Genomic DNA, 288,358 nt, shown 5'->3' with positions numbered 1-288,358 from the left:
TTCCTGCTCCGACACATGCCAGGTGGCCACGACTCGACGGTGGGGCACATTCCTGCTCCGACACATGCCAGGTGGCCACGACTCGACGGTGGGGCACATTCCTGCTCCGACACATGCCAGGTGGCCACGACTCGACGGTGGGGCACATTCCTACGCCGACACATGCCAGGTGGCCATGATTCGACGGTGGAGCACATTCCTACTCTGACACATGCCAGGTGGCCACGACTCGATGGTGGAGCACATTCCTACTCTGACACATGCCAGGTGGCCATGACTCGACGGCACCTGGTTTTTAGTTTGGTTTTTTGCAACCAACGTGTGAAGAATTCAGATGGACACAGTATCTGGTGGGTAAGAAGAGGAATGGTGTTTGGGGTTTTTTCTAATGTTCACAGCAGGGGAGGCAGGGGAGAAAGCCTAATTCCCATTGTTCCCCACTGTAAAAAGAGACCATTGGATGAGCCCTTCATTCTTCTGAGATTAATTATAGAATTTAAGGGCTGAAAGGACTTTTGGTATCATTGACTTCAAATTCTCATTTTATAAATAAGGAAATAAAAGTTTTGAGCGGTTATGTGACTCACCCAAGAGCACGTAGCTACCTGAGAGAGAGCTGGGCCTATGGTTCTCCTTAGTCCGTAGATTTTACACTCCCCCACTTTGCCAAAGTACCATGGAAGGGAACATCCTCAGGTAATCACTGACCCTACACAGAAGCTCAAGTCTTTCTAGAAAATCCAGCCCCAAAGGAACTTGAGAACCTGTGTTCTACCTAATTATCTTACTCATCTAGTGTTGGTATAACAGAAATACCACAAGTGGGTGGCTTTAACAAAGAGAAGTTAATACTCTGACTGTCCAGTAGGCAAGAAGTTCGAATTCAGGGTGCTGGCTCCAGGGGAAGTCTTTCTCTCTCTGTCGGCTCTGGAGGAAGGTCCTTGTCATCAGTCTTCCCTTGGTCTGGGAGCATCTCAAGTCCAAAGAACGCGCTCTGCATCTTGGTCTGGGTGCACCTCAGGTTCAAAGCACGTGCTCTGCTCCCCACCCTGCTTTCTTGATGGTGTGAAGTCCCCACTCTGCTCACTTCCCTTCCCTTTTATCTCTTGTAACATAAAAGGTGGTGCAGGCCACACCCCAGGGAAACTCCCTTTACAGTGGATCAGGGATGCGACCTTAGTAAGGGTGTTACAATCCCACCCTAATCCTCTTTAACATAAAATTACAATCACAAAATGGAGGGCAACCACACAACACTAGGAATCACGGCCCAGCCAAATTGATACACACATTTCTGAGGGACATAACTCAGTCCTTGGCAGTGATGGAGATTCAAGGCAATGATGGGTGAGCTGCAACAGGCAAATTCACGACAGGGTCTGGGACCAGAGGGATGGTGTGGACATGGAAAAGGATATCTCCAGCTACACGCGAGGGAAGACTGGATCTAGATTACTCTGATTCTTTCAGGCAAACGTATGGCACAGACTGCCAACCTGCACCTGATTAACCTAGTTAATTTTGCTCCTGTAAAGAAATAGCCTTTATTTTTCTGCATGTCAGCATTGCATCCTCTTTTTTTTTTTTTTTTAAAGGAAATGTTTGAATGGAAGTTGCCCAGATAATGTAAGCATTCTGCTGGCTGCCAAGAAGGGTCTAGGCACCCCTCTTGAGGACTGGCAGAATGAGCCACAGAAACCAAGCTCACCCTGCAGAGGACAAAAGCAGGAAGCAGAGCAAAAATCAGCCTCCTAAGTCTTCACTTCCCAGAGAGGGCTCATTGCAAGACATGGAAAGCCGGGTATACCCTTCTCCCTAGTCCCAGAACAGCCTCCGGCCAGAGGCGAGCATCTGCAGAGACATCTCCGCATCTTACCCTGATGGCAGGCCACTTCCTGCTCCACAATCCGGCTCTGTAAGAAGCCATTCTTGTGGCATCCCCAGTGCCCCGGCTGTGTGCCTGCACTTCTCCAGGGCTACTCCAACCCTTCAGGCACTAGGTCACACATGCACACACACACCCGCATGTCCTCCCCGACCAATACCTGCTCTCAAGGAAGAATCTGAAACTCTCACACACCTGTCAGCCCTCCCTGTGGGGAGGGCTGTGGGCGTCTCTGTGCATGTATGGCCAGGGGGCAGAGGGCTCCAGAGGCCAAAGGGCATTCCAGTAGGACCAGTGAGTGTTCTGAGGATGGGACTCCACCCGGAGAGCTGGGATCCAGTCATGGCCACTATCATGCCCAACCCTTCCACCCATGAGCTGTTGGGGTTCCTCCCATCAGGGAAGGCAACAAAGCGGAAATTCTGATTTCAGCCTTCAGGAGGGAGACCTAGGCACTGTTTGTTCTTTTGTTTGTTGATTTGTTCAGTCAGTCGGTCGGTCGGTCGGTCGGTTCGTTGGTTTTTGAGCTTCTCAGGTGAGTCTAATGCACAACCAGGGTTTAGAACTATTGGTTTAATGTATGAACTTTCCCGCACCTGTATCTTAACAAGGTTCAAAGATTTAAAGAATAATGGTCTTCTGGTAGACTTTCATGGCAGCCTGTAGTATAGGGAAAGCATACAAGATTTAGGATTGAAGAACTAGGTTTGGGCTCCAATTCCACCACTTACTTATTGTTGTTCTTAACTGCTGTGGAGTCAGCCCCCAACTCATGGCGACCCACACACGATAGAACAAAACACTGCCTAGTTCTGTGCCATCCCCATGATTGGTTGCAGATCAGACCATTACGATCCACAGGGCTTTCACTGGCTGATTTTCAAAAGTAGATTACCAGGTTTTTCTTCCTAGTCCATCTTAGTCTAGAAGCGCCCACTGAAACCTGTTAGCATCATAGCAACACACAGTCCACAACTGACAGACTGGTGGTGGCGGCTGTACATGAGGTACATTGAATAGGAGTTGAACCCAGATCTTTGGCATGAAAAGCAAGAATTCTACCACTTCCCCCTGTGACTTACTTATGTGAATTCTCCATCTGCAAACTGGGTATAAGACTACCTACCCACACTGCTTCCCTTGCAGCTCATAAATGTAGCTGTGAGGTTCCTATGACAGAATGGATACAAAATCACTTTGAAACTGTAAGAAGCTATACATACCTCAGACATTATCTAGGAATAAGAACACCCATTACTTAAAATGAAGACTGAGTGATTCAGCAAAGTAGAGCAATGGTTTGAAGACAGCGAATCAGCACAAATTCACAAAGCAACATATCTCAGGCTGAATGTCCACATTACATGTATTTCTTGCCTGAGCATATCTACTTTTACAAAATACAGCTTTTGTTCCACTAGCTGGCTGTGAGTCTGCAAATGTCACCAAAAATTGCAATTCACTTTCCTCTTCTGTAATCCAGATATTAATACTCGCTCTGAGGAGCCCCGGTGGCACAGACAGTGAAGCACTCAGCTGCTAACCCAAAGGTTGGCAGTTCAAACCCACCCAGCAGCTCTGCAGGAGAGACTTGGTGATCTGCTTCCGTAAAAATTACAGCCAAGCAAACCCTATGGGGCAGTTCTACCCTGTCACATGGGGTCACTATGAGTCAGAATCGACTCAACAGCACCCAACAACAGCAATACCTGCTCCATTTGTCTACCATGTGTGGAGCAAATGAGACCCTGAGTGTGAAAGTTCTCAGGAACAGGCTGTTGCTACTGCCTGCCAGGAGGCTCCATGCCATGTGGAACAGAAGCGGGCTGAAAGTCCCACTCCAGAAAGTGCACGTCGCCTCCTCAGTGTCTCCAGCCCTGGTGCATAATGGGCGCTCAACAAGTGTTTGGTGAACAGAACTGGCGAGACCAATGCTTGCATCCATAGGGACCTCAGGATACCATCTGCACTCCCTCCTTCAGAGAAAGCGCCTCAGGAAGGCCCAGGTGGAGTGGGGCTTTGCCCAGGCTCCTGCCTCTCCTAGCAGTGCCCTCTCCTCCTCCGCACCACACTGCAGAGTAACGGTCCACAGCCAGCATCAAGCCCACACATGAAATGCCGCAGAGCGCAGCTCCTCACCCAGCCAGCAGCCAAGCTATCTTTGTCTAAAGTCTTGGCTGCTGCTTCCCCAGCTGCTCCTGCCGCCATGGCCGCAGGCCTGACCTCCGCTGCAATGAGACTGAGGACTCAGTGGTGGCAGACGAGTGGGTGGAGGACACCCAGCAGCTGCACCCGGCCCTTGCCTACTTCTAGGCTACAGTCACTGAATAGTGGCTGCCGTCCCTGGTCCTTCTGGGCCACAGAGAGCCTGGTGCTGTCCAGGACCTGGGGACTCAAGCCCTAAACCCAGAGAACATGCTCCCCCTCTCCTCCCTCCTCTCCCGGCAGGCTGAATTGGGGGATTAGGATAACAGTGCCAAAAAGCAGCATTCCTCCAAAATGCAGAGATTGTCATCACCAACAGAAATTCAATTTGACAAAATTAGAAAGAAATTGAAACTGGGTGACTGGCTGGAAAGATATTGAGTACAATCATAAGGAAAATAAATGAGAAAGGGGAGGGGAGGAGGGAAACTGGGAATGTCAGATTTGAGCCAGACCCCAGAGACTGGAAGTCCATGGAGAACTGGGAGCAACGTCACAGGGGCTTGGTTGAGGACAGGGGCTTAGTGAATACAGAAGTGGGGGGGGGGGGGAGGGTCTGCACTAAACCTGGAACCAGGTTCAAAGGAGGATGGAGAAACCGGCTAGCCCGCTTCCCGGGGCCTCCCAACCTGGTTCTGCACGAGATTCCCAAACACACCCAAACCAGAACCCGGCACTCCAGAAACTGAAGGCAGAGTGAGGAGGCCATCTAGCGGCTGGGGTCGAAATGGAGGGAAAGGTGCGGTTCCGAGGAAGGGCGCCTCCTGGGGGGCCGGAGCCTAAGACAGAGGCAGCCACCTGTCCTCACCGGCACGGCCGGGTGCAGGGCGAGGTGGACGGTGGAGGGACGGAGAGTGGGCCGGGCGGATGTGGAGGACCACCAGAAGGAGAAGAGCTCGGATCAGTCAGAGATGGGTACTGCGGGAGACCCGGGACGCCTGGCCGCGACAGGCACGGGCAGACGGCTGGGGTTTGGAACCGCTGCCCGGCAGAAGGAGGGGCCGAACTGTCTGGAGGGGGAAAGGCAAAGAGAGGGAGCCATCTGGTGTCTGGAGGTGGAAGACGAGCGAGTGTCTGGTGTCTGGGAAATGGGAAGTGGGCGAGATGAAAGGAAAGGGGAAGTGGGAGGGGGAGGGAGGCGCGGAGACCGCCGCGGCCCCGGGAAGCTCGGCCGGGCGCCCAGTAATGCAGACCCTGAGTGCCTAAGACAATGCACACGGACTGCGCGTGATTTTTGTCCCTATTCCCCCTCCCCGGGCAACCCGCCGCCGGGAGCAAGCCCTCCGGAAGAAGGCGTCAGTGGCGGATTTTACAGCGATTTGTCCATCACTCTTTGAATCGGGAGGATCCAAACGAGCCCCTGAGACGGCGGCCGCTGACAGGCTCTCCGGGGTCTCCAGGGCCGGATGGAGATGGCGAGGAGGGAGGTGGCCTCGGCGCCGGCCCTCCCGGGGAGCCTCCGCCGGAGCCCGAGCGCAGTGCGCGCCGCGTCCCCTTCCTGGTCTCTGCGAAGAGGGAGGGACCGCGCCGCCGGAGTCACGCTCGGCTCTTTCCTGATCCGGGAGAGCCCGGCCGGGCCCCCAGGTCACACCGCCCACCGCGCCCCGCAGCCTGGACTCTCCAGCTCGGCTTTGGCTTTCATAACCCAAGTCCCACACCCGGCACGCTGGGGGCGTTAGACTTTTCCACGTGCGTTTACTGCCTGCACCGGACGCGCACCTCCCCAGCGTGTCTGCGCCGCAGGAGCCCTGCTGGCTGCTGGGTACACGCGCGGCCCGCAGCCCCAGAGTCTCTGGCCTCAACCCCCAGCTTCGCCGCCCGGGCGCTCCCGCCCTGTGCGGGCACCTAGGTCTTTAGGGGAGAGCGCGAAGAGCGAAAAAGAGAAGGGAAAGGAAAGGCACTGGGGCTGAAGGAGGTGCCAAGGCGGGGGAGGGTGATGAAAAGGTTTGCAAGTATCCCACACTGTCGGGATCGCTTCTTAAACCGCGGCACTATTTAGTGATATTACATCAACACGTGCTACCCGAGGTAACCACATCAAACAAGCCTACCTTCTTTGGTATACAGCGTTATATCTTTTTTTGTATCAGTTTTTTCCTGGGACACAATATACAGAGAGAGGCGCGCACACACACACACACACACACACACACACACCCTGGACAATAAATTAAGCCCCGGGTTTATCAACAGAGTTGAATTGTCTCCGGCTAATTGGAGAACTCTTCGTTCCTGCCTGAGTCTTTCTGGATAGAACTGGGTGCTGCCTTCCCACCTTGCCCAGAGGTCAGCGCTCTTCTTAGGCTCGGTATTTTGGTTCTTCAAAAATCACAGAATAGAAAAGAGAGAGAGATGCGGGGGGGGGGGGGAGGGGGGAGGGACTTGTCAACCTTTGTAGAGGAGCACGAATGGGTGGAGTGCAGCTAGATGTCGCTTAAGATGACCCCCTCAAAAAAAAAAAAAAAGATTTGGGCATAGGAACATTAATGGACTGCTAGCAACTTCCCATTGTTTTGCTGGGTGAACCTTCAGACCGTTCTCACACCATTGCGTGGTTTGGGGTCAAGGCAGAATACTGAACTGCAGAGGCCAACATTCACAGTATCTGATTATTTGTCAGGGTCAGTATTTCTAGTCCACACGAATAACACTCCCTTGCCTCACTCCAGAGGTATTCTTGCTTATGCGTGGAATGGAGGGAGGTTGAGATGGGGGTAGGTTCTGCAAAAAGAGGGAGTGTCAGGTTTTATTTTTCTGGTTTAGTTAGAAAGTTGTGGGTGTGTGAGTGTGTGTTTTCTGGAAGGACTGCAGGGACTGGGGGTCTCATATTGCTGTTCTCTGGACACTAGGATACCCCTATTTGACCAGAGCCGGAGCTCCTCCAGCCACCTGCACCCCTCTGGGCAGCAGAGCCCATGATGTGGCCAGCTCCATTTAGCGCCAGCACCAGACGCCATAGCAAGGAGCCTTAACTTTACACTTCACTCATCCCTTGGCCCTGCACTTTGCTCCTATTGATCTGTGGGGGTGGTGTTTGCAAAGCCTTGCCCACTCACTGCTGCCCTCCAGGCACAATGAGCCTCCGCCCACAGCACACACAAGCACAGGCTCCCTTCCCAGAGCTGGGGGTGTCCAGCACCTGAGACCCACTTTGCCCCTGGACCTTGACAGTCCATCAGCTCACTCTGTACCTGCCCTTAACACACCTCCATCCTATCTTCAGAGGTTTCAGAAACCATGCATTGATACAAACAATAAAGTGGCAGTATTTTAAAGTTTTTCTAAGGCATGTGAAGCACTTCAACTCACATTACTAAGTTGTGGTCACTCATAATTATCCTTCTTCCAAAGATGCTGAGCATTCAGGCAGAGGAGGCTCAGATGGGAGACCCGGCCTGAATGCTAAAATCCCTAACAATTTTAAATAAGAGCTGGCAAGCTTTGCCCCTGAAACATTTGAGGAGATATTTGTTTGATGATCAAAGCTTTGGGGGGGTCTGTGCTGTCCTTTAAAAACTTAAGTTGGTTTTAACTGAAGCACCTACCATTCCCAAGAAAGTAAAGGGGGAAACACGGATACACACAAAGCAGGGTGTAATTGATGTTATCCTGAGAAATGTGCCTCGCCCTCCCTCCCACCTTTGTTTTAGTAAAGATTTTTTTTTTTTTTTACTCGAAGCCTTCAGGTGAAAATAAAGCAGCAGCAGCAACAGAAAAAAAAAATTGTAGCCTTTTTGAGGGTTAAACATCAGAAGACAAGCTTGTGTTGCCTTGGCCAATCAGATACGCCCCTGCCAGCTATAATATAGTACTAAAGGCAGCCTCTCTCACAAGCGTCTCTAGGCTTGCTACCATTTAAAATCAGACTCTTTTTGTCTTTTGATTGCTGTCTCGCGACCCATCTCCGATGTGTTCCGTTATCAGAGACCGGCAGCCTGCCATTCCAGCACCTGTCTGGCTGGGGATCGGTGGAGAGTCCCACGCAGCGGCGGCGGGCAAGGTTATATAGGAAGAGAAAGAGAGCGAGGGAGAGAGCAAGGCAGCAAGCGAGCCGGAGCGAGAAAGGGAGAGCGCAAGAGAGAGCGAACACGCACACGCGCGCACACACACACGCTCACACACACAGACACACACGGGAGAGCTTGGAAGTAATTGGGCTCCATGGACGAGATGCTGCTGCTGGCGAGATGTCTGGTGGTGGTCCTGGTCTCCACGCTCTTGATGTGCTCAGGGCTGGCGTGCGGACCCGGCAGGGGATTTGGGAAGAGGAGACACCCCAAAAAGCTGACCCCTTTAGCCTACAAACAGTTTATCCCCAATGTGGCCGAGAAGACCCTAGGGGCCAGTGGAAGATACGAAGGGAAGATCTCGAGAAACTCCGAGCGATTTAAGGAACTCACCCCCAATTACAACCCTGACATCATATTTAAGGATGAAGAAAACACCGGAGCGGACCGGCTGATGACTCAGGTAGAAACCCAGCTCTGGGGCGTGGAATGTGTTCCTTTAAAGCGAGCTACGTGGAACGAAGCCGTTCTAGACTTGGTTTCTTTGCTTTTTAAGCAGATTTAAAGGCGATTTCACTCTGTCCTTCCCCACCCTCCTACCTACCTGCCACCCCTTCCTCTTCCTGGAGGAATGGAGGTTATGGGTCCAGAAGTTTAGGGTATGGGCGGGGGTGAGAATGGCTGGGTATGTGATCCCATTTATGGCCCTGATTTCATCTCTGTCTTACTAGGATGGCTCTCCCCACCCTGGCTGTGCTCTGGCTTGTAACTTGGAGAGACCTTCACTTTCCGGGCGTCTGCCTTTTCCAAGTCTGTGGCTTTACTGGAGAGTCAGGAGTGGAGATGCAGAGGGGGGGTGGGAATCCCCCCCATAAACATAAAGTGGCCTCAGGTCACTGCTACAAATGTAGGCTCGAAGCGTTAGATCTCCAAGCTCATACTTTCCCCCCTCTTCTGTGTTTTTTCTTCCCATGACTACCCCCACCCGACCACCCCCCACCAAAGAATCTTCCATTGGAAAAGCCAGGAAGGCGGTTCTGACAAAAGGCAGTGGCTTCGGAGGCGGCTCTAGCTGTCCATGACTGTGTCACATAGCTTGCCTTGCGATTCCATCGAGTGTGATTGTGCCCATCGGAGTGTGAATATATTGATATTTCTTTAAGGATGCTCTTTCATTCTCCTAAGCCCGAGGTACCTTAGGGGAGGGACTTGGAACTTACTGGCATTGCATCACTTCAGTTTTCAATCAGCTTGCATAGAAATTACGAGGGAATAAATATTAATGGGAAAGGGGAGGAAAGGAAAACCAAAGCAAAATATTAATCCTTTCCCCTCGCCCATCTCCTTTGAGACATCTGGGCTAAAAAGCTACCTGCCAATTCCAGACTTTCTGAAACTCCATGCATATGTAACTGAAGCTAGAAATGGGTTTCCTCGCAAATATAGGTCAGCATCATTTTTATTGCCCTATTAAAATATTCAAATCCTACCTTTAGGGCTAGAAGCGCACAGGCTGACGGAGCGGCGCTGGCGGGGCGCAAGTGTGGCGGGAGGGGGGGAGGAGAGGCGGGGGGAGGCAGAGAGGAGCTACCTCGTAGCTCTTCTGCTTCCAACCCCATTCCTGGGCTTGTTGGGGGTGCGGAGAAAGGGAAGGGCCAGCTGGGGAACCAGCTCTAGCTGCCCGGTGGGGGCGAAGTGGGAGTGGAGGAGAGGATTCTCATTCCTCGGTCTCCCTCATCTGCTCCCGACCACCTTAAATCGGGCCCAAGAGTGTGGCCGCGCGCTTGTGCCCCACAGAAGCCACGATTAACTCTGCGTGGCCCCAAGGGGGCCGGGGGCGTGTGGCCGGCTGGAGGAAGTTCTCTGGCTCTCCGGGCCTCGCCGCCCCCTGGTCCCCTTCGCCCCCCGCGAGGAGCCTTCCCGGGGGTCTTTCCGCACTCAGGGGAGGGGAGAAGAGAGAAGCGGCGGGGCGGAGACACCGGAGGGTCCCGAGTCGGGCCGGTCAGCATCTGCCTTTGTGGGTGCAAGGGACCCCCACCGAGTCCCGCGCCCCCTGCTCCGAGCTCTGGGTCCTCAGCGCCCTTCTGGGAAGCTGTAGGCCCAAGAAGCCGAGCCCCAAGTCAGACGCATTTTCAGCTCCACTTACTCCTCGGTTATCGATCTCAGAGGCTAGGGTTTCAGTTTGTGCGGCGGAGCTGGGCTCGGGCCGTCGCCGCCGCCGCCGCCGCGCAGTCCCTGCCCTGCACGCGCACACGCAGGAATCAGCTCCAGAACCGCGAGCGTGGGGCTCATCCTAATGGGGCGCTAATCACCCTCATTAACCCGGCGGCGGCGGCGGGGGTGGGGCGCGTGCGGGGAGGAGGCAGGGGTGTGGTGACGGCGCGGCCGGGCCTCCCGGGTCTCCGAGCCCCCTGGGCGCCGCAAGGAGCCCTCCATCCCGCTCCGCGCCTCCCGCCCGCCCTGCCCGGGAACACGGGGCCGCGCCCGCCCCACGCCGCGCCTCTCGCGCCGCCGCATTCGCTAGCAGCATTTGAACTTCTGACCTTCTGTCAACTTCCCTCAGACGAACGAAACGAAAACAAATACTTTTTTTTCCTTCAGCAGTGGCCATTCCCGTTCCTAACACAAAAGGAGGGGGGAAGGGTGGCCAAAGTGGGGGTGGGGTGGGGTAGGGTGGGGTGGGGGGGAGAGCCAGGCCAGGGTTACAGCACTGACCCCCCCAGGTACCCTAAAAACGTGGATGGTTGGGGGTGGCGGCTGGGATGTGCCCCCTGGTTGTCCCTCCTCTGGCATTTCCCTCTTCTGCAGATTCTAGGAGTTAAAGGGGGGCGGGGACAGGAATGGGGTGAGAGAGGCAGACGTCTTGGGTCTTGTAAGGGCAGGGAACGTGTGGGCTTCAGAGGCAGGAAAGTGCCTCTCAGGCCGCGCGAAGGTCTGGAGCTTCTCGGGGAACTTGCTTGCCTGCTGGGCTCCTCACTTTTACAGAAACGCCTGGACTCTGCTCTCAGGTGTGCGTCTTGAGGGTCTCCTCCTCCGTCTAGTCTCTCTCCTTGTCTCTGGGTGTGTCTCTAGGTCTCTCTAGGTGACCGTTGCCCAAGTCCCTCAACCATGGCGAGATCTTCCCCAGTGGAACTTTCAGAGCAGTTCTGGAACGCATGAGCTCCTGGTTAATATTAACCCGAGAGAGGGGAACGCAGACAGACCACTCTCCCGGCGCAGGCCCCGGGTGCCAGCTCGCGGGGCGCGGGTGGGAAGGGGCGCTGCGAGGGGTAGGAGGCCCACCGGGGGCGGGTCTGGAGGCTGAAGTCGGGGGCTTAGCCTGAAACGACGCGTTACTTGCATTTCCTGCCTGCTCTGCAGCCGCCGGCCAAGGCAAAGGAGCCAGTGTGTGAGCTTGGGGAGGGTTTTCCGCTTTCATGGATGGGGGTTCTCTGTGCTCTGGAGGGGTACAGAGAGACGGTGTTGCCGAGCTGGATGTCTTTTTGAGGTGGAGGCCCCTCCCACGCCTAGGCACCGGGGGAAGCCCGCCCGGCTGCTCGTAGCGACTGATACTGCCGAGCGCCTCCTCGGCGCGCTCGTTTGTGTAGAGATTAGGGAGTGTGGCGGGGAGCTGAGGCGTGTGGAACAACTTTGCCTCTGCGGACACAAAGCCCGCGCCGAGGCGGCCCCGCTGGGCTTCACGGTGACTGCACAGAATCGGGCTGATTCGCGGCACATGACCCAGTGAATGAACAACCGGTCCTGGCTGCACGGCCTTTGCCTCCGACAAGCTAGCGGGCTGGAGCCAGGAGCGTCCTGCAGCCGCCAGCCGAGGCCCGCCCGGCCCTGGGGCCGGCCAGAATTCTGCCGGGATGTCAGCTGCCGACGAGGGAGCTGGGCTCCGGGACACATTCAGGCCGGCCCCTCGGCCTCGGACGGTCCCCAGCGCCGCCACCTCCACTCACCGGGCCTGGCTCGGCCAGGGGCTCCTCGCGTGGGTTCCTCCATGTCTTTTCCAAGTGGCGCATCTCAAGGGGCCTGTGAGGTGGGATTGAAGCCTCCCCGCCCCACCGTCTCCCTGCCCAGTTACCGGGTGGAACGCCGTTTAAGGCGTCATCTCCCCCCAAAGAAGGGAGCAGAAGGGAGGCTCGGGGTGTTTGTGTGCATGTCGGTGTGTGTGCGCCTGCGCGCACCCCGGCTTCATATCCAGGCTCTAAAACTGACCCTGGTCTGATTGATTTTCATGTAAAATGCGTTCAGTCCTCAAGATGACCTCACTCAAATTCTCCCCTTCTGCCTTTTTTTTTTTTTTTTTTAAGAACTAAAAGAACCAGCAGGCCCCAAATCCTGCAAGCGTTGACCTCTTACTAGGACGGCCCCAACCCTCTACCCCCTACCCATTTGTTGTATGTTTAACTCTACAACCATGTTACTGCTTGCTTTTTTATTGCTGCCAAGTACACAGAACTTTTCCTGTTGAACAATCTGTGACATACCCTTTAAAAGTGGACAGCAGTCCTTTTAACAAATCCCCCCTCCCTTAGCAAAAGAGTTCCGATACACTGCTACTATTAGGGTCCTTAACAGAGGTTATTTTTCCATCAGGGAAACCAAGAGGTGTCTTAAGGAATCATCTTTTCTGTTCTTGAGGAGATGTGGGAGGTCAGTCCTACACTTTACAGAAGTCAACTTGAATGTCTCTCTCCAGCCTCTGCTTCTGTCTACCTGGCATAGGGGTGCCTCATTATTGTTTTAAACCCCCCTTTTTAGAATCCCCTACCAGCAGCCAGCAGCAGTCAACTCCAGTGAGTTTAGTACTACACACACACACACAATTTAACTAGACTTAGCACATCCTTATTTGATTCTAATCCATAAACCAGAGGATTATGGGGAAAAATACCACAACCCCAAGTCCCATTTTACCTTAGTTTTTATCAAACCTAGTCAATGTTTCTTTACTCCTGCATGTGACTTCCTTTCCTCTGTGTGTGTGTGTGTGTGTGTGTGTGTGTATAGGGTGGGGGAGGGCAGAAAGGCTGTTTTGAGGAAGACTCCCCCAGGTAAGGGGCTGGTGAGGCTTCAGGCCTTTCTGTGCCCTGGTCTTTCTTTCTGGTGGGGATGTTTTCCTCGCCTGCTCCCCATCCCCCACCCTCTCACACACAAAGTCCCTGGCTCGGTCCACACACTCACACACCCACCCCCTCCCTTCGCCTCTTAAGTTTGCTCTTCAAACTTGCAGGACACCATTCTACACTGGGGCCAAGAAGACAAGAGGGGAGGAAGGGAACAGGTTAAAGAAAACAAGAAACACAATCAGACCACAGAAAACCCAGGCAGAAAAGAGTTCTACAGAGAAAAAAGAATGTGGTTGTCCAGATAAAGAATGTTTGTCATCCAGGCCCTGGCCCGTATTGAAAATTATAACTCACCTGGCTGCTTTTCACTCTGGCCTTCTCCCACCCCTCCAGCTTTGCTATCAGCTTCCCACCTCCCTATCTTACCTTTGGCTTAGTTTTCACCTCAGATAGTCATGGGGGCAGAAGGGACCAGAGGGTCCAGAGATAACACCAGGCTTTTCATTCCTTAAGAAGTGTACAGTGTATTTTCCTTTATTCCGGCAACGTTGCACCCTAGGCCTCTCTCTGGCCTCCTTGTGAACTTCTGATTGAGGGTCCCGGTGAGGGCTTTAGCCCAGCAGCAAGGTGGAGCTTGCACAGGTGTGGAGAAATGTGTGCAGAGAAAGGGGGCTGGCAAAGCGGAAGGCACCTGGGGGAGTGGGGGCACCCCTGAAGGCACCTGGGGGGCTCCTGGGGCCATTGTCAAAATAGTTTTCTTTTTTCCAAAGAAACTTCATCTGCTTCTCAGGCCACAGGATGAGTATTAGCTATTTCTGGATCTGGAGACAGGCCCTCAGCCCATTCCCAAGAGAACCTGCTCCTCCAGGCAGCTCCCGCCCCACCTTCTCCGCCCCGTGCCTTCATTCCGAGCCGGCTGGGCCCCATTCCCGGGCCTGTCTCCCACTTCTCTGCACACCCCTTGCCTGGCCTAGGCGACTGGCAGCTTTGCTACAGGCGGGGCGGGGGTTCCCCAACGGCTAGGGAGGGCGGAGGGCAAGACCCAGGACCCCAGCTCAGGCGGCTGACGCTAACGCATCCCTGCCCGGATCTTCGCTCCCCTTCTCTCCACAGAGGTGTAAGGACAAACTGAACGCCTTAGCCATCTCGGTTATGAACCAGTGGCCAGGAGTGAAGCTGCGCGTGACCGAGGGCTGGGACGAGGACGGTCATCACTCGGAGGAGTCGCTGCACTACGAGGGCCGCGCGGTGGACATCACCACGTCGGACCGCGACCGCAGCAAGTACGGCATGCTGGCCCGCCTGGCCGTAGAGGCCGGCTTCGACTGGGTCTACTACGAGTCCAAGGCGCACATCCACTGCTCGGTGAAAGCAGGTAGAGCGGCGGCGGAAGTCGCCTTTCTGCATATTCCCCCTCCCCCTACCGACCACGCCCCCCCCCCCGCGTCTGGCCCTCAGGACTGTCAGCTGTGGGCCCCCCGACGGCAGAGATCCCAGGGAAAAAGGCTAATAGTGGTGTATATATGTGGGAGGGGGGAGGCCTCAGGGACAGGGAGGCAGAGGAATTGGGGTGATGCCTAGAGTGTTTCTGTTGTGAGATCATACCCCTGAGGGGCCCCCCTAAGCCAAGAATTGCCCCCCATCTTTGGGGATTACTCGGAGGCCGAGATTCTCGACGCCCCGATGCAGAGGGGATTTGGCTTTCTTAGCCCCACCCCACCGGTTTCCAGAGCCCTCCCTGCAGATGACGGAGACTGGGAAGAAAGAGTGGCTTGGAGGGGGAGGAAAGGGAGACTAGGACGTGGCTGGGAGAGAGCCCAGCTCTGCAGCCTTGCCGGTTTCCTGAGGTCTGGCCTAGATCCTTCCTCTCTTTTTAGGGTTTAAGACCCAACACCTCCCAATCATTCAAGTGTCTGTCCAGGGCCTAAGCCCCGCGTCCTCACTGGTCCCTGCAGGGCGCCTGTGGATTATAAACTAACTTAACTCACTCGCTAAGCCTTTTGGGAGGGCCCTGGTGGGAGGTAATAAGCCCTGGAGTTACTACTTCTAACATCTGGAGGGTCGCAAGCCCAGAAGCATCGGTTGCTGTTAAGAGCCCAGCTGGGATGCCCTGCACTGTGAGGGCCCGGAAAGCCGAGTGCAGCTCCCAGCCTGCAGCTGGATGACCCCAGCTCCAGTACGTTGTGTCATGTTGATTTCCCTGGGCTTGCAACGCCACATGCTGTCGCTAGCGAGGAATAGCTAAGAAAGAAAGACATTACACACGCGCGAATACGTCAACTTGGAGACTGTAAGGATCTCTCCGCCTCCCAGCACAAGTTGGTGCATTTAGCAAAATAGTTAACAGTGCATTTCAGAGGAACCGTTTCTCCTCGTACCCCCTTATCCCCAGCGTTGCCTGTGTGTGTCTCCTAAACTGCATTGAAGCAGCACATTTTAATAGAGAAACACTTTCAAGGTGTCAAGACACACTTTGTAGGTAAAGGAAATAAATACATAATGGCCTCTCGCAACAACAGAGGGATAGGATGGTGGAGAAGGGCTGAATTTCCAGCAGAGGGGAAGACTCTAGGCTCCCAGGAGGAGGGGAAGGCGGCCCACTATCCTGCCCTTTGCAGTGGGAACCTTCTGCTGGCCGTTACTTTCCACCGGCTTTGGGGAGGGGGGAGGTATTGGAGGCGGCAGGGGCCCGGGTGCCCCTTCCTCGGGTCCAGCGGAGGCTGGGGTCCACGGCTTCCCTACGCAGGTGCCCGCCCTCCGCCGCGCTGCTCTCGGCCTCCTCCAGGCCACCCCTGTCCTCGGGGTCCCTCTGGCGGGGAGTGCCCAGCGGCCTCCTCCCAAATGAGCAGCGGTAATCCCGCCCCGAGCGAGGCTCTCTCCCGGGGAGAAAAGAATTCCGAGGGTCCGGAGAGCCGCTCATTAGAATTCCGCGCACAGGGGGCTCGGGGGCACGGTGTAGCGTGTGTCAAGCAGGGTCGTGCGACTCGACGACGCGAGCTCGCTGGCGGCCCGGGTCGCATTCCGGGAGCTAAAGCAGGGCTCGAACGGCCAGCCAGGCGCTTCATGACGGAGAAAATGATGAGAAGATTAAAAATCTCTGTAATTCCGGCAGGAAGATTCTTACTCGCGATCTCTATTTGCAAAAAGTATGAACCCGGAGATTGGAATGCAAAGAAGACTTGGACTTTCCTCACCCCCTCCCCGGCCCCCTCCGCTCCGCCCCAGGCTCCAGTTATTGTCCTCGGGACAGCGAGCCACAGAGAGCGACGGAGGGATCGAGAAAGCGGGGTAGTCAAGGGGCCTTGAGAACCCGGCTGCTTCCAGCGCTCCGAGCAGGCTCCGCCATTTAAAATTCAAATACACATCTTGAGTGCCTTGGAAGAGAGGCCGTGCTGTGCAAATAGTGCCTGTGAGGGCCGGGGGTTCTGGAGAGCATGTGTGTGAATTGGCACTTGGGGGGGGGGGTTGCACCTGAGCAAATAGGGACGGGGGCGGTGAGAGTTGGAGAGAGTGAGACGAGGAAGGGGAGGGAGGGGAAGAGATGGAAGTGTCCTCTCTTCCAAGAGTGCCTCCCATTTATTCCAGAAATGACAATCACAATGCTGAGCCTATTATTGGATTTTAATGAGAAAATCTACACAAGCCCGGACTTTCACACCTCGGCCAGTTCCCTGGAATGTTTGTCCAGTTGCTACAACTACTCCAGCGATTTCTCACTGCCCGTCCTGCCCCGCACGCAGGCAAAAACCCAGGCCCCCGCCGCTCGCTCCGAGCCAGCGGGCGAGACGCCCCGGCCCGCCGCCCCCGGGCGGAGCGCTCGAGGCGGCCCTGTGGCGCGCGCGGAGGCGCCTAAACCTGCTGCTGGGGCGGGAGGGACCGAGGGGGCCCCAGGCGCCCCGGGCTAACTGAAGGAGCCTTCCTGAGGAATTTAAGTGGATGGCAAACACCCTTCTGAATTCGTGGCGAGGCTAGGGGTGTGTGCGGGGCGGGGGGAGGTTGTTGAGCTGGCGGGGGGGGGGGGCCCTGGAAGGAGCCGGAAGGGAGGCTGAGCGTAACCGACCTCCTGGGGTGACGCCAACCCAACTATTATTACCTCCGGGTATTGCTAAGAGTCACGAAGGGATTTGCTTACATCTGAATTTGGGATCCTGCTGGCGAGATGGGGAGGGAGGGCGGCTCCAGGTCTACGCCGGTTCTCCCTGACCCTCTGCCCGGCGCCGCGCGTCTCCCGGCCTGACCGCGCCTGGTACCAAGTGCGCCCCCTCTTTCTCCTCGTCCCCCAACACGTGCCGTCCTCTCGCAACTCACACCCTGTCCCTTCTTCTCTCCCATCCTCTCTCCTGCAGAGAACTCAGTGGCTGCCAAATCGGGCGGCTGCTTCCCAGGGTCTGCCACTGTGCACCTGGAGCAGGGCGGCACCAAGCTGGTGAAGGACCTGAGCCCTGGGGACCGGGTGCTGGCGGCCGATGACCAGGGCCGGCTGCTCTACAGCGACTTCCTCACCTTCCTGGACCGTGAGGACGGCGCCAAGAAGGTCTTCTACGTGATCGAGACCCGGAATCCGCGGGAGCGCCTACTGCTGACAGCCGCGCACTTGGTCTTCGTCGCGCCGCACAACGACTCGGCAGCCGCCGAGGAGCCCGAGCCGCCGTCGGGCCCCGGGGTCGGGCTGAGGCCGCAGCCGGGGGGCGCGGCGGGGCACCGAGCGCTCTTCGCCAGCCGCGTGCAGCCCGGCCAGCGCGTGTACGTGGTGGCGGAGCGCGACGGGGACCGCAGGCTGCTGCCCGCCGCCGTCCACAGCGTGACGCTGCGCGAGGAGGCCACGGGCGCCTACGCGCCGCTCACGGCCCAGGGCACCATCCTCATCAACCGGGTGCTGGCCTCGTGCTACGCCGTCATCGAGGAGCACAGCTGGGCGCACTGGGCCTTCGCGCCCTTCCGCCTGGCGCACGCGCTCCTGGCGGCGCTCGCGCCCGCGCGCACGGACCGCGGCGGGGACGGCGGGGGCGGCCGGCTCCCCACGCCCGCGCCAGATGCGGCCGCCGCGCCAGATGCCGCCGCCGCCGCCGCGGGCATCCACTGGTACTCGCAGCTGCTCTACCAAATAGGCACCTGGCTGTTGGACAGTGAGGCCCTGCACCCCCTCGGCATGGCGGTCAAGTCCAGCTGAAATCCAGGGGCGCTGGGAGGGGGCGGGCCGGGGAGGGCGGGACAGGGCGCGGGGGGAGCAACGACGAGGTCAAACAAAAGGCGTTACTAGCGCACGGAATGAGACTGCTAATTATAATAATAATAATTCATAATAAAGTAGGACAGTCCAAAGTAGACTATAAGGAAACAAAGACCCTGGGAAGATTTGTTGTTGTGTTTATTTTTTTTTTAATTTTTTGTGACTGTTTTATTTTGGTTATTTTTTCCTCCTCTCCTGGCTATTTATTTGTTTGGTATGAATAGATGTTTTAAATAATATGAACCGGACCTTCAAGAGCCTTAAATTGTTTGTTTGTTGGATAATTTATTATTACCATGTGAACTGTATTCACAGGGGCAGAGATTATTTTCTGAGGCTAAGCAATCTGCTCAGAGTCTATTTTTCTACAAGTCCCTCGTCCTGACTTTCAGAGAGCAAAATCGTGTACTTTCATTCCTCCTTTGCAACGCTCCTGCTTCTCAGCACGTGTAATCTAAAACATGCTTCATGGGGGTCCACAAAGTATATTTTTATACACAGAATTGTAAATTAGATTTTTTGAGAGATCAATACTTAACTGAATTACATTTCATTTTTTGAAATAGTGTAAAATATGAAGATATATTATTTTAATTTAACTAGTTTCCAATGTAACGGCCATCTCCTGTATTGTCTTCATGGTTTGATATTTGCTTTGTAAACACCATTATGGCCACATTCTTGGAAGTCAAGACTGTTACACATTCTCTCTTTTTTTCCTTTTGGACAAACTGGAAAAACTTTGTTATTTTTAACTTCAAAGAATTTATTAGAAAATAATATTTTTTAAAAGCGCACATAGTGGTGAGTCTGCAAGGGTGGAGCCTGTAGTTTGTACAGAGAAAAACAAAGGATGTTTTTGCATTAATAAATTGAGAAATAACTGCTGTAAATTTACTAAAATGTATTTTTGAATATTTTGTAATAGTTTTAATAGTTTTATAGAAATAAAAAGTGCCATGCACAGACTGGTTAGTATATAAAAACTAAGAATTCCTGTTGCAGCCCCCTTTTTTTTTTTTTTCTTTATTTGGCTTCTTTGGGAAACCCATGCTAACAAGAGTTCCCAATATTATATTTAGATGTGTTGCTTATACTGTGAATTCACATAAACTCAAGGAGGTAACCAAAGTAGGTGAACAAACTAACTTGTTTATTCTCATCACTGGAGAGACCTCAGCTCTGTTTGTATTTATGCTGTGAAGCTGTTTCTACACTCCCAAAGGTCGGGTGTGCTGTATGTGGGCACTGTGGTGCCCCCCACCGCCACCCCTGAATTGTGGGCCTGAGGAGATGGCCTAGGGGCGGCCACCAGGCACTCTCTCCCTCCGCTCCTATCTGTGTAGTCATCAGGTGATGTTGTCCCTTGGCTTCTTGCTGTCCCTGGTGGACACGGCACTCACCACCCCCCTCACCACTGCCTGCAGAAAGCCACACACTCACTTGGCCTCACTGCCCTGGGGTGCTCCAGGCCACAGCCCTTTACAGAAAGGGACCCCAAAGAAGAGAGTTGCATGTTGTATCTTCTCAGAATCTCCTACCCTCTTTTATCGAGGATACCCGGGAATCCACAGGGAACATTCCCTTTGGAGTCCATGTGTGTATTTCTCTGCCTGGTCTCATATGCTCACCCGCTAGGACCCTATCCCCAACAGTCTGTCCAGGCTGCTAGAGTGTCAGGGCTGCTGGGGCCTAAACCTTAGGTCCTGCTGGTCTCTGGAATCTGAGCTCTCTGTCTGCTGCCACACCTAATGCTCTGTTACAGGTTTAGGCAGAGGGTACTTTGCCCTAAGCTACCATCAGGAACAGAGATAGGGCCAATTCGAGTTATTTGGCTTATTGTGGATGTTACTGCTGTGCTTTGTGCTTTGGGCCAAAATCCTTTAGCAGCTTGGGCTTGGGAAGGGCTGGAAGCTGTGTGTACTTGGAGCCTGTCTCTGTCCTGGGGAGCAGGATCAAATCTGACGGCATCTAGGCAGAGCTCAGCCCACCTTAGGCAGGTCTGCAGAAGCTGCTCCTGAGGGTGGCCTGGGGTGGCCTCAGCAGCGAGAAACACTGATCCCTGAGGGGCTTCTGTGCCAAGGATCTGACCTCATCTGGCCTTTTCCAGGAGGCTGCCTGCCCAGGTGGACTGTGTGGGGTGGGGGTGGGGGGCATTAGCCCCTCGCCCTTGCTCTTTGTGGGTAGAGAAGAGGCCTTTCGCGGGGTCAGGCATGCTAGGCAGGAACTGCCCTCCACTTTTCTCTGTAAAAAAAAAAAAAGTCTTTGCTCCTCTAGGTGGGTAACATGTTTATGGCTGGTGTTTAAAATCTCTGTTAGAGTTTGGTGGCTTCTAGGCCCTTGATATCCATCAATTCCGATTTTAAGTCAGTTAAAAATAAATCAGAAACACTGGAAAAGCCGATAGGCCTGACTAATTAGCACTGTGGCCTCCTTGGTCTAAAGAAAAGAAGTCAGTCACCAAGCAAGCAGAAGGTACCAATGGCAGTGGCAGAGTACTCCTTGGCTGGCAGGGCTCCTGGGAGCAGAGCCCCACCCAGGCAGAATGTCTGAGCCCAGAGACCCACCCTGTGGGCAGCTGGGCCCTGGGGGTCAGTGTGCCCTCTTGGCCAGGCGTGGTGGTGGAGCCCTCTCACCATTTGCTCCCCTGGCCCTCTCCCTCTTTTTTAAGACCCCCCACAGCTTTATTTTAAGAATTCTCTTTGTCATCGGCAATGGAAGGGCTTCAGGAAAGGAAGCTACTTTGTCAAGAAACTAAACACAGGATGAGAGCTGCCCAGCCCACTCCAGCCTGGAGAAAACCTCACTTTTCCTTTCTTCAGGGTCGCCAGTGCCAAGAAAGTGTGTAAAATGTATGTGTGGTGACGACTGCCACCCTCTCTCATGACTAAGGATATATCTATTCCTGTCAAAAACGTGTATTGGAATGTACTTGAAATTGTTGTCTTTGTGCTGTCTTGTTTGAATAACTAAAGAAATTACAGAGACTTGCTGTGATGTCTGTTATGTGGCAGAATTCCTGTCCCATACTGTCACTGTGTGTCTTATTTTCCTCCACAAGGTTGTGCTGAAAATGTGAAAGAAAAAAAAACTCATTGAGAGGCCAGGCTTCGGCTCTCTCAATGGGTGGGTATGGTTGGGCTGTGGGAATTCAACTTGTCCAACAAGGCACATGACTCATAATCTCTCCTAGTTGAAGCCCTCTGCTGTCAGCATTAGGCTCACGTGGGAAATAGTGGGCAGACAGGCAGACAAGGCCAGTTGCTTGCAAGACCTGGCAAGAAAGCCACAAAGGGCCTGCTACTGGGCCAGAGGGTAAGGTTGGTCTCAGGGGAGTAAGACTCCCACCAGGCTTCAGGGTTTTCAGGTGATGTTGGAGACGTTGCCCAAACCATCCCTCCGTAGAAATGATCCAGTCAAGAGGCCAGGGAAGCCCAGGGCAGTGACTTTCATATGACCTCTTACTAACAAATCACAAAATACTTTATGAGCCCTGGTGTTTGCCAGGCACTCTGTTGGGTGTATCTTGAGGACATATGCCTGTTTTTGTATAGCCCATGAGCTGAAATTGGTTTTTACATTTTTAAATGGTTGGGAAATAAAAAGTTTAAAGAACAATAACATTTCATGACATGTGAAAATTATACAAAATTTCAGTGTTCATAAATAAAGTTTTATTGGAACACATGTGTGTCCATTCATTTGTTTTGTCTCTGATGTTCTCATGTCACAACAGCAGAGCTGAGTTGTTGGAACAGAAACCATGTGGCCCACAAAGCCTCAAATACTTACTATCTGGCTCTTCACAGGAAAAAGGTTGCCAACCCTTGTTCTAGAATTTTGAATTGAAAGCAAGCTTGCCATTTGAGGCCAGGGGTGGGCCAGGAGCTGAAAAAATAGTGGTATGTTATACCATCGCATATATTTTTCAATTAGGATTCAAAGGGTCACAGCCCACCCTGAATCCCACTCCTTACCGAGAGTCATAGGGGACCTTAGGAGGTTAACAAGACCAGGAGACCTGATCTGTAGCCATTTCCACCTCGGGGTCTGACAGGCAAATTTCAGTGCTAATCAAGTGTAAGCAAAACCAAAAAGAACAACTTTTAAAGTAGCAGAGTTACGGCAACAGAACCCTGGGAGACCAAAAAGCAGCTAAGGAAGCCGTACAAGGTCAGTTCTCCCGACTCTGTGAAAATCACCCCATAGTGAGAAAATAGGAAATCTAGATTTGGAGATAATTTTCTTCTCTTGGCCAAGCTTAATTTTCTCCAATTAAGAAAAAAATGCTAATAGTTCACATTTTACTATGTAAGCAAGCACTGGACCTTATTACCAGGAGCCATGAAAACTGGATGGGGAGATTATATTTTACTTGTTATCACTGGTTCTCAGGGTGGGGACAGCTGTGCTTCAGTGGGTGGAAACTGGTTTAAATAAAAGGGCTGAGAAATTTGAAAACTAAGATAAATGAGAAGCGATATTGTGCCAGAAATCAAAGGGAAAAAGTTCCCCAGACAAGAAGGGAACTTCCTGGATGGAGTCCTGTATCCCGGCGGAAGACCTGAGCCTTTGCACAGAGAGGAAGCTGACACTCTGGCCCCTGCACTCCAACCCCATCCCAGCTGGGAAATTCCTACAGAGGTGAAGATAGCCCAGGGACTCTCCAAGGCAGCAAAGCAAACCCAGTGGCCTAGAGGAGCCTTTAAGCTCACAGCTCCCAGGTCTGCCCACCCTGCCCACTGGTCCAGCTCATAGACTCCCAGCCAGGACTTCCAGCCAGAGAGACAGGGCTCTAGCAGGACACAGGCACCAAAAAGCACTGCGGAGGGAGGAGCTATGGAGATTCAATATTTGCTAGTTCAAAGAGCATCAGTCAAGCTGGGAAAAGTCACAACAGCGTTGAGCTTGCTCGCAATGGCATCTGGGTTTAACAGAGCGAAAAACCAAATCCGCTGCCCTCCAGTCGATCCCGACTCATGGCAGCCCCATGTGTTACAGAGTAGACCACTCCATAGGGTTTTTTTGGTTTTTGACTGTAATAGGGGGTCCGTGAAAAAGATGGAGCCTCTCAGTGAGCTGGCGGCAACAATGGGCTCCAGCATAGTGGTGCTTGTGACCATGGTGCAGAACTGGATAAAGCGTTGTTCTGTTATCCAGGAGGCGCTGTGACTCCAAGTCGACTTAACGCCACCTAACAGCAGCAGCAACAATCTTTATGGAAGGACATCGCCAGGCCTTTCTGCCGTGGTGCTGCTGGGCGTGTTCGAACCTCCTACCTTTAGGTTAGTAGTCAAGCACCAACCGTTTGCACCACTCAGGTACTCATCTCTGGGTTTCTTATTGTTCTGTGACATATACGGGAAGTCCCAGTCATCTGCCCAGTGCTCAGGGCCTTCAGGGTCTGAAACGCCCCCTGGCCCTGCTGTCCACGTCCTGAAGTTCCCCTATGTGAGGCATTCTCCTGGGGCTCTTGGCTGCTCAATTCTGGAAGGCAGTTTCCTCTGACCAGAGCAGGGTGGCCTTCCCCATGCACCCTTGCAGCGCACCCTATCCACCAGCAAAGACCGCAGCCGCCACGGCCAGGCGACGAGCCTCCACTTCTACCCAGGCATCTGAGCTAGTTTCACCTTCGGTTTTTCAGTCTTTCTGCCTTCCTGGCCCTCTGTGAACTCAGGCGGCCAAAAGAAGCGGGAGGTGCACGTGGAATTCTCCCGCCCGGCTGGGGGCTGCCCGCTCCCGACCAGGGACGGGGGCTGTCACCCCGGGGACCAGGGCCGCCCTAGGCGCAGCCGCCGGCCGATGCAGGCCAATTCCGTTTCTTGTGGGGACTTCTCCCTGCAGACGGAGCTTCCTGCGGTCCCGCCACGGGCGCTGAGAGATTCTTCTCCCCCCGGCGCCGCTCGCACCCTGGACCCCCGCCCAGCGCTGCAGTCCCAGGCGGGAGCCTAAAGGGCAGGCCTAGCTGGTTACATGGCCCGTTTCCTCTGTACAGCATAACCCCTGGCAGGTCTTTTCTCTGCACCTGGATTCTTTTCCAGAAACGCAGGGCACTGGGCAAGGGTGGCGCCCTGCCACTCGTTCAGCCTTCTCATTTCCTCTCCATGAAAGTTTCCTGTGATTCAACATCACAAAAGCGCCTCATGACTGAAAAGCGGAAACTTTGCAAAGTTAACTCCACGGACACTCTTCCCTGCGTGGAGTCACAGCGCCCTCTAGTGGCTCTGCTGGTCACTTGCCCGAGTAGGGAGAAGGTTCCTGGTTTTGGCCCCGGGAACCTTCTTTCAGAGTCCTGGCCTGGGCCATTGACAGCTGGCAGGTCCCAAAGGATTACCCCGGTGAAAGCTAATCAAAAGTACACTTTCTGCAGCCAGGAGGCTGGACGAACTCCAGAAACTATTGCCCTGAGATAATCCTTAAACCTTAAACCAAAAACATCACCTGAATTCTTCCTAAAACCAAACAATAGTTTAGCTTGACTAGTAAAGAATGCCTGCCTTGAGCTTTGTGCTCTTTTAAGATCTATCTATATGGGATCAAATTAACGAGAGCAACTCGAAGGACTACATAGGAGACTTAGGGGCAGTGAGTGTATGTTAGTGGGGGAGGAACTATCCAGAAAAGGAGGGTGAGAATGGCTGCACAACTAGATGGATGGAATCACTGTCACAGAGCTGTACATGTAGAAACTGTTGAATATTCTCAATAACAACAACAAAAATAAAATTATATGTGTGTGTGTGTACAGCTGAGCATACACATACAAAAAGTACCACTAAAAAAAGAGACAAAATGACAGAAGGATGCCCCCCTCTTTGAGAAATACTCAGGAGGGTACAATGACCAGCCATCACCCAGAGACTGTGTGTGGGGAGCAGTTAGAGCTGACCATGTGGGCTCGCCCAACTTTCCTCCCACCCACCCCCAGTAGCCTGCCCCAGTTGATACTCAGCCGTTGTAGTAGCCCCAGTGAACCAGGCCTGGGTTCATTGTCTAAAGGGATAATTTTATTCTTAGGTAGCAGTGGTTTGAAAAAAGGGATTCCTCTCTGTGATATATATATGTGAAAAACTGAATCCTAGAGGTGCTGAATTAGGAATTCCATGCTAAATTTCTGTTACAATGCTTGAGGGAGCATCTTCATTCCCTGTTGCTTAGCTCCGACTCATGGTAACCTCATATACGACAAGACAAAACGTTGTCCAGTCCTTCATCATCTTCATGATCATTGGTATGCTCCAGTCCGTTGTTGCAGCCACAGTGTATTTTGAGAGCCTTCCAACCTAGGGGGCTAATCCTCCAGCACTGTATCGGACAATATTCTGTTATGATCCACAGGGTTTTCATTGGTTGATTTTCAAAAGTACATCGCCAGGCCGTTCTTCCTAGTCTGTCTTAGTCTGGAAGCTCCACTGAAACCTGTCCACCATGGGTAAACTTGCTGGCATTTAAAATACTGGTGGCATAGCTTCCAGCATCCTAGCAACAAGCAAGCCACCACAGCGTGACAAACTAACGGATGGTGGCCTCATTCCACACTTTCTCTTAAACCTGAGGTTTAGAATCCCAGGCCTAGAAGGATCGGCAAAGGGCAGTCCACAATGCCTCCCTGCAGCTCGGCTGCAGCCATTTACAAAGCTGAGGGTCAGACTGGTAAAGGATTAGGCTGAGAGCAAAGGTTTCTCCCAGAGGGCTTCAGGCAGCAGCAGGATGGGGGAGGAAGGATTGTGTGGGACTTGTGGACCATACTCGGCTCTGTGACTGTTAGCAAGCCACTCACTTTCTGTGCCCCTCAGCGTCTCTCATTCTCCACGCCTCACAGCAGGCTGAGATGACTGATGGGAAGGGTCTTTGAAAGGAAAGTGCCACAGGAAAGGGCTTTTGTGGCAGTCCTCTCTGAGAAGCTCATCTGGGATCACTCACAAAGATGGGAGTTTGGGGACGTGGGGTCCAGTTACGGCTCCATGACTAAGCAGCCCTGTGATGCTGGGTGAGTCACTCTGAACCTCCATCTCCTCATATGTGAAGTGAGGCAGTGGACCAATAGGCTTCTTTAAGCTCTGACACATTTCTCTCTGAGGTTCCATTGTTCTATGTCCCTTAGTCACACCTCACCTGGGAGCTAAGTAAGACTCTAAAGTCTGTCTACACACAGAGAAAAAAGACGACCTCACAGTCTTTGAAAATTCTAGGGATGAAGGCACTCTGGTTCTCTATGAACCCAGACTTCGGAATAGTGCTGCTGGAGTTACTTATTGCCTTATCAGACAAATGTCATTGGTCTGCCATCCATTGTCCACTGTCTGTGGGCTGCCATGTGCTGGGACGTGTTGGAAGACACAGTGATAACAACCACAGTAATAAGCAGAGATAGACTGTTCCCTCCAGGGTGGCCCATCTGGATGAGGTTCTGGCCTAGGCTGGGATCCCCACTCTCAGTGAGAAAAGATGGCTGGAGTTTGCCCTACCCGGATATTCTCTCAAGCTGCACTTTGGGTACAGACATTTAAAAATATATATGCTGTCTCTTAGAGCCAGGGCTAGTGGAGCTTGAGCAATTAATTATATGGGGCTGTGCATAAAAACCCCAGGCAAAAAAATCTGTCTCATTCTACTTTCTGCTAGAAAATACTTTGTTCCTCAGTCCTCCTGATTACAGCAACCTCAGTGAGTGGTCAGATGCAGCCCTGGTGAGCACTGGGCCTGGCCAGGGAGAGGGCCAATGCAGGGCCCTGGGACCAGCCCACGTCATCCACAGAAGACCCCCACAGAATTGAGGAAGACTGCTGGTCGTCAGGAAATGAACCAATCTACAAACAGCAGTAGACGTACTAAGGACAGAGGGCACAGACCTCCTCCAGAAACCTGATAATGCTCTTTTGTGGTGTGCCTGGCACTGTTCTGGGCAGTTTACATATGTCACCTCACTTTGTCGTCCATGACTCCATCAGGAGCACAGTGATGGTCATGTTACTGCTCTCTTTACACAGATGGGGAAACAGACAGGAGATCTGTGCTCAAGGTCACACCAAGAGCAAGGGGAAGGCTGGGATGCAAGCCGAGCAGTCTGAACGCTTCTACCCACTACACGACTCTGCCTCCCAGCAGCAGCTCCCATGATGAGGAGAGGGAGATTCAAGCCACGTTTCACTCCCAGGGATCGTCTCTCCACTCCTGGGTCTTGAGCTGCTCGAATAAAGGTGATGGCAGCCTGCTCTCATCTCTGTTGCTCGGGTCTTGCATTCAGAGGGACAGGAAACCAAGTCTTACAATGATGGTTGAAGGACCCGAAGGAGCGTTTGGCCTGGAAATCTTCAAATATTTAAAGCCTGTGTCACAAGAATTAAGGTGAATAGACAGAATGTAGAGAGAGGAGCTTTGGTTGAGCTCAAGGAAAGACGGTCAAGCATTAACAATGCCGAAACATGGAATGGCTGTCTGGGAGGTAACGAGGTCTCTGTCCCTTGAGGTGTTCAAACACAGGCAGGGCAACAGCTGGGTGCCCACGCTATAGAGAGGACTCAAATGTTGAATGAAAGCTGGACTTGACCCGGAAGGGCCCTGCCTTCGTCGAAGCTAAGATTCCATCCTGCCATGATGACAAGTCCAGCCTGGGCCCCCATGCTTACTCCCACACCCCAAGCTCTCCGAGCGAAGGCCAACAAATCAGCCCCGAGTCTTGCCGCAGTGAGGGAATTCCCTGCCACGGGCTGTGTGTTAGGAAAAACGTCCCTTCCAGCTCTCTTTTTCAAGGAAGAAGTTTCCAAAATAAAAATCTAATAAACAAAAGTTTATAAAATGTCCAGAGTATGTTTTCTGCCAAAGTTTGCTCTAGCTCTGCCCTTAAGATTGACCCCATATAATACTCACTGTGAGAAGGACATTCTACAGCTCTGTACACACATACATGCACCATGAGGCTTCAGGGGTTCAGGGGCCGCATTCCCGCTCGCCTTCCATGAGGGAAACAGGGGTTTGATTCCCAGCCAAAGTACCTCATGCCCACCCACTGCCCATCTGTGCATTGCTATGGTGCTGAACAGGTCTCAGTGGCCTTCCAGACCCAGTAAAACTAAGAAGGAAGGCCTGGCAATGTACTGCTGAAAATCAGCCAATGAAAACCCCAACCCATCATGGGGATGGTGAGGGACCAGGCAGTGTTTTGCTCTGTTGTGCAGGAGATGGCCATGAGTTGGAGACCAACTTGACAGCAGCTAACAACAACAACAAACATACATACATGTTGTTGTTGTTGTTCTTGTTGTTAGGAGCCGTCGAGTCAGTTCTGACTCATAGCGACCCTATGCACAACAGAACGAAACACTGCCCAGTCCTGCGCCATCCTTACAATCGTTGTTATGCTTGAGCTCATTGTTGCAGCCACTGCATCAATCCACCTCGTTGAGGGTCTTCCTCTTTTCCGCTGATCCTGTACTCTGCCAAGCATGGTGTCCTTCTCCAGGGACTCATCCCTCCTGACAACATGTCCAAAGTATGTGAGACACAGCCTCGCCATCCTTGCCTCTAAGGAGCATTCTGGCCACGCTTCTTCCAAGACAGATTTGTTCATTCTTTTGGCAGTCCATGGTATATTCAATATTCTTCGCAAACACCACAATTAAAAGGCATCAACTCTCCTTCGATCTTCCTTATTAGTTGTCCAGCTTTCATATGCATATGATGCAATTGGAAACACCATGGCTTGGGTCAGGCGCACCTTAGTCTTCAGGGTGACATCTTTGCTCTTCAATACTTTGAAGAGGTCCTTTGCAGCAGATTTGCCCAATGCAATGCGTCTTTTGATTTCTTGACTGCTGCTTCCATGGCCGTTGATTGTGGATCCAAGTAAAATGAAATCCTTGACAACTTCAATCTTTTCTCCATTTATCATGACGTTGCTCATTGGCCCAAATGTGAGGATTTTTGTCTTCTCTACGTTGAGGTGTAATCCATACTGAAGGGTGTGGTCTTTGATCTTCATTAGTAAGTGCTTCAAGTCCTCTTCACTTTCAGCAAGCAAGGTTGAGTCATCTGCATAACGCAGGTTGTCAATGAGTCTTCCTCCAATCCTGATGCCCCATTCTTCTTCATATAGTCCAGCTTCTTGGATTATTTGCTCAGCATACAGATTAAATAGGTATGGTGAAAGAATACAACCCTGACATGCACCTTTCCTGACTTTAAACCAGTCAGTATCCCCTTGTTCTGTCCGAACAACTGCCTCTTGATCTATGTAAAGGTTCCTCATGAGCACAATGAAGTGTTCTGGAATTCCCATTCTTCGCGGTGTTATCCATAGTTTGTTATGATTCACACAGCCAAATGCCTTTCCATAGTCAATAAAACACAGGTAAACATCCTTCTGGTATTCTCTGCTTTCAGCCAGGATCCATCTAACATCAGCAATGATATCCCTGGTTCCACGTTCTCTTCTGAAACCAGCCTGAATTTCTAGCAGTTGCCTTTTGATATACTGCTGCAGCCATTTTTGAATGATCTGCAGCAAAATTTTACTTGCGTGTGATATTAACGATATTGTTCTATAATTTCCACATTTGGTTGGATCACCTTTCTTGGGAATAGGCATAAATATGGATCTCGTCCAACAGTTGGCCTGGAAGCTTTCTTCCATATTTCTTGGCATAGATGAGTGAGCACCTCCAGTGCTGCATCCGTTTGTTGAAACATCTCAATTGATATTCCATCAATTCCTGGAGCCTTGTTTTTCGCCAATGCCTTCAGAGCAGCTTGGACTTCTTCCTTCAGTACCATCGGTTCCTGATCATATGCCACCTCTTGAAATGGTTGAATATCAACTAATTCTTTTTGGTATAATGACTCTATGTATTCCTTCCGTCTTCTTTTGATGCTTCCTGCATCATTTAATATTGTCCCCATGGAATCCTTCGCTATTGCAACTCGAGGCTTGAATTTTTTTCTTCAGTTCTTTCAGCTTGAGAAACGCTGAGCGTGTTCTTCCCTTTTGGTTTTCCATCTCCAGCTCTTTGCACATATCATTATAAAACTTTGTCTTCTCAAGACGCCCTTTGAAATCTTCTGTTCAATTCTTTTACTTCATCACTTCTTCCTTTTGCTTTAGGTGCTCAACATTCGAGAGCAAGTTTCAGAGTCTCCTCTGACATCCATCTTGGTCTTTTCTTTCTTTTCAGTGACCTCTTGCTTTCTTCACGGATGATGTCCTTGATGTCATTCCACAACTCGTCTGGTCTGCGGTCGCTAGTGTTCAATGCGTCAAATCTATTCTTGAGATGGTCTCTAAATTCAGGCGGGATATACTCAAGGTCATATTTTGGCTCTCGCAGACATACATACGTACATCCATGTAACTCAAATCAAAGTCTCATTGAAAATATCTACCCTTACTGTGTGTCATACACTGTGATACTTCCTATTCTCTTTACGCAGTACCAGTTACTAATTGGTTTCACACCCACTGACGGATTGTGTCAAGCAGGTTTAAAACCCCTTCCCTATGTCTACCCAGGGTCACAGGAAGAATAAGAGGAAAGTGAGGGAAGGGGGCACCGCCTTGGGCCACTGTGGCTGCTATGCTTTTGTTGGACAAAGAGGAGGCAGAGAGGCAGGTACCACCCATCCAGCAGGTACAGAAGCTTCAAGGGCATCTGACCAGCTTCTCCCAGGACCCAGTTCTACACTTGGTAACCCTCTGACCAGCCTCACAGACCAGCTTCCTTCCTCACACCTGGGCTTCAGCTCTCACCCTAGGTTTCCATGGAATGGAATTTTCTTTTCTCCACAGGGAGGCCTGTCGGTAAAGGTGGGGCTGGGGCTGGAAGAGGACAGAACAAGGATTGGAGTAAATGAGGGGAGGCTGGTGAGTAGTGAGGTGGAGAACCAAAAGACGAATGAGAGGAGGGAAGGAAAGAGAAGACTGAGAAGGAGTCCAATGTATGGAATTGATCAAAGAATGCTCCACAAAGAAGATTGACCTCAGGAAAGGAAATATCTAACATCATCAGGCAATAATTAAAACTGTGCAAAATAAAATAATAACATAAGACCTCCAAAGCAACACATCCAAAGAGTCAGAGGCAGGACCAGAGACTCTACAGACCTGATAAACCAAAGCCAGCTGCCTCCCAGTTGATTTTGACTCTTGGTACCCCACGTGCGTCAGAGTAGAACTGTGCTCCACAGGGCTTTTCAATGGCTGCTTTTTGGGAAGCAGATTGTCGGGCCTTTCTTCCAAGGCACCGCTGGGTGGACTCTAACTACCAACCTCTCTGTTAGCAGCCAAGTGTGTTAATCGCCCAGGGGCTCAGTATGGCCCTGACTAGATTTTAGTTAACTAAAATGAAGTGAAGCCTGAAATTAGTCAATATACCAACATGTGATGGGACTTTTAAGGGACTTGAAAATATATATAGATAGATTTGTTCTATTTTTTTTCCTAGTTTAATATAAGGAGCACACTTCTATTGTACAAAAATTACCTTATTTTAGAAACCACTGAGCGAGGACCCTACCCTGATGGGGGGGGGTGGCGAAGGGGAGGGTAGGGTGGTTCCCAAGTCATCACACCACTGGGGTTCACCCGTCTTTGCCCACATCCACCCCCCTTGGGAACCACCCCACCCTCCCCTTCGCCACCCCCCCCCATCAGAGGTGCCCCTGCTGTCAGCACCCGGCTCCTCCTAGAGGAGAATAGGGCGGGGATAATCTCTGCTCCACCCTTGGGGCTGCGTTCCCCCCCATTTCAGCTCTCCCCAGGTCTGCAGTTCCAAACCCAAGGAAGCGGCCTGCCTGGTGCCTGTGCCCACCTCGTGGCTCCTGGCCCCGCACAGCGAGCTGAGCCCTGCAGCCCACCAAGACTTCCCCAGTCCCAGGGCTGCTGAGCTATTTATAGGCAGCACTCAGTCTGAGTCCTCAAAGACTAGGTGTTCAGTTTTTTTTTTTTTAAGCCTTTTTAGGTCAGTGAAATGAGTTCTAAAATACTTCTTTCTGCGAATGTGCCAGGATTGTGGACAGAGGTTTGTTTTCTTGAGCAGCCACCTGACGGCTTCTCCCACAGCGCATTGGCCCCAGCCCAGGGCAGACAAGGTGGTCTCCTTGGCGGGCATGGGCCCGCTGGCTGGCTGGCCCTGGCCATCTCTCCTCAGCACCCCTTGGAGAGCTGTGCCCCTGGTCCTACCTGTGCTCCTGATTGGCCTTCTGGCCTAGTTATAACCCTTTCACCACAGACCCACCCAAGAGTGCAGGCATGTCTCCAGTCAGTCAGGGTCTTGGGATTTCCCAGAAAGGCAGGGTGTCTGCACTCCCTCCTTCCCCACAGAAAAGTGTAGAGCATGATGGGTTCCACACTGGTCTCTGGGTACAGATTTTGAGGAAATAGTTGTATGTGAGACTCTGTGTGTATGCGTGGGAATGTGTCTCGTATAAAATGTGTGCAAGGGTGTGTGTGTTAGTGTGTGTTAGCATGTGTGTTAGTGTGTGTATGTGTGGTAGTGTGTGAGCGTATGTGTTAGTGTGTATGTATGTTAGTGTGTGTATATGTGTTAGTGTATGTGTGTTAGTGTGTGTATGTGGGTTAGTGTATGTGTGTTAGTGTGTGTATGTGGGTTAGTGTATGTGTGTATGTGTGTTAGTGTGTGTATGTGGGTTAGTGTATGTGTGTATGTGTGTTAGTGTGTGTATGTGTTAGTGTGTTAGCGTGTGTTAGTGTATGCATGTGTGTTAGTATATGTGTGTTAGTGTGTGTTAGTGTGTGCATGTGTTAAGCATGTGTGTTAGTGTGTGTATGTGTGGTAGTGTATGTGTGGTAGTGTATGTGTAAGTGTGTGTATGTGTGGTAGTGTGTGTTAGTGTGTGTATGTGTGTTAGTGTGTGTATGTGTGGTAGTGTGTGTGTTTTAGTGTATATGTGTTAGTGTATGTGTTAGTGTCAGTTAGTGTGTATATGTGGGTTAGTGTGTGTGGGGGTTAGTGTGTGTGTGTTAGTGTGTGTATGTGTGGTAGTGTGTGTGTTAGTGTGTGTATGTGTGGTAGTATGTGTGTTAGTGTGTGTATGTGTGTTAGTGTGTGTGTATGTGTGGTAGTGTGTGTATGTGTGGTAGTGTGTGTATGTGTGGTAGTGTGTGTGTTAGTGTGTGTATGTGTGGTAATGTGTGTATGTGTGTTAGTGCTTGTTACTGTGTGTATGTGCGGTAATGTGTGTGTTAGTGTGTGTATGTGTGGTAATGTGTGTGTTAGTATATGTGTGGTAATGTGTGTGTTAGTGTATGTGTGGTAATGTGTGTGTTAGTGTATGTGTGGTAGTGTGTGTTAGTGTATGTGTGGTAGTGTGTGTATTAGTGTGTGTATGTGTGGTAGTGTGTGTATGTGTGTTAGTGTGTGTATGTGTGGTAGTGTGTGTTAGTGTGTGTTTGTGTATTGTGGTAGTGTGTGTTAGTGTATGTGTGGTGGTGTGTGTGTTAGTGTGTGTATGTGTGTTAGTGTGTGTATGTGTGGTAGTGTGTGTGTGGTAGTGTATGTTAGTGTGTTTTAGTGTGTGTGTTAGTGTGTGTTAGTGTATGTATGTTAGTGTGTTAGTTTTTGTGTGTTAGTGTGTGTGTTAGTGTATGTGTTTGTGTGTGTGTATGTGTGTTTGTGTGTATGTGTGTTAGTGTGTGTATGTGTGTTAGTGTGTGAGAGAGAGACATGAGGGCAAGGGATGACTGAGACAATGAGAGGTGGAAGAAGGAAGAGTCTGATTTTTAGGGAAGGCATTTAGGGCCCACGAGTTCTTTAGCTTGATTGGGCAGTATTTTTATACTGAGTTAGAATAAGCATTCCCTAACCACATCTAATTCCAGGGGCACCTAAATTCAGTGAATAAGAGAGAAAGTCGCCTTTCTTTCCAAAATGAGAAAGGTAGCTATAAATACTATGCCCTTAGAGGAACAGAATGGTGAAGTCACTACTTAAATATCAAACCTTTTCCGAGCATCAGCTTTGAGAGTAATGGAGTGGAGTGTGACCGCTCCTGCAAGGGGTGCTGAGCGGGTCCTGAGGGGCGGGAGGTGGGCCATGAGGGGCGCTGAGGGGACCCTGAGGGGCGGGAGGTGGGCCATGAGGGGCGCTGAGGGGACCCTGAGGGGCGGGAGGTGGGCCATGAGGGGCGCTGAGGGGACCCTGAGGGGCGGGAGGTGGGCCATGAGGGGTGCTGAGCGGGTCCTGAGGGACGGGAGGTGGGCCATGAGGGGTGCTGAGCGGGTCCTGAGGGGCGGGAGGTGGGCCATGAGGGGCGCTGAGGGGACCCTGAGGGGCGGGAGGTGGGCCATGAGGGGCGCTGAGGGGACCCTGAGGGGCGGGAGGTGGGCCATGAGGGGCGCTGAGGGGACCCTGAGGGGCGGGAGGCAAGCAGGTGGCAGTGGAAACTGTTGGCTTCCTGTCTCCTCGGACTGGCCCGGTGCCCTCAGCTCCCTAAGGTGGAAGCTGAAGCTCAGGAGCTCATTCTCCACCACGAGTGCCAGAGAAAGTGGGGCAAGGGGGGAAATGGTATTCCCTTTTTTTGGTCAGTCGGTATGTCAATGAGTAGGTACTTATTAAGAACTGCTATAAGCCTGGCCCTGTTCTAGACACTACAGAAGATCTTAAAGGAGAATTCATATACTCTTCCTTCAAATTTTTTAGGATATAAATTGGAAAAAAAAAAGATATACACAGGAAGAAACTGGAGTGATTTGCTATCTTTCCTTTTACTCATTCTTCCTTATAAATAAGAGCCGTAGCAATTCTGAGCCAGACTCTATTTCTGATTAATATTTCTGATATTAGCCTCTTCCTGGGGCCTATCCTTGTGCCCAGCGTATAGTAGGCCTTCAGTAAATGTCGAATGAATGAATGAATGAGCATGTTTTACAAGCATCTCAAGGCTGGTTCCAAATGCACATACCACAGCTTCCAGGCAGAGTAAAAGTCGTAAAAAAAGGCTTAGCCTGAGTGGTGGCACAACTGTGATGCGAGTGCCCAGAGCTGCAATTCCTGTGCATTTATGGCATGGATTCTCTTTTGGGGGCTTGGTCAGGTTCTGGGTGATGTCTTTGGGACCTGCATCGGCTTACACAGGGAGTTTGTCAAAACTCAGAACCAAGGAGAGGCTGAATAGATTTCCAGGAAAGAAATAAGGAGGGAAAAGAAAGGGCTGTTGGAGACAGTAGGCATACAATGTCTGATTTCCAGGTATGTCACCACACCTCTCAGCCTCTCTGAGCAAAGGAAAATGAGACCTAGGTAGGGAGTGTTTGAATATGAGAGGCTGTATTTAGGCTTGCAGGTCTGAATGAAGCAAGAAGGATTTTGCCCTTTCTTTCTTACGGGATGCTATAAAAATCACATGCATAAATGTGAAAGCACTTTGGAAGCCAAAAGGTGCTTGATGAATGCAAGCTGTTTATTGCCATCATTAGCATCATTATTTACTCTTGTAAGAAGCTGGCAATCATCTGGAGACTGGAACTGCTGCCAAGATGCTGGCTGGAGAGGATTTTAGACGTTGGCCAGCCCCAGAGGTGTGCTTCTCTCTGATCATTGGAGGACATCCAGCCCAGGAGGGCCTGCATGTTTAGAGTGTGTGAGGTATTGGCTGCCTGGTTGGTTTCACGATTTTCTCATCTTGGTGAAATTCGAGGCCTTGAAAAAGACGGAGTTCCCCCAGGGTTGCTGTGACCTCTGCTGATTCCATTGGTTGTGATTTGGACACAAACCTAATTACAATGGAAAAACAAGTCCTCAGCAGAGTCCCAAAGGCACAGTGGCCTTCCAAAGCCTGAAGAAACAAAAGGACTGCATGTAGACCCTATGCTCAGTCTTGGAAGGGGCAGTTGTCTTTGTTCCTATTTTCTAAGCATATGTGGGACCTGGTCATAACCGCTCTCTTTACTGAAAAGCGGGACGGGCTTGCACCACACAAGTGGTCAGTCCGTACATCGTTCACTTTGCTGTTGTTACTGTTTTCATCAGTGACTGTCAGAGCATTCCAAGTGTGTTTGTAGCAGCCCGGCTGAGTAATAGGTTGTGCTGTCCTTTGCTGTCTCATCCCCAAGGCTACTTGTCAGTATGGTCTTTTGTTTGTTTTATTTTCCTAATCTCTTGTTGTGCTAAGAGTTCCTTCTGAGGAAAGTTAAATAAATCCTTAGGTTAAAAACAGATGCGACAATACAGACACGGTCTATTAGATTACTAACACTGGATGGAGATTAATTTATTAATGAATATTTCCTATGGCATAAAATAAGCCTGCTATTATCTATTAACGCAAGTGGAATATTTTTATTATCTATTAAGGCAAGTGGAAGTGATGGAGAAGGGAATGAAGAGACTCAGCTAATTTCAATGTTCTGGTTGGCAGAGGTCGTAATCCATAATTTTTAAACAGCTGTTGTCGAGTTGACACCAACTCATGGAGACCCCATGTGTGTCAGAGTAGAACTACGCTCCATAGGGTTTTCGGTGGCTGATTTTTTGGAAGTAGATAACCAGGCCTTTCTTCCAAGGCACCTTTGGGTGGACTCAAACCATCAACCTTTGTGTTAGCAGCTGATCACATTAACTGCTTGTGCCACTCAGGGACTCCTAAGTTAACCCAGGAACGTGTTGAAATTCACTCACCCTTAAAAAGTTGTTTACTAAGTTACCTTTTGCTTTTCTATTAAATTGTAGTGTTCAGAGGGACAAGAGTGGAGAAGCAGAGCTGAGGGCAGGCATATTGGAGATGTCATGGGAGCCGAGAGCCTGGAGAGAGCGGAGGAGTGCAGAGAGCCCAGGTGACTCAGAATCAAGCTGAGGAGGCCGGGGCAACCTGGTACCACAGGCTGGGCTGGCCACCATCTGCCTCTCCCAGAGCTTCCAAGTAGCAGGGAAAAGCCCTTACTTCAACCATCCCTCCAACTTCCTTCTCCCTCAGCTCTGGGGCCCAGCAGTTACACAGACTCTGGCACATTCCTTTTTTCGTCACCACTGAGCAAGTCTCACCAGTGTCCCTCGTTCATTCATTCCACAGATATTTTCGTGCCAGGTGATGGGGATATGGAGACTGATAAGACATAGTCGCTGGCTCAAGGGCCTCAGTGACTAGCGGAGAGAGGTGAGCAAACACGACGATAAGGTAGGGGCGTGTACAGGATGCCATCGGCACAGAGGGCTGGGCTGGGCTGGGCTGGGTTGCTGGGGGGGCTGCCTGGAGCAGTAAGGCCTTCTCAGTGTGCTAAAGGTGAGGATCAGCTGGTTGAGCTCGGGCGAGGCCGCTCAAGCGCCTCCCAATTTGCTTGGGGGGCCATCTTGTTTCTCCTTCCCCTCCAGGGGAATTCTGGAATAGAAACAGTACCCCAGAAGTCATTTCATTCCTTTGGTAGGAACCTTCTTCCTTGGAGAAAAGGGAAGGAAAGGAGACATTGATAGTCAGCACTCCTCAAGCAACTCTTGTGTTTTAAAACTTAAAGTTTCCAAACAAAGTATCCTCAGATCCAAGTTAAGCCCTCCCTTAAACAAAGAGGAAGGAAATACACAGTAAAATCTGTGAAAGCCAGAACTTGGGTAAGGCAGAAACCTGTCAAAGAAGAAAAACTCAAATATTTTCCACTAAAACGAGCAACAGAAAAGTGGTAAGTCTGTACCCTGTCAAAGGCAAAAATCTTTCGAGACCCAGAAAAACAAGGCAGTTCCATCAAATTTGGGCTGTCACAGGTTGCAATGAATCAGCTTTTAATTTCCCATCAATATTCAAATAGGTTCTGCCTCCCCATCCTTTCTTTCTGGGCAGGAACCACAAGCCCACGTGCGGGGGTCACTGCTACAGATCTCAAAGGTGTGGCCCGTGGTGGCACAGGGAATGCCCCTTCTCTCAGGGGGCAGTCTCCAAGTTTTGCCCTCAAATACAGGCAAAGTCCACTTCAGCCCTTCGCCTGTTTTAGAGCACCATCTGGTGGAAAGTTCTGGAACCAGGTTTCAGTAAAAACCAGCTTTTCCAACCTTCCTTTGGGCCTGTTTTCAGATGCCAGGTCCTCATTATAATTAACTCAGGAGCGAATGTGGCCAGGACCCCCAGAGCGATCCGTGTCTGGGGGCACGGCTCCTTCTGGCTCATTATTTTGGGGAAAGAAGGGAGGGCCTTGATCCAGTTAAGACCAGCAATGGAAGGCTGACACTGGAGGACCACCGGAAGCAGAAGGGCCTGGTGCCCTCGAGGGAGATGAAGGGCAGAAGGAGCCGTAGCAGGGAGGACCAGGTGTGGTGAGAAGGTGGAGAAGCACACCAGTGTTCTGGGAGTTCTTGGCTAATATCATCTTATTGCAGTTTTTTTAAAAGGTGACTTTCAAAATGTAGAATTCTCTCTGAATTGTTTGTGCATCTTTTTAGGAATTTTCATAACAATAAATTTACAAATCAGCAAAAACAAACGAAGCAAACCTTGTGTCAGACAACGTGCATTGGCATTTGGCTTAGAATATGCAGTAGATGTTTTATGAATGACGTCGGGGAGCATATCAGACAATGAGGGGAAAAATTATGACTAATTACATCAGTAAAGTCACTATTTCCAAACAAGATCACGTTCACAAGGACCGAGGGATATGACTTCAGCATACCTCATCACGACGAAATGTCCTTACTATATTGTGGTATGTCCTGTATCCTGTGTTGGCTGCTTCAAAAGAAGTGTGAAACCTGGCCCCGAGCCTCAAGAGGTTTAGGGAAAATAAGACGTAAACTTCCACAAGAGCGAGGCGCTTAAATAACAGTGTAAGAACGTGTGAGAGAGCATCACAAAGGCCGGGTTCAGAGGAGCACGTGGCCCCGTGCCATAGCACTCCATGTGGCAACTACAGTAGTTTCCCAGGGCTGTGTAACAAAGTACCAGAAACTGGGTGCCTTAGAATGACAGAAATGTATTCTCTCACAGTTCTGGAGACTGCAAGACAGATTCAGGTGTTGGCAGCGTCGTGCTCTCTCTGAAGGCCCTAGGGAAAGATCCTTCAATTATCTCTTGCAGCTTCTGGTGGTCCCAGGCGTTCCTTCGCTTGTGGCAGCTCACTGCCTCCCTCTCCACATGACTGTCTTCCCTCTGTGTCCATCTCGGTGTCAGTGTCTCCTCTCCTTCTCTTATAAGGGCCAGTTATGGATGAGGGCCCACCTACTCCAGGAGGGAGGGCATGGAGCTTTATGCAGGAGGCACAGGTCCCATGTCAGTCAGCTCACTTCATGTGCAGCCACCTCCCCTTTGTCAATGGAAGCTTGAGTGTTGCTATGATGCTGAACAGGGTTGAGCAGAGCTTCCAGACCAAGCTGGATTAGGAAGAAAGGCCTGGCCATTAGCTTCCAAAAATCAGTCAGTGAAAGCCCTCTGGATCACAATGGTCCTGTCTGCAACTGATCATGGGGATGGCACAGGACCAGGCAGGGTTTGGTTCTGTTGGTCATGGGTTGCCATGAGTCAGAGGCCAACTCAATGGCAACTAAACAACAGCAGCTCCAGTAGGCCCTCATGTTAACTAATCACATCCACGAAAACTGTGTTTCCACATACAGCTCATTCACAGGGGCTGGGGCTTAAGGCTCGAACATATTTTATTGAGGAACACAAACCAACCCACATCAAAGACCGAAGCTGAAAGAGAGCTTAGAGGTTCCTCGGTCTACTCTCCCCATTTGTCAGATGGGGAAATTGAGACCTGAAGGGGGCAGTGATTTACCTGAAGTTTCTTTTGATCTCAGAGATTTGGGGATTGCTCTCAAGTCCAGATCCGTGTCTCCAAGATGCTGGTCCAACGCTCTGGCGAAACTGCAGGCCCTCCAGCCACAGAGAAAGGCTCTACACTGGGTGTGAACGGTCCCCCAGGGGAGCTACGGCTGTGCTGTCCATCGTTCCTCACCGGGCGGGACTCCGGTGCAGAGAGCTCTGACAGCAGGCTGCAATCCCTGCTGGCATTCCAGTCACGTGGATAAAGTCACACCTCTCACAGACACTGGTGGGGATGTCCTTTGATAGGACTTTTTGCAGAGCTGTTAGACAAAATGTATCAAAAGAGAAAACACGTAAACACTTGACTCGGTAATCTTACTACCAGGATTTACTTTAAGACTAGACAAGAGTATTTATTGCAACGTGAATAATCCCTACAAACTGAGTATAATTTAAACATCCATCGACGCAGATTTGGTTAATTAATTGGTTAATTACAGTCAATGGAATACTTCGTAGCAATTAAGAACAAGACTGTAGATCTCTATTTATTAACAGGCAAAGAAGACATACCACTGAGTGAAAAAAGCAGGCCACAACAGAGCCTAATGGGTATAAAGCCATCTGTGTGTATGTATTATTAGGCTGTATCATGAAGTTGCTGATATTCGACCATTTTTTCATGTACAGAAACTGAAATGTTGTATGCCTCAACCTAATACATGCATAAAAACATATCTGGAGCGACTGTCATGAAAACATGACTTGCAAAGGTATGATTTCCATTGACTTTTACTTTCTTTATATAGCAGAGAAGCTCAGGCACAGCTTTGAAACGAACAGACTTGGGTTCAAATACCAGCTCCAACCACTTATCAACACTGCCACCTTGTGAGATTAACTTAATCTCTATAACCCTCATCTTCTTTATCTCTAAAAGCATATAAATAATACACCATACATTAATATAGTTCCAACATAGTGATAGCTATTACATTTTTTTACCAAATCAAAGATGCCATAGATTTTAAGGTATGCCATTATCTTATTACCATGAAGAAAAAACATTGCCAATAGATTAAGACACAATGCATTTAGAATTATTTCTTACGTTTATTCAAAGACCTTTTTAGACTTTTGAACACATAGATTTTCATCATCTATCACTCTTGAGTACACACAAAAAGAAAAATATAAGTAAAATCAATTGGTTAAAGTAGTCCTAAAATGTATTCCCCTTCAGGGTCCTGTTCTTCTGAATCATCTCTCAGGTCTGAGCTTTTGATGTCTTTCTTTTTCCACATAACATTATCGAGTGATCATCAAGAGTGTTGGTGATACACCACTTCTTTAAAAAACATCCACTATTGTCTCTGGGATTTTCATTCAAGCTGCTGAAATCAATTACATAAGGGTTTTGTGTCTTTTGTTTGTTGTTCTTTTTTATTAGCTCAGTGAAATGGATTTTGAAATTTATTTTGTCAAACATAAAAAAATTTGAAGGAATATCACAATGAACACCCACGTATTCCATCCCCTAAACTCAACATTAGCATTTGTCATGTTTATCACACTCACACGCACACAGTTTGCTGAACCATTTGGAAGCTGGAGCTATGATGCTGCCGAACGCTTCAATAAGGACGTTCCGTAAATAACCACATGACCATTAGCCCAGCCAAGAGAAATGAACGACTATGCCCTAATGTAATCTTATATCCATTCCATATTCAGATTTCCCCAATTATTCAAAAAAATTTATTTTGTATTCCCAAACTCCCTCCACCAAATCCCGATCCTGTAAGGTTCCCAGGCTGTGCCTGGCTGGATCTTTCGGTCACATCTGCTGTAGAGCAGACCCCCACCTCTTTTCCTCTTGCACTGGCCTTCTGCTGATACCAGGCCGGTTGCCTGTAGCATGCCACACATTCTGGATTTGCCTGTCCATTTCCTCATGATGCTATTGAACTTGCTTATGTGTTCCTTGTATGTCCCATAAACTGGAGGTTAGGTCTGAAGGCTTGTCTTTGGCAGTAACATTTATAGATAATGCTATGAAGTTTATACTGAATTACACCAGGAGACACATGATGGTAAGTTGTCCCAGAGATAGTGGCACTAACTTTGATCATTTGATTAGTAAGGTGGTGGCCACAAGGTCTCTTCTTTGTGAAGTAAGTATTTCCATAGTAATCACCAGGTAACCTGTGGGTGGCCCTTGAACACTGGGTGAATACCCTGCTGGGCAGGGGCCTTTCTTTGTCCCTCTCAACCTTTGCCTGAGTCTGTTATCCCATCTGAGGTTACCACATGGTGATTTTCTACCTCTGTCACTTCTTCTATGTTTATTAATTGGCGCTCTTCCATAAAGAAGAGTATTTCCTCACCAACTATGGGTAAATTCAACTTCCTCCTAAAAAAGAAGGCAAATGCTTGTTCCAGACTCTGTACTATTTTTCAGAATAAAGGGTTGGGGATAATAGTCATCTCCGGTGGAGGAGAGTAAGAGCTTTCTTTCTTATTTATATATTTTTCATCACTGTGGATTTGCATAATTTTATTTACTCCGTGTTTTACAATTAGTGGCAGTCATTATTTTGAAAACACTCAAATGGTGCTAAAGTTGGTTCCTTCAGCCTGGCTAATGGGTCCTTTTGACACACCCTATCTGTCTTCCAGGGTCACTGAGTGGTGCAAATGATTAATGGGCTTGCTGCTAAACAAAAGATTAGAGGTTTGAGTCCACCCAGATGTGCCTGGGAAGAAGGGTCTGGCAATCTACTTCTGAAAAACCAGCCAGTGAAAGCCCTGTGGAGCACAAGCCTCTTCTGGTACACATGGGGTTGCCGCGAGTTGGAATCTACTCAAGGGCAACTGGTTTTGTATCTGTCTTGCAGGGCTTCCTTGCCTTCTGACGCAATGAGACACCCCAGGCCCCCCTTGTTTTTTCCTTATTCCTTACCATTTCTCCAGGAAGCACCGGTTCCTTTGGTGGGGAGTGATATATGGAATCTAAGATCTAGGTACAAAGTATGCTCATAGCTACTAGGTGTGCCTTTGTGTCCCGGCCCTTTCAATGGACTAAGCAATTCAAATTTAACATTACAAGGCTGTTCATCACTTCCTTGACCTGGTATTTTTATCTCTTTTCACTTAAACTAAAAATTTTAGTTCCTAATAATATTAACCTATTGCTTATTTTATTATAATAATATATATCAGATTCTTTGAAAATTACAGTACCAGTATTTAAACTAATACTAAAATTACTTAGTGAATGTTTAAAGTTCTTTTTGTCCTTAGAAATTAGCTTGTTTTCACCTGACCATATAAGCTGGAGACCACCTCAGATGATCCATGGAAGTCTTCCTCATTCCTTTGTCCAGTATGCCATTGTGTGGCTATGTCAGAGTTTATTCAACCAGCTCCTTGTGGTTGACCACTGAGGTTGTTTCCAAGGTTTTGCTTTGACAAGGAATGCCCCACTGAAGGACCAGGTGCCCATGTTAATTTGAACTTGTGGCACCATATCATCAAGAAGTGAGATCAAGGAAAATCCAACACCTCTACAATAAAAAAACAACTAACCCAATTAAAAAATGGGCAAAGGCTATGAACAAACACTTTACCAGAGAAGACATTCAGGCAACTAACAGACACATGAGAAACGCTCACCATCACTAGCCATTAGAGAAATGCAAATCAAAACTACAATGAGATACCACCTCACCCTGACTTTACTGGCACAAATCAAAGAAACAGAAAATAGCAAATGTTGGAGAGGCTGCAGGAAGATTGGAACTCTTTTGAGTGTGTGTTCTTTAGGTGAAAGTTTACAGCTCAAATTAATTTCTCACTCAAAAGGTATACACTTATTGTTTTGTGACATTGGTTGCAATCTCAACAATATGACAGCACACTCCCCCTTTCCACCCCGGGTTCCCTGTGTCATTCATCCAGTCCCTGTCCCTTCCTGCTCTCTCATCCTGCTTTTGGACAAGAGCTGTCATTTGGTCTTGTATATTTGATTAAACTAAGAAGCACATTCCTCACAAGTATAATTTTTTTGTTTTATAGGCCTGTCTAGTCTTTGTCTGAAAAGTGGGCTTCAGGAATGGTTTCAGTTCTGGGTTAGCACAGTGTCCAGGGGCCATAGTTTTGGGGGTTTCTCCAGACTCTGTCAAACCATTAAGCCTGGTCTTTTTATATGAATTTGAATTCTGTTCTACATTTTTCTCAAAAAAAAAATTTTTTTTTTTTCTATCAGGGACTCTCTGTTGTGTTCCCTGTCAGGGCAGTCATTGATGGTAGCAAGGCACCATCTAGTCCTTCTGGTTTCAGGCTGGCAGAGTCTCTGCTTCATGTGGTCCTTTGGGCTAGTATTTTCCTTGTGTCTTTGGTTTTCTTCATTTTCTTTTGCTCTGGTTGGGATAAGACCAATGGATGTACCTTAGATGGCCACTCACAAGCTTTTAAGACCCCAGATGCTACTCACCAAAGTGGGATGTAGAACATTTTCTTTATAAACTAAGATACTCCTCTGGTCTCATCCCATCTGTAGCAAGGGAGAATGAAGAAAACCAAAGAGACAAGGGAAAGATTACTCCAAAGGACTAATGGGCCATAGCCTCCACCAGACTGAGTCCAGCACAACTAGATGATGCCCAGCTACCAGTACCAACTACTCTGACAGGGGTTGCAATAGAGGATCTCAGACAGAGCTAGAGAAAAATGTAGGACAAAATTCAAACTCACAAAAAAAAAGGCCAGACTTACTGGTCTGACAGAGACTGGAGAAACCCTGAGAATGTGGCCTCTAGACTTCCTTTTAACTCAGCACTGCAGTCATTCCTGAGGTTCACTGTTCAGCCAAAGATTAGACAGGCCCATAAAACAGACAATAATGCACGTAGCTCAATCATGTATATGACACTAAATGGGCACACCAGCTCAGGAGCAAGGACAAGAAGGCAGGAGGGGACAGGAAAGCTGGACAAATGGAAATGAGGAAGCTGAAGTCAAAAGGGGGAGAGTGCTAACATGACACGAGGTTGGCAACCAATGTGACTAAACAATATGTGTTCTTTAATGAGAAACTAATTTGCTCTGTAAGCCTTCATCTAAAGCACAATTTAAAAAAAAAAAAGAGAGAGAAAGAAGATTACTGGGTCAAAGGGAAATGCACAGATAATTAGTTATTTATTGCCAAATCCTCCCTCTCCCCCACTATAAAAGTTGTAGCTCCATGTTAAGAGTGCCTCTTATTCAAAGAGTGCATTTTCATATTTTTGGATTGTTGCTAATCTGATAGCTGAGAAATGCTGTATCAGTGTGTAGCTTTCATTTTTGTTCTGATTACAAGTTAGGCAAAGCGTCTTTTCACACGTATGGCCATTTTCATTCCTTATCCTTTAAATTGCCTATTCATGCCTTTTGCCTATTTTTTTCTGTGATGTTTCTCTTATTTTTCCACTCATCTTTTAAGAACTCTTTATTCAAGAGATTAGTATTTTGTCTGTCATATAAGTTGCAAATATTTTCTCCCAACTTTTCATTTATCTGTTCACTTTTCAAACATGTGAAAGTCTTTTTTTTCTTAATGTAAGCAAATTTATCCATCTTTTTTTTATGGCTCCTGGCTTTTTGAATCCTAGTAGAAAGGCTGCCGCCTTCCCCCGTGAGACACAGATTGACCCGTTTCTCCTTGTCCCTGTGTTCTCTAGGGCTGTGTTGCTTCATTCTCTGTGTTTAAATCTGTGTTGGATTTGGAATTTGTTTCTCTGCACAGCGTGAGGTCTGGATCTGGGATCTTACCCTTCTGCAGGGATTCCAATTATCCCAACAACGTATATTCTAAGAAAGGAATTTTCCGCATTTTGGGGATTACCGCCTTTATCGTATACCAGATTCCATGGGCTTTCTGTTTTGTTTTCTCATTCTATGTCATAAAGGCCCCAATACCACACTTTTCATTTATGAAGACCTTAAAGAATTTTTACTTTCTGGCAGGCTAGCCGTTCTGAATTACTCTTCTTTTTCAGGACTGTTCTGTTTTGTCTTGTTTTTTGGCTATTCAGCTTGTACATGTATTTATTTTACTTTGCTGTTGTTGTTGCTGTTGAGAGTACACACAGCTAAACATACACCAATTCAACAATTTCTGCACGTACAGTTCAGTGATACCGATTACATTCCTCGAGCTGTGCTGCCGTTCTCACTCTCCTTTTCCAAATTCTTCCTCCCTCATTAACATAAACTCACTGCCCCCAAAGGTTCCTATCTAATCTTTTGAGTTGCTGTTGTCAATTTGATCTCACATACTTCTTAAAAGAGCATAATGCTCAAGACAGACATGTTTTATGAATTGGTTTAAAGAAGACTTCAGGGGATATTTTCATTCAAAGTTTCAGGTTTAAAGATTATCTCAGGGCAATAGTTTCAGGGGTTGTTCGTACATTTTTTAATATGAACTTTGGAATAAATTTGTTTAGCTCTAGAACACAAAATTAAATCAGTAAGAATTGAACTTTTAATGATGTTGAATCATTCTATCCAAGAAAATGAAATGCATTTTGTAGGTTTTGATGCTGGCCCTTTCCTAACTTACCAGAAGGTACTGGTGGACATTTATCATACAGCAGCCAGATCTCATGGTCCTTCCTCAAATGGTCCTTAAATGGTCTGATCCCTGGTAGGTCAAGGCATCGCAGCTGTCCAGAAGCAAAATTTATGTAAATATGTCATGAGTGCTTCCATGGTGGTTGTAAGATGCATTCCCATTTCAGAGATACTGAAGTGTGAAAAAAACTAGAACACTCTAGAATCAGTGTTAATAGGGCACATTGTGAACCTCTTTTCTTGAGTCTTTTAATTTTTTTTTTCACAAAGAATAAGTTCTATGTTTTATAATATCAATATGGATACATATGTATGTGTGTGTGCATATGTGTGTGATATACACACATACAGATACACAACGTCCGTACACAGAGACGTTGGTTGTTCAGTAATAGAGTTTTCACCTTCCCTGCGGGAGACAGGATATCCAGGTTTGATTCCCGGCCAGTGCACCTCAAGTGCAGCCCATCTGCCAGTGGAGGCTTTGGTGGTGCTAGATGCTGAACAGATTTCAGTGGAGCTTCCGGGCCGAGAGAGAGTAGGAAGAAAGGTCTGGTCATTTACTTCCAAAAATCACAATGGTCAGATCTGCACCCCATCATGGGGATGGCACAGGAGCAGGTAGGTTTTGTTCCTTTGTGCATGGTGTAACCATGAGTGAGGGACCAACTTAAAGGCAGCTAACAACAACAACATTATACATATATATGTGTGTATATGTATGTATGTTTATATACATGTGTGTATACGTATGTGAGTGCATGTGTATGTATATATAGATATATATAAATAGATGGAAACCCTGGTGGTGCAGTGGTTAAAAGCTACAGCTGCTAACCAAAAGGTCAGCAGTTCAAATCCACCAGGTACTTCTTGGAAACTGTATGGGGCAGTTCTACTCTGTCCGATAGGGTTGCTATGAGAGTCAGAATCGACTCGACCGCAACGGGTTTGTTTTTTTTTTGGTTATATATACGTGTGTGTGTGTATATATATATTTTTTTTTTAACTGATGCCTGTGGCTTACAGGATGACACACTGGGCCGAGTCTCCCAGAAATCAAGGAGAGAAAGGAATGGAGGCTAAAGACCAGGAAGTCACTGATTTCAAAGTGGGATATGAGGGCCCTTGGTATGTCCAGCCGCCCCACTGGCCTCTGGGAGGAACCTCCAGAGAGCAGCTTCTTTCTATTGAAGCATTGACAGCTCCTGCTAAAATGCTTGTGTTGCCAGGTGAGGCTCTGTCTTGGCAGTCAGTGGGTCTCGTCTACACCTTTTCACCTTTTCTTCCCCAGGTCAAACACTGCCTGATTAATCGATCTCACAGGAGGTCCACTCCTTCCCATCCAGTGGGTCCTCCTCTGGGTGGGGCAGTTGCCTGTCTGCCCTCAGGCCACCTGTTGGCATGGAGCCCAGCAGAGCCAAGCTCCGGACCACCTGAATTTCAAAAGAGTTCCCATGCAGCTGTTCTCTCTCAGTCTAAACATTCACAGTTATCCTTGAACCTAAGGGCTCGCTCACCCAACATGCAGCCACCACTGTTAGACTGAAAAGGAACAGCCCTGTGAGCATGCTAAGCGAGGCCAAGAACAATGAGGTCATCTACCCCACTTCCTCTCTCATGGACTTACAGACTTAGTCCGTGGTCTCCACAGCCCCTGTATCACAACTGAGGGGGTACACTGGGGGATGATCAGGGTCTCAGCAATTCTTCTCCAAGAGAGCTCAAGTGGTACTACTGGGGGAGCAGAAAGTTGAGTGCGAAAGCCAAGACGGAGTTCTAGTCATTCATTTACTTAGTCACCCACTCAACAAATATTAATTGAGCATCTTTTATTTGGCAAACACAGTTCTAGGCACCATGGATACAACAGAGGGGAAAACGGGGAGGGGGGGCGTGCAAATCCCTTCCCTTATGCAGTTTACATTCTAGTGATAAACAAAATAAATATATAATATGTCAAGTGGTAATAAATGCTATGGAGACTAAAAGAAAAAAAAAAAAAAACAGTATAGAGCTTGTGCTTCCGGCCATGACAGAGTAGCCATTACCAATGAGTTCGCCTGCTATAAATACCTACAAACTCTTTCAGGTGCTGGATGACTGGCAGCACAGGACTGTGGTCCTACACTCCCACCTGAGCAATTCCCTGGACCTTGGTACAGGGAGATGAAGGCTGAGGCCCCACAGTAGTTTACTGAGCTGATGAGGGAGAGGCGGGAGTTTAGGACGGCTAAGGCAGCTGGGCTTTGTGGTGCAGTATACTAGAAGGCAGAAAGCTATGCAGAGAAGGAGTTCTGGAAATCTGGAAACTCTTGGCTATATGCTTGGCTCTCTGCTAAGCTGTGCAGTTCAGGGTGTGACTCGAGAGGCCTGGCAGAGAACAGCTATTAAGGAACCATGAGCTAGGCAAAGATTCCAGAGGTGTCACGGTGCTGGGAGATTAGAAGTTCTGACCACACTGAACACCCTGGGCATTCAGCTGAGATCCTGAGACTCAGAGCATGTCTACCTTAGTGCTGAGTATGGACTACCCTAGACCCACCCAAACAAAACTTAAAAGCAAGTCTCAAAAGGATCCAACTGATCTACTATTATATTAACTGCCTTCTAGAACAAAAATCAACACTCTTTAAAGAAAGACAATAAAATCCAGACTCTCAAAAACTATGCAACCAAAATAACCAGCATATAATAAAAAAAATACCAGACATTCTAAACAGCAAGAAACTAAGATAAACTAATCAAGTAGGGTCAGGATACAGAATGATGATAGCAAGGTGTTATGGACTGAGCTGTTCTCCCCAAATAACGTCTTGGAATCCTAATACATAAGGATGTGATCCTGTCTGGAAATAGGAGTTTCTTGGTTATGTTAATGAGACCATCTCAGTGTAGGGTGTATCCTAAACCTAATCGCTTCTGAGTGACAGGGCGCAGCATAGACTCAGAGACAAGCACAAATAGGGGGAAGACAGATGCCACACGGAGATTGACAAGGAACCCAGGAATGCTGGGGCCACAGAAGCTGAGACAAGGATCCTCCCCCTAGAGCAGGCAGAGAGATAGAGAGCCTACTCCTAGAGCTGGTGCACTGTATTAGGACTTCTAGCCCCCAGAACTGTGAGAAAAGAAATTTCCGTTCTTTGAAGCCAGCTGCTTGTGACATTTCCAGTACAGCAGCACTAGGAAACTCAAACACACGGGGAGGGAGGAGATGACTCAGGGAGGGTGGTCAGAGAATTCTTCTTTGATGAGGTGACTTTTGAGCAGAGGCCTGAAAAAAGTGATGGAGGGAGCCATGAAGATATCTAGGAGAAAAGTGTTCTAGGAAGAGGGAGCAGCAAGTGGAAGCCACACTCAGCATGTTTAGGGAACAGCAAGAAGTATTGCCAGAGCATAAAGAAGGGTTGTGTGAGATGAGGTTAGAGCAGTGTGGGATCAGACCGCATAAGGCCTTGAAGGCCTTCAGTTTTCCTCTGAGTAAGATGGTGTCTTGGATTGAACTGTGTCCCCCAAAATATGTGTCAACTTGGCTAGACATGATTCCTAGTATTGTGTAATTGTTCTTCATTTTGTGATCCGATGCAATTTTCCTATGTGTTGTAAATCCTAATCTCTGTCTGTGGTTAATGAGGCAAGGTTAGGTTATGTTAAAGAGGATTAGGGTGGGATGCAACACTCTTACTTAGGTCATAGCGGTGAGTTTCCCTGGGGTGTGGCCTGCATCACCTTTTTTCTTGCAAGAGATAAAAGAAGAGAGAAGCCAGCAGACAAAGAGGGACTGCTGCTACCAAGAAAGGAGAGCGAGAAATGGAGCACATCCTTTGGACTCAGAATATCTGTGCTGAGAAGCTCCTAAACCAGGGGAAGATTGATGACGAAGGACCATCCTCCAAAGTCGACAGAGAGAGAAAGCCTTCCCCAGAAGCTGGCACCCTGAATTTGGACTTCTAACCTCCTAAACTATGAGAGAATAAATTTTTGTTAAAGCCACCCGCTTGTGGTATTTCTGTTATAGCAGCACTAGATAACTAAGACATAACTGTTCTGAACAGAGGAATGCTATAATCTGACTTACATTTGGAAAGATTTTTCTGGCTATTATTTGGTAACAGATGGTAGAAGGCAAGGGTAAAAGCAGAGGAAGCAGTTAAGAGCCCAGCTCATCCATTCAGAGGAGAGATGTTGGTGGCTGTCACTGGGATGTCGGTCACGGAAAAAGGAGAAGTGGTGAGGTTCTAGATGTACTTTGAAGTCAGGCATTGCTTATTAGAGAAAGAGAGGAGTCAAGGAAAACTTCAAAATTCAGGACCTGGGCATCCTTAATAAAGGAGTTGCCGTTTACTGAGACGGGGAAGTCGATGGAGGGAGAAGGTTTTGGAGGTTCCGTTTTATTAAGTTGGTGATGCCTACTTAACAGCTAAGTAGATGGGACTATTTTAGTCTGGACATCATGATAAGATCAGTTTTGAGGTGTCATTGGCATACAGTTGATATTTAAAGTTACTTGATTATCTGAGATCATTTAGAAGTGAGTACGGATTGAAAACAGAAGAGATGCAAGGACTTCAAACTTCAGAGCACAGGAAGACTACGTGTGTCTTAGTTACTTAGTGCTGCCGTAACAGAAATACTGCAAGTGGATGGCCTTAGAGAACAGAAATTTCCTTTTTCTCAGTTCTGGAGGCTAGAAGTCCAAATCAGGGTCTCAGTAATGCCTGTTTCTTCTGTGAGCTTCTCTCCTAGTTTCTGATGTCAGTTGGTGTTCCTTGGCCTTCCTTGGTATCCTTTGGTATCTGTCTTCCCCGTGTGTGTCTCTATTTCGCTCTTTTTATAATTTTGCAGTGATTAGGTTTACTGCCTACCCTATTGTGTTATGACCTCTGTAAAAACGGCGTTGAGGGTGGTGCCTGACCTCCTCTAACTTCACAAGGGGGAAAGAGAATCAAGATCAGCAGGCAAAGGTCAAACATACCTCCACCTTCCCCATAGCTCTCCTGATAAGTGCCCCAAGGTGCCCTACTCTGCCAGTAAGCCTCCACCTGAAGGCGCTCAGCTCTAGCTCTGTGGGTCGGCACACCTAGCTCCACCAAATGCCTGGAAGCACCCTGTTCAGCCAGCAAGCATCCTGCCTCAAAACCAAAAACCAAACCTGCTGCTGTCAAGTCCATTCGGACTCGTAGCGACCCTGTAGGACAGAGTAGAATTGCCCCAAATGGTTTCCAAGGAGTGGCTGGTGGATTCAAACTGCCTACCTTTTGGTTAGCAGTTGAGCTCTTAACCACTACACCACCAGGGCTCCTCTTGCCCGAAGGCACTCGCTCCATGGGCTTGGCCATCTCATGCTGGGTCTCCCGGTTTTGCTGCTGCCATTTCTCTGCCTCTGCTTCTCACCATCTTCAGGGTTACAGCTCTCTCTCTCTTAGTCTTTTGGTTCCAGGAGCTTCTCAGTGCAGGGATCCCAGGTCCAAAATATGTGCTCCACTCCTGGCTCTTCTTTCTTGGTGTTGAGCCTCTGGGATGGCTCATTGTAAGCCTAGCAGAATGGCAAAACAGGCCAATCCCCTTGATGGCCCACAGTTACCTTATTTGCATAGTCACTTGGGTGGGAGTTACAAGATAATGGTGAGAATGGCCATATAAAAGCAATCCATTGCACCACAACCTCATTAATGCAACCAAAGAAAACTCCTATTTCAAACTGAGCCATATTTACAGGTACAGGGTTTAGGATTTCAACACATATTTGGAGGGACACAATTCAACCCAAAACGTGGAGGATCCAGGAAAGGAGACCAAGAAGAAGCAGCAAAGAGGCAGGAAGAGAAAGTGGTGTCCTAGAAGCCATGCGAAGAATGTATCCAAGGAGGGAATGGTCAGCTACTTCAATTTTGCTGGCAGGTTGAGATGAGCCTGATGGATTGCTCTTTGAATGTGGTAATGTGAAGACCATTAGTACACTCGACAAGATAAGTTTTGGGGAAACTTTGGGGTCAAAAGCCATACTGGTGTGCATTCCAGAGAGAGTTATAAGAAGAGAAAATGGAAAGAGCAAGTAAAGGCAGTTTTTCATGAGTTTGTCAGTAAACGGGGAAGAGAGTAATGTGCTGGTAGCTGAAAGTGGTTACAAGGTCAAGGGGTCAAGGGGTGATTTTTTTTGTTGGAAGATATTCCTGCATGCTTGTTTACTAATGAGAATCTTCTGGTGTAGACAAAAAAAATCATGAGGGGGAAGAGATACTTGCAGGTGCAAAGTCTTTCAGTAGGTGAGGGGAGGTGGGGTGTGGCTGGCCGTTGACAGGCCAAGGGCTGTAGCGGGAGCCAGGCAGAGTGTACGGGCACGCCTGGGAGTAAGCTGGAGGATTCGATTGTGGGGATGCGGAAGTTCTCTTCTGAGTTAGTGTTTTAATAATAAAACGAGGGGCAAATAATTGAGAAACAGGAGGGAGGAAGGAGGAGGCTGACAGTATGAGGAGAAGGAGAAATGAAGCATTCCCTGTGGAGGTGACTGAATTGGCTAGGGAGAGGTGCCAGGATTTCTGGACAACCCTGTAGGCCCACACGGGGTCTGTAGTCATGAATTTAGGGTGGACCTGGCAGCCTGGTTGTGTTTTTCCGACCACAGCCCACTGCCTGGATGTGAGGACAGAGTAATAGAGAACTGGAGTTTTGCTGCGGAAGTATCAATGCTGGGAGAAAAAGAAGCAGGGGAGTTGGTGGTGGTTATAAATGGTAGCCATAACTCTAACCCAGGTGAGAAGGGGAGCAAGACAGGACCGGGTGAGGGGTGGTAAGAGGTGGGGGCTGACAGATGGAGACCTAGAAGTGAAGAATCACTAGCACTGGGGCACCAGCGGGGGCGAGCTGGCATTGCAGGAGGATTGGTCAGACTAGGAGATGCTTGAAAGGAGACCCTGAGGGTTACAGTGCCTGCTGATGACCAGGTCCTGGGTGCAACCAAGAGAGGCAGTAGGTGAGGGAGGTGGAGAACAAGAGAGGAGCTCAAGATATTAGAGATGATACTGTGGGTAATGAAATACACTAAGAATAATGGGAAAAAGTGAATGGGAAGAGGCGGTGCCCGCAGTTAGGGAGAGTGGGTGGCATAGTCTGAGACTCCCTCTTCCAGGCTTTAGGGCTAAGGGAAGCACAGTGGTCTGTGAGGAGCCTGAGGAGCAAGGAGGGCAAGTCCCGCGCCTCCAGACCCAGAGGTCCTCGGGTGTGAGGGAGAAACAATCGCCCAGTGCTCAGGCTACAAAAGCAGCAGTATCCTCCCGTCCAACTGCCAGATTTGGGTCCCGGTTTGCCGGGCTGGGAGCCGAGGGAGAGCGAATCCTTACTACCCGACGGGGCCTGGGTGGAGCCTGGGGGCGTGGGCCCCGGAGGCTGACTCCACTTCCCGCCTGGCGGCCCTCAGCTTGTCAGTTTAGGCTAACCTCTCCCTCCCCACAAGCCGCCCAGCTTGCCACTCGGGTCGGATCAGATAACGGGCTGTAGGAGTTTTGTCAGCCCCGCGCCGCGCCGAGCGCCCTAGCACAGAGGGGAAGGGTCCAGTCAGCCTTCCTTGTGTCACGGCGTCCTGTCTTTCCGCCTTGTCCCCGTTTCTCCCTTCAGGGGCCATCCCGCAGAACGCTAGGGGAAGCGTCGCCAGGCCGGGGGCGCGCAGACCCGGGCTCTCCCACAGAGCGGTGGCGCTGCAGGTGCAGTGCCCCGGGTGGCCCGCCCGGCCCGGCCTCATCAGCGGCCCGCGGCGCCGCCGGCTCTGGAGTGGCGGCAATTACTGGGCGGCGGCGGGGCGATTAGGCTCAATCACGCCCCGCGCGCGTGCAGCTGGCGGGGCGCGCCGGCGCCTCATTTGCACCCCGAGGGCCTTTCAGCCCCGGCGGCGGCCCCGCGCCCCCAGGTCATGCAAATGCATGAGGCGCGGCCGGCGGTGCTGACGGACTGATTGCCCGGACGGTGTGCGCGCTGGAGTGGGCGCACGTTTGCCGCCCTGATTGCGCTCTGCAGCCGGGCGGGACGGTGACAGGCTCAATGGCGTCTTAATTTTTTAATGGCTGGGACGTGAGAGGCAAAGGGGAGGGCGGGGGCCAACAGGAGGAGCCGCTTCCCCGCCAGGTGCAGGGAGGACTGGCAAGTCTGCTCTCCGCTCTCCCCTAGGACCCCCTTTCTGCCTCTCCTCCAGACTCCTTGCTTTCCACCCAAAAACCTACTCTCAGAAAAGGCCCGGATCTTAGTCGCTTGTTCCCAGGGGTATCTGTAGATGAAAGCCACCTTGCTAACCCATGTCCTGGTTCACTACCCTGACACACCTGAGGCTGCCGCGCGAGAAGGCTGGGCGGGATTTCTAAGCAGACAGGGACCCAGCAGACAGCTTTTCCCGCTCCTTGCCCCATCTCCGCATCTCCATCACACAGTCCCTCTGTGCCAACCACAGGAAAGTCTGGGGCTCCTGCATGTCTCTGTTCCCCTCCTGCCACCCACGCACAAGCTAGGTGCCCAGCAAATGTCCCCTGCCTTTCAATTGCCTCTTTCTTGAGTTTCAGGAGTCCATCTCTAAGATATATCAGTAGGATGACTCAGCACAAGCAACATCTCGGACTGAATGAATTCAGGTGAGAGCCTACTAGGCACTGAGCTGGCACCTTCCCTACCCTTGTCCCTGTCCTTGTGTCTCCACCCTGCTGTGTTTGCACTCTCAGGGCCCCTGGAGGGAGCAGGGTTCCAACCCTGGCTGCACACCTGAATCACCTGGGGAGCATAAAAAATACTGATGCCTGGGTCCCACCAAAAATGATCACATCAGTGCAGCCTGTGTTACACGGTGGAAACCCCAGGTTCTGCTCAGCATGACTGGTATTGGCCAACAAACGAGAGACCTAGATGGGAAGGCAGAAAGGCACCTTTATTTCATTGCACAAGGAAAGGAGTCGGTTGCAGCTGCTGCCACCAAGACTGTTCCTGGAGGGTTAGGCGAAAAGTTATTTTTAAGGCGCTTATAAGTAGGGAGTTCACACCAGTTGTGTCAGCAACGTTCTTTGTCATACTACACAGGCACCATTATTTTCCAGAGACAGGCCAAGCAGGGTAACTGGGATTCTAATGCAAAATTGAGGGGGAGGAAGCCAAGCAAGCTGCAGTGGGGTTTTCTGTAGCCTGGGAACCTCTGGATTACCTAGGCATCAGGACCTTGTGAGCTCCACAGTCATCATATGGTCAGGAAAGGCGGGAAAACAGTCTAAAGACAGTTTGGAATAGAGAAGCGCACAGGCTTTGGAGTCAGCCAGATTTCCATCTGTGCTACTTACTAGTTGCGGGACTTGGGTCAAGTCCCCTAAGGGCCCTCAGCCTTTATTGCCCTATTTGTAAAATGGAAGTGTTAAAGAAGAAAGTATGTAAAGCACTAGCTGCCATGAACTGAAGCCTGTTCTGCTGAAGATATTTGTTATTATAGTAGAGACATTTGCCCTCCCCCTGTTTGGTTCCCTCGAATTCCTGACCCCTTAAGCAACTCAACCCTGGTTTCCATCTGATCCTATCAAACCCCTGCTGTCAAGTCCTTTCCGATTCATAGTGACCCTATAGGACAGAGTAGAACTGCCCCAGAGGGTTTCCAAGGACCAGCTAGTGGATTTGAACTGCCAACCTTTTTGGTTAGCAGCTGAGCTCTTAACCGCTGTGTGACCAGGGCTCAGATAAAACAAAACAAAACAAAACAAAACCCATTGCTGTTGAGTTGATTCTATTGTTCAAAGAAAAGTCAAATCAAGAATAAATTTCTGTGTGTTTATTCAAACGCAACAATGATTCATGAATCAGGGCAGCAACAAAACCAAAAATGCCAGGAGCCCCAAAGAAAAAACAAGTGGAGAAGGCTTTTATAGAGTAAACACAGAAGCAAAGAAAAGTAAAAAACCCGATTGGCTGGAACTGGTGCTTAACCTTATTTGCGTCAGGGAGCTTGGTTTTAGCTGATCTGGCAACTTCTGACTGCCCATTGATAAGTTTCCTTTTGCTTGTGTAAGGATCCTAGCTCCAGAGTCCTGCCAGTCTTAATGGCCTCTTTGAATTTCTTTATTAACACAGAAAGGCGTATTTAGTTCTCTAGAATTCAAACATACAGCGAAGTATTTTGTGTGACCTGTTATTTTGTTTTTTGAGAGCGTTTGAGTTTATGTTCTGGTTTTTAATTTAGTTACCCAAATATTTTTTGAGGTGTATGAGAGTAGGGCCTCATCTGTCTTGGTCAGCATATATTCCTAGCATGGAGCACAATGCTACATAGAAGATGGACTTAGTACATATTTGTTGAATTTTGCCTAACTTTCGGGCAGAGCAACATGTAATAATCTTGATTGTTAAAGCAGGCAAATGTGTGTGTGTAATTGTCTACAGTATTTATTCTTCCCGTCAAAAAATAATTCTTTACGAAGATTCCTTCAAAGTATAAAAACAGAAATAATACCATTTATTAAGTACTTATGTTAGGCATGATGCAGGGACTCAAAACTGGAAAGCCTGTGAGTCAGGGTTGTATCCTTTCACCTGATTTATTCAATCTGTATGCTGAACAAGTAATCTAAGAAACTGGACTATATGAAGAATGGAGGAAGACGCATAAACAATCTGCAATATGCAGATGACACAACCTTGCTTGCTAAAAATGAAGACGACTTAAAGCACTTACCGATGAAGGCCAAAGGTGGTAGCCTTTAGTGTGGATCATACCTGAAGGTGAAGAAAATTAAAATCCTCACACTTGGACTGATAAACAACATCATGATAAATACAGAACAAATCGAGTCACCAAGGATTTCATTCTACTTGGATCAACAATCAACCTTCATGGAAGCAGCAGTCAAAAATTCAAATGATGTGTCGGATGAGACAAATCTTCTGCAAAAGATCTCTTTAAAGTGTTAAAAAGCAAAGATATGACTTCGAGGACTAATGTGCACCTGGCCCAAGCCACGGTCTTTTCAATCGCCTTATTTGTATGTTAAAGCTGGACAATGGAAAAGGAAGATAGAATAAGAACTAATGCATTGAAATTCTGGTGCTGGCGAAGAATATTGAATATACTGTGGACTCCCAGAAGAACGAACAAATCTGTCCTGGAGGAAATACAGCCAGAATTCTCCTTAGGATGGTGGGACTTCAGGTCACTTACTTTCGATGTCATCTGGAAAGACCGATTGCTAAAAAAGGACACTAGGGTTGCTCAAGTAGAGGGTCAGTGAAAACAAGAAAAAACCTCAATGAGGTGGATTGACACAGTAGCTGCAACAATGCCCTCAAGCACACCAATGATTGTGAAGGTGGCCCAGGACCAAACAACGTTTCATTCTGTTATAAATAAGGTTGACATGAAGTGTTTCATTGATAATATTTGTTATTAAAGTAGAGACCCCCACAAGTCTGTCACTTTATAGTACGGTAAGGGCTTGCCTGTTGCTATGATGCTGGAAGCTGTGCCACCGGTATTCAGATACCAGCAGAGTCACCCATGGAGGACAGGTTTCAGCTGAGCTTCCAGACTAAGACAGACTAGGAAGAAGGACCTGGCAGTCTACTTCCGAAAAGCATTAGCCAGTGAAAACCTTATGGATAGCAGTAGAACACTGTCTGATATAGTACTGGAAGATGAGGCCCTCAGGGTGGAAGACACTCAAAATACGACTGGGAAGAGCTACCTCCTCAAAGTAGAGTCAACCTTAATGACATGGATGGAGTCAAGCTTTTGGGACCTTCATTTGCTGATGCAGCACAACTCAAACTGAGAAGCAACAGCTGCAAACATCCACTGATAATCGGAATGTGGAATGCACAAAGTATGAATCTAGGAAAATTAGAAATCATCAAAAATGAAATGAAATGCTTAAACATTGATATCCTAGGTATGAGTGAGCTGAAATGGACTGGTATTGGCCATTTTGAATCATATGGTCTACTATGCCAGGAATGACAAGTTGAAGAGGAATGGCGTTGCATTCATCATCAAAAAGAACATTTCAAATCTATTCTGAAGTACAATGTCGTCAGTGATGAGATAATATCCATACACCTACAAGGAAGACCAATTAATACTACTACTATTCGAATTTACACACCAACCACTAAGACCAAAGATGAAGAAATTAAAGATTTTTACCAACTTCTGCATTCTGAAATTGACTGAACATGTAATCAGGATACATTGATAATTACAGTTGATTGAGAAGGATTGGTAGTTGGAAAATATGGCCTTGGTGACAGAAATGATGCTGGAGATCGCGTGATAGAATTTTGCAAGGCCGATGACTTCTTCATTGCAAATACCTTTTTCAACAACATAAATGGTGACTATTTTATATACGTGGACCTCACCAGATGGAATACACAGGAATCAAATCAACTACATCTGTGGAAAGAGACGATGAAAAGGCTTGATATCATCAGTCCAGCACAAGGCCTGGAGTTGACTGCAGAACAGACCATCAATTGCTCGTACACGAATTCAAGTTGAAACTGAAGAAAATTAGAACAAGTCCACCAGAGCCAATGTAGGACCTTGACTATATGCCACCTGAAATTAGAGACCATCTCAAGAATAGATTTGACACATTGAACACTAATGACAGGAGACCAGACAAGTTGTGGAATGACATCAAGGACATCATATATGAAGAAAACAAGAGGTCATTAAAAAGACAGGGAAGAAAGAAAAGACCAGGATGAATGTCAGAAGAGACCCTGAAGCTTAAACATGGAGTAACTAAAGCAAAAGGAAGAATTAATGAAGTAAAAGAGCTGAACAGAAGATTTCAAAGGCTGCTTGAGAAGACAAAGCAAAATATTATAATGACATGGGCAAAGACCTAGAGATAGAAAACCAAAAGGAAGAACACACTTGTCATTTCTCAAGCTGAAAAAACTGAAGAAAAAATTCAAGCCTCAAGTTACAACATTGAAGGATTCTAGGAGGAAAATATTAAATGACACAGAAGGCATCAAAAGAAGATGGAAGGATGTCTTAATTATCTACTGCTGCTATAACAGAAATACCATGAGTGGATGGTTTTAACAAGGAGAAATTTATTTCTTCACAGTAAGTTGGCTAAAAGTCCAAATTCAGGGTGTCAGCTCCAGGGGAAGGCTTCTCTCTCTGTTGGCCTTCTCATCAGTCTTCCTCCAGACTAGGAGCTTCTCCTCACAGGGACCCTGGGTCCAAAGGACACGCTCTGCTCCAGGCACTGCTTTCTTGGTGGTATGAGGTCCCCCACTCTCTTCTTGCTTCCCTTTCCTTTTATCTCTTGTAAGATAAAAGGTGGTGCAGGCCACACCCTAGGGAAACCCCCTTTACATTGGATCAAGGATGTGACCTTAGTAAGGGTGTTACAATACCACCCTAATTCTCTTTAACATAAAACTACAATCACAAAATGGAGGACAACCACACAATACTGGGAATCATGGCCTAACCAAGTTGACACATATTTTCGGGGGGACGCGATTCAATCCATGACAAAGGAATACACAGAGTCACTATTCCAAAAAAATTGGTCAACATTCAAAGATTTCAGGAGGTAGCATATGATCAGGAACTGATGGTACTGAAGGAAGAAGTCCAAGCTGCACTGAAGGCACAGGTGAAAAACAAGGCTCCAGGAATTGACAAAGTACCAACTGAGATATTTCAACAAACAGATACAAAGCTGGAAGTGCTCACTCGTCTGTGCCGAAAAATGCGGAAGACGGCCACTTGGCCAGTCGACAAGAAGAGGTCCATATTTGTGCCTATTGCCAGGAAAGATGACCCAACAGAATGTGAAAATTATTGAACAATATCATTAATATCATATGCAAATAAAATTTTGCTGAAGAAAATTCAAAAGCAGCTGCAGCAGTATGTTGACAGGGAACTGCCAGAAATTCAAGCCAGATTCAGAAGAGGATATGGAATGAGGAATATCATTGCTGACATCAGATGGATCCTGGCTGTAGGCAGAGAATACCAGACAGATGTTTACCTGTCTTTTATTGACTATGCAAAGGCATTCCACTGTGTGGATCATAACAAACTATGGATGACATTTCAAAGAATAAGAATTCCAAAACAACTGTGCTCATGAGGAACCTGTACATAGATAAGAGGCAGTCGTTCTAACAGAACAAGGGGATACTGTGTGGTTTAAAGTCAGGAAAGGTTTGTGTCAGGGTCTCACCATATTTATTCAATCTGTATGCTGAGCAAATAATTCGAGAAGCTGGACTATATGAAGAACACGGCATCAGAATTGGAGGAAGGTTCATTAACAACCTGCGTTATGCAGATGACACGACCTGACTTGCTGAAAGTGAAGGGAACTTGAAGCACTTACTTACAAAGATCAAAGTATGGGTTGCACCTCGACATAAAGAAAACAAAAATCCTCACAACTGGACCAATAATCAACACCATGATAAACAGAGAAAAGATTGAAGTTGTCAAGGATTCATTTTACTTGGATCCAGAATCAACAACCATGGAAGCAGCAGTCAAGAAATCAAAAGACACATTGCATTGGGCATATCTGCAGCAAAAGACCTCTCTAAAGTGTTGAAAAGCAAAAATGCCACCTTGAAGACTAAGGTGAGCCTGACACAAGTCATGGTGTTTTCAGTCGCCTAATATCCATGCGAAAGCTAGACAATGAATAAGGAAGATTGAAGAACTGACACCTTTGAACTGTGGTGCTGGTGAAGAATATTGAAGATACCACGGCCTGCCGAAAGAACAAACGAATCTGTCTTGGAAGAAGTACAACCAGAATGCTCCTTAGAAGCAAACATGGCAAGACTACATCTCACATACTTTGGATATGTTATCAGAAGGGACCAGTCCCTGGTGAAGGACATCATGCTTGGTATAGTAGAAGGTCAGTGAAAAAGAGGAAGACCCTCAATGAGATGGATTGACACAGTGGCTGCAACAATGGGCTCAAGCATAACAACAATTGTGAGGATGGCGCAGGACCAGGCAGTGTTTCTTTCTGTTTTACATGGAGTCGCTGTGAGTCGGAACCGACCTGACGGCACCTAAAAACAACAACAGTAGAGACATTTAACCGCCACCTGTTTGTTTCCACCTAATTCTGAGCTTACTCGAAGGCAATTAGTAACAACAATATGCTAAGGGCTTTACGTACGTACCTTGTCTTGCCATGCATTTAAAGAAGTATTTGATTTCTGAACATTGTTTCAGGGTCCTGCTCCACAAAGTGAGGCTCACCTATGATCTGCGGCAGGGTGGCCAATCTTGGAGACATTCATCTTTGGAAGCCTCCATCCTCCGTTGACCCACAGCCTCCACTCTTCATGGTAAGTATTCCACTCAGGCCTATTTTCTCATAGCAGTGAAATTTCTCCTTCTAGTCGTAGTCCAGTTACTACTGCTGTGTAACAAGCTACCCCAACACAAGTATTTTATTGCATCCTCCAGACACTGTGGCTCAAGGGTCTAGGCAGGGCTCTGCAGATGATTCGTCCACTCCTCATGGCACCAGCTGAGGCCACTCAGTGATATCCAGCCAGTGGATGGGCTGATGGGAACTTCATGGTTGCTCAGCTCGTACGTCTGGCGTGCAGATGGGAATGGCTGGACGGCTGGGCTCAGTGGGCTGCCCATCAGAGCACTTATGCATGGCCTCTCAGCCTTGTAATTTCCTACAGAGCAGCCAGCTGAGAGAACCAAGTTCTGACCTAGTCTCAGAAGTCACACAGTATCATTTGCTGCATTCCATTATTCGAAGCAGTCACAAGCCCACCCAGATTCAAGTGGAAGGGATGTGTACCTCACCTCTTGACGGGAGAAATATCATAGAATTCTTAGCCCTTTTAAAAACCATCACACTTTCTCCCCATCAAAACTTACCTGTCTCAGGTCACATATGCTTAGGACAGTGTTGGTTTCAGTAGTCCCAGTTAACACCTTTTGTCCCAGAATCTTTTTTTTTTTTTTTAACTCCTCCAGAGCCATCTTCATGGGTATGCCACTTGTGCAGAGCTCTGCTCCCAGAGGGGCTTCAGGGTTGGTTTAATGCTATGCTGTTGCTGTCTTGAAATTCCTAATAATTTTATTTTTGAACTTGCTTTTTAAGTGTACTCCAGTGGGACAATGGAGCATGCATGTGAGCAGAAGAAATACACTGGGTGGCAGTGAGTGCAGTCTGTTAGTGTGGCAGATAACATGCATGCTGAGCAGTTGGCCAGGCTGCCTGGCACACACAGGCACATCTGGGGCTGTCTGGGGCACCTTGGGTGCCGCAGGGGGATACCAGGCCAGGACTCGGGCCCAGGTTGGCAGCAGTGACGATGGCAGCAGGAGCAGAAGCAGCAGCCATGACAGCCATGGCTGTGGCCCTAGGAAAGAGGGGTGGCTTTGCATGGGGCAGTGCTGGACCAAGGCAAGAAGCCCGATTGCCCTTCTGTCACCAAAGCCTGTCCCTGCAGCGTCTGCACAAATAATCTGCAGCCTGAGCACCTGGACAAGAACTGCCCTGCTCAGGCAGTAAACTTTGACAATAAATTATTACACAATAAAAGCATACACATAGACATTGTATTACAGTGTATCAGGGAGTTATTAGAATTCTTCAAAGGGTTTAGAATCTTTTTATTTTTTTAATGGTACTTTAGATGAAGGTTTACAGAACAAACCAGCTTCTCATTAAACAATTAGTACACATAGTGTTTTGCATCATAACTATTAATATTGTGCCTCCTTTCACTCTCAAAAATGCCACAATTTAAACAATAAATTATATGGGGTTTGTTCTTAAATACGAAATTCCTGAACCCCTATTTCAAGTCACCTAATTATAACCTCTAGGAGTGGGACCTGAGATAACGGCAATATTAAGCAGTGCCTGCAACCCGTTCTTAAAAGAGGGCTCTTAAAAATGTGATAAATCTCTTTCTGTCTCTCTCTCCTTCTCTCCCTTCCTCCCTCATATACATATAATTTTTGTCTAGCCCATCTAAGTATAGGTTGAATATATCATGCCTCTTTACCCATTAATACTTCAATGTGTATTTCTTAAGAATAAAGGTATTCTCGGACTTGCGGCCAACATGGTGCCATAGACAGAAGCACCATGACGTCCCTCCAGAGCAAAGACTGGAAAAACTAAGTAAAACAGAGACAAATGTCATTCCTGGAACATGAAGTGTCAAATGAAGAGATAAAGAACTCAGCCAAGCACCGAATGGACTAAGAAACTGACAGAGGACAGAGTGCAAGGAGAGATCCGTGGGAGGGCCCCACCGCTAAGGCAGCAGGGATCCGCCGTCTTGGACTCCTGTCGGGGGTCGGCGACAGGGAGCACGGGAAGGCAGCTTTGCGGAACTCCCAGCGGGAGACAGAGCACCGGTAACCAGCCATACACGCTGTCCCACCCCCTGTTCTCTCCCTGCTGTTCTATCTCCGAGCTTGCTGGCTGGCTTTGTAGGCTTGGCCAGCCAGGAAGTGCAGCGTCTATGCAGCTTGGATTCGCCCCATCCACGTCAGAGATCCTGGGACAGGGAAGAAAGCAGCTTCATCAAGTTCCCAGCAGGAGACAGGGCACCCGGTAACTGGTGATATACACTTTCCTAACCACCCCCCTTTTTCTCCCCCCTTCAGCCTCCTCTGTGTCCCGCCAGTGGCAGTCTCTTGGCCCTGAGGCAACTTCTTTGGCCTCAGGCTGCTTGGATTCACCCTGCCTGCACTGGGCGGGCTTCTGAGCCGGTGTTGGTTCTTTCAGTCTCTTCTGGTTTCTCCTGTGTCTCCTACCACCTCCGCCTTCTTTCTGTGGAACACCTGGCTCCGTGTGCCGTCTTTGCTTCTTCCTGCAAGGCTGTGAAGCCATGCTCTACTGGGGAACTACTCCCCTGGCCTGTGACACCACGCTGGTGGGATCCCTGGGGCTTTTTTTTTTTTTTGCTTTGTTCAGTTTTGTTTGTTTTCTTTTTCTTTTCCCAGGTTGGATGCTCCTTCTAGCCAGGCTGCACTGCACGGATTAGGAGCCACTCCCCCAATCTATGCAGCCCTGTAGCTGGGATCCCTGGGGGCATTTCTTTTTTTCTTTCTTTTTCTTTTCTCTCTCTTTTTCCCTTTCTCTTCATTTCTCATTTCTAGTCTCTCTACACTTATCTTCTTTTCCTGTCTCCTGAATACCTGGTTGCTGTGTGACATCTATACCCCCTCTAGCCAGGCTATACTGTGCAGCCTGGAAGCCACTTTCCTGCTCTCAGCGGCCCCACAGGTGGGACTCTGGGACTCTTGGGGGCTTTTCTTTTTTCTTTTCAAAATTTTTATCTAGTTACCTTCTTTCTTTCTTTCTCCCCTTTTTGCTTTTCTCCATTTTTGCAGATTCTCATCTCTCCACTCCAACAGCAAACTCCCTTAGCACTCTTTTTTTCTTTCTTTCTTTGATTTTTTATTTTTGGCTCCTGTTTCTCTCTCCTCTTTCCCATACCCCTATTAGCTCCACACATCACAACCTCCCCCCTCTTTCCTGCCTACCTGCAGTGTGCACTGAACATCACACCCCTGAGCAGCACAAGTGTGGCCTACTTGAACCTGCTCAGTACCGATTCCTGGCCCACCCTGTCAGCCCTAGTACATGCCACAAACAACCCATCCCAGCCCCTCCCCTCCAGCTTTACCTACCCTGCTGCACCATAGCTGAATGACTGGCCCTGCCCATTGGACAAGGAGGTGAAAAGTATCGTGACTACAGATAAGCAAACAACAAAGAACGCACAGCCCATCTGCTCAGACATAACCAAATAAAACAAAAAAGCAGGATGAAACAAATCTACAATCAAGAAACAAAGAAAATAACTACTGAATGTCCCAAAGACAGCAGACAATACAAAACATATATATATATATATATATATATAAAGGACAGGATGTTCCCAGTAGGTGTCCAAAATAAAACACCAGATGACTTTCCAGTAGAAGAAAAGGCACTAGAACTACCTAACAGGGAATTCAAATCTCTAATATTCAGAGCAATCCAAGAGTTGAATTAAAAAGCAGACAGAAATGAGAAAAAATAGTCAAATTTATGGAAAAGACAGACAAATTCATGGAAAATACAGATAAAAGAATGGAACAATTCAGGAAAGTAATACAGGAACAAAATACTAAAATAAAATCACAACTAGAAATCATACAAAAACAACAATTAGAAATCCAAAAGATAAACAAGACTTCAGATATGGACAGTGTCATAGAACGGCTGAGGAGCTGGTTTGAAATGATGGAAGACAGAATCAGCAAAACTGAAGACAAACATTTGGATACAACTCTGAGGAAAAGTCAGAAGAAAGAACAAAGAAAAATGAAGAAACCCTGAGAATTGTGTGGGATACAATCAAAAGTAAAAATTTGTGAGTTATCAGAGTTCCAGAACAGGCAGAGAAAACAGAAAACACAGAGAGATCATTGAAGAATTGCTGACAGAAAACTTCCCTAATATCATGAATGACGAAAGGCTGACCATCCAAGAAGCTCAACAAACTCCATATAGGATAGACCCCAAAAGAAAAACACCAAGGCATATCATAATTCACACTCGCTAAAACCAAAGACAAAGAAAAAATCCCAGCTCCAGAAAAACAAAAAGTCACAATCAGAGGAGAAACAATAAGACTAAACTCTGCTTATTTGGCAGAAACCACGCAGGCAAGAAGGCAATGGGATGACATATATAAAACCTGGAGAGGAAAAAATTGCCAACCAAGAATAATATAACCTACAAAACATTCATTTAAATATGATGGTGAAATTAGGACAATTCCAGATAAACAGAAATTAAGGGAATATGTAAAAACCAAACCAAAATTACAAGAATTATTAAAGGGAGTCCTTCGGTCTGAGAACAAACAACAACAGACCACAGCCTGAATCAAGAATGCAAGATTGTACCAGCTAGATACCAACCTAGGAAATGAACTCTCAGGGATGATACAAAACCAAAACAATTGCAACAGGGAACCAGAGAGGTTAATCTGTAAATGACAACAACATCAGAACAATAAAGAAGGGAATAAATGGTATAGGTATAGAACTGTCTAATGGAGAGGAAGGCAAGGTGATACTACCTAATAATAGATTGGTTCAAACTGAGGAAGATAAGGGTAAATTTCAGGGTAACCACGAAGAAAGTTAACAAACTTACTCATCAAAATAAAGAAAAACATGAAGTCTCAATAAAAACAGAAAAGGAAATCCACAAACAAAAGGAACTCAGCAGAGTAAGAAAAAAAAAAAAATGTTAGCACCACACACAAAAAAAAGCGCTACAAAATGAAAGCAATAAACTCACACCTATCAATAATTACAGTGAATGTAAATGGCCTAAATGCACCCATAAAGAGATGCAGAGTGACAGAATGGATTAGAAAAAAACAGGCTCCATCAATATGCTGTCTACAAGAGACACACCTTAGAAACAAAGACGTAAATTTATTAAAAATCAAAGGATAGAAAAAAATATATCAAGCAAATAACTACCAAAAAAGAGCAGGAGTGGCAATACTACTTTCAGATAAAATAGACTTTAAAACAAAATCCACCATAAAAGACAACGGCACTAATAATGATTAAAGTTATGATCCATCGTGAAGACTTAACCATAATAAACATCTATGCACCCAATGACAGGACTCCAAAATACATAAAACAAACTGTAACAACACTGAAAACAAATTGACAGTTCCACAATAAAAGTAGGAGACTTTAACACACCACGCTCAGTAAAGGACAAAACATCTAGAAAGAAACTGAACAAAGATACAGAAGAGTTAAAGAGGACAATCAGGCAACTTGATCTCGTAGACATTTATAGAACACTCCACCCAACAGCTGCAAAGTACACATTCTTTTCCACCACACATGGAATGTTCTCCAGAACAGACCACATCTTAGGCCGCAGAGCAACCCTCAACAAAATCCAAAACACTGAGACAATACAAAGTATCTTCTCTGACCACAATGCCATCAAAGTAGAAATTAACAACAGGAAGAGTAAGGGAAAAAAAAAAAAAAATCGGTTACATGGAAAGTGAATAACACCCTGCTTAAAAATCACTGGGTAATAGAAGAAATCAAAGATGGATTCAAAAAATTTCTAGAATTAAACAAGAATGAAAACACATCATACTAAAACCTTTGGAACTCAGCAAAGGTAGTCCTCAGAGGTCAATTTATAACACTAAATACACACATCAAAAAAGAAGAGACAAAATCAAAACATTAGTTACACAACTTGAATTAATAAAAGAGAACAGCAAAAGAAGTCCCCAGCCACTAGAAGAACGGAAATAGTAATGATCAGAGCAGAAATAGAGAATAGAAAAACAGTAGAAAGAATCAACAAAACCAAAAGTTGGTTCTTTGAAAGGATCAACAAAATCCACAAACCACTGGCCAAATTGACAAAAGAAAAATAGGAGAGAATGCAAATAACTCAAATAAGAAATGACATGAGGGACACTACAACAGACCCAACTGAAATAAATAGGGTCTTAACAGAATATTATGAAAAACTGTACTCCAACAAAATTGAAAATCTAGAGGAAACGGACAAATTTCTAGAGACACACTACCTACCCAAACTAACACAAAATGAAAATCTGAACAGAGACATAACAAGAGAAGAGATTGAAAAGGTAATAAAAACTCCCAGCCCAAAGAAGCCCTGGCCCAGATGGCTTCACTGGAGAATTCTGCCAAACGTTCAGAGAAGAGCTTATAGCGGTACTACTTGAACTATTTCAGAACATAGAAAAGGAAGAGATACTTCCAAATTCATTCTATGAAGCCAGCATAACCCTGATACCAAAACCAGGCAAAGACACCACAAAAAAAGAAAATCACAGACCAATATCTCTCATTAATATAGACGCAAAAATTCTCAACAAAATTCTGGCCAATAGAATTCAGCATCATATCAAAAAAATAATGTACCATGACCAAGTAGGATTCATACCAGGTATGCAAGGATGGTTCAACATTAGAAAACCAATCAACGTGATCCACCACATAAAAGGAAAGAAGAGAATCACATGATCATCTCAGTCAGTGCAGAAAAGGCACTTGACAAAGTCCAACACCATTCCTGATAAAAACTCTCAATAAAAGAGGACTAGAAGGGAAATTTCTCAACATAATAAAGGGCGTAGTGGTTAAGTGCTACAGCGGCTAACCAAAGGGTCAGCAGTTCGAATCTGCCAGGCACTCCTTGGAAACTGTATGGGGCAGTTCAACTCTGTCCTATAGGGTCGCTATGAGTTGGAATCAACTCAATGGCACTGGGTCTGGGGTTTTGGTTTTATGCAAAATTAATGGCCAAGATAGATCTCAATGGAGAGAGGATGAAAACATTCCCCTTGAGAACAGGAACAAGACAGGGGTGCCCTTTATCACCACTCCTCTTTAACATTGTGTTGGAAGTCTTAGCTAGGGCAATAAGGCAAGAAACAAATAAAGGGCATCCTAACTGGTAATGAAGAAGTTAAATTGTCCCTATTTGCAGATGATATGAAACTATACTTAGAAAATCTAAAAGACTCCATGAGAAAACTACTGGAAACTAATAAAAAGATTCAGCAGTGTAGCAGGGTACTAGATAAACATACAAAAATTGGTTGGATTCCTATACACCAATAAAGAGAACGATGAAAAGGGAGTCAGGAAAACAATGCCATTTATGATAATAATAGCCCCTGAAAAATAAAATACTTGGGAATAAATCTAACCAGGGATATAAAAGACCTATACAAAGAAAACTACAAAACACGACTTCAAGAAACCAAAAGAGATCTACATAAATGAAAAACATACCATGCTTATGGATAGGTAGACATAACATTGTGAAAATGGCAGTTCTACCCAAAGCTATTTACAAATACAGTGCAATACCGATCCAAATACCAACAACATTCTTTCAAGAGATGGAAAAACTTATTAACTTTATATGGAAAGGGAAGAGACCCTGGATAAGTAAAGCACTATTGAAGAAGAACACTAAAGCAGGAGGGCTGGCACTACCTGATCTCAGAACCTACTATACAGCTACGGCAGTCAAAACAGCCTGGTACTGGTACAATGACAGACACATTGACCAAGGGAACAGAATTGAGAACCCAGATGTAAACCCATCCACCTACGGTCCCTGATCTTTGACAAGGGCCCAGAGTCCATCAAATGGGGAAAAGATGGTCATTTTAACAAACGGTGCTGGCGAAACCAGACGTCCACGTGCAAAAAAACGAAACAGGACCCCTACCTCACACCATGTACAAAAACGCACTCCAAATGGATCACAGACCTAAATATAAAGCCCAAAACTGTGAAGTTCATAGAAGAAAAAATAGGATCAATGCTAGAGGCCCTAATACATGGCATTAAGAGGGTACAAACCACAACCAACAACACACAAGCTCCAGAGGATAAGCTAGATAACTGGGATCTTCTAAAAATTAAACACTTATGCTCATCAAAAGACTTCACCAAAAGAATAAAAAGAGAACTTAGAGACTGGAGAAAAAAATTTGGTTATGACGAATCAGACAAAGATCTTTCTAAAGTCTACAAGAAAATCCAACACCTCTACAACAAAAAGACAATCCAATTTAAAAAATGGGCAAAGGAAATGAACAGACACTTCACCAAAGAAGACACTCAGGTGGCCAACAGACACACGAGGAAATGCTCACGATCTCTAGCTATCAGAAAAACGCAAATCAAAACCACAATGAGATACCACCTTACCCCAGCGTTACTGGCACGAATCAATAAAACAGAAAATAACAAATGTTGGAGAAGCTGTGGGGGGAGGTAGGAACTCTTACGCACTGCTAGTGGGAATGCAAAATGGTACAACATTTTGGAAAAAGATACAGCGCTTCCTTAGAAAGCTAGAAATAGAAATACCATATGATCCGGCAATCTCACTCCCAGGAATATATCCTAGAGAAGAGACCTACATAAATGGAAAACATACCATGCTTATGGATAGGTAGACTTAACATTGTGAAAATGGCAGTTCTACCCAAAGGTATTTACAAATACAATGCAATACTGATCCAAATACCAAGAACATTCTTTCTTAGAGAAATAAGATTCGTCACATGAATAGACATATATATGCCCATGTTCATTGCAGCATTGTTGACAATAGCAAAAAGATGGCAACAACCTAGATGCTCATCAACAGACAAACGGATAAACTGTGGTACATACACACAATGGACTGTTACACAATGATAAAAAGCAATGGTGAATGTGTGAAGCATGTCATAATATGGGTGAATCTGGAGGGCATAATATTGAGTGAAATAAGTCAATCACAAAAGGACAAATACTGTATGAAACCACTACTTTAAAAACTCATGAAAAGGTTTACATACAAAAAGAAACAATATTTGATGGTTACGAGGGAGGAGAGGGGTGAGGACGGAAAACACTTAATAGACAATAGATAAGCAGTAACTTTGGTGAAGGGTAAGACAGTACACAATACCGGGCAAGCCAGCACAACCGGTATGAGGCAAGGCCATGGTAGCTCCATAGACACATCCAAACTGCCTGAGGGACCGAGTTGCTGGGCTGAGGGCTGTGGGTACCGTGGTCTCAGGGAACGTCTAGCTCAACTGGCATAAAAAAACGTAGTTTATAAAGAAAATGTTCTACATTCTACTTTGGTAAGTAGCGTCTGGGGTCTTAAAAGCCTGTGAGCAGCCATCTAGGATACTCCACTGGTCTCACCCCTTTGAGAGCAAGGAATAATGAAGAAAACTAAAGATACAAGGGAAAGATTAGTCCAAAGGACTAATGGACCACATCTACCACGGCCTTCACCAGACTGAGTCCAGAACAATGAGATGGTGCCTGGCTACCACCACTGACTGTTCTGACAGGGATCATGATAGAGGGTCCCGGACAGAGCTGGAGAAAAATGTGGAACAAAATTCTAACTTAAAAAGAAAGGCCAGACTTGCTGGCCTGACAGAGACTCAAGAAACCCTGAGAGTGTGGTCCCTGGACACCCTTTCAGCTCAGTAATGAGGCCACTCCTGAGGTTCACCCTTCAGCCAAACATTGAACAGGCCCATGGAACAAAACAAGACTAAAGGGGTGCACCAGGCCCGGGACAGGAACTGGAAGGTAGGAGGGAACAGGGAAGCTACTAATAGGGAGCCCAGGGTTGAGAAGGGAGAGTGATGAGGTGTCCTGGTGTTGTTAACCAATGTCATACAACAATGTATGTACTAGCTGCTTGATGAGAAACTAGTTTGTTCTGTAAACCTTCATCTAAAGTTCAAAATAAATAAATAAATAAATAAGAATAAGGGTATTCTCATGTAATTGCAGTATACTTATCAACTGAAGGGGTTTAACACTGATACAGAGCCCTGCTGGTGCATGGTTAAGAGCTCGGCTACTGACCGAAACGGTGGGCAGTTTGAATCCACCAGCTGCTCCTTGGAAACCCTCTGGGGCAGTTCTACTCTGTCCTGTAGGGTCACTATGATTCGGAATCGACTGGGCAGCAACAGGTTTGGTTTTTTCGTTTAACATTGATACAATGCTTTTATCTATTGACATTTTCATTCCACTGATTGATTGTCCCAATAAAGCTCTTTGAATGTGTTTCTCCTCCAGTCCAGAATGATTCCCTCCAGTCTAGAAGCATTTAGTTGTCATGTCTCTTTGTTGTTCTTGTAGTTAGCTGCCATCAGGTTGGCCCCGACTCCTGGCAACCCCATGCACAATGGAAAGAAAAGCTGCCCAGTCCTGCACCATCCCCATTATCAGTTGCAGATCAGATTGGGCTGTTGTGATTCATGGGGTTTTGTTGGCTGATTTTTGGGAAGTAGATTGCCAGGCTTTTCTTTCAAGTCTGTCTTAGTCTGGAAGCTACATTGAAAACTGTTCAGCATCATAGCAACACGCAAGCCCCCACTGACGGATGGTGGCTGCACACGACCTACATTGGCCATCTGCAGTAATTGCTCGGTCTTTCTTCGGCACTTTGCTTTTTCCACTTAACAGTATATCCTGGAAATCAGACCATATCAGGACATACACATTTTCCTCAGTCTTTTATACAGCTACATAGAGCTCCATCATGTGGATGTACCACAGTTTGTTCAACCTATCTCCTATGTTTAGGCATTTAGGTACAGGGACGGATTACCCAATAAGAAAGGTAAGCATCTGCTTAGGACATCAACAAAACAGGGGCACCAGTTGTCCAAAGCAAAGACCCATGGATACCAAGCAGACAGGACACAAGGCAAAGTTAGCACCAGCGGAAAGGAACTGGCAGGGCACAAAATGAAACAGATACCAGCTCCAGTGCGTGAGAACGTGTCAGCCAGAAATAAAGCTCATGCAGGGTCACCAGGGTGCCCGTGAGCAAGGTTGTTTATGCTGCGAGGCCCCTACCATTTCAATATCTTCGTTGACACCTGTCTCTTACGTCCCCTCCCATGTAATTGAAACTCCTGATTTTGGCAGGTCTCTTGAGAGTATAATATTCCTTTCTAATAAACATTTATGATTATAGCATTCATTGTGAAACAAGCATCAAAACTGAAGTATAAGCCATTGAAAGCAAAACTGGTGACAGTCAATTTTTCATTGTGGGGGATCAACAGAATTTTACACTGTTGAAACAACTAACTTCACTGACTCGTGTTCTTTGTTTTAGAATATGTGAAATACTCTCTTTGTAGAAAATGTGGTATATAGTAAAAATCTTAGTACCTTACTTCCACTAAAAATTTTCTAATCCAGTTCATCTCATTCCAATAAAATGGCATGTGCCATTTTTGTGTTCAGGGGCTAATATTATAGTCGCATTTAAAAAGGAGTGACTTCATGGATACACACATACACTCATATATATGTACATGTATCTATAACTCACATATCCTATTTGAATGTGTGAGCAGAGGTAGGGGCACCACAGATTATCAGTGTTTGGGGCCCTTACATGCCTTAATCTAGCCCTGTTTAGGTAGTTTTCAATATTTTACAATTACAAATAAGTACTTTCATATTCTTGGAAAATATCTTTAGGGTAAATTCTAGAAGTGGGATTTCGGGGTCAAAGGGTAAATGCATGTGTAGTTTTGTCTGGTGTTGCCAAATCACCTCCTCACCCCAATAGAACTTAAGCCATTTTGTTCCCACCAGAATGTTTGCCTACAGTCGCACCAAGAATGGATTAAGAAGCTTTTAGCATTTTTGCCAAGTGGGGTCTAAGTTCATTTCTCTTATTACAGATAAAGTTGAACATCTTCCATGTATTTAAAAGCCATTTTTATATCTCATTTTATGAATTGTCTGTTCATGTATTTTGCCCATTTTTCTTTTAGGCTTTTTGATCTTCTTTTTAAAAAATTTGAAGTTCTTCAATTATCAGGGATATTAACCTTTTATTTGTGATATAGGTTGGAAATATTTTCTTATAATTTGTCCTTTGTCTTTTGACTTGTGTATAGTGGTTGCTGTTGGTTTATTCAATTTGCCATAAAAAGTTTTTATATTTTTATGTAGTCAAATTTATCAATCTTTGATGAATCTGGATTTTGAGGCACAGTTGGAAAACCTTTCCTACATCCAGGTTTTGTGTGATCTTTATTAGGTTTAGGTATCACTGATACACTTATTTCATAAAAAGAATGTGGAAGTTATCTCTTCTTTCAAGTGCTCTGACACAATTTACATAGCACTGGTTACATCTGGTCTCTAAATGTTTGGTAGAATTCCTCTTGAAATGACCTGGGCATGATGCTTTTTTTGTATGAGTAGTTGTTTAATAATTTTCTTCTCCATTCCTTCTATGGAGATTGGTTATTTTAAGCTTTAGAGCTCAACGGATCAGTTTTGCTGAACTGTCTTCTCCTAAGAAATTACTCATTTTCATCTTGGTTTTTAAGTTTATTTACATAGAGATCTGCAAAGAAGTCTTTGTAACTTTTTAAAAGTCTTCTTTATCAGTAGTAATCCCCCCTTGCATTTCTTATTTGCTCTTTCTCCCTTTTTCTTAATTAGTTGTTTGTCTCATTTCTTTCTAGGTACCAGGATTTTGATTTGTTAATTTTGTTAGATAAATATTCTTATTGGACTAAGCCAAAGGCTCTAGTAGAAGGGAGAATTTAGGGACACTTCAAATGAAATCATTTGAGTGGTCCTTATTAACCGTTCCCAGACGATAGCTAGTGTTCTAATCTCAGAGAAAGGAATACTTTTCTGAAACTCTAGCGAATTGTCTGTCTGGTGTGCTGATGTGCACTTTGAGAAACAAATGGCCCCGTGAGCAGCTTCACGCATGCATCATCCTGGTAGATACCACTTTAAGGGTAGTTCAAAATGTAGCAACGTCTTCAGATACAGAAGTTGTTATCCTTGAGTGGTGAGAAAAAGTTCCATTTTCAATTTCGGATCAAAATGTTTGGTAGAATTGCAAAGTTGCTCCTAATGAGACCCTGGCTGGTGTGAATGGTTAAGTTCTGGACTACTGATGGAAAGGGTCGCGGTTAGAGCCTACTCAGAGGAAAGAAAGGCCACAGCCTTGAACACCATATGAAGTGCAGTTCTATTCTGCAAGACATGGGGTCACTATGAGTCAGTTGACTCAATGGCAATGGCCGTTTTTTTTCTTTAATACATCTCTCTTTCTCAACTTTAGATGCTACTTGGAATAAGAGATGTCATTCTCCAACTGGTTTTTGAAGGACACTGGGGCAAACTGACCAAAATGCTGATCTTGCCATCTTTGGTAGGTCAGGACTCAGTGTGGTACTTCTAGGAGGAATATGCTTATTACTTGGTCTGAACTCCACAGCAGTGGCGTGACTGTGGTGTGGCCATGTCTGAGACCTGGCCTTTCTTGTCTGGGGTCTCTTCTACGCTACGTGGTTTACCATGTATTACACAAAAGGAGCAGAAGAGGTGGATAGACAAGAGTTTGGGGAGTTTTGAAGAACTCTTACCTGTCCTTGTTGGGAACAGGGTATTAATAGTGACCAAATAATTTACAGCTTCTCATAATTGGAGAATGTTTGGGATAGCATATTTTTTCAAAATTGGAACTTGTGTTTAAAGGGGTCAAATAACTTGTCCAAGATGGCTCAATAGCAAGGGCAAGGCTTCCCGAGTGCTAGGCTCTTCGGACCATACATAACGCTAAGAAGACAATGATATACAAGCACTTGTGCTCAAGACAGTGTCATACAGACCCAGGTTTAAGTGCAGACTCTGACACAAATCACTTTTCTAATCTTCAGGTGCCTTATGGGTGAAACGAGACAACTATAGTACCCTACCTTTTTCATAAAGTTGTTGAGGAATAAGTGAGGTAACACATTATGGGGTGAAGAATCAACTTTACCCCAAGTAATGTGGTCTTTGCCCTTGTTTTCTGATAACTCATAACCCTTGGAATTTCTTAATTGAGGTGACTTTATTATCTAAAACCTCCAGACAACATTTGAGGATTTGTGCAAATGAGGTGGGGGCTGGCCAGGCTACAAAGACTACCTGGAATCCTGATACCAGCCGACCTGGGGGGGGGGGGCAGGGGGGCACGATTTAATTCATCAGGCCTATGCAATGAGGCCCCAGTAAAGGCTCAGAACACAGAAGCTCTATGAGCTTCCTGGTTGGTGAAAGACATCCAAGCTCATGGGAGGGGAGCACATCCTTTGGGACACAGAAGCTCTGCGTTGGGAACCCTTCCAGACCTTGCCCTATGCATCTCTTCTTTGAGCTGATCTTGATTTGTATCCTTTTTGTGCTGTAATAAAGCTGTAAATATAAGTATAGGACTTTCTGTGAGTTCTGTGAGTCATTCAAGCAAATTATCAAACCCAAAGTAGTAGGAGCCAGCAGGCCAGAAGTGAAGGAGTTCTGGGGGGACTCCCAAGCTTGCGATTGGCATTCTGAAGGGATAGTGGCCTGCAGGCTAGAAGTTAGGGTATCCTGTTGACTCTCAAGCTTGCAGTGGACATCTACCTATTTGGCAGGTCTGAAGGACAGTGTCCTTTTAACTCATGAGATCTGACCTAGCTCTGTGTGGCTAGGGTCAGAGAACTAAGTGCCAAGTGTGTAGCTGGTGTAAGAACTGTACAAGGAAGTAAAAAGTAAGTTATTATCCTTGTAGTTGGTGTCAGGAGTGGGATTTTGACTCTGCATACACATATGTAACATGCTTAGAACACACAGCATGGCCAAATGTCTGCAAAAGTAATTTTCTCTCACTATTGCTTGGATGTACCTCTTATGTTCCAAGAGGCATGTCAGAGTCCCCGTTGGGGTCCCCATTCACAACACTCATCATGACACTGGATAAATGTGGGAGACAAAGCTGAGGATGGGCTAAGTACTGGGATATGAGATGACACTTTTCATATGTGCAATTGAGGGAAAGGGAGTTTAACAGATATTTAAAATGTCTGGGGTTGTACTTTCACAGGTCACATATTGAAAGTTGTTGAAATTTCACACAATTTGTTGTTGTGTAAGGTACAGCTTTTTCCAAAGCTGAGTGGAGGCCAGGTCATGAAAGAAGAGCGTTGTTCTTCTGAGGTACTGATGATTCCTGCCATGGTACCTCATAGAGGCCAGTGGTTAAGATGGCAGGGTCTGGAGTTCAGAGCCTGCTTGCTTATTCAGATCCCAGCTCTGCCACCTAGTAGCAAAGGTAGGCAAATATCTTTACCTCTTTGTGCCTGTTTTCCCACGTGTGAAACGGGGATAAAGATTTTACCCTGTATCCCGTAGGGTTGTTGCAAGGATTAATGAGTGAACATGTGATCTTGAGTGCAGTGGTGAGGTCATGGGATGCCTCGCTTGTGGCTGTCACTGTCTCATGTCTATAGCCTCAGGTACTGGGGCACCCTGGCCTTTTTAGTTATTCTCCCATTTGGACTTAAATCAGACCAGAGAAAAGCAACTGAAAGAAACCTCTCCACCCTCTTATTCCAGTGCATACCCACTGCTGTCAGTTCCAACTCACAGCAACCCTACAGGACAGAGTAGAACTGCCCCATAGGGTTTCCAAGGAGCAGCTGATGGATTCAAACTGCCGACCTCTTGGTTAGTAGCTAAGCTCTTAACCACTGTACCACCAGGGTTCCTTCCAGTGTATAGGCAAGCCGGAAAGTTTCACAAGAAAACTTTAAGCCTGAACCTTAACAGTTGCTGTGCTCACAATTTTTTTTTAAGCCTACTTGTAAAGGTGTCCAACACACTTCTGTGTTTTCATTCCTTAGAGCCACAGTTTGAGTACTGCACCATTCCTGGAAAATTCTTCCATTACTTATTTTTCCTTTCAGGCCTGACTATAAATAATCTCTTTCAGAATATGGAAATACTTCTTTGAATAAGAAAAGAGTCTGTCAGAAGAGACCGACAAAAACTGCAATGGGTGAAAAATTTCACAACTCAGCTGCATCATTTCAACTGAAGGGATCCAAGAACAAGTAAAATGTTTCCAAACCTTCTCTGTTTCTGTAAAGAGGGTCCCCACTTGGGCCTGTTATAAACAAACCACCTCATGAACTCACTGCACAAATGTACACCAAGGACCTCCTACATGCCAGGGACAGTGCCAGTGCCACAGTGCCAAGATTTTAAGACACAAAGCTCCTTATTCATGTTGTCTCCCAACTCAAAGCAAACCTTGCTTTCTGAGACCTCAAGGTGTTTCCTGCCCATCTTCTATAGAGATCCCTTTACTCAAAGCAAAGCAGAGGTTCTAAACAAAGAACAACTTACTCATGGAATATGGATTAAGATGGAAATTATTTTAGCTTTAATCTTCTGGAAATTTCAGACTATGATTGAGGTCTAAAATTCTATTAAATCACGTTAGAGAAATTAATCAGACATCCACATTTGCTTTGCTATTGTGTGTCTGGCATTTAAAGCAAGCAACGCTGATGAACATGAGCCAGTCACCCTGGCCTTCACCTTCAGCTAAGGGAATACCTATTTCAAGAAGACCTGTTCCTGGCTGTGGACTGACTGCGCCTTGAGGCTGGCTGCTCTCACACCGCACAGGCTGCTGCTGCTCACTGCAGCCAGCTGCACGGGAGGGTGAGGTGAAGGGCAGCCGGAGGCTTGCCACCACTGCTCCCGGGATAAACCCAGACCCAGTTCTCTCACATAGGGCTGGGAATGCCGTCTCCATCTACAAAGGTAAGATGTGATCCGAGTGGAGCTGGAGAGGTGGTATAAAATGAAAGCTACAGAACAAAAGTTGAAACTGTAAAATTTTATTTACATGCCTTTCAAATTACAATACAGTTCAAAAAACACAGCTTTAGGTATGGAATTACACGTGATGACACACAACTATACAGTTTATTTTCAACTGTCACTATTATTCTTCACATATATTCCTGATAAAATTAATGTAGAGTAAAAAAAATGGGGTAAAACACGGCCACATCATTTCCCACAAACGTACATGTAGTGTGCTCTGCAGAAAACATGAGGTAGCTCAAACCACAGGAAAGGAATTCAGTCATGTCTGGATTTTGAAACTCTCCCTGCACTAACCCCAGTAAACACAGTGTCGCACTCGGCATCAGGGCTGGGCCCACACCCAGCACGTACAGCGCATATACATGAAGGTTAGGAAGGATCACAGTCAGCCAGGGTACTAACAACTGTCAAACAGGCATCGATCCAAGCAGGACACTAAGGCACGCTACCACTATCACTGACTCATGCAAGAGGTCCTGGAAAAGAGCGGGTAATTAATTAACCACATGGCTAACCGCCTGCTGCAGGAACTGGTATCTTTGCTATGGGGTCGCCACATACTCCTACAGAGAGTAAAACTGAAAAATAACAGAATTAAAATGTTATTCTCTCCAATCAAAGACCTGGAGGAATAAATTGAGTAAAAACCTGTCAAAGCAAAGGTTTAGATATAATCAATTTGTAAACAGTATAAAAATATTCAAACATTGCCCCTACAGAGCGGAATTCTCCATGTGAACAGTGAGCAGAGAAGTAGCAATGTGTCCACCACCCCGTGTGAAAAGTCCATCACCAGTGGACAGGGTGGGAGCAGAGGGAAAGAGAGCCAGAGATGGGAAAAACAAAGGAGAGGATTTCAGAGTGGGAGAAGGAGCTCTCAGTGGTGAGAGGCAAGTTTTAGCAAAGGTAGAAGATGGGGGGGGTGGGGGTGGGGAAGCGTGGGAGGATGGGCTGTTGAGGTGACACAGTGAACAGAATAATGGTAGCAAGAACAGAAAAGTCCAGCACAGACAGAACAAACCAAAAAAATGAGTAAATCAGAATTCATGCTTTTTCTTTGCAGTACCTGAAAATTAAACAGTGGAATTAAAGTCTAAGAGTTAAAATCCTCATGAGGAAAAGGCAATTCTGGATCCCATGCCTGTGAAAAGCAAAGCTGAATTATAAAAATGAATATTTATTTGCACTTTGGTCAAGAGTATGAATGTGTTGTGTGTGCACGTGGTTGTAAATGCCTCAATTCAGACGAGACTGCAGCCTGCGCAGACGTGAACAGTCCTTTAGAAGCCTGGTTCCACTAATGTGCCCTTAAAATGAAGTTAAATAAACAAAATCATGCAAAAAAAGAATGTCAAGAGGTCTACTTTCTACAATACAGTAAAATATTAAATAGAAATATGTTAAAATGGCAAGTCTCCCTGTCCACTCTGTGGTACATATTAACTTAAAAACTACATTATATTTCTTTTTAAAGGGCTTATACTTTTCTACGTTATCTTTTTAAATTAGTAAACAAAGCAAAACACCACCATGAAGACCTCTGTATATTTTAGTTGGTTAGAAGTAAAAGGAAAAAGCAAATATTCAAGAAACTTCTCACTAAAAATGCCTGTTATACCAGCTCACCTTAATTAAAAGATTTCCCACCAAACTTGGCACGGAAAAGAGAAAGTTAGATTTTTAAAACATTCTCTATAAAAGGTAGGTTACAAAGTGTAAAACAAATGATCCTTCCCAACCACACGGTACCAGAAGCTGGTATACCTGAGGATCCAATGTGAATCAGTGGGCTTTACTGCCCTGGTTCTAGTACATAAAACCATGGGCTTATGCACCTAGGAAGCTGGGCGTTTTAAACCACAGAAGTCAAACAGGTTGCCAAAAAACCTTACATAAAATCCTTAGGATTTAATATTAGATCAAAGGCTAACTGCCTTTGGAGAGTTCATACTGAAGAATGTCCAAAATCACACTTCATTCACAAAATAGTTATAAAAATAGTTCGAAGGTCAAATGAAATGCTCATTAAATACAGTAAGTTATCTAAACTTTTCCTCTTATTGATCAAAGCTTCTTGTGGTTCCCTTCCTGGTGGGTGTCTCCTGTTCCCATTTCATGTCCTCCACTACCTCCTTCTCTTCATTTCCTTTGAGTATGTCACTTACAGTTTGTAAAAAACCAACAATACCTTTCAAGTGTTCCACCTCTCCCACCAGCCCCCTCCTGTTCCCAGCTCCTCCCATTCCAAATAAAACAAACAAAAAAAGGAAACAAAAAACAAAACAAAAAAAGGGGGGGGCGGGGATAGTTATACCTTAATGAAAGAAAGTAAACTTGGGTCTAAAAGTGAATATGTGATGCCAGAACTGAGACCTGTAAGAAGGGAAGAAAATAACAAAGCAGATGCCTGGGAGGGACCATGTGAAAGTGACTAAACCCCGAGCCATACCCCGGGCACTCCCTCCAAAGCCTGTGCAGGGGAGCGTGCCTGTGGATAACTGGGCACCTGTCTCTCCAGTGAGAGGATGAAGGCTGGGGGAGGGGAGGCAGCTCGTTCCCACAAACACTACAGCACACAGGAGGAACACTGCAGCCATGACAGCACGCAGGTCTCCTTGCATTTGTGCAATTATGCTACTAATATGTAACTGTAGCTTCAACAAGTTTCCTGTCAGTCCAACTCACTATGAGCATGTCCGTCTTACCTTCCCAATTAAATAACAAAGAAAAGAAAAAAAAAGTGATAAATTCTTAAAGCCAAACCTACTAGAAAGGATCACAAAGCCTTGGGTTCTTTCTCTGCACAACGACACGAGCCGATCACACCCTCATCTTATGAAAATGCCTATACGGGAGCTGCTCAGTCCCTGTGTCAGGGAGCCGGCCTCTCTGATGTCCTCAGCAGACACTGAGGGGTGTCCCCCCACCACCCCCCGCCGTGTACTCTGCCTTTCTTATTTCTCTATTTAATTGGAAGAGGTCCCCCTTAAGAGTCAGTGTGTTAGAAGAAAGTTAATTATTAACACTTGTATTAGCATTTCTCCATTCTACAGTCTCTGCCCTCCCCACTCTCCTACCTGTCCTCCCTCCCCTTCAACCTAACACCTTACCCTGCCTCCTTATGTAACAAAGGCTTGTTTTCATACCTAAGCAAAAGGCTGTCTGAGAAAGACCCATGAGTGCAGGAGCTAAGCTGTCACAATTCAGAAATGCTACAGAACAAAATTTAAACAATTGTTTATCCAGGCCTGTTACAAACCATGAAAAGAACTACAAAAATTAAAATAATTATGATGAAATGACCCCCACCCCATCCCATAAACTCCTCCACAAGGAGGCAAGGGCCCTCACTCCTACTTAGGATGCTATCTGTCCAGAAATGGGGGACGCCCTCAAAATTTCTTTTGGAAAAACAGATACGATTTCTCCTCTAAAAGAGTATCAGTATAATTTCACAAATGTATCCAAACCAATGATCATGCAAGGTTACGCTCCGGTAAGGAGCCTAGGGAACCAGTGTATTACAGCACAAAATCAAAACAAGACAACGCAAGGAGAGAGAGAGAAGTAACCTGGCTCCACACAGTCACCTACTATATTTACCGTATGAGATACACTGCAATCTACTGGCTCTAAAGCTTCTTGAATTTGTGAACAAATAATACACAGATCAGGGTAAATGTATTGACTTACTACCATCTTTATAAAAATCAAATATACAGACAAACACATCAACAATTATGGAACTGTATCCATTAAACTTTGATAAGACAACACAAAAGAACTAACAGCTAAGATGTAGCTGAACTGAAAGCATTTTCAATAACATTTTAATTTCAAAAGGTCCATATTTACATAGTATGTTAAATGCTCTTGCATCTCATTTTAAATGCATGATAAATAAAGAACAGAGATAATGGTTGCAACAGATCTTCCAAGAGGGTTTAGCTTAAGATGGTCTGATTTATCTGCTAGAAGTGCACCGAGAATGGAAATAACATCACTTTCTAATTCTGCTTCTTTCCTTTTCTGTAGTTTCCTTCCAGGAAAGTAAACCTTTATTTTTAGATTGTCTGTACTAATAAGGGCCCACTTACAACGGTGACACGTATTCAGAGACGCTGGACTGTGTCCCCTCATCCTAACCAGCGCTTCACTCAAGACCCAGTTGGACTTTGTTGATCATCCAAAACATTATATTTAAAAGCAAGCTTAAGGCAGGTATGTGTGTAGACAGTTACAGACACATACACAATCCCACGGCACCGCACCATATCCAGATAACGCCAAAAGCAGACCTTAATGTAGCCACCAAATCTGTTTTTAACAACGGTGCCCATATAGTACTTAGTTTTGTTACCACTAACTTAAATGCCTACTTTTCAGAGCCAACATTCAGATTTTTGGTTTCAAAGCCACAGCGCTCTCAGACTATTTCAGAAAACGGTAAATTTTGCTAAGCTAATATAATTGCCTCAGTAAGTCTTCACTGGTAATTTAAGTTCATCAACTGTAAGTCTTCTCTCTGCTGAATGTGGCTACCAGGGGTTCTGACCTCTCTCCATTACAGCGTTTAGGCTACCAACTCATTTCAACGGTCTGCCCTGTGGACCGAGCCAAGTCATCTATACTTCTAAGTATATATGAACATAGTTCTAAAACCAAGTGCTCAGTGACTGCCTGTCAGTCAGATGAAGGGCACACCACACTGAGCTTTTACTTGGGAAACTGCTGGAAGTATCTAACAGCCTGGCTGGTATACGCCATCTTCCAAGTGTGTGTCAGGGACTTTCTGGAACAAAGGTGAGCAGTCACCAGCAGCTACGGCCACCTTTGTTTACATGAAATTCACTTTCAAAGGAAGGGTTTTCAAATATATCCTATGAATGCCTACAGCTTTCTGGAACCACAATCTTTTGAAGAGCAGCCTTTACCACTGTCACCTTCGTTTTCTAGTCTGACTCTTAGCACATGATGTCGCTTCAAAGTCTGGAATACTCTTCTCCAGTTCTAAGTATTTGTTCTAGTCACTTAATTTGAAAAGTAATATAAAATATCAATTGTGAAAAAACAAGATGATACAAATTCACGTGAACTCTGTCTCCTAAAGTCCCACTGGAAGGCTGAAGGCCATGAGGGAATCATTTGCTGCAGAGAGTGCCACTGCTCACACTCGGGCCCTTACCAGTTAGCTAGACACATTAACTGATAGCAGGCTTCTCTCTCTCTTAATTCTATCAATAAATTTCACGTGAAATCTTAAGTATAAAATATAGATTAAAAAGTCTGTGTATGCCCTCGTATTATTTGCTCACATAGTTCAGGTTCACAGTAGAATATATCCAAAACAGTGAAACTCTTTCATGAGCAGAAATACAATAAGGCACTTTTTCCAATGCTTGCCCAAAATGAATTTTTCTAAAGGTCACTTTATGGAGATTCACTGTCTCACCTAAAGGAACCTACACGGAAATCACTAAAAGCAGTTTCAGCAATGACATGCATACATTTTATTTTAGGTTATGCTATCACGTAAGACACCCATTACCTCCCATTTGTTTTCCACAAAGGGTATGTGCCAGGGAAACATCACTCTGGCATAAGGTCCACTGAAGGACAGTACATCCCCTGCTCAAAAAGCCTTCAAAACAAAGAAAGAAAGAAAGAAAGAAAGGGGGGGGGAGCGTAATCAAAACAATGATAACCAGATTCCCAAAGAATGTTCTATATCACAAAGCCAGTGACAAAAATCTGCCACTTTGGACTGTATTTAAAAAGAGGGGAAAAAAATCAAATAGGTCTGTTAAACCTTTAAGCTGTCCCTCAATTTCGCACCGTATATATGACATGGAACTCCACTAATGGTGAACTTTGTCAAAGAGCTGCAAGGTAAGAGGGCTAGACATGCCTTTCTCTAAGTCAGAGGGAATGGCAATGGTGCTCAGCCAGCATTTTCGCCATATTTGGGAATACTGGTGAAAGGGCACTAGTTCCTTAGAAGCAGGAACATACAGCTGGTGCTTTTGAAATATTTACAAGAAGCAGAATCTGCCACTTCAATCGGCACCACTCCCCACCACCCTCTCACACCCTGGCTTTCCAGGATACGCAAAAGTCAATCAATAATCACCCAAATTTTAATCTACGTTTTTACAAGGACTTTTTGAGGTCTTTCTGAGAAGACAACTCAAGTGAAGCTTGGCTGAGAAAACTGTTTTCTAGCCTGCACTGAAGATAAGTGCAACCATTATCAAATATTCTTTGCTGTGAAAAATACTGCGAATCTGTGGCATTAATGTTCTTCCTGAATCTAAGTCACTGTGATCGATCATACAGTTAAGATCTTCAACAACGATGTCTACATGCATTATAAGCACTTTGAAAACAAAAGACAATGAAAAACTGTAGCTCTTTGTGGTTACAACAGAAATTGAAGAAATTTAACACCAAACACCAGTTTGCTATGTCCTGTAAGTTCAGCTCTTCTTGAACCAATCCTGCTGCTGTTTGTAGCTCCGGACAACAGTTAAGCAAGGCTGTGACTGGAAAGGTCTCAGGTCTTGAGGATCCTGCTCCGGGAGCTTCCTTGAAGAAATTCCACAGTGTTTGTATAGCATAAGGTCAGATTCTCCTTTCAGAAATCACTCAACAATCAGGGCCACGTTGATGTGGGACAAATCTATCATATGCCTGTGGAAACGCAAAGAAAGAATCACTGTTAAGGTAGTGCACACCAGCAACAAATTCGCCAAGACAAAAGGAAACAAAAGTAGAAGGGTGGCTCCTGATTAAAGAAAATCCAGAATTACAGATAAGTCCTATGTTAAAAGAAGAGAGTTAACTGCTCACATCAGGTAAGGCTGCAGTGTTTGAGGGAAGGATTCTGCTCCCTTTACGCACTACTGGGGTATTCCTCCAATCGTACCTCGTGGGCACACACATACACACAAAGACACATGCAACCTACACAGAAAGCAGACCACAGGGGGGGCTCCTCCCCACTCCTGAACCACATAACCACAGAGGTCCAAGAATTGACCAGCTACCTGTGGAATTTCTGTTGAAATGCTAACGCATGTGCTGGTTCCTTAAACTTCGCTATGGCTTTCCGTTGCTGGGGAAGCATCTGTAAACTCTAGAGGAGGAAAACAAAAAATATTTTAATGTCATATCAATGGTAAAAAAAATAATAACAATACATAAAATTAGCTTTAATATAAAATGAGAGTCCAGGTTGGACTTGGAACACTAAAACAACCTCATCTGCCTCCCTTTCTATATTCAGTTTCTTTCCCTGACAATTTTTCTTACATATTAAAATAGTCTGTCCAAAAACAGTACTTCAGTAAGTCATTGCTCTCAGCAACATTTACACCCCTTCAGCCTGGTTCTGAAGACTGCCCACATGTGGCTTCACACAAGCACTCCAGTCCTCTCCAAACCTTCTGTGGGACTCAGCGACAGTTAGTTAACCCTTGGATATATCACTTCCTTTCTCATACCCTCCTGTCAGATGACTTATAATAGGATCCCTAATAATCTTTTATAAAAAACAGTGTCTACCACATGTGAGGAAACTAATCCCACCTCATTAACAGGACAAAGACAACCCATTCTCAAATGGGATTATAACCACAGGCTTAGAGGTTAAAATTTACAACACATATTTTTGGGGAACACAGTTCAATCCATAGCATTTGAAATTCATGTCCTTGCCACATGCAAAACACACTCACCCCATCACATCAACCCAAAAGTCTTAAATCAAGTCCAAATCTCATCTTCTGAATCATCTAAATCAAATACAGACTTAAAAAAAAAAAAAGTCTATTCTACCAAAAGCGATCTATACATTTAATGCAATTCCGATCCAAATTCCAACGGCATTCTTTGATGAGATGGAGAAACAAACCACCAACTTCATATGGAAGGGAAAGAGGCCCCGGATAAGTAATGCATTACTGAAAAAGAACAAAGTGGGAAGCTTCACTCTATCTGACTGTAGAACCTATTATACTGCTACCGTAGTCAAAACAGCCTGGTACTGGTACAACAACAGATACATAGACCACCAGTGGAACAGAATTGAGAATCAGACATAAATCCATCCACATATGAGTGGTTGATATTTGACAAAGGCCCCAAAAAGACAGTCTTTTTAACAAATGGTGCTGGCATAACTGGATATCCACCTGCAAAAAAATGAAACAAGAGCCATACCTCACTCCATACACAAAAAAGAGCTCAAAATGGATCAAAGACCTAAATATAAAATCTAAAACGATAAAGATCATGGAAGAAAAAATAGAGACAATGTTAGGAGCCCTAATACATGGCATAAACAGTATGCAAAACATTATAAAGAATGTAGAAGAAAAACTAGGTAACTGGGAGCTCCTAAAAATCAAACACCTATGCTCATCCAAAGACTTCACCAAAAGAGTAAAAAGATTACCTACAGACTGGGAAAAAGTTTTTAGCTATGACATTTCCGATCAGCGTCTTGTATCTAAAATCTACATGATACTGCAAAAAGACAACCCGATTAAAAAATGGGCAAAAGATATGAACAGACACTTCCCTAAAGAAGACCTTCAGGTAGCTAACAGATACATGAGAAAATGCTTATGATCATCAGCCATTAGAGAAATGCAGATCAAAACTACAATGTGATTTCACCTCACTCCAACAAGGCTGGCATTAATACAAAAAACAGAAAACAATATATGTTGAAGAGGTTGTGGAGAGACTGGGACTCTTATACACTGCTGGTGGGAATGTAAAATGGTACAACCACTTTGGAAATCGATTTGGTGCTTCCTTAAAAAGCTAGAAATAGAGCTACCATACGAACCAGGAATCCCACTCCTTGGAATATATCCTAGAGAAATAAGAGACTTTACATGAACAGATATATACACACCCCTGTTCAGTGCAGCAGTGTTTACAGCAGCAAAAAGATGGAAGCAACCAAGATGCCCATCAACAGATGAATGGATAAATTATGGTATATTCACACAATGGAATACTACACATTGATAAAGAACAGTGATGAATCTGTGAAACATTTCATAAGATGGAGGATTCTGGAAGGCATTATGCTGAGTGAAATTAGTTGCAAAAGGACACTATTATAAGACCACCATTATAAGAACTCAAGAAATAGTTTAAACAGAGAAGAAAATGTTCTTTGATGGTTACCAGACGGGGGAGGAAGGGAGAGCGGGAGAGGGGTATTCACTAATTAGACAGTAGATAAGAACTACTTTAGGTGATGGGAAAGATAACACACAATACAGGCGAAGTCAGCACAACTGGACTAAACCAAAAGCAAAGAAGTTTCCGGAATAAACTGAATGCTTCGAAGGCCAGCGCAGCAGGGGCGGGGGTCTGGGGACCACGGTTTCAGGGGACATCTAAGTCAAATGGCGTAATAAAATCTATTAAGAAAACATTCTGTATCCCACTTTGAAGGGTGGCGTCTGGGGTCTTAAATGCTAGTAAGCAGCCATCTAAGATGCATCAATTGGTCTCGACCCACCTGGACCAAAGGAGAATGAAGAACACCAAGGACACAAGGTAATTACGAGCCCAAGAGACAGAAAGGGCCACATAAACCAGAGACTACAACAGCCTGAGATGAGAAGAGCTAGATGGTGCCCAGCTTCAAATGATGACTGCCCTGACAGGGAAGACAACAGAGAACCCCTGAGGGAGCAGGAGAGCAGTGGGATGCAGGCCCCAAATTCTCGTAAAAAGACCAGACTTAATGGTCTAAGACTGGAAGGACCCCAGTGGTCATGGGCCCCAGACCTTCTGTTGGCCCAGGACAGGAACCATTCCCAAAGCCAACTCTTCAGACAGGGATTGGACTGGACAATGGGTTGGAGAGGGATGCTGGTGAGGAGTGAGCTTCTTGGATCAGGTGGACACTTGAGACTACGTTGGCATCTCCTGCCTGGAGGGGAGATGAGAGGGTAAGGGGGTTAGAAGCTGGTGAAATGGACATGAAAACAGAGAGTGGAGGGAGGGAGCAGGCTGTCTCATTAGAGGGAGAGCAACTGGGAGTATGTAGCAGGGTGTATATAAGTTTTTGTGTGAGAGACTAACTTGATTTGTAAACTTTCACTTAAAGCATAATAAAAATTAAAAAAATCAAAATAAATCAAATATGGGTGCGACATTAGGAGTATTACATCCTGGGGCAAAATTCCTCTTCATCTGCAAACTGGTGAAACACAGACTACAGGTTATCTGTTATCGTAGTACAATGGTGGAACAGGCACAAGGTAGACATTTCCCTTAGAAATGGGAGCAACTGGAGGGAAAGAAGGGATAAGAGATACGAAGCAAGTCCAAGATCCAGCAGAACAATTTATGCACTAGCTCTCAAGGCTTGAAAATAATCCTCTGTTCTCTGAGCCCATCTGGGCAATGGCCCCACCCTCCAGATTCTGGATGTTAGCTATGCCCTCTGGATTCTGGGTGGAGGCCCTCAGCCCTGGGCTTTGGCTCTGCCTTCTAGGCCCACCGGAATGGCAACTCTGCTCCCTCAGCTTTGCGCAGCCCCCACCCCCTTAGCACACCTTAACGGCAGCCACATACTCCAGAACTGAGCTGGTCAAGATTTGTCTCTTTGAAACCTAGCAGGCTGTGGCCCCACCCTTTGAAACCCAGGCAGCCCTGCTTCCTGTGCTCCTTCCAGCCAACAGTTGTTCTGATCTCTGAGCTGCTCTAAGGATAGTCCTTTTCTTTTCTTGGAGGATTCAGACGTACCTCCTCTGGCCCGTTACCTGTCAGCAGAATTTCAAGAGGCAGACAGCTTCCTTTCCTTTCGTCCTATCTCTGACCCCTTGGGTCTAAGCTGATGGGTTTTCTGCTATGGTAGCTGGTCAGGTGCATCAGTCAGTCTTAATCTCTTTAACAAGAGATTGTGTAGCCACATCCTTGGTGAACATTCTGGGACGTGTGTCCTTAGTTTGTATAAAATAATTTTCCAAATCTGTAAGTTTTGTTTTCATTTTGCACCATGCATTTTTAAGTCCAACTCTTTCCTCTCGCGTTTTACTATAAGCAGCAAGGAGAACTCCCGCAGCCCTTCAAGAACTTGCTTAGAGGTCTTCTTAGCCAAACATCCAAGTCCCTCACTTGCAAGTTCTACTTTCCACCGAACATTTGAACGTAATTCAGAGAAGTTCTTTGACACTGCACAGAAAGCACTGCCTTTCCTCCACTGTCCAACCACATGTTCTCCGTTTTCTTTTAAAGCCTCACCAGGAGCACATTTAACACTCAACATTTTTAGAAATGTTCTGTTGCAGGAGCCATATGTATTCTCAAAGACAGTAGAGACTTTTTCTGTAGCTCTCCTCATTTCCTTCTGAGCCCTCACCAGAGCTGTCTTTGACATCTATAATTCTACCAACAGTCTCTCCAAGGCATTCTAGGCTTTTACTACTGTTGTCAGGTCCTGTCGAGTTGGTTCCGACTCATAGCTACCCTATGTACCACAGAACCAAACTCTGCCCGGTCCTTTGCCATGCTCACAATCATTCTTACGCTTAAGCCCATTGTTGCAGCCACTGTGTCAATTCACCTCGTTGAGGGTCTTCCTCTCTTCCACTGACCCCGTACTCTACCCTTCTCCAGGGACTGATCCCTCCTGACAACATGTACAAAGTATGTAAGATGCAGTCTTGCCATCCTTGCTTCTAAGGAGGATTCTGGTTGTACTTCTGTCAAGACACAGTTGTTTGTTCTTTTGGCAGTCCGTGGTATATTTAATATTCTTCACCAACACCACGATTCAAAGGCATCAATTCTTCTTCGGTCTCCCTTATTCATTACCCAGATCTCACATGCATATGATGCAACTGCAAATACCATGGCTTGCGTCAGGCACACCTTAGTTTTCAAGGTGACATCTTTGCTTTCACTATTAGGCACCTTAAAACTCTTCTAGCCTCCAGTCATTATCCAATTCTAAAACTGCTCCCACATGAAGTATATGTTAGAGCAGCACCCTACTCCTAGTACCAAACTCTGTCTTAAGTTATCTAGAGCTGCTATAACGGATATACCATAAATGGATGGCTTTAACACAATTTTTTTTTCTCACATTTTAGGAGGCTACAAGTCCAAATTAAGAGTGCAGGCTCCAGGGGAAGACTTTCTCTGTCAGCTCTGGAGGAAGGTCCTTGTCTCTTTGAGCTTCTGCTCCTGTGCAATATTCATGTGGCTTGGCATCTCTCTTCCCCACTTCTGCTTGTTTGTTTCATCTCTTTTATATCTCAAAAGAGACTGACTTAAGACACATCCTACACTAATCCTGCCTCATTAACATAACAAAGACAACCCATCCCCAAATGGGATTATAACCACAGGCATATAGGTTAGGATTTACAACACATATTTTTTGGGGACACAATTCAATCCACAATAACCAATCTCCAGATTTTGAATAGAGCTGAAATTTCTATGAGAATCTGGTTCCAAGGCAGGTTCTGTGCATTTGTCTCTGAAGCAACATGCAGGCTCCCCTGATGCTGCAGTTAAGAGCAGGGTTCATCAGGCAGGCTCTCAGCACACTGCTTTTTGGGAAGCACCACGCTGACACATGAATATGCAGCGCAAGTCACAGTATTTTCAGTGGCAAGGTGCTATTTCTTTGCTATGTCTGGGTTTCTGTATTAGTGAAATATGTCAGCTAGAAAAAAAAAAAACAATGGTAACACATGATCCTTTAAAAGTATTTAAACGTGTGGCTGTGTAATTTTAAAGCATTAGTCAGAGATCTACAATGAAAGCATATAATCAAAAATATCAACCCCTTCGAAAAGGCCCAGAAAAGTTATACTGTATATGAAATAGGTACTGTTCACTTCAATAATCATAAAAATTCTATTATTAAACACGACAATAGAGCTCTAAAAATATACTAAAACACTTTCCAAAAAGTTGCTCATCTATAAAACGGACCGTCAGCACTCCTAAAACAAAGCCATTACACAGAAATAAAAGGTTTCAAGTCTCCAAATTAAACAGCATGGATAAAGTTTGTCAAGTGACCACCACTAGAAACATCAGTCAAATGGTTCTGGGAATGTATCACCAGCACAGGCCAGCAACTCAGGCAGCTGACTCACAGACTAGAGAGCAAAGTGTCTGTTTTTTCTGAAAAAAAGTGTGACAAAATACCAGATTTTCCTTCTTCTGATAGAAAAAAATGGAAGTAAAAGAATCTTCTTGATTTCACTTATCATTAAGCTACAGGGAAAATAAAGCTCAATAACTGATCTTTCATTAATTACTTCCCATCTCTTGGATACATTTTCAGCAATATGGCTTTTCTGGCCTTTGAAATTCCATTTGTATTATTTGACAGAAATCTGTTTTCTCTTTCCAAGCTGCCAGCCCTATCTTTTGCTTGCTCCCATTCTGTAGATTATCCTTCAAATGACTTTTAGTTATTGAAACCATGAAGCGATGTTTCCGAAAGGAAAATGCCATTCTCTGCTGCCACCACGTGAGGGCAGAGGAGTATGTGGGATAAGAGTCATTTCTCAGTTTACTGGAGATACAGATTCACATTGACCCTAACCACAATCAGCACCCAGGTAGCACTTTCATCCCTAAGTTCCATTTCCTGGCGTTTAACCTTGTCGGTGGCATTCTTTCCTTTCCTCTGGCAATATGGTTATGGTATTCCAGGGCTCTGAAGGGGTTTAAGTAATGCCTCCAGAGTGATTTCAGTACCTTCACATTAACCACTGCTAACACTGTGGCAAAACTTACTGCAAGAATTAAAAGAACAGTGATGAATTTACCTTATCTAAAAATATATATAAACTGCTCAATTTTTATTTTAATAAATACTGTATGAATCACTTAACACACTTATCAAAAAACAAACCAAACCCATTGCCGTTGCGGCAATTCCGACTCACAGTGACCCTATGGGACAGAGTAGAACTGCTCCACACAGTTTCTAAGGAGCAGCTGGTGGGTTCTATCTGCCAACCTTTTGGTTAAGCAGCCGAGCTCTTAACCACTGCGCAACCAGGACTCCTAATACACTATTTTCCTTTGTGCTTTTCAAATATTACAATAATAAACTAACACTCTGAACACTTACTATGCACTAAGTGCTGTTCTAAGTGTGCTACATGGATTTAATCGTCGAATCCTCACAACTACCATACGACGTGCGTGTGCGCTATTATCACCCCACTGAGAAGGCGAGGAACAGGAAGCCCAGAGAGCTTAAGCAACCTGCCCAAGGTCACGGCAAGCAGTCTGTTCTAGAACCTGCACTCTGACCACTGTCCTGCATGCCTCTTCTAGTTATTCATGTGAGAAAATGAAATCTTCTGGCTCGTTCCTTCAATCAGGCAAAAAATTTAAGTGGACGGACATTATTTTCATCTTCAGGGTAATAAATAAAATGGTATCTTGACCAATTAAAATGAGAACAAACTTTACTGAAAAAGCAGTATGTTGAAAATGCCAATAAATTTCTATTTTCTTACCAAGTAAATGAAAAAGGGACACAGTCATTCCTTAAATCCATAAATATTTTTAAGCTAATGAATGCTCACAAAACCTCAGCAATACAGAAGGGGCTGTCCTTTGGTGATCCAATTATTTTCTGCTTTGACTGTCTTGTTGATACCATGTGTTTTCATTAATGGAAGCATGCTGAATCATTGTGTCTGAATTTTTGGTAGGTAGTATGGATTTTTTTTTTTTTTTTGCCCCTTCCCACAAGCTTCCCCTAAGTGTTTAGTGATACATATGAAGTACCACTAATTATACACATGTGTAACAAATAAAAATTTTGAAAATTTCTATTTTTCCTACCTAAAATTCAGATACCTCATACCATGCCCTGTAAAGCCAGTAATCTGTGGCATACACTGTCCTAAAGGGCCCTGCCTTGCAGCAATCATGCACTATCAGTGGTGCAGCAGCTTCCCAATAAACCCCCGAGGCTAAAAAAAAGTTCGGGGTCGCTATGGGTACCCCGGGCTTGAAAGGGTTAAGTGTACTGAAGACACAAGCAAATCAAATTCCTCAAGAACCCAGATTCCTGAGCTATCCATAATTCTCTCTCTCAGCCTCTCCTGTAACATCAGTAAATTACAAGCAGTTCTTCTATATTTTACTTCTTTGTCCTAATTAAGAAAATCTCAAATGCAGCGTGTTGTACTTTATGACATTTATGTTTATATATAAAAATAAAAATAGTATACTATTTACATTTATATATTCACATATTTACAAAATAAATATTTTTCAAGAACTGCTCCCAAAAGGACTCTGTATATTAAGACAAATCGCCGAAGTAAACACTGATGCTACAGCGCTCCTTCAGGGCCCCTGGGCCATGTCCACCTAGACACAGTACGCACGCTGCCGCTTCAGCTCACGAGGACAGGGTTTTTGCTTATGGTTGAGCTGTTATTCATTAGTTGCTTAGTTCTTTTCTCCCTGAACCACCTTCTGCTCTTTAGTTAAGTAATCCTTGGGGATTAAAAAAAAAAAAAAAACCATTATCTGATTTATCTGTCCAAGCTTTAGGGTCTAGTCAAGGCCAATTTTAGAGCCATATTTAGTCATTTCAATATGTGACAGTGTGCTAAGAAATGATATTACTTGTGTAAATACCCGTATGGCTCTGAGACTCTGAGACTCAGCGTCCAGTGCCGTCAGCTCCCACCTCCTCCTGCTGACTACTTTATTAGCCTGGGGAAAATAAAGAAAGCAGTGGCTACCACAGGCAAGAAGGAAAAACTAGGTCAAAGGAACACTGCTGTTTGTGTTGTGTTGGGGTGGGGAGACGTAGAACGTAGAGAACAAGGAAGATGGGGGCTGGGATTTGCCTCGGGGGCCTCAAATTCAGGAACTCAGAAGAGGAGAAACGATGAAGTCTACCATTTCCTCCAATTTCAGGCCTTAAGGAAAAATGAGGATCCTGTCAGAGACAGCTATCTGACCCCGTCCCCAAGGTGGGTCAAAGATGGTGTCATGGATTGAATTACACCCCCCCAAAAATGTGTATATAAACTTGTTAGATCATGATTCCCAGTTTTGTGTGGTTGTCCTTCATTTTGTAATTGTACTTTTATGCTGAGAGGATTAGGGTGGGATTGTCATACCACCTTTACTCAGGTCACCTCCCAGATCCAGCGTAAAGGGAGTTCCCCTGGGGTATGGCCTGCACCACCTTTTATCTCTTAAGAGATAAAAGGAAAGGGAAGCAAGCTGAGAGCTGGGGACCTCATACCACCAAGAAAGCAGCTCCAGGAGCAATTGGACCTGAGGCTCCTGCACTGGGAAGAGTGATGACGAGGACCTTCCTCCAGAGCTGACAGAGAGTAGAAGCCTTCCCCTGGAGCTGATGACCTGAATTAGGGCTTGTAGCCTACTAGACAGTGAGAGAATCAATTTCTCTTTGTTAAAGCCATCCACTTGTGGTATTTCTGTTATAGCTGTACTAGATGACCAAGAGAGATGGTTAGGAAAGGGAGGAACTGTAGTAAAGCAAACTGAAGGTAGTGGGCAGAAAAGGAAAACAGGAAGTAAGAGCAAAAAAGTGGGGTACAAAATGAAAAAATTGCGAGTATAAGATTTCTCAATTATGGGACTATCTGATCACTGATAACCTGCAATTTAATGGTAGAAAATAAGGGATGAATAAAAACTAATCTGATTTGTGACACAAATCAGAAGTGAGAAGTTATTTTTCAAAGTGCTGCTCTTCAAGAATAAGACTAATATAGAAAAAAATTCCACTCCAAAAGGATTTTTGAAATGAGACATTAAAAATACCTTCTGCTTTTGATGTACCTTAAATAGAATAGTCAGGCTGCCTGCCACCACTTCTTCTCCCACCCCATCCCCACCCACATGGAGGATCTTAGGAAATATTACAAAATTTTAACCTACATCAAATCTCAAAGCTCTCAAATTCCATTTCAGTTCTAGAAAAGCAACAATTGTGTATAATTTCCAATTCTGACCAACTTCCTTGGGCTCTGAATCACAGGACAGAAAAGAGAGAGAGAGAGAGAAATCAAGCTACAAAAAAATGTTAACTTATGTCAAGGGGTGTGTAAAGCCTTTGCTAAGTAAACCTCTACACAGCCTTTTTGTTTAGCTTGCTGCACAGTCAACTTTTGATTCCTAGGGATAATCCTGGTATAGGTTATCTACAACCCTAGCGGTGATTCAGGTCTCTTATCATCACACTCATTACGACCACTGTCAAAGTGTGGAGCAGGATGGGCGGACACTCACGTCACCTGCACTGCTCTTCTGCAGTAGCTCTGGTGAAATTCACCAGCCAATCCAAAATCCCTGACTCAATTAGCCTCTCTTGTTTTTAACTGGGTCAGTTGAGTATAATCAAGAGTTGGCTGTGCTTTGTAGAACAGTAAGATATCCTGAAAACTTACTGCACGAGGTTCTTTCTTTGGGATTCCAAATACAGGTGCTAGGAAAATACATACAAAATTAATTGAAGAGTTACTTAATCTCAATTGAGACTTTAACTTCCCATTTTTTTCTTCATGAAATCATCTCCCTATAGTAATTCTAGAGCAAATTTAGCTGTTGTTAAACATGACATTATCAACTTCTTAGTATGTATCATTTCATATTTTAAATGGCTCTTTATCTTCAAGCTTTTAAAAACTATAGATATATATGTAAAACTGAATTTTTAAGAGATGAACAAAAGTCAATTTGGTGCCAAAAGATTGTTGGGATCAATTTTAGCTATTATATGAATGTCATCCCTCTTTGATCTATACTAGTTTAAAACAAAGAAGTAAATACTTTCTTTTTAGATAATTATATTTTTCTAACAGAGCCCAAACACCAAATTCCTCTGTAATTCAACTTTGAAAGTGACTAACCCAATGGGACATTTTACAGCACCCGAAGTAACAAGTTTTACAATTTTAATTACAAATTTAACTTGAATTGTAAAGTCACAAAAAAATAAGGCCTATAACTTTAACGCATCTTTACAAATAAGCTCTCTTCGGGCCCATGTATTTTAGAATAGGTACCTAGGTCTTTGAAGAAGTAATGAACCTATTACTAATAGGGGCTTGAACTAAAATAAGTAAGTTTATGTTGAATTCTAGTTGAACTATTTGACTACAGTAGTAATTCGATTTTTTTTTTCCTTCCCTTCCCCTCATGGGGTCTCTGTGGGTCTCAATTCATTCTAGTACCATCCTATAAACCTCTTTTGTTAGTCTCTGCATACTCAATAAGCTAGAAAACCAAGTAAACTTCAAGTAGCGTTTCCCCGATTTTCAGTCTGTAATGCGTATCAGTGTTCTGTGATTAAAAAAAAAACAATTATGTATGTGTAAATGTGCGCACACACATTAATGATGTAATGTAAACCACTTAATAATATATGAATGTGCACACACACATGACGTAGTGTATACCACTTAGTAATACATATATATACATGCGCACACATAATGTGTAGTGTATACCACTTAGAAATATATATACATAAATGTGCACTAAATGATGTAATGTACACCACTCAGTAATATATAAATATGCATACACATAAATGATGTAATGTATAGCACTTAGTTATATATAAACGCATGCACACACATAAATGATGTAACGTATACCACTTAGTAATATATATATAAATGTGCATACACATAAATAATATACACCAGTTAGTAATATATAAATAAATGTGCACACACACAAATAATGTATACCACTTAGTAATATATATAAATGCACACACACAAATGACGTAATATATACCACTTAGTAATATATACATAAAAATGTGCACGCACACATAAATATGTAATGTATACCACTTAGCAATATAGATATATACATGCGTGCACAGATAATGTATACCACTTAGTAGTGTTTTTCAACAATGGAGTCTGCATTGCAGTACAAAGATAAAAAACTTAGGCTAAAATTATATTGTAAATCTTACTTTGCCATTTACTTACCAGCGAAACAACAACAAAACACTGATCAAGGATCACTAACCAAATTATAACTCGGATCTGGAAGTAAGAGTGAGACCTTCCTCTCAGCCCACTATTTGTTTCTATATAAATAAACTGTTTTATACTTTTCTTAACAAAAGAGATTAAGGGCGGCGAACTCCTTCTTCACAAAATCACAGGACGCTGGAGTCAAAAGGTGCCTTAAAGGTACACTCCAAACCCTTGGTACAACAATAACCCAAAGAGCCTTAGCTTGAACACACACAGTAACAACACATGATCTCAATAAAGGAACACCTCAAACTGAGGCAACTCTGCTAACAGAAGGTTCTTTACATTCTGCCTTCCAGGAACTATCACCCATTGTTTCTAAGTGCACCCTTTAGGTATTTATTCTCAAACCCTGGTCTCCCGGATCAACACATCAGTGTCACCTGGGAACTCACCAGAAATGCAAATTATTGGGCCCCACCCGAAAGGGACAGACTCCAAGGCCCTGGAGGTGGGGCCAGCAACCTGTGCTAAAACAAATCCGCCAGGAAATGGTTTGAGAACCACTGAAGAACACTTAACAAGCCTCCCTTTTCACAGGACAACATCTGCAGTACCTGAGGGCAGTTCTCCATTTATTCCCCACTGTCTTTTCCTCTCCAGGCTCAACACTCCCAGTTTCTTTGACCATTTCTTGTATGGAATGGTACAGGACTTCTTTACTCTGGTAAGTCTTCTATACACAGTACAATGTATACTCTCTCGCTTAAAATGGGCTCCTGAAGCACTGAACACACTATTCCAACAGTGGTCTGCATCAGCCCCATCATGTGCTGATTCTAATGGAATCAACTGTAACTCCAGTTCTTCTCAACAGTTGGGTCTTCTTGGATGCTGATTCTATGGCCTTTCCTGAATTCTAATATTTGGGCTTCTCATGTTAACACTGGAGCCCTGGTGGTGCAGTGGTTAAGAGGGTAGCTACTAACCAAAAGGTTGGCAGTTCAAATCTACCAGCTGCTCCTTGGAAACCCTATGGGGGCGTTCTACTCTGTCCTATAGGGTCGCTGTGAGTTGTAATTGACTCAACAGCAATGGGTTTGGGTTTTTGTGGGTTTATATCTACATTATCGTTACACAGTACTGTTCTTTTTGGGCTCTGACACAATTTAAAAGCATCTTTATGGCCTCTCCTCCTTCATTTTCATCATCAGTTGTACAATCTTCTTTCCACCATACACTTATCCTTTAAAAACATAACAACTCTTCAAAGAGCTCCCTGGGTGACCACACTGACCTTCGACTGCTCCTTCTTCATTTGGGTAATTCACAACAGTGTTTTCAGATCTGTGAGGGCCTCCGACTAAACTTCTTCCCATTTTGTTTCCAGATCATGTGACCACGCCTGTATCTTTAATGACTTCAGTTTCTCTGTGATGGTGGTGTTCCCAAAGTCTGACTATGCCCAGCTTTTCTTTCCCAATTGTCCCGAACTTCAAAACGACTGAACTGCTTTCACTCAAGATTTCTTGACAGCACGGCTAGGCAGGCCGGCCCCGACAGTGACAGCAGAGCTCCTCCTGGACAGCACACCCCCTCACACGAGTCAGTAACTGGAGCCAGCAACAAACTGTTAGTTTTGTCCTCAAAAGGAGCCCACAGCTTTTTCTCACGGCTTATGAGAAGGCAGTTCTTTACACAAGCCCTGCTACAGTCTTTAGGTTTTGGAATAAACCACCACTGCTGCCACACCGCTGTCCACTCCCCCCGCCACGCTGCTTAGCAGAGTTAAAGAGATACCTTTCTGAGCTGGGCACCAAGGTGTCTGACACACGCCCACTCAAATAGGGTTGTCAGGCAGGAAAAATCCACGTTGTCCTCTGTGCATATAAGATGGCTGGGGGAGAGCAAAGGGACCTCCAGGGTCCCTAAGCTATGGGCTAGGTGGAGGCACCATACAAGAAATTCTCCATCTCCAGTGGGACAACTTCCAGAACCCAGGGGCGACCAGTTCCGTGAAACTGGTCCCTATGAGTCCTTTGGGTACCGGGCTAGGTAGAAGCACGCTTAGTAGTTTGTCAGCTCACCTAACTAGGCCTACCTGGCCAGGTCAGGGGGGCAGGAATCTGTGTAAGGAAGGCCCTAGAGTCCCTCTCCTGAGGTATATGGGTGCATTGTGGGGCACCCCACCTATAGAAGTTCTCCAGCTCCGGCTCTGTCAGCTCTTGAGCCAGGGGTTATTGCTCCTCATGAGACTTCTCCTATTGCACACTGCTTCTTTTTGTCCATGAATCTAAGATGACCTGTGGCTGCATCCACATGGATGTAACACGTTTTCTTTCAAGGAAAACATGGTGGTCTCATCTTTCATTTCTCTCCCTTCCAGATTATGCCAGGAAGTGATAGAAGCATTACTAGATAGCTCTTACATTTTTATGTGGTTTATGAGAATCTGATGGAAAAAATAAAAACAACTGTCTTCAAGGAATCTAAGTTCTTGTAATTTACAATTATTGAAAACTTGGTATAGAAGATTCTAGGAGACGAGAATGAAAAAAAAAAAAAAAAGACTATATTTCTAATTCAGAGCTGCCTGCATTAGTTTATCCAATGTAATCAGGATCTATCTGGCACTGATAAGAGATCCAGTATAAGGAATTGTTTTACTTGTCCACGGAAGTGGCAGCCAAGAAATCAGATGACATATTGCATTGGGCAAATCTGCTGCAAAAGACCTCTTTAAAGTGTTAAAAAGCAAAGATGTCACTTTGAGGACTAAGGTGCACCTGACCCAAGCCGTGGTATTTTCAGTTGTCTCATATGCCTGTGAAAGCTGGATGATGAATAAGGAAGACCAAAGAATTGACACACTTGAATTACAATGTCGGCAAAGAATAGTGACTACACCATGGACTACCAGAAGAATGAACAAATCTGTCTTAGAAGCGGGGTACAGCCAGAATGCTCCTTAGAAGTGAGCATGGCAAGACTTCGTCTCACGTGGTATTAGGCAGGACCAGTCCCTGGAGGAGGACATCGTGCTTGGTGAAGTACAGGGTCAGGGAAAAAGAGAAAGATCCTCAACGAAATGTGCTGACACAGTAGCAGCAACAATGGGTTCAAACACAACGATTGTGAGGACGGTAAAGGACCCAGCAGTATTTTGTTCTGTTGTACACAGACAGGGTTACTGAGAGTTGGAGCCAACTTGACGGCACCTAACAACAACAGAGTACCTTAACAGTAATTATACTTGTTTTCACACAATAAAGGAGAATAAAATAACAATATAACTCAAGATTAATAATTTGTTGATCAATAACTTCACAGTTACGTAGAATAGAGTATCAGAAAAAGATGAGATCAGGGAAGATACTGCTTTGCCTCTAAGAAGCTACATAGCCTTGGGCAAATTACCCTGTAAGTCCTTCATCTGTCAACTAACAGGTCTGGCTGAATGAGCTCTACTGAGGCCTCGCAGACCTGTAACTGTGAAGCTCTATGACCATCAATGAGATGTTAAGAGCACACTTAGAGGAAAATTTCTACCAGAACTTACAAAATGAGGTAAACAGATTCTCAGGGCTCTGACATTCAAGTAAACAGAAGAAACTCAGGGAGATCTAGTCCACTCCTATCTATTTCAGAATCCTGCTACTTAAAGTGAGGTTTGGGGACCAGCAGCGCTGGTATCACCTGAAAGCTGGTTACAAGTGTAGAATCTTGGGCTCCACCCAGACCTACTGAATCAAAATCCGCACTTCAGCAAGATCCCCAGATGACTCATATGCACGTTCGACTTTTAAAAGCACTGGTTTAGATTATCTCGATCCTATATATAACTTCATTAACTCTCGTTTCATTCATTTATTCAACTGATCTTCACTGAATGCCCACTTGTGCCAGCCACTATTCTAGGCTCTGTGGATAAAGCAGTAAATAAACAGACAAAATCTCTGCTCTTACAGAGCTTACCAGTAGGCAGAGTCAGACAATGAACAAGTGAAAGAGGAGCTAGTGTATGAGACGATGATTAGATGCTATGAAGAAAAGGAAGAAGGACAGTGAGGGTGGGGGAGCAGTGGTTTGGGGGTTGTTGTTGCAACTTAAGAGCTCGTTGAAACAATGACATTTCATCACTGATCTCAAGGAGCTGAATAACTGAACCTAGTGAAAGAAGCATTTCTGCTGTAGGGAAAGGCAATACAGGGGGAACGTGCTGGGCACGTCTGAGAAAAAAGGGGACCAGTGTAGTTGGAGCAGAGCGGGAGAGGGGGTGAGCTGTAAGAAATGAGATCAGGGAGGGACTACTGAGACATAATATCTAATGAAAACATGGAGGTGAACGGGGCTGTTGGAAAGGGAGAGAGTAAACCTTAACTAAAGACATGGAAGCCAGTCAGGCTTTTGTTTTCTGTAGTTTACTACATGGTTCAAAAATATTTTTATTCTTGTTATTTCATATACGTAGACAAGTTTCATATGGTGAAATACAATCATAACTACAGCCTCGTTACTTCACTTCTTTAAAAATGACTATTGCTTATTCATTCGACCAATATGTATTAGGTATGTATTTTGGAAAAGATATTGTGGGGAGTAAATCAAACATGGATCACATCTTCAAGATTAGAATTACCTGACAAAACCGTTAGCAATTATGAGGACCCTGCAAAAAGTCCTGCCTGCGTCAGGCAGGCAAGTCCAGTGAGTGACCTTGGAGGCAGTCAACCCTGAGTGCCACTTTCTTGTTACAAGATTCCCCCTAAACAGGGTCTTTTGGGGACACTGTGGAAACATGGTTCATACACGATAAACAGCACTCTGAGGGAGGGGTCTTCAGAGCATGGATCTACTAGCCATTGGACAGCACAGCTTGGTGAGTGCTCAGCTTGGCGAGTCTTAGACTGGATGGAGCTAAATCTGACTTACAGGGAAAAGTGTCTGCTGTGGGTGAGATGCTATGCTAACGGCTATCATAATGTCATACATTATCTCATTTAATCCCCACAACGTGAGCTAGGCAGTTATCTCCATTTTAAGGACTGGGAAAGCTTAGGCTCACAAAGGTTAAGTACTTTGTTCAAAAGCTGCACAGTAATAAATGACAAAATCCAGATTTAAACCAGTCCCATATCAAAGTCTTTCTCTTGCTGCTTTCTGGAGGGTTAACGCAGCAACAACTGCCCTAAGCAGTACCCACTCACCAGGTGGCCACTCTACTCTGCATCTCAGGTTAGTAACCATCTCCCAGCACTGTTGCGAGACACAAATAAAGTAAGTTAATACAGAAAAAGTAGGCAGAGCAGTGGCTGGTATTAGCTAAGGATCACCTAGTGTTAGGATTACTGCTAGTACCCAACACTAGTGATTATCAAAACAGGGAAACAGCTACACACACACACACAGTCACCGAATGATTGCCAACTTTATGCTCTTGTGAGAAAACAGTATTTTTGCTTTTACATCATGAAGCAGAATTTAATACAGGATAAAAGATGTATTGCTTCTTTTAAAACAATTTTAGGCAAATCCCAGCAAGTCGGAAAATAAAGGAAATTATGCAAAAGAGCCCTCAGAAATTACAATACACTTATTTCCTAATCCTAAAAGTTAGTTTGGTTTCAATTCTTCGGGATGGAGCAGGAAGTTTTCAGTTGCTCCCCTGAGGAGGCCACTAACAGAACGTATGTGTTACAAAGGCACCTGGGACAGCTTCCTCGTCAGACTCACAGAGCCCGGATATTCTCGCAATCTGCCTACCCGCAGGTGCCACCAGGCTCTCCTTTGCCTACTCCCTTGTCCGGCAACAAGGTGGGGCACCCCCCCTGCAGCCTCTAAACTCCTCTCTCTTTATTATCTAAGATCCTAGGTACAATCTTCTTCCTGACTCATTTAGTATTACTGTCAATCAGTATCACATGGTTTCCATTCTTACTGCAACTTTTCCCATCTGAAATTCTGAAACACACTGTTATGCTATGATATTTCTAAAAAATCTTGTAAATAGATGTCTTTAAAATGAATTTTCTAGTGAGACTTACGAATGTCATTTAAGAAAGTAAAATACTAATCCAAAAGCAACACTGGCTAGAACGTTCCACTCTATTGCTACAATGATAAAAATTCTCAGATTCCACGGATTAAAAAAATATAGTTAACATGCAGTTATTACAATTTTCTATAATTAAATGGCCCAAGGTCCTTCCTAGCCTAGGTAACACCACAACTTGCTATTACATTACGTGAACACTAGGTAGTGCCGTAACCCAAAGGACTCAGAGACTTGAGCTACTTTGCATCTATTTTTCTTCCTTAACCTAGGGAAGGCAGGATGCCTTGGGTCATTGAGCTTGGTCCCTTTAATATTTATACTTAACAGCATCATTTCTTTAGCTAGCTAATGCTGGCAGAAGCTTGTAATATCAGTTTGCTTGCTTTTTTAAATTATGAAAGAGTATTTTGTGATTATAGTATTAAAAAAAAATCTATAAACTATCACTCAAAATAACCCCACGGACCTAAGGCCGGCAGGAAATGAGAGCGCTACGTTTTGTTCATCAGGTAGAAAGAATACGCCCGTAAAAAAGCACTGCCCCATCACTCCTCAGGGATTCCTGCAGTGGCATACGGGCCCTCGCCTTTTACTTTAAGGGTAACTGATGTAACCTAGAAAACTTTCATTCTCAAATCTTTCTCTAATTAAAACAAGTCATTAACCATTCCAACATTGTTTCTGTTAGGTTTTTAAATGGCCTCAATGAAACTACGTAACACAAAGATTTCTAATTCTTCTTTTCAGTACATGAAAAAAAAACCCCACCATTGAAGAATAAATGGCCATTCAGAAATCGATAGCTTCGAAATACAAAATTCAATTTAGAAAACAGATAAGACAAAGGTCAGGTGATTTCACAATGGCTCCAAACTCATTTTCACAAAGTAGCCACTGAAACTCAATTCCTGTGAGAAGCAAACAGCACTTCCGTTCAAACACGGACTTTGGTATTGTTACTTCCGTTCAAACACGGACTTTGGTATTGTTACTTCCGTTCAAACACGGACTTTGGTATTGTTACTTCCGTTCAAACACGGACTTTGGTATTGTTACTCAGCTGTGTCAAGGCTACACGTGCTGAGGTGAAGCCCACAAAACTAGCAGGTCACAAACGGAAAGAGCAGTGGTCAGGTCATTTTCTGCCCCAAAAGGAAAGTGTGGAAAGCCCAACAGATGAGAGAAACACTGGGAAGGAAGGAGCTCAAATTATATTAGAAAAATGAGCTTTTCAAAAGACAGCACTGGTCAGTGGTTCAGAATAGACTAGGTTCTGGTTTATCAAAGGCTGGATTCACCGCTAAACCGTTATGTCACCTAGAATCCTCCTCAATCACCATTTGTTCTTAGAGTCTGAGAGCAGAATAACCACATTTAACGCAGCTACTATTCTCTATTGTCAGTTCTGTTCCTGCAAGTCAATCTGGTTTGTTATGAATTGTCTACAAACAACTTATTTCTGAGTGTAACAAGCTTTATGCCCATGATAAATGAGAAGTTGTTCCTAACTGAGCCACTGGAGAATCTGCTCTGTTAAGAATAGAAACAAAGATATTTTTGGTTAACTTTTCATTACTAGGGAAGCTAAACATAACTAAAATATGTTAACATAATTAATAAAAACTAAACATAACTGTTCTCTAGGAATAAAAAAAATCAGGCTAGCAGTAATTAAACCTCAATAACAGACACAGTTTTCTGACGGGCTACTCTTCACCTTTCAGGAAATCTCAATAGTAGATAGAGATTTGAAATACATTATAAAGTAATTATTTGTACCAACCCTAGTCGGAAGATGCTTCCAAATCTACTCACGAAGCAAGAGGCTATAAACTATTCGTATGAGAAAGCACTGTGTACTGGTCAGAAATCTAACATCGACTCTGTGTATCTGAACACTTGCGCTGGTCACACTTCTAAAGCACTGCTACCCTCACACGTAGGCGCTGATGTGAATGGCGGGCGTGTGGTGCAGGAGGCAGGGCACTGACAGGCAGAGGTGGTGATACCTGACAGGAGAGGCCAGAAATGAGGCTAGAGATACGCTGCAAAAAGAAAACCAGGTCAACCCGTTTCTTCACTGACTCACCCAGAGGGCTCTCGAAGCTCAGGATCAGGGACTTCGATGGGAAATTTTGTTTACAACTAGAGATGCATTTGTGGCCAGCTCAGCAGATTTTTAAGCAAGTGCTGCAGTTAGCCAATTTGAAAATTAAGAGACCAAATTACAGTCCAAGTAACTGTCATACTTGTAAAATCTAAACCCAGCTCCACAACTGTTAACATGTGAGGGTGTTTCTGGAATTAAGGGTAAGAAAGCTACATGCTTCAAAATTTAAAAAATTATTACAAACAAGTCATTTGACAGAACAAAAAATCTGTGTGTATGTGTGCAAGTTACGTGAGGGTTTCAAAGGATAATTGGTTCACCTGGATTATTTCTTTCTTAAATGTATAACTGGGTATTGGGAAATTCCATCATAATACAGCTCTGAGGTAAAACTTCAGTTATCAAGTGTGCACGGGAGATTAAATACTTATCTTTCTTTTCAGGTGCACCATTTTAATATGAAGTAACCAACACAAGAGTATAGCAATATAAATTGAGAAGTTATTGAGTTCTGGGATCTGACAAACTTGGACACAGACAGAAGCCCAAGGCGACCTACCTGAATGGGTCCTACGGACATGAGCAGGTTTTTCAGCTGGACATCAGTAGTTGATGAAGAAAGCCCTTCCACCGACACGACACAAGGCTGAGGCTTGCACTCCACCACGCGTAAGTTCTGCTTATTTGGCATGAGGCGTCCGCGACCCATCTGCCCTGCTACTCCTCTACCTCTCCCATACATGATGACCTGGCAGCAACAAAAAGCAACTGTATTCAGATTTTTAAGCTTCAAGCATTTTCAAAGTTATTAAAATATAAAACTGAGCAAGTAATTTAGAATCAATTAAAATATGCCATAAGCTAAAGAATGTTCTACGGTTTTCTACATACTATCAGAAAACGTTCTAATGTCTAAATGGGATGACAATACTCAGCAAATCTAGATACAGGGAAAGGAAAGGAACAGATAAGCTTGACTGTATCTTGGTGCCAAGCAAATCTACTAAAGGGGCACTTTATATGCTATCATCATTTTATAAATGAAGAAACAGATTACAGGGTCCTACAATTCCACCACATTACAAGCCAATTTCAATGGGGACTATCATGGATTGAATTGTGTTCCCCCAAAAATGTGTGTATCCATTTGGTTGGACTGTGATTCCCACTACTGTGTGCTTGTCCTCCATTTTGTGATTGTAATTTTACATTGACAGGATTAGGGCGGGATCATAACACCCCCTGCCCCCAGGTCACCCCCCGCCCAGATCCAAGGTAAAGGGAGTTTCCCTGGGGTGTGGCCTGAACCACCTTTTGTCTCTCAAGAGATAAAGGGAAAGAGAAGTAAGCAGAGAGTTAGGGACCTCATACCACCAAGAAAGCAGAACCAGAAGCAGAGCAAGTCCTCTGGACGTGGGCTCCCTGCACCTGAGACTCTCCTCAACCAGGGCAGACGGAGGACAAGGACCTTCCTCCAGACCCGACAGAGACAGAAGGCCTTCCCCTGGAGCCAACACCCTGAATTTGGACTCATGACCTACAAGGACGTTTCTCTAGAGCCGACAGAGACAGAAAGCGTTCCCTGGAGCCAACACCCTGAATCTGGACTCGTAACCTACAAGGACGTTTCTCCAGAGCCGACAGAGACAGAAAGCCTTCCCCTGGAGCCAACACCCTGAATTTGGACTCGTAACCTACAAGGACGTTTCTCCAGAGCCGACAGGGACAGAAAGCCTTCCCCTGGAGCCAACACCCTGAATTTGGACTCGTGACTACACTTTTAGAAAATAAATTTCTTTTTGTTAGAGCCATCCACTTGTGGTATTTTTGTTATGGCAGCACCAGAAGACTAAGATAGGGACCTGGTGAATTTTGTATAGTACTAAATTCATCTCCTAACAGTTATAATTTTTATCCAGTCACAACGAGCAAAAATATCATGTATCCAACTTGTGAATATTTACATTTGCCAGGCTGAAAAACGGAAACGCAGGTTTTATAACAAGGATTTCAGCCCTGGCTGCCCATTCCAATCATTACCACAGTTTTAAAGAACTACTGGAGACGAAGCCAAGATGGCAGAATACACAAACTCTTCCAGGGAGCCCTCCTTACAACAAAGACCTGAAAAAACAAGTGAAACAAGTGTATTTATGACAACCTAGGAGCCCTGAGCATCAAAGGCAAGCTTAGAAAATGAAAAGAGGGGCAGGGGGAGGACGAAGCGGTTCAGAAGATGAGAGGAGCCTTCAGGTACCATTCCCGGAGGTGTGGTGGCTGGCTGGTACTAGCATTCGGCTGCAGTTTCCTCAGGGAGAAGCAGCCAGCCACACAGCCTACTCACACCTCTGGCACCAGAGAAGAATATCGCTCTCGGCAAAAGCTAAGTACTTGCGTATATTTTACCACGCCCCCTTATCCCCAAGCCAGCTTCAACAGCTGCAACCCTGGGCCTGAGATAGGCACTGTTGAGCACCTAGAGCCATCCTCCCGGCCTTGGGGAAGGAAAAAATTTGCGTTTGGGGGAAAAAGATAATTTTCCCGCTCCACTAACCAGGGGAGCTCAGGACAGAAGTGGCTCCTGTCCAGGCATAAACGATCTGTGGACTTTGAGCACCTTTCCCTTCTGCATGGACCAGTGTGGGCCTATTTTAGAAGAACAGGCCCTTTTGCTGGCAGACTCCAAACGTTTCACCTGTGCTGTGGAGAGATGGGTGTTTGATGTTTTACATTGCTTTGCCTATTAAACAAGGGGACCTGCCCACATCAGGGACCTAAGGACCGGTAGCTCCACTCAGGTCACCCAACCACCCGCGACAGGAATCCAAGGATAACTGGTACCTCCAAGCCCTTACAAACAAAAAGTTTGGATGCCCATGATCCGTATGTAGAACCCACCCACCTGCACGCTCTAGGGAACAGGGACGTGCTTTCCTCAGAGACACTCAGAGGTTGGTTCTCAGCCTCCTACCTTGTTCAGAGCATGACCCCCTGCTGCAATCAGATACGGGTATATACTCCAATCACCCCTGCCCCTCTAAGGCTGTAGAACACAGCCTGTACCACACATGTGACGATCAGCTACCTGGAAACCTGAACTGAATTCATAGAAGAAAACTGATGGACTCCTAGACTGATATAACTGATAACAGCTCTAGCCAGCTGGGGACAGGACACCACAGCTCCAAAGGTGAAAAAAATAAAGCTAGCTCACTCAAGCAATCCATAGGGGTATACCAAAACAAAACAAGAAGCTACGACACAGTAAGCAACCATAAACTAATACAATAACTTACAGGTGGCTCAGAGACAACAGTCAATATCAAGTCACATAAAGAAACAGAGCACGATCACCTCAACAGACTCTCAAAACAAAGAATCCAGAGATCTTCTAGATGAAAGTGCATTCCTGGAATTACAAGAAGCAGAATACAAAAGATTAACATATAGAACCCTTCAAGACATCAGGAAGGAAATGAGGCAAAACGTGGAACAAGCCAAGGAACACACAGAAAGCAAATGAAGTAATTAGAAAGATTATTCAGGAACATAACGAAAAATTTAATGAGCTGGAAAACTCCATAGTCAGACAGCAACCAGAAATTCAGAAGATTACCAATAAAATTACAAAAGTAGACAACTCAACAGCAAGTCAGAGGAGCAGAATTAAGCAAGTAGAAGCCAGAATTTCTGAGTTCAAACATGAATCACTTGGCACTAATATATATGAAGATAAATCAGATAAAAGAATTAAAAAAAAATGAAGAAACCTTAAGAATTACGTGAGACTCCTACCAAGAGAAATAACCTACAAGTGACTGGAGTACCAGGACAGGGAGGGACAACAGAAAATAACAGAGAGAACTGTTGAAGATTTGTTGGCACAAAACTTCCCTGATATCGTGAAAGATGAGAAGATACCTACCCAAGATGCTCATCGAACTCCACGTAAGGTAGACGTTAAAAGAAAAGTCACCAAGACATATTAAAATCAAACTTGCCAAAACCAAAGATAAAGAGAGAATTTCAAGAGCAGCGAAGGATAAACGAAAGGTCACCTACAAAGGAGAGCCAATAAGAATAAGCTTGGACTAGTCGGCAGAAGCCATGCAGGCAAGAAGGCAAAGGGATGACATATTTAAAAAACTGAAGGAAAAAAATTGCCAGCTAAGAATCATATATCCAGCAAAACTGTCTCTTATATATGACGGTGAAATTAGGACATTTCCAGATAAGCAGAAGTTTAGGGAATTCATAAAAACCGAACCAAAACTACAAGAAATACAAAAGGGAGTTCTTTGGTTAGAAAATCAATAATATCAGATATCAACTCAAGACTAGAACACTGGGCAGAGCGATCAGAAGTCAACCCAGACAGGGAAATCAAAAAAAACAAAGCAAGGTTATTTAAAAAAAGAAAAAAAAAGCTCAAAACAGGGTAACAGCAATGTTATTATATAAAAGAAAACACCATTAAAACAATAAAGGAGGACTAAGAATTGTACGGCAATACAAAGAAATAAAAGTTAGGTTTAAAATTAGAAAAATAGGGGCAAATAATAAGATAACCACAAAGGAGACAAATTATTCTACTAATCAAAATGAAACACAAGAAAAAAACAGAGACTCAGCAGAAACAAAATCAACAAAAATGAATACGAGGAAAGGACAATATATAAAGATTATCTACTCGCCACATAAAATTAAGTGGGGAAAAGAAACTGTGAACAACACACACACAAAAAAAACATCTAAATGACAGCACTAAATTCATACCTATCCATAATTACACTGAATGTAAACGGACTAAATGCACCAATAAAGAGACAGACAGTGGCAGAATGGATTAGAAAACAGGATCTGTCTATATGCTGCCTACAACAGACACAACTTACACTTAGAGACACACACTAACTAAAACTCAAAGGATGGAAAAAAAATATATCAAGCGCACAACAATCAAAAGAGCAGGAGTAGAAATATTAATTTCTGACAAAATAGACTTTAAAGTTAAATCCATCAGAAAGGATCAGGAAAGATACTATATAATGATTAAAGGGACAATATAGCAAGAAGATATAACCATATTAAATATTTATGCACCCAATGACAGGGCTGTAAGATACACAGTCCACAAAAACAACCTTGAGTATATCCCACCTGAATAGATTTTGTGCGCTGGACATTAATGACTGAAGACCAGATGACTGATGGGGTGATGTCAAGGATATCACACACGAAGAGAGCAAAAGGTCATGCAAAAGACAGCAAAGAAAGAAAACATCAAAATGGATGTCAGAAAAGACTCTGAACCGCACCCTTGGTACAGAGTGGAGCTAAAGCCAGTGGAAGCAATGACGAAGTAAAAGATCTGAACAAAAGATCTGAAAGGGTAGCTTGAGAAGACAAGTATTATAATGACATATGCAAAGACCTGGAGATAGAAAACCAAAAGGGAAAAACACACTCGGGATTTTTCAAGCTGAAAGAACTGAAGAAAAAATTTAAGCCTCAAGTTGCCATACTGAAGGGTTCTATGGGCAAAATATTGAACGACTCAGGAAACATCAGAAGAAGATGAAAGAATACACAGTCACTATGCCAAAATGAACTGGTCAACATAAATATTTCAGGAGGTAGCGTACGATCAAGAACCGGTAGTACTGAAGGAAGAAGTCTAAGCTGCGCTGAAGACACTGGTGAAAAACAAGGCTGTATGACAGAGTACCAATTAAATGTTCTAAGAAATGGATGCAGCACTGAAGGTGCTCGCTCATCTACGCCAAGAAATTTGGAAGACAGCTACCTGGCCAACCGACTGGAAGAGATCCGTATTTGTGCCATTTCAAAGAAAGGTGACCCAACAGAATGCGGACATCACTGAACAATATCATTAACATCACACTCAAGTAATATTTTGCTGAAGATAATTCCAAAGCAACTGTAGCAGTAAATCAACAGGGAACAGCCAGAAATTCAAGCCAGATTTAGAAGATGACGTGGAATGAGGGAAATCGTTGCTGGTATCATATGGATCTTCGCTGAAAACAGAGAATACTGGAAGGATGTTTACCTGTGTTTTACTGACTAAGCAAAGGCATTCGACTGTGTGGATCGCAACAAATTATGGATAACATTACGAAGAATGGCAATTCCAGAACGCTAAATTGTTCTCACGAGGAACCTGTATATAGATCAAGAGGCAGTCGTTCAAACAGAAAAAGGGGATACTGCACAGTTTAAAGTCAGGAAAAATGTGTGTCAGGGTTGTATCCTTTCACCATACTTGTTCAATCTGTATGCTAAACAACTATTCCAAGAAGCTGGACTATATGAAGAAGAACAGAGCATCAGGATTGGAAGAAGACTCATTAACAACCTGTGATATGCAAATGACACAAACTTGTTTGTGGAAAGCTAAGAGGACTTGAAGCACTCACTCATGAAGATCAAATACCACAGCCTTCAGTATGGTTCACACCTCAACATAAAGAAAACAAAAATCCTGACAAGTACCAATAAGCAACACCATGATAAACGGAGAAAAGGCTGACATTGCCAAGGATTTCATTTTTTCTTGGATCCACAATTAATGCCCATGGAAGCAGCAGTCAAGAAACAAAGCAGTGTATTGCACTGGGCAAATCTGCTGCAAAAGACCTCTTGGTATCTGTTTGAGGACAAAGGTGTGCCTGACCCAAGTCATGGTATTTTCAATCCCATGCAAAAGCTGGATGAGGAATTAGGAAGACCAAGGAGGAAGTGATGAGTCTGAACTATGGTGTTGGTAAAGAATACTGAATATACCATGGCATGCCAGAAGAAGGAACAAATTTGTCTTGGGAGAAGTACAGTCAGAACGCTCCTTAGAAGCAAGGATGGCCAGACTACGTCTCACACGCTTTGGGCATGTTATCAGGAGGGATCAGTCCCTGGAGAAGGACATCATGCTTGGTAAGGCAAAGGGTCAGCGAAAGAGAGGAAGGCTCTCGACAAGATGGACTGACACAGGAGTTGCAACTGTGGGCTCGCGCACAGCAATTATTTCGAGGATGGTGCAGGACCCGCAGTATTTCATTCTGTGGTATGCAGTGTCTGTCTCTGAGTGGGAACCAACTCAATGGCACCTGACAACGACAACAACAACAAGGTGTGGCCCAGACTGTAGTATTTTTTAATGTCGCCTGGGGTTCAAAAACCCACTGTTGTAGGATCTTTAACAAAGGAGAAGACAGATGATAGTTCTGGTATTTTCTCTTAATTAGGAAATAAGGCACCTATGCCCAAGTGCTCTATCTAAAACAGAGCTTCTCCAGCTTAGGACAATAATGCAACACAGGAGCTAGAGTCGTACTGATTAGCAATTTCTAGGCTTTCTAGATATTCTACCATAATTGTATCCTAGAATTTGGACAGAAAGGGACAAAAATGCCCTGATGGTCATAAAAGGGTACAGAGAAAATGACATGGAAACCTAAATCCAACTTTAGGACTTGAATGGCAACAATATAAAGGGAAACCACTACAAAATCACAGCTTTTCTAAATACTCTGAAAAAGGTAAAATTATTCCTGTGCAGAAAATTTTTGAAAAGTGCAAAGGGGTATTTCCAGAGAAGCCATATTGGATGTAAACATAAAAAGCAGCAAGTTACACTGGCTGGAAACCCAGTAGTAAATAAATATTCTTCTATTATAACTATAATCAGTTACAGTATTAATAATTATATACCTTCTACCTAAAGCTTTCTTATACGCATTTGGTATTTTCTGTATACTTACTTGTGTGTCAGGTATGTATCCTCTTACAGAATCCTCACAACCACCCACCTAAGGTGGAAAACATTATTATCCTCATTTTATAGGAGTGTAAAATGAGGTTTAAGATGAAGACACTTGGGCACTGTATTTATATATATACGTGTGTATATTTCTTTAAGGTCCTTCTCATCATGTACCCAGGGATAACACTTGAATACAGAAAATCTAACCAGGAACAATCTTTGAAGACTGTACCTGTAGACAGCACTTAATCTGTCTCCACAACTGGTCTGCTGCTGCAATAATGGAATTTTGTTTGCTCCTACACCATAAAGTATTACTGAGATAATACTTAAATACTTCAAAAAAGACCCCCAAAATTTGCTTTTAATATTAATACCACTAGTAGCACCAAGATTCGCAGACAGGATGAACCAGTAGACTTCAAAGGCTTCCTGGAAGAAGCTTGAAGCAAGGTAGTGCCGCCCCTCTTTCTACCTTGCCAAAACCTATCAAGGTGAGGTGTGTGTGGCTCCCGCACCAACCAGGGATGTTATCATTTGGCTGTCCTTCCCCCAGACGTGGAAAGGCTCTGTGGAAATTAAAAAGATGCTTCTCACTGGAAGCTGGGGGGTGGGAGGGCTGCTGTATTACTGATCTGTAATGTGACACAATGAACCCTCCTTTTGTAGAGGAAAATTTAAATGTATCACACAAAAAAGAGAACATTTATCCCCACAGAAAGGAGGTCTACGTGGGGTCCCATGCTTCTTATCTAACAGACTGAGCTAAGACAAGGGCAAGTACTCCTCCAACCATCAGTAACTCCCAGTCTGCAGGTCTAGGAAAAGCCCCTTTCTTAACCAAATTACTTAACCTCCAAAAGCCTGGGTATCCTATCTGTAAATTGGGGATACTAATTATGAAGTGATCCATGAAAAGACACATGACGTTACGCATATGAAACACGGTGAACTAATGAACAGAGGAAGGAAAGCTTCACTGTGCTGAGTGTTGTACATGTGTTCTTCTTGCCTTGGCAGGAAGCAGGGATTCTGGCCGCGTACACAGCTGAGAGACTCAGGCAAACCACCAAGCACTTGCTTATGCATGATCTACGGCGGTTGTACCATTAAAAAAAAATCATGAAAGGAAAAGCTCTACTGTGAGCATTTTAACGTGTTTTCAAAACCAGAACAAAGAAAATCCTGGCTTATTTTTTGTTTATTTGAGTACTGCTCTGTGCCAAGCACTGCATATTCGATTTTCTTAACCAACAGGGTATCTAAACATCTACAGAACAAAGCCTTCACATTTCTAACGCTGCAGACAAGACAATCGGCAGTACCTTTTTCGCTGGGTGGATTCCCTGAATGCTTTTGATTCCTGGAGGAATAGCTGGGTGCATGTGGGCGGCCACTGGCGAGTGCTGTGGCTGCGGAAGGGTCCCCTTGGTCAGCGTGACCTTCCGGGCAGGCTGCTGTCTCCCTTCCGGAGGCTGAGGAAGCCGCTGGGGCTGGCCCTCTGGGTGGAAAAAGCCATCAGTCTCTCCTCCCTGCTGAAAGCAACAAGGCATCACATGCTGTTATGTATCTGCTCCAACAAACACTGGTCTCTCAGAGATCAGGAGAGTCGGTCTCTGCTGGCAATTAACCGAGAAATGACAATTTCAAACAAGGATATAACCAAACTAGTCTTTTCATGAGAGCCATAGAAAACTTCACATATGCAGCATCAGGTTTTAACCAGGAGCCCTGGTGCTGCAATGGTTAAGCGCTTGGCTGCTAACCCACCAGCCGTTCAGAGGGAGAAAAGACCTGGTGATCTGCTTCCATAAAGATTACAGCAGCCAACTCTCTGGGATGTTCTGCTGTATCCTGTAGGGTTGCTATGAGTTGGATTCGACTCGAGGACACGCAACAGCCACAAGGTTCTAACAATATTTTCACAATTTAAAATGCTGAAGATCTCCTTTAGTTACTGTATCCATTTAAGGGATCTGCAATTAAAATGCTGCTTAACCCAGTGAAATACTAAAAACTTCATATTCAACAGGCATTTTTCATTCTCAAGAGCAGTCTTGCTAAAATGTGACAGTTTACAACAGCAGTGATTTTAAAACTTTTAACCCTTACTCACACCTAATGTTAAGTGGGTAATTACCTCGACTCATCCCAAAGGTTTCTGCTCAAACTGGAAGGTAAGGACCAGTTACCACAAAGAAAGAGAGCAAGTAGCAGTGAAGAATGAGGCATCACGATTGGAGGAAGACTCATTAACAACCTGTGTTACGCAGATGACACAAACTTGCTCGCTGAAAGCCAGGAGGACTTGAAGCACTCACTGACGAAGAGCAAAGACCACAGCCTGCAGGATGGATTACACCTCAACATAAAGAAAACAAAATCCGCACAACTGGACCAATGAGCCACATCATGATAAATGGAGAAAACACTGAAGATGTCAAGGATTTCATTTTACTTGGATCTACAATCATTACCTATGGAAGCAGCAGTCAAGAAATCAAACTACATATTGCACTGGGCAAGTAACACTGCAAAAGAGCTCTTTAAAATGTTCAAAAGCAAAGATGTCACTTTAAGGACTAAGATGAGCCTGACCTAAGCCATGCTGTTTTCAATGGCCTCATATGCAGCAGGCAAAAGCTGGAAAATGAGTAAGGAAGATCAAAGAAGAATAGATGCCTTTGAATTACAGCGCCGGCAAAGAATAATGAATGCACCATGGACTGCCAGAAGAACGACCAAGTTCTGTCTTAAAGTACAAACAGAATGTTCCTTAGAAGCAAGGATGGCGAGACTATGTCTCATACACTTTGGACATGTCATCAGGAGGGATCAGTCCCTGGAAAAGGCCATCATGCTTGATAAAGTAAAGGGTCAGTGAAAAAGGGGAAGCGCCTCAACGAGATGACTTGATATAGTGACTACAACGATGAGTTCAAACATAACAACAATTGTGAGGATGGTGCAGGAGCGGGCAGTGTTTTGTTCTGTGGCACAAAAGGTCTCTATGATTCAAAACTGATACCATGGCACCTAACAACAAGTAGCAGTGCCTTTCTTCTCCAATGGAGATAATAAATTGAACACTCGCAGTCATAGTGTTCACAGGAGTTGAAGAGCATCCCAGTATCACTGGCTGAAAACACCTCCTGTCCTGCAGGAGTGTCACAAGGGCCGTTACCAACTACAGAGTGACCAGATTTCAGAGAAGAAATGCATTTATTCTATTAAGACCTTTAGGAATTTTAGAAATACCCCAATCTAGCTTTCTTTCTTTTTTTAAAGTAATGTTTCCTTATTTCCTTACCTTAAAACTTGTTCATCAGCTTGGAATCAATTACACACACAAGCTGCACTATTGATGTTGTTTATGATACCACCCATCATCATCAAAGTGGCTGATGGCTGCCTGTCAGCTATGTTCAGTATTAAGTATAGCACCCCCCCCCCCCCGCCAAAAAAGAGTACCTGGAGGTAGGGAAAGAAAAAGTAGACAGCAAGAATACCAGATCTTGTCCTGCTAAATTATGTCATCTTAATAGAAACAGATACTTAAACTTGAATGATATCCAGGCTTTTATTAGCATGAAGTGCTGCTCTTTACAGAAATAGGAGTGTATTTTGTCACTGCTCAGTGACTCTTCCGCACACAGGCTGCTCAGCTATGCCAGTATTTCCAATGATAACTGGGTAAATCAGCTTAGCAGCAGCCCACAGAATCTTATGTCTCCACCCACCCAAACAAACACTTATCCTTTAGAGACAATTTAAGGAAACAAAGAACTCCACAAAGGGAAGGAAGCAACAGGGGCTAAAGCAAGATGGGTGGAGATAAGATGTTTGCAAAGACTGCCTAAAGTAATGTGAACCTAAGAAAATGTGAGATTAAAAATGTCACTCCTGGGCCCCTGAGGGGGCAGGAGAGCAGTGGGATGCAGACCTCAAATTCTGGTAAAAAGACAGACTTGATGGTCTGAGGCTAGAAGGATCCCTGAGGTCATGGTCCCCAGACCTTCTGTTAGCCCAAGACAGGAACCATTCCCAAAGCCAACTCTTCAGACAGGGATTGGACTGGACTATGGGATAGAAAATGATACTGGTGAAGAGTGAGCTTCTTGGGTCAAGTTGACACATGAGACTATGTGGGTAGCTTCTGTCTGGAGAAGAAATCAAAGGGCAGAAGGGGTCAGAAGCTGGCTGAATGGACACAAAATAGAAAGGGGAGGGAAGGAGTGTGTTATCTCATTAGAGGGAGAGCAACTAGGAGTACATAACAAGGTGTATATTTTTTGTATGAGAGACTGACTTGGTTTGTAAACTTTCACTTAAAGCACAATAAAAAACAAATAAATAAAATAAAAAAGTCGCCCTGGAGCAGGACTTCTGGCTCTGGTGGCATGAAGAGGCCACCAAATCCTCTCCCCCAAAGATAAGCATAAAGCTAGGAAAGTTGTTGAAAACAACCAATTCAACACTCTGGAATTCAACCAAAGTGAAACAACAAATTCAGAAGCATTTCTTCATAAAAATTGGGAGCAGTGTCAGTCTGTGGCCTACTTGACTGGAGCTTTTATGAGCACAAGCTGGGTGTGAAAACCCAGAGCAGGTGGACTTCAACTGGTGCTGAGGCTGGAAAACCTGCGCAGTATTATCAGGAAAAGTAGCAAGTTCAGTGGAAAAGGAATGGGGAAAGCCCACTGACCCGTGGTCACGGTCCTGTTTGGGACATGTAGCAGACTGGCCAGAAATTTAAGCCCTTCACACAGGGCTGACCTGGAAACTCACCCAGGTACAGGGAGACCCAAGAAAGCCTGGCAGAAAGTAGGAACCAGGGCAGACGTAAGAACTGGCTGAACTTTAAGCGCACTCTCCAACCCCACACAGACCCACTTGTTGGCTGACCGTTAAGCTATGGAGCAAGAATTGACCCCTGAGAAGCTAAGAAAAAAATATGTGAAAATTCAACAAAAAGTATTTTGAACTGAATGAAAACGAGAACACAACTTGTCAAAATTTAGGGATTCAACTAAAGCACTGCTTCCAGGGAAATTCATAGCTTTAAACTTTGTATCAGAAAGGAAGAGCTAAAATCAATAATTCAAGCTTTTATACCAAAAAACTAGAAAAAGAACAAGAACTCAAACCCAAAGTAGAAGGTAGGAAATAATAAAGATCACAGCAAAAGGCGATGACACAGTAAACAGAAAAAGAGAGAAGATCAGTGAAACTAAAAGTTGGTTTGTGAGAGCTACAAAATTGACAGTCCTTTAACTAGACTAACCAAGAAAAAAGGAGACAAGATACAAACCACCAAAACCAGGAAAAAGACGGAGCATCACACTGACCCCACAGAAATTAAAAAGATTATTAACAACTTCATAATAACAAATCAGACAACTTACAAGAAACAAATAAATTCCATAAACGCTGCAAGGTGCAAAAACTGACTCAAGAAGAAACAGAAAATTTGAACAGAAGTCTAAGAAGTAAAGACATTGAATTAATAATTTAAAAGACCTCCCCCCCAAAAACCAGAAAAAAACCCCAGGGGCAAATAGCTTCACTGCTAAATTCTGTCAAATAATGCAGGAAGACACACTACCCATCTTACAGAATCTCTTTCAGAAAGTAGAAGAGGGGAGCACTTTTCCATTCATTCTTTGAGTGAGAATTACTCTGATACAACGAAGACATCAAAAGAAATGAAAACTACAAAACAATATCCCTCATAAACATACATGAAAAAAATTAACAAAATATTAGCAAACTAAATCCAAAACACAGAAAAGGGATCATATACCACGACCAAGTAAGATGTATTCCAGAAATGCAAGACTGAGTCAACACCTGAAAATCAGCTAATGTTGTCGTTGTCGTTAGGTGTTACTGGCTCAGTTCAGACTCATGGCAACCCTATGCACACTGGAACGAGGCACCGCCCAGTCCTGCGCCATCCTTACGATCATTGCTATGCTTGAGCCCATTGTTGCAGCCACTGTAATAATCCATCTCATCTCATTGAGGGTCTTCCTCTTTTCCGCTGACCCTGTACTTCACCAAGCATCATGTCCTTCTCCAGGGACTCATCCCTCCTGACAATATATCCAAAGTATGTAAGATGCAGTCTCGCCATCCCTGCTTCTAAGGAGCATTCTGGTTGTACTTCTTCCAAGACAGATTTGTTCATTCTTTTGACAGTCCATGGGATAATCAATATTCTTCCCCAACACTACAATTCAAAGGTGTCATTTCTTATGTCTTCCTTATTCATTGCTCAGCTTTTACATGCATATGATGCGACTGAAAATACCATGGCTTGGGTCAGACACACCTTAGTCTTCAAGGTGACATCTTTGCTTTTCAACATTATAGAGATCCTTTGCAGCAGATTTCCCCAATGCAGTATGTGGTTTAATTTCCTGACTGCTTCTTCCATGGGTGTTTATTATGGATCCAAGTAAAATGAAATCCTTGACAACTTCAATCCTTTCTCCATTTATCATGATGTGGCTTACTGGTCCAGTTGCAAGGATTTTTGTTTTCTTCATGTTGAGGTGTAATCTATACTGAAGGCTGTGGTCTTTGATTCTCAGGAGTAAGTGCTTCAAGTTCTCTGTGCCTTCAACAAGCAAGGCTGCATCATCTGCATACTACCGGTTGTTAACGAGTCTTCCTCCAATCCTGATGCCCCATTCTTCTTCATACAGTCCAGCCTCTTGGATAATTTGCTCAGCATACAGACTGAAGAGGTACGGTGAAAGGATACAACCCTGACGCACACCCTTCCAGACTTTCAACCACTCAGTATCCCCCTGTTCTGTCCCAACAACTGCCTCTTGATCTATGTACAGGTTCCTCATGAGCACAATTAAGTGTTCTGGAATTCCCATTCTTTGTAATTTTATCCATAATTTATTACGATCCACACAGGTAAACATCCTTCTGGTATTCTCTGCTTTCAGCCAGGTTCCATCTGACATCAGCAATGATATGCCTGATGCCACATCCTCTTCTGAATCCAGCCTGAATTTCTGGCAGTTCCTTGTTGATATACTGCCGTAGCTGCTTTTGAATGATCTTCAGCAAAATTTTGCTTGCATGTGATATTAGTGATATTGCTCAATGATTTCCGCATTAGGTTGGATCACCTTTCCTGGGAATATGGATCTCTTCCACTCAGTTGGCCAGGAAGCTGTCTTCCATATTTCTTGGCATAGAGAAGTGAGCACCTCCAGCACTGTATCCATTTGTTGAAATACCTCAGTTGGTATTTCTGTCAATTCCTGGAGCCTTGTTTTTCGCCAACGCCTTCAGTGTAGCCTGGAGTTCTTCCTTCAGTACCATCGGTTTCTGATCATATGCTACCTCTTGAAATGGCTGAACATCGACTAATTCTTTTTGGTATTACGACTTTGTGTATTCCTTCCATCTTCTTTTGATGCTTCCTGCATCGTTCGATATTTTCCCCGTAGAATCCTTCACTATTGCAACTTCAGGCTTGAATTTTTTCTTCAGTTCTTGCAGCTTGAGAAACTATGAGCGTGTTCTTCCCTTTTGGTTTCCTATCTCCAGCTCTTTGGACATGTCACTGTAATACCTTACTTTGTCTTCTTGAGCCACCCTTTGAAGTCTTCTGTTCAGTTCTCTTACTTCATCATTACTTCCTTTTGCTTTAGCTGCTTGATGTTCAAGAGGAAGTTTCAGAGTCTCCTCTGAAATCCAACTTGGTCTTTTCTTTCTTTCCTGCCTTTTCAATGAACCCTTGCTTTCTTCATGTATGATGTCCTTGATCTCGTTCCACAACTTGTCTGGTCTTGGGTCATTAGTGTTCAACAAGTAAATCTATTCTTGAGATGGTCTCTAAATCCAGGTGAGATATACTCAAGGTCTTATTTTGGCTCTCGTGGACTTGCTCTGATTTTCTTCAGTTTCAGCTTGAACTTACATATGAGCAATTGATGGTCTGTTCCACAGTCGGCCCCCGGCCTTCTTCTAACTGATGATATTGACCTCTTCCATTGTCTCTTTCCACAGATATAGTCAATTTGATTCCTTGTGTTCCAGCTGGCAAGGTCCATGTATACAGTCGCTGTTTATGTTGGTGAAAAAAGGTACTTGCAATGAAGAAGTTGTTGGTCTTGCAAAATCCTATCATTCGACCTCCAGCATTGTTTCTGTCACCAAGGCCATATTTTCCAACTACCGATCCTTCTTTGTTTCCAACATTCATATTTCCATCACCAGTTATTATCAACGTAGCCTGACTGCATGTTCGATCAATTTCAGACTGCAGAAGCTGATAAAAATCTTCAATTTCTCCATCTTTTGCCTTAGTGGTTGGTGCGTAAATTTCAGTAATTAACTGGTCTTCCTTGAAGGTGTATGGATATTATCCTATTGCTGGCAGTGCTGTACTTCAGGATATATCTTGAAACGTTCTTTTTGACGATGAATGCAACACCATTCCTCTTCATGCTGTCATTCCCAGCACAGCAGACTATGACTGTCCGATTCAAAGTGGCCAGTGCGAGTCCATTTCAGCTCACTAATGCCTGGGATATCATGTTTATGCATTCCATTTCATTTTTGATGATTTCCAATTTTCTTAGATTCATACTTCGTACATACCCAGCCACGTGTCTGTCAGTTTGTCGTACTGTGGGGGCTTCCATGTTGTTGTGATGCTAGAAGCTATGTGGCTGGTATTCAGACACCAGCAGGGTCACCCGTGGAGGACAGGTTTTAGCTGCACTTCCAGACTAAGACAGGCTAGGAAGAAGGACCCAGCAGTCTACTTCTGAAAAGAATTAGCCAGTGAAAACCTTATGAACAGCAGCGGAACACTGTCTGATATAGTGCTGGAAGATGAGCCCCCTAGTTTGGAAGACACTCAGAAGACAACTAGGGAAGAGCTAATGTAATAAACCACATTAATAGAATAAGGGACTACATGATCGCTTCCAAAGATACAGAAAAACCATTTGCCAAAATCCATTCATGACTAAAAACCCAGCAAAGTGGAAATACGAGGGAATTTCATCAGCCCAACAAAGGACATCACATTTAATAGGGAAAGGCTGAAACTTTCCCCTCAGGGTCACTTCTATTCAAAACTGAGCTGAACCAGTAGGGGATACTCAGCCCTGGCGGCACATCAGAATCATCTCTGGAGTTGCTGAGTGATTGTGTTGTCTGGCTTTACTTCAGAACAATTAGATTACAATCTCTGGAGTTGGGACCCAGATATCAGTATTATTTTAAAGGCTCTTCAGGTGATGCTATTGTTTGGCCAGGCTGTGAACCACCAAATCAGATGACTCTATAATTTGTATCTTAATTGCCTGAAATCCATTTATCTTGATGGAAGTCACTCCTACCTTAAGGAGCAATACCCCCAAACGGAAATGGGAGCATTTGTGAAGAGGCAGGCCATTTGCAGGACCATGATCCCTCTAAAAAACGAGGCGTTAACTGTCCGCGCCTCTTAAAGCTTCTGCACTAAGTCCTCTACCCAAGGGGTAAGCAGACACACCAGCCAGGCAGGGGTGGTCTAACTGCACAGTTTTTCATAGTCTTTATCTTAAAAAGTTATGGGTTCTCTCTACTGACATATATGTTTCAAATCTTCTATATTAAAAAGTTAAACGTTTTAGGGATATATACAACATCTCATCGATGTTAAGAGCCAGTGATCCATCAAATACCTTATCTAAAAATCCTACTGAAATTAGGTTTCCTGATGGTGCAACCTTAGTACAAGATTTGGACATTCCCTATGCACATGTCAAGTCACACTGTCTTTAAACAGCACTTCTTCCACATGTGGTCACACTCTGAACTGGCCCTCCCGGTGCCATGGGCAGCAGTGTGTTGGCTGGGCAGAGGTGGCACTGGGCAGCTAAATTCTCTACACAGCTTAGATATGGGACAGCCACTGACTGTGATTCTCCATTCATTCTAATTAAATGCAGGGCTATTTATAATGCGGTGCTTTTGCATTTTTCTGAAAATCATGCTAAGCATCCAAGGCTTAAATATAAGTAACATTTTGTGAAAAATATTAAATTTTTTTTTTTTTTCAATTCAGAGAACAACTATTGGCTTTCAAATTAGCACAATAAAAATTCGATTTGAGGGAGAAATTTTAATTCTTGGGTTATTCCAGTGAACACTAGGTTGTGGTCATAAATATATATACTCATATACATACAAAGATAAATTTAAATGAGAACCAAGCCAAACTGAATCCACTCATTTACTTACATCTTCTTTAACTTATGCTAATAGTTATCACGTGAAAGTAATCCCAAAATGATTAGTACTTAGCTATGTAAACTTATTTGCTTACATCTTAATGTAAGCTAAGTAACAGGTGGTTTTTTTTTTGTAAATGGCAGGCTAGGATCTATGCATAAAAGTTCACTTTCAAAGTGAACTTCTCAAGGGTTGTACAGCACATGTTTTAACTCCTTATAAAGCAGAGTATTTTAAATACGATTTTAATTATCTTCCACTTTCGCCAAAACAGATGAGAGGTTTTGTCTACCTTAAACCAAACTGGAATTATTTTTTCCCATAAATGATTATCTTCCAATGAACACTATAAAAAAATGTCTCTTTAGAATAGTTCCTTCCCACCCCACCCCACCCCCAAATATAAGTGGCACTAAGCTTAGGGAATAAGGAACCCTGGTGGTGCAGTGGTTACGCACTCTGCTGCTAACTGAAACGACGCTGGTTCAAACCCACCAGCTGCTCCACGGAAGGAAGACATGGTGGTCTATTTCTGCAAAGGTTACAGCCTTGGAGAGCCTATGGGGTAGTCCTACCCTGTCCCATGAGGTCGCTATGACTCGGAACAGACTTGATGGCAAAGGGTTTGGTTTTGGTTTAAGCTTAGGGAACACTTTTTATCAGCTTAATCGTGGCAAAAAATGAGGTTTGTTGCCCCCAACATTGGCAGGACAAATTTATTTATAACAAATGGTTTAAACGTATAGATAAAAATGCCTATTGATACTGTCAGGGCTTCTTGCTACTTGACAGATCAAATCTTATTTTCCTCCTTAAACCCCATAAAGTGGTATCACTGACTTGCATTCACTAGTGAGCAAACCGATTAACCCTTCTCTACAGAAATCTCAACTCCTGATTGATTACACCTATCAGACGCCAAGCAGCATTACTCTAGAGGGACAACACTCGACAAATCCCCAACCATTTTTCTCAGCCTTTGTGGCCCTGCTAGCTTATATTAACCCTGATGAAAAATTAATTTTCCTTATCTTCTTCTAAACCCCAAAATCCAAATCCGCCAAACTGGCAACTCTTTCTGTAAAGGTATTATGAAAACCTCTAAAAGATTAATTGCGTGTCTTCAGGTGACATTAAATTAATTTCTGTACTCATGACAGACATTTGATACTCCTTACCGAGAGGACAGATAACACTGTCAGGATGCACAGAAGGACAGTGGTGCCGTGCCCCAGGGCAGCCTCTCAGGAATTCTCCTTTCGATAAGGCCATACTTCACTGTCACTGGCAGTGTTACTGATCTTAGAGCCCACAGGCTCACTGAACAGGTTTCCATTAACTGCAACAATGCTGGGTCTATCCTGGTAATCTTTATAAAGCTAATTCAAAATCTGAACAATAAATGCTATGCATGCTATATGAAGTTTCTAAACGTAAATACATTTAAGGCTCCTCTATTTTTTCTTTGGAGACTACCGTATTAAAGGAGAGAAGATAAAAGAAAATAAACAGGCTAATGTTCTTCTCTGGGTTCCTAGGTCAATTCCTTAACTACTACAGTATCATGAGGTAGGAACATTCCACATTTGCAATGTTCATTTATTCTCCGAAATAAATTATTCTTCCATAATGGCAAGCACGAAAAACATGTAAACAACTTAAATCTAAAATGCTTCTTATGTAATTCTGGTAACGGGTCTGCACAAACAGAATTAAAATCCACAAGGTTAAACAGACCAGAGCAGACTGACCTTGTAACTGCCTATCCCCTGTGTTGCAAGAAATAAAAGGATCCTTTTTTTTTTTTCCCCCACATATGCTATATGCTTGTGATTTTATGCTGCAGTGACAACACAGTACAGTTATTCATCCGGTCTCTCTCTCTTAGCAATCTATCTTTCTGAGATTAGTTAGGTTTGGGGAAATCTTTAAAAAGCAAAATTAACTGGCCTTTGGAGGAAAAAACCAAAGCCCTTGGCCTCTAAGGGGGTCTGATACCCCAGGATTCTCCAATTTCTATAGCACAGATCTGCCAATTAAAACGGGAAAGGATCACTAAAAGTGAGACTGCTAGGGCTTCCGGACTTGACAGGCCCCTCAGCTCCAGCATGATACAACAGCTGGGGTGAAGTCTGATTCTTCCAGCGAGAGCAGTTCACCAGAGGGCTGAAGCTCCTGGCTCTGCTAAGGAGCGGCTTCCGCCCAGCCGGGCATGCGACAGGCAGCTCAGCAGCACTGACTCTGCAGCTTGGGGGCAGCGTCTGTAGGGAAGGCACTGAGGCTCCTACTCTTGGAGGCTGTTAAGAGTTAGGAGAGGGAAGTTACCTAAGACACTGGAAACAGCAGACTCCCTTTCTGCTAGGGAGGGTGAATAGCAAATCCTGATTCTTAATTATAGGTGAATTATGGCTCATTGAGCTGCTATTCACTCTCCAACTTCACATGCCTAAAGGAACCATGTTATTAGTGAGTACAGAAATTCTTATTCGTTAAAACTGATTTCTACCCCCTTATAAACAATCTTCTATCTTGCCCACATTTAGAAGTCATGTTTAAGATTGCTTAAAAAGTAAATTCTTTGAAAGTTATCAATCTACTAAAACCCTTTAAAAATATTTATGTTCAATAGTTTCTCCCCTAGAAGGAAGATTCTAGAGTATAACTCTTATTTAATAAGTGATTAATCAAGATTATTCATGCCCCATTTTTCTTCCTCTCTTCTGCTATTTGCCTTTTGGCCATTTTACGGCTCATCTGCACCTTTAACAGGGAAAGGAGCAGGAAACAAATGAGGTCAAGTCCCAGTTCGTTAACTCTCAGCTACCAGAAAGGGACTGACAGGAGAGAAGGTGAAACTAGTGGCTCCCATCTTTCCATGAGCTACCTACCACTGGGCAATCCTGTCCCCCTCTGCCATTCTTTTCTTCCTTTCCCTAAACCAGGTACCTCAACAGTGTGCACCTCTTGCCTCCTACCCACTTCTATCAACAGCAATTTTTCTTACACTCAATTTCGCCTATCATCTGGTCTTTTTAGAACATCTTTTCTCTATTAGTAGGTCTGCAGTGTTGTCCTTTACGTTGTTCTCTTCTATAGATTCAGATTCTGAAATGTTATTTTTGAATCACTTCCATTTAAGATCTCCCTGGCCAAAATCCGTCCCACCTCTCCTACTTATCTGCTCACAAGCACTGCCAAAGACCATGGTACAAAGTTAACTTCTGCCAAAAACCAATGAGTCAGTAACAGTTGTATCTGCATGCCCCGGAACTAGGAAACTCAGCTTGGGTTCACTTGAATAACAACCACAAAGGTTATATTAGCTGTCTTTGCCTGTGACTCCCCGTCACAAGTATCACCACCGATTTATGATATGAATATTTCCATTTACAAAATGCAAAATGTAGCAAAAGATGTACAATGAATTTGTAAAGTGAATAAAGGAGTGTTGGGAGGATACAGTGAGTTTTTGCATGAAAAGACTAGAAGAATTAGTAATAAAAACTTTTGTTTTATAATAACAATGTAAGTAAATATATCCTAATATAAGTAAACAATGTAAATAATAATTTATTTTTGCTTTTTTCCAAATTTTGCTTACTGGTATTATCTAAATGTCTACAACAAGCAACCATTACTTTTATAATCAGAAGTACTTGGGGAGAAAAACACTCAGGCCCACTGTGCTAATGCCTCCCTTGCTACTTCAATTAAACAAAAAATAAACTATGTCTATAGTTTTAAAAAGAGTTACTTATTTTTCCAATTATTTCAACAAATACTTCTTAAATTTTAAATGTACTTCAAACTGCCCTAAATCCTGCGCATAAAAACTAAATTTAAGACCCAGCCTACTCCTGAATAACTGGGACGGGTCAGCAGGTGCTGTTGTTAGCTGCCGGCCAGTTAGCTGCCGTCCAGTTGATTCTGATTCACGGTGCCCCAGGTGAAGAGCTCTGCAAACAAGTGGCTGTCCTAGGACTCAGCGTGGGTGAGAAAGCACGTAGTGCCGGCACAGTACAAAGGAAGAGTGACGGATTTTGTGTACGAAGTAGTCAGGGGAGATGTCCCAGAAGATAGCCTCAAGCTGGATTTTAAATACTGAGTAAATTGACAAGTGGGACAGAGGCATGAAGCAGCATGGCACAGCTGGCAGAGTGCAGGTCTCAAAGTATAACCCTGCATTTCATGCTTAGGAACTTAGACTATTCCTTAGACCAGTATTTCCCAACAGTGACAGGTAACTTTAGGAGTATAAAGAGGTACTTTTTGTCTCTAAATTAAACTTTCAGGAGTTGTTACCCTGAAAGATATATAAAATAAATGCTGGTACCAATGGTATGAGCCTGACTCCTTGAATAAATGAGGAAGTCAGAGTCTCTGCTACCTATAGTTGTTGATAAACCTGTTGAAACGTACAGCCAACAAGCTTCCCCAATGTACCAAGTGTACCTTTTGAGAACATTCCCCAAACCACACACTCCCTTCCCTGTTGGCAGTTTTCCACCTCAGCCACCCGGCCAAAAGAACATATCTTGGCTAGCCCTCCTCCAAAGAAGATGAGGTATCCATTTTTGATATTTAAATAGTGATGTTTAATTCTCCTGGAATTATTATGCAATCACAATAATTCAAAATATGAAATAAAGCAAAAAGGATTTTTGATTCCTGTCGATGATATATTTCAAGAAATACACAAAATTCAACCAATTCAAGGAGTGTCTTGTAAGGCATTTTTCTTTTTTGGAAATTCACAGTGAAAGGACTGGACATGTGCCAAGAGGACCTAAAAATAATGACACCCAATAAGCAATGAAGAGACCTTGCAACTGAATGGATGGCCACTAAACTGAACTGCAGCATCTTGGAGAGAAGCTTGAGTCCCACGCCGAGCAGGGAGATAACGAGCCTGCGCGTCTTTGCACCAGAAAGTAAGGCAGTATTCCAAGAGTGATGGAGACAAATAGAAAGGACAGAGAAGCCTGAGTGGAGGAGCCCTCACTGGCCAATCTATATGAGGGGCAATTCTAACACCAAAACAAAAGACGACAGTAAGAGTTGACTAAATAAAATAAGAATTCATAAGCACTTATTTATACTATAAAAAAAGTGAGGGCAAAGAGAAAGCCATTACAGTAGTAGCATTACAACTAATAAATACAGAAGGAATGTTAACATTATAAAAAATCAGTGCTTGCTAAAAACGTTAAAATTTCATGAGGAACTGTACATTAACATAGTCTCAAAATACCTTCCCATGAATTACTTATTAATTACAAATGGTTAAAGTATGACTTTACAGTGGACAAACCTGGCACACACCATCTTACTCAAGCAACCAAAGTGAACCTCATCAATACTGGGACAAAGTGACATCACATGGCTCGTGACATGCTGCAATGCAAAGGACACACTATCCCTTCCATGGTACTCCTGCCAGAAGTGTCAACCTGACACTAATCACAAGGAAACATAAGACAAACCCAAACCAAAGGACATTCTATAAAATAAGTGGTCTCTTTTTAAAAAGGTTAAGGTCAAAAAAATACAAAGAAAGGCTGGGGGAATATTCCAGACTAAAGGAGACTGAAGAGAGATGACAATGTAATACATGATCCTGGATTAGATTCTAAATTGGGGAAAAAATGGCTATAAAGGATATAATCAGACAAATGATAAAGTCTGAATATGTACTATGGTAACAGTATCGTAGCAATGTTAAATTTCCTCTTATTTGATAATTTTACTGTGGTTTTGTAAGAGAATATCTTTGTTCTGAGATAATGCACACGGTATCTTCAACCTACTCTCTCAAATAGGTTGGGAAAATGGGTGTGTGTGTGTGTAAAAAGACAAAAAGGTAATGATAAAGCAAACATGGCAAAATATAAACAGTCAATCCAGTAAACGGTATACAAGAGTTTCTTATACTATTCTTGCAACTTCTCTTAAACTGAAATTATATCAAAATAAAACATTCCCCATCTCCCTCCCCTTCCCCCACCGAGCCCCACAAAAGGATCCAAACTAAATCCACTGCCACTGAGTGAATTCTGACTCCTATCAACCCCATAGGACAGAGCAGAACTGCACCATAGGGTCTCCAAGGCTGTCCATTTTTTACAGAACCAGACTGCCACATCTTTCTCCCAAGGAGCAGCTGGCAGGTTCAAACTGCTGACCTTTCAGTTAGCAGCTGAGCACTTTAACCACTATGCCACCAGGGCTCCTACAAAAGGATCAGACATACATATCACCTCTTCTACCACCTCTCTAAAAACGTCTAGGAGTAACCGCTGAGTGGGCAGGAAGGGACCAATTACCCGTACACGTGTCACTTGAGCTTTTCTTTGAAAGTCTACAAATGCAGTCTAACTTCAAAAAGCAGGATTGTACAAATAAACAGGGCCCTATGCATGCAGCATTCTGACAGCCTTTTAAAGATAAAATACAAGAGTATCAAAATTGGACAGCTGGCTTTCCTGCTGGGACATTCTGTATTTCTCCCATTTCTCTGTGTGGCCAGTAGAACAAAGTACTGTTTACTTAATGTGCAGCCAAACTCTTAAAAATTTCAATACCTTGATTAGAATAGAGTATCTGAATTCAGTATTTGCTTTCAATTTCTTAAAAAACCCCATAATAAGCCGCTTCTAAATACACAATTTATTTCTTGCTTAAGCTAAACGGGGAGGGTAGTTATTTCCTGAGCAACTATCATGTGCTCAGGCCTTGTGCTAAACCCTTTACACAGGTTACATCTAATTCTTACAACAATGCTATGAGGAGATCTTATCCCCGTTTTCCTGATGGGGGGAGCTGAGGTTCACTCAGGCCAAGTAACCAAGGCTGGAAAGATACAAAATGGAAGCCAAGATGCAAATACTTCAAAGATTATCCCATTTCCCCTAAATCTGGGAGAGAGAAGTTCAAGACTCAAGGCTGTTAAGGAATTTCCATGATACGCACTTATTCTAACTTCTTTGTGTGAGTGTGTGTTTAATCACGAAGAATGGCTGGCAAAACTACCGTAAGTTTACACTAAGTAAATGTTTTATATGTTTATACTGGCTGTGTTACTACTTGAAAAGTTTTTTGGATTATTTTACTGGTTACATATGAACAAAATTAGGATTTAACAAGGTTGCTTTTTTGGTTTCTTAAAATTAAACACTTAAAACCGCTTCCTGAAAAATGAGCAAATGAAGGCTATTTCTAAATTTTAAGTAATAAAAAGAGAACAATTCCATCAAATACAATTCGTTAACTACACTACTTGCAGAATACTCAGGGAGGCTCATGAAACTTTAGAAGCAATACTTGCTAATATTTAGCACTACATTATAAGCACCATTAACTTTTTCCTTTTGTAAGCTCACCTAACAAATTTAGATAATAAAAGGATGGGAAAAAATTAAAATTCACATATACAGAGATTGATTAGCCTCATAACAAAAGGTCTCTTTAAACTTCATCCCTCTCTAGGGTTCCCCCCAACATTTTAAATGTAAAACTTGACTTAAATTCATTTACACAGAAATACTCAAGGATTCATTTACAGCATATAGCCAAGTTATATAGCTTGTACTTAACTAGTTTAAACAATTACGCACTTCCCTAGCTAGTGGCCATCTAGTTACTCTAATGTTACCGGTCACTTCACACAGGTTCCAGGGTTGATACTCTTAACCAATTATGGAGCTTTTTCTTACCTCTCAATCCTTCTCAACATATTGCTCCAGTCAGGTACTACATTCACCACGGATCAGCTGGAGTCGGCAAGCAAAATAGAATCTACCTGTCATCTGTGCTCAGAAGCACTCACTAAAAATTTTCTGAATCAACACTGACTACTGTACATTTGTAGTAAACAGGAGAATCTAACCCCTAATCATGAAATAAATAACACTTTAGAAAAAAGGAGTAGTAAAAAAAACTAGACACACAATGGTAAAGAGCATAGGATTCAGAGTTACACCTGGATTAGAAACCTACCTCTGCTACTTGCTAGCCGAGTGACCCTGGGTTACTAACGTATCCCTCTGAGATTCAAGTTACTCACACGTAAAATAGGAACAAGAATATCCACCTCATAAGGATGTTGTGAAGATTACACGAGAAAGTCTATAAAACGATTAACATGCTAAACACTTGATAAACGTTAACTATTGCTATTATTCGTCATAAAATCACAGAATTTCTAGAAGGGGCCTTAGAAGCATCCTAAAAAAACAATGGACATTTACAATGTGCCTTCTAGGTGCTAGAAACTTTCATTTATTTACTCCTCACAGCAATCTTACTAACCCTATTCACAGATTGGAAATGGAGATTCAAAGAAATGAAATACTTTGTTCTAGGCCCCAAAGAGGAAAAGTAGCAGACTATCATTCAAACATGGGTCTGTCTTTCTGAATCCCAAGCCACGTTGTTTTCACTATATCACACTGTTGTGTAGAAATATAATCTCTCTGTCCTAGAAAAGGAGAGATTCTCTGTATTCCATGAAAAGATCAGAATGGCCAACAAAAAAACATGGTGCCAACAATAAGTCCTTGAAAGAAGTGAAGAATCAGCTTCCAAACCGTAAACCAAGATAATAACCCTAGTCATACAACCATGTAAGAAATAATGCCAAGAAATCATTTTTATAAAGTCTTTTTGAAAATGCTTATGTCCATAACACATTAGCCATATAACAGAGAAGAATAATACATAACTAGGAATCCTTTTACAATGAGTAGGGTGAATTAAAATCACCTTAAAGATCAAATAATTAATTAAAGGGAAGACAGAAAACCCAACTGTCTTAAGACTCAGGATCTCTCGCCTCTCCACCCATCCCCCCCCCAAATTTAATAAATCCAAACATAAGTTGTTTTTGGTAATTAACCAAAACAAACAAACAAACAAAAAACCTTGTTGCCATCGAGTCAATTGCGACTCACAGTGACCCTACAGAACAGAGTGGAAATGCCCCAGAGGGTTTCCAAGGAGCGGCTGGTATACTCATACTGCTGACCTTTTGGTTAGCAGCCAGATTTTTAACCAATGCACCACCAGGGCTCCATAATTAACTAAATATGGGCAATAAAAAAATTTTGATTTAAAATTGCCTCGCAGGTGTGTGAGACTCTGACTGACAGCAACCCCACATGTGTCAGAGTTTTCACTGGTTTCAATGAGTGATTTTTCAGAAGAAGACTGCCAGGCCTTTCTTCTGAGGTACCTCTCGGTTAGCAGCCAAGCATGTTAAGTGTTCGCACCACCGAGGGACTCCCTCACAGGTATTGTACACCTAAAGAAACCTAAGTAAGTTGTAAGACATTTCCAATTTGGCTGTCAGAAATAATACCAAGAAAATTCTACTCTCATAAATGTAACTGAACAATCTCACCAGTACATTTCTGACCTGTGATCATCCACCAGAGTATACTACGTCACGGGATAGTCCCAAATTCTGCCACAGATTCAGTAATGTAATGAGGAGACTACTGAATGTGAAGAAAAATTTATTTCAATGTATTAGACGCAAGGTCAGGTTAGGAAAGAAAGCGAAGGAAATAAAACTGATTCTCTCTAATCTCTTGGAAACCTCACAAATACAACATGAAGAAAGATGATTTTTATAATAACAAGATGTCAAGAAGCTAACTGCTCATAGCAAAACACATGTGAAACATGAACCGACAATGAAATGCATTTATTAAACAAGCAATTATGAAATTGAAATGTATAAATAATCTTCTCCATAGGTACTACGTATGAGCTAATCCTTCCAAAATGCTCAGCCCCTGTCAGGCCCTTACTAGGGTGCCTTGTTTAGCTCTAGGCTCACAATTGACCAGTTTCACAGCATTAATGCCACAGCCAACCGAGGCGGAGAATAACCCAGGTACACATACCTCAGCAGTAGCAGGAGAAGAAATAGAAGTTGAAATAAAGGTAAGAGCACCTAGCACTCAAAAGTAACTGTTGTCTTTTTTGCATTGCCTGAAATAAGCAGTTTTGTAAATAACAATTAAATGTGTCGCCTTAAAAACAATTACAACCCAGAGGAAAAACCAAGGCCGTAGAGAAATGCCGTTTGTTTTAGTTCAGAGAGATATAAGAGATACTTAACATTTGATAAATCAAAAGTTTCCAACATGCTATCGGTAGATTTGTTGGAATAAATCCTAAAATACAGAACATGTTGGTTAGTTCATCTAGTAATTAAAAAGTTGGTTCAAAAGCTATTCAAAGTACTGGTCTGGCAGATACCTATTTTCATGCAAAATTCATTTTTCCCCTTGTGTTGTAAAATTACATAACATGATTTTGGAATACAGTCTGATACGAAATATATTTTTTCCACTAGAGAAAAAGACAGCAAAAAATTCAGGTAGGTAAATTATTTTAAAGGAATGGCATTTATTAGTTAAAAGCTACTCTTTGATGGTAGAAATCATCTTTCACTTCTTATCTCACCAATCTCAGTAATAAAAAGTGCTGGGTCCTAGCTGTTACAGTAAAGTATTCCCAACAGCGACCACAAGTCTCCTCCTCTTGTACTTATAACTCAAATTTAACAAGTGAGACACTGATGAATAAAGTACATTTAAAAGCAGAAAGGCCATATACACTATAGAAACTAATGAAAGTTTAGGTTCTCACCTAAAGATAACAAATTCACATAATATTAAAATAAGTTGACGTAGCATAGTTCATCTGCGTACTGACGTTTTCAATCACAACAAATAGATGAGAGAAAAAACAGATTCGGAGAAACAAAATTATGGGTCCTGTTGTTGGGTCTGGTTGAGTATTCTATAAATGAAACTTGCTATTTATATTAGGAAACCCTGGTGGCGTAGTGGTTAAGTGCTACAGCTGCTAACCAAAGGGTCGGGAGTGCAAATCTGCCAGGTGCTCCCTGGAAGCTCGGTGGGGCAGTTCTACCCTGTTCTATAGGGTCACTATGAGTCGGGATCAAAAAAAAATTTATATTAGTCTATCAAAATTTTCTTTAAACACACCAAAAAAAAAAAAAAAATCACATTTTTGTCTACAAACATAGAAAGAAAAAGCACACCCAACAAGTAAACCAACTAATCAAATCAGCTGTCCTTAACGAGTCCAGCAAAGGCTGCGGTGTCGTACAGGAACGCCTCTGGGTTTCTGAGTGTTTTTAAGAGGCACTGCTTGTGTTGGATGAACTTTTTTTTTTTGCGGGGGGGGGGGGGGAGTGAATTTTTTATTATATTATTATTTTTTAAGTAATCATTACTGGCTGGTTCACTGTAAACACCTGTGTCTTGCTGCTATTCTCCTCTCTTCCACAATACAAGCCGCACACAATAGGTAGCACTGTTTCGAACTACAACACCACAGACCGCAGCACACATGTAGTATTCACTGTAAGTTACCAATAAATGAAAGCTTTTACTACGCAGGCATTCCGAGGGGTAAAAACGAGATCTGTCGCTAAGTCTGTCTTTAAGTCAAATCTCCAGGTACATACAGTTCTTACTGAGTGTCAGTCAAGTGTTTTTTTATGCATATAAAACACTTAAGAAACACTTCTAAGCTGCGCAATGTTTTTGTGACCACCGCAAAGGAGTGAGTGCATTCATTATTACGGACCATTATAAGCATTTAACTCAAATTTTTAATGTAATAGGCTTTATGACAGTTCATTTTTAAGTACTAGTTACTCATAAGTCTGGACGTTCGTAACCTAGAGACCGCCTGTGACTAAATGCAGGATAAGGAAGCAAGTATTTTACAGATCACTTCTTTACCAGAGAATCTTCTACAAGAGGACTCTATCTGCAGCGACATTTTTATTTTGGAGTACTGAACTTACCCAAACTACAGTGGCAAACTGTAACTCCTGTGTCTTACAGAAAATGATCTAAAATGCACACCAATCACATGTAAAGAAAGAAAGGAGGCATGTTTCACTTTTTGAAAGCAGGTGGTAAGATAACATATGATTTCAATTTAGAATTTTGTTACCCTTTTTCTTCCCCCTGAGGGAGGAAGCTGGCTTCGAAACAAGAAGACAGGTAATAGTTTTTGCAACAAGGCTGCTTAAAAGTAGGCACACATGTACATACAACCACCACCACCACCCATTACACACAGAAAAACCCGCTGCCGTCAAGTCAAGTATGACCCATAGCGACCCTACAGGGCAGAGCAGAACTGCCCCATACAGTTTCCAAGGAGCACCTGGTGGACTGAAACTGCTGACCTTTTGGTTAGCAGCTGTAGCTCTTAACCACTATGCCACCAGGGATTCCACATACAGGTGCTTGCTAAATCTAAAGCTACACACAACAAATTATTTCTTTTATGGTAAAGAAAATTTTATTTTTAAAACAAACTTAGATAATTCTATCACATATTATCTATGAAATGAAGCTAAAACTGAGGAAAAGGCTAATTTTGAGACTGTCATACTGGTCTTTCATTAAGACTCAAAAGACACAACTGAAAAAATATGGGTCCCAGTTGAAAGTTTAAATGACATTTCTTCCACCACCTTCAGGTAGGTACATGATTCTAACAGAGCCAAGTTTTATTTCTCTTTCTTCCATAACATTCTCTAGGAATGAAGGTATTGTAAGTGAAATACGAATGGGGAGAGCACTCACAAGGCATGTAGACTTACCCCGCCTGACAACTTAATCACCCTGACTTTGGAGCTGATGTGCGGCCCGTCTCCACTACCGCTGTTTGCCCGCTGCATGACCGTCCTTTTCACTCCAGGTTTTACTTCCTGGGGCCGGCCTTGGACGGAGGCCACTCTAGCAGTCTGTGGCGAAGGTGGTAATTCTTCCATGTCAGCAGGTTTCACTTGTAGTACTTTGAGGGATGGCTGAGTTTGACTTTGAGGTACTGTTCTGGCCTGTCTCAAATGTTTCAGTGGTTTCAATTGTCCTTGATACTGCATATTAGCACCAGATGGTACAAAACTTGATGTTTTGGGCTGAACATTTGAAACAGCAACATCTTGGTTTTTAACAAGAAGTCTGTTTTTCACATTTTGTCTGACCTGTGCACCTGGAAAGGGTAACAATGGGTTTCCATTGGGGGGTGAAGGTGAAGATGTGCGTTCTTCTTGCTCTACTGGGAGCTGGGGGGTATAAAGCTGCTGCTGTTGCTGCTGCTGCTGCGCGAGTCTCTCAAGTAACTCCTTCTTTCGAGCACCAGCCTGCTGCTGCCGTCGTAACTCCTTTTGTTTCAGGATTTCTTCTCTTAGGCGTTTCTGTTCTTCTATCTTTAAACGATACAACCTTGTTTCCTCATCTTCATCAGGAAACTGAAATAGAGAACACACACTGCTTACTTTGGAGCACAAGGCAAGGTGACCACTCTATTTCAACAAACTAAGAAAGTGCACTTCTCAAAGACCCTCAACTCAGTATTTGAGAGAAGCCATCCAAAATCTGCTTCAAGACTTTTAAGCCTAACTGTTTCCTACTTGGAGGGTAAAGAAATTACACAGCTAAAGCTAATTTGGAAGATCTTATCAGAATATTAAAAAAAAAAAAATGTAAATTTCTACTCATCTACAAGTTTGAAACCAATTAAACTATTCATTTAAGGTATCAAAATATGTTTCAAACGGAAATGGCAACAAAACTGAAGCACCCGCTGTCTCCCAGCTTTTATCTTGCTCTTTTCTGACAAACTAACAAAAGGCAGGGTGGCAAATGACCTGAAAGGCCCTGATTAGAACTATTGATTTTTCTTACAGAATTTTCAACCTGATCTCAAACTCATTTGTCACAGAATAATTGGTTATAATGAACAGCACAAGTCAATCTCTCTGACCTTGAACTCACGTACTCTCCTCAGAATCAAAATGTTGCCAATTGCAGTATTAGAATATTAATGGCTATATATAAGGAACCTTTAATATTCCAGCCCCAAACCATTCTGAAAGCCTGTCAAATAATTTGAAAAGGTCCAATAAAGTCCATAAAAAACATCCAATCCTTATAAAGAGTTAAGGACTTAACAAAAAAAAGAGTAATAATTTTCTTTAAAAAATTCATATACATCCTCACCTACAGATACTTCAAAAGAATGTAACACAGTATTTAATCTACCTAGAATTCAGAATTCAGATAGCTACTTAATAATCTTATCTACTCTACATAAGCCTTAGGAATTTAGGGTTACAATGTAGCTGAAGAGTGAGCTGATGTTCTGGGAGTCCATGCAGTTCGCTTACAGGTCCCTCGAGCAGGGCTGGCTTATCATTCTGTGAGCAATTCCTACCAACACGGTTATCTAATTTCAAAGTCTAGGACAGATCTGAAACAGCAAATTTGAAGGCGAGTGAAGGGCTATCATATACGTAGGCATATAGAGCAAGAAGAGACATCAGGGAAAAAAGACAGAAAAACAGTAAGATATGACTATACAGTTCAAAAAGCTACAGAACCAAAGCCATCTGGGAGCAAACGGTTGTAAATATATTAGTAGGCCCTAAGGATGCACTGTTTAAAAATTCAGGAAAAAATAATATTCATTAGGGTTTTTCTTAAAGCCATCAAGAAAAAGTTAAAATGTGTTCAGGAATCTAGATAGAAATACTTTAGAAAGGTTTCCATCTAAATAAATTTGTCCTTGATTATATCATTAACAACTACATAAGTATAAGAATATGAACCATGTTATTATATCATTATCAACTGCATAAGTATAAGAATATAAGCCACATTTATTTAAGCAAAACAAATAGAAGACTTTTCTTTTAAAAAAGGAAAAATTAAAAAAAATCTATTTCCAGTCCTATTCTATGTACACAGAAAATTAAAAGCAAACAAATGAAGACATTCATTTATTATAATCACTCATGTTTTCACGCTTAAATGACTTTCCACACTACAGCCACCTGCAAGCTCCATTTCACCCCTCGATCTGCTTAACTCTGAAGAAGAAGAATTTAGAAGCCTACCCAAATCAACTATTATGAAAGGAGCAAATAGCCAGAAGTGACTAGAGGTATGCCTAGAAGGTCATTTCTGTCATACTATTTTGGCCACTGTTATTATAAAAGTAGTGTGTATGACTTAATTTTTCTGAATCAAATCAGCTTACATATACAAAGCAAGGAGCTGCCTATATAAAAGTATTATAAAATTTTTAGCAAAGAACCCTTTTTATAAACTAACTGCCCTGATTCAGTTTGGAAATCTAGATTATTTTTTCAGATATTGATTTGGAAATAAAAAAGTCACTCTTCTAATAAGATCTTATTAAACGTTAACTCAATATTTTCACTTTATATTTATATCTGATTTAATAACATACTGTTAAAACTGTTACAATACTTTATTAGAAAAAAAATGACCAAATGGTAATAATAACAAACTGCTAAAAGATAAAAGCTGTATTGACTAGTTTTTATAAAATTAAGAAAACACAACTTTCCTAAATTTCATTCTAAGGAAACCTTCCATGCTGCTCTTACTTCATTATATTAATATATGTTAACATATTATCCTAATTCATTATGTTCTATGTAAGTTTTATCAATATATTAATAACTCCCACGTACTGATCTCTTTTCATGTCCCAGGGAAAAAACACTGCTTTGTTTAATCCTCATTTGACAGGGAACTTCAGGCTCATGAGAGGTGACGTAACTTGCCCAGGGTCACACTGCTAACAAGGGACAGGGCATTCCAAAGGCTGTGTTTTTAAGAGTTCCCGGGAGGTGCAAATAATCCACCTAAACCAGACTGCTCTGCCTTGTTAGTACCTAAGTTTTACCGACACTGCCCAATTTTTACACCTGTATTTCTAGGGAGGAGTCTGAAACTGAAACATCTATTGTACAGTAACATTACATAAATCCCATTCATTTCTTTTATAGGGCATCAATGGCCTCTTAGGGCTTGTCCCAGCCATAGATTTTATTGCTACTTAACAAGAGTTCATTAAAAACTTCATGACGGATATTATGTTAATATTAACCCCCCCCCCAAGCAAAAAATAAGTGGCCAAACCTAAATCAAGATGCAAATAAGGCAACTGGAAACCATGTAGAATACCTACATGCATTTGTTATTTATACATAAAACATTCCGTACCTATTTCGAAGTTAGAAACAACATATATAATTATAATTAAAAACAAAGCCCCCAAAACATTATTCACAGACCAAAAGTAAAGGTGGTCCTATCTTCTAGAAGCTTATAGTGAAAAACAATAAAAGTCACAGAAAGGTAACTGTGTGTATCAGGGACCAGCAAACTACAGCCCTCAGGCTAAAGCCGGCCCATCACCTTCTTTTGTAAATAAAGTTTTATTTTATAGCCCTGCCTACCATTCACTTCAGAATTATCTGTAACTCTTTTTGTGCTAATTGTTACTACAGAAACAGCTTGGACAATAAAGCCTAAAATAATTACTACCCAGCCCTTTACAGAAAAAGTTTACTAACCTCTGGTAGTATAGATTCTAAATCATAAAACAATAATTGTACGAATATATAGATAAAACCTAATACTGTAAACCGGTGACAAGTATATCTTATATGGACATGGTTATTAGGTTAAAAGAAGGACCCAATTCAAGACGTAGCTGAAAACAAGAGTGAGAAGACTTCGTGAATAACCGCAGAGAGTCCAGGTTAATTACAAGGCTTCCTGCCTGAGTGTTTTTTTTTTTTTTTAAAGTCCTACCTCTGGTTCCGTTTTTGCTTCTTCTTTAGGTTGAACCACAGGGCTAACAGGCTTGACCTTCACCTCGGTCTTTCCCTGCGTGTTCCTGGAACCCACCACAGATCTCGAGGGTGGTGACGTGCTTATGATAGGTTTCACTTGAGCTGCAGGTGTGGAGGAGCAACGACTGTTACTCATTTCCATGACATGTGATGGCGCTATTGGTAGTTCACGCAAATTACTATTTCTTGGAGCGGTTGGCTGCATTTGCTGAATTGGCCGTTTGGTTACATTCTGTGAAGTTGTATTCTATCAGAAGAAGAAAGAAATTATAACTAAAACTGGAAACTGGGGGAAGAAACCTAAAAAGACACGTTATTAAATAAAAGCATTATACTTCTGAGAAACAGGTGCTTTCTCATTGGTAAATACTTTTTCCACATGCATAAATGTTCCCTGATCTATGTAGCAGCACACCTTAATTTTAAGGACTCAAACTGGTAAAGATATCATACTTGTCTACAAGTATGCCCCTTTTTACAGGAATTATACCAGTGTGATTTTCAATTGGTCTTTCAAAAGACTGAGTGAATTTCACAAAATTAGTAAAGCCAGCAAATGACTGTGGCTGCCAAAAGGAATCAGCTGGATTAATGGCATTAACACATTTACTTAGTTACCTAAATTTAAGATGGAACAAGAAAGAAAAAAAAAATCAAGCATTAAGTCAATATCCTAACATAAAGTCCTTCCTGGAGGAGAATGATGCGAAAAAGTTTTATTATACAGAGGAAATTCTCAGTTATGATAATCATAGGGATTCTTTAGAGAGGAGCCCAACAGCTAGAAGACTTTACAGATAACTGAAATATCAAGAGGGAAGAATTCAGCTCCAAGGTCACCCAGGTCAAATATTTAAAGGCACAAGCCTCATGATATATTCTGCCATTATTCTAACAAAATGAAATCTAGGTTGTAAATCACCTTCTTCTCAGACCTAAAAAACCCTTTTTTCCATCACTTTAGTCTCTATGCTACTTTAAAAAGAGGCATGCATCAGAAAAACTGAGACACAAGTGGCTGAGTGATATGCATGAAGGTGGCAGTACGCAATATGAGGGACGCAGTGGCCGGGTGATGCACCTGAGGCTGGAGGCGCACAATCTGAAGGGGCACAATGGCTGAGCGGTGCGCCTGAGGCTGGAGATGCACAACCTGAAGGGACGCAGTGGCTAAGTGACACGCCTGAGGCTGCAGGTGCATAATCTGAAGGGACACAGTGGCTGAGTGACACGCCTGAGGCTGGAGGTGCACAATCTGAAGGCACGCAATGGCTAAGTCATGCACCTGAGGCTGGAGGTGCACAATCTGAAGGCACGCAATGGCTAAGTCATGCACCTGAAGCTGGAGGTACACAACCTGATGGGATGCAGTGGCTGAGTGACACGCCTGAGGCTGGAGGTGCACAACCTGAAGGGATGCAGTGGCTGAGTGAAGTGCCTGTGGCTGCAGGTGCACAATCTGAAGGGGCCAGAGCAGTGCCTAACACCAAAGATAGTCTATACATTTTTCCTGATTTCATTTAGTTATTTATCCAGAGCCCAGAGACAATCTATGCATCAAGAAGTAATCCACTGGCAAAGGGAGAGTATCTATCACCCAAAAATCTTTTCTAAAACTATGTGGCCATTAATTAATAGTATCTGGGTGGTACGAGCAGTTTGTGATCAGCTGCTAACCTAAAAGGTGGGCGGTTTGAACCCACCCAGTGGCACCACAGAAGAAAGGCCTGGGGATCTGCTTCCACAAAGACTGCAGCCAAGAAAACCCCACAGAGCAATTCTACTGTGTAACAACATGAGTCGGAATAAACTTGATAGCAACAGGTTTGGTCTGGCCGGTATCACTGAAGAAATATCTAGATATAAGAAAGTTAGACATTGAAGTAATACATTTTTTGAAGGCACAAAAAGGGTAAGTTATTAATTTCTACAGTTAAGAAATTTCCGTTTTTTTTTTAAATGCATTCACTTCAGAAAATAGTATGCTTTTTAAAAAATATTTTTAAAGTCAATGTTTACTAAGACATATGTGTTTGTTTCGTTTTTATTACAGTTTAACATATGTAATAAAACATTTGTCACCATAACCATTTTTAAGTGTGCAATTCATTGACATAAGTTACATTCACCATGCTGTGCAATCATCACCATCACTCGTTTCCAAATTTTTTCATCACCCTTAACAGAAACTCTGAGCTCCTTCATCAGAACCTTCCCCATTTCTCCTTCCCACCCGCCCTTGGTAACACTAATAAACCTGGGTTTCTGTGCACCACTACGTATGTTTTATCAATTTAAATCAGGACTGGAAAAAATTCTAATTCACAAATAATGCCCCTAAAGTTCTGTGACTTAAAGGTATCCGAGGAAGATGACATTAAAACATGGTTCAATACTTACATGCCTTAGCCCCTGGCGCTGGGGGCACTGCATTCTGCTGCTATTTGGCTGAGGCTGCGGAGTCTGCATATGAGGCCTAAACTGTGGCTGAGACATGGGCATCAGAGGTGGAGGAGGAACGGAAAGGTGGTGGTGATGCTGATGCTGCTGGGGCTGATGTGGAGGCTGGTGCTGCGGCTGATGCTGTGGCTGGTGAGGAGGCTGATGCTGGGGAGGAGGCTGATGTGGAGGCTGGTGTGGGGGCTGGTGTGGGGGCTGAAGTGGGGGCTGGTGCTGATGATGCTGGGGCTGATGCTGGGGCTGCTGCTGCTGATGCTGAGCTTGCTGCTGTTGGGGCTGAGGCTGGGGCTGATGTGGAGGTGGCAATGGAGGATGCAATGGCCCCTTCAGGTTCAAAAGAAAGAGGAACAATCATTGATACATGTATATACGAGTTATACGCCAATTCAACCATTTTCTTGAAAACCTCAATATAGAAAGGAAACTTTCAACGGTACTAAAACTTCATGTCAGACTTGTGGATGATGATAATACTATCTTAAATGCAGTAACAAGCCAAGAAAAAACTATGTTATATTTGTCCTAAATTCTTCCAACGACCCAGTAATTCTAGGAATTTATCCTAAGAAAGTAACTAAAGATGCCAGCAAACACTTGACCTCAAGGATGTTCTCTGAAGTACTGTTTATAACACCAAAATATTGAAACCAAATACATGTGCAAACATAAACAGCTATAAAATGTAAACTCGTGCTGCATTTTAAAATGATGTAAGGAAAGACAATTCACTGGCACGGAAAGGTATCAATGATGTATTAATTGGAAATTAAAGAAAAAAGCATGGGGTGAGAAGGCATGCATTAAAAAAAAGACTGAAAAAAATATACAGTCAAATGTGAGTGGTGATTGTTTCTGGGTGATGGGATTATTTAATTTCTTTCTTTTACACTACTCTATATTCTAATACTTCTGCAGTGAAGATACATGAATTGTACTTGTTCTTAAAAGAAAAATTAAAAACTCTTTTATCCTATACTAACACCCTTAAATAACAATCATTTTCTGTTTTTAGTTTAGACATACATTCCACGTGTTTCTAAACAGTTGACTCAAGCATACCACCGTTATCTATTTTAACAGTAAACGTAAAATACAAGAAGAAATACACTGAGTAAGAAAGATGTCATAAATACTCAAGTCAACCTATGAAACATAATTCTATCAGCAGAGGGCACTCAAGTCTTTCAAACCATGAGTGAACAACAATATTTTTTTCTCCTCACAAAGAATTTTCTCACTATACAGTGTAAGAACATAATTTAACAAAGTAATTCTGCTTCCACTGGCATAAACCTTTTAAGAAATCTTGAAATGATGGGCAGATGTAGCATCAAAAAATATTCTGATTTTATTACAGTACATCCTTTCAAAAAATCTTAGTACTAACTGTTTTCATTTCCCAAAAAAATGACACTTTTTCCACATCTCCTCCTACCGTGGAGATAAACAATAATGCCAAGAATGCTGTCTTTAATAAACAGCACATTTAAGGTAAATGCCCTTATTCTTTAAATAATCTCCACAAATGACCGGGCTACAACTTGAAATTTCACTTTTATGCAGCACAAGGATTCAAAGCTACAGGCACACTTTTTTCCTTTTTAAGTTTTACTTATGATGCATACCTGCAGATTAGGCTGTGCGTGTGTTGGTAGAAACGGCTGGCCCGGGCCCGGCAAGAACGGCTGTCTAGGAGGAATAAAAGGCCGTGTATTTGCTGATCCTGGCTGGCTGAAGTGAAGAATCCCCACAGGACCTGGAGGCTGAAGGCTTGGTCTCACAGGCCTCTCTCTTGGAAATCCTGGTTGCTGTCCTTGTTGATTAAATGCTGGTCCGGGCTGAGTGAACGGTAAAGGGCTCTGAGTAGGAACAGGATGGCTACTGTTAAGAAGTGTAGGAGGAGGTGGTGGTGGAGGGGGACTTCGCTGCTCCAGAAAAAGATGACTTGGAAACCTTGGTTCACCTGAAACTAAGTGGTGGTACAAGCAACATTACCTTCTGGTTACAAAGTGCATGCATTTCTTAGAAAAGCGATTTTACCTATTGCCTTAACAAGGACCAAAGTTACACAGTATAAATGTTTGAAAGCAAATTAGAATTCTAGGGTTTTCCTTTTCTTTCTAGATTGCTTCATTAGTTATTTTCTGTAAATCTTTTTCTCCTTTGTATGAGATTTCTACATTTCAGATACCAAAAATATCCAATTTCAGCATTTGAAATGACAGAAAGATGGAACAACCACGGTATAAATATTCTTGGCAATATCCCCTACTGGGAGTAAAATTCTGTTCAAAAATGTAAGCGTGTTTTGTTACATTTCTTTGCGACATTCTTTATCTACCTCCTAAGAAGAAAGGGTCTCGGTCTTGAGGAGGGGGTGGGGCTCTCCATTGGTCCTGAATAGGAAGTCGGGGGGGCTGGCTAAAATTATTGGGAACAGGCCCAGGCGTATGCTGTGGAAATTCTGGAGGGCCCTAAAGAAGAAGAAGAAAACAGGGTGAAAAGGCAGAAAGACAATCCATAATTTTCAAAAATATATACATTGTTCTGTTTTTCTCTGAAAACCAAGTAGCTTATCTCCTATATTCCATACAAGTTGGCCATCAAAACAGAGATTCCGCCATAACAGAACAGTCAAAAATCAAAATGCAGTATCTAGAAATTAATTCAACATTTTAATATTACCATAGTAGCAAAGAATATTATTTTTAAGCTTATTGAAATCCATGCAATTATTGACCTTCTTCCCCATTAATCCAAAAGACTAAATGTCTACTTTGGACGCTCCTGACATTTATCTTCTCAAACCATGCTATTCTTTGCTACCTATTTAACACAATCATAAGCTATGGCAAGGAAGCTGCTTTAGTTCAAAAGAAGAAAAAGAAATTCAATTTGTACTATAACACAAATTAACAAATCTCTGATGAAACAGGAAAAAGTGAAATGTTTAAGAAATCAAATTACTACAAAAGAACTATTACACGGATTCCTTTAGATAAAAATTGTTGGACAAACATTTTTCAATAACTACGTGTTACTAGTATAACTCTATACAGAAAAACTAAAATTACTTCATTTTTCAACTGGCTTCTCAAATATTCACAGAGATTTTCAAAGCCACCTACATTTACATTAAAAAAAATGGCATCTTTTAAAAAGCCTCACAGTTTTCACTATTTCAAAAATAGGTAATTCATTAATTTTTATAGATCATCAAAATAATTTTCATTTAGTAACACCTCATCCTCTGAAACTGAGCCAGTATTTCTCAACATTTTAAAAATCACGTTCCCTTCTCATAAACTTAAAATTCTAGTGCCTTTCCTATAATTTTTTTTACTAATACAATTAGCTTTCCCCTGTAAGTGTGGCATTATTTTATAATATTGAAGATGCTCTTTGAAACTACACTTGCCTTCCTTCTCCCTTTAAAATCTGCCCTCCCGTGCAGAGACCCACTGCTGAAGCACTGTGAGGACAAGGCGCCGCGAGGACAAGGCGCCGCGAGGACAAGGCGCTGCGAGGACAATGCAAACCGAACACTAGCATTACCAAAGGTCAACAATTACTCCAAGCAAAGATGAGATGATAAGGGGGCAGGAAAACTAGAGGACTGGAAACAAACAACAAGAATGCAATCGTGGAACAATTTGTGTAAAACTGTCAAATGGGAATCTAATTTGCTGAGTAAACTTTCACTGAAAACATAGTAATAAAAAAAAAGAACATTAGTATAAATGCCAAAACCGGTAAGGCTGTAGGTTATGTAATAATAAAGTATACTTAAAACACAAATATTACACTGTAATAAAAACGCAGCTATTAGGTATTTATTGAAATATGTTGAAGAGAAAAAACTAAAGCTTAAGTTCTTATAAACTTTGTCTATTATTTTGGGTGAAATCAAAGAAATCTTCACCTTATCAACATTTGCTATTTGGAAGTATCACTTCTTTCTTAGATAAATGTATCAATTAAGATATAAACAAAGCAACAGCCGTTAGGAAAGTAGGACTTATGAGAATACATATTGTACACACTCATACTTAATTAGAAAGGTTTTTTTACTCCTAATAAATGTATACATTTCATTGTGTTACTCTGACCCTTTAGCTGTATGATGCTTTGATAGAGATACTCCTTAATATTCAATATTTTTACTTTGATCATAATGTGGTAGAAAAATTATTTCTAAGAGTGCAGGCTACTATACATTTTAACTTATTAAATCTGCATTAGATTCAATGGACTTGCCTGCTTTCTTCCATTGCAAAATTTTTATTTAAAAAATTCTTGTTTTTTGTTTGAAATCAACGAAATACACATGGGGTGGGTAGACAGGTGTGTGGGTGTGGGTGTGTTTGTGTTTCTCTCCCCCAAAATGATATTTTTCCAGGTAACCTGAATGTTCTATTTATAACATTAGTATTCCTTCTTTAGTTTTATATATCAACTCTGACACACATAAAAATTTCACAACATGATTTAAAATAATCTTCAATACTTTCTGGATGATAATAAATTAGCAACAAGGTTCTGTATTATTTCAAAAAAATCTTTAAATGATGTTTCTTGGAGTAATACAGCAAATAAAACAAATTCCCTGCCCTCTGGTTTGCACAGAGATTTGACAAGTCACTGCCTCCAATACATTCAATATGACTCCACAAACTAGCAAGTGCTGACCCTAAGTAAAAATCATTTTTCAATTAAATAGTTTGTTTCATTAAACTGTTTACATATACCTGACTGACTTCGTTTGGGAGAGGAATACACAAAGGAAAAATTTCCAACAAATAAATACAGAAGGACAATAAGATTAATTAAAATAATTTACATTGAAAAATGCAAAACCCATATGTCAAAACTACATTACTGAGACACTGAAAAGGGACGATACCACAATCTAAAACAAGTTAATAGTGGTAAAAGAAATTGCTGAAATTTAAAACCTTATAAAAATGAAAAATATGTAGTCATGAATAACTTTAGTTTACTAGTAGGAAAACTAACAAACACCTATCTGAAAACACATGAAAAAATACTTACAGCCTTTAAAGCAGTGGCCACTGATAAGAAGGTCTGTTTTGGTTTGCATCAAGTGACTAAAATAGACTGCTAAATATGAGTTTGGTAGGGAGAGATTTCAATTCAGTAATGCAGTGAAGGTATTTATAAAACTCAGATTCTATCTTCCAACAATAGTACCCTTGAAAAGTGATATAAAAGTGCTTCAACTACAGACGGATTTGATCAGAAGGATTACCATCTGCCAAGGATGATCTAAAAGGGAACTGGACTAGTTAACTTTTAGAATCGATGCCACCTCTGAAATTTTTAGTCTGTGTCCTAGGATCATGGAAAACGGTAAAAGATATGTAAACAGGGCTAGAGCTAGGGGTATTTGCAATGTAATTTAATGGTATGTCTGCCATGCTGAGTTTTGGATGGCCTCAGGACTGGGTCAAGTGGAGGAAGACTAGGAAAATAACTTGGATGAAATGCATGTCGCCATTGCCTGGTACTAGGTAGGTACCCAGAAACAGGTTATTTAATTGAATTAAAAGTCCAATTTCTTGCTTTTCTGGCTGAACCTAATGCCTAGTGTAACCCAAATCAGGAGACTTGAGAACAAAAAGTCAGAGCCCAGTGTGGAGAGTTTGGGTAAGGGGGTTCTGAACCAAGGGACAGGTCCTGAGTGACAAGACAGAAAGGCATCAGCACTAAGAATAGGAATTACTTCTAATCATCAAAGATCTTCCAGCCTTTCTGTATCTGACCTAACACTCCTGACCACTCCCTACCACAGAGTGACTACCTACTGTAGTGAATCTTGTATAATTCAAATAAATAACACTGATGAATCTAACATAAGCCAGACAAGAATCAATGCTTTATAAGAATCTACTTCAGAGCAAGAACTAATGAGGACTAGGAGGCTCCAAGGTCCACCGGCAGACATAAAGAACCAAAGGGTCAAGGAATTTCTGTTTAGACAACAGTAACTTCTATCATTTATTGTTCACTTAGTGTGTACCAGGCCCTGGACTAAGCCCTTTGCCCACACTACCTCATTAAGACACGTGGCATTAAAGGTAGGTGGATAAGTCCCATTTCACAACTGAGGAAACTGAAACATACGTAAGACATGAAATAATTTGCCCAAGGTCACATTACTATGTCAATAATTTTAAATCATATTATGTTCACTCAACCACAGAGATTTCAAAACAAGTTAAAGCTTACACAAAGGTTCATTTTATTCACAACAAATGCAAACTGCAGAAGTTTCAACCCATATAGATTGTATTAAAATTATTAAATTTGGAGACTTTTAAAATCATATATTTCCCTAACTTAGGCACTAAAATGGTCATCTACACCTGACTCTCTAATTGAGATCTCTGAATTTCATCCCAGCATATGCAAACTTCCTCATTCCATCCATTTCTCTGGAAAAGGCTCACTGTTTTTGCCTGAGCCAAAATGTGAAATCTGTGTACGGAAAATGCTTCTCTTGCAATCGACTTCACAGAACCTTCATTTTCTCCTGCCCCTACTTCTCTCTCTCCACAGCTGTCTGATGTCAGTCCCCTGCTACCTCACCGCCTCAGGAGACCCACCTTGTACATGGGCCACAGATCACTCCAAATGTCCAGCTTCACTACCCCAGTAGCCAGACTCCTCAGTATTACTGGATGAAAAGATCTCATTATAATGAATTGGAATCATTAACGTCACTTGGCAAAGTTTTTCACCTGTCCCTGGTCAGCTCCTTCTCTCATCCCCCATAATTTAAAATCTTTTGCCATCTTCTAGTCCCTTAGCCCACCACTTACCTTCCCTCTCTACCCCTTCTATCACATAAAGTTGCTTCCCACACCCAGAGGACGGCAGAGATTACGTGCAGTAGCACGGCCACATCTTCTGCACCTTCATGTACCACGTTTCCAGCACGAACGGAGTGTTTTCATTTAGCCACAACTAAATAGACATTTCTAGCATGAACAATGTGCTTGCTGCTAATTTTTCGCAGCAGTCTATTTTGTTTAAAAAAATACAAATTGTCACTCTACTTCTGCATTTGGTCAGATTTTTCATAAAAAAAAAAAATAGGAACAGTATGCTGAATTGTGAGAGGTTGAAAGTATTATGCTTCTAATTTGTTGACAAACTTTCAACCTTAACTATAGTCAGCATACTTTAAGCCTCGTAACTCATTAGCTGTACCCGTTACTATTATGTCAATGAGCTGACAAAAAAGCACAGAAAGAAGGAAGAGTAAAAAGTACTTCCAGAGCAAGGGGGAAGAGACCTTTGGTGTTATTTTCATTTAACCCTTAAATAATTTTATTATTATAACTATAGAAATCACTATTACTCAATGTGAAAACTTTCTGTCAATTTACAACTGTTTTACCAAGTTCAACAAAGGGTAAAGCAAAGCTGAATTTACTCAGCTGTTCAGAATTACTGTGTAATTACACACTACTACCAAGACAGCACCACTTCTCCCCCATTTCAGCTCAGCTCCACTCTGAATCCTCTCTAGCATGATTAACTGTAGGCTACACTGTGTTTCTACATTATCTCCATCTATACCGTCAATAAATAGAAGGCAGAACTCATTCCCAGGTATGGAAAGACAAATTACTTCTGCAGCTGACTTTTCCCTTTTCCAGGTTTCACAGAAGGCAGGGAATGCCAGGCTCTCCTTTACTTCTTTGATTTTGCCCATAATTGAAACAAGTTAAAAGAGGTTTCAGATGGCCTTTACTAATAAACATGGCTTTCTTCCTCATTTAAGATGTGATGCCCTGCTACGTACCGCTGCTTTGTAGAGAACTGAAGTATACTTTAGATGCCTGTGAAATCTGCAGGTACTTGTAAGTGCCATGACTGCATTTTAGTGCCACAAGCCTTGTCCTCTACTGTCAAAGCACTGAACAGTCCTGGTCATGTGGCTGCCAAAGCAGGGGTTCTTTATAAATCTTCTTTTCCTCCTTCCATTACAGAGTTAATTTCAAGTCCTCCAAAAGATGGGTTTTTTCATTATAGATAAGGCAAAATCTAACTCGCAAAGTAGACTGGCTTCTACTCCACTGTAAGCAGAAGGCCTGCTAAGTGTTGATCTTTGACTTTGCCACAGAGTGAGATCAGGGAAAAGTATTCTTTCCTTACCTCTCTTCATCCTTTTCTAAAAAGCAGTAGTTAATGAATTATGAGAATGAACTCAAAAGAGTGATTGATGTGGTCAAGTTTTCAATAAAAGTTTGAAGCTGCCTGAAAACTAGGTACATTACTTCCTGGGTTTCTAAGCACTATCAGATTTCCTGGGAGAGTATTTTAAATATTCAGAAATTCTGAAGGCTTATTTGCACTAAATTGAAAATATATGGGACCACAAATCTTGCCCCCACTCTAGCATTTTGATACTGTGATTCTCATCTCTGCCCCAAACCCTCTCTCCTTTCACCAATTATCCGTGTGCTGTTTAAATGTGTACACACAGGCACTCAGACGTCAGCACTATATAACCCACACCCACTGCTGCTGACGAGACTCCGACTCACAGTGATATAGAAGGAAGCCCTCAAAATCCTTCCCTCACGTTACAAGGAATGATAGTTTTCCACTCAGTGGAACATAAAAACTTTTTAAATTCAGCAGTAGTATTTAATCCGAACCTTAGTCTAATTTCTAGATGATCCTCTAAGTGTTCACTTTGAGAAAAACAATACTTAGGATCTATTCTCAATACATTATACAATGGCTAAGAATGTGGACTCTAGAGCTAGACTGATTTGGTCCCACCCAAGCCCTGTGTATTTTAGCCCTTCCAATTACTAGCTGCAACCTTGAGCAAGTGATTTAATCTTCCTGTGAGCTCAGTTTCCTCATCTATAAAATAGAGATAATACTAGTACCTACCGCCTGGGGCTGTAGAGAGGATTAAAGAACACCTGCAAAGAGCTTGGTGGTATCATTAGGTGCCGTTGAGTTGCTTTCGACTCATAGAGGCCGTGAGTACAACAGAACAAAACACTGCTCCGTCCCGTGCCATTCTTACTGTCATTGTTACGCTTGAACCCACCGTTGCAGCCAGTGTGTCAATCCATGTTGTTGAGGGTCTTCCTCTTTTTCACCGACCTTCCACTTTACCAAGCGTTAACGCACTCCTCCAGGGACTGATCCCTCCTTGATAACACATCCAAAGTATGTGAGATGTAGTCCCACCATCCTTACTTCTAGGGAGCATTATGGCTGTACTTCATCCAAGCAGATCTGTTCGTTCTTTCGGTAGTTTACGGTATAATCCACATCCTTCGCAAACACCATAATTCAAAGGTATCAATTCTTCAGTCTTCCTTACTCACTGTCCATCTTGCATACATATATGAGGCAAATGAAAACACCATGGCTTGGGTCAGGTGAACCTCAAGTCTTCAAGGTGACATCTTTGCTCTTCAACACTTTAAAGAGGTCTTTAGCAGCAGATTTGCCCAATACAATGCGTTGTTTGATTTCCTGACTGCTGCTTCCATGATGTTGATTGTGGATCCAAGTAAAATGAAATCCTAGACAACTTCAATCTTTTCTCCATTTATCATGATGTTGCTTATTGGGCCAGTTGTGAGGATTTTTGTTTCATGCTGAGGGTCAATCCACACTGAAAGGCTTAAAACCCAGTGTATAACAAAAGCTCATCCCGTTTGTCATTATAGTTTTTATACGACATTTGTGTAGATGGCAGCCCATACTGTAAATACAATATGTAATTTTTGACAATCTATATTTTTCCTTTTAAGGCAAAGGATAAATCTGCGCAGCTCCCCTGCCGCATTCATATTTCTGAGCTCAAACCAGAAACTAGGGTGTCACAACTGGCTGACTCTCTCTCTCAACCCTCATACCTAAGGTGTCACCAAGCCCTATTAATTTCGCTTCCCAAACATCTCTCAACCCACCTCCATTTCCTCTGCCACTCATCTGCTGAACCTATGAGGCCTGAGATCATGTCTGTTTTATATACCGATTTATTTCTGGCAAAGAGAATGGGAGCAGAAGTGATGTGTGCCAGGCCCAGACCTGGGCAATTAAAAAAAAAGCTCCCATGAACAATCCTCACACTCTTTTCCCATCTGCCAGTCAACACAGAGACCTCTAAAGGCCAGAGGAAGGTGGAACCACAATATATAAGGAGCCTGACCCCTCCACTGGACGGTGATTTGGGTGAGAAATAAGCTTGACTGTGCTACTGTGCTAAGCTCTAAGCTATTGAAACTCTGGGGCTGTCTACTAAAAGTTGGTCTACTCTAACCAGTACTCCTGTGGTAGACACTTGGGTTCCATACCCACAGCTCCTTCACGAGCCAGTGCCTTCATCCTCCAGCTGCTACAAATGCTGCCCCGTGACTTAAGGAGAACTGCCCATGGCTGGTAGATGCTGCTTCGCTGAGGAATGATACAGGGGCACAAAAGCCTACCCCGCAGCACTGTGTCTCTGAGTTGGGACAGCTCTGTGCTATGACTTATGGTCCAGAGCCCACGCTCCCCTGCTCTGAGGATCAGGCCAAGGCTCTAGACTTTTACCTGAAACCACAGCTTTGCTCCCGTCCTGCTTCCCTCATGTAAATCATGTGCATTCAAATCCCCAGCTCAGGCTCTGCTCCCACCAACCTAACGCTCGCCCCATACCACTAATACTTCCAGCTAAATATTACTGGTAGTCTCCTACTATGTAAAAAGCTTTTTAGTATCTCATTCAATCCTTACGGCAACCTATAAAGTAGATATTCTCCTCACAGAAATCCTTTAAGAATTTAAATACCTTTGTACATGGTAAGGTTAGAATGTAGCAGAGCCTGGATTCAAACCCAGGTCCATCTAACTCCAGAGCATGTGTACTTAACCACTATGCTACACAGTACCTGTTGTGGATGGCAAGTGGTACGGATTTACTTTCATATTCCCTTATTTGTCTCAATGTTTTATAATCACAAACGTATATGTAATATTTTGTGTGTGTGTGTGTGTATTTTAGAGTCAAGGAAACCAGTAACTACTAAGTCAAAAGTCAGATAGCCATAGAAATTCCACGCCTGGTCTGAATGGGTAAAACAAATCAGCAGTTCTTATCCTATAAACCTATGAGAGGTTAAAGGAGGTTAGGAGCCCGGTGTTGTAGTGGTTAATGGTTCAGCTGCTAACCAAAAGGTTAAAGTTCAAACCTACCAGCCGCTCCCTGAAACCTTATGGGGCAGTTCTGCTCTGTCCTATAGGGTCACTCTGAGTCGGAATCAACTCAATGGTTGTTAAGACCATAAATACTATCTATGACTTAGAAAGAAATAGCTGAGTCAAGATGAGTAAATTAGAACATTTCTGGTTTTGGAAAGCTATTAAATAGAATTTTACAGATGGAAAAAGAGCTTTGAGTAGGTAACCTTAAAACTGTAAATGGAACAGGCAACGCGGAGTAACTGAGGCATCCAGTTAGAGGACACAGGGTCAAAAGAAGCTGAAAGACACTCTGACCTTCCGATATTAGAGAGGTCCACGCAAGAAACGAAGAGTAAAATGAACCCAATCAGGAAGAAGAAGTCATGGTGGCATATCTTCCAAGATGACAAATGCCTGCAGACTGGCCAAGTGGTGGCATGATTAGAAAAAAAGGAGCAGATAATGAAAAGATATTCAGTGACTGGTTCATGAAATAAACTGATTAGTGAACAAGGTTACTTCCTTTGAGACGTCAGATAATGGGGACATAGGGGAGAAACCCTTCTGGGAAGACGCAGAGCCCTCCCTGTTACTGCCCCATCTGCTTCAGTGGATAATGTGAGAGTTTGAATATCTGAATAAATTTTGAAACTTTCAAATTTAAGGTCCTGAAAGCTATTTACTGACTGTTCTCAATATTGCTTTTTTGAATCAGAAAGGAAGTTTAACAGATAGTGGGTATCATTAGGCTCATGGGCCACGTTTTCCCATTTTCTGCTTTGCTTTGAACACAGGTGTCATTTTTTTCTTTTTCTCTACCACACAACTTAAATTCTGGCCGTAAGTTTTAGTCACAAGGAAAAGATCTTGGCTAGTATAAATTCTCAATTCTTCCTTAGTAATACAGCCCCAATTTTATTCAGGACAACAATATGCTCAGCTAAAAAACTACATATTCCAACTTTGTGACAAAGTGGCCATGTGACTCAGTTCTGGCCAAGAGGATGTAAGTGGAAGTTTGGGCTGGGGAGAGGGGCGAGAAAGGAAATCGTGCACCTTTGCCCCACGCACCTTCCCCTCCCTCAGTCTGCAATACTGACATGCACGTGCAATGATGGTTGGGTAGGAAAAAAAAAAATGGGTCCCACATAGCATCTGTGAGCTATACCAGCTCACAACTTCCTCATGTTTATGCAAAAATAAAACGTTTGATTTTTAAGTACTGTTAACTGAGTTTTCTGTCACATGCAGCCTATTTTATATCCTGACCAACACAGCCCAACCAGTATTTTATTTGACATAAATACAGCCCCACAATAGAGAACAATTAACAGTTGTTCTGAAGGATGAAGAAACTCAGGTTTACCCAAGGTTCCACTGTCTATAAATGATAACTCAGGACCAGAACCCACATTTGGTTTATAGAGTGCTCCTTCCACTAAGGCACATCACTTCTCCTGACACCTTTGCTGAAACGAATTTGTCTTCAAGTGAAGTAGTACCGCACAAAACACGGTTTCAAAATCTGTTGTTCACCATATATAACTGAGCAATCATTCCCTTATTAGCGTCTTTCATTTCATGGGTATAAAGGACAATAAATTACCAAGTCCCTCTACCAAATGCAGAATTATTTCAAGACAGTGAGTGGTGAATACCTCACTCACAGAACTTCCAGTACTGATGTAGGTCTGCCTTTTAAAGAAAAGGCTACTTTAATCCTTTCAAATAATTTCTCTATTTTGCTTTTCTTTGTAGCCCTTTAAAAATCCAAGGTAAGAAATTATCATTCTCTCTGATATAAGTCTTATACAAATTACACTTTCACTTTTTTGCACCTCTTGCTAATTATATGATGTTATCTATATTAATCCTATTCAGGAAGAACTGATAACTTCAGTTACAAAAAAAAAAAAGAAAACTTTGCATAAATTGCTGAGCACAAAGTTAATCGCATAAAGCAAAGAATAAAGACGCTTTAACAGCTATTGTGTGACTTATCAGTTTCTGAATAAGGGTCAGTCAGTATATTTTAATAAGACTAATTAAATACCTTAACAATGTCACTGAAACTTCATGAATCTTTTTAAATAAATTACAACCTTTCTCTACATCATGTTTTCATTTATTAATCTCACTTAAAATGCAAAGAACTATATAAGAAACCAACTGACACTTAAGAAGGACCTCTCAGTTAATTCTGATTAAACGGGTTAAATGCAAAGAATAAAGACCACTAGTGACCCTTGACGTAATTAAAATTACAGCCCTCTTATCAATATTAATCCTCTTACTTCCCTATTCTCCCTGGACTTTTTTCTTTCAGGCCAGGCCTTGTATAAATACCTACATCCATTTTCCTATAAAGGGCTCTGCTGTCTACAGATACACTCTGAAGATTATGAAGAGGCACGCACTGTATAGGAAGGGCTCCATTTTATATCGGGGGGATTTAAATACATTAAGATCATGTCGTTGTTTTAAGCAGTAAACGACAGCATGCGCTACTATGTAAAAATCTTATTAATACAAAATACTGCTTTTCATGAAGCTACTAAAGATTATTTATTTACATTATTTCATAATGAAAAGGCCTTTATGCTTACACCCCCCATCCTCCTTTCAAAAACCACCCTACCAAATGACAGCCTCCACCAGAGTAAATGTCCCCAGGTGAGCACTTCATGACAGTCACAGCTTTATATAGTTATGACTCAACTTCCCAAATTCTCTCTCTTTTTTTTTTTTACCAGTTTACTGAGGTGCATTTCAGTATTTAGGGGGAAAGTACAGCATAATAATTAAGAAAATGGGCTTCAGACTCAGACTTCCTTGCTTCCCAATCCTACCTCCTGCACCTAGTTATATAAATTTAGCAGTTTAATCTAAGACTCAGTTTCCTCATCTGTAAAATGGAGACAATAATCTTACCTACTTCATAAGGTTGTTTAACATAATAGCCCTGAGCAAAATCTGGGATATAGTGACCATTCAATCATTTTTTTTTTTTTTTTATAAAACTTACCACTGTTTTCCACAATATATGCTCTAGGAAGACTGTAATTCCTCATTCAAAAAAGTACCAACCTACAAAGCAAAGCAGTAATACCAGCTACCCCAACTGAAAGCATACGGAGTTTCTGTTTGTTTTTTAAACACTAATCTCTTAGTACACCTTAACCATATGACCCAGTACCACACTCCTAGCTATTTACTGAAAACTTATGTTCACACAAAAACTTGCACACAAGTATTTATAGCAAACTTTATTCATAACAGCCAAAGATTGCAAACAACCTGAATGTCCAACTGGTGAACAGGAATACTACTCAGCAGTAAAAAGGGACGAACTACTGATAGGTACAACAAAACGGAAGAATCTCAAACATATTACACAGTACTAAGGAAGTCAAACTCAAAATGCAACATACTGTGTGATTCTACTTCTCTGACAAAATTATAGCAACAGAAGAGACAGACCAGTGGCTGACAGGGGATAGGGAAGAGAACTTTATCAACTTAAGTTAAATAAAGTAGATTATCATACACTTTCACGATGCAGTTTTTACAACGTAGCTTAATGGCTCCAACGGCTACTGTTACGAGGAGCTGACAGGACGTTATCCCAGTGAGCACTCTCTGACCTCTGAGTTGTTGGTGTGGACTTCAGCCCACCCCATCTCTATGGGACACATGCAATGCATGCTGGCAGAACAGCCAGTAAAGTTAAAGGGTTACTGAATTTTATAAACCACCTTACTTCATAGTGGTTACCACAGTGTTTAGCTGCTCCTGTTACCGTTACAGATGGGAATTCATTGATATGATTAAATTTGATGGTATGATAATATATGGTAATTATGATTAATCAGAAACCCACTAGCAAATGGAGGATGTTGGGTATTATGTCACCTGCATTTTAAACTGCATTCTCTCCTTGCAAGCCTGACAATACTTGACAGCTGGGAGGATCTCATCCGGTTAGCCTGCTACCAACAGATCTGATAAGAGAAAACACCCATCGCCCCTTTGCTATCCTAAGTGCTAATAATTACAAGGAATTACAGGCAAGTTGTAGAAACAGTAAGCGTTCAAAAGAAAGGCTTTTCCCCCCTAGACAGAATAAAGTCTGGATTCACATCTGCAAGAGCTATAATCAGAAAGAAATGTAATTTGATGCAGCAGTCTCATCAAACACGATTTGCATGAAATGCCGTATAAAACAATCCAAGAAGCGTCAATCACCACCACCTGATACCATGTACCCTGTTAAATGAAAACAGAATGCTACCTGTGATTTGCTGTAACTACAGAGTAAACACAAAGGAAAATTCATTTCTCGTACCTACCTAATGATGTAATCACCAAGAAGACTAATTTAAATTTAAAAGTACAGTATTTTTTTAACCCATGATTTTTATTTTGAATTTAAACAAACAGCACTAAGAAATTATTCAGCAGCCAAACTACTTGGTACTTGCATCAGCACTTACCTGACACAGCAATGCAAAATCAGAAGTCTAAATAGGGTTTAAAATACCCCAGCTCAAGAATCTTTAAGATGTGAGTTACTCTGAATTTACTGGTATGCTTACAAACAGTAATTGCACTGAAACGGAACTTCAAAGCAACACTTTAAAATGTTCCAATAATCAATACTTTAGTGTTACTTTAAGTGGGCAAATTTTAAAAACAAACCAAATTTTTCTGAGGATAAATGCATAGCTGGAAAATATATTTATGGGTAAGAATACTACTCAGCAGTAAAAACGGACTAAAACTACTGATAGGTACAACAAAATGGAAGAATCTCGAACGTATTACACAGTACTAAAGAAGCCAAACTCAAAACGCAACATACTGTGTGATTCTACTTCTATGACAAAATTGTAGCAACAGAAGACAGACCAGTGGCTGACAGGAGGTAGGGACCGGAACTTTATCAACTTAAGTTTTATACTAATGACAAAGAAAGAAAGAAAGAAAAAATTAGTTACAGCCCTTGTGGACAGAGAAACCAATTAGCCTAACTTATAAAAAAAAAAAGGAATATTTAGAATTGAAAACAGACTTCAAAATACAGTGAAACCTGTGACAGTTGGAACTTGAAAGCACTGCCTTGTTTTTCCATGTCTCCCAAGTCTTCTAACACTCCTTTTAGTAGAAGATATTCACGTTTTCCTTCTCTGACAGGTAACCACCTTACAGAGGTCCCAGCTTTCGCAGGTTTTACTGTACTTGCTTATTTGTAGAAAGGTAAACTAGCCTCTCACCCATTCCCACTCTCTTAACAAAAGAAGAAACAAAAACGTATAACTGTTTTGTGAAATTATATCCAAACATCCTGATGCTAATGGAGCTGCTTTAAGCCAGTGGACTGGTAGGGGGTAGTGAGCTAAACAGAAAGACTGAAAAAAAGGGAGTTGAAATGGAGAAGGGTGTAAGTCACTCAAAAACCTTGTCATTTCTAAGGGTATAAGCCCACCTCCTGTGCTAATCAGCTCTCCTAAGTATCCATTATTTAAATAATTGAGATGTATTTTATATTTGCAAAGACTCGTATTCTGGTATGAAAATGAGTATGAAAAATATTTATTCTCTGATGTGCCATCAATTTTATATCTGGAAAAATTTTATACCTGGGGAAAAACTCACCTCTCTGACTGAAAATTAAAAATGGTCACTGGGAATAAAAGTTGGAGCAAGAAGAAATATTTCAGAATTCAGCAACGACAGCTCTATCTGTAACTAAAACTAAATAGAGGAATCTAACTTTTAAACAGAAACCTAAATTACAAAATATTTCACTGAATTCTTTAAACGAATGAGTACATGAAGAAACGCTACCCTAATACAACGTCTAATGCTACCAGAGAAACTGACGGGAGAAAAGTTCCTAGCGCTTACGGAAAATTTTTCCAAAATGAAAACCAAAAAACTGATTCTTTTCTTTTTACAAGTTTATCATTTTAACATTCAAATCATTTGTTTTAAAAACTGTTTATTCAATTCTCTAATATTCACTAACAGGAAATAAAAATACTAGTTTTTCTACATTAGGCATAGTCTAGAACACCATATTTTGGCTTAAGATTTGAATTTTTAAAAATAATTTTAAATAATCCTATAAAAAATAATCCTTCATATTATGTTACCTAGAATTCTCTATGATTTTCTAGTTACTAGTTCAAAATTTCTCAAGATCTCATAAAATTGTCAAACAAAATTGACTTAAAGGAAAAAAAGTAAAGTTTACCACTACTGGGGAAGAGAAGGAATAGTTTAGCATGAATACCAAATTTACCCTGGATCCTTTAAAAAGTCAGAAAGGTAGTGGTACTTCTGTCTACTGACTGTCTTTCTAGCCAGCTGGGTGCAGAGCTAAGTTCTCACACAGTTAAAAGTACATTATGCCACTGAACTGTACATGCAGAAACTGTTGGATCAGTGTATGTTTTGCTATGTGTAAGGAGCCCTGGTTGCGCAGTGGTTACGTACTTGCCCTCTAACCAAAAAGGTCAGTAGTTTGAACCCACCAGCCTCTCTATGGGAGTAAGAAGTGGCAGTCCACTTCCGTAAAGATTATAGCCTTGGAAACCCTATGGGAGAGTCCTACTCTGTACTGTTGAGCCACTACGAGCTGGAATTGACTCAACGGCAAGGGGTTTGATTTTGTTTTGGTTTTACTGTGTAAATTCTCAACAACAAAATAAATGCATAAATAAAAAATGTTTTAATGTACAGGTGTAATTCTACTGAGCAAATTCAAATATGTACTCTCGAAAACAAGAAGTAAAAACTGCGTATAAAAAATTTTAAATACACACTGCTGACTTTACGTAGGACTCCTAGTAAACCCCACACTAACTCCACATTGAATTCCTGGGTACATTTCTTCAACAAACATTTATTTGCACCTTCTACACACAAAGGCCCCAATGCTGGGTATATAATACTGAGCACAAGAAGACCGGGACTGTGCACTCGTGAAGTTTATCTACAGAAGACATTCATCAAATAATCACACAAATGTAAGGAAACGTACAGTTCTGATACGAATAAGCTGTGTGTACCCTCTGCATGGAGCTTTGAACTTACCTAGCCAGAGCTGTGGCAGTCAGTCAGTGGTTTTACTAGCCAGAGCCGTGGCAGTCAGTCAGTGGTTTTACTAGCCAGAGCCGTGGCAGTCAGTCAGTGGTTTTACTAGCCAGAGCCGTGGCAGTCAGTCAGTGGTTTTACTAGCCAGAGCCGTGGCAGTCAGTCAGTGGTTTTACTAGCCAGAGCCGTGGCAGTCAGTCAGTGGTTTTACTAGCCAGAGCCGTGGCCGTCAGTCAGTGGTTTTACTAGCCAGAGCCGTGGCCGTCAGTCAGTGGTTTTACTAGCCAGAGCCGTGGCCGTCAGTCAGTGGTTTTACTAGCCAGAGCCGTGGCCGTCAGTCAGTGGTTTTACTAGCCAGAGCCGTGGCCGTCAGTCAGTGGTTTTACTAGCCAGAGCTGTGGCCGTCAGTCAGTGGTTTTACTAGCCAGAGCTGTGGCAGTCAGTCAGTGGTTTTAAGCTGGGGGAAAGACAAGATCACAATGTACCTTGCTTTGATCAACTGCTGATTTCATGAAAACTGGCGCATAGATATCTGTGATTCGAATCTTAGTTTTGTGTACCAAAGAAGTACACTGATTCAAACAGACCCTACAATGAATCTGAAGTTAGGCTTCCTAACTTGAATGTTTATAAATTTGCATGTGTGTGTAGTCATTTTAAAAAACACAATTCAGTCTAACAAGTATTTACTGAACCCCTACTTCAGGAAAGCACTGAGACAGCTCCTGCAGCGCATGCAACTGTCCGTGAGGAACCCCTAAAGAGCTCTGATAAACCACAATACTGTCTTTATTGTTTTTATAACGTCACTCAAGTGAAAAGTGGTTTCAGGACAGAAGTTACGCTTAATTTAATTATGCTTGGTCCACTTTATAGTTCGGTGACTAGCACTATGCACAGCGCTTGGCACACAGGAGATCCTCATTAAATGCTACAAGATTAAATTTACGCTGATAGCAACCAAGCTGAATCCAGGAGCAGAAAGGGAAAGACAATTTTATTTAAAAAAAAAAAAAAAAAAGATCTGGCTTAAGCAAAAAGACAGGAAGCAGCTTTATAATACTGGTTGTCTTCGACTAACGATGGGCTCCATTCTGTTGGCTCCATTCTAAGTCGGTTTTGCCGAAAGTAGAATTAAAAAACCGAATTCACTGCCATCGAGTCGATTCTGACTCATAGCGACCCTATAGGACAGAGTAGAACTGCCCCCATAGAGTTTCCGAGGAGTTCCTGGCGGATTTGAACTGCCGACCTCTTGGTTAGCACCCGTAGCACTTAACCACTACGCCACCAGGGTTTCTGAAAGTAGAATAGCTCTTTAAGTTTACATTATTATTGCCTTTCATCGTCGGTATCTTTATAAATCCCATCTTTGACCTTCTGCAAGTGCAATGTCTGAGAATGATAACATCAACAAGTGATGCACTGCAACACTGTATGCTGAACATATTACATATTACTTACGATAAGATGTACAAAATAAAAAAAACAAAAATAGATGGTCCTAAGTGTGGTTCATTGTAACTCAAATACGTCATAAGTTGGGGACTAACTGTGAAGAGTTTCTCTCCCTCCCCAACAATACTGAGTGATTTTTTTAAAGGAAACATAGACCTCTACATTATTTTTTTTAAAAAAACAGATTCCACATTTGATTATTTTAAGGGAAACTGATACCAGAAATAAGTAGACCATTTTCAAAACCACAAATTCACCATAACTTCAACTTAAGATCTAACTAAGGACTGGGATTTAAAGAAAGATACGACACCTGATAAAACAGTGGTAAGTGCCTGAGTTGGAGATAACGTTTCTTGAGTTACATCATATACGTGCTCATTTCTAGCCCAACTCTTTCCAATCACCCATATATACTTCCCCCATCTCAAAAACAAAACAAAAAGCATTTCTTGCAGAAACTTTTCCAAAGGCAGCTCAACAGTATTTACTAACCTCAGAATACTATATAATTTGAAAATAAGTTCAATTTGTCACCAAAATTTTTCTTTTTTAATTCTCTCGTGAAAGCCTCATTAACGAGGCTTTCTTCTTCTAGCATCAGATCCAATCATATTTGCGCAATTGAAAAATAAAAGTAGATGAGAACTGAAAGTGACTATTAGGATGTTGTATCAGTAAACAGATTTTACAAAAATATCTATCACATGAAACACTGCTTTAGGTTTAATTCCTTAAATTAAGATGGCTGATTCATTTCAAATTTTATCGGTATAACACAAACAAAACATGAAAACATTCTCTCTATAATGCAAATAAAACATGAAAGCAATCTGAATAAATGGCTTTAAATACAAATGTTCACAATCTTGAGAAACAGCAAAAAGTACTCAGAGTGTTCATGCTTTTCAATAGCTAGCAGTTCAGCTGTCTGACAAGAAGAAATGTTCCTAATGATTAAAACCATACACATTCATCCACAGGTAACACAATTATTTAACGAACCTCAGCTATCTGAACAAATGCCTCAAATAGAGATTGCTACTCAATTAATGTCACCTCGTTTTTAAAAAATAACTTTCAGAGCTTGGTAAGTAATTTTAAAAAATAGGTAAATATAAGGAAATGAAACTAATAAGCAATTTTAGAAAAAACCACCAGAAACCATACCATAATTCATAAATAATGGCTACACATCCAGAAGTTTTAAAAAATAATCTAAATTTAAAATTCTATACTGCTATTACTTTTCAATAATAACTTGATTATACAGCCCACTGTGTAAATTTCATTAAAGCCTCTTTACTAGCTGTCATATGTAAACACATATCTACTGAAGTATCAAAGCGGAAGAGTCAAATAGGCCTTTTCGACATTCCCGAAAACCAAACTGTTACCTTAATCAAAACTACCTCTGTTTTTTATACAAATGACATCAGAATTTTATGGTCTGGTCCATTTTTTGAACATTGTTTTTAGAAAGAATACATCCTCATTTAATAAAACCAGAAATCTAACCACAAATTAAAAAAAAAAATTAATCGACATTTTTCTCCTACTTAAACGTTAGAAAAATGGATGAAGTTACATAACGTGTGTGTGCATATGAGAGAGAGAGGGAGAAACAGAGGGCATGGGGGAGAGAGAACATGTGTGCTTTCTTTTAAAGGTATTTTATAGGAAAATCCTCCATTTTAAAATATAAAACAAATAGTTTATTAAAAATTCTGAGGTTTTTTTGAAAAACAACTAGAGATCTCATTTGTATTCCCGAGAATTTCATGCACATACCCACACATGCACAAACACACATACATACACCCTGTAATAAGGCAAGGACCTTTTGCACTTCACGTAAGAAGGCAATAATAAAATGAAAATCCATATTCTTTAAGATGAAAGGCACTCCACTGACAATTCTGATTCGACAATTTTACAGTTAAACAAAATTAATTCCATTCTCAAAAATCCATTGACCTTAAGCTTTTAACAAACATTTTCAACTGCAGAGATTATTGTCAATATTTACAAATCCTTAAAATTGTCTTCAGCTGGAACTACCCGTATCTGCAATATTAATACTTCCTTGTAAATGTGTGCTTATCCATATCACATCAGAAGGAACAGCTGCTACTCACTGGGAATCTCTGGGGTCCCACAGCAGGTCTTGGCTGGCTCGGAAGTGGCAGCAAGGGCACTAAAAGGAAAAGCGCCTTTCATTACTGATCTATTTTACTAAACATTGCTACCGATCATAGAAAGGGACATGCTAAGTTTAATATAAAATATACACAATGCTTAATACTTTTAACCATCCCATAAAAGCAAAGGGGAAGACAACATTTATTTGCAACACACAGTAGCACAAGTAGGTGTTTAAACTTCAACAGTGAATTACTACTTAGAATTAAAATATTTTGCAAGAAAACAAGTAGTATTCCTCTAAAATAAGACACCTAGTTTGCTTTTCACATTCCTATCCAGGTTATCAAACACCAATTATATATTCCTACCCCAATTAAATACAAATTTAAATCTAGATTCTCTAAAATCACAGAGAGAAGAGGGAGGGGGAGATAAAGCAGGCAGAGAAAGGAAACCCCACGTAACCTCAGCACTGGTGAAAACACACACATGCAACTACAGAGAAGCCACACCATCTTCTATGCCAAGACCGTGTTTTCTTTTGTTCAGGTTTTGTTTCTAAACAAGGAGAATTCCTATCAATTTACCCAAAGAACAAGGAATCAATTTTAAAACAGACATTTTATAACAGAAAAGTTAGAAACCAGTTTCAGACACTGGCGCTAAACTGGGTGTGTTTAAGCTCTTTAAAATTTATGGGCTATACTGACCTTGATTTTGGGAGAAAAAAAGAAAATCACAATATGGTGCATGTTATATTTTTCATTAAAATGTTCTGCCAGATAATATAAACTATCAGATTATCGGGTAAAATTTATAATGTAGCATATTTTTAATTTAAGAAATTTCTGGTAATTGAGAAATAAGAGAGATGACGCACCTTAAGATCCAATAAAAATTACCTTAAAAATAGAGTGTTAGGCTATTACAAAAACTCAAAGATTTACACACAGAAATAAATAATCTTTGTTAGTTATAAGGGAGGGGAGGGGTGGGGAGGGAAAAACTAACTAGGCAATAGATAAGTAGTAACTTTGGTGAAGGGTATGACACTACACCATACTGTGGAATCCAGCACAGCTTGTACAAGGCAAGGTCATGGAACACATTCAAACTCCCTGAGGGACCGAATTACTGGGCTGAGGGCTGGGCACTATGGTCTCAGGGGACATCTAGCTCAAATGGCGTAACACAGTTTATGAAGAAAATGTTCTACATCCTACTTTGGTGAGTGGCGTCTGGGGTCTTAAAAGCTTGTCAGCAGCCATCTAAAATACTCCACTAGTCTCACCCCTTCTCTGCTAGAGAATGAAGAAAATCAAAGACACAAGGCAAAGATTAGTTCAAAGGACTAACCGGTCGCAATTACCACAGCCTCTACCTGACCTGAGTCCAGCACAACCAGATGATGCCCGGTTACCACCACCAAATGCTCTGACAAGGATCACAATAAAAGACAGAGCTGGAGAAAAATGCAGAACAAAATTCTAACTCACAGATCTTAAAAAAAAAAAAACAGACTTACTGGTCTGACAGAGGTTGGAGAAGTCCCAAGAGTGTGGCCTCCAGACATCCTTTTAACTCAGTAATGAAGTCACTCCCGAGGCTCACCCTTCAGCTAAACATTAGACAGGCCCGTAAAACAAACAATAATACACGTAGCTCAACCACACACAGGAGACTAAACGGGCACACCAGCCCAGGGGCAAGGGCAGGAGGAGGGGACGGGAAAGCTGGATGAATGGAAATGGGGAGCTCAAGGTCAAGAAGGGGAGAGTGTTAACACATTGCAGGGTTGGCAACCAATGTCACAAAATAATATGTGTATTAATTGTTAAATGAGAAACTGATTTGCTCTGTAAACCTTCATCAAAAGCACACACACACACAAAAAAAACTACCCCAGAAAAAAGAAAAGAAAAAAAAAAAAACCAGAATGCCAGAATAAACTATTTTTTATTTACTATGATTACTCAAGGAATTCATACATTGAGCCTTATAGTTAACATCATATTTCCACAGGTCCAACCTAAAGTTATAGTATGTATGTGCCTATGTCACTGATCAAAAGGCAAGCGTGACTGAAAGAAACTGACTTTTATAATACGTAGAAATGGCAGGTGTTCATCCCTCCCTTGAGAGATAAATTCCGTAAGTCCAAATTTCAAAATTAGGGCAGGTCAATTTGCAATACTTTATATAAAATGGGATCCATTCTATAGAGCTAGTTAAAAGGCCCTGTAGTATGTGGATTGTGTATTTGAAGCAAAATATTAGATTATGAAGCAGAGAAAGAAAAACTAGAATATCTCTGTATTCAAAAGATTACAAGGAGGGTGAGGAGGAAAAAAACTATATGTTAAACAACGTAAAGACAATATTTTTCAAATTAAGTACCAAATATAAAATACCCAAATCTTCAAAAATTCTATCATGTGTACCACTTACTTCTAAACCTGGAGTTTAAATGTCAACTACTATCGCATGATTCCAATACAACGAAAGGGTGAAAATTTTAAGCCTCTTTAATTAGAAGTAAAGGAAGCAAGGAATCCAGCCAGGATCTCTGGGGAGAAATCTGGTTACAATTCATGGATTTCCTACACAGAAGCCCTTGGATTAGCTGGCAGTTTCCATAAAGTATCAGCATTTTTTTTTTTTTTTTTTAAAGATAAACTATATAGACAACAATGATAAAATGCAGGAAAGAAGAATATAAGCTGCTAAGAGAGAGTAAAAAAGTAGCTGAGAACAAATATGATATGAACAAGAACAGACTGAAAATCTAGCACAGTCTCAGAGAGAAAGCCTTCAGTCACACTGTCAAGGTGTTTTCACAACTGTCCTGGCAGAAGCCTAGCACGTCTGCAAGCACTAGGACACGTGTACTTATCTGCCATCTCAGCACCACTTGGAAAAGAAGAGAATTAAATTTTTTTAATATTTAATATAAGTGTGTAATTAACTTCACACACTTATTTATCTTTTTTTTTTTTTCTTTAAACATTAATGAATATACCAAGAGTCCCATTTGGCTCTTCCTGGTATTCACAGGGATTTGTCGACCTGTTACTCAAATCCATCAGAGATACCATTCTGATACTAAATGGTACCCTATCAAAAATGGTATCAGTGTTAAATATTTACAAGCATAAAATAGTAAAGAAAGTATCACTAAATTGTCAGAATATTAATCTTCAGCCAACATGTTAGTTATTACATAGTGGTCCTCAAGAACCTCCTGGTAACTTGGCCCTGACTCCTTTATTTCTATCACCAGTTCAGGACCAGCTAGTTAACGGCTGTAACTGGAACAACTCTCTGCACATACCAGAATCTCACTAACCAAGAGATCATATAGCCTCAGCGGTTATAAAATCATACTGGGTCACCTAATCATTTTCCTCCCCCATAACTACTAGAGAGGGAAAAAAATCTCAGGATTTTGCACTCACGACTGTTCTGCAGGAAGTTTTGCTTCACTTCAAAGAAAATGGAAGGGGAAAACAGAGAGGATGCACTATGGGGCGTCAGTGCAAGGAAGGGGAAGCAGAGCGCTCATAAGCAGGCCCTCACTCAATGAAAAACCTTCGGCTCCATCAAAACACCGGTGGTCGGCAAACTCTTACTTACGTGTCTGAAGTTAAAAAGAAAGACGACACAAATTCCTTAACCTTACATTTTTATGACTTCTCCCACCTTAATAAGCTTATGCCATTAACTGGCTGACAGTGTTGATGCTGTCCTAGTAGATAAGAGGACTGATTTCTTTGTATAAAACCAAAAAACCATACCCGCTGCTGTTGAGTCGATTCTGACTCATAGCAACCCTACAGGACAGAACAGAACTCCCCAAAGGGTCGGCCTTGGTAGATTTGAACTGCCAACCTTTTGATTAGCAGCTGTAGCGCTTAACCATTACACCACCAGGGCTAAGGCAGATAAAAATGAACCTGCTCTGACGAACACAAAAGTGAAGGAAAAGGTTCCAGAACTATACCTGCTCAGGGTGGTTCTCCCTTACTTCCTGCTCCCATACTCCCCATTCAACTCCTTCTGTCCCTATCTGTTCCCGTCCTTCTGTCTGTTATCCGTCCCCGTCTATCTGTACCCATTTTCCAGGCGCTATCTGTCTTGACCCTCCATCTACCACCCATCTCCTGGTCCTCTCCTCCCTCAGTCCCCATTTCTCTCCACTTGTCTTCCCATTTTACGCTCTTTACCCCCCTTCTCCCTCTTGTCTCAAATTCCCCAGTTCAGAAAACCTTCATCAAGGCCAAGGAGTCCCAGAGCGCTGAGAATCACTGGTTCAATCTATAGGCCTTATATATACAGGGGACATTCAATATGTAGCCTCTATTTAACCTTATTCATTTACTATTGAATAATCAGCTGTTTTGATAGTTTCTCTGTATCTCTACCCAGAGAGAACAATTTTTCCCTCCCTTACCTGCATCAACGTATCACTGAAGATCAGTGGAGGGAAAAACATGGCAGATAAAAGGTAGTTTACCAATTAAAAGACACGTGGCACTAAAGCTACTTACTTCATGTTGAAAAAAAAACTTAGCTGGTTCTGAGAGTTTAAACCTTTTGTCAGAAACCAGTTCTTGTATTTACCGAATCATTCACAAGCTTTGGGAGGGGGGCAAGACCTGCATCCGATCACTGTTACACAGCTGACTTTGGGCAAAGTTCACCATTTTCATACCTAGAAGACATCTTAGGGTCTTCTTCTAGCTTGACCACTTCGTAGCTCTAACACTACTGTATTTTTCTCAGGCTAAAGAAAATTTATGTACCTTACCAACTGCCAGTTTTCCACTCAATTTTTACAAGGAAATACATAATAATAACAGATACCAATATAAGTAAAATTAATCCGAGAAATCAGAATTATTGCAGTTCCACATTCAGGGAAACAATTTTAAGTAATAATACGCCAAGGATTATTAATGTGAGACTTATCCATTCCCCGTGCAGGCACGCAGGCATTTATTCACTCAACAGATAATGAGAGACAGGCACCGTGCCAGTCACTGAGGATCAAATGGACCGCAGTGCATACACTCCCTGCCCTTCAGAAGCTTGTTCCTGCAGGAGGATTAGGTGAGCAAGTGCTCTCCACAGTGTTAAGCACTATGGCAGCACAGTCCATGTCTTACTTGACATACGGGCAGTGGGTCACTCCAGCCCCTCTTTGATACACGTTCTTCAGTTGGCTTCCTGTACTCTAAGCTCCTGGTTTCCTCCCTGCTCCACCTGTCACTCCTACCCAACCTCCTTTGCTAGTCCTTCCTCTTCTCCCCACCCCTTCTAACAAGCCACATAAAATCCTTACTTATGAAGTCTATTGCTTATTGACTGTCTTTTTCTGCTAGAGAGCCAGCTTCATGACTGCATAAGTTTTGTCTGTTTTGTTCACCAATATATATCAAATGCTGGGCTCAACAAATATTTGTTAAGCAGATTATGAAGATATGTCTCATACAAATTGCTCGAAAATAGTTTCCTAGCTTCAGGGACCTGTTTGTGAAATAATAACAGCAGCAGTTATTCAATTACAATTAGTAATTTGAAAATGGATTTGTACCTCCCAACAAGCTAACACTGACTGAACCCTGAAAATTAACACTTATTATTGCAAACATTTTCACCATAAAATTCATGACCTGCAACAACACATACATTTCAATGGTAATCTCTAACATGTTCTTTAAATTTAAATTATTTTCTCAGTACTTTCCACTAATTTATAAAGTAAGTGATTCAAATGTTTAAACAAATGAACTTGGTCCATCAAGCTAAAATGTGTCAACGGAATGTGAGAGGGAATCAACTCATCTTTACAAACCTGAATGTGAAAATTATTCTGCCACAGTGAAAAAAAGACTGGGAAATGCCCTTCAGATGCACAGGAGCCTGTAACATTAAAATAGTGCAGGAAAAAATAAATAAACGTACCTTGGACAGGAGTCACCACAGTTCCTTTGAAATGTGGATTTATATGTATATTCTTGGGCTGCTGTGGCGTCACTGGAGGTGGGGTCATCATTATTCTCGGGGTTTCTATCTGGGGAGGCATGTGCATTCCTTGAGGCGGGGAGGGGTGGTGAGGATGCTGTAAGGGAAGCAGAGGCTGGAGCTGCTGTTGCTGGAACAGGCTTCTAATCGGCTGTGGCTGAGGAGGAGGTGGCGGGGGTGGCGGTGGAGGCTGTGGCTGTGGAGGAGGAATTAATCTTGGCGAATGAGTCTAAAATCCACAAAAAAAGAAAAATTCACAGACATCAACATTTAGAAGAAAAGCAGAAGAATGCAGCTGTGTTAAAGATTTATACGGATTAAATTTTAGAAGTTACTCTTTAAGAAATAAACTCCCAGTTACATTTATATAAATAACAGTATAAACTGCTTTGCTTATTCACCATAAAGACTACTATCTCACAATGTGAGTCAATCTCAAGGCAAGAAAGAAAAAAATATTAGCCCCAAAATACCCGGCATGAATTTGGAAAGGAAAAAAATCCAGTTCAACAAACAGAACCGTCACAATGAGCACTGTCTCATGCTAGGTGCTCTCAGCCCACCCCCCACACACAGTCCTACTTCTTGTTCAACACAGAATCTAGGGGGAAAAAAGACAGGAAGCATGCACGAGGAACCCTATCACAGAAAAGACATGGAAGAGAGGCACAAAATGTTAGAGACAGAAGTGGGGAAGAGAGTAATTCCACTGCGGGATGGCAAGGTGGTACTTGAACTAGGTTCTGAAGGAAGAAAACAGACGTGCCATGAAGGGAGAATAAGGGAATACCTTTGGAAGCACAGAGGAGACCAGTACCACTACAGCCATATCAAGAGGATGAAAGAAGGAAAGGCTGTGGAAATTATTCACTCAGAACGGTCAAAGATCTTGGGGCTATTCTGTCTAACAGAGTCACCAGAGAGGAAAGCAGTAACAATAACAGCAGCAGCAGCCACAGCTAACAGGCATCGAGTCCTTCCCGTGTTTTAAGTACCTACTTAAAAGTTAGTATATAAATCAACTGACTTAGTCCTCCCAGCAATCCTATAAGGTAAGTTGTATTACTGTTCTTCTTTTTTCAAAGTCAAGTAGTTGGTAAGTAGAAGAGCTGAGATTTGAATTCAGACAATCGGATTCCAAAAGTTGTGCTTTTACCCACTCACTACTCAATATTGGCCATACTGCCATTTAACAGCAGAGACAGCAGAACATTGCATATCAGCGGTCTAGTCAACAAGCTGTCTTCCTAGGATAGTGCCTAATTATGGTGGGCTTTTGAACTGCGAACAGATGATTTTGTTATTCTAATATACACAATATGTATAATGAGGAATCACGGATGGATAATGACTGTGATGGTTAAGATGGTGTGTCAACTTGGCTGGGCCATGATTCTCAGTGTTTTGGCAGTCGTATAATGTTGTGATCGCTTTCCTGTTGAAATCTGGTATGTGATCACCCCCATGATGGAATCTTCTGAGTGGTACCAGCGAGGGTGGGGACTGTGGCAGCTCACAGTCCCCTCAGCCTTCATCTCTCTGCCTTCCACCGCCTACTTCCTTCCTGCTCGCCTTGCAACAGTTGTTGGCTTATTCTGGATCCAGCAGCTGTCTCTTCTCTGACCTCTGATTCTTGGGACTTGAGCTAGCAGCTTACCTGTCCATCTTGGGATTCACCAATCTTCACAGCCTGTGAGGAAGTGTCCTGCTCCCCGACCTGCCTATCTTGGGTTCGCCAGCCCCTGAAGCTGAGTGACTCAGGAGAAACCTTGCGGTCTTGCCAACCTTCGGGATTCCTCAACCATCACAGCCTGTGAGCGGGATCCCTGCTCTTCAACCTGCTCATCTTGGGCTTACCAGCTTCTGTGGCTCCGTGAATTGGGAAAGGACTCTATCTTGATCCAAGGACTTGGGACGTTCCAACCCCTACAATCGTGTAAGCTGTTCCCTTAAATAAATCTCTCTCTATATATTTATACATGTTACTGGTTTTGCTTCTCTAGAGAACCCAGCCTAAGACGGCATCTTTAATAAAGGAGTTGCCATTTTCTCAGGAGGAGACATTTCAGAGGTACAATAAATTGAATTTTGAAACCAAACTGTGTATGGCCTTGGCTTAACTACTCAGGGAGGGCTTTTCCAAAGACTCCAGTACTAGTTCAAATCTGCTGTGATACATTCTCACAGAATCCTGTACATTCCCCTTTCTAAATCATCACATTTATAATTACTTATAAGAGCAGGGATCTTGTCTATCATATTCACGTGTGTATCCCCACATTAACTGACATAGGGATGCCTGAGGTAAAGCTGACAATGACCACAATGCATGGTCATTAACTCAAGAGCATCGATGAATTCTGAGGGAAAGACTCCGTGTTGTTTTATGCAAGTGAAGTTTAGAGCCTATGAGACATCCATTTGGAGATTTACATGGACGACTGGGAAATGGAGAATCTAGAACTTAAAAACTTAAAAGACTAAGGTTCATACAGATGACAACAAGGATAATACTGCCAAGTGAGAATACTGAATTAAAAAAAAGATTAACAAAACCCTCAGAAAAATGCAATTAAAAAAAGGAAAATAAAGAGAGAGAGAGAGAGAGATGAGGCAGAACTAGAACATAAGAGAGTAAAATCTCACGCACCCAAAAAAGGCAGGCTCAAGAAAGACGTGTTCAAACAGGGTAAGAACTGACAAAAAGTAAAGTGGCAGTTCTCAGAGTACCATTTAGAACAGTGAAATGAGTGAAATACAGGTAGTAACGGTCCATTAAAAATGGGAGGAAGCAAAGCTATGAGTAAAGAAAATTCTTTCCAGAATTTGTGAGGGTAAAGAGTTGAAGACGAGAGAACAGCTCTGGGATGGGGGGTGGGAAGTGAAGATCAAAAGATCTCTGTGATTTGAGGGGGGACAGCAGAGGGAGAGATTAAGTTCATTTCAGACAGCCTTAATCTTTTCAATAAACTGGCAATTTTTAAAACATCACTGACTGGTAAAGATCGGAATAGAGCTTAAAGTCCAAAGCTCCATTTCGCTTAGTCAGGGTAGCTATTTCGTTTATTCCTACTTCAGTAACCTTTAACGGTCCAGATCAGTCACGTTAGAATTCCAGATACTACATCTACCTCAAGATTCTGGTCAACTCAAACTTCTGAGTATTCTCTCAGTTTAGCCTTTCTGAATGAGGTAGGCTAGTCAGTACTTCCTCTTTATGGTTAAGAAAACAAGGAGTTCAGTGACTTTCCCAAGATCACAGAGTCATAGTAAAGCAAAAATTGGTCTCTTGTGTAGTTGCTTCCCCCGCAGCAAACCAAAATAACTGAATTTGTTCTTCGATATATGCAGTATAGGCTGAGGTGGAAGTCACAACTGGTGAGAGGATGGCAAAGGAAAAAAACAGAAAATGAAGGTGAAGCCTTTTTCATTTTAGAGATGTGTGAGAAGGAAAAGGAGCCCCAGTACGATAGTGAGGCAAGAGCTCGGGCTGCTAACCAAAAAATTCAGCAGTTCAAATCCACCAGGTGCTTCTCAGAAACCCTAAGGGGCAGCTTTACTGTGTCCTATAGGGTCGCTGTACGTTGGAATTGACTCAGTGGCAAAAGGTTTGTTTTTTTTTGTTTTGTTTTTTAAGAACAAAATAGTTTTGTGAACAAATAGCAGTTATTAATGTCATCAAATTCTGTATGCTATAATTAACCCACAGCTCCTCTTCCTTCCTTTCCTTCAGAATGGGAATTCTTGTGCTAAAGACAATAAATAATTTTTTCTAGTTTGTTATTTCACAAATACATGCCTCCTAAAATGACATTTCTACACAGAGTAAAAGTGGTTTTCCTCTAAATTCACATAAAAATATGGACATGTGGTGGACACAGTGAACACACATTTATAGTAAATAAATTTGTCCTTGAAGATTGGCATCTGAAGGAAAAAGCCATAAAATCCTAAAGTTAACTCAAAAAACTAAAAAAAAAAAAATCACTACAATTCCTCTATCAGCTTTGGAGATGTCCTATTTTTGCAATACAGAGGAAATTCAAATTAAATAGAAATGACAAATACATGGTTAACTTACAAATTATAAAAAATACTTATATCTAAGTTTTTACGGATAGGATATCAGAATTACTCTGACAAAAACTGCTATTTAGGGAAAACCTATGGTAAACTGTGTAAGGGAAAAAATACTTTTGTAAAATAACCATTGCCTAAATTACATGGCTTATAAATTCAGTATCTGAAGTGCTGGTATACTTAAGAGAAATACCTCTACAGAGGCGAAAGATAAAGCCAAGGTGCCTTTGTGGTTCTTGCCATTCGAGGACATCAGGTCTCTTACTCTTTATTTGGAAGTAGTTGTTGTGTAGGGTAATTTCTTACTATCAGATTACTAGAGAGATGAATGTATAAGACTACGTATGATACCATATTATAGATTATAAAGCATTATTCCTATTACTGAACTGTAATTTCAGATTAAGAAGAGATAAAAGAAAATAATACACACAAAAGCACTTTTCATTTATTCTAAAGTTTAAGGCTATCACAATAAAATTGTAAAAATTACCACTACAGAAGGCTGTGTTGGAAGCAGAGCAGGTCTGTGATCTTTCATTCTTCCCCTCTCACTGTTCTCTCTTCTCTGGTCTCCCATTCCACGACACATTAAGGAGCCTCCTCTCCTTCCTCCCCGTCTGGAACCATAGCGTCCCTGTTTATGCTGTCGCTCTCTTTCTTCAAATTCAAGCAATGCAGCTTTGGCTTCTGCAGAAAGTTCTAATTGAAAAAATACATATGTGTTAGATACCTTCCAATAGGCTACAAAAGCGTTGTAGGGAGAAAACAGGAAAGAGGTAATGATAATGAAGTACTAGAACAGCAAGTGCCTCGCCCTCAGTAAATACTCAGCTACTGCTGTTTTCGTAGTAGCAAATACCAGAGAATCCATGACACTCATTGGCCATGAGTGTTATCTGTCCAGTGAAAACAGGCTTTTCCTTTGTAATAAAGTACAAGTTATGTCCTATAAATTTAAACAAAAAATCTCTTCATTTGAGACCACTAAAATACACAGAGGGATGCTAACAAGGAAGGGGGGTTGAAGTTAAATTTAACTGCTGCCTTTAAAGTGCTAGGCATTTTGTAATTTTTTCTCTTGAATTGGTAATTTTCACCCAATTTTCAGAAACAGCTACTGACATCAGTCAGGAGTTGGCTTCACCAGTCCATACACGAGTACAATATCCACACTGAAGTCAATGAGGGAAGTATTAATAACACGATGGTACAAAGACTCAAAAAACAAATTACTGGTTGTTCTGATTTAAAAACAAAATTATTAATGAAATCACTCTGAAGTCAAATACAGTTAATCTCATAAAGAATGAAAAACTCATTCGAATTTTCAGATTTACAGAAAGCTTTATTCTGTGAACAAAGACCGTATAAATGCGCAGCCTGATATGGAAGTCGTCTCAAATGAGAACAGTCGTCACACAGTAAAAAAAAAAAAAAAATCATCAATTCAAGCATCTGTTGTAGGTGCTCACCACCCTACCCAGTGCTTTAGGGTACAAAAGGTACGGATCTATATACTCCACTGGCACATTATTCTAAGCTCCTACAAAAAAGGATCTAAATATGGACCCTTTATTTTAAGACTATTTAAATTGTGGTGATATACTAAAAATGTATACTTTAAAAAGATTTCATTAAATAATACTGAGAGGCATTCCTATTATGCTTTCTTCACGCTGAAGTGTAAATTTTAAATTTTACCACAGTCTACCTCATACCTTTGATTCCATAATCATCTCCAAGTTCTTCCAAAACCTCTAAGCCATACCTCATTTTGTGGAAATTGTTTCTATGGTATTCGCATTCCTTCAAAAGAATCTAGGATCCATTTGAAGGAAAATTTAATCTTTTTTTTTTTTTTAAGAAACATAGACTTTTATTCTAATCTTGACTATATGATTGGTTCACATACACATTTTATGCAGTGAATCAGCAATTATTTTTCTAGTAGTTCTAAGTGTCAAGACTAATTTCACTAACCCCAGTAATAAAATGGTTTCAAATGACATCTTTAATAACCAAGTAAAAATGCCTTCCTCCAATTGAGATAAGCTGTCACAAAAGGTCACTAAAATATGACAGGATGGAAATTACATTTGTAACTTCAACTGAAATGTTAATTTCACTTTAAGTATTTTCTGAACTATGTCCAGATTTTAAAGTAAAGAGATATATACTCAATGTAAGAAAGTTTTATACTGCATTGTCCCTTTCTAAAATGTTCTGAACAATTTTACATGCAAATATTCTACAGTAATTATATATTGGGCTAATAAATAATGGATAAATATTTACAAAATACACAATTTGCTGGGCAAAATAAAAATAATTGAGATTAGGAGATTTTTTTACAAGATGACTGAATCAAGAAATGTAAGAAAAACACGCAAATACAAGGACCATAACATAAGTTTAAGACAGTATACTACTTCCTAATGATCTTGTTTCTTACTAGATTAAAATATTTTTTCCAAAAAAACCTTAAATGAAATTAAGGACATAATGTCAACAGAACTGCATGTGGGCATGGCAAGAAGATTCTTCACACTGAACTAATTTTTAAAAAATTAACATTGCATGCAACAATGAAACAGAATAACAAAATCTGAACACCTACTCACAGACAACTCCTAGTGGTGCAGTGGTTACAGCTACAGCTGCTAACCAAAAGGTCAGCAGTTTCAATCCACCAGATGCTCCTTGGAAACCCTATGGGGTAGTTTTACTCTGTTCTATAGGGTCGCTATGAGTCTGAATTGACTCAACGGCAACTGGTTTGGTTTTGGTTTAGACCTGTATCAGGGCCCTGGTAGCACAGTGGTTAAGTGATATGGCTGCTAACCAAAAGGTGGGCAGTTCAAAACCATCAGCTGCTCCGTAGCAACTCTATGGGGCAGTTCTACTCTTTCCTACAGGGTTGCTATGAGTCGGAATCAACTCGACAGCAATAGGTTTGGTTTATTTGGTCCTCGTAGATAATAAATAAAAAGGACCTAACTAAAAGAAATGGATGAATAGATCAGTACATGAACAAGTGAATAAATTCATTTATTACTTGTACTGCTTTCAAAGAGAATTTGAGGTCCACCTCAAAGGGTAAAAAAATAACTGTAGCTCTGAAGTTCTGGTGCTGACACTCTGGGAAACTGGTCAATGACCCAATTTTGTGAAACAGCTACGGACATGTTCATTCAAAATACATCATTCCCTTACATGTACATGCTCTAGCAACTCTTCTCATCTGGGTTCCGTGACGAGAGATTTCAGCCAATATGCCCTAAGGTGTCCATTGTAGGTAATGAGCCAATTTATCACCTATGCATCTAGCTGTGTACCATCCTCGGAAGAATTCAGCCAACATTCACTCAAATCATTTTCTGTGTTTAACTCCCAGAATACTGACTGAGCAAAAAAGCTAACCACTTAAGATCTTAACTTCAATGAAAAGCCAAGATTCTACTTCTAATCCAATTCAAATTCAAAACACAACTGAACGACTGTCAGATTCCTTAACTGTCAAGACTGTCATAGGTCTGGATATAAACAAAACACTAAAAATAACCAAAACTCCCTTCTGGGCTGTAAAAAGAACTCACTATTCCACATACAAACTTTTAGGGTCAGAAATGGGAAAGACAGAACATTACATAATTCTTTTAAAGAATGGAGTATTTTCAACATTAATCAATGACATCACAAAAGAAGTGTTTTTATATTCAAAATGTTAAAAGACATCATTTGCCACACAATACATATCATGGCATATGTATTCTAGTAGCAAGATATTTTAGTATCATTACAAAGTCTAGGTAAACCGGTTTATACAATCAAATTAATGCAGTTATTTCTATACAGAACCTGAAACTGGTATTTCTATTACTAGGAATACACAAACAAAATGATGAGCAAAACATTATGCAAATTCCTAGTTTACTAAATACTATAGCAGCCTCTCTTTCTCCATAAAAATTTTCCTTACGTGTAAAATTAATCTTGTTTATTGGGGGGAGAACTTTTTGTTTACTGGAAAATTCACGTTTCCAGATACTAAAGTTTCTTAAGTTAGGGTTTACAAATATTGGGGCAAAGAAGGACACTTTTAAGCACCACTGCCATTGCCCTATTATTTAGCCAAACAATCTCATTTTACACAAATATGTTTAATGCTTTTTTTAATGTCTAAAAAATGGTAAATAAACAAATTGTTTATACATATCGCTGCTCTGCCTTAAGGACCCAGACCCTCTTCCCCTGTATTAGAAAAGGCCTGACTTTCCCACCACTAACCCCATCCAGCCTCTTGTCTCAGGATTACATGACTACAAAGCCACTAGATGCTTTCAAAGGAGAAAGAAAAAAAAATTAAATGCGAGTTCTTGAATAAAGAAAATATAAGCGACCTTGGCAAGAAAGGAAATGAGGAAGAGGTCCTAAAAGAAATCCACAAATGAAACAAAAATTATGAACACAGGAAAGCTGGATGACATTTCAGAACAAACACATTATCAATGCTTGGGTTGAGATAAGGTAAACAGAGACAAGATTACCACAGGTGATGATCAGGACAGGTGGGCACAGGGAGAGAGCCACATGGGTCAGGGCAGGGTGATTCAGAGAAAAGGTGAATGAGAAATCCAAAGTGGCCCTATAGGGAAGTTAACTAGAGATGAGAAAGACTCAAAAGTAATTCTGACTGTCAAGTGATGTAACCCTCTCAGACTTGGTAGCTATCACAGTTACTGGGTTTTGTACATCAGGTTTCCCATTTATATAATCAAAGCCACAGCCCTGCTAATGAGACGCAAGACAAAGAAGCAGAAACTAATGACTCACCTACTCCTTCTCCCACTTAGGTACTCTCCTCAGATACAGGAAGACCCCTAGCCTACAACCACTGCCCTCTGCTATTCAGCCACCTGTCATGATATTTTTCTTGTTTATCTTACTCCAACCAAAGATGGAGATGTGTTTGTTCAAGTAAGCTTGTTCCGTAATGTTGCCAACTCTTCCTGTGGAAGTTATAACTTGGTTTTTTTCTCCACCCTACTGTCTTAGGGTCTCTGCTCCATCTCCTTTTACCCAAGGACAACTTCAAACTCGCTTTGGTAGAAACAAATGCTGTCTTGGTTCAGACCAACTAGCAGTTTGACACCATAACTTGAGAAGAGTCTAAGGAAATCTTGGGCCAAAAGGTGGAGACGAGGGAAGTTGGAGGGATCTAGAGGAGGAAGGCACCATTGGTGGTGCAGTAGTTAAGAGCTCAGCTGCTAGCCAAAAGGTTGGCAGTTCTAATCCACCAGCAGCTCCTTGGAAACCCTATGGGGCAGTTCTACTCTGTCCTATAGGGTCGCTGTGAGTTGGAATCTACTGGACAGCAACAGGTTTTGTTTTCTTTTTTAGAGGAAGAAGGCACAAGTTTCCATCCCACTTAAGGGGGACCTCTAGGGTTCTTGGAAGGACAAAGATTCTATAACAATCTCTACGTAAAGTTCTGCTTAGTAAAGTAACGATAAGATTGGCTTAACTTGTGAGTCTTGGGAGCTTAGTGTCCTCATGCAGAATTCTTATTAGCTATTAGATACATGCTCATGCTTCTTTGAAAAGTTTTCTAAAAATCTGACTGAAAACAGCTATAAATAATGTTTTTATTAAGTAATGAATTGAAAAAAGAAGAAGAAATAATAATGAAGATAATAACTAAGGATTTGTTTTTTGATTTATAGCTAGACCAAGACCAAAGAGAAGGTACAATCCATTCTGGTTGTTCTGCTGTCATATCCTCCTACGGTAGAATATCCCAGTGGTTCTCGAAGTACGAATTCCAGAGCAGCAGCAACACCAAAACCTGTAAGAAACGCAAATTTACTGGGTCCCACCCGGGCCCTACTGGATCAGAAAAGCCGGGAGTCAGTCTGGGAATCTGTTTCAACAAGCCCACTCAGTGATTCACTCAAATTTGAGAATCGCTGCTTTATTCTTTTAAATGAACACTGGAAAAAACACTAGAGAGAAGGGTAGTTACTACCAAAAAAAAGATCTTGTTTATTAGCAACAGCCTACCACACATCTTGGAAAGCAGTGTTTGCTCAGAATGTTATTCAATTAATTATTTCTATTAACTAGTCACTTTGTCTCATCAAACACCGAGAGGAATGGCGTACAGACAAACAACAACTACAACAAAAAATGATTATGACGACACTAAAAGGTACACAGCGAGACCAGTCTGGTCCAGCATTCACCCTGGCACCCTATGGTACCTGGCTCTGTACCTACCGTCCCCCTGCCATCTTTTCAGGGTCATCTAAGAACCACTGTATGTTTGAGAGGAGCTCTATGTCACAGACTTCAAAATGAAAGTTACTTAAAAAAAAAACAAAAAACAAATATTTTATTCAAACATTTTTAATCCAGAGACTGCAGTCGTTTCATAGGTTGAATTTACAGCACCGCAGTGTGGCACTAGCCTTGTACAGGTCATCCACCTCTGGGTGACATCCACCTCTGGGTGACATCCACGAAGATCTATAAAGTCAACTTTATTTTTACCTATTAATCATAAAACTATTACAGAGGAAGTTGAAATGGGGGTGAAGGAAGATGGAAGACAGGCAAAAAACGTTACCCAAAGTTTCTGGAATGTTTCTTCTCTCTCTAGTTACATCTGAAAGCCTAATAATTGTTCCTTCTTTTCTTTCAGTTTTGAAACGTAATCTCCCAGATTCTTCATCATCATCTTCTTCTTCATCTGATTCTTCTTTTACCTCCTTCTGGAGTTCCAAAGTTTCCACGCTTCCCTACATTATAAAGCAGACATACAAAACAAAAAGGGAGGGAGCGTAAATTCATGGTTTTTTCCCGATTAAAATTGAAGAATGCTAAAATATTTTTTGTTTATATTATATTGAGATATAAACACATTGAATATTTTCCTACTATAAGGCCATGTGGAACACTAAACTGACTCCAGAAAAAAATAATCTCAAACACTGAAAATTAATGTAATGTTAGAAAAACTTCAAATACCTTCTTACGGTTAATATATGAAGTCCTATACATTGCTGCTACTTACACTTCTGAGAGAACAAACATAAATAAAACTAAGGGTAATAAAGAATCCCCCAAATTCCAGATTATAGCAAAGTCCAATACTGTAATGAAATTAATACTAGAGCTACATGAGTTTATGAGCATACAGCCCATCGGGCAGCTGAAACTAGATGACATCATATTCCTTCAAGTAATACAGGCTCAAAATTTAAAGTTATTCCTTACCCAACTATTCTCTGGCCCTCACTGCAAAGAAAATGTTAAAAATTTGTTGGTCTCTCCCCCTCTCCCCAGCCTTCAACACTCTCACCTCTTTCTACTTCATTCCCATTGTTTATAGAGTTCACGGATTACTACTCTGGCCTAGACGACTGAAAAAGCAAAACTATTTTTTCTTTAGTCACTTCTTCCCGCTAAAACAAGCTTTTATTTTAAATTTATTATATCAATATGTGCCACAAAATTTTTCCTAACTTAGCCCCAAACTAAAAGTAATTTTTTCATCAATAATTTTTACTGCACAAGTATCACTCATGTTCCTTTTGACACTGATCACTTTTTACCTAGTATGACTAGTTACAGACTGACGGGTACCTATTCCACACACAAAAGAAATTAAGTTGGACCCATACCTCGCACCATATACAAAAATTAACTTAATAGGGTTTAATGGCCTAAATATAAGAACTAAAACCATAAAACTATTTGAAAACATGGCAGCAAAGCTTAGAGACTGCTTTTGGCAGATTCTTAGATATAACACCAAAATCATGAGCAACAAAAGACAAAATAGATAAAATGGACTTCATTAAAATTAGAAACTCTTAATAAAAGGAAATTATCAAGAAAGTGAAGAGACAACTCACAGAATGGGAGAAAATATTTAATAACCATATATCTGATAAGGGTTTAATATCCAGAATATATAAAGAACCCCTATAACTCAACAACAACAAAATGGGCAAAGGATCTGAATAGGCATTTCTCAAAAAAAGATATACAAATGGTCAATAAGCACATGAAAAGATGCTCAGTGCCATTAATCATGAGAGAAATCCAAATCAAAACCACAATAAGATACCACTTCCCACCCACTGTTGTTGCTGTTAGGTGCTGTCAAGTCGATTTCAACTCATAGTGACCCCACGTGATGGAGCAGAACTGCCCCATAGAGTTTTCTTGGCTGTAATCTTTACAGAAGACTGCCAGTTCTTTCTTCTGTCAAGTTGCTGGGTGGGTTCAAACAGCCAACCTTTCAGTTAGCATACACTAGGTTGGCTAACATCAGATAAACGAAAAATAACAAGTCCTTGCGAAAATGTGGAGAATTTAAATCCTCACTCACTGCTGATGGGAATGTAAAATGATGTAGACACTGTGGAAAACAGTTTGGCATTTCCTCAAAAAGTTAAACATAGAGCTACCATATGATTCAACAATTTCATTCCTAGATATATACCCAAAAGAACTGAAAACGGGAACTCAAACAGACACTTACACACCAATGTTCACTGAAACTTCACTCGCAGTAACTAAAAGGTGGTAATAACCCAAGTGTCCACCAACAGGTGAATGGATAAATAAAATGTGGTATAATCATGCAATGGAATATTATTCAGTCATAAAGTGAAACAAAGTTCTGATACACGCTACGACATGGATGAACCTTCAAAACACGCTAAACCAAATTGGTCAGACACAAAAGGGCGAATATTACATGAAATATCTAGACAGAAAATAACTGAGTTTCTGTTTCAAACCCGTTGCCATCAAGGCGATTCCAACTCATAGCGACCCTAAAGGACAGAGGAGATCTGCCCCCATAGGACTGCCAAGGAGTGCCTGGTGGATTCAAACTGCTGACCTTTTGGTTAGCAGCCGTAGCTCTTAACCACTGCACCATCATCTGAAAATGGACAGTGATGATGGCTACACAACACAGTAAACGTACTTTGAATGCTAGGTTCAGTTAAATACTTTTTGTAAATTTAAAGAAAACAGAATTTGCCCTTTTATTCTCATTGTTCATAATTTTAAAATGTTCTTTGCTGTTAATACAAACAAAACAAAAAGGAATTACTTTATTAGACAATAAGAAAAACATTAAAATTAACCAATGGGAGGGCTACTTTGTATTCTTCCTTTCCTGAACATTTTCTATGTAAAAGATCAACTACAAAAACACATACTCCTTACTATAAACTCCACACGTGGAGATGCATCTTTAGCAGCTCAAAGGCTTGAAAATAAACTAAAACCTCATTTTAAGCCTAATGATTGCAATACCCGCTTTCAGTATTCTGATATTCAGTACACAATAGAATTTCAAAGTACCATAATCTTCCTATTTTTGCTTGCTTGATACCATTATTTCAGCATTACTGAATATCTGAAATCTGAATGGATGACATACACGGTAACGCTGCACTACAATTTGAAATCAAACAGAGGTAAACTCATTTAGAAAGTACTCTTCTCTACTTTCAGCTGCTAATCCAAAGGTTAGTAGTTTGAACCCCCAGGCTCAGAGGGAGAAAGACCTAGCCATCTGCTTCCGTAAGGACCACGGCCAAGAAAACCTGACTGGGGCAGCTTTACTCTGTCCCATCGGGTTGTTATGAGTTGGAACCTACTCACTGGCACCCAACAATAACAATTACTACTTCCACAATTATCTAAAGCAGTGCTTCTCAGACTTTAACGTTTATGCCAGTCGCCTTAGAACCTTATTTAAAATGCACATTTTGATCCTGCAGGTCCAGGGTGGGGCCTGAGAGTCTGCATTTCTAACAAGCTCCCAGGTGAAGTCCACTGCTGCTGGTCCACAGACCACACTTTAAGTAACAAGGCCACAGGGGAAGAAAATAAGTAACAGTCAATAAAGCAAAAATTCTATTACCGTAGTCATTTTTAATTATTAACAATAATTCTAGTTCAAAGGCTTCCAAACAAGTTTAATATAAAATATGACAATGCTGAAATCAACCGTTTATTCTGGATTCAAATCTCCATCTAATAAAACTAACAAAAAACCAACCAAACCCACTGCCCTCGAGTTGATTTTGACTCATAGCGACCCTACAGGACAGAGGTAAACTGCCCCATAGGGTTTCCAAGGAGCAGCTGATGGATTCAAACTGCTAACCTTTTGGTTAGCAGCTGAACGCTTAGCCGCTCCACCACCAGGGCTCCAACAAAACTGAAGAGGACAAAAAGGAGTTAAAATTGTTTCTTTGGGACAAATACTACAGTCTACCATTGATTAAAAAAAATCTCTGACCTGGCAATCCTACTCCTAGACGTTCACCGAAAGAAATAAAAACTTAAGTTCACAAAAAAAACAAACAAAAACCTGTAGGAAAATGTTTACGGCTCTCTTCAGAATCACCAAAACTGGAAACAATCAAACACGTCTTCCCATGAGTGGGTATACAGATAAAGTGTAGTGCAAGCATACAAAAGAATACCAAGCAGTAAAAAAGAATAAAATACTGAACAACTTGGGTGAGTCAAAAAGGCACTAAGCCGGCCAGAAGGAATCAAAAAAGTTTATATACCATAGAATTTCATTTATATGAGACTCTCAAAGAGACAAAATTCCAGTAGTTGCCAGAGGTTAAGAATGGAGGAAGGGTGAGATCACAAAAGGATAACACAAGGGAATTTTTCTGAGTGACAGAACTGTCCTAGAATGTAAGTCTTTGTACCCATTAAGTCTTAAAACATTCACTAAGCCAGACTCATTCCTTAAGCCACTGGTTAGTTCATCTCACTTGGCCATATGGTTGATATAATTAACTAGCCCTATCTGCCAAAGGAGCCCTGGTGGCACAGTGGGTAAGAGCTACGACTGCTAACCAGAAGGTTGGCAGTTCGAATCCACACTCTGTCCTGTAGGGTTGCTATGACTCAATAGCAACAGGTTTCAATTTTTTTGTTGTTGTTTTTTGTTTTTTTCTGCCAAAATGTTGACTTCTATGCAGTTTTTAACAAATGCTTAACATTCCAATTAAAAATAAAATTCCATTAAAGGTGTTTGGTTACAATGTAAGAAAATAAATTAATCCAAGTTTATACTGCATGCAAGTTTAAAATTTTATGTAAATCTTTTATTTCATTTTAGATATTGCCAAAAATATTCAAAGGCCTGATTTTTAGCAACAGATCAATTTTGAAAATCTGAAAGATTCATAATTCTTAATACCAGGGTAAATATATCACTATGAAAATTCTTGAAAAATACATAGGTCCATCTAGGAATGACCATTTATAAAGAATTAGAAATTGTAAGAGGGAGCAAGACCTAGACTTGTATATTTTTTAAAGTTCTCCAGCTAATTCTGAAATAAACCTGTGATTTCAGTGTATTAAAAGAAAATTCAATATTCAGTCCCAAAATGTCAAAAGAAGCATTGAGTAGTTCTCTAAAACAGAAAATAAAAACTTACAAAAAGCTCCGTAAAATGTTTAAGGCTTACTTATAGAAAGGATAATGGATAAAAAATAATTTATCATATCATCAAATACAAAGTATCTAATTAAATAGTACAAAAATTATTAAGAAAAACAAAAACTACAGACCAATATGCCTAACAGACCCACAAAAATCCTTACAAAAATAATAGAAATGGAATTCAACAAGACAAAAAAAGACAATACATGACAGCCGAGTGGCACGAACAGGCAGTCCTGACGAACAGGCAGTCCTGACGCTATGAACAGACCCCTCCTGTGTCTTTAGGTCAAATCTGTAGGTAAGTCCGGATGAGCAAGCGCACGGGAGTCTCATTCAGCCTTAACTTAGTGCAGTGATGTGTACACGCAGCAAGTGAACGTTAACTGTGACGGAGACTTTTTTGAGTAGGGGTTGGTTCAATCACTTCACAGTCAGGGCAAAGTTACAAAACATTAAAGGGCGAGTATGAGCTGTCCTTAAGTCCGAAACTCGTAACCCCGGGGACTGCCTGGATTCAGAAACACGAGGTTGATTTAACATTCAAAAATCAGTCCACAAATCTTACAGAAGAATTCCAAATAATATACGCAGATGCTCCCTCCCATCCAGGAGGGGGGCCAGTGAAGTGTAATTCCCGCCCCTCCACTTGAGGGTAGACTACAGTTAGTGACTTACTTCCAAAGAACAGAGTAGAGAAAGAGGAAAAAATGTGAACTTCATAGTGAAGAGACCTGGTAAACACTGCCTCACCCAAACAATGAAGTTTAGCATCACCAGGGATGTCACACGACAAACACGTAGCCAGTGGTATGATGTGATAAGGACACTTCGTCTGTCATATTCGTTCCCAAAATTCATAATCTCAGTCTAATCGTGAGAAAAATATCAAACAACCAAGATTAGGAGGCATTCCAGAGGACATCTGGCCAGTACTTATTCTTAAGACTGTCAATGTCATGGAACACAAGGAAAGACTAAAAACTGTCACAGAATGCAAGAGACTGGATGAACATGACAACTAAATACAATGTGGTACCCTGGACTGGACCCTGGAATAAAAACAGGGCATGAGTGAAGTCCGTAGTATGGTTAATAGGTTCTTTTTAAAGTCAGTTTAATTCACATTAATAAAATAAGGAATAAAAACCACACAATTATCTCAACAGATGTAGATAATGTATTGTCAACCTTCAACACCCATTTAAGATTTCTTTTTTTATCTCGCAAACTAGAAATAGAAAAAAACTACTTCAATTTGATAGAAAAACCTACAGCTAGCATACTTGGTGGTAAAATACTGAACATTTCCCTCTCAGATCAAGAACAAGGCAAAAATGTCTGCTCTCAATATTTCTATTCCACATAATACTGGAGGTCCTAGCTAGTGCAATAAGGCAAGAGAAAAAACTAAAAGGATACAAACTGAAAAGGAAGACTTAAAACTGTCTTTATTAACAGGCAGCGTGATTATTAAGATGGTAACTTTCTGCAATTTCATCTAAAGGCACAATGCAATCTCCACTAAAATCCCAACCAGATTTTTAGTAAACACTGACAAGCTGATCTAGAAATATATACAGAAGTGAAATGAACCTAGAATAGTCATAATAATCTAGCAATAAAATTGAAGGATTTACACTGTCTGGTTTCATGCTGAAAACCCTGGTGGCGTAGTGGTTAACGGTGACGTAGTGGTTAAGTGCTACGGCTGCTAACCAAAAAGGTCAGCAGTTCAAATCCACAAGGGTCTCCTTGGAAACCCTACGGGGCAGTTCTATTCTGCCCTATAAGGTCACTTTGAGTCAGAATCGACTAGATGGCAACGAGTTTGGTTTTTTTGGTTTGGTTTCATGCTGGAGTCCCTAGGTGGTATAAAGATAACACACTCGGCTGCTGCCCAAAAGGTTGGAGGTCTGACTCCACACAAGGGCAGCCTGGAAGAAAGGCCTGATGACCTACTTCCGAGAAATCAGCCACTGAACACCCTTTGGGACACAGTTTTACTCTGACACACATAGGGTGTCTCCATGAACTAGAATCAATTCCACGGCAACTGGTTTGTTTTTTGGATTTCATGCTACAGTAGTCAAGACTGTAGAGTACTGCATATCAGTGGAACAGAAGAGATTCCACAAAGAGATGACCTTAGTTATCTAGTGCTGCTACAGCAGAAATACCACAAGTGGACAGCTTTAACAGTTTATTCTTTGACAGTCTAGTAGGCTAGAAGTCCAAATTCAGGCACCAGCTCCAGGGGAAGATTTTCTCTCTCTGTTGGCTCTGGAGGAAGGTCCTTGTCATCAATCTTCTCCTGGTCCAGGAGCTTCTCAATGCAGGGATCCCGGGTCCAAACGACATGCTCTGCTCCTGGCATTACTTTCTTGGTGGTATGAGGTCCCCATGTGTCTCTGCTCGCTTCTCTCTTTTATATCTCAAAAGAGATTGACTTAAGACACGACCGAAACTTGTATATTGGGTCCTGCCTCATTAACGTAACTGCCGCTAATCCCACCTTATTAACATCACAGAAGTAGGATTTACAACACAAAGGAAAATCATATCAGATGACAAATGGTAGACAAATACACAATACTGAGAATCATGAACTAGCCAAGTTGACACACATTGGGGGGAGGGGGGCACAATTCAATCCATAACAGAGACCCAAACTTCTATGGTCAACTGATTCTCAACACAAGCACCAAGACAATTCGAACAAAGAGAAAAGGAAAAGTCTTCACAATAAAAAATGGTGGAACTAGATAAACATACTGAAAACAATGAATCCCACAACACATACACAAGTTAGCTGAGATAGACCACAGTCCTGAACTCAAAAATACTAGTACAATAAAGCTTCTAGAAGAAAATATAGGACAGTATCTTTGCAAATTTGGAATAAGCTAAAGATTTCTTAGGCCACAAAATTGCTTGGCCTTCATCAAAATTAAAATTTCTTCTAATGAAAAGATATTATTGTTGCCAGCCATCAAGTCAATTCTGACTCGTAGCGACCCTGTAGGACAGAACAGAACTGCTCCATAGGGTTTCCTAGGCTGTGACCTTTACAGAACAGATCACCAGGTCTTTTTTTCCAAGGACTCGCCGGGTAGGGTGGAATCGCCGACCTTTCAGTTAGCAGCCAAGTGCTTAACCACTGCACTGTCAGGGCTCCTTCATGAAAAGACAAGCCACAGGATCAGAGAAAATATTCATAACATGTATCTACCAAAGAACTTTATTCAGAATATATAGACAAATACCTACCCATATTCATTTATCTATCTGGAATATACAGGTAATGTGTGTGGTGTGTGTGTGTGTGTATGCATATACATATATATTCCATATATACAATAAACCAAAAAACCAAACCTGCTGCCATCAAGTCAATTCCAACTTGTAGCAACCCTGTAGGACAAAGTAGAACTGCCCCATAGAGTTTACAAGGAGTGCCTGATAGGTTCAAACTGCTGACCTTTTGGTTTGCACTCACAGCTCTTAACTATTACACCACCAGATTTCCAACACATTCTCTACGTAGAACATGCAGGCTACATATATAGCATATATACAAAACCAAAACCCCTTGCCATCCAGTCAATTCCAACTCATAAACGGCCCCATAGTACAGCGTAGAACTGCCCCATGCGGTTAGCAGCCTTTCGGTTAGCAGCCAAGATCTTAACCACTGTGCGACCAGGGCTCCTGTAACACATACAGACAACAATAAAAAAACAAACCACCCTCCTTCTTAAAAAAGCAAAAAACTCAGATAAAAAAAAAAAATACAAAAGTCCAATAAGCACATGGAATGGTGTTCAACATCAGTCATCAGGGAAATGCAAACTAAAACCACACAGAGACATTTCACATCCACTCCCAAACCAAACCCACTGCCGAGGAGTTAATTCCAACTCATAGTGACGGTATACGACAGGGAAGAGCTACCCCTCAGGGTTTCTAAGGCCTTTTACAGAAGCAGACTGCCACATCTTTCTCCCATGGAGCAACTGGTAGGTTTGAACTGCTGACCTTTCTGTTAGCAGCCGAGCACTCAACCTCTGCGCCACCAGGGCTCCTTTCACATCTACTAGATTGGAAACCCTGATGGCGTGGTGGTTAAGTGCTACGGCTGCTAACCAAAAGGTTGGCAGTTTGAATGCACCAGGCGCTCTGTGGAAGATCTACGGGGCAGTTCTACTCTGTCCTTTAGGGTCACTGTGAGTCAGATTTGACTCGACAGCAACGGGTTTTAGAAAAAACAAACTGAACAATGGGCAACAACTGGCATTCTCATACATTACTAGTAGGAGCGTCAAATGGTAGAACCACTTTCAAAAACCATTTGACTGCTTATAAAATTAAACATTCTTCTACCTTATGTCTCAGCAATTCCACTCCTAGTTAACAACCAGGATAAATGAAAACCTATCTAAAAAAATGTGTTTAATAAAAAAAAAAATATATAGTAGCTTTATTTATTAAACATAAAAACTGGAAACAACCAACTACCTATCATCTGAAAAATGAACAAATACATACATTCATATGATGGAATGACCTACTGATGTATGCAGCTATTTGGATGAATCTAAAAACATTATGTTTAGCAAAAGAAGCTAGATAAAAGAATGTATACTATAGGATTACATTTGTATGAAGTTTCAGAATAGGAGAGATTAATTTAAGGTAGTAGAAAACAGAACAGTGTTTGCCTCTAAAAAGAAAGGGGAAACTTTCTGGGGTAATAACGAAAAGCTTCCTTATCTTTTCTGAATGACAGTAACTTAGATGTACTCACCAGCTACTCCTCCAGAGAAAAGACCTGGAGACCTACTCCCATAAAGACTTCAGCCTAGGAAACCCTATGAGGCAGTTCTACTCTGTCCTATAGGGTTGCTATGAGTTGGAATCCACTCGATGGCATATAACAACAACAACATAAAGAAGCCAGGGTGCCGCAATGGTTAAGCATTTGGCTGCTAACTGAAAGGTCAATGGTTTGAGTCTACCAGCAGCTCTGCGGGAGAAAAGACCTGGATGTTTCCTGTGAAGATTACGGCCTAGGAAGCCCTGTGGGCCACCTCCACCCTGTCCGACATGGTCACTATGAGTTGGAATCCACTCAATGGCACACAATAACAACTTATACGTACCTGAGGTATTGGTAGTTCGATGGTAGAATTCTTCCCTTCCACACAGAAGACCTGGGCTGGAGCCCGGCCAATGCACCTCACGTACGGCCACTGCCCATCTGCCAGTGGGGGACTGTGCATTGCTATGATGCTAAACAGGTTTCTGTGGTACTTCTAGACTAGGACGGACTAGGAAGAAAGGCCTGGAGAGCTACTTCCAAAAATCAGCCAATTAAAACCCTATAGATCACAACAGTCCGATCACAGGGATGGTGCAGAACCAGGCAGCATTTTGTTCTGTTATGCATGGGGTCATCATGACTGGATGGCAGCTAACAACAACAAAAACCTGGGTGTATACATGTATCCAAACTCACTGAACTGTACCCTTAATATCTCTGCATATCCCTGAATGAAAATACTGTTACAATTTTAAAAATAAATATTTTAAACAATGCAAAGATTTTTCTTGAAACTCTCATTTCTTCTAATATACTTGTAAAAATGATATAAAATAAAAAGACTTTTTAACAAAGACAATAGCACAACTGGCACTAATGTGGCCACATAATTAGAAATGCTTGATAATTATAATTAGATCTATTTTATTTCGATTATGGTGACTTCTTTATTATTAACCAAACAAGAACATAAGTTAAACAAAAGGAGCTACCTAAATTAGGATGTTCAATTGAAGCAAATTCAGTTATTTTTTAGTTCTATAATCTAAATTCTAATAAGGACCTTAGCACAGCTCCTAGAATGAAGTTTTAACAGTTTTATGTAATCCAGAGCAATGCAGGCTGCAACACGAAATGGAACACAAAAGGATGGTTTAGCAACACTTTGTAGACTGGCATGGATTGAACTGTGTCCCCTCAAGATATCTGTCTACTTGGCTAGACCACAATTCCCAGAATTAAATGATTGTCCACCATTTCATCATCTGATGTGATTTCCCTACACGTTATAAATCCTATCTCTATGATGTTGATGAGATGGGATTAGTGGCAGTTATATAAACTCAATCTACAAGATTAGACTGTGTTTTAGGCCAATCTCTCTTCCGATATAAAAGACAGAAAAGAGCAAAGACACATGGGGACCTCATACTACCAAGAAAACTGTGCTGGTAGCAGAGCACGTCCTTTGGACCTGAGGTTCCTATGAGGAGACACTCCCAGACCAAAGGAAAATTGATGAAAAGGACCTTCCCCCAGAACCAGTAGAGACAGGAAGGCTTCCGTAAAACTGGTGCTTTGCATTTGGACTTCCAGCCTCCCAGGCTGCGAGAGAATAAATTTCTCTTTCTTAAAGCCATGCACTGTGGTAGTTCTGTTACAGCATCACCAGATGACTAAGACACAGACATTTCAGAATGCAGGTCGAAGGACTAGAAAGAAAACAAACTACAGGTTTTTGTGGCAAAACTATTATTCATACTTGAAGGTTGTATAATCTATCTGGAGTTCTAAAACAGATGAGTCAACGCTCCACCAAAGCCAATACCAAAAGGTACTCCAATGGTAAGTGACATATACTCCTCAGCACCTAAAACAGTACTATGCACCTAACAAGTTTTCAATAATTATCTTTTTGAGTGCTATTTAGTGGTTCTGCTATAAGTAAGAAGCCCAAAATACCTGCTGGTAGGGGAAAAGAGCATTACCCGCCTCCAATAAGGACTATAAAAGTCCCAAAAGCAAAAAGATTTACAAAGAATTTTCAGTCAACACATAAACAAGTAATGTGAACAAGGAAAACCTAATCTCATGATCAAGGAAAAAAAGACCAAAAAGTAAACATACGGGGGTACAGCCAAGACGGTGGAGTAGGCAGACGCTTCCAGAGATCCCTCTTACAATAAAGACCCAAAAAAACAAGTGAAATGATTATATTGAAGACAAGCTAAGAACCCTGAACATAAAACACAAAGTTAGAAAACAGACTGAACAGCAGGGGGAAGGAGAGACAGTTTAGAAGCAGAGAGGAGTTGCCTGACCTGAATCACTGGGAACCCTCAGGCACCATTTCCGAGAGAGACTGCAGCAGGCTGGTGGCAGCAATCGGCAACAGTTCCCTCAGGAAGAAACAGCCAGCTGCACAGCCCACTCGTACCTCCGGAACCAGAAAAGAACGGGGCTCTTGGCAAAAGATAAGTACTTGCATATATTTTACCATGCCCGCAACCCCCGAGTCGGCTTCAGTGGCTGTCAATTTCCCTGAGCATGAGATAGGCCCTGCTGAGCACCCTGAGCCATTCTCCCGGCTTTGGAGAAGAAACAAATTCACAATTGGGGGAAAAGATAATCTGCCAGCTCCACTAACCAGCGGAGCTCAGGACAGAAGCGGCTCCTGTCCAGGCATAAATGGAGAACAGGCCCTTCCTGGCAGACTGCAACTGTTTCAGGTGTTTGATGTTTGGCCTCGCTTTGCCTATTAAACAGGGTCCCCACCTACCCACATTAGGGGCCTAAGGACTGGTGGCTCCACTCAGGTCACCCAGCCACCTGCGAAAGGGGTCCAAGGGTAACTGGTACCTCCCAGTCCTTAAAACCAAAAGGACTTGGTGCCCATGGTCCATGTGCAGAACTCACCCACCTGTGCACTCTAGGAAACAGGGGCGAGCTTTCCTCACACACTCTGGGGACAACTGTCAGCCCCCTGCCTTGTTCACAGTGTGACCCCCTGCTGCAACGAGATACAGGTACCTACACAAAACACCCCCCCCCCCAAGACTGCAGGACAGAACCTGTACCACACACTTGATAAGCAACAAACTAGACACCCGAGCAGAATCAATACAGGAAAAGCGAATGGCCTCCTAGGCTCCTATACCTGGTAACAGCTCTAGCCACCTGGTGACATGACGTTAGACCTTCAAAGGCGAAAATAATCATGCTAGCTCACTCAAGCAACCTATTTGCCATATCAAAACAAAACAAAGAAAGAAGCTAGGATACAGTACACAAACATAAAACAAACTAATACGATAACTTCTGGGTGGCTCGGAGACAACAGTCAATACCGAATCACATAAAGAAGGAGACCCTGATCGCTTCAACAAGCTCTCAAAACAAAGAATCAAGAGATCTTCTGGATGAAGGTGACTTCCTGGAAATACTGGATGTGGAATATAAACGATTAATATACAGAACTCTTCAAGACATTAGGAAGGAGATCAGGCAATACGCAGAACTAGCCAAGGAACACACAGATAAAGCAGCTGAACAAATTAAAAAGGTTATTCAAGTATATAATGAAAAATTTAATAAGCTGCAAGACTCCACAGAGAGATAGCAATCAGAAATTCAGAAGATTAACAATAAAATTACAGAATTAGACAACTCAATAGAAAATAAAGAGGAGCAGAATTGAGCAAGTAGAAGCTAGAATTTCTGAACTCAAAGATAAATCACGTGGCACTAATATATTTCAAGAAAAATCAGATAAAAGAATTTAAAAAAATGAAGAAATCTTAAAGAATCATGTGGGACTCTATCAAGAGAAATAACCTACGAGTCATTGGAGTACCAGAACAGGGAGGGATAACAGAAAATACAGAGAAAATTGTTGAGGATTTGTTGGCAGAAAACTTCCCTGATATTGTGAAAGATGAGAAGGTATCTAACCAAGATGCTCATCGAACTCCACATAAGGTACATCTTAAAAGAAAGTCACCAAGACATATAATCAAGCTTGCCAAAACCAAAGATAAGGAGACAATTATAAGAGCCGCCAGGGATAAAAGAAAAGTCACCTACAAGGGAGAGCCAGTAAGAATAAGCTTGGACTACTCAGCAGAAACCATGCAGGCAAGAAGGCAATGGGATGACATATTTAAAAAATTGCCTGCCAAGAATCATATATCCATCAAAACTGTCTCTTAAATATGAAGACGAAATTAAGACATTTCCAGACAAACACAAGTTGAGGGAATTTGTAAAAACCAAACCAAAACTACAAGAAATGCTAAAGGGGGAATCTCTGGTTAGAAAACCATTAACATCACATATTAACTCAAGACTAAAGCACTGGACAGAGCAATCAGATGTCAACCCAGACAGGGAAATCATGAAAAGAAAACAAGATAAAGAAAATCCTCAAAACAAGGAACCAGCGATGCCATTACATAAAACATGATAACATTAAAACAATAAGGAGGGTCTAAGAAATGTAGTCACAGACCTTTCGAATGGAGAGGAAGACAAGGTGATATAACGAAATAAAAGTTAGGTTTAAATTTAGGAAAAAAAGTGGTAAATATTAAGGTAACTACAAAGGAGACCAACAATCCTACTCGTCAAAATACAAGAAAAAAACAGACGGCGGAAACAAAATCAACAACAACAAATAAGAGAAAAAGACAATACATAAACTACTCAGCACAAAAAATTAACTGCGAAAAAGAAACTATGAACCATACACAAAAACAGACATCAAAATGAAAGCACTAAATTCATACCTATCCATAATTACACTGAATGTAAAGGGACTAAACGCATCAATAAAGAGACGCAGAGAGGCAGAATGAATTAAAAAAAAAAAAAGATCCATCTATAATGTGCCTACAGTAGAAACACCTTAGACTTAGAGACACAAACTAAAACTGAAAGGATGGGAAAAAAATATAATAAGCAAACGATAATCAAAAAAAAGCAGGAGTGGCAATATTAATTTCTGACAAAATGGACATTAAAGATAAATCCACCACAAAGGATAAGGAAGGACACTGTATAATGATTGAAGGGACAATACACCAGGAGGATAGAATCATATTAAATATTTATATACACAATGATAGGGCTGCAAGATACATAAAACAAACTCGAACAGCACTGACAAGTCAGATAGACAGCTCCATAATAATAGTAGGAGACTTCAACAAACCACTTCCAGTGAAGGACAGAACATCCACAAAGAAGCTCAATAAAGACACCGAAGATCTAAATGCCACAATCAACCAACTTGACCTCACAGACATATACAGAACACTCCACCCAACAGCAACCAAGTATACTTTCTTTTCTAGTGCACATGGAACATTCTCTAGAATAAACTACATATTACGGGATGAAGCAAGCCTTAGCAGAATCCAAAACAGTGAAATATAACAAAGCCTCTTCTCTGACCATAAGGCCATAAAAGTAGAAATCAGTAACAGAAAAAGCAGGGAAAAGAAATCAAACACTTGGAAACTGAACAATACCCTGCTCAGAAATGACCGGGCTGCAGAAGATATCAAGGATGGAATAAAGAAATTCATAAGACTCCAACGAGAATGAAAACACTTCCTGTCAGAAACTTTGCGACACACCTGAGGCAGTCCACAGAGGTCAATTGATACCAATAAATGCACACATCCAAAAAGAAGAAAGAGCCAAAATCAAAGAATGATCCCTATGACTTGAGCAAATAGAAAGACAGCAACAAAAGAAACCCTGAGGCACCATCAGAAAACAAATAATAAAAATTAGAACATAGTTAAATGACATAGAGAACAGAAAAACTACTGAAAGAGTTAATCACACCAAAAGCTGGTTCTCCAAAAACATTAACAAAATTGATAAACCGCTGGCCACACTGACAAAAGAAAAACAGGAGAAGAAGCAAATAACCCGAATAAGAAATGAGATGGGCAATATTACAACAGACCCAACTGAAATTTAAAGAATCATATCAGATTACTATGAAAAACTATACTCAAAACAAATTTGAAAACCTAGAAGAAATGGATGAATTCCTAGAAACACACTACCTACTTAAACTAACACAAACAGAGGCAGAACAACTAAACAGACCCATAACAAAAGAAGAGATTGAAAAGGTAATCAAAAAACACCCAACAGAAAAAAAAGCCCTGGTACAGACGGCTTCACCGCAGAGTTCGACCCAACGTTCAGAGAAGAGTTAACACCACTACTACTTAAGGTATTTCAGAGCATAGAAAAGGACGGAATACTCCCAAACTCATTCTATGAAGTCAGCATATCCCTGACACCAAAACCAGATAAAGACATCACAAAAAAAGAAAATTACAGACCTATATCCCTCATGAACTGAGATGCAAAAATCCTCAACAAAAGTCTAGCCAATAGAATTCAACAACATATCAAAAAAGTAATTCCCCATGACCACGTGGGATTCACACCAGGTATGCAGGGGTGGTCCAACATTAGAAACACAATTAATGTAAACCATCGCACAAATAAAACAAGAGTCAAGCACCACATGATCTTATCAATTGATGCAGAAAAGGCATTCAACAAAATACAACATACATTCATGATAAAAACTCTCAGCAAAATAGGAATACAAGGAAAATTCCTCAGCATAATAAAGGGCATTCATACAAAGCCAACAGCCAACATCATCCTAAATGGAGACAGTCTAAAAGTGTTCCCCTTGAGATCGGGAACCAAACATCCCTTTATCACCACTCTTATTCAACATTCTGTTGGATGTCCTAGCCGGAGCAAATAGGCTAGATAAAGAAAAAAAGGGCATCCACATTGGTAAGGAAGAAGTAAATGTATCTCTGTTTGCCAATGACATGATTTTATCCACAGAAAACCTGAAAGAATCCTCAAGAAAACTACTGAAACTAATAGAAGGGTTCGGCAGAGTATCAGGTACAAGATAAACACACAAAAATCTGTTGGGTTCCTCTACACCAACAAAAAGAACATCGAAGAGGAAATCACCAAATCAATACCATTTACAGTAGCCCCCAAGAAGATAAAATACGTAGGAATAAAGCTTACCAGAGATGTAAAAGACCTATACGAAGAAAACTACAAGAAACTACTGAAAGAAACCGAAGGAGACCTACATAAGTGGAAAAACATACCTTATTCTTGGATAGGAACAGTGAACATTGTAAAAATATCTACTCTACCAAAAGCGATCTACAGGTAAAACACAATTCTGATCCAAATTCCAGTAACATTTTTTTAATGAAATGGAGAAACAAATCACCAACTTCATATGCAACGGAAAGAGGCCGCAGATAAGTAAAGCATTACTGAAAAACAAGAACAAAGTGGGAGGCCTCTCTCTACCTGATTTTAGAACCTATTATACCGCCACAATAGTCAGAACAGCCCGGTACTGGTACAACAACGGATACATAGACTAATGGAACAAAACTGAAAAATCCAGACAGACATAAATCCATCCACATATGAGCAGTTGATATCTGACAAAGGTACAAAGTCAGTTAAATGGGGAAGAGACAGTCTTTTTAACAAATGGTGCTGGCATAACTGGATATCCATCGGCAAAAAAAATGAAACAAGACCCATACCTCTCACCAGGCACAAAAACTAACGGAAAATGGATCAAAGACCTAAATATAAAATCTAAAACGATAAACATCAGGGAAGAAAAAATAGCGACAACGTTAGGAGCCCTAGTACATGTCATAAACTGTATACAAAACATTACTAACAATGCAGAAGAGAAACTAGATAACTGGGAGCTCCTAAAAATCAAACACCTATGCTAATCCAAAGACTTCACCAAGAGTAAAAAGATTACCTACTAACTAGGAAAAAGGTTTTAGCTATGACATTGCTGATCAGTGCCTGATCTCTAAAATCTATATTATACTGCAAGATCTGAACAACAAAAGGACAAATAACCCAATTAAAAAGGGAAAACGGAGTAAAGATACCACAAAAAAAGAAAATTATAGACCTATATCCCTCATGAACTTAGATGCAAAAATCCTCAACAAAATTCTAGCCAATAGAATTCAACAACATATCAAAAAAATAATTCGCCATGACCAAGTGGGATTCATACCAGGTACGCAGGGGTGGTCCGACATTAGAAAAACAATTGATGTAATCCACCACATAAATAAAAGACAAGAATCACACGATTTTATCAATTGATGCAGAAAAGGCATCTGACAAAGTTCAACACTCATTCATGTTAAAAACTCTCAGCAAAATAGGAATAGAAGGAAAATTTCTCAACATAAGAAAGGGCATCTATACAAAGCCAACAGCCAACATCACCCTAAATGGAGAGAGCCTGAAAACATTTCCACTGAGATCAGGAACCAGATAAAGATGCCCTTTACCACCACTCTTATTCAACATTGTGCTGAAGTCCTAGCCCGAGCAGTTAGGCTAGATAAAGAAAAAAAGGGCATCCAGGTTGGCAAGGAAGAAGCCAAAGTATGTCTATTTGCAAATGACATGATCTTATACACAGAAAACCCTAAGAAATCCTCCAGAAAACTACTGCAACTAATAGAAGAGTTCAGCAGAGTATGGGGATACAAGATAAACATACAAAAATCAGTTGGATTCCTCTACACGAAAAAAAAAGAACTTCTAAGAGGAAATCACCAAATCAATGCCATTTACAGTAGCCCCCAAGAAGATAAAAGACTTAGGAATAAATCTTACCAGAGATGTAAAAGACTTATACAAAGAAAACTACAGTACACTTCTCCAAGAAACCAAAAGAGACTTACATAAGTGGAAGAACACACCTTGCTCGTGGATAGGAAGACTTAACATTATAAAAATGTCTACTCTACCAAAAACGATCTATACATTTAATGCAATTCCAATCCAAATTCCAAGGACATTCTTAAATGAGATGGAGAAACAAATCACCAACTTCATATGCAAGGGAAAGAGGCCCCGGATAAATAAGGCATTACTGAAAAAGAAGAACAAAGTAGGAGGCCTTACTTTACCTGATTTTAGAACCTATGATACCGCCACAGTAGTCAAAACAGCCTGGTACTGGTACAACAACAGATACATGGACAAATGGAACAGTATTAAGAATCCAGACATAAATCCATCCACATATGAGCAGTTGATATTTGACAAAGGCCCCAAAACAGTTAAATGGGGAAAGGACAGTCTTTTTAACAAATGGTGCTGGCATAACTGGATAGCCATGTGCAAAAAAATGAAACAAAACCCGTACCTCACTCCATGCACAAAAACTAACAAAATGGATCAAAGACCTAAATATAAAATCTAAAATGATAAAGATCAGGGAAGAAAAAATAGGGACAACATTAGGAGCCCTAATACACAGCATAAACAGTATAGAAAACATTATAAAGAACGTAGAAGAAAAACTAGATAACTGGGAGCTACTCAAAATCGAACACTTATGCTCATCCAAAGGCTTCACCAAAAGAGTAAAAAGACTACCTACAGACTGGGAAAAAGTTTTTAGCCAACACATTTCTGATCAGCGCCTGATCTCTAAAATCTACATAATACTGCAAAAACTCAACTGCAGAAAGAAAAATAACCCAATTAAAAAATTCACAAAAGATATGAATAGACACTTCACTAAAGAAGACATTAAGGTAGCTAACAGATATATGAGGAAATGTTCACAATCATTAGCCATTACAGAAATGCAGATCAAAACTACAATGAGATTTCATCTCACTCCAACAAGGCTGGCATTAATATAAAAAACAGAAAAGAATAAATGTTGGAGAGGTTGTGGAGAAATTGGAACACTTCGACACTGCTGGTGGGAATGTCAAATGGTACAACCATTTTGGAAATCAATTTGGCGCTTCCTTTAAAATCTAGAAATAGAACTACCATACGATCCAGCAATCCTACTCCTTGCAATATATCCTAGAGAAATAAGAGCCTTTACACAAACAGATATATGCACACCCATGTTTACTGCAGCACTGTTTACAATAGCAAAAACATGGAAGCAACCAGGGTGCCCATCAACCGATGAATGGATAAATTATGGTATATTCACACAATGGAATACTATGCATTGATGAAGAACAGTGAGGAATCTGTGAAACATTTCATAACATGGAGGAACCTGGAAGGCATTATGCTGAGTGAAATTAGTCAGCTGCAAAAGGACAAATATTGTATACGACCACTATTATGAGAACTTGAGAAATAGTTTAAACTGAGAAGAAAACATTCTTTCCTGGTTACAAGAGGTGGGAGGGAAGGAGGTTGGGAGATGAGCATTCACTAATTAGATAGCAGACAAGAACTACTTTAGGTAAAGGGAAAGACAACACACAATACCGGGGAGGTCAGCACAATTGGACTAAACTAAAAGCAAAGAAGTTTCCTGAATAAACTGGATGCTTCGAAGGCCAGCGTAGCAGGCGCAGGGGTCTGGGGACCATGGTTTCAGGGGACATCTAAGTCAATTGGCATAATAAAATCTATTAACAAAACATTCTGCATCCCACTTTGAAGAGTGGTGTCTGGGGTCTTAAAGGCTGGCAAGCAGCCATCTAAGATGCATCAATTGGTCTCAACCCACCTGGAGCAAAGGAGAATGAACAACACCCAGGACACAAGGTGATTACGAGCTCAAGATACAGAAAGGGCCACATGAACCAGCGACTACATCATCCTGAGACCAGAAGAACTAGATGGTGCCCAGCTACAACCGATGACACCCCTGACGGGGAACAAAACAGAGAACCCCTGAGGGAGCAGGAGAGCAGTGGGATGCAGACCCCAAATTCTCATAAAAAGACCAGACTTAATGGTCTGACTGTGACTAGAAGGGTCCCTGTGGTCATGGCCCCCAGACCTTCTGTTGGCCCAGGACAGGAACCATTCCCGAAGCCAACTCTTCAGACAGGGATTGGACTGGACAGTGGGTTGGAGAGGGATGCTGGTGACGAGCGAGCTTCTTGGATCAGGTGGACACTTGAGACTATGTTGGCATCTCCTCCCTGGAGGGGAGATGAGAGGGTGGAGGGGGTTACAAGCTGGCAAAATGGACACGAAAAGAAAGAGTGGAGGGAGAGAGTGGGCTGTATCATTAGGGGGAGAGTAACACTGGTGGCTAAGTGCTACGGCTGCTAACCAAGAGGTCTGCAGTTCAAATCCGCCAGGCGCTCCTTTGAAACTCTATGGGGCAGTTGTACTCTGTCCTATAGGGTTGCTATGAGTCAGAATCGACTCTATGGCAGTGGGTTTGGTGTTTGTTTGTTTGTTTAACTGGCAGTGTGTTGCAAGGTGTATATGGGTTTTTGTGTGAGAGACTGACTTGATTTGTAAACTTTCACTTAAAGCACAATAAAAATTATTTTTAAAAAGGGGGGACAAAGGATATGAACGAGCACTTCACTAAAGACAACATTCAAGCAGCTAACAGATACATGAGAAAATGCTCATGATCAGTAGCCGCTAGAGAAATGCAAATCAAAACTACAGTGAGATTCCAACTCACTCCAACAAGGCAAAAAACACAAACTAATAAATGTTGGAGAGGTTGTAGAGAGGCTGGAACACACATATACTGCTTGTGGTAATGTAAAATGGTAAAACCACTTTGGAAATCGATTTGGTGCTTCCTTTAAAAACTAGTAATAGAACTACCATACGATTCAGCCATCCCACTCCTTGGAATATATCCTTGAGAAATAAGAGCCTTTACACAAACGAATCTATGCACAGCCATGTTCACTGGGGCACTGTTTACAATAGCAAAAACATGGAAGCAACCAAGGTGCCCATCAACGGAGGAATGGATAAATTAATTACGGTATGCTCACACAATGGAACACTACCCATCGATAAAGAACAATGACAAATCCATGAGACATTTCATAACATGGAGGAATCTGGAGGGCATTATGCTGAGTGAAATTAGTTGCAAAAGGACAACTATTGTATGAGACCACTATAATAAGAACTCGAGAAACAGTTTAAACAGAGAAGAAAATATTCTTTGATGGTTAAGAGAGCGGGGAGGGAGGGTGATGTTCACTAATTGCATAGTAGATAAAAACTATTTTGGGTGAAGGGAAAGACAACACACAACACAGGAGAGGTCAGCAGAACTGGACTAAACCAAAAGAAAAGTTTCCTTCGAAGGCCAGCATAGCAGGGGCAGGTGTTTGGGAACCATGGTTTAAGGGGACATCTAAGTCAATTGGCCTAATAAAACCTATTAAGAAAATATTCTGCATTCCATTTTGGAGAGTGGCGTCTAGGGTCTTAAATGCTAGGAAGCGCCCATCTGAGATGCATTAATTGGTCTCAACCTACCTGGAGCAAAGAAGAATGAAGAACACTACATATACAAGGTAATTATTAGCCCAAGAGGTAGAAGGGGCCACATAAATCAGAGACTACATCAACCTGAGACCAGAACTAGATGGTGCTTGGCTACAACTGATGACTGCCCTGACAGGGAACACAATAGAGAACCCCGAGGGAACAGGAGAGCAGTGGGATGCAGACCTCAAATTCTCGTGAAAAAAAAAAAAAAAAGAGACCAGACTTAATTGTGTGTCTGAGACGAGAATGACCCCGGGGATCATGGTTCCCAGACCTTCTGTTACCCCAAGATAGGAACCATTCCCAAAGCCAACTCTTCAGACAGGGATTGGTCTGAACTATAGAACAGAAAATGATACTGGTGTAGAGTAGCCTCTCGGATCACACAGACACAAGACTAGGTGGGCAGTTCCTCTCTAGAGGGTAGATGAAAGGGCAGAGGGGGTCAGAAGCTGGCTGAATGGACATGAAAATAGAGAGTGGGGGGGGAAGGTGTGTGCTGTCTCATTAGGGGGAGAGCAATCAGGAGTATATAGCAAGGTGTATATAGATTTTTGTATGAGAGACTGAGTTGATTTGTTAATCTTCACTTAATGAACAATAAAAAAATTTTAAAAAGTCAACCAAGACCAGAAAAAGTAAATGTATGAATTACTATGTTACATTTAAAATTAAATTATGAAACAAAGTTTAAAAGATAAAAGCAAATAATGAACCTTCCAACAGTTGGCATGAAAAAGATATTTAATCTGGATGAGTTTTACTGTCCGCTCTATAAAAACTTATACTGAAAACTACCCTTCAGAAGCGCTATGTGAGAGTGAACAGCCACGAGAAAGCACAGGAGTTAGATGCCTGGAAACTAGAGTTCTTCGGCTTCCAAATAAAGGGCCAAAATGTCGGCAACCCTATATTTTCCTCTTCATGTTTCAAAAGGAATCCAAGTATTGCTTTACTTTTAAAAGTAATTTTGCTCATAGTAAAATTTTTTAAATTGACAAAATTCTGGCGTCCAAAGTATAATCCCACCACCGAGAAGTAACCACTATTACAATTTTTGTCTTTATCCCACTTTTTTTTTTTAATACTTTTGTATATACACACACACATTTAGATATGCAAAGTTACAGAGGAAGTTTGGGGAAAGAGATTGTATTATCCTGCTCTCTCCACTTAATTTAGTCACGAGTATCTTTTCATAGCATATAGAGAGCTAAAGCAACATTTGGTACACTCTATTCTGCTGTACGGTTAGTAACAATTTATTTAATCCTCTATAAAAATTTACACTGGTTCCATATATTTTCAATGCTGCAAAAAAAATACCTGGCAATATGTCTTTCACTACATCTTACGTTAATTCTTTTGCATAAATTCTTCAAAGTGGAATTACTGAGTAAACAGACAGGTGCTTTATAGCTTTTGATACTGTCAAGAACAGTGAAGAGTCTGAGATTTTACCCTTTTTCTGCCACAGCTGCATGAAGGCTATTAGAAGAAACAAGACTGCTGGTCAGAGGCATAGAACAATTTATTACTTATGATCAGAGCAGTAGCCAGAGTCTCAACATTTTTGTGCCTGACCCTCATTTCTACTAGGCAACGTGAAGAGGACCGGATGACACCTGCACACACAGGGTTGCGTTACAGGAGAGGAGCCCTCAAGCTTAAGGATCCTGGATCTTTTATAATGGGCAGTAAGCATACCTGCCCTTCCCTCTGAGGGAAGACAGTGTATTTTTCAGGTCATTCACTATACAAACGTCCTTGAAAAGATGCTCCAGAACAAAGGGCTGCCAGGGATTTGCTCGTTAAACATGCAGACACATGAGAGGGCCATGGAGAATTATCTCCCCCCACACACATATTTCTAAAATGCTTCCCCATCTGACTACTCCTCACCAGTAACTCTGATCTTTGCCAATATTAAAACAAGTTAAAATTCTCAATGTTACTTGATTTTTATTTTCTTGAATATCTTTTTATATGTTTAGTGGTCATTTGTTTATTTTGTTTTTTAATTACTCTCACATTATGTGTTTTTTCTACAGGTGAGCTCATCTGTATACTGAATCTTTCTGTATATTGAATATATTAAATCTTCATGAATATATGCTGAATATGTTAACTTCATATACTGAATATATTAATTCTTAGGTTTTCATGTAAATATTTATCCAAATATGTCATTTGTTCAAACTTTGTTTTTGGCACATCTATATACAGTCAGATTACTCTTCTTCCTTTATGGCTGCATCATAAAGGTCTATACCATTGGCTACCAAAAGAATGAACAAATCTGTCTTGGAAGAACTACAGCCAGAATCCTCCTCAGAAGCAAAGATGGTGAGACTTCTCTCACGTACTTTGTATACATTATCAGGAGGGACCAGTCCCTGAAGAAGGACATCATCCTTGGTAAAGTAGAGGGTCAGTGAAAGAGAAGAAGACCTTCAACAAGATGACCCGAAACAGTGGCTGCAACAATGGGCTGAAGTATAGCAACAACTGAGAGGATGACACAGGACGGGGCAACGTTTTGTTTTGTTGTACACAGGCTGACTATGAGTTGGAACCAATTCGAAAGCATCTAACAACAATACCAAGAGTAAGGAGCCCTGGTGGCACAATGGTTAAGAACTCGGCTGCTAACCCAAGGGTCAGCAGTTTGAACCCACCACAGCCTCCGTGGAAGAAAAGACCTGGCAATCTGCTTCTCATAAAGATTTCAGCCTACAGAATCCTATGGGGAAGTTCTATTCTGTCCTATAGAGTTGCTGTGCGTCGTAGGAATTGACTGGACACACAACATTACCACATCCATAGCAAGAATAGAAGACACAACCAATAGCCTCTTGTTATTCATTCCCCACCACTTAAACCTGATAAAACAATCCCCCGACATTAGGTGAACACACTGTCATCTAACTAACGTACAGTACTCACCAGCCTCCCTTGCTACGGTCACGTGAGTAAGGTTTAATTATGGTATATTTACAGCAGAGTTGTATGAGAACACGAGGAAATGTTTAAGGGTGAGCACGGGCCTTTTTTGGTCTGTCTTCCTGCACTCCATTGCTTGGGATGTAGACCATAACAAAAGCAAAAGCCTTGGAATTACACAATGGAAATCTGGGAAAAGCCTGCGTACCTAATTATTGCCTGAGGCCAACACCAGATCTGAAATGTTCTGTGTAATTTTTTTACATTAGTGTGGGAAATAAATTTCTATTATTTGGTAGGTTTCCTGTTTTGCAGCTAGCTAAGCTTAATGCTAACACACTACGATTACAGTGGTTTCTTCTAATACTTGTACGGTTTGTGGTGTGAGCGCATGCATGTGTAGATACATGTACATGTGTATTTTTTTCTTTTAACAATGAAATCTTTAATCAATCTGAGATCCATATTGGTACAAGGTATAAAACAGGGATCTCACTTTTCCCCAAATCAGTAATCCTTTCTAAATAAATCTGAAATTCTGTGGTTCTATTCATTCTAACAATGCAACTACAATAGAGTTATCTATGACTTCAGTTCTCAAATACTATGAGTTCATTTTTTTAGGTTGGATCTGATTACTAACATCCCTTCCAATGTTCTTATTTGGGAGAAAATATAATGCTTCAAAAATATCTCTCTCCTTATTGCTCACTGGAACTGCAAATAACAAGGAAAACAATAAGTCCTAATGTCAGTCCCGAGAGTCTATCTACACAACAAATGACAAATTCACAAACAGTCTAAATCCTGTGTCCTGCTATCTGAGTAGAACATCTCGCTGGCTTAATGTAATTACATTTATTGTTTATAGGGTCGCTATGAGTAGGAATCGACTCCGCGGCAGTGGGTTTGGTTTGTTTGTTTGTTTGTTTTTGGTGTCACACATACATAATTTACCAAAATTAGGGCAAAATTCTCTCAGGCATCCCAAAAATATTTGCCTTCTGAAGACATTAAAAATGGCAGTCAGACTGCCATTTTTAAAAAGTGGCCCTCTTTTGCTTTCAAATTTTAACGAATACAGTTCAGGAAATGAAGTTTGAAATGTCTACATCTACGAGCACACCCTGTCACTTTCAAAAGTACCCACACGATGTTAACACTTTTTAACATTCTTATTCTTTCCTGCTTTACTAACGGTTCACACCTCCAGAGACTGTGTGAAGATGAAAATCTAAAAAACATTTTCCCATTCTAAAAAGTGTTACAGAGACAATACATTATCAGAGAGCAGTAAGGAGAATATTAATGTTATCTAAAAAACTGAAGGAATAAACTAAAGGGAAAAAAATCAATGAAATTAATTTTCCAACTTCAAAGTACCACAAACTAGTAAAAATGAGGTGAAATTAATAAAAAGATAATACAAAAAACAAGGGAAACCTTTGGAAAATCTGAGAATTCCACTGACATCTTTGATTTATATTACCTGTTTTAAGGGAATTTATTGTTACTTAGACTAACTTAATCCCAGTAAACCTAGTGCTGTCGAATTGATCCCGACTCATATTTTGAAAACATCAAATACTATTTAAAAGATCAAATGAAAATGTTACAAGTGTCCAAAAAAATATTTAAAATGTTCAATGTTAAAATGGATAAATTTTAATGTATGCCTTAGACTTCAACAACATATATATGTCCATCTGCATGTATGTATGTATGTGTGTACGTATGTAACTATCTAGAGGAAAGGGGGGGGCACAAATTTCCATATCTTTCATTTTGAAAGGTCCAAAAAGATATCACTTAAAGTTAAAAAATAAAAAGATGCTTTTTGACTACGAATAAAGAAATAAAGATAACCACAAAAAGACCTAAAAATTATAACAAAGCTAATGAAAAATTAAGAGGGGATAGAAAAGGGTTGGGAAGCAGTGTAACCAAGCTAAACTTAAGTTTCTTATTCAGTATTAAGAAGACAACAGAAACTAAATTTATAAAACAACAACAACAATAAAATACAGGTATATTATAAAAGGCATAATAGTAAGGTCCAGAAAACATGAAAACAAAGTGCTAAAACAGATACCTGAGAGAAGAAGGGATTGGGGGAGCTTTACTTTCCAAGTTATTTTGTGCTGTTGGCACTGTTTAAATATATCATGTGCAAACTTCCTTAATTCAAGAGAGTTTTTAAGAAGTCACCCTCCATAAAAAGCTACCTAATATAGAGGTAATGCTTGAGCAGGTTTCTATGTGTGCAAACATGAAAACATCAACCAGCTATGTAGGAACCAAATTCTGTTATTTCCTAATGATTTTCTAGTCATGTCTCCCAGCAGTCTTTGAAAATAAGGATTAATTGCCATTGTTCTGATCCAATAAAGGTATCTAGTATGAGGCTGGAATCAACTCAATGGCACTGAGTCTGGGTAGTATGAGGTAATAAATTCATGTAGATACATTTAACACTGATGGACAGAAGAGCAGAAAGAAGAGAAGGAGGGAAAGAAAAAGAATAATCAATAGGTAATCATTCTCTGATTAAAAAAAAAAAGTTAAAAAATTTTAGCTCTAGCCCTGGTAGGCACAGTGGTTAAGATCAAAAGATCAGCGATTCAAATCCACCAGCGGGTCCCTGGAAACCCTATGGGGCACTTCTACCCTGTCCTATAGGGTCGCTATTAATCAAAATCAACTCGATGGCAACAGGTGGAACTGAATTGCTTCTCACTTCCAGAATAAAGACCACAAATAAAAATAGCAAAAACAAATACGTGAAGTGAGACTAATACAAATGTCCTTTTTTATATGTAATACAATTTTTTAAACTTCATATGCCAAATACTTTTATAGCATTACTCATGTGAATTACACAACAAATAAAACATTTTTTACTTGGAATTATAGAAAGAACTAAGCCACATGACTATACCTCGAAAATGCACATAAATACGCATGTAGTAGAAAAAGAAAATGTTAGCAGCAATTACTCCTTGGTGATTTTTTCTTTATCCCTTTTCTCTGCATCCTTTCCCAGTCATGTATAACTTTTACGACTGGGGTTGGAGGTGGGGATGAGGATATATTTTTAGGCCTGGAAATCGCCGTTCTATTACCCTCAGTTCAAATTCACCAGATGCTCTCCCTGCCAACTCTATGGGGCAGTTCTATTCTGTCCTATAGGGTCGCTATGAGTTGGAATTGACAGCAATGTGTTTGGTTTTTTGGGTTTATTACCCTCAAATATCAAAACTATTTTTATGCCCCCAAGCAGGATACCCACAAGAAAGGGACCAAAAACAGCCCAGGAAACCAAGACAATGCTAAAGAACTGAAGAGTCATAAATGTTCAGTAAGAAATGGCTCTACTGATTACTACACTATTCTGACCAACTAATAAATCTACTAGACCAGAGGTTCAGAGAGACCAGAGCCCACGTGTCTTGTTCACCATTGTATCCTTACAGCATCCTGCCTAACACAAACCTAGAACAAACTATAAAACAGTCTGGGCAAGAGACATCTGAGAAAGCAATCTAAGAAGTCATTAATGAAGGGGAGGAAAGCAGACATGGCTGCTGTGGAGAACACTGCAGGTGGTAAATAGTTGAGAAAGAAACCAAAGAAGAGTCAGTAGAATCTCAGGGGGAAAAGGGGTAAAGAGATATCAACTAGAAGCTTTAAGATATTTCTATTGAGGGGGAACAAGGGCACAATGGTAAGGAAAAAGGAAAGCAAAGGGGAAACATACAGCCATCATTCAAAAACCCTGGCATAAAAGTATCAGAATTTTTAACTCAAAATGGATCAATAACCTAAATATAAAACCTAAAATGATAAAGATCATGGAAGAAAAAATAGGGTAAACACTAGGGGCCCTAATACATGGCATAAATTCAACAGAAGCCATAACTAACAATGCACAAACATCAGAAGATAACTAGATAACTGGAAGCTCCTAAAAATTAAACACGCTCATCAAAAGACTTCACCAAAAGAGTAAAAGAAGAACCTACAGACTGGGAAAAATGTCTGGTTACGACATATTCAACAAGGGCCTAATCTCTAAAATTTAGAGACTACTTCAGCACTTCAATAACAAAAAGACAATCCAATTTTAAAAAGGTGAAGGATGTGAACAGGCATTTCATCAAAGAAGGCATTCAAGCCTCTAACAGACACATGAGGAAATGCCTGCGGTCACTACCATTAGGGAAATGCAAATCCAAACTACAAAGGGATACCATCTCACCCTGACATCACTTGCGTGAGTCAAAAACACAGAAGATAACAAATGCTGGAGAGGCTGCAGGGAGACTGGAGCTTTTATGCACTGCTGGTAGGAATGTAAAATAGTACCACCACTATGGAAATTGATATGGCACATCCTTAAAGAGCTAGAAATAGAAACACTACACGATCCAGCAATCCAAGTCCTAGGAACATATCTGAGAGAAATAAGAGCCATCACACAAATCGACATATGCACACCCATGTTCACTGCAGCATTACCCACAATAGCAAAAAGATGCAAACAACCTAAGTGCCCATCAACAGATGAATGGATAAAAAAATTACGACACATACACACAATGGAATACCATGCAACAAGGAAGAACAACGATGAATTCTCAAAACACCTCACGACACGGGTGAATCTGGAAGGCATGCTGAGTGAAACAAGTTAATCACAAAAGGACAAATACCGTGTAAGACCACAATTATCAAAAACCAAGAAAAGGTTTACACATAGAAAAAAACAATCTTTGATGCTTATGAGGAAAAAGTGTGGGGAGAAGAAATCACTAACTAGACAGCAGACAGGTGTTAGCTCTGATGAAGGGAAAGACAACACACAATATAGGGGAAGGCAAAGACACAGACACCTCCTAGACACGTCCGAACACCCTGAGGGACTGAGTTACTGGGGCTGAGGGCTGGGCACCATGGTCTCAGGGGACATCTAGGTCAACTGCCATACCACAGTTCATGAAGAAAATGTTCTACATCCTACTTTGGTGAGTAGCGCCTGGGGTCTCAAAAGCTTGGGAGCGATCATCTAAAATACATCCATTGGTCCCATCATGTTCGAAGCAAAAGAGAATGAAGAAAACCAAAGACACAAGGAAAATACTAGCCCAAAGGACTAACGGACCACATGAACCATAGCCTCCACCAGCCTGAGCCCAGAAGAACCAGATGGTGGTGCCCGGCTACACTACCGACCCCTCTGGCAGGGATCTCTATAGAGATGCCTGGACAGAGCAGGGAGAAATGTACAACAAAATTTAAATTCACAAAAAAAGACCAGACTTACTGGTCTGACAGGGACTGAAGGAATCCCTGAGACTATGATCCCCTGACATCCTTCTAACTCAGAACTGAAGCCACACTCGAAATCCACCTTTCAGTCAAAGATTAGACAGGCCTATAAGACCAAAAAAAAAGAAAAACAGTAGTAAGGAATGTGTTTCTTAGTTCAATCAAGTATACGAGATCAAATGAGCAACACCTGCCCAAAAACAAAGACAAGGCAGGAAGGAACAGAAAAACTAGACGAATGGACACACAAAACCAGAAGTGAAAAGGGAAAGAAGCATCAGTGCTGACACATTGCAGGGATTGCAACCAAAGTCACAAAACAATTTGTGTAAGAATTTTTGAAGGAGAAACTAATTTGTGCTGTAAACTCTCACTTAAAACACAGTAACATTTTTTTAAAAATCAGAATTTTTCAGAAGAAACTACAATGTTTGGGAGTCAAGGAAGAAGGAGCAGAAGTGGAGGTATGGGTCAGTTTTGAGAATTCATATCTCAACACTTTAGTTTTATAGTGACAGGCTATAAAACCACCTTGTACCATATTGTATATAAACCAAAAAACCAAACCCACTGCCATCAAGTCGATTCCAACCCATAGCAACCCTACAGAACAGAGTATAGAACTGTCCCATAGTTTCCAGGGAGCACCTGGTGGATTCAAACTGCCAACCTCTTGGTTAGCTGCCGTAGCGCTCAACCACTACGCCACCAGGGTTTCCATATTGTATATAGTAACCAAAAAAAACAAACCCGTTGCTGTCTAGTCAATTCCAACTCACAGCAACCCTATACATCAGAGTAGAACTGTCCCATAGGGTTTCCGAGGAGTGGCTGGTAGATTCGAACTGCTGACAATGTATACAGTACTGCATATCAAATTGTACAACTAAGTTTAGATCGCTGAGAAGCAATCCTATACTAGTGACTCCAAATTACCTCAGAAAGGATGTGCGTGTGTCCAAGAAAAATGGGCAATTGATATTCAAAATAAAGAAGATGAGCTCAGGGAAGCCGCCTAAGTGAAGCTAGGACCCAGAAGGTTTGGGGCCAAGCAAGACTTGAGTCAGGCAGCACCCAAGTACAGCCTGGGAGATTTTTATAAAAGAGAGGTTGAGAAAATAAATAAATACACTGGGGAAAATGGGAGCCAGGCTTCTTACTGTAGGAGAAAAGAGTATGAATTCATGGTTTTCAATAAATATAGACACGGAATGAATATAGATATAACTACAAGGGCTGGAAGCAGTAATACTCCAGAAGCAATGAGCATGCCACATGCCCGGATCTTGATTCTGAGCGAGTCACTGAATACAGCCCAACGTCATTTCTTTAGTCATCCTGCCAAATATGCAAGGTCTGAGGAAAATGACGGATGAATCCTGGCCTACGGTCATTCTACAAAATTACAGGCCTTATTCAAAGACTTTCAAGGACATGCGAGACAGGGAAATACTGAGGAGTTTCTGCAGAATGAAGAAGACTAATGTAACAGGACAATGAAATGCAACACGTGTTCCTGAAGAGAAGAGCTTGGATCAGAAAGAAAAATGAGACCTTATTAGTGGGTTGGCAAAATTTGAGTGAGGTGTACAGAATGGACGGCAGTGTTGTATCAATGCTGATTCTCTGACTGGGACACTTCACGAGGGGTTTTTGTGGAGGGACACATTAGAGAATTAGGGCTGATGGAAAAAAGTCTCCAAGCAGCTCACTGCAAATGAGTATTAATAACAAAGGGAAAAAGAGTAACTTTACCATGGAGAAATCTTAGGAACACCACCTTAACCAAGTGTTCAAAGTTAACAGCACTGATAATGAAACAAATAAGATACCTTGTTTCATGTGACAAGACACAATGAGAACACTCCATCACTTCCATGATATTCTTGCCAAAAATACAAAAACAGAATTTAATTATGCTAAGTAAGAAAAACCAAACCAGTGAAAAAGTGAGGAATGGTTTCAGACTGAAAGAGACTAAAAGGATTCAACAGAATGTTGATTACTTTGCTACAGAGGCCATTTTCCCAAAAATGGACAACTGGAAATTTGTGAACCAAGATCTATGGATTAGATCGCATGAGTGTGTCAATGTAACTTCTGCAGGAAATACATGCTTAAGTGCTCAGGGTATAGGGTCGTATCTACCGCACACTCTCAAATGGCTCGGGTAAAATGTGTGTATGCACGTGTGTACGTGTAGAACTACAACTGGAGAATCTGGGTGACTGCTTTTTTATAACAGTCTTGTATTTTTTCTCTGAATTTCAAATTTAAAAAGACAGAGGGGGGAAGGGAAGGAAGGCAAAAAAAAAAAAAAGGCAAATTTAGCTTGTTGGTGAAGAAAGGATATATCCCAGGAAAGGATTTCCTGTTCTGTATACAGAACCAGTGTTCATCTATGATATGTACTTGTAATATATATTTTATATTACATGTATAGATCATATATTACAAAAGAGAAATGGTATATTACATACTATTTTATATTGCATATTATATTATGAAAGACAAATGGTAAACAAAACGTTTGGCAGACAGTTTCTACAGATTTGGAGTAATATCTACAGTAAATCAGCTAAGCCAATGAAATACCAGTTTTCAATATCTCTTAATAAGAGAGGGCAAAAAAGGATTAAAATAAATGATTGAGAAAAAACATTAATAAAAAATTTTTTAATCAACAAGTCATAAGGCTGTTGAATGATTTTCTGGCTCTCATGCTTGGCCCAGAGAACGAGGTTCTAAGGTCACACAACAGAATCTGCTTAACCCTATGTCCCACATAGTCTCTATTAGCCCAAACTACATCTATTTTCAAAACCTAATTGAGAGGTTACCTCTTCCTTTACCTCAGTGACTCCCGATGGTCTTTCCCTAATTCACTCAGACACACACCCAGCCCAGGTATTCTCTTTCTGGGAGCTCCTAAAGTACTTTATCTGAACCTCTCTTGGGAGATTTTACCTTTCCTAATTTACATCAAAGGAATTTATGCCCATCTCACAGTGGTTAAGAGCTGTGTCTGCTAACCAAAAGTTCAGCAGTTCGAATCCACCAGACACTGCTTGGAAACCCTACGGGGCAGCTCTACTCTGTCATATAGAGTCACTATGAGTCGGAATCAACTCAACTGCAAGGAGTTTTTGGTTTTCCTCCTCCTTCAGGGCAGGAATCAAGCTTCATTCATCCTTGTTTCTTCAATACCTAAGCCAACACCAAAACACAGGGAACCTTGCAGTATTTCTAAGTAGTTATCAAAATTAACTTATGTTCACAATGATTTACTGTTATGGTTAGGTGCCATCGAGTCAGTTCCAATTCACAGCAACTCTAAGTACAATAGAACTGAAACACTGCCCAGTCCTGTGCCATCCTCACAATCATTGCTATGTTCAAGCCCACTGTTGCAACCACTGTGTCAATTCATCTCGTTGAGGGTCTTCCTCTTTTTCACTGACCCTCTACTTTACCAAGCATGATGTCCTTCTTCAGGGACTGGTTCCTCCTGATAACATGTCCAAAATACGTGAGACGAAGTCTTGCCATCCCCGCTTCTAAGGAGCATCCTGGCTATACTTTTCAAGACAGACACGTTCATTCTTCTGGCAGTCCACGGTATATTCAATATTCTTCACCAACACCATAATTCAAAGTCTTCTTCCGTCTTCCTTATTCATTGCTCAGCTTTCACATGCGTATGAGGTGACCTCAAAGTGACATCTTTGCTTTCTAACACTTTAAAGAGGTCTCCACAGCAGATTTGCCCAATGCAATACGCTGTTTGATTTCTTGACTACTGCTTCCATGGGCATTGATTGTGGATCCAAGTAAAATGAAATCCTTGACAATTTCAGTTATTTTCTTCATTTATCATGATGTTGCTTATTCGTCGTCGTGAGGATTTCTGTTTTATTATTGAGGTGTAATCCACACCTAAGGCTGTGGTCTTTGATCTTCATCCATAAGTACTTCAAAGTCCTCTTTGCTTTCAGCAAGCAAGGTTGTGTCATGTGCATATCACAGATTGTTAATGCGTCTTCCTCCAATCTATCCTGATACCACGTTCTTCTTCATTATAGTCCAGATTCTTGGATTATTTGCTTAGCATATAGACTAAGTATGGTGAAGGGATACAACGCTGATTATGAGTTATCACAATGATAACCCTTAGTTAGTAAGGAAAGGTTAAAAATAATTATAGCTCTCCTTTCAAAGCAGTGATAGGTACAACACACTCTCCTAAGACATCTACTCCACCCCCTGGAAACACTTCAAACAGTGTAACACTCAAAGGGCAAACAGCTGCCCAGAAATCAGGATCACTTCCCTGGGAGTCTAGAAAGCTGAGGTTTTTACTAACACTCAGTAGTTCCAAGAAGAGGTGTATCAACTTTTCACTAATGCTAAGTAGCACTCATTTTAAATCTGGAGGAAAAAAGAAAGAAAAAAACAGCAACTTTTGGACTCTTTGAAAAGATGAACAAGTACCTCTGCAGTTTCAGGAGCAACCTGGGAATCAGTAATCTCATCTAATTTATCTTCAGCAACATAGTCTTCCTGCTTTTGCATCCCTTGTTGCCCACCATAAGCCTGCAAGTATTCTTCATCCTAACAGCCATTAAAGAGAAAACAAGTTTTTCTCATATATCTTTTGGGTTTTTTTTTTTTTTAAAAGCACTTTCATCTTTATGACTCATGCTTAATTAGTTTAGCAAACTTTACTATGACAATTACCTGACTGAGCACAAGGCAGCTCAAAAACAGAATGTAACCTCCTCTGAGTATTAATCAGAACAAAGCACATCATGCTAACCCAGTGCTAAGGTTAGTGACATGGGTTCAGCTTCAAACATAAAACCGTCCTTTTAAATAGCTCTTCTTAAAAGTAATACAAAGAAAGAAGGATAATCTTAAAAAGAAATTATGCACACATTATTGTAAAAGAATTCAGTTAGCAAGTTAGCAATTAGGAGGCTGAAATTATACCCAACAGTCAGAGTTTTTTATGGCAACAAAAATATGGGTAATTCAATTAACATCTGAGTTTTTAAAAAGCACACATTAATATTAGTTTCTCTATTAGGCTTCTCCCTTGAATGAGAGGGTTGATTCCAGGTTTTGTATAAAACATAAGAAGCACATCACAGGCAGATGTCCTTTAGGGTACATGGAAAGAAGTAGGCAGGGTGGCCAGAGACTACCAAAATTGCCAAAGAAAGAAATGCTTCAACGGGTTCCCAACTTTTTTCCAATCTCCCTTTCCCACTCAGTGGAAAGGGACTTCCCAGTGTCCCCAGCCACTTGCTAAAAATGAACAGTAAAATGGTCCTAAGGCAGGCAACGAAGAATAGACAAATCAAAGAACCTGAACAATAGTATGCAATAGCCTCAACTACAACCCAAAAGAAAAACAGATGTATTTAAGGTGAAAAACCACTTTAGTTCCCACGACTACCTCCTCAAGATCCTCTGAACACAATGCGTTTTACCTTCCAGAAGAAACTGTTAGCATCCCGTTAAGAACAACAAGTATCAATACCCATGATTCACTGGTAGAACTGTCAGATTTCAAAGACAATGCTAATCAAAATTTTCAGCCAATTTACAATAGAGTATAATATACACTGCGGGATTCTCACTGGGGAACAAAATGGGGTACCCCTTACATAAATTATTAACTGACACTGTTTTTACACAACACTGTTTTATGAAATCTCAATCTCTGTTAAAGGCCCTAGAATAAACTGATTGCACTTAAAGTATAAAACACGTAAAAAATAATTTTCAAATATTTTGTTGACTAACAAGCAATACACATTCCTTACTAATACAAGAACAAAAATTTTAAATCACATCACAATTCACTCTCAAGAATAAAACCTGCTGCCGTCAAGTCGATTCCGACTCATAGCGACCCCACAGGATAGCACCAGGAAAATTCGCAGAACTTAAGGGTTTTCTTACATTTTGGTATAACAGGAAAGAACATCAGAGTTGTGGTACCAGTTGTTTCAATGTCTTTGGCCTCAGTTCCTTCACATGTAAAATTAAGTGTCCCTTCCAAAAGTAAAGCTCTACAGCTTTGTGATCCTACTTTCAGACACCCACAAAAATCTCTCTGTGTGATTCTGTGGGTGAGCTCTAATAGCAAGTGCTTGTGATCAGCACTTCATAGAATTCCACTCTGGGGTTAAGAGTACTGGTTAACAAATACTACCTAGGTCAAAGAATCACAGTTAAATAAACCATTTAATAAACCAAATACCACTGAGATACAAACAGAGATTAAAATCTACTAATGTGTTCATTAGTATAATGATGGATATATAATTAATTTGTTCATCACTAACAGCCTAAGAAGAGAATGAGAGGCTTTCATTGCAGAGCAAGAAATGAATACAATTCCAGATGCTACCACTATGATAACTAAAAATAAACTAAAAATAAACCAATAATCTTAAAGACATAGAAAAAAAAAAAACACAGAATGACCATGGCTATAAAACTAGATATAATAAGTGAGCTAATATTGCCTATAAAAGGACAATTCTCACCTTTAAAGCTGACAGCTCCCTATGAAAACATAAGCAGACTTTCAGAACTGCCAAGTAAATATTTTTACCTTAAGGTTTTGTTTTTTGTTTTTTTTTAATTCTGAAAAAAATCAATTCCTTTTAATGTGGAAGAGTACTCTAAATATTTTAAATTGCCATATTTTTTTCTCTTAGGTACCTGAATGTCTGACAATTAAGTTCAATTCTAGGACAACCAGGGGCCTAAATGTAGCTCAAGTTTGACAATGGGACACAATAGAAGAAAATCATTTATCATCAACTCTCTTCACAACAAGCTTTACTAGAATGCAGAGGAGGTAACTGCCTTCTGTGTGGCAGCACCCACTTACTCGGATCGAGTGCTTCCACACTGTGATTTGTTCCACTAAATTCTAAGTCCACTGAGTGCAGGGATCATGCTTCATGTTTTGTCAGTATTTGTGTCCCCAGTGCTTGGAAATCAGTAATGATCTGAACTACTGAATTTATAAGTGGAATGGACCCCAGAGATCACTGAGTCAATCATCTTATTTTACCGACATTTAAGAAATATAACAAAATACTGTAACTAGGGAATAACTTGGTACATTTTTAAAAGATGCTGACTTAGCTTTTTAAAACGCATTTTAAATTATCGCGTCCCGCTTCAAGAAAACATACCAAATACACCAATAAATCAAATCCATACTAGTAAAGAATTTATCACCCAAAAAAATCATTACAAGACTATGTAAACAAGTCCCCATGATGTCTTTTACAGGATTCTCTTTACCAAAACTAAATTTACAAACATTTTTTCATGACTGTACTGAAAAGCAAGCGTGCAAAAATAATCCAATCACTACTGAGACCTTAAACAATTTACTTCTATAGATAGCAATAACCAAAATTCAGCAACTTTTGAACTTTTTTCCACAAATGAAAGCTTACTCTGAATGAAGATATAAAACAGGAAAATCGTTATTCCTAATGAGAATGGGCTCTCTGAAGCCCCTCACTGTTCTCGCCTCCAGCACCATCTCAGAAGGTCCTGCCGCACTGCATCGCGATGGAACCCCGGTGTTCCTGAAAAACCCAAGCCTCCACTGCAACGACTGAGATCACTTCCCCCCTCATAAACGTCAGGAAATACTTCTTTTAAAAAGTAAATCTCGTTTAGTGATGAATTATTACGACAGACGAGCAACCTTTCACTAGTGACGCTGCAACTTAAAACCTACCTGCCAGCATCATCTCTCTGAAACAAAAATCTGCACAATCTCAGCTTCCTGATTATAGATAAACAATTATCTGTGACATTTCCTAAACCAACTTCCAATCTCTTTATTCAGGTTTAGACACTTCTCGGTTACAAAAAGGATTAATGAACAGGACATCAATCACTGTGGAATATTAGCACCTTAAAGATGTCTTTGGCAGGTCAATGATCTTTTCACCTTAGAAGGACTTTATCAGATCTTCTCTAAGGCCTGGATAAAAGCTTCTGCATTAAGTACCTCTAACAATTGACAGTGTATCTCCACCACACAAAGCTGTTTTCTTCCTTAAGGGTGCAATCTTCAAGGTCATGATTCTTTGCAGCCTTCCAGGATGACAAAGGGGCATTACCTCAGGCCAAACAAGCTGTCAACACAAACTTTGTCACAGCTCAGATAAAGAAACTGGCAGACAGTGATAATAAGGTCTAATTTCCCTCCCTCCCTAGGGAGGTAAATAGATTTCAAATCAGTCTAAAACACCTATGCACATGAAGCAATGTTATCTTTGGCCATACAAAGGAAAAAAGACTCACTGTAAATTCATCTAAAGGCTCATTGATTTCGATGTCTAACACTTCATCATTGTAAAGCTGTTCCTCCTCCGGCTCCTCCACGTATTCTATGTGGTCTTCTGTCAGTTCAGCATCCTGGCCTTCATACTGTCCTTCTTCTGTGTACTCTCGAGAATACAATTCAGAGCCATCAGATTTGTGATAAGCTATTTCATCCTCTCCTTGTTCATATTCAGATTCCTGTTCTCCAGACTGGTCATTAGTGTTGTCAGACAGTTCAAATGATGGTACCATGCCAGATGTGGTATTAAGACTAATTGTGATACCCTGAGAACTAGAGAGGGAGGACAAAAATACAAAGAACAGCACCCAATTAGAGCAGAGATCAAAATAAATCATTAAATAAATTCGTTACTACAGAGATTTAAATCAGAACTGGTGAAAAGTTATTCCAGTTAACTGCTAAACACACATTTATGCCATCAGTGACTGAAAACAAAGCTTAACACGCTATATAAGTCCACACCATACACATACAGCAACCCCACTTATCATCAGCTGCAGGTTATTCGACCAATAGAATCAAATCAAGCAGATGGTAAAACAGGTCTGACTGGCCAAAGTCCAGGATTGAAACCAAACAAAACTATATTTCATTTTAATTTTCAGAATAAAAATGATGGCACCCGTTTTCTAAGGTCTTGAAGAAAGAACAGAATTATTCTATAAGCAAAAACCTGCAGTCGAAATTTTAAGAATTGCTTTTCTTTTTTAAAATATATAATGCAAATTATAAAATCCTGTTTAAAAAATCAAAATATTAAAAATCTATGTGAAAATACATTTTCAACGCTCAAATAAATAAAATTTATACTAGTCACACATTTCCAAAAAGTTATCAAGATAATAAAGGTGGTTTTAAAAACACACACACATGAAATCATGTTCCACTCATTAAATCAGAGCTGCTGAATGCCAAACAATAAAATGCAAGACGACACTTCAAATGCAAGATTTCGCAAATAAATTTAAGTCCACACATATTAAACAGCCAATCTTAACAAAAACGGAATACCCCACATATACGTGAAAACATTCTGTGGCTACAAATCTCCAAAGATATATGTTAAGGGCGAGCTAACTCAAAGCATCAAATAATGATGTCAAAGAATGAAATTAGAAAGTTTAGCTAACTGGCAGATTAATTTAAATCAATTTTGAACTATATTTTTTACTAGTAAAAATGACTTTTGGTTAGAACACCTGTTACAAGTTTATGGCTCAATAATAAGTAGTATATGTTTGTTAATCACATTTATAATCAAGAAGTATCTGCCTATATTTTCGCAATTAAAGTTTCCTCATAAATTATATTCGAAAATGATTCCACTTACCAGGGTATACTAAATATCTCCCTCCTCTCCTCATATCTCACTATGCTAACAACAGGAAGATGTTCATTATATTCAGACAGTCAACTAGAGTCCAAAGTATGCCCAGATATGTAAAAACAAAAACTGTCTGAAATGAAAGTAAAAGCAGCAACATCAAACTGCAACCAACACTATTACAAGATTCCAAACCCACTGCCCTCAATCCAAATAAAGCAATTCTTTAAAAGGTAGTACATAATCTGTACTGAGTTTCACAACCTCACAACACAACTCAAGGAGGTCATTAAATGCAAGGCCTACACTGACTTACAAAGTTCACCTACTATAGAAAAACGTTCACAATGCGATCATGTTAAAAGATATAATATCACATTATTCGATTATATTCCATTATAAGTATAAATTACAAACAGTTCCTATGGTTTTAAAGGACACTTCTGAATGAGTTAATGCTGAGTACCTGAAATTTTCATCTTCGTTATCACTCTGTAAAAGATCATCATTTAGCTCTTCGTCTGATAAGTCCGACTGATTCTAATTAAAATAAGAAATCAAATTAATGCATGTCACTTTCATAAAAAGACTTGTTACAAAAGTGCAAAATTACAATAACTGGATTGTTTCTAACCTTATGTTATTAAAGCATTTGCCACCCAGAAAGTTTTCTCAGTTTAACATTACCTGTTGACCATCAAGAGATTCCATATACAGCACACTAGCTAAAGGCCCTAGGCTAATTTTTAGAAGCCATAGGCCAGTTAGTAGAGAAGTATCAAGTATAATGATCATATTTATTCTAATTTCTAAAAGATAAAAGGAAGAGTCCTTTGGTAAATTCCTACAAAGAAGTTTTTCTTACCATACACAAAAAAGAACGGTATCCTTATGAGCTTACTAAATTCAAAACTGTCAGATAACAAAATCTAAAGACTACACACACAAAAAGGTATAATTTTAGATAACTGGAGATCAAAGACTGAAAAGTACAGGACAATAATAAAACTCTGGTTTTTCCAATTCAGGTAGCACATTAAAATAAGTATTACTAGCTCACTTCCTCATTCCTGTTCTCAGCAGCGTGGCACGCTCATGGTATCTGTAAGTAGACACGGGCTAGTGATTCTCGTCAGCTTGTCAAATTTCTAGAGTTCCAGGTTTTATTAGGTTTAATATATATCAGTATCTTAGATATAAGAAGAGAAAACACACACACACACTTTACCCCCAACTAAAATGGTATATAAATGGTAGAGTGGTATATATAAATTAGCATACACCCCTATGAGACAGTTAAGACACACACACACACACAGTCTATTTCTCCTTAAAGAATGAGGCATTCAGACAAATAAATGAAAAATATGGTATCTGGTGCCTTTAATAGAAAGAAAAAGTAAAGAGAAAAACGGGTTTGATTTTCTATTTAAAGATGAAACAGTTTTTTTGGCATTTTACACCTTTATAAAAACAGGTTTTTTCAAACGTGTCTGTACTCTTCATTACAGTATTTTAGACATAAACCAAAAATAATCAACTGCATTAATATTTCATGAGGAAACAGTCCCAATGGTCTCCATCTAGTCACTAGCATAACAAGACAAAATAAAATAACATAGATCATGTAATCGAGTTTACTTGACGGAAGAGAGAGATGTATGAAATGAAGCAGACTGCTAAACTGACCTAAAATGGAATTTAGCTTAACTGAGAATGTAATCTGTCATCCAAACTGGGCCAGTTTTGAGAGTGGAAGGAGATGCTATTACCAGGTATGAACCAGGCCTTCCATGGGCAAACCAGACCAAGTTTAGCTGTCCAATTCATGAAATAAAACCTCGGAATTTCGTTTAAAATTAACATTTTAACAATTCAACAAAAGTCATAGTTCATTCAATAAAAGTCTACTTCCTTGAGTTCTTAGTTAAACTTTTAAGTATTTGTTAAAAACCAGTAGAGCAATAATTCATCCCCTTCCCCCAGGAGAAGAAATACATGTTGTGCTGGCCCTAGAGGTGGTGCAATCTCATTTTTGAGTCTGAGAATTCAACCTTTCTATCTCTTCTGAACCGACTGAGTAACAGACACAGGAGGCAATATCAAAATATCCTTCTTACTAACAAAACTGAACTAGAAAGCTAGGCTAAATCCTTGAGGCCCAAACTGGTTCTCAACTCTATCCCAGTAAATTGAAGTGAACTGTTTTCTTAGCAAGGGTGGGGTAGTCAGGGAAGATTCTGCTCAGGACGGTCTGGGAAAGTAGGGTAAACAGATGCCAAGAGAGCGAGCCAGAGAAAGGGGGCCACAAACGCTAATGAAATCTTTTCTCCCAATCTGACCAGACAGGTCATTCCTCCCATGGGGCCAGAAGCAAGTTAGAAAGAAAAAAGGAATGGGTCTAAGACTCCAAAGAATGTCAGGACTTTTATGGGACTGTTCAACATGGCAACCCCGCGTGTTTCGAGGGAGAACTGCACTTCATAAGGTTTTCAAGGCCGTGACCTTTTGGAAACAGATTGCCAGGTCTTTCTTCCTAGGTGCCTCTGGGTGGGTTTGAACCACCAACCTTTCGGTTGGTAGTCAAGTGCTTAACCATTTCGTTGCCATGAATTGGAATCGACTAGGCAACAGGTTTTCCACCTGCTCCCAAAGGAGTTCAAAAATGGGGAGTAAATGGCTTACCAAACATTCTCCAACACTGAAAACTTATAAAATAAAGAATGATTAGATATACCAGTTGTTGCAGAAGTAAAATACATAAGCTAAACAAGAAATTACAAACTGGCAGACAACTTCCATCTAAATTCAACCCAATCTGTAAACATTCTAAGTTGATCATGTCAGCCTGCCTCATACTAAGTTTGCAACCTTACATTTTGATCCTCTATTTAAACTTGACCATAACAATCTCCCTTCTTAACACAGATGAACTTATCCTCAAGCTGTCCTTAACAGTCTTACGTTTTCCCCACCTGCATGTCTCTTTGGCCAGTCAGTGCCCTAGCAGTCTTTCACCAGACAAAGCTCCATCTCTATACATTCTGTGGCAGAGTCCAGGAAAGACTGACCAGACAGCCAGAGCACCCACACCTGGAGTTCAGTCACAGATATGTAGTAACAAATTAGCTAATACATACCTGAAAGAACTCAATCTCACTAGACAACAAATAAATATACATTAAACCAAGTAAAAATCATGTTTCACCTTGCATAGTAACAAAAACTGGGAAAAGTGACAGATAATATCAAAGCCGGAGAACTGAAAAGTAAAAGATGTTCATATATTGCTGCTGGGAACAGAAATTGATCAAATATTTCTGGAAAGCAATTTGGCAATATAAGGCAAGAACCTTAACATATTGAATACACTTAGGCCAGAAACTCCTGTTTAAGGCAACTTCCTCATAATCCAAAATGCATACTAAGATTTGAACATTAAAATGTCATCAAAATGTCTGAGACTTATTTCAAAATAATTCAGGAGTGGGGAGTGGGTGGGGTAAAGATGAAGCAAGACTGCCACTAATTGCAAACTGCTGAAGCCAGTGACAGATGCATGAGGATAAATGATACCCTTCTCTCTTTTTCATATATGCTTGTAATGTTCTATCATAAACCGTTTTGGGGGGTTTTCTAAGTCATCATAATCAAAAACTTGTCAATAACTTCAAAGTACATAGCAATGGTTAAGTATATCATACATTGAAAGCTATGTGGCCATTATAAAATACTTTAAAATAATGTTAATGACAAAAGGAAATGCCAATGATATGTTAAATTTATGAAGAAACAATGTTATACAGCATTTCGGTTATATTTAAAAATATATGGAAAAAGAATGTGAGGAAATATGGCAAAATATTATTCAAAAGGGCTTATACCTATTTTTTTTCTTTTGTCAATATAGTTTGAACTTTCCAATTTCTACAAAGAACAATATATTTATATTAGGACAAAAGGCAGAAGAAGAAAGGACAGAGGAATATCCGCTGTTTCAAGTTATACAAACTTCAAAAAAGGCTGGGGTAGAAGCATCAAGGAAACATCACACGCACACCACTACTTTCTCAATTGTTCCTTTTTGATCTGATATGTGACCCAAGTTATAAAATCAATTAGCCTTTAAAAAAAAAAAAATTACAATACTTTCCCAAAACAGGTAGCATTACTATCCAGTAAGGACTGAACTGTGTCCCCCCAAAATGTGTTGTAAACCCTAAAACTCCTACATCTATGGGTGTAACCCCATATGAGAATAAGATGCTATGTTAATGAAACAGTATCGCTGCAGGACGCGTCTTAAACCAATCACCTTGGAAAGCACATTAGGCAGAGAAGGAAGCACAAATGCAGGGGAAGATACACGCCAAGGAACTGAAAAACAGACGGTGAAAAGAGACAAAGACCTTCTCCCAGAGCTATCAGAAAGAGAAAGCCTTCCCCTAGAGCCAGTGCTCTGAATTCAGGCTTCCAGCCTGCTAAACAGTGAAAAAATAAATTTCTGTTTGTTAAGACTATCCACTTGTAGTATTTCTACTGTGACAGAAGCACTAAGAAACTAGGACACGCAGAAAAGGAAGAAATACTCCCAGATTCATTCCATGAAGCTAGCATAACCCTGATGCCAAAACCAGGCAAAGACACCACACACGCACACACACGCACACACACGCACACACACACACACACAATCAGTACATCTCATCAATATAGGTGCAAAAACTCTCAATAAAATTCTAGCCAAGAGAATTCAGCATCATATCAAAAAAAAAAAATACTCTACAGCCACTATGGATTGAACCGCGTCCCCCAAAAATGTGTATACATTTCGCTAGGCCATGACTCCCAGCATTATGTGACAGTCCACCATTTTGTCATCTGATATGATTTTCCTATGTATTGTAAATTCTACCTCTACGCTGTTGGTGAGGCAGGATTAGTGGCAATTACGTTAATGAGGCAGGACTCAATCTACAAGATTAGGTTGTGTCTTAAACCAATCTCTTTTGAGATATAAAAGAGAGAAGTGAGCAGAGAGATATGGGGACCTACTATCACCAAGAAAGCAGCTCTGAGAGCAGATTCCTATACATCAACGAGAGCTCCAAAAAGGAAATTAAGAAAACAATACCATTTATAATAGCCCCTAAAAAGATAAAATACTTAGGAATAAATCTAGCCAGGTACATAAAAGACCTAAACAAAGAAAATTGCAAAACGCTATTGCCAAGAAGCCAAAAGAGAACTACGTAAATGGAAAAACATACTGTGCCCATGGACAGGAAGATTCAACACTGTGTGAAAATGTCAATCCTACTCAAAACAATCTACAGAAACAATGCAATCCCAATCCAAATACCAACAGAATTCTTTAACAAGATGGAAAAATTAATCACCAATTTTATGTGGAAAGAAAAGAGGCTCCAGATAAGCAAGGTACTGCTGGTGACAAAGAACAAAGTAGGAGGCATCACACTACTTGACGTTAGAATCTAATATACAGCCACAGTAGTCAAAAGAGGCTGATGCTGGTACAAAGACACACAGACCAACGGAATCGAAATCAAGAACCCAGGTGTAAATCCATCCACCTATGGTCAGCTGATCTTTGACAAAGGACCAAAGTCCATTAAATGGGGGAAAGACAGTCTTTTTAACAAATGGTGCTGGCACAACTGGAGGTCCATTTGTAAAAAAATGAAAGCAGATGCCTATCTCACATTATACACAGAAACTAACTCAAAATGGGTCAAAGACCTAAATATAAAACCTAAAATGATAAAGATCATGGAAGAAAAAGTAGGGACAATACTAGGGAGCCTAAATAAATTCAATAGAAACCACAGCTAACAATGCACAAGCACCAAAACATAAACTAAATAACTGGGAGCTCCAAAAAATTAAACACATATGCTCATCAAAAGATTTCACCAACAAGAACAAAAAGAAACCTACAGACTAAAAGATTGTTTTCCTACGACATATCCAACAAGGATCTAATCTCTAAAATCTATAGAATACTTCAACACTCAATAACAAAAAGACAAATAATCCAATTAAAAAATGGCCAAAGGAAATTAACAGACACTTCACCAAAGAAGACATTCAGGCCCCTTACAAACACATGAGGGAATGCTCGGGATCACCAGCCATTACAGAAATGCAAGTCAAAACTACCATGAGATACCATCTCACCCTGACATTTATGGCACAAATCAAAAAACAAAATAACAAATGTTGGAGAGGCAGCAGGGAGATTTTGAACTCTTGAGCACTGCTGGTGGGAATGTAAAATGGTACAAACACTATGGAAAGTAATATGGCGCCTCCTTAAAAGGCTAGAAATAGAAATACTACACGATCCAACAATCCCACTCCTAGGAATATACCCGAGAGAAACAAGAGCCGTCTTAATTCTCAGGAATAGACATATGCGCACCTATGTTCACTGCAGCATTATTCCTATTAATAAACAAATTATGGTAAGTACACACAATGGAATACTACGCAACCATAAAGAAAATGATGAATTTGCAAAATGTCTTACAACAGGGGTAAATCTGGAGAACGTTATACTGAATGAAATTAAGTTAATCACAAAAGGACAAATGTTGTATAATACCACTATTATAAGATGCAAGAAAAGGTTACAACCAGAAAAAAACAATCTTTGATAGTTACAAAGGAGGAGAGGGGTGGGAAGGAGAAATCACTAGCCAGATAGGAGACAAGTGTTAACTTTAGTTAAGGAAAAGACAACACACAATATAGGGGAAGTCAGCATAATCTGACCAAGGCAAAGCCATAGAAGTTGCCCCAAACCAAAAAAAAATCTGTTGTGGTCGACTGGATTCTGACTCATAGTGACTCTAGACACATCCAAATACCTTGAAGGACTGAGTTACTGGGGCTCAGGGCTTCGGACCATGGTCTCGGGGGACATCTAGGTCAACTGGCAATAACACAGTTCATAAAGAAAATAATTCTACATCCTACTTTGGTGAGCAGCGCCTGGGGTCTCAAAAGCTTGGTAGCGACCATCTAAAATACATCTATTGGTCCCATCATGTTTGAAGCAAAGGAGAATGAAGAAAACCAAACACACAAGGAAAATATTAGTCCAAAGGACTAATGGACCACATGGACCACAGCCTCCACCAGCCTGAGCCCAGAAGAAACAGATGGTGCCTGGCTACACCACTGACCCCTCTGGCAGGGATCACTATAGAGGGGCCCAGACAGAGAGGGACAAAACTGCAGAACAAAATTCAAATTCTCAAAAAAGACCAGGCTTACTGGTATGACAGAGATCCCCGAGACTAAGGTCCCTGCTAACTTAGGACTGAAGCCACTCCCAAAGCCTACCTTTCAGCCCAAATTAGACAGGCCCATAACACAAACATAACACTTGTAAGGAATGTGCTTCTTAGTTCAATCAAGTATATGAGACCAAATGGTCAACACCTGCCCAAAAGCAATGCCATGAAGGCAGAAAGGGACAGGAAAACTGGACAACAGACACAGACAACCTGTGGTGTAAAGGGAAAGGAGGAGAGTGCTCACACATAGCAGGGAATGAAACCAATGTCACAAAACAATTTGTGTATAATTTTTTGAATGAGAGGAAAAAAAAGGAGGTGTCTTAAAAAAAAAAAGAAAGAAAAAAGATAAACTAGGTATCTTTCCAAAACAAACATTATTTTTCCATCTCTATTGAGAGAGTCCTGACCAAAACTTCTGCAAGACTAGGACACATATATACAAAAGGGAATTATTACTTCTAACAATTATAGTACAACTCCTTGAAAAGAAACAGAAGGTAAAATATGCTATCTCAAGCTTGTCTAGAACTATAAATTCAACTTAATGTAAAAATATTTTACTACACTTAAATATTTTAACATCTAACCAGAATTTTTCATTAAAGCATTGTTATGAATTATGTCCCCTAAAAATGTGTACCAACTTGGCTAGGGCATGATTCCCAGTGTGGTTTGTCCACCATTTTGTCATCTGATGTGACTATCCTACGTGTTGCAAATCCTAACCTCTATGATGTTAATAGGGCAGGATTAGAGGCAGTTACGTTAAAAACGCAGGACTCAATTTACAGGATTGTAGAGTCAAGCAGAGAGGAGAGGAACCTCTTAAAACTAAGAAAGAAGTGCCAGTGTCCCTGCACTGAGATGCTCCTAGACCAGGGGACGATTGATGACAACAACCTTCCCCCAGCACTGACGGAGAAAGAAAAAGCCTTCCCCTGGAGTTGGTGCCCTAAATTTGGACTTCTAGCATCCTATACCATGAGAGGATAATCTTGTTCATTCAAGCCATCTACTTGTGGCATTTCTGTTACAGCAGCACTAGATAATCAAAATAAGCACTTTAAATACACACAAAGGAAAAGCTGATAGTGTCTCAAGAGATATGCAGAATGATCTGCGGAATGACAGAAGCTCCTGTTCACAATGTGATCCTGCACCCTCCCTCGAGGCACCGATGAGATGGGTGAGATGGTCCTGTGCTGCATACCATATATGAGGCACCCACGACAGCGGCGGGGGCGGAGGGGGGGTGGACACACGTTAGGAGTACTCTCACTAGTCTCTCACTTTCGACCACTTTTATGAATCCCAGTTTATTTCTAACAAAACAAGGGAATTCTGTGGGCAGTGGTGATTCAGTGGTAGAATGGTCTCCCCCATGCAAGAGACCTAGGTTCAGTTCTGGGCCAACATGTTTCCAGTGCAGCCACCACCTATCTGTCAGTGGGGGCTTGTGTGTTGTTATGATGCTGACAGGTGACAGGAGAGCTTCCAGAGTAAAACAGACTAAGAAGAGAGTCCTAGCCATCCATTCAGAAAATCAGCCAGTGAAAACCCTATGAACTACGATTCAATTCCGTTGTGCACAGAGTTGCCATGAGCCAGGGGCCGACTTGATGGCAGCTAACAACAACAAACCAGTTCTTAGATCTATAGATGATTACAGAGCCATCTAACGGAGGGAAAGCTAGGGAAGCTGTAGGCCTATGATACAATAAAAAGTAGACCACAGAAAGGAAAGGTGCTTTAAAAAGAATCCCACAAAGAAATTCACGTATTAGAGAAAATGCTAACAACACATATTAAGTCACAAGAAAATGGCAGAACAAGTACTTCTAGCTCGAGATCTTCATCAATTCTCTTATAAACTAGAGTAAAAGGACAATCTAATCAGATTTAATTTAAAAAAAATCAGACAAAAGACTTGAACTTATCATGACTCTTTGAAATATGGCTTTATATCACTAATGTTACTGATAAAACTTGACCTAAAGTATGAGCTTGAGTATAAAAATCATCAGGAGTACAATGCCATCACAATTTTAAGACTTTTAAAAAATAAAGCATGAAGAACTACCTTGATATTTAATGAGAATTAGTGTTCTTAAACTGTTAATAAAAATGCAATATTCCCCTTTATCTCTATTATTTCTACTTTTAATATGTTTTCTAATGTTCAAAACATACTTGGAGAGTGGTGGTGTGCGTATATGTATGACATACGAACAGACAGATTAGAGATAAATGTTCAAAGGTTTTACCTGATCAAAAAGGGTTTAGAAAAATTTACCTTAGGTTTTACACTTTTGGATGTTTGCTACATTTGAGAATGTTTATCTTTACGCATATCTCTGACTTTGCCCCACGAGTGAATTTTAGATGCAGTATGCAAAAATACTAACCTTCTAATGTAAAGTTCCTTTAGGACAAGGGGTAGTTTTATGTCACTGCTGTCACAAGCCCAATACAACTTTAGGGCCTAGGAAAGAGCCCAAACCAAACTTGTTGCTGTCGAGTTGATTCCGACTCACAGTTACCCAAAAGGACAGAGCAGGACTGCCCCGAAGTGTTTCCAAGGAATTGCTGGTGGATTTGAACTGCTGACCTTTTGGTTAGCAGCTGTAGCTCTTAACCGGTGTGCCATTCCATAAAAGGATTTATTACGTGAGTTATAAGTTATCAGAGGATTTACTAATAAATAGTGAGCTCTTCGGGCACTTAAAAAGTCAAGAAATTAACTTGACCTATAAACTTTCACCTAAGGCACAATCAAAAAAAAAAAAAAACTGACCTGGCGGAAGAATCAGTAAACTTGAAGAAAGCTCGATAGAGATTATTCAATCTTGGGAGCACAAAGAAAAAAATGAGAGAAACCAACGGCATACTGATATACACATAGTGGGAGTCCCACAAAGAGAGAAGAAAAATGGGGCAGAAAATTTATTTGAAGATATAACAGCTGAAAACTTTAAGCTTTGATGAAAAAACATTCTACAGATTCTAAAAGTGCAACAAATTCCATGTAGAACAAACTCAAAGTGATCCACACCTAGAAATATCATACTCAAACTGGTAAAAGTCTAAGACAAAGAGAAAATCATGAAAGTAGTGAGAAAAAAGTATGTAAGAATTATTATGTACAAGGCATCTTCAATAAGATTAACAGCTGACTTATCGGAAACCAGAGTCCTGAAGACGATGGGGTGATACACTTTAAGCTTTGAAAGAAAAAGGCTGCCAACAAAGAATTCTATATCCTGTAAAGCTCCTCTTCAAAAATGAAGAAGAAATTAAGACATTTCCAGATAAACAAAAACTGAGAGAATTTGTTGCAAGCAGATCTGCTCCACAAGAAATAGTATAGGGAGTAGTTCAAGCTGAAATTAAAGGACACCAGGAGGTAACTCCAAAACGCTGGTGGAGTAGTGGTTAAGAGCTACAGATGCTAGCCAAAAGGTGGGCAGTTCAAATCCCCCAGGCTCCCTGGAAACCCTATGGGGCAATTCTACTCTGTCCTACAGGGTCGCTATGAGTGGGAATCAACTCAAGCGCAATGGGTCGTTTTGGGTTTTTTTGTTTGTTTTAGAAGGTAACTCAAATCAACACAAAAAAGTAAAGAAATCCAGTAAAAGTAAATACACAGGTAAACATAAGAGAGAGTTTAATGCATTTTTGTTTGTATCACTTTTCTTATTCTGTTTTAAAAGACAAGTACATAAAGCAATAATTTTAAAAGTGTTACTGCACTTATAATGTATAAATATATAATAGCATTAAAAAAGGGGAGGAATCAGAGCTATAGTGGGACAAAGCTGCTGTATAGTATTCAAATTAAGTTGTATTAATCAGAAATAGATTCTTTAGTTTTAAGATGTTAACTGAAATCCCCAGGAAAATTACTAAGGAAATAACCACAAAAATATAGTAAAATAAACAAAAAGGTAATTAAAACGTTACGTAAATGAAAAACAAAAGATAATTTAATTCACAAAATTTTGACCTACACCCAACTTTCTAATAACACATCCCATGCATAGGTGACGTATTCCCATATTTTAAGTAAAACTAAGTAACTGTCAGTTTCAGTACAACCTGTACTTCTCACCTTTTTGCCAGACAGCAAATCTTCTCCAAGTAAGTCATCTTCAAGTTCACTGGGAAGAAAGAGAGACATGCCAAAACATTATTCCTAGTACACAACTGCCCTGTCATACCGATATTTATACTGGAAAATCTGTAGGTCACTGAGAAATTTACCCAAGGCTTTATGTTTTAAGTACTTCCATATTAAGTTTGCTATACTTCCCTTTCCTTCATTATAATGAAAATATATTTTCAAGTATATAGGAAAATTGTTGCTTTAAGTAGGGGGAGGTTTTGCTACAGGAAGTGCCTCACTAAACTTCTAATCTTAGTTTTATATCTCAATATGAGATATTAATCTCTTTGGATCTATTAAGTAACAAATAAATGAAGAAACTATAGTAAGTAATATCTAATATTTCTCCTACCTCTAAAAATCTATGATGGAATAAGAAAAAATGTCGAACATCATTACTAAAAATAAAAATCAAAACAAGAGACCATGTGATAGTCATCAAACTGGCAAAGACTGAGAAAAAATGCCAGTGATGATAAGGATGTAAAATTCAATCACAATAACTAAGAGAATTATCTTTGTGTAACATGGAAGTCATAGCAATCGTTTGCAATTTTTTTCCAGCACGTTTCTGTTTTGAAGCAGCTTTCTCACAATCGAAGTAGAAAGCCTTTTGGAACACGAGGACCTTAAGAAAAAAGCTAAAAGGTCCAACATCTAAGTGTATTCCTTTAGCACACAAAATGGCTGCTTTAGTGTTTCAAAAACTCCAATAATTTCTACTATGTTAATTAAGCTGGCTGAGACAGCTGCAAACACAAATCAAGAAGACATTTTCCTATACACACATACACACACATTTATTTATTTTTTGAGTGATGAAAATGGCCACCAGGGATTATATTTTTTATTCTGGGAAAACTAATCCCTTAACAGCAAAAGTCTTCAAGGACCTACGTCTGGAAGGAGGAAACACAATTACACTGACTGATTCTGGGTACGAAAGCCGATGGAGACATAACTGCGCCAACAGTGGCAGCAGCATTTACTCTTTCCTATAAGGGCTTTAATTACAAAATTCTACACGTTTTGAGAGATCCACACTAGCACTATTTTCCCCCAAATCCATGTTTATTTTTAGCTTACTCTACAGAATCCTAGGATCTTCAGGAATGCATACATGGATGCATACATGGGCTTGGAACAGAAATGCACATTTTCTATACCTTTTAAAACTAGAACCACCACATCATTTTGTTCATGTGCTGAAGACTGTTTTACAGTTACTTTAAGTTGCCCTCATTTCATCTATAAAGAAAATGAGGACAAGACAGACTAAGAAAATGAGGGCAAAAAACACTAAATAATTCGCCCAGCTCACACAGTACTGGCTGGTCCAGAACATCGATGTAACGGCCCTTGAAAAGGAGTATCTTTTACAGACCTGTATAATGAAGACAGTTAAGAGGAAGTAACGTACAGTTTCTTTCAATATTTTAGATCCATAAGTCATCTAATCATCATTCAGATACAATTTGTGCATCTTCAGATGTACAATCATCTTCCGGGGGAAGACCTCATATATTCACAATAAAATACACAATATCCCCATTTGAGAATTTGATACTAGATGACCAAGAAAAATATAACCACCCTCTGAAAACAAACACTCCTCTAGATCATTACAGGTAGTCCTCAACTTATGATGGGGTTCCACTCCAACAATTCCAACGTGCATCAGTTCTGATGTAAGTTGAATGCTTGTGGCGTTTTGTTTGTTTTTTTAGGGTTTCACAGCCTGCTACACAGCAGTGTTTTTGTTTTTTTAAGATTTCACAGCCTGCTACATGGCAGCGTTTATGTTTTTTTAAGATTTCATAGCCTGCTACACGGCAGTGTTTTTTTTTATTTAAAATTTCACAGCCTGCTACATGGCAGCATTTTTGTTTTAAGATTTCACAGTCTGCTACACAGCAGCATTTATGTTTTTTTAAGATTTCACAGCCTGCTACATGGCAGTGTTTTTGTTTTTTTAAGACTTCACAGCCTGCCACACGGTAGCGTTTATGAACAGAGAATCTTAACACTGAACATCCGCAAGCGAACATCAGAGGATGACAACACCAGCAAATTACACACTGCAACGCTGTATGTAATATGTGTTATTATTAACGATAAAAGGTTCCAAAAAAATAAATACCATTTGCCCATGAGACACTAATTGAGAAAGATTCTTAAAACCATAATAAGAACAGGTATTGGTAATTATACAAGAAAAAATTTATTAAGTATTTGTGCCTTCTGCTGACAAGTATTAAGAAATCAATCTTTGATAACTCATTATTTTCTAAACAACAAAAAAATATATATATATTTAACAACAAATGAGTTTAAAATGAGAGGAGTATGACAGAAGATGGAGGATAGTACCTGCTTCCTTGGCTAACAAAGGCAAAGCAAGAGATAGCGTGAATAAATTCCCAACAAACAAATATTGGGACAATATGGCCATCAATAAGGATAACAACCACAAATGGAATAAACACATTCAATATTTAAATCTTGGAGTTCAAAATGATTCAAAAACAAAACTCACTTCTTGAGAACACTAAGAAACTAACTCATTATTTTGAAAACTGTTTATCCTGTTTTTCTTGTAAAATCTGTACCTCTGCAGAACCAAGTGGTTTACACAAGTATTATAACCCAGTGTGAGTAGAAGTATTATAGCTAATACAAAAAGAATGATACAATATCACCATTTTAATCATCCAATTGGCTGGTGCTGTCGTTTGTTGCTGTCAGGTCGATTTCAACTCAAGGCAACTCCACGTGTGCAGAGCAGAACTGCTCCGTAGGGTTTCCAAGGCTGGGACCTTTCAGAAGCAGATCTCCAGGCCTGCCTTCCGAGGCCCCTCTAGGTGGGTTCAAACTGCTCACCTTTCGACTAAGAGTCAAGTGTTTAACAATGTGCACCACCCAGGGACTCCAACTGGCTGACAGTGTCACAAAGAGAAGTTAACCAGACACTATGCATTTCCAGATGAAAACATCCACCACTACATGCAGTCAGCCCCTCATTCTCGTTGTTAGGTCGAGCCCCGTGACAGAGCAGAGCTGCCTCACAGGGCTTCCCAGGCTGGAGTCTTCCCAGGTGTGAGTCCACTTCAACTCACAGCGAGCCCGTGACAGAGCAGAGCTGCCTCACAGGACTTCCCAGGCTGGAGTCTTCCCAGGTGTGAGTCCACTTCAACTCACAGCGAGCCCGTGACAGAGCAGAGCTGCCTCACAGGGCTTCCCAGGCTGGAGTCTTCCCAGGAGGAGATCCCCCGGTCTTTCTCCCACAGAGCCACCACCACCACCACCCACTGCCGTCAGGTCGATTCCAACTCATAGCGACCCTACAGGACAGGGTAAAACTGCACCATGGGGTTTCCAAGGAGCACCTGGTGGATTTGAACAGCCAACCTTTTGGTTAGCCGCCATAGCTCTTAACCACTACACCGCAAGGGTTTCCAAAGAGCAACTAGTGGGTTCAAGCCTCCAACCCTTCGGTCAGCAGCTGTCAACCCCTCCCCAAATTCAAAACTGTATCTGATCAATGTCCATATCAATTAATTTTGAGAAAATACAAGAGGTGGAAAAATGTGTTAAAAACATCTAAGGGGATGCAATCAATAAACACAGAAATTCTACAAGACAAACCACCTGTTTCTTCCACAAAACTGCAAGGAACTAAAAAAAGATGGGAGGAGGACCTATGGATTAAACAAGACTTAAAAGACATACAAACCAATCACAACACGCTGACCTTATTTGGATCCCAATTGAAACTATGAAAAAGTATGTATCCACACTCTGTGTATCTGTGTATGTTGTGTGTATACGTATGTAATACACAAATATATATGAGACAATCAGGGAAATGCGAAAACAGGCATTTATTAGTATGAAGGAATTATTTTCATATGTGATAATAACTACTGTGGATACAGTTGTAGGCCTTTTTTAGATACATACATTCTGAAATACTTCTCAGATAAAATTATGTCTGTGACGTGAGGGAGTTGAAGAGACTGAAGATAACCAGATTGGCTATGTACTGCTAACTGCTGAAGCGGAATGATAGTATACTGGGATTATTATACTATCACATTCCCTATACTATGCCGTCTATTCACATATTTGAAATTCGCAATAAAAAGTTAAAATCAACCTACTTAATAAATTCTAGGTACATTACATATCCATCAGTAAAAAAAATTTTTTTTTAATTTCACAGGAACACAGAGTATCTTTGACCTCAGGGCAGAGAAAGTCTTCTTAAGGACAGAAACAGAAGCCACCTTACCAACATTACGCACCTCCTGAAGTGACGCGCTAGGGAAGGACTCAACATCACTTACATGATATTACTGACCAAAATGCATAACCTGAATCTGGTCACAAGGAACCATCGGCAAACTCAAACTGTGGACTGTTCTACAAAATAAAAGGCAAGTACTCTTCAAAAACGTCCAAGTCACGAAGCTGTAGAATTCTTCAAGATTAAGACATTGTTGGGAAAACTGAAAACCGTCTGAATAACCACTGCAGATTAAATGATAGAATTACATGCTTAATCTCCTGATTTTGAGTATTATATAGTGGTTATGTAAGTGAATGTCCGCATGATGCCTACAACCTATTTTCAGGTGGTTGGAGGGGGTGTAAATGTGCGTGTTTGTGTGTATGTGTGTGTATATATAAGAGAGAGAATGACAGCATGAATGACAAAAGAAACTAGTATGTATATATTACATACAATGATAGTATATAAATGTATAATATATATTTGTATATTTCTATACACAAAGAGAATGGTAACATAAACATGGCAAAATGCAACTAGTGAATCTGAAAGGACACAGAAGTTCTCTGTGTTTTTCTCACAAATTTTCTGTAAGTTTGAAAATTATTTCAATTTTTTTTTTTTTTTTGATGCCTTCATACAAAAGAATAAACAAAAACCATACAGGAAAACGATAATTTGACTATACGCCTACTCCTCACTTATCAATCTATCTGGTTATCCGTCATTTCGCATTTATGGCAATAGTAAAAAAAAAAAAAAAAACCACTATACAACTATTTTGCACACTAACGACCTGCCAACCCACATACCCTTGGCAGCCCAGGGCTCCACCAAGGCTCAGAGACTGAGGGGCAGCGGCACCACTCCCACTGTATTTAACCCATCTGGAGCCTCAAAGCTCCAGCTCATCCTGGCTGGCATCTCACCACGTGCCTCACCCTCTACCACGCAGGCCTGAGGCAGCGGGCTGCGCTCCCCTCTATGAAGACGTCCCGTGGCCACGGCCCGTCTTCTGCCATGCTTCCTGCACTGAGCATGCCCTGCACTGAGTGCACCGCAGAGCCCATGCTGGGATGCTGAGCAGCTAAGGAGGCACAGCACACACGGCATGTCCAGCACAGGGTCTGATGCTGGCGAGCAAAAGGAGAGCCCGTGACCACTGCAGGTACAGAGGGGCCCTGGTCGCCCAGCTGGGAAGGCTGGGGCCAGGCAGAAGGAGAGGGCAGGAGAGTAAATCACATTTCATATAACCCCAATTTTCACATACTAATTTTAATCAGTCTTTGGAACCTAACTATGTCGATAAATTAGGAGTAGCTGTATTTTTCTTTTCTTTTATTGCTATAGTCCAGTCCAATCCCTGTCTGAAGAGTTGGCTTCAGGAATGGTTCCAGTCTTGAGCTAACAAAGGTTCCAGGGACCATGACCTCCGGGGTCCCTCTAGTCTCAGTCAGACCATTAAGTTTGGTCTTTTTACGAGAATTTGAGGTCTGCATTTCACTGCTCTCCTGCTCCCCCAGGGGTTCTCTGTTGTGTTCCCTGTCAGGGCAGTCATCAGTTGTTGCCAGGCACCATCTAGTGCTTCTGTTCTCAGGCTGAGGTAAGCTCTGGTTTATGTGGCCCTTTCTGTCTCTTGGGCTCATAATTACCTTGTGTCCTTGGTGTTCTTCATTCTCCTTTGCTCCATGTGGGCTTCGACCAATTGATGCATCTTAGATGGCCGCTTGCTAGCGCTGAAGACCCTAGATGACACTCTCCAGAGTAGGATGCATAACATTGTTTTTTATATATATTTTGTTATGCCAATTGACCTAGGTGTCCCCTGAAACCATGGTACCCAAACTCCCGTCCCTGCTACTCTAGCCTTCGATGCGTTCGGCTGTTGAAAGGAAACTTAGGAGTAGGTATATTTTTAAAAATTTATTTAAAGACTACTTTTAAACTAACATTTGCCACAGGCTGGGAGGATATCTGCAATCAGTGAAAAGTAAATTTCTCAAAATATAAAGAATCCCTAAAACAAATAAGGAAAAGACAAACAACCCAATACAACAATGTACAGAGACATGAGCAGACAATTCACAGATGAGAAAATCCAAACGCTCAGTAAACTACCACCCAAAGACCCACTTTATATTTTAACTCCCCATCAGTCTTGTAAAAAAAACTAGTTATCTTTACTTCCCAATAGGTTCATATCTTTCATAGGAATGACTGTTCTTTAGCACTAATTTTTTAATTGACTGCATAGGAGTCAGTCCTTGAAGAGGAATCAAATTTATGTAGGATATACGAATTACAAAGTTTCCAATGCAGATTATTTGGTAAAACTTCAGGGACATCATTATTGTCAAACAGGAATTGATAATTTTTTTTACAGCAGTGTATCACTGTTGTTCTCTATTCAGGCCTATTTACATTTATCATTATCTGACTGTAATTCCCAAGATAACTTTTCAATTTTCCACACAATCAAGATGGTGAGAAAGGTATAAAGAAAAAGAATAGTTATCATTTGTGAACCCCACCATCCAGATTAAGCCCTTTGTGTACTTTTCTCAGCACAATTCCCTCTAACCTCTACTGGACTCCTCGCTAGAGGTAACCACTATCTTGAAATGACATCTATCATTATTGTGAACTTTTTTTTATACTTTCTCTCTGTGTGTGTATTCCTGAAAACAATTATTTTCATCTTCACTAGTAATCAGGGGAAAATCACATTGATTAAGGGTAGGGTTGCAGAGCCAATTACTATCATTGCTGTCACTAAGTTGTACATCTGTAAAAAGTTGAATTGGCAGAAGTTCTGTGATAGATATATTTACAACCACCAAAAAAAAAGAAAACAGTAGCTGCTTATATATGACCAAGCACCTCATGGGATTTGGTTCATTGGTTTGGAAGTTTAGGGTCATGGTTTCATGGGACATCCCAGTTAATTCGCCTAATAATGTGTTCAGTCTTTCTGTTCTATCTCCTAGTTCACTGCATGGTACCCTGGGGTCTTAAAAGCTTCCCAGCAGCCAACCAAGGTACAAACAGTTGGTCTCTACTCACCTGGAGCTACAGATGAAGGAGGAGAGTCAGGAAGATGGGAATATGGAATGTGTAGCTAACTGCCTCCATGAACAACTGCCTCCTCTACAAGGAGACCAGAAGAACTGGATGGTGCTAGTACCATTACTGAACATTTTGAACAAAGATCCCATAGAAGAATTCTGACCAAAAAGGGGGAAATGCAGAACAGAGTTTCAAAATCTCACGGACCCTAGACTTTCTTGAGCTATGGAGAGTGGATAAACACCTGAAACTACTGCCCTGAGATAATCTTTAAACCTTAAACCAAAAATATCCCCTGAACCATGGTCTAAGGGAACATCTAGCTCAACTGGCATAACACAGCTGATAAAGAAAATGTTCTACATTCTACTTCGGGGAGCAGCATCTGGGGTCTTAAAAGCCTGTGTGCGGCCTCACCCCTTCAGGAGCAAGGGAGAATGAAGAAAACTAAACATACAAGAGAAAGATTTGTCCAAAGGATTAACTGACCACAACTATCACAGCCTCCAACAGACTGAGTCCAGTACAACTAGATGGTGCCCCGCTACCACCACTGACCGCTCTGACAGGGATCACAATAGAGGATCCCAGACAGAAATGGAGAAAAATGTAGAACAAAATTCTAACTCACCAAAAAAAAAACAGACTTACTGGCCTCACAGAGAGTACGGCCCCCGGACACCATTTTAGCTGAGTATGAAGTCACTCCTGAGGTCCACCCTTCAGCCAAAGATTGGACAGGACCATAAAACAAAAGGAGGACTAAAGGGGTACACCAGCCCTGGGGCAAGGACTAGACAGTAGAAAGGGACAGGAAAGCTGGTAATAGGGAACCCAAGGTAGAGAAGGGAGCGTGTTCACATGTCAGGTTGTTAACCAACGTCAAAACAATATATGTACTATTTAATGAGAAGTTAGTTTGTTCTGTAAACCTTTATCTAAAGTACGATTAAAAAAAAAAAACCCTGAAATCAACTTAAAACCAAAAAATAGTTTAGCTTATCTAGTAAAAAAGGTCTGCCTTAAGCCTTATGCTCCTCTAAGAATTATCTACATAGGATCAAATGGGACAACAGCAACTCAAAAAACTCAGAAGATTAGATAGGAACCTTAGGGGGCAGTGAGTTGATGTTAATGAGGGAGGAACAACTCAGAAACGGAGGGTGAAAATGGTTGCACAACTCAAAGAATGTAATCAATGTCACTAAATTGTACATGTAGAAACTGTTGAACTGGTGTGTTTTGTTTGTATATTCTCAACAGCAATCATAAAATAAAATTTAGAACAGAAAAAAAAAACTCATGTGACAACCAGAATGAAACTTGTAAGAATGTTAACACATTGTAAAAAATGTAATGTCACTGAATAATTTGTGTAGATATTGTTAAATGGGAACCTAATTGGCTGTGTAAACTCCTGCCGAAAACGAAGTATCATTTTAAAATATAATTACAGTGAGATAAAGATAAATTTTATAGGCATTAGAATGGCAAAAATATTAAAGTCTAGCCCAATGTTGGCTAGGATATAGAACTGTCAAACAACCATACAACTACTACAATCATACAATAGCAACAGGTGTTCACAAAGTCAATATCATCACTATATAAAAACACAGGATGAGATGAGGAAGGTCCTTGTTCTTCTTGTAGCCCTATGTATATAATATAAGCCTGGGACTGGAGCCAATTAGATGGCCTACTGCTTGGATAGCACTCCCTTGCCCTTACTTCAGCCCTGTATATACAGGCCACGCAGGAAAGATCACCACTTTTAGTAAAGATCTCTACACAGCCAAATAAGAGGAGGAAAAAAAAAAGCGACACAGACAATCACGGCAGAAATTTTTTTACATACCTATCCCAGTCCTCATTTGCAGCTCTTCTTCTCCAGGACCGTTCCGCCCCAGGCTTATCAAACTGATCAAAGTCATCATCTGTAAAGAGTTCAATTAAATCATTCTTACTAAATGAAACCAGATACACAGCTCAGAAATATTCAAATATGAAAACAACTAGATTCTTTCAAGGATTCTTGACATAACATTTCAAATAAAAAAGTTCCACCTACAACTATTATAAATGCTTTACCCAGACATGTAATAACCCTTGAGATTTTTAATAACTGACAATTTTAAAAGTACACAGCTACCCAGAGAATATCAACTTATTAAACACTACTAGGAATGAACAATTGCTAATAGGAACATAGAATTTTTTTTAAATCAATTTTAATAGTGTTTTCTTTATAAAATAATGATTTGGGGTATTTTTTTTTTAACTGCATAAAAGAAAAATAGCTAATTTTGTAAAGTTAGAAACACCTTTATAGTACTTTTTATAACCTTCACATTTTTCTAAATTAATTATAGAACACAAAGCCTCTATGTAAGGGAAGGAGAGATAATACAGAGTGGCACTGTACAATACATGAAAGCCACATACATATACATATAACTTTATATTTTCTAGGAGCCACTTTAAAAAGGTAAAAAGAAACATGCAAAACTAATTTTAACAATATATTTTATTTAACCCAATATATCTCAAATATCATTTCAGCACGTAATCAATATTTTAAAAATGAGATATTTTACCATTTTTCATACTGTTAGAAATCAGTATGCATTTTATACACACAGCACGCCTCAACACGGACTAGCCACATTTCAAATGCTCAGCACCATCTGAAGATGAAATTACCCAGAAGTGCAAGTGGCTACCAAGCTGTACAGGACAGGTGGAGAGACTAAGAGCTGGGCCCTTTAAGACTCAGTTCTTTTTCTATAAATTGGATTGATTATCTACTGGAGGAATTTCTGGCATATTACATGTGGCAATAGATTCAAGGTATAGGAACTGGCATGGGTGGTACCTGATACACAGTTATTTTTAAAAAATTAAGGAGCTGAAATTAAAGTTTTTCATCTTAGATACACATACAAGCAAAGAATACCTATCTTCAGAGGCATTCAACACAGGGGAACCAGATGATATAAACACCTATAAAGCCTCAAGAATTTGTCCAGCCTAGAGCTGAAGTTAACCAGTAAAGTTCTAACAAGGTAATAGAACATGTCTTATCATATAGTACCAGACAGAACGGGCTTTAAATAAATAAAATATATTAAAAAAAAAAAAAAGTCTAGAGAGTTCCACTTCCAGCACAGCAGCCTGAAAAGCTCTGAGGATCCCAGTGAAAAAAAATTTTTTTTAATTTTTTTTTTAAACTTTTAAAGTACATGGCTACCCAAAGCATGGAGCAAATAGGAACACATTTATCAAGAAAACATACTAAAATTCAGTAAAACCAGCATGTCTCTGGTATTTGAACGAAGACCTACTCCCTCCTCCCCCTGTCCCAGGTCAATGGATGGAAACTTCCCTCCAGAACCCAAGAACACAGGGCTGTCTACCCCAACAGCTCTCGCTGGGAGGGCTATCTTATCAGGACAGGTAGAACCTCAACACTTACTTCTCACCCTGTCCCCACCGACCTATTGCTGAGGCTAAAGTTCTGGGTGAGTGGGACCAAAAAGTGGAAGCTTCCTTTTTCAGCCCGGCCCCAAGTCATGGTGCAGCGACTCTACCTTGGGCGTAACAGCACTGAAAACACTGGGGCCCGGAATGCCCTGCCCGGATTGCCCTGCCCTGCCCTGCCCTGCTCGTGCGTAAGGGTTCCACACCAAGAGGCAAAGTGAGGTGACCTGAGGCTGTTGCTTCCTCCTCACTATCTGCAAGTGCAGGTGTCACTAAGAGACAAGTACGCCACTGTCCCTGTCCCCATCACCAGAGCTCTGGCTCAGAGGTTCTGCCCAGTGGAAAAGCTGGTCTTAGAACAAAGAGCTCCAGATCTCTCCCCAAAGAAACTGACTTCACTGGAAATACAGAGTGGAGAAGTTCAAGTCCATGGATGCTCTCAAAACAAGTGGAGGTTTGGTGAAGGGCAACTGGGAGGAGACTGATAGATTCTCCTCTCTTATCACATGGATGCTAAAATCCTCAAAAAAAAAATACTAGCAAACTGAATTCAGCAACACATTAAAAGAATTATACACCATGACTAAGTTGTACTTATGCCAGGAGTGCGAGGTTAATATAACCTATTTTAAAAAATCTAAAATTACTGGAATACAATGTTATCAACAGAACAAAAAAAAACAGAAACCATATGATAATCTCAGTAAACACAAAAAAATTTAAAACCTCTTCATGATAAAAACACTCAACAAATTAAGAATACGAGGCAACATTCACAGCCTGATAAAGGGCACCTACAATAACCCACAACTAACATGCTTAATGGTGACAGACTGAATGCTTTCCCCTTATGACGAAAATCAAGACAATAATGCCAGCTCTCATCGCTTCTATTCAACACTATACCGGAGGTTCTTGCCAGGAGAATTAGGGGGAAAAAAAAAGTTACATAGATAGGAAAGGAAGAAGTTAAAATCTTCTCTATTTACAGAGGACATGATCTTGCATAAAGGTAGCTGTTGCTGTTAGGTGCCATCCAGTCTGTTCCGACTCATAGCTGCCCTGTGTACATCAGAACAAAACACTGCCCTGTCCTGTATAAAGGTAATCCTAAGGAAACCACTAAGACCTGTTAGAACTAATAAACAAGTTCAACAATTTTTTTAAACAAAAACTGATTTTTATGCAAAGATAAATATATTTCATACACTACCAATGAATAATCTGAAACTCAAATATAAAAACAATTCCATTTATAATAGCATTGAAAACAATAAAATGCTTACTACTTTATTAGGATAAATTCTAATTTATAGAACTAAGTATAAAACTTACACTCTAAAAAGTTCAAGATATTGTTGAATTAAAGAAAATCCAAATAAATGAAAAAATATGCCATGTCTATGAATCAGAAAACTTAACATTGTTAAGACAGCAATACTGCCCAAAATGATCTGCAAATTCAATGCCTTCTGTATCAGACTCGACAGCACTGGGTTTTTTTGTTTTGTTTTGTTTTTTGTTTTTCTGTTATCAGAACCCCAGCTAACTTCTTTGAAGAAATGATGAGCTGATCCCAAAATTCATGTGAAACTGCAAGAGACCCCAAAGAACAAAAATGATCTTAAAAAGAACAAAGCTGCAGGAATCACATTTCCCAATTTCAAAACATGCTACAAAGCTACGGTAATCAAAATAGTGTGGTACCGGTATAAAAGGATACACATATAAATAAATGGAACAGAATTGAGGGCCCAGAAATAAGTGGATGTGATGGTTAATGTTGTGTGTCAGATTGGCTACACCATGATTCTCAGAATCATGTAATTATCCTTCATTTTTGTGATCTAATGTAATTATCCTCCATTTTGTGCTTTTCTATAAGTAATATAGTGTAATCACTTCTATGATGTGATCTGGTATCAGCCAATCAGTTATAAGGAAAATTCCAGGGGTGTCGCCCACACCCTATATATGGACATTCTGGCAAAGCTCTTGTTTCTGGCTCATCATCATTCTGACCTCCGGTTCTCAGGATGTGAGCTAGCAGCCTGTCATCTGACCTGCCAACTTTATGCCAGCTTCCACAGCCCTGTGAGCCAGCAGGCCGCCATCTGACCTGCCGATTCTGGGTTCTGCAGCCCTGTGAGCCAGCAGCCTGCAGCCTGGCCTGCCGATTCTGGGTTTATCAGCCTATGCAACCACATAAATCAGGAGAAGCCTCTCCAGCTGATGCCTAAGCCACAGACTTTGGGACTTGCCAGCCTCCACAACTGCGTGAGCCCTTTCCTTGTCATAAATCCCTCTCTCTACAGAGATGGAGAGAGAGATATGCTTCACTAGTTTTGCTTCGCTAAAGAACCTAGCCTAAGATAGTGGGAAAAGAATACAATTTTCAACAAATGGTGGTAAAACAACTAAATACCCACATGCAAAAAGAATGAAACTGGACCCCTACATCATACCAAAACCAAAAAAACCAACCACGTTGCTGTTGAATTGATTCTGACTCATACCGACTCTATAGGTCAGAGTAGAACCCCATAAAGTTTCCAAGGATTTGAACTGCTGACCTTTTGGTTAGCAGCCATAGCACTTAACCACTACACTACCAGGGGTTCCTACATCATACCATACATTAAAAAAAAAAAAAAAACTCAAAATGGATCAAGGAACTAAGGTCAAAAAACTAAATGGACCCAAGAGCTAAAACTATAGAACTTTTAGAACAGGGATAAATCACGATGACTTCAGATTTGGCAATGGATTCAGATGTGACACCAAAAGCACAAGCAACACAAGAAAATACAGATAAACTGGACTTCATCAAAATCAGTAACTTCTGTGCTTCCAAGGACAATACAAAGACAGTGAAAAGACAACTACCAAAACAGGAGAAAATACCTTCAAGTCATACATCTAATAAGGAACTTTTATCTAGAATATATAAAGAACTCATATGACTCAAAATAAAAGACAAATCAATTTTAAAAATGGACAAAGAGGGCAGAAAGGGCCACATAAACCAAAGACTACATCAGCCTGAGACCAGAAGAACTAGTTGGTGCCCGGCCACAATCGATGACTGCCCTGACAGGGAGCACAACAGAGAACCCCTGAGGGAGCAGGAGAGCAGTGGGATGCAGACCCCAAATTCTCATAAAAAGACCAGACTTAATGGTCTGACTGAGACTAGAGGAATCCCGGCGGCCATGGTCCCCAGACCTTCTGTTGGCACAGGACAGGAACCATTCCCTAAGCCAATTCATCAGACAGGGACTGGACTGGACAATGGGATAGAAAATGATACTGGTGAAGAATGGGCTTCTTGGATCAAGTAGACACCTGAGACTATGTTGGCACCTTCTGCCTGGAGGGGAAATAAGAGGTTAGAGGGGGTTAGAAGCTGGTGGAATGGACACGAAGAGAGTGGAGGGAGGGGGCGGCCTGTCTCATTAGGGGGAGAGCAATTAGGAGTATACAGCAAGGTGTATATAAATTTTTGTATGAGAGACTGACTTGAATTGTAAACTTTCACTTAAAGCACAGTAAAGATTTTTAAAAAAATAATGGACAAAGGGTCTGAAGAGACATTTTCCCCAAAAAATATAAAAAAGAGCAATAAGCACATGAAAAGATGCTCAACATATCATACAAAACCAGTTGCTGTCAAGTCAATTCCAACCCATGGCAAGCCCCTGTGTTTCAGAGCAGAACTGTGCTCCACAGGGTGTCCAATGGCTGCCATCTTTCAGCAGGTCTCAAGGCCCTTCTTCTGAGGTGCCTCTAGGCAGATTCGAACTGTCAACCTTTTGTTTAGTAGCTGAGCACTTAACCAATTACGCCACACAGGTGCTCCTGACATCATCAGTCATCAAGGAAATGCAAAGCAAAAACATCATGAGGTATCACTTCATACCCACAAAGACGGCAATGATCAAAAACTTATTATAACAAGTGCTGGCAAGGATGCAGAGAAACTGGAACCCACACAGAATGCTGGGGAAATACTGCCACATTGGAAAAATACTCTCAGTTCCTCAAACGATTAAACCTAACAGTTACCATTATGATCCAGTGATACCACTCCTAGGTTTTTATACTCAGGATAAATTAAAATCTATCTTGTACATTAATGTTTACAGCAACATTATTCATAAAAGCCAAAATGTCTATTAACTGATGAATGTGTAAACACATTCGGCTACTGATACATGCTACAATACGAATGAACCTTGAAATCACAAAGACTACAATATTACAAAATTCCATTTATAAAATGGCGAGAACAGGCAAATTTATAGACAGAAAGTAGATTTGTGGTTGTGCAGAACTGAGAGATTAAAGATGGGGGTACTAAATTTCTTTTTGAGGTGATGTAAAGATTCTAAATTGACTGTAGTGATCATCACACATATCTATCTGTGAGCACACAAAAGCCCACTGAATTGTACACACTAAATGGGTGAACTGAATGGTATTGAATTATACAGCAATAAAGTTGTTTAAAAGAAAAAGAGTAACAATCGAGCTCATCAGGGCAGGAGGTACTATATAGACTGTAGATCTAAAGACAGCGTAGTTTGATAAATTCAAATCTCAGCTACGCCACTTTTATTAGCTGTGTCACTCTGTCTTCCTGAGTCTCATGTGTTTTTCTGTTAAATGAAGTTATTATGAAAAGTAGATACAAAATGGTATATTTTAAGTTAAAATTCCTGGCCTAATGTGTATGCACTTTAACACACCAAGTATAGCACTAAGTTCTACAGGCACAATAGTGAACAAGAGACCTAGTCCTATTCTCATACAGCTTATTAAAGTAGCTATATTAAACCAGGAAATATTATGATAGGCTCAAGAAATGACAGCTGTTTTTATTATAATGATGTTAAAGATGACAATATAGTAAAAATCTTTTCCAGATCATTTTAATTAAATTAACCTTATCCTCAAGAGAAGGCTCAAATTAATAGGCTCATTTAATTCTTGCTTAAACTACTATTACTAGACAACCGGTGCCCATTTTTCACAAAATACCTTATATACAGTCTGCACTGTACTTCTTGTTGTCAGTTGCCATCGAGTTGATTCCAACTCATGGCGACCACATGTACTACACAGTAGAACTGTTCCACAAGTAGATAAAAGAAAATTAAAAAAAAAAAAATTAATGGACATGCACTTCTGGACAAGACAGAACAAGAGAGCCTGGAATTCCCCTCAGACTTGAAGTATATGTTGTTGTTGTTGTTGTTAGGTGCCCTTGAGTCGGTTCCAACTCATAGCAACCCTACGTACCACAGAACCAACAATCGTTGTTATGCTTGAGCCCATTGTTACAGCCGCTGTATCAATGCATCTCGTTGAGGGTCTTCCTCTTTTCCGCTGACCCTGTACTTTACCAAGCATGATGTCCTTTTCCAGAGACGGATCCCTCCTGACATGTCCAAAGTCTGTAAGACGCAGTCACACCATCCTTGCTTCTAAGGAGCACTGTGGTTGTACTTCTTCCAAAATAGATTTGTTCGTTCTTTTGGCAGTCCGTGATATATTCAATATTCTTCACCAACACCACAATTCAAAGGCGTCAATTCTTCTTCGGTCTTCCTTACTCATTGTCCAACTTTCACATGCATACGATGCGACTGAAAACACTGTGGCTTGGTCAGGTACACCTTAGTCTTCAAGGTGACATCTTTGCTCTTCAACACTTTGAAGAGGTCCTTTGCAACAGATTTGCCCAATACAATGCATTTTGATTTCTTGACTGCTGCTTCCATGGCTGTTGATTGTAGATCCAAGTAAAATGAAATCCTTGACAACTTCAATCTTTTCTCTGTTTATCATGATGTGGCTTACTGGCACAGTTGTGAGGATTTCTGTTTTATGTTAAGGTGTAATCAACCCTGAAGTATATAATTGTTCATTTATATAATGGACATGGAACAACAGTTTTAAATGTTGGACATCATGTGACAAAGGACAGGGATCCATGGGATTACTCCAGCTTAAGGCCTTAAGACAGTTTACAGGCTGCAGTGGAAAGCAGGGGAACTCAGATGGAGCTGAGTTAGAGAAATGAAGCTAAGATCCCTGGAACCCCAAGCAGCTGGAGTCAACAGGAGAGATCACCAGAGAAGAGAGCTGTATATACAGAGAACCTTGGAGATATGCAAATGGCCCCCCTCATGTGAGAAAACTTCCTGATGCTGGGAAAAGAATCAACTGAAAGAGCTAGAGGGAACAGTACCCAGGACACATACAGGGCTAGGTGCACTGCCTACTCCCACCACATGAGTGGGGAAAACTCATAATTCAAAGGACACCAGATGAGGTAATCTGGAAAGTCTTGCCTCAGTGGAGAGTAACGAGGAGCACTGCTCTAGACTATTAACAAAATAAAGATTCAAATGGCTTCTAAATAATTTATCCCTGAAAAAACTCAAGAACATTTATAGGAATACAAAATATCTAGCACCCAACAAGGTCAACTTCACAATGTCAAAAAAAAGCAAGGCACGCAATGAGGCAGGAAAACGTGGCCTAAAGTAAGGGAAAAATTAGTCAAAACCATCCCAGAAATAACACATGGAAAATTGAGAGAGACATTAAAACAGTCATCATAGCTATACTCCATATATTCACAAATTAGAGACAAAGAAGATATTTTTAAAAGAAATCAATAAAACTTCTAGTAATGAAAACAACTCTGTCTGAGATGAGATATACACTATAAAGGATTAACAGAAAACTATACATTGCAGAAGAACAGTGAATTTGAAGATATCACCTCTGATAAAAATGAAAAAATGTCCTCCTAAAAGACAGCCACGTCTTAATCCCTGGGATCTTTGGATATTAATTTACATGGCAAAAATTTTTGCAAATGTGATTGAGAATCTTGAGCTGGGGAGATAATCCTGAATTGTCTGGGTGGACTCTAAATGCAATTACATGCATCCCTGCAAGAGGGAGGTGGAGGAAGATTTTACATACATATACGCACACACGCACAAGAAAACAACGTGAAGACGGAGACATGGTTTGGAATGATGCAGCTACCACAAGCTGGAAGAGGCAAGGAAAGAATTCTCCTACAGCCTCTAGGAGTGCCGCCTGGCCAATATCTTGACTTCAACCCAGTAATACATATTTTGGAGTTGCCTCCAGGACTGACAGAGAATAAATACATTTCCACTGTTTTAAGCCACCAATTTTGTGGCAATTTGTTGCAGCAGCCTCAGGAAACTAATACACCACACAAAATGAAACAAAGAGAGAAATCAAAAAAAAAAAAAGATCAGAGAGTTCTGGAACAACCTTAAGCAGTCTAATGTATGCATAATCTGGGTCCTAAAGAGAGGGAGACAAAAAAAATACATGGAGAAAGAATGGCGAAAATTTTCCAACTTGATGAAAACTATAAGCTTACCAAGAAGCTCAACAAATCCCAAGCACAATAAACATGCAGAAAACTTTACCAAGGCATTTGATAAGCAAATTGCTCAAAATGAGAAATAAAGATGAAATCATAAAAGCAGCCAGAGAAAAAAGACATTTTACATATGGAGAAACAAACACAAGAATTTCACCTCATTTTTCACTGGAAAGAACACAAGCAAGACAACACTGGAGTATCAACCCAAAAAATTATACCCAGTAAAAATATCTTTCAAAATCAAAGATGAAATAACAACTTTTTCAGACACAAAAAAAGCTGAAAGGATCAGCAACAGCAGATATGCACAACAAGAAATGTTCAAATGTTCAGGTAAATAATACCACACGGAAACCTGACTCTACACAAAGGAATGAAGAATACCAGAAAAGGTAACCACATAAATAGATGAAAAATAATTTAACCGTAAGCTGAAATCTCTTTAAAAGTAGACTTCATCAAAATTAAAAATTTCAGCTCTATGAGAGACACTGTTAGGAGAACGAAAAGACAAGGAATAGATGGGGAAAAACAGTTGTGAAGTACATCATCTGAAAAAAGAACTTATACCCAAGATACGAGAATCTGTATGCAAGACATGGAGTCCCTAAGTGGTGCAGCCAGTTAACACATTCGGCTGCTACGTGCAGGGTTGGAGGTTTAAGTCCACCAAGAAGCTCCTCGGAAGACATGGTGATCTACTCTGGAAAAACCCACCACTGAAAACCCCCTGAAGCACAGTTCTACTCTGACGCATGTGGGGTCATCATGAGGCGGAATCACCTCCACACTAACTGATTTCACCCAAAACACAACTATTAAAACTCAACAGTAAGAAAACAAACCAAAAAATGAGCAAAAGAACAGAAACCTCACCAAAGTAGCCCTCCAATATGTTCTATTTCAGATGTTGTTTCACTATTCTAGGTCCTTTGCATTTCTATATGAATTTTAAAGGCAGTTTGTCCATTTCTACAGAGAAGCTGCTGAGGTTTTGATTGGTACTGTGTTGGGTCTATAGATCAACTGGGGAGAGCTGTCATTTTAACAATATCAAGTCTTTCAACTCATGAAATAGGTATATCACTCTATTTAGGTAGTTTCTCTAGGCAGTGTTTTGTAAGTCTTCATTGCAGAGGTATTTCACATCTTTTATCATGTTTATACCTAATTGTTTCATATTTTTGATGCTATTATAAATGGTATTTAATCTCCTACAAAATATGATACACTTTATTTTTAGGGTTTTAGGTCTATTAAAAAGTTGAACAGAAGGTACAGGGTTCCCATTTAACCTCTCTCCCCTTTGCCTCCATCCTCCTCCCAGTTTCTCCTATTATTAACATCTTGCATTAGTGTAGTACATTTGGTACAACTGATAAACCAATATTCTCACTTTATTACCTAAAGTGTATAATTTACATCACGGTTCACTCTTTGTGTTATACAGGTGTATGAGTCTCGAGAAATGCATCATATCATGTAACCACCATGCATTTTACATACAGCATCAGGCAGAATAGATTAACTGCCCTGTATTTAAAATGCTTCATCTTATCATGTCTTGCCTCTTCCCCTAAACCCCTGGCAACTACTGATCTTTTTAACTGTCTCTATAGTTTTGCCTTTTTCAGAATGTCATACAGTCAGAATCACACAATACGTATGTACACCTAACCCACTGCAGTCGAGTCGATTCTGACTCACAGCAAACCTATAGGATAGGGCAGAACTGCCCCACAGGGTTTCTAAGGAGCACCTCGTGGATTCGAACTGCCAACCCCTTAGTTAGCAGCTATAGCACTTAACCACTATGCCACCAGGGTCTCCGTATGTACACCTAGACACATCAAATTGTTAAAAGTCAAAGCAACAAGTTTTAAAAGCACTGAGAGAGAAATTCATCACCTACCAAAAACAATCAGATTAACAGCTCATCAGAAAATACTGAGGCCAGAAGGTAGTGAGATGACCTGCTCCAAGGGACCAATTCATTATTTTAAAAACTGATAAATAAAGGTGAAGAATCAAGACTTTTTCCTGCCTTTCCTATACAAACTGTAATACTAAATAACCACATAATATGAAAGTCTATTTGTTGAATTGGGTTGTTTCTCTTAATAGAATACAATATGAAAGTTTCTCTTTGTAGAAGTATTACAGCCAAAAGATGAGAAAAGAAACATAAAATTAAAACATCACCATTTGCAAGCCCTGACAATGGACCTAGACAATGACGGCCAATAGCCATCCACATCATACCAACCACCACCGACTGCTAACTTTACTCTAAAAAAAGAAAACCAGATAACGTGTGTCCTAACAGAAGACAATTCCACCTAAAAAATTTAACAGCCTTGGACCCACCAAAAAAAGAAAACCTGAAACTGATCAAGCCTCTAGATCCAAAAGCCAATTTACAGTAAATACAGAAGACAGAGGAACATGTTAACCACCACCAGAGGAATAAAATCAGCAAAATCTATACTGTGGGAAACTCTACATACAGAACAAACAACCCAATTCAACAAACAGACTGCAAAGAAAAAAAGAAACAGATGGGGAAGAAAACTACAGACTCAAAGAAACATTAAAAACCTATCGATCACAATCTGGAGCGTTATTTGGATTAAGTCAAATCAGTTGTATTTTCACATTTTTAGGCAGAAATCTAATGAAAACTTGAAGACTCACTATCTGATATCAAGAAATTGTTTTTAGGTATAGTATTATGGTTTTTTCAGTCCTTATCTTTTAGAGATACATACCGAAATTCTTACAGATAAAATTATATAGTATCTGAGGTTTTCTTATTTTCTTCAAAATAATAGGGAAAGGGAGTAAGAAACTGGAGGACAGATGAAGTAAGACTGAATAATTACTGTAGCTGGGTGATGAATTTATACGAATAGTATAACTTTGCTTTTGTGTAACTTGAAAATTTTTGCATAATACAAAAATGTTTAAATACGTACTACTATTTCATGTCCCCCCTTTGACAAAGACCCAGAAGTTTACTAATATAATCTGCTGGCAAGAGTCTGGGGAAATGAGCACTCCCATGTATACAAGTGGAGGGAGTGTGAAATGGTAAGGCCCTACAAAAAGGGGTTTAGCAATAACTGTCAAAGTTGCACATGCATTTATCTTTAAATTCAATAGTCTCACTTTGAGAAATCTAAACTAAAGGCACACTGTTAAAAATATAAGATAACATATGCACGGGCTAATCTTTGTGGCATATAACTATCACTACATCTTGGTTATGAATACATGTGTACATATATTAATATCAAGTTACATTAATATGTAACAAACTTGGATTCAAAATAAATACACCAAATTCCTGATAGTGTGTGCCTGCAGATGTAAACAGGGGTATTAAGCTGGGACGAGGAGTAATGGGTACATTATCTGTAACATTCTCATTCCAGTAAAATAAAAAAATCTGATGCAAATGTGACAAAATATTAACAAACACTAATTCCAGCTGTGAGGTTCAGCAGTTCGTCATGTTATTCTTTATAGTTTATTTTATCAACTTACTCCTCCCTGCAAAAAGATAGACAGAAAGGTGAGATAGACCAAGATACTGCTACCTCATACAGAGGTACACTACTCTTTCAAGAAGCTCTGGCCATGAATGCAGGGAGAGAGAATAGATGCTTGAAGGGATTACTTATGATACTAGATGCCACAGTTTACTGCAACTCATAGCAACCTCGTGTGTGTCAGAGAACTGTGAGCCATAGGATTTTCAATGCCTGATTTATCAGAAACGGATTGCCATGCCTTTCTTCCAAGGTACCTCTGGACGGACGCAAACCTCCAACCTTTAAGTTAGAAGCTGAGTGCATTAATCATTTGCAACAGATAAAGGTATTTTTTTCTTAACATGGGAAAAAGTGATCAAACATAAAGATAGGAAGAACAGTGGGAATAATTATTGGGAGTGAGGTCCCCTTCCTTAAGAAGCTAGCACAACCTGTACAAGGCAAGGTCATGGTAGCTCCATAGACACATCCAAACTGCCTAAGGTACCAAACTGCTGGGCTGAGGGCTGTGGGGAACATGATCTCATGGAATACCCAGCTCAACTGGCATAACATAGTTTATAAAGTAAATGTTCTATATTCTACTTTGGTGAGTAGCACCTGGGGTCTTAAAAGCCTGTGACCAGCCGTCTAGGATATTCCACTGGTCTCACCCCTTCAGGAGCAAGGAAGAATGAAGAAAACTAAAGATACAGAGGAAAGATTAGTCCAAAGGACTAACGGACCACATCTACCATGGCCTCCACCAGATTGAGGCCAGTACAACTAGATGGTGCCCGGCTACCACCGACTGCTCTGGCAGGGATCACAACTGAGGGTCCTGGACAGAAAAAAAAAGGTGGAGAAAAACACAGAACAAAATTCTAACTCAACCATCAATGGATGAATGGATAAATAAATTATGGAATATTCACCCAATGGAATACTACACAGAGATAAAGAACAATGATGAATCTGTGAAACATTTCATAACACGGAGGAACCTGGAAGGCATTATGCTGAGTGAAATTAGTCAGTTGCAAAAGGACAAATATTGTATAAGACCATTATTATAAGAACTCGAGAAAGTTTAAACAGAGAAGAAAATATTTTTTGATAGTTAAAAGAGAGGGATTCACTAGACAGTAGATAAGATCTACTTTAGGTGAAGGGAAAGACAACACACAATACAGGCGAGGTCAGCACAACTGGACTAAACCAAAAGCAGTTTCCGGAATAAACTGAATGCTTCGAAGGTCAGCGTAGCAGGGGCAGGGGTTTGGTGACCATGGTTTCAGGGAACATCTAAGTCAACTAGCATAATAAAATCTATTAAGAAAACATTCTGCATCCCACTTTGGAGAGCGGCGTCTGGGGTCTTAAAGGCTAGCAAGTGGCCATCTAAGATGCATCAATTGGTCTCAACCCACTTGGACCAAAGGAGAATGAAGAACACCAAGGACACAAGGTAATTACGAGGCCAAGAGACAGAAAGGGCCACATAAACCAGAGACTACATCAGCCTGAGACCAGAAGAACTAGATGGTGCCCAACTACAAGCTATGACTGACCTGACAGGGAACACAACAGAGAACCCCTGAGTGAGCAGGAGTGCAGTGGGATGCAGACCCCAAATTCTCAATAAAAAGACCAGACTTAATGGTCTGACTGAGACTAGAAGGACCCCAGTGGTCACAGCCCCCAGACATTCTGCTGGCCCAGGACAGGAACCACTCATTCCCAAAGCCAACTCTTCAGTCAGGGATTGGACTGGACAATGGGATGGAGAGGGATGCTGGTGAGAAGTGAGTTTCTTAGATCAGGTAGACACTTGAGACTATGTTGGCATCTCCTGTCTGGAGGGGAGATGAGAGAATAGAGGGGGTTAGAAGCTGGCGGAAGGGACACGAAAAGAGAGAGTAGGGGAGGGAGCAGGCTGTCTCACCAGGGGGAGAGAAACTGGGAGTATGTAGCAAGGTATATATAAGTTTTTGTGTGAGAGACTGTCTTGATTTGTAAACTTTCACTTAAAGCACAATAAAAATTAAAATAAATAAATAAATAAAAACAGATAAATAGGCTAGCCCTAAAAAAAAAAAAACTCAAAAAGAAATACCAGACTTGCTGGACTGATAGAGACTAGAGAAACCCTGAGAGTATGGCCCCTGAACACCCTTTCATCTCAGTAATGAGATCACACCTGAGGTTCACCCTTCAGCCAAAGAGCGAACAGGCCCATGGAACAAAGCAGGACTGAAGGGGTGCACCAGCCCTGGGGCAGGGACTGGAAGGCAGGAGGAAACACAGAAGCTGGCAGTGGGGAACCCGGGGTTGAGAGGGAAGAGTGGTGACATGTCATTGGGTTGTTAATCAACGTCACAGAACGATGTGTGTATTGACTGTTTGATGAGAAACTAGTTTGTTCTATAAGCCTTCATCTAAAAAAAAAAAAATCAAAAGACACACTGTACTGGGCAAATCGGCTGCAAAAGACCTCTTTAAAGTGTTGAAAAGCAAAGCTGTCACCTTGAAGACCAAGGTGTGCCTGACTCAAGCCGTGGTGTTTTCAGTCACCTCATAAGCATGCAAAAACTGGACAATGAATAAGGAAGACCAAAGAAGAACTGACGCCTTTGAATTGTGGTGTTGGCGAAGAATATTGAATATGCCACGGGCTGCCGAAAGAACGAACATATCTGTCTCGGAAGAAGTGCGACCAGAGTGCTCCTTAGAAGCAACGATGGCGCAACTACGTCTCAAATACTTTGGACGTGTTATCAAGAGGGATAAGTCACTGAAGAAGGACATCACGCTAGGTGAAGTAGAGGGACAGCAAAAAAGAAGACAACCCTCAACGAGATAGGCTGACACAGGGGCTTCAACAATGGGCACAAGCATAGCAACAATTGTGAGGATGGTGCAGGACGGGGCAGTGTTTCGTTCTGCTGTGCATAGGGTCATCATGAGTCGGAACCGACTCGACGGCACCTAACAACTACAATCAGCTAGAGATAAACAACACTTGATCAAACAGAAAAAAAAAAACTCCTGTCTATAAGAAAATTAACAGAACAGGAAATGTAGTTAACAGAGTTCCACTTGAGCTAAAATCTACTCACAGCTGCATGCTTGCCCCTGAGATGCCCAGGACTGCCTTGATTTCTCCCCTTCTCAAGTCTTAGTTGCTCTAGTCTTATTTTGACTCTGTGAACTACTTAAGCACTCTTCCAAATAAATCTTACATGTCTCATTATCCTCATGTTTCTGTATATAACTGAAGTATCTAAATCCAATTAATAAGAGTTTAAGAAAGTGAGAGTAGAGAACATAAAGGAGGGAAAAACAATATAAGAAAATTTCCCAGAACTGACTGACACATATTTCCAGACTAAAGTGTCCACCAAACGCACAGCACGATGAACACAAAAAGACCTATGCTAAAGTACATCATCACAAACCTTAGAACGCTGGAAAGACAGAGGTGCTAAAAAATTCCCGGGAAACTCAAAAAGTTAAATACAGAATTCGCATATGACCCAGCGATTTCAAGCCTCGGTCAACACTCAAAACACTTAAAGGCAGGGACTCAGAAAGATGCTTATACAACAATGTTCGTTCCCACTTTGCAACTTTATTCACAATAGCCAAAAGGTAGAAATAACTCCTGTCCATAAACAGATGAACGGATAACTTATTCAGCCATAAGGATAAATGGAGTTCTGATACATGCTGAGACATGGAAGAACCTTGAAAGCATTATGCTAAGTGAAATGAGTCTGACGCAAAAGGCCAAATGTTACATGATACCACTTACGTGAAATATCTAGAACAAATTCACAGACAAACGTTAGTCGTTACCAGAGGCTGGGGAGAGGGAATGGAAAGTTATTGCTTAAGGGGTTCAGAGTTTCTGTTTGGGGTGATGAAAAGTCCTGGAAATACTGGTGACCGGTTGCACACATGGTGAATGTAGTTTATGTCACTGAGTTACACACTTTAAAATGGTTAAAACAGCAAATTTTCTGTCATACATATTTTGCGAGAATAAATTTTTTTTAAAAAACTTCTGGAGAGAGAAAAAAAGGTCACATAAAAAATGATTAGGTCCAATATACAACCACTTTGGAAATCTATCTGGCGTTTCCTTAAAAAGTTAGAAAAAGAACTACCATACAACCCAGAAATCCCACTCCTCAGAATATACCCTAGAGAAATAAGAGCCTTTACACGAACAGATATATGCACACCCATGTTTACTGGAGCACTGTTTACAATAGCAAAAAGCTGGAAGCAACCAAGGTGTCCATCAATTGATGAATGGTTAAATAAATCATGGTATATTTACACAATGGAATACTACACATCAATAAAGAACGGTGACGAATCTGTGAAACATTTCATAACATGGAGGAAGAACCTTGAAGGCATTATGCTGAGTGAAATCAGATGCAAAAGGACAAATACTGTATAAGACCACTATTATAAGATCTTGAGAAATAGTATAAATGGAGAAGAACACATTCTTTTGTGGTTATGGGGGGGGAGGAAAGGAGGGAGGGAGAGGGTTAGTTACTGATAAGAACTACCTTAGGTGAATGGAAGGACAATACTCAATACAGGGAAGGTCAGCTCAACTGGACTGGACCAAAAGCAAAGAAGTTTCCGGGATAAACTGAATGCTTTGAGGGTCAGGGGAGCAAGGGAAGGGGTTTGGGGACTATGGCTTAAGGAGACTTCTAAGTCAATTGGCAAAATAAATTCTATTAATAAACATTCTGCATCCCACTTTGAAGTGTGGCGTCTGGGGTCTTAAATGCTAACAAGCGGCCATCTAAGATGCATCAATTGGTCTCAACCTACCTGGATCAAAGGAGAATGAAGAATACCAAGGTCACACGGTAACTATGAGCCCAAGAGACAGAAAGGGTCACATGAACTAGAGACTTACAGCATCCTGAGACCAGAGGAACTAGATGGTGCCCGGCCACAACCGATGACTGCCCTGTCAGGGAGCACAACAGAGAACCCCTGAGGGAGCAGAACAGTGGGATGCAGACCTCAAATTCTCATAAAAAGACCAGACTTAATGGTCCGACTGAGACTAGAAGAATCCTGGCGGTCATGGTCCCCAAACCTTCTGTTGGCGCAGGACAGGAACCATTCCTGAAGACAATTCATCAGACATGGAAGGAACTGGGCAATGGGTTGGAGAGAGATGCTGATGAAGAGTGAGCTACTTGTATCAGGTGGACACTTGAGACTGTGTTGGCATCTCCTGTCTGGAGGGGAGATGGGAGGGAAGAGAGGGTTAGAAACCGGCAAAACGGTCACGAAAGGAGAGACTGGTAGGAGGGAGCGGGCTGACTCATCAGGGGGAGAGTAAGTGGGAGTATGGAGTAAGGTGTATATAAGCTTATATGTGACAGACTGACTTGATTTGTAAACTTTCACTTAAAGCACAATAAAAACTATTAAAAAAAAAATGATTAGGAATCACAATGTCATCTGACTTCTCAACAACAGAGCTGCAAGCCAGAAAACGCAGCAACACCATGAGAAGTCTAAGGAAAATTAATTCTAATGGAAGATTCTGGACCCAACCAAACCATCAATCAAGTGTGAGGTAAAGTAAAAATGTGTTCAAACATGCAAGGTCTCAAAAAATTTACCTTTAACACACCCATTCTCAGAAAGGGTATCGCTTTGCTTAACTTTATATTAACTTGAAAATCTAAAGAATAATTTTTCTAGGAATACGTAAATTACCAAAATTGACCCAGGGATTAAAAAAAAAAGAAAAAAACTAAGTAGACCAATAATAGTAGAAGACATTGAAAAAAGAATTTTATAAAGTACCAGACTCAGATATCTTTGCAGACAGTTCTTCCAACATTTAATGAAAATATTATATACACTGTCCCAGGAAAATTCACAACTCATTCCAGAAAGCCAGCATCTCTTATATAACAAAAACAGGATAACACGTGGGCACACACAAACACACAGGAAGAAAAAAAATGAAAAACCAAACCATTGCCATTGAGTCAATTCCAAGTCTTATGAGCACAGATTCAAAAAAAAAATCCTGAGATGAACAAAACATGCAGATCAAGGTTTTTAATCCAAGAATGCAAGCACTGGAAATCTATGAATGTATTAACAGTAATGTATTAATGCAATGCAAACATGATACTTAATGATAAAACATTAAAAGAACACTCATTAACCTCAAGGACAATATAAAGCCTGTCATGCATCACCCATGTGCAACATTATATTGGAAAGCTTGCTAATGCTTCTAGCACGAGTCCAAGAAAAAGCGATACAAGTGCTTCAATAGAAGACACTGCAAAAATATGACTATGAAGAACATCCAAGGCATCAAACTATTAAAATTAATAAGAATCCAAAAACACAGTTTTATATAATTCAATTTAAAAAAATCTTTTGTATAACCAATCAACAACAAATTTAGCAATGTACTAAGAAAAAAGACTATGCCAGCTACAACAACGAATGTCATAAAATATCTAGGAACAAAACTAATAAAAATGTGAAAGAACTATACAAAGAAAATTTATTCCTGTAAGTTCCATAAGGATAGCGGGTCTATGGTTTGCTCTCTCATATATCCCAACCTCTTAGGTCAGTGCCCAGCACAGAATTTAAAAACAAACAAACAAACAAAAAGTGGCCATCGAATCAGTTGACTCATGGCAACCCAATGTGTAACACTCAAACACTTGATGAATAACCGGGAATATAAAGGAAGAGGTCCATACACGTTCTTGTTGTAAACAAAAGAATCAATGTTGTAAAAAATATCAAGCATGCCCAAATTATGTTAATAAGTTAATGCAATCCCAACAAAAATTCCAGTAGAATTCTTTATAGAACCTGATTGATGATTCCAAGGTTCATTTAAAACAAACAAAAAAAAGCACAGGACTAACCTTGAAACATCCGAGAAAAAACATGCTGTATCAAAATAATACCATAAAGCAATAATAATTAAAACCGTGAATGGCAATGTATCATAAAGGTAGAAAAATGGATAATTAAAGAAATCATATTAGAACTACCAGAAGCTCCAAATTCACACCATACCCAAAATAAAATCTGTGTGGATTAAAACACTAAATATAAAAAAGCCCATAAAATGTTAAAAGCATAGATGAATTCTTGGTATGAAAAAGCCACTATTCTTTATAGAATGCTAACTGATGAATATGAAAAAAGCTGACCTTGAAAAACAACTGACATATTTCACCAGATAAAAATTTTAAATTTCCGCTATGTGAAAAGCTTAAAACAAAGGCTTAATAATGCTAACATAATATACAAAGAATTATTTAAAATAATGAGAGATCTATTATCCAATTTAGAAAAAGAAAAAAGGATGTGAACAAGCAATTCACAGAAAAAACAAATGCAAGATATTAAAAGCAGCTCAATTTCACCAGAAATCAAGAAAACACAAATTACAACATTCAGACTATTTTTCAGTCTGCACCACTATTACCGTATTTTTACACAAATAACACATGTTTTTTTTTCTACGTTGGTTTGCCAACCACTCCCTCCCCTCCATGAGATATTTTCCTAAGCGGTGCTACGCCAATTTTTTTTTACAGGTTGCTATGAAAAATATTGAACGCACTGTGCTTACGAAAATACATCGGGGGGGCGGGGTGGAATGGCAAACAAAGGTAGAAGGTGCATGTTATTTGTGTAAAAATATGGTAACTGCACTATTGGAGGGGCAAGTTGGGCAAAGACACCTTTACCACTAACTGCATGGAAGAATCAGCATGAATCTAATTACCATCTGGAAGTGAACGCAGGCTTCACCTTCCCACTCCATTCCTCACTGCCAGCTACTTTTGTGACACTTTCTCTCTGACCCTAACCCCTCAAAGTTAGGTCAGACTTAATCCCTGGCCACCTGGGACCAGGTCATTGGGTCCCAACCACAGGCTCGGGAATCTTCACAACTCCCTATATACTTGAGACCACCGAGCTCCTCTCTCTTCCTCTAGCCTCCTGAGGTTAGATCACAAGCTAAAAATAACTCTATCCTTCTTCATCAACTGCCCCTACAGCCTTTCTCTGTGACCCAGCTACCCAGAGCAAGGTCTTCACAATACCTGTCTGTGCAGCCCTCTTCTGGCCAACACCTACCCTAAGCTGGTTCCTCGGACTCTTCTTACGACTGTCTGTGTAGTCATCCTCTAAATTAGTCCCTTGTAAGTTTGTTAATTTTAACAGATCACAAAATGCACAAAAAATATTACCTATACTTACAGTTACCCATTTATTGTAACCAGAAGGGATACCATCAGAGATGTAGGTCTGGGAAAATTCCCGACAGGGGGCCTCCACTGTCCCCAGGGACGTGCCACCCTCTCCATCTGGAACATGGATTTTCTCCCCAATCCAAGAAGCCCCAAAAGAGGACGCTTCCAGCTTCAGGGCCTCTTAGTCACTAGGACCTAATACATGACTCAATGGATATGCATGATCGATTCGGCCATGTCCTGTCCTCTTTCTGTGTTTAGTTAGTTGCCACCTGATAAGCTGGGGGTTCCCAACTCATTTTCACATGTTTAAGTGTTGCCTGGCTGTTTTAGAAAACAAAAGACACCTTGACTGCCTAAGAATTTGAAGGACTATTTTCGGGAACCAGGAACAAAGACCATTTCGAGTTCTCATATTAGCAAAAAAAATTTTTTTAATTCTTAGAAAGGGTATGGGGAAACGGGGTACTCTCAGACATTACTCATGAAAGGATAAAGTGGAACAAACCTGTTTGAAGACAGCTTGACAGTAGGTCTCAATATTTTAAATATGCATAACTTGCAACAACATACTTATTCCACTTCTCGGGGTATCTATCCTGCAGAAATATTTGCATAAACACACCAAGATATGTTTGGTGTGCTTACTACAGTATCATCTGCAATAGGGCTCATCAACGGGAAAACGATTGAACAACGTTGGATCCATACACCTCTCACCTACTGACATGGGAAGGTCCCCGGGGTACATTCTTCAATGAACAAAGGAAGCTGCAGAATAATACAGGACTCTATTCACATTAACAAAAAGTCAGATCGTTTCTCTGTATGTGCAATTTAAATATGTACAGAGAAGGAAGTAAAATGATACATCTCAAACTGTTAACGGGAGCTGCAGACATTTCCACTTTTAAAAACCTGTATGTTTACTGTAAAATTCTTTCGGACAGAAAGTGGCATCACCGAAAATGTCCAAACAGAAAACCACGGATCCATGCTCCACTGAAGCTACCACTAAGCTGGTGAAAACTGCCAGAGTCAACTTTTTGGGATCTCTGGGACCTAATTTTAAAAACTTACAACAATCAGGGGAGTACTTAATGAACAAAAAGGTTGCTAAATTTTATTTTAAAAGGCTGTGGTGTTTTTGATGACCTTCCCAGCATTCCTCGGCTCAGAGGCAAGAGTAGGAACGGCAGCCTGTAGGCTCGGTGCTGCTTACTGGTGCCAGAGGGCGCAACATGAACCTGTCCTGAAAAAATTATGGCTGCACATCTTGACCTGTCTGGTGTGTCCCTGAAAGACTTCTTTTGTGTAAAAATACAGGATTGTAGAACTGTCTATTTCTCTCCAGTTCTGTCAGTTTTTCCTTCATATACTTTGGGACTCTGCTGTCAGGTGCATATATGTTTATAACTGTTACGTCTCCTTGATGGACTGATGCTTTTATCAGTATCTTATGTCTTTTGTCTAACTTTTTTGTTTTTGAAAATATACACAGCTAAGCATACACCAATTTAAAAATTTCTACATACAATACAGTGACAGTGATTGCATCCTTCAAATTGTGCAGCCATCTTCATCCTCGTTTTCTGATATGGTCCTCCCCAATAAAATAAAATCACTTCCCCCATGCTTCCTAACTAACCTGTCAAGTTGCTATTGTCAGTTTGATCCCCCATAGATGGCTTTTTAAAAGAGCACAGTGCTCACGACACTTTTTTTTTTTTTTTTACTAGTTAAACTGGTTTAAAGACAACTTCAGGGGATATTTCTGGTTTAAGGTTTCTGTGCTAAAGATTGTTTCAGGGCAATAGTTTTGGGTTTCATCCAGCTTCAGTGGCTCCACAATGTTTGGATTCCATGAGAATTTCCACATTTTCCCCTTTTTGATCAAGATTCTTCTGTAAATCTTTGATCAAAACATTCAGTAATGGTAGTCAGGCACCATCCAGCTCTGGTCTCGTGGCGAAGGAAGCAGTCCTTCATGAAGGCAATAAGCCAAACATTCCGTTTCCTCCTCCTATTCCTGACACTTTTCCTTCCTTTGTTGCTTCAGGAGAAAAAAGACCAATTATTGTACCCTGGATTGCTACTTGCAAGTTTTTGAGACCCAAGACACTACGAAATGAACCAGGAGATAGAACAGGAGCACTAAAAACTATGTTAGGCCAATTAACTGGAATGTCCCACGAGCCCATGACCTTAAATTCCCAAACCAAGAAACCGAACCCCATGAGGTGTTCTACTGTACATGAGCAGCCTCACCTTTTACTACTCTACTTTTTCCTTTTGTTGTTTAGAAAAATACAGATCACACTGTTTGCCACTTCAACACATTCAGGTGTCCAAGTCAGTGACACCGATTACAACGATGAGCTGCGCAACCATTACCCTTAATGCAAGTTTGCACCATCACGCACAAAAACTTTAGTACTCCATAAGCAGTAACTCTTGCAACTTCTGACTTAGTCTATTTTGTTTGCTATCAGTATAGCCACTCCAGCTGTCTTGTGGTTCTTTGAGTAATATATACTTTTATATTCTTTTACTTTCAACCTGTCTGTCTTTTGACCTTGGTAACAGTATAAAATTGAGTCATACTTTTTCATCCATTCCTGCTAATCTCTGCATTTCAATTTGTGAGCTGAACAAGCTACTTACATTTAAAACTATTTCTGATAAGCACCTATTTCTGCCATTTTGCTGCTTATTTTCTGTATGTCTTACTTTTTTTGTACTTCATCTGTTCCATTACAGTCTTCATTTGTGTGTAGCTGATTTTTTTCTGGTGAACTGTTTTGATTCATCACTCATTTTGGTTTCTTTAACATCCTAAATTTATAGTGGGAGTTCCTGAGTGAGGCAAACTGTTACCATTTTTTTAATGCAAATAACATGCATATTCTGCATTTGTTAGCTGGCCCTGCCCTCCCCCCACCCCCACCCCCACCCCCACCCCCATCCCCACCCCAGGCACCCTCACTAGCTTAGCACACTTAGAATAATACCTCACACCTACAAACAATTGCAGAAGATGTGTTATTTGCATAAAAATAAGGTAAGTGCTTGGCTACTAATCAAAAGGTTGGAGACTGGAACCACCACACAGTGATGCCTCCAAAGACAGGTCTTGCTATCTGCTTCGCAAAGGTCACAGCCCTGAAAACACTATGGAGCACAGTTCTAACACACATTGGTTGGCCACGAGTTGGAACAGACTAGATGACAACTGGTTTTTTTGTTCAGTTTAGTAGCTAAACTCTAGGTCATCTCTCCAGTTCATTCTAGCTCTAAAATTTTACAAGCTGAAATTTGTTTAAAATATGCGAAGAGGACGTGGGGGAGGAGATAGGTGAAAATAGCAAAATGTTGCTAAATGTCAAAGCTGGATGATGGACACACGGGGTTCCTTACCTATTTTTTCCACTACAGGCATGTTTGAAAAATCCCATTAAAAACTTAAGAAAAAAGACTAATCTAGGATACAAAAATTTAAAGTACCCATTTCTCTGGCTGCTCACTTTTAAAATGAAAACAATACCTAAGGCACAAAAATGTTGTGGATTTTAAATGAGATAATGCATGGCAAATGAGAAGCTGATAATCTTTAAGTAAATGTTAGTTTGTGGGGGTTGCTGAGATTTATGCACTGACATTTTTGTTCTTACTTTGTATTTTACTATACAAGGAAGCACCAGAAGATCTTAAAACTTATTAAACTATATGCTCATATAGTAAACAAACAAAAAAACCAAACCCAATGACAGGGCAGAACTGCCCATAAGGTTTCCAAGGCAATAAATCCTTTTTATAGAAGCAGACTGCCACATCCTTCTCTCACAGAGCGGCTGGTGGGTTCACACCGCAGACCTTCCAGAGTCAGCGCCCGACCACTTCATCACTGCGCCACCACAGCTCCTTTGCTCTAATAGTAAATGTCCCCAAAATGCCATGTTTTTGCATTTATGCCTTTTTCAGTCTCCATTATTCAGTGTTGTTGCTGTCCCACTGCTATTCATAAGGTTTTCACTGGCCAATTTTTTTCAGAAGTAGACTACCAGGTCCTCCTTCTTGCCTCAGTGTGAAAGCTCCACAGAAACCTGCCCATCAAGGGTGACCCTGCTGGTATTTGAAATACCGGTGGCAAAGCTTCCAGTATTACAGCAACACGCAAGCCACCACAGTACGACAAACTGACAGACACATGGTGGAACAACACTCCTAGTTACCGCTTTCTCTGCTATTAGTAACGCTAACAATCGCATTTTCTAATATTCTTAGAATTTGGTTGCCACAGCAAATATCCTATTAAAACTGTATCTGAAGTAAAAGCAAGCTGCCTTCCGGTAAGAGCCCGAGCAAACATTCCTTCCTTCAAGTACCTGCACTTTGTAATATTTATTTGGCAACCCAGAAATTCCATTGGTTTCTGGTTATATTCTGGATACCTTAAAAAAAAAACAGTTGCTGTCAAGTTGATTCCAACTAGTGGTAACCCCATGTGTGTTGGAAGAACTGTGCTCTCTAGAGTTTTCACTGGCTGACTTTTCAGAAGCAGACCACCAGGCTGTACTTTCTAGGTGCCTCTGGGTGGACGTGAACTTCCAACCTTTTGGTTAATTAACTGCATCATTCGGGGACTTCTCTGGCTAATTAAGATGCATTTATTCCATTTATTCAGCAACCAGTAACCACTTACTATACAGAAGCCGGTGTTATTCCAACTGAAAAATTTGAACCTTTATTGAATCGTGAAATTAATTTACATCACAACCAGCATTTTATTAAAACGAAATAAAAAGAAAAACAAATACCATGAACTAGAATTGTTAATGAATTTCTTCTTACTTTTAGGTGTATATATTAAACCATAAAGTCAATCATATTACTTGCTGTGGTTTGCAATCAAAAAGTTTGAAAAGCATTAAGAAATATATTAAACTGAGTTGCCAGATAAGCTGCCTGTTGATTAACAAGGAATGGCTAAACAATGGAGAAAAAAAAACAAAACTAAACCCAGGGCCGTCGAGTCGATTCCTACTCATAGCGACCCTATAGGACAGACAATGTAGACATGGCTCTAATTTACCCAGATGCCATCTATTCTACCTCACAGCAACCCCGTATGTGTCAAAGTAGAACTGTGTGCCACAGGAATTTCCAATGGCTGTTGTCTTTCAGAAGCAGATTGCCCAGCCTTTCTTCCAAGGCCCCTCTGGGTAGATCAAAGCACCAACCTTTCAGTTACTAGCTTAATCATTTGTGCCACTGAGGTACTCCACTTACCATACTCTAGTGGCTCCTAAATACAAATAAGGAATTTGCCCTCAAAACAACTTCAGATACAATTCCAGGTTGTTTTTATTTCAAATTCATAAAGAAAACATCTCATATTTAATTCATTCATTCATAAGGTATTTGTTGAGTACATACCATGTGCCATGCACTGGGAAGACACCCAGCCAGACAGCCCTACTCTTCTCATGGGGCTTACAGGCTACTGGGGGGAGGCAAATTAAAAAAGACAGTAACCAGGTAAAATTACAGACTGGGCTAAATACTTTTAAGAAAACGAAGCAGTGTGCTGAAGAATGCAGTTGAAGGGTACACATAAGATGGGATGAGCATATCTCAGATAGCTCATGAACACCTCCCTGAGGAGCCTGAGACCTGACAGGTCAGTACCGGCAAAAATGAGAGTAGAAAAAAAAAAGAATGAGGGTAGGAGAGGTCCATGTACAGGAACAGCTCTCAAGCTTTTTGGTCTCAAAATTATTCGGAACCTCAAAGAGCTTTTGATTATGTGGCTATTTATTAATATTTACCATACTCTACGGATTGAATTGTCTCCCTCCAAAATCTGTTATAAATCCTAACTTTTATGCTGTGGTTATAATCCCATTTGGTGTAGGGTGTGTCCTGAATCAAGCCTACAAGATATAAAAGGAGCAGATTAAGGAAGACAGGTGGAAGAACACACATGCCAAGCTACATAAAGATTGCCCAGAAACACAGAAGCTCAGGAGAGACAAGGACATTCCTAAAGAGCCGAAAGAGAGAGAAAGCCTTCCCCTACAGCCAGCACCCTGGTTTCAGACTTCTAGCCTCCTAAACTATGAGAAAATAAACTTCTGTTTATTAAAACCACCCACTTGTGATATTTCTATTATAGCAGCACTAGACAACTAACATACAATTTGGTACCACAAGAGTGGAGTGCTACTCTAAGAGACACCTAAAATGTGGAAGCAGTTTTGGAATTGGGTAATGGGTAGAGGTCGAAAGAGTTTTAAGGTACCTAATAGTAAAAGCCTAGATTGCCTTAAAGAAGCTGTTAGTAGAATAATGGACGTTGAAGGGAATTCTGGTGAGGGCTCAGAAGGGAGTCAGAATAGCTATATAGACAATCTCCATCACCTTAGAGAATACATATGGCACCAGCAACAGAATGTTGCTAGAAATGTGGACGTTAAATACACCCCTAGCGAGGTGTTAAAAGAAAATGATGAACATGCGATTGGACAGTGGAGGAAGGGTGATGCTTTTTATGCAGTGGCAAAGAACTTGTCTGAACTATGTTCAAACGTCTGGTAGAATGCAGAACTTCTAAGTGATGAACTTGGATATCTGGCTGAGGAGATTTCTAAGTAAGATCTTAAAGGGGCGGAGTGGTTTCTCCTTGCTGCTTAGTGTAAAAATCAAGAGGGAAGAGATGAAAATAAAAATGAACTGTGCAATATGAAAACAGAAAAAGATTTAAAAATTCTGTTGTACAAAGGACACATGTCCTAGAATGTTCACCAAGGACATGACTATACAACCTTTTTGTTAAAGAGATTCAACCTGTGACTGACGGATCTAACCAACTACCACAGCAGAAAACCAATCAGCTTAAACTGCAGGGGATCTAGAAAACAAAAGGAAAGAATGCTGTCAGCCTCTTGGAATTCTACAGACAGGAAACAAGCCAAAGGAGCTACATCTATTGTCCTCCAAGAAAAGAAAAAGAACATCCCTGGAGCAGCTAGGAAATCAGCAGAACTGTTAGAAGGAGCACAGGAGGCAGGGCTGCCCCAGTTTCAAAGGATGAGGCCACAGTTTCCTGGATCTCAAAAGGTGGGACCACAGCCTCCTAAAGATTCAAATAGTCAGATCTTCACCAACTAGGTTCTGGAGCGTGAGGCTGCAGTTAAGGTGTGCCAGGGGGATGGGGCCACCACCCAAAGTTAAGAGGGCAGGGCTGCCATGCCCAGCGATCAGAAGAATGGGGCCTCAGGGGGTAGGGTAGCCACTCAGATGCACTAGGAGAATGGGGCCACCTAAAGCCATGGGAGCAGAGTTGCCATCCCAGAGGGTCTGGAGGGCAGAGCTGAAGCCTAAGGCTGAGGGTCTACCACCCAGAATCCAGAGGGTGTGGCTAACACCCAGAGTCTAGAGGATGGGGCCATGGCCCAGATGGTCCCAAAGGACAGAGGATTACTTTCAAGCCATGAGAGCTAATATAAATTGCACTGCCTGGGTTTTGGACTTGCTGGGTGCCTGTTATCCCTTCTTTCCCTCCAGTTTCTCCAATTTGTAATGGAAATGTCTACCTTGTGCTTGTTGCACCACTGTACTTTGGAAACAGATAACTTGTAGTTTAGATTTCACAGGTACACAGATGAAGAGGAATTTTGCCCCAGGATGGAATATGCCTAAAGTCTCATCCACATTTGATTTAGATGCTTCAAAAGATGAGATTTTCAGTTGGATTCCTCTACACCAACAAAGAGAACTTCGAAGAGGAAATAGTCAATCAGTAGCATTTACAACAGCCCCCAAGAAGACAAAATGCTTAGGAATACATCTAACCAGACACATGAAAGGCCTATACAAAGAAAACTACAAGACACTACAGCAAGAAACCAAAAGAGACTTACATAGTTGAAAAACATACCTTGCTCACGGACAGGAAGACTCAAAATTATGAAAATGTCAATTCTACCCAAAGCGATCTACAGGTACAATGCAATCTTGATCCAAATTCCAACGGCACTTTTTAATGAGATAGAAAAACAAATCACTAACTTCTTATGGGAAGGGAAGAGGCCCCAGATAAATAAAGACAACCTACAGACTGGCAAAAAAATTTCGGCCACAACAAATCCAATGAGCATCTAATCTCTAAAATCTACAACCCAGAAAAACCCAGTGCCATCGAGTCGTTTCCGACTCATAGTGACCCTATAGGACAGAGTAGACAAGATACTGCAAAACCTCAACAACAACAACAAAAATAACACAACTAAAAAATGGGCAAAGGATATGAACAGGCACTTCACCAAAGAAGACATTCAGGCATCTAACAGATACATGAGAAAATGCTCACGATCATTAGCCACTAGAGAAATGCAAATCAAAACTACAACGAAATACCATCTCACCCCAACAATCCAAAAATATACAATAATAAATGTTGGAGAGGTTATGGAGAGACTGGAATTCTTACATACTTATACACTGCTGGTGGGAATGTAAAACGGTACAACCACTTTGGAAATTGATCTGGTGCTTCCTTAAGAAGCTAAAATTAGAACTACCACACTATCCAGCAATCCCATTCCTTGGAATATATCCTAGAGAAATAACAGCCCTCAGACGAATAGATACATGCACACCCATGTTCACTGCAGAACTATTCACAACAGCAAACACATGGAAACAACCTAGGTGCCCATCAACAGATGAATGGATAGGCAAATTATGGTCTTTTCACACAATGGAATACTCTGCAACGATAAAGAAAAACAATGAACCCTAGAAACATCTCATAGCGTGGAGGAATCTGGAAGGCATTATGCTGAGTGAAATTAGTCATAAAAGGGCAAATATTGTATGAGACCACTATTTCAAGAACTCGAGAAAAGGTTTAAACACAGAAGAAAATGTTCTTTGATGGTTACAAGGGTGGGGAGGGAGGAAAAGGGGTATTCACTAGATAGTAGACAAGAATTATCTTAGGTAAAGGGAAGGACAACACACAATACAGGGGAAGTCAACACAACTGGACTAAACCAAACTCTTCAAGGGACAGGGTAGCAGGGGCAAGGTATGGGGACCATGGTTTCAGGGGACATCTAGGTAAATTAGCATAACAAAGTTTATTAAGAAAATTTTCTGCATCCCACTTTGGTGAGTGGCTTTTGGGGTCTCAAAAGCTAGCAAGTGGCCATCTAAGATACATCAGTTGGTCCCGATCCACCTGGATCAAAGGAGAATGAAGAACACCAAAGACAAGGAAAATATGAGCCCAAGAGACAAAGGGCCATATACACCAGAGACTCCTTCAGCCTGAGACCAGAAGAACTAAATGGTGCCCAGCTACCACCAATGACTGCCCTGACAGGGACCACAACAGAAAGTCCCTGATGAAGCAGGAGAAAAGTGGGGTACAAAACTCGAATTCTAGTAAAAAGACCAGACTTAATGGTCTGAGACTGGAGGAGCCCCAGAAGACATGCCTCCCTGGCCCCGACTCTCTGTTAGCCCCAAACGAATACCATTCCTGAAGCTAACTATTCAAAGATTAGACTTCAGACGAAGATAAGACATAGAATGATACTGGTGAGGAGTTTGCTTCTTAGCTCAAGTAGATAAATGAGACTAAGCAGGCAGCTCCTGTACACAGAGAAGCAAGATGAGAAGGCACAAAGGGACCTGGGCTGGTTGAAAGGATAAAGGAAATCTAGGGTGGAAAGGAGTGTACCATCACATTAAAGGGAGAGCAACTAGAAGTCACATAACAATGTGTGTATAAATGTTTGTATGAGAAACTAACTTGAACTGCAAACTTTCACTTAAAGCACAATTAAAAAAAAAAAGAAAAAAAAGATAAGATTTTGAACTTGATTTAAGACTTCTGGCATGATGTGATGGGGTGTGTTTTGCATGTGGCAAGGACACGAATTTTTGAAGACCAAAAGGCAGAATGTTACAAATTGAATTGTGTCCCCAAAAAGCATGTGTTGTAATTCCTAACCTCTATGCCTGTGACTATAACCCCATTTGAATATGAGCTGTGTTTAGTATGTTAACAAGGAAGGATTAGTGTAAAGTATATCTTGAGTCAACCTCTTTTGAAATAGAAAAGAGATTAAACAAGCAAGCTAAGAAGCAGAGATGGAGGAAGAGAGATGCCAAGCCACATTAAGGTTGTCCAGGAGCAGAAGCTGAGAACCAACAAGGGCCTTCCAAGAGAGCCAAAGAGAGAAAGAAAATCTTTCCCTAGCGCTGGCACCCTGAATTTAGACTCCCAGCCTTCTAAACTGTGAGAAAATAAATTTCTATTTGTTAAAGCCACCCACTTGTGGTATTTCTGTTATAGCAGTAACAGGTAACTAGGTAAGCCATTTTAGAAATTAAAAATGAGAATTTTTTTTTTTTTTTTTAAAGAATACACAGGTACATATTCCATTAGCCATCAGTGCAATGACACCTTCACATGTCTTACAGCCTCTGGAAAACTCCACAGTACGCTACTGAAAAGAGGAAAGTGAAAAATACAGATAACGTCTTAATACTATCAATGAAAATAGTTTTGACCCAGTAGTCCCCAGACTACATTCTAAGAACCAATGCTCTAAAACGCATAACGCTGATTCCTAGAAAGTAACCAAGTAAGAAAAGCAAATGACATATTTTCAAAATTTAGAAAGCCTCAAACCTAACACACAGAAAATCATCCATTTAAACTAAAAGGGTAGAAAAGTGGCATACACCAAATCATACTGCCAGAAGGGGCATTCTTGCGTTAGTCTCTGTAGTTTTATTCTTGCATTTTGTCATAAAAATGTTTTGCTATTGGGACCAAAATTCCTAAGCAGGATTACTGCAACGTACCCACATGCAAGCATTACCAACGAACACCTCTGCAGTATACACTGGAAGATTTTTAAATGTTTCAATAACGAGAATCAATCTCCTCAAACTATTTTATTATGAATACTTTACCATCCAAGGGTCTCCTTTACAAAAGCTTTCAAACTAATCATGCAAAAGTCACTTTCAAGTATCACCTACCTTTCTACAGTTTAAAAAAAAAGTTTTTTTTAACAGTGATTTCACCTAAAATTAGACGCTCTATCAAAATCATTTATGCTTGCAAAACAAGAGAAACTACCCAAAGGAACTGACTCAGTATCTGAACCTTTTCTGTCCCGTTTTCACCTGTGTAAGATGCTAGTAACAAAATACTAACGAATGTTTTTTATTAGACAGTAAATGAGTTAACCTAAAAATAGATGAACTACCGGAGATGATTCTTTAAAAATTCTCACCTTCCAATATGCCGTACTGTTATACATTCTTTCACGAGGCTCAACCTTTTAGCCTTGTTATTCGGTAATGGGCTTGAAATAAGTCAAAAATTGTCAGAATGAGCCAAGAGTCAATTATCCCACCTATAACGACTATCCCCACTATCCCTGAACGACACTATCAGAGTGGGGGCGCTCTCCTCTCCCTAGGACACGAGACCAGTTATATCGCTTAATACCGGTCAACACTTAAAATGACCATTTCCGCAGGCTCTAAAGTGGAGAAGAAATCAGTAAGTTCGAGGATAACTGCGATCTATACACCGCACTGAAGGAAAAACGAGAAGGGGCAGAATGACAATAGGGAGTGAAGGTGGAAAAGACGACCTGAATGGGCCAGACACAAAGAGTGCGAGCTACGGAGAACCCACTTCTTCTTCGGATCGGAAAGGCACTCCTCTCTAGCTCCCGGCCCCTCGCAGTTCCTACCCACTCCTCCCGAACGGGGTAATTCCACCTACCTCCAGCTCCAGCTCCTCCGCCCGCTCCCAGTGCAGCCGCCATGGTGCTTGCCGGGACTGGCCTTCAGCCTCGCCCCACCAAACCAGCTGGTGGGCAGACGGGCCTGGTCGGGAGGCCGAGGAAGGGCCAACAGGGTGGGGGAGGGGAGAGTGGTGGGGCGGGACTGGGTGGGACGGGGGCGGGGGCAGAGGCCGGGCGGCTCGGGGTCCACACCGGCCTCTTCTCCGCAGAAAGAAAACAACAAACTATCCCAACATGGCCGCAGGTTGGGCTCCCGCCCCCGCCGCAGTGCACCCTGGGATAATGGAGGCCTGGAGGCCGGTGGCCGGGCGGGCGCTCGCGGGAGCGCTGCCTGAAACCGGGTGCAGCCGCAAGGGACGTGAAAATGGCAGAGTTCCCGGGCTAGTGCGCGTCAGACGCTGTCTCCTCCCACCCAAGAGCGCCGGAGGGCGGTTGTGGAAGGAAAGAAAACGGTCGGCAAAGCTGTTGTTTTACTATCGGACGCCCTCCGCTCCGCTCCAGAAAAGCAATTGTTTAAAGGGGGCGTTGCTGGCCATATTTCACTCGCTGTTCTGTCGTGAGCTGTTTTCCAGCAGTGGGTGCTGCGCTTTACGGCTGGCGTTTCTCCCGATGGACGTGGAGGAAGTAGGCCCGGGGTGTTGTAGAAGCGTGTACGTTGTAAACCCAGTTCTTGTCTTTTAGTAGATAAGTTGGAAGATTGAGGTAGAAATAACTACAGTTTTGGATGTCGAATATGTGTATTGACGGGGAAGAAAGAGAGCTAACGGTGCATGAGTACATATTTCCTCAGACTTGGATCTGTGGGCTATCTACCCGGAATTAACAGGCATGCTTATTAAAAAAAAAAATAGTACTGCAAAATTCCTAACCCTGATTCCAGAAATTTGGTGCATTTGGAGTAGAAATCTGTGTATTAAGCTAGTTCCTTTGTTGATGCTTAAGTACATTTACTGAACGATCACTGACTTCCTTTTTTAAGTACTGAAGATAAAATGTGAACAAGACAAGCTTTTGAGGCACAAGAAAGGTTTAAAAACCGAAATATTAATAAGGCAGTTGGGGAGCGTATTGGGTGATGAGACAAAGTGTTGGGGGAAAGGACTACTGTGGATTTGGTGTCCAAAGAAGGTGTCTCTGAGGTGTTGGCAGTTGATCTGTGTGTGTGGAAATGAAATTAGGTCTTTAAGGACACAGAAGCTATAAACATTGATTCAATACCAATGAAGATTATGGGGAAAAGAAAGGGTCATTTTTAGGGAGAAAAAGAAGGCTTAGCAAAGGCTCAGAAATGTCAAATTACTTGATATGATCGCAGAACTGCAAACAGTGCATGTGGCCACTAGGGCATTAGATAAAGAAGGTGCTCAATAAGCAATGTGGCTAGAAAGATAAGCAAGGACCATACTGCATAAGGACTTTTGGACATTTTTCTGGAGCTACATGGAACACAGAAACCCTGCTGGCATAGTGGTTAAGGGCTACAGCTGCTAACTGAAAGGTCGGCAGTTCAAATCCACCAGAGGCTCCTTGGAAACTCTCTGGGGCAGTTCTACTCTGTCCTATAGGGTCACTATGAGTTAGGATCAACTCGACAGCAACGGGTTTGGTTTTTGTTTTTGTTTTTGGTTATATGGAACACGGAAAGATTTTTAAAACAGAAGTTGCATGACCAAATTTGTGTTTTAGGAAGACAACCACCAACGTTCAGAGGATGGGCAGCATGGAGAGCTGTGAAGCCACAGTAGGGACACCAGGTGGTAAACAATTGCAGCAGCCTCGTAGGAGATGGTTTAGAGGATGGATGATGACGTTAGCTGCTGCAGAGTTGGCCCCCAACTGAAGGCAACTCCCTGTGTGGTTCGAACCCACCAGCCACTCCATGGAGAAAGATGTGGCCTTCTGCTGCCATAAAGATTACAGCCTTGGAAACCCTGTGGGACAGTTCTACTCTGTCCTATAGGGCCTCTTGACTTTATTCTGATTCATAGTGGCCCTATAGGACAGAGTAGAACTGGCCCATGGAGTTTCCAAGGAGCAGCTGGGGATTGGAACTGCCGACCCTTTGGTTAGTGGCCAAATTCTTAATCACTGCACCACCAGGGCTTCATAGGGTCACTATGAGTTGGAATTGAGTCACCCACAGTGAGTTTGGTTTTTTGGTTTAATCTTTATGGAAGCAGTTCACCAGGCCTTTCTTCCCTAGAGCTGCTGGGTGGATTTGAACCGCCAATTTTGGTTTAGCAGCTAATTGTAAACCACTTACACCACCCAGGTCCCTAGAGGATGTGTAGAGGTGTAGAGATGTAATGAAACAAGCATAATAAAACTTTAATGGTAGAATCTCAGAGGCTAAAAGAATGTTGACTGTAACTCTTTGGACTTTTAGAAATGTTTGAAGTTTATCATAATAAAATATTGGAAAAAAATGAGCATTTCTGGATTAATAACTAAGGTAAATAAAACACATCTAAAAAAGTAATAATAAAAGCCAAAGGACAAAAAAATTCATTTTCTTTTGATTTAGCGCTCAGAAATCACAGCAAAAAAAAAAAAGCTATGCAACAACCTCCTTGAATAAATTACTGTCGGAAAGCACATTAACAAGTCTGGATTTAAATGTCTGCAACCCCTAGTTGCTCTTCATTACATTTTGGACTGTAGAGAATGGAATTCTTGAGTTGGTATTTTTCAGAATGGCTTTAGTAGTGATCTTGATGAGGATGTGTCAAAAAAAAAAAAAAAATTCAATAGCCTGGTACTGGGACAACAACTGATACATAGAACAATGGAACAGAATCGGGACTCCACACATAAATTCATCCACCTATGAGCAGCTGCTATTTGACAAAGGCATGAAGTCCGTTGATTGGGTAATAGAAAGCCTCTTTAACAAAATGGTGCTGACATAACTGGATATCCTTCTGCAAAAAAATGAAACAAGACCCATACCTCACACCATGCACAAAAACTAACTCAAAATGGATCAAAGACCTAAATATAAAATCTAAAACATAAAGACCATGGAAGAAAAAGTAGTGATAATGCTAGGAGCCCTAATACATGGCATAAACAGAATACGAAACATTACTAACGGTGCACGACCAGGAGAAACCCTAGATAACTGGGAGTGCCAAAAAACACGCTCATCCAAAGACTTCACCAAAAGAGTAAGAAGACATCCTACAGACTGGGAAAAAAAATGTGGCTACAACAAATCTGATCAGCATCTAATCTCTCTAAAATATACAAGATAGTGCAAAACCCCAACAACGAAAAGACAACCCAATTAAAAAATGGGCAAAGGATATGAACAGGCTCTTCACTAAAGAAGACATTCAAGGGGCTAATAGATATATGAGAAAATGCTCATGATCATTAGCCATTAGAGAAATGCAAATCAAAACTACAATGAAATAGCACCTTCCCCACACAACACCTCATAACATGGAGAAATCTGGAAGACATTATGCTGAGTGAAATTAGTCACAAAAGAACAAATATGAGACCACTATTATAAGAACTCAAGAAAAGATTTAAACACAGAAGAAAACATTCTTTGATGGTTACAAGGGTGGAGAGGGAGGGAGAGGAGGATTCACTAACTAGATAGTAGACAAGAATTTTCTTAGGTGAAGGGAAGGACAACACACAATACAGGGGACGTCAGCACAACTGGACTAAACCAAAAGCCAAGAAGTTCCTGAATACAACCAAACACTTCAAGGGACAGAGTAGCAGGAGCAGCGGTCTGGGGACCATGGTTTCAGGGGACATCTAAGGTCAATTGACATAATGAAGTTTATTAAAATGTTCTGCATCCCACTTTGGTGGGTGGCATCTGGGGTCTTAAAAGCTAGCAAGCAGCCATCTAAGGTGCATCAATTGGTCCCAATCTACCTGGACCAAAGGAGAGTGAAGAACACCAAAGACACAGCAAAATATGAGCCCAAGATAAGGAAAGGGCCATATAAACCTGAGATTCTATCAGTCTGAGACCAAAGAACTAGATGGTTCCCAGCTACCACCAATGACTGCCCTGACAGGGACCACAACAGAGAGTCCCTGATGGTGCAGGAGAAAAGTGGGCTGCAGAACTCAAATTCTAGTAAAAAGAACAGAATTAATGGTCTGACGGAGACTGGAGGGACCCCAGACGACATGGCCCCCAGACTCTCTGTTAGCCAAAAAATAAAACCATTCCTACAGCCAACTTTTCAGGTAAAGATTAGACTGGAGTATAAGACATGAAATGATACTGGTGAGGAGTGCGCTTCTTAGCTCAAGTAGATACATGAGACTAAATGGGCAGCTTCTGTCCAGAGGCGAGATGAGAAGGCAGGAAGGGACACGAGCTGGCTGAGTGGAAACAGGAAATACAGGGTGGAGGGGAGGAGTGTGCTGTCACGTTATAGGGAGAGCAACTGGAGTCACGTAACAGCGTGTGTATAAGGTTTTGTATGAGAAACTGAATTGAATTGTAAACTTTCACTTAAGGCACAATAAAAAAAAATTCACAAAGATGAAACAAGTTCATGAAGACTCTGTGGCCATGTTAACATTAGGAAAGATACCTATCTTAGTTATAAATCATGTAAACCTAAACTTCTCTAGGACAAGAGTCTCTAAATTTTATCAAACACCCATTGTGTTATGGATTGAATTGTATTCCCAAAAAATATATGTTGAAGTTGTAACTCCTGTACCTGTGAATACAGTCTTGTCTGGAAAGTGTTTTCTTCTGCTATGTTAATAAGTCCGTAAGATTCAGGGTGGGTCCTAAACCTAATCCCTTCTGAACAGTGTCTTATAAAGGGGAGTACAAACACAGACACACACAGGGAAAGACAGCATGCAATGCTGGAGGCAGGTACATCTATAAGCCCAGGAATCCCAGGGATTGCTGGTAGCTACTAGAAGTTGTTTTTTTTTTTTTACTAGAAGTTGAAAGAGATAAAAAAAAAAAAAAAAAGGACCTTTTCTAGAACGGACTTGGACTTCTAGCCTCCAAAACTATGAGAAAACAAATTTCTGTTCTTTAAAGCCACCCATTTTGTGGCATTTTCTTATGGTACCCTAACGAACTAAGACATACTAGAAAAACTTTTGAACATGTACATCCAATAATTGAAGACCTATTGATAAATTACTGTGAGTAAAGGATTAATAAACCTCTTTTCCTTCTCTACAGACAAAATTCATTCACTTTGGGATAACTTCTGATGCCCTAGAAACCTGATGAAGGTGGAATGTCAATTGTGTTACAAATCAACATTGTGGTAAAAATTACCTTTCATTTGTACACTGCTTTTGGCTTGAAAGGACTGAATAATCTTTACTTCTGCTGGGAAGCCATATATTTAGGCTTGCCTAAGTGTAGTGACCCTTTTAACTCAGTGTGTCTCTTGTAGGGACCTAAAAGATCCACTGAGGGAACTGTAAAGAGACAGATTGCTTCTGTGGGCCAAGCGCTTCTAAGCCAGGGCAGCTCCCACATGCTCATCTTCTTGCACCTAGTTGCACCTGCTGGCATTGACTGTTTCCTCTCCAATACTCTAAGTGGAGCTGCTGACAAATGTCACATCATGTGAGTGCAAATGCCTAGTTAAACCTAACAGAACTTCCTAGCGTGTGGTGTAGTTGCATATATATCCTGCCGAAAAATCTCAAAAGCTTAGCACTTCAAATTTTAGATTAAAAGAAGAGTCTTTTTCTGTGAGTATATTGTTGTTGTTGTGTGCTGTTGAGTCGATTCTGACTCATAGCAACCACATGTGCAGAGTAGAACTGCCCCATAGTGTTTCCTAGGCAGTGGTCTATGAGTCAGAATTGTCTCAGTGACAATGGGTTTGACCTGGTTTTGAGAATCTGTGGAAGCAGATCGCCAGGTCTTTTCTCCCATGGAGCCACTGGGGGGTTCGAACTGCCAATCTTTCGGTTAGCAGCCCCTCCAATTACAAAATAGACTCTGCAGACAACATTTATTGTATTTCTACATTTGAGGAATTTAAGGACATCTCCAAGGGATCAAGGGGAAAAAAAAAAAAACACTGAGTCAAAACCTAAGCAATAAATAGTGAGCACCTAAGAAAGAGAGGGTTTCCCTGAAGGAACGTATCCTTATTAGCACTGCTATTAGGAAACAAATCCTTGGACTTCTGTTGAAGTAAGAAAATCTGAACAAGAGGTTCTCAGATTAAGCCAGAGAACCTGGAAGGGATTCCTCAAATTATGCTCCCAAATTCCCCACAGTTTAAGATCAAGCAACTATGAGCTTACAATCAAAGATGACAAAACACTGAAGGAAAGATATCACTACAAGTGAGAGCTGGAAAAATAAAAACTGTGGAGAGAACTTCTCCCCCCAACCAAGGATCTCAGCTATTGGGATCATCAAAAACAAAAATGTATGAAATGTTTAAAAAAATAAAAGACAAAAAGGAGAAATCAAGAAGAGATTGTTCAGAGTGACGAAGCACTTCTTCCTCTTCCTTTTTCTTCCTCGCCATCTCTTTCTGAACAATTCAGTCCTAAAGCCATTAGGCGGAGCAGAAAGAGGTAGGTACATACACCGGTGGTAGCATGGCTCGGGGAGCTGTGGTGGTCTAGATCACGGTATCAGAGCCCAAGCATCTCACATCCATCAGTATGCTGCCCAGCCTGAGGTGTCCGAGCTTGGGTGAGGAGTATGTCCCTGTGGATTGCCCAACTACAGTGAGGAGTCAAAGCCTGAGCAGAGTGAGGGGGGTATTCATGCACAGGGGTAGCTCAGCATGGACAGTCTCAACCTGAGCAGCGTACTAGGACATCAGCCTGAGGTGTGGGCCCAGCATGGGGATTCAGAGTCCTAGTTGTGTGAGGTGGGGGTAGCCAGGAATAAGTGGTCTAGGATGTCAGAGCACAAGCATTGTGAAAGGGCATCCATATAGGTGGAAACAGAGCATGGGGAATCAGCTTGGGTATGGTAACAAGAATATCTGCATGGAAGAAGAAGTGGCAGCAGAGATGGGTTGTTGTTTCAGTCTGTCTGAAATAGGTTAGGAACAGAGAAATTGATCAAATAAGTATATTAAGTATAAAGGAAATTAAGTTTCTCACTGTCGAGAGAATGCAGAAGTTACATACATGAAGAAAGAAAAAGAAGGGAGGAAAGAAAACTAGAATTAATCTTGTGGTGCCATTATTGCAATAGAAAGAATCAGGGTGATACTATAGTTTTTAATAAAGGTGGATATCTATTGAAGTACATGTAGATGTAAATGTGTGAGTGCGTATGTGTATTCTTATACATGTATGTGCCTGTGTGTGTGGCTTCTAGCTCTGTCCACTAAGACAGCCTGAGACAACAACAACCCAATAGTACAAAGCACGCCTGGCACTTGGATCTTGGCTTCTGAAGATCATTCTCCAAAAGAAGCCAGCATTTCTTGGAAGAATAACTAATTTTAGGGCTAGGACCTGAAAACTACAAGATGAGCTTGGAACATCTTAACCTGCCAAAAAGCAAGGAAGTGCTGAAATATTGATGGAGTTAGGTCAAAAGGACACAGAAGTCAGATTTAATGGGCTTCTACTGGCCCAATGAGAGACTAAACGAGAAGAGACGATAGAAAAGCTCAATAGCATCAGTCAGAACAAGGCCAGGGCCGACTGTGGAACAGACCATCAATTGCTCATATGCAAATTCAAGCTGAAACTGAATAAAATCAGAGCAGATCCACAAGAGCCAAAATATGACCTTGAGCATATCCCACCTGCATTTGGAGACCATCTGAAGAATAGATCTGACACATTGAACACTGGTGACCGAAGACCGGACAAGTTGGGGAATGACATCAAAGACATTATACATGAAGAAAGCGAGAGGTCATTGAAAAGACAGGAAAGAAGAAGAGACCAAGATGGATGTCGGAGGAGATTCTGAAGCTTGCTCTTGAGCATTGAGCAACTAAAGCAAAAGGAAGAATTGATGAAGCAAAAGAGCTGAACAGAAGATTTCAAAGGGCGGCTAGAGAAGACAAAGTAAAGTATTATAATGACATGTACAAAGAGCTGGAGATGGAAAACCAAAAGGGAAGAACATGCTTGGAGCTTCTCCAGCTGAAAAAACTGAAGAAAAAATTCAAGCCTCGAGTTGCAATAGTGAAGGATTCTATGGGGAAAATATTAAATGATGCAGGAAGCATCAAAAGAAGATGGAAGGAATACACAGAGTCATTATAAGAAAAAGAATTAGTCTATGTTCAACCATGTCAAGAGGTAGCATGAGATCAGGAACCGATGGTACTGAAGGAAGAAGTCCAAGCTGCTCTGAAGGCATTGGCGAAAAACAAGGCTCCGGGAATTGATGGAATATCAATTGAGATATTTCAATAAATAGACTCAGCGCTGGAGGTGCTCATTCTTCTATGCCAAGAAATGTGGAAGACATCTTCCTGGCCAACTGACTGGAAGAGATCCATATTTATGCCTATTCCCAAGAAAGGTAATCCAACCAAATGTGGAAATTATAGAACAATATCATTAATATCACACGCAAGCAAAATTTGGCCGAAGATCATTCAAAAACAGCTGCAGCACTATGTTGACATGAAACTGCCAGAAATTCAGGTTGGTTTCAGAAGAGGATGTGGAACCCGGGATATCATTGCTGATGTCAGATGGATACTGGCTCAAAGCAGAGAATACCAGAAAGATGTTTCCTGTGTTTTATTGACTATGCAAAGGCATTTGACTGTGTGGATCATAACAAATTGTGGGTAACATTGTGAAGAATGGGAATTCCAGAACACTTAATTGTGCTCATGAGGAACCTTTACATAGATCAAGAGGCAGTTGTTCGGACAGAACAAGGAGATACTGATTGGTTTAAAGTCAGGAAAGGTGTGTGTCAGGGTTGTATTCTTTCACCATACCTATTCAATCTGTATGCTGAGCAAATAATATGAGAAGCTGGACTATATGAAGAAGAACGGGGCATCAGGATTGGAGGAAGACTCGTTAACAACCTGCATTATGGAGATGACACAACCTTGCTTGCTGAAAGTGAAAAGGACTTGAAGCACTTACTAATGAAGATCAAAGACCACAGCCTTCAGTATGGATTGCACCTCAACATAAAGAAAACAAAAATCCTTACAAGTGGACCAATGAGCAACATCATGATAAACGGAGAAAAGATTGAAGTTGCCAAGGGTTTCCTTTTACTTGGATCCACAATCAACAGCCATGGAAGCAGCAGTCAAGAAATCAAAAGACACATTTCATTGGGTAAATCTGCTGCAAAGGACCTCTTTGAAGTGTTGAAGAGCAAAGATGTCACCCTGAAGACTAAGGTGCGCCTGACTGAAGCCATGGTATTTTCAGTCACATCATAGTCATGTGAAAGCTGGACAATGAATAAGGAAGACCGAAAAAGAATTGATGCCTTGGAATTGTGGTGTTGGCAAAGAATATTGAATATACCACGGACTGCCAAAAGAATGAACAAATCTGTCTTAGAAGAAGTACAACCAGAACGCTCCTTAGAAGCAAGGATGGCGAGACTGCGTCTTACATTGGACATGTTGTCAGGAGGGATCAGGACATTGTGCTTGGCAAGTACAGGGTCAGCGGAAAAGAGAAAGACCCTCAACAAGGTGGATTGACACAGAAGCTGCAACAATGAGCTCAAGAATAACAACAATTGTTAAGGATGGTGCAGGACTGGGCAGTGTTTCGTTCTGCTGTGCGTAGGGTCGTTATGAGTCAGAACCGACTCGACGGCACCTAACAACAACAAGTAATAGATTACAACCACCTAATAAAATAGAAAATCGTGAGTCTATACAAGTATAAATAAATAAATGGAATTTTTTTTATGAGCAACAATATATCAAAATAGTTTCAAAGTTCCTACCTACAAAGTACGTATTAATACAAAATGTAGAATAGTTGAAAATAGTGGAAGCTGCAAGACTCCACCTTAAGAAATCAAAGTAAACATTTTCAGTAATGGGAAAATTTAGGATCGTATGCCACCTGATAAAACCAAACCAAACCCACTGCCGTCAAGTCAATTCCGACTCACAGCGACCCTACAGGACAGAGTAGAACTGCCCCATAGAGTTTCCAAGGAGCGCCTGGCAGATTCGAACTGCTGACCCTCTTGGGTAGCAGCCATAGCCCTTAACCACTACGCCGCCAGGGTTTCCTGCCAACTGATAGGATGCAATAAAAAAAAAGTACAGCATCACTCCTGTGATATTCCTGTCACAGGTGCCTAATCTGAATCTAACGGTAAAGAAAGAAGGACATGCTCAAATTGAGGGACATTGTACAAAATAATTGGCCTGTAATCTTCAAGAGCGTCAAAAGCCAAGGAAAGATGGGGAAAGTGTTCCAGAAATAAGAAGAATAAAGAGACATGACCAGTAAATGCGATGAATGATTCTGAACTGGATCCCTTCACTATAAAGTACATTATTGGGACAGTTCAATAAACTCGATGGGGTCTGAAGATCGAATAAGGAATGTGTCAAAGTTAATTCCTGATTTTGCTGATTGTAAGTGGTATGTAGAAGGAACATCCTTGTTTACAGAAAATACACATGAAAGCGTTTGGGAATGACAGAGCATTACCTCAGCAAGTTACTCTCAAATCCAGAAAAAAAGGGTTTTTTTACTCTGTTTTAAATTTTCTGTATGCTTTTTGCTTCAAAATTTTTTAATTGTTAAAAAGAATCAAATGAAACATTGTAACAAATGTAATTGCCAAAATAAAAACTCAAAGAAGTTAACAGCAGAATAAACATAGCTGAGAGAATTTGTGATTTAAAGATAAATAGGGAAAGACTGCCCAGAACACAGCACAGAGAGAAAAGGAGCTGAAGAATGTGGATGACAGGGGAAGACACTGGAAGGAAAGGATGAGAATGTCAAACTTATGTAAAATTGGAGTCCCAGAAGGAGAAAAACAATAGAGAAAGGGTAGTATATGAAAAAATACTTCCTGGGAACATTTAAGAATGGGTGAAAGACATAAGTCCAATAGTACAGGAAGCATGCCAAACATCAAAAAAAAAAAAAAAATCAAAAGAAATTCACATTTAGACATGTGGTGAAACTAAAATTACCACAAGGGAGAAAAGACCTTAAAAGCAACCAAGAAGAAAATTCCACCTCTGGCCATGATAAAGGAGCTGGGACGGACTTCCTTTCACATCATAAGCAACTTGGAAACTGGAAAAAATATTTGAAAAGCCTTTTTCAGACACTGAATGACCAGAAGTTCAGGACTGTGATCACTGAGAGAAGGCAATAAATGAAGTGTGACTTACAATTGTCTGGGACCCAGTCTTCTGCCTGGAAACACTTTCTACCATGAGGCAGGATGGGGAAAACGAAGTAGAATACAGTGGTCTCAATGGTTTGAGGAGAGAGAGATCAGAGTTCAGAGGTGCTAATGTGACTGGCATTGTGAGACACAGTATTGAAGATGCCAGAGCAATGCAGAGAAAGAGTTCCAGAAATCAGCATGCGATCACCTTGAATGTGTTGCTGGAGGGTGAAATTCTATGAGGATGGGAGAAGGACAACAAGAATAACAAGAAAGCTATAAGCTGAACAATTCCCAAAGCTCACACAGGGCAGAGAGACATTTGAATTTCAGCCACCCAGAGTAGAAACTCCTGGTTGAACACACACAGCTTTTGGCATTCAGTAGAGATCCAAGAAGTGTCATGCATTAGTATTTGGAATAAAGTAGCCCTAGAGCAAGGTTTCCAAGCACTGGGTTTTTTGGGTTGGGTAGAAAAAAAAAAAATTTTTTTTTTTTTAGAGCAAGGGTTATTCTAGAATCTCTTATTAACGCTTTAAAACAACTTTGAAAAGATTGTGCTGATCTGCAAGTAATTTAAATGGCCTGACAGAACAAAGTCTTATATTGTTTAAAGGAAGACAACCAAATTAAACACTCAGTAAAGTGAGAATCACAATGGCCAGCATCCAATCAACAATTACCAGTGAAATGCAGAAGCAGGAATATGTGACTAATACCAGGAGAAGAGTTAATCAATAGAAACAGAATAACAGAAATAATGGAATTAATAGGCAAGGACATTGAAACACTTATTAAAAATATGGTCAAGGGTTTAAGGAAAAACAGGGACATAATGAGGAGAGAAATAGAAGACATAGCAGAACTTCTAGAGCTAAAAAATAAAATATTTGAAATAAAATATTCATTGAATGAGATTAAAAGCAGATTTTAAATTTCTGGTTTCATCTCAGAGATGTAGAGAGCTGGAATAACATCACTCCCAACCTAACAATAAGGGAAATGCTGGACAAACTCCAGATTAATGACTTGATTTTTCTTGAGCCCATCAGAAAATTAAGGTTGCAAACAACCAAGTGACTAGAAATCCTGGGAGAGATACGTACCTGCAAGTAAAACAGGACCTGAGAATTTGCTTACCTGGGGCAGATGCGCTGGATGCCAAATAAGCCAGCAGGAAAATTAAGCTAAAATTTTTAAATGAATTGCTAAAGATAATGTATATGCTAGTATGAAAGCCCCAGATCTCTGATGGAGATTTACAAGGAGATTAATGTTATTTTCATTCCTGTTAACACAACATCCGCTCTGCAGACCATAGATCAAGGACTAATTTTGACTTGCAAGTTTTATTATTTAAGAAATACATTTCATAAAGCTATAGCTGCCATAGATAGTGATTCCTCTGATGACTCTGTGCAGAGTAAATTGAAAACCTTCTTGTAAGGATTCACCATTCTAGAAGCCATTAAAAACATTCATGATTCATG

At 41.5% G+C, this 288,358-nt stretch overlaps 2 protein-coding genes across 5 annotated transcripts; one reads left to right on the top strand and one right to left on the bottom strand.

Moving 5' to 3' along the window:
• Positions 1–8,046: 8,046 nt before the first annotated feature.
• On the top strand, positions 8,047–18,324 carry SHH (sonic hedgehog signaling molecule). The gene is made up of 3 exons (XM_064274240.1): positions 8,047–8,560; positions 14,268–14,529; positions 17,501–18,324. Exons 1-3 carry the CDS (start codon positions 8,252–8,254, stop codon positions 18,322–18,324), a joined length of 1,395 nt encoding a protein of 464 aa, XP_064130310.1. The 5' UTR covers positions 8,047–8,251.
• Positions 18,325–77,086: 58,762 nt separating this feature from the next.
• Positions 77,087–276,072, bottom strand: RBM33 (RNA binding motif protein 33). Of its 4 annotated transcripts, none has more exons than XM_023542038.2 (19): positions 275,533–276,072; positions 242,822–242,900; positions 233,553–233,601; positions 222,586–222,659; positions 220,753–221,065; positions 216,895–217,014; positions 182,061–182,232; positions 175,926–176,134; positions 171,293–171,581; positions 165,322–165,380; positions 145,743–145,875; positions 145,027–145,370; positions 143,342–143,725; positions 140,901–141,188; positions 136,871–137,521; positions 115,281–115,487; positions 106,732–106,920; positions 86,047–86,135; positions 77,087–85,690 (listed from the first exon to the last, which is right to left on the bottom strand). In XM_023542038.2, exons 1-19 carry the CDS (start codon positions 275,573–275,575, stop codon positions 85,642–85,644), a joined length of 3,741 nt encoding a protein of 1,246 aa, XP_023397806.2. In that variant the 5' UTR covers positions 275,576–276,072; the 3' UTR covers positions 77,087–85,641. The 4 variants fall into 4 exon arrangements, with proteins under 4 accessions (XP_023397806.2, XP_010600408.2, XP_023397807.2 ...); XM_010602106.3 differs by having other exon boundaries at positions 115,281–115,490; positions 275,533–276,071; XM_023542039.2 differs by lacking the exon at positions 216,895–217,014 and having other exon boundaries at positions 77,089–85,690; positions 115,281–115,490; positions 275,533–276,070.
• Positions 276,073–288,358: the final 12,286 nt, after the last annotated feature.

This window comes from Loxodonta africana, chromosome 22, assembly GCF_030014295.1.
Source record: "Loxodonta africana isolate mLoxAfr1 chromosome 22, mLoxAfr1.hap2, whole genome shotgun sequence".
Lineage (NCBI taxonomy): Eukaryota > Metazoa > Chordata > Mammalia > Proboscidea > Elephantidae > Loxodonta > Loxodonta africana.
Note: the sequence above shows the minus strand (reverse complement) of the source record. Positions and strands in the feature narration are given on the sequence as shown.

Excerpts from the sequence above, each read along its gene's own strand:
- SHH (XM_064274240.1), top strand. The coding sequence starts at position 8,252 with ATGGACGAGATGCTGCTGCTGGCGAGATGTCTGGTGGTGGTCCTGGTC. Across the intron at positions 8,561-14,267 it reads CGGACCGGCTGATGACTCAG|AGGTGTAAGGACAAACTGAA; the intron begins GTAGAAACCCAG and ends TTCTCTCCACAG. Across the intron at positions 14,530-17,500 it reads CCACTGCTCGGTGAAAGCAG|AGAACTCAGTGGCTGCCAAA; the intron begins GTAGAGCGGCGG and ends TCTCTCCTGCAG.
- RBM33 (XM_010602106.3), bottom strand. The coding sequence starts at position 275,575 with ATGGCGGCTGCACTGGGAGCGGGCGGAGGAGCTGGAGCTGGAG. Across the intron at positions 145,876-165,321 it reads TGGGACCCCAGAGATTCCCA|GGCCCTCCAGAATTTCCACA; the intron begins GTGAGTAGCAGC and ends CTTCTTCTTTAG. Across the intron at positions 137,522-140,900 it reads AAGCAAAAACGGAACCAGAG|TTTCCTGATGAAGATGAGGA; the intron begins GTAGGACTTTAA and ends TCTCTATTTCAG.